The sequence below is a fragment of the Ixodes scapularis genome, unplaced genomic scaffold, assembly GCF_016920785.2.
Source record: "Ixodes scapularis isolate PalLabHiFi unplaced genomic scaffold, ASM1692078v2 PGA_scaffold12__126_contigs__length_90152505, whole genome shotgun sequence".
Lineage (NCBI taxonomy): Eukaryota > Metazoa > Arthropoda > Arachnida > Ixodida > Ixodidae > Ixodes > Ixodes scapularis.
The window spans coordinates 31,154,125-31,442,482 of record NW_024609838.1 but is presented as its reverse complement, the minus strand read 5'-3'; the positions used below and the strand labels follow the sequence as shown (position 1 = coordinate 31,442,482).

Sequence of the window (288,358 nt, the reverse complement as noted above, 5' to 3'; positions counted from 1 at the left end):
CCCGCGTTTGTTTTGCCCGCGTGGGTTCGAATCCCATTCTCGTCGCCACTGTTACGACGTGGCAGTGCCCGTCGTAACAGTGGCGACGAGTTTCAAGCACATGAACCAAGAGGCGGGTGATGAACAGACAACGGCAGGGACGGTATCCGGTGACGCAGGGTTTCCAAAGATAACCGGCAACGCTCCAAGCATGGCCCACCATCTGCCGCAATTTGACGATGAACAAGATAATTGGAACGCTTACCTCGTGAAGATAGAGTCATATTTTGAAGGCAACGATGTGGTGGATGATGCTAAGAAAAGGGCTCTGCTGGTGTCAGCGCTGGAAACAAGTACGATACAAGTGCTTTGCGGAAGGGTGGCGCCCAGGAAGCCAAATTCGCTAACGTATGACGAAGCGGTCCGTGCTCTGAGCGATTACTACGACCCGAAACCAAATGCGATTTCGGAGAGTTTCAAGTTCTTCCATCGATGCCGAGAGGAAGGAGAATCAGTGCACGCATTCATCGTGGAAATAAGAAGAATTGCTAATAACTGCAACTTCAGGACGACATTAGACAGGATGTTACGAGACCGAATCGTTTGCGGCGTCAGATCAAAGAATCTGCAGAAACAGTTGCTGGCCAAACGAGAGCTGAGCTTGCAGGACGCCGAAGCCCTAGCCGTGGCAGCAGAAACTGCAGAAGCCGACGCACAAAAAATATCGCGGGAAAGTGGGCCATCCGAAGTACACATACTGAAGGGTCAGCAGAGGATGCCTCCCGCTGCCAGGACATCGCTGCATTCACCAGCAGGCTGCGAACGTTGCGGTAATGCATCACAGCAGTAGCAACTGTAAATGGCAGAAAGCAAAATGTTTCCAGTGTGGAAAGCAAGGGCATTTGGCTCGCAAGTGTCGTAACCCTAAGAGTGCCAAGGGACAAAACAACCAACTACAAGCAATAGAGTCCCTGGACGAAGATGACGACAGCCTGACCACACAGATTTGGAATCTGATAACCCTAAAAGAAAGGAAGCTTGTGCCGCCAGTGAGACGCACGTTCACGTGGGGTGGAATTGATCTGGTCATGGAAATTGACACGGGGTCACCTGTCTGCGTCATAACGAGAGAAATCTACGAAAGGCATCGGAAAACTTGGCCAAGACTTCAAAAGCCTCAAGTGAAGTTGGGTTGCTACATGGGATCAATTCCAGTTATCGGAGAGTTAACCATGAAAAGTTGTATACCAGTCGACTACCGTACAGGGTATATTGACCGTCGTGGATTGCCGAGGTCCATGTTTGTGCGGACGAGACTTGATTCAGAAATTGAATCAACGTGACGTACCTGTTTTGAGCCTGACAGCAATCCCGAAATCTCCCTGTGATCAGCAGCAAGGTCTCCAGAGTCTACTGGACGAGTACGAAGACCCCTTCTCTCCAGAGCTTGGAGTCATTCAGGGACCACCTGAGCATCTGTACCTCAAGGATGGAGCAACTCCAAAGTTTTGCAAGGCAAGGTCTATTCCGTTTGCCTTACGAGAGAAAGTATCCCTGGAGTTGGATAGGCTCGAACAGGCCGGCATTATTTCACCAGTTGCCTACTCTGAATGGGCTACGCCCATTGTGCCGGTTCTAAAAAAAGATGGGTCCGTACGTATTTGTGGGGATTTTAAGGTGACACTGAATCCTGTTTGTGCGTTAGAACAGTACCCGCTCCCTGTTATCGAGAACATGTTTGCTTGTCTGAATGGCGGTGACCGTTTCAGCACACTGGACTTGCGGGACGCGTGTAACCAAGTGCCTCTCGATGAGGAATCGCGGAAGCTTGCGGTTATCAACACGCATCGTGGCCTCTTTTGCTATAACCGATTACCATTTGGAATAGCCTCAGCGCCCGCTATCTTTCAACGCAAGATAGAATGTGTCCTCCAAGGTCTTCCAGGTGTGCAGGCCTACTTAGATGACGTCATACTTTCGGAACAAAGCTATAACGATGGAACAAAACTGAAATGTCTTTTGCAGCGATTCCGAGAGCACGGGGTGAAGTTGCGCAAGGAAAAGTGCAGATTCAGGCAGGAATCGGTCACTTACCTTGGCCATCAGATTGACGGAGAGGGACTGCACCCAACAGAAAAGAACCTTGAGGCCATCGCTGGGGCTCCGTGTCCGAAAAACGTGAGTGAACTGCGCTCATTTATCGGCATGTTGACCTTCTACAGCAGATTTCTACCACAAATGTCTACACTGCTATCACCGCTGTATCAACTTTTAGAGAAGGGTTGTCGTTGGGTGTGGGGCCCGGCACAGGACGAGGCATTTATGAAAGCAAGGAAAGCTTTAACAACGGGAAACGTGTTGACATTTCGACCCAGCGAAAGAACTGCGCTTGGAGTGTGACGCGTCACCATACGGTGTTGGGGCCGTGTTGTTTCACCGTGTAGGAAAGGAGGACAGGCCGATCGGTTTCCGCTCACGTACCTTAACTGCTGCGGAAAAAAATTACTCCCAGTTGGAACGCGAGGCACTCGCTCTCATTTTTGGTGTGACCAAGTTCCGCGATTACCTTTTGGGCAGAGAGTTTACCTTGGTCACCGACCACCAGCCACTCCTGGGATTGCTAAAGCCGGGCCGGCCGACCCCTGCCATGGCTGCTGCAAGGATCCAGCGTTGGGCACTGCTGCTTGGGGGCTACCAGTACAAGCTGGACTACCAGCCCGGTAAACTGATGTTCAACGCAGACGCTTTAAGCCGGTTACCGCTACCGACGTCTAAGGAATCATGCAGCTCAATGGAGCTTCCGGAGTATGTTTTAGCACTACATAATTTTGACGAAGGGACCGTAACCACCAGAGAACTGAAAGACCTGACTGCCGGTGACGACGTGCTCCTAAAAGTTAAAAGACACATCCTAGATGAATGGCCAAGGAGCCGAAAGCACCTAGAAGTCGAATTACAACCATTCTATGACAAGAAGCTCGAGCTCTCAGTAGCACAGGACCTCGTGTACTGGGGTCACCAGGTCGTGATTCCAGCAAAGGCGAGGGAACGATTGTTAAGTCTGCTTCATGAAACCCACCAAAGAGCATCCTCAATGAAAGCGGTCGCCCGGTCAAAGTTCTGGTGGCCTGGTCTTGACAGGGCAATTGAAAGCCAGGCGGCAGTTTGCAGGGAATGTGTTCAAGCTATGCCTATGCCAAGTGCGAAAGAGCCAGTTAATTGGCCCGAGACCAAGGAAAATTGGTCAAGAATACATATTGATTATGCTGGGCCAATAAAGGGAAAAATGGTACTAATTGTTGTCGATTCACACAGCAAATGGATCGAAGCCGTACCATTGTCCCACGCGACCACTCAATCAACGATAGCAACGTTACGTATGTTGTTCAGTCGCTTTGGAATTCCGCGCACGTTGGTGTCAGATAACGGAACTCAGTTCACAAGTCAGGAGTTTAAGACGTTTGTCACGATGAACAACATTTCGCATCTTCGAACCGCTCCCTTCCACCCGCAATCCAACGGTCTGGCAGAGAGGGCCGTGCGCACCGTCAAAGACGGGATTAAGAAGATGCGAGGCGAGAACTTGGAAACTAACCTTGTTCGGATGCTGTTCAATTACAGAAGAACGCCACAAGCCTCCGGAAGATCCCCGTCGGAAGTCCTGCTGGGCTATCAAATTCGATCGAGGATCGACACCTGCTTTCCATCGGTTGCACGGGACGCTACGAATGATGACCCTGGATGGAATTTTGCTCCAGGGGATCCTGTGTATTTTCGTAACTACGGGGATGGAGACAACTAGACGCCTGGTGTCAAGTCAAGTCCACCTCCGGGTCGCGAATGCTGACTGTCTCAACGCCATCAAAGGTGGTACATCGCCACGCTGACCAAGTACGGAGGAGGATACCGGAAGAGGATCACCTGCTGGACCAGCAGGCCGGTACGCGGCCTCCGACAACATCATCATCTTCGGCGATCACAAACGATGAAAGCCACCATCCAGACGCGCCGACGGCAATCCCAGTGGAACTCCAGGAAGAAGCGACGTTACGGCGTTCCAGCAGGACCCGAAAGCCCGTCGACAGGTTTCACTTCTAAAGAAGAGAGATTTGTAGAAAACGCAGCCCCATGTTATTGTTTTCTACGAAAGTTTTCCTTGTGTATTTTGTAATCATGTTCATCACGTGCCAAAGCACGTGTGTATATTTTCTTTTTCTTTTGATCGTGTGGTTTTTCGCTTTGGCACGTGGCGTTCGATCCTCGTTTTTGTCTTCAGAGCACCGAAAAACCTCGGAGTCGTTCAGCCACCACCGGACGCCTGTCTTACACGCGACGGGCTCTGCCACGTCGTAACATTTGTCAACATGATCAAGTTCTTTTTCGCCGAGACTTGACTACTTTTGGGACCCTTGTCGGATGTCTAATTAAATGTGGTTGATTTTGATGTTTTTGTGCTCTATACTTTTGATATATTTTGCTTTGTAACCCCTCCCCCCCCCCCTACATAATTCCCCTTGAGGGCGTGTAAGGTATTTAAATAAAAATAAATAAAATTACGATCGGATTCCGTCTTGCAAACAAACGGCAGTGTTTCGTGAGTCTTCTCTTAAATAAATATGTTTTTATTATATTAACTGTTGTTGGTGAATAATATCCTCACTTCGTGTCCTGGTCCTTAATATTCAAAGTCGCATCATAATTAGGAGGCCATAAAAAGCAACGTATCATCGTAGAAATACCCGAAGGAATCATATTTCAATCGTTCTGGAAACTTCGCATATGCAGAATCCTGACTACGGGAGGGTGGCGATTGATCAGGCGCATACGGCACATACTTACCTGCGTAGTGGTAGCGTGTCCCCAAGAGAAACTAACAAACCCCTTTGCTAATTGTTACCGGCAACATAAAAGTACTTTTTTTTTATTACAACGCGCAAAGATCAAAGATGCTGTGTAATACGGAAGGCCTTCGAAATTTCCGTTGAACCAGGGTATCCTACCCCTATTTCACAGGCAGTTCACATGCCCTATGAACGAAGGCCTTTAACGAATCGGCGAAACCGCGTATGCGCTGGGAATAGATTGCGAGATCATTATCTAATTCTCCAAATGCCGTGGTTCTGGAGGTCTCCGAAATCCCGCGAAACAGGAATATCACTCTGTAGAGAGGTCTCGTTATTTTTGCTGCACCCCTGTTGATTAAATTGTTTTGCGGGTTTTGTGTGTTTATTTTTTACGTCAGTGTGTTTTGTTTGTCGTCCTGTGTACCACTAGGCGGACCTGCTGGCTGTCAGGGGGGACCCCTGACAACGTATACAATTGCATAAATGGCACTCGTCACTTTTTTTTTTTATTGTGTTAATCATCCCAGTATATTTTCGGTACCAAAATATTTCCACAGCTTCGCATTTGTGGCGGATGGTTATTGCAACCGTGTAATACTAGCGCCCAGTTTTAGCCCTACCTGCTAAGTTCTAACCACCTGCCGTACGTACTGTACCTGCGACACAAATTGGCCGAAATCAATTTGTAAAAAAAAGGAAGAGGCAGTCGGTAGTGATCCTTTGAACAATTTGTGTTTTAAATATGAAAAATCGTGTATTTTCTAATGCGCAATACATAATGATTGGTTTATTGATGTACGGAGCTTTATGGCTCTAGATTTCTCAGTGCAATTATTTTCAAGAAGTCGAGGTAGGTACGGTCTCCTGCCTCTAAGGTGCCCCTGCCGGAGGGCTTCCTGCCGGAGGGCTTCCTGCCGGAGGGCTATCCGCCGGAGGGCTACCTGCCGGAGGGACCGCTCGTGCAGAGAAAGATATTACTATAAATTTAATGTACAACTCTTATTGACCCTAGCCATTCTAGAACAAAAACAGCTTCATTTGTTCTTCTTTTTTTTTATTGCGCTGGAAAGTTTTGCTTTTTGCAACGTTTCGATTTGCTTGCATAAGACTTTACTTGTCTAGTTTTATTTCTGTATTTGGTTGTTTCTGTGGCATTCTGATTTGCTTGCAATAAGACTTTATTACTTGCAAACAAATTGGAAGGTAGTAAAAAGAATGCTTAATGATCCCGGGGGGGGGGGGGGGGGGGGGGGGGTTGCTTAGAAGAGCATTGCCTTTTGCTCGTGTTTAGCTTGATATAAATCTTTCTTTCTCGATGATTCTTTGATTTCAATGCAAAACAAAGTGCACACAAAAAACATCAATTGATAAAGACACGGCAAATGAAAACTTTCTTTATATAGTTTAGCGGGAAAGGCTGGTTTAAATTATCACAGCAAAACTGGTTTGATTTAAATTATGATATATATTCTGACTTAAATCAGGAATAAAATCATCTTGATTTTCGTTCTTCACCATGATGTGAACGATCCAGTTTCACCGAGCTGGGTCCCTCAGTGTTCTGGCTTTGACAACACTCCAGGAATCAACTCATGAGATAACGCCTACACAACTTAAAATGCAATGAGGCAAGTTGATGGGTACGAAATGCAGTGCCTCAAAACTAACAATAAAAGAAAGAAGAATGTGATGAAAAAATTAGTGTGGTAGATAAGAATAAGTGAACGCCAGCGCTGCTTTCTCGGATTAAGATTCCTGCACGCTACAGCCATACCGTGTTCTACCTTCCCTTTTAGTTACAGCTGCTATAGCTAGCGTACGCTGGTACAGCTAAACGCCGAAAAAAAAATCTTATCTCACTTCACGCAACATGAGAGATTCAGATTCGGAAGAATAAAAACCACTCAACGGAACGAAATCGAGAGGGCCCGGCCTAAAACAGCAAAAAAAAAACAAAAAAAAAAAATAAAACTTAGAACCTTATCACCCCGTTCCAAGTCGCGAGTCTCCAAGAAAACAAACATAAAACTAAAATAAAATATATACTTCAACGATAGGCACGGAAGGAAGAACGTAACGAGAAATCTTTTTTCGGTGTTTGTCGTGTTGATTTTTCTTTGTTTGCCTCCGGTGGACAGTTTGACCCCAACGAGCAAAACTGGGCGGTCTCTTCCCCGTACGTCTTCGTGCATGCACCAAGCCAAAACCGAAGATTCGCAACTATTTCCTCCTAGTCCCCGAGCCGTTTTGTTTGTTGTTCTTTGCCGTTATGTATACACCATTTTGGTTGTTAGTTGTTCTCCTTGCTTTTGGTGTAGTTTGGATTCGATCTCGTCCATTCCTTCATTCTTGTTTAGTTCCGAAAAACAAAAAAAGCAAACGAAGGAGCTACAGGGTACCTCAGGAAGAAGAGGACGACGTCTGCCGGGTGATGTTTAACAGATGATAAAAACCAGTTTTACTAGTTCGGGGCCAAGAGATGCGTTGGCCGGAACGAACGCCATTACCTTCCCAAAATGGCGCCCCCCCCCCCCCCCCCCCCCCTCGCATGCATGCCTCGGTCGCCGCTTCTGTTTTGATGACCTTTCCCTGGTTCTGCATGCTTCTTTTTTACTGCTAACCTTGTTTCTTTACGTTCTTTTTTGTTTTGTTTTGTTTGTTTCTTGTGTTTTGGGTGTATGAGTTGTTGCGTTGAGTTGCGTACATGTTGCTTTCCATGTATATGTGCTTGCCGCGGGGCTATTTATAGGAAGCGGGGATGCTTTCCCCTACCTAAGCATCAACCCCAAGCCTCTCGGTGAAGGGGAAAAAAAAAAAGGATGAACACAAAATAAAAAAATATAAGGGAGGGGAGTATATAAATCGGTATAAGCTGCATGCCGTATGAAATTCGTGAACGAACGCACAAAACAACACGTTTCGGCGTTTTACAACGTTAACTTATTATTAGTTTTTTTTTCTTTTTTTATATATATATATTATTATTCCTCGAAGAAAGGCACACGCAAAGAAAAGAAAAAAAGCCCATTTTTTTCTTTTAGATTGGGTTCTGTTAGCAAAATTGTACCGAACAGGAAAGATGATCAATGATCAGAAACTAGTTTTTCGGGTCGTGTACTGTAGACACAGTTTTTGTTCCCGACATGGAACCGGCAAAGAACACAAAAACAGGGTTTGACGAGGAGGGGCGCTCAGTGGTCACGGACTATTGGCGCACATTCTCGTTGAGAAAATAACGATAATAATGATAAAAAAAAAATAAATAGGCGAAAATCTCCACTACTACACTATTGACTGACAAAACAGCGATGTGACAGAAATTAATGCTTCGTTCGCTGCGTGTGCGCATAAAAAGCGAGGCAGCCATCCGTGCATAACCTTTCTTTTCTTCTTTTTTTTGTTCACTGCTGGGCAATTCATCTTGCGGTTTAGGCCCTCCGGCACAGTACCACTAAGACGTATACATTTTTTTTGTTTTGAAGGTGGCGTACCGAATCCTTGTTTACTTCGAGGACGACAGCAGAAAGTGAATTATTACTTCTGACCGGGAATGGCGGAATAAATAATGACATCAGGCCACCTTGTGCAGTTTGCTAGTCTCGCAGCGAAACGTCTGCTTAAAATAGATATTTAAAAACAGTGATGGAAAATCGAGGGTGGCCGGGAGAAAGCACTGTCCCGCAGGTTTTGTGCGCTTTGAGTTCATGAGAGATTTGGGTTTTTCTCTAGCCCTAACCTCGGGAAGCCAATTGGAACGTCAATTGCGTGGTTAGAGTGGTTACTACTGTGGTCATGTTATCGAAGTTTGACCTCGATAAGGTCATTTGTCTTGCTTCTGTTTCAGTGTAAATTAGGCCGTTCCGCTAGCACTGCCCATCAAGAAGGAACAAAATTTGCGCAGTGATCCGATTTCCTGGTCGGAGATGTGTCAGGGACTGATTTAAATTCATCAAAGGCTTGCTTCACAGTACGGGGGCAGTGTTCTACTACGTAGGAGTGTGTATGAGTGGATCGCGAAGTTTAAAAATGGTTGGGCTAGCGTGACGCACTAAAAGAGGAATAGGACGTCCGTCAGTGCCGAAGCGGTGCGTAAATGATGCCAAACAGAACTGATCACACGGTTGAAATGTTGTTGTCGAGATACGATTAGATTTTTCTTTCGACGGCCTGGCGACGACGAAATGTACTAAATGAATCCGGTCGAGCGAAGAAAGACCCGTTCTGACCGGTTCACGAAGTGATGCCCGGCCTTCGATTCACGCGAACGTGCCGGGGGTCCTTTCTCTTTGTGTTCTTGATGCGCACCAAAGAGCTGCTCTCTGACTGCCGCGAATTCGGCTTCCGCGCAGGAGCAATGCCCACACCTAGTGTGGGCAAATGTAGAGTAGTTCATAAGCAGAGTGTTGGTCTATTGCCTCCTGGTAAATTTAACGCAATACAGATGTCCGACTTCACTCGTCAGGCCTGTCATTTACTAAAGTTTCGTGTATTCTATAGATACCGACAAGCCGCGAAAATTGACCCACACCTTGATTCTATCAAAATCGGGGGAGAAAAACATCGCACAGGAATTAGAGACGCCATTGAATAAGGAAGAAACTCGAGCTGCATCGGAAGAAAATTTCTACCTACAATTTGATTGTGCGTTGATACGGATCACAGCGTGCTTTGAATCAACAGTTTGCCAGGCCGCTTCCTTCTAGAGAAGCACAACCGTAACTCGTATCATATCGGCATACGGTTCCGTGTATTCGGATAAATTCGAAAAACAGCCGCCTGTCGATTTCTTGTTCGGATTTATCCGAAAAACGCCGAATATCGAGGTCACAACGACAAAATAAAAGGCAAAAAGCAAGTGCTATACAAATAAATATTCGACTTAAAACCCTGAGACTGGGACGAGAAGGGACGAACAAACACTGCTTCTATGTTCTATTGTAAAGGTTGCCTCGTTGTATTGATTGTGACACGGGATTCCCCATTTCTCGCACTCTCTCTCTCTCTCGTCTCTAGCGTTGTGCGTAGGATTCGATGCCTATATAAGCCTTTCGATGTCGAATAAAGTTCAGCGGTGTTTGAGACTTTGTGTTTGTCCATGCCTTCTCGTTCCAGTCTCGGGGTTTTTAGTCAAATGTTTAACCACCACCACTTCGTCTGTGCCCAAACCTTTTGTTCACTTATACCGCTGTTTTCTGCAGGGCAGACAATCATCTTATGCCCCTCTCCCACTAGAGCGACAGACAGAAACAAAAGACAGCGGCAAGCCTCAAAACCCATGCAGCATGCTCGCGATGGTACCTTAGGCAGACGTGTAGTCGTTCAGTGATCGTGAAGTAAGCACGAGCGATTGCAAGCCTGCCACAGATACCCTCGCGTGCATGATGCTCTGGGTTGAGCACAGCCTCCTTTATTCTACAAAGCCTCTCAAATCGCGAAAGACTCTGGTTTGAGGCTTGTCGCTGTCGTGCGTTTCTGTCTGTCGCTCTAGTGGGACACGGGCCTTAGCGTTCCCCTCTTCTAAGCTGCGAGGGGGAGCCCAGTTGTGTCGAGGTAAAACGTGCAGAGGATATAGGAAAGGAGGTGGCGGGCAAAGATGCTACGAGCTAACGGTCCCGATCAAGCAGCGTCAAAAGTGCAAGTCACTGGACCGTTTCTATCTATGATTGGCTCAGCGATGATAAAACACCTACATCGTTTTGATATCTCCCCGCCGCTGGAGGGTGTTTACAGAAAATGTGTGATTGTCACACATTCTTGTTTTGCCTCATATATATTTTCTCGCATATTCCAGGCTGAAATGTCTTATTGTGTTTTCATCTTGCATACCAGATGGCGCGACCCACGTGAATGAGAACTAAAAGAAACGAAACACGCTTAAGGCCTGTTCACACATGCAGCGAAGCGCTGATGTAGCGCTACTCACGTGCCGTCAGCTACTTGCCGTCTGCCATGAGCAACAGTTTTGACGCTGGAGAGGAGGTCCCCTCCTCTCCAGCGTTCGCTCTGTTGAAGTGCAAGGAATTAGGAGGAGCTTCCACTTGACTTTTTAACCTGTCGCCGACTATAGCGCCCGTTTAGCGCAAACATTCAAATGAGGTCGCTCTTGTCGGAGAATATCACCAAACCTTTTTGCCTCATCCAGATGAACTAATGATCTCTGAGAGTGAGTGCCTTTGAACCTGTTTCAACTACACATCGTGGAGGATTCATTATCGAAATCGTGTATATTGCGTCATTTATCACAATATCAACAAAAGCAACAAAAAAAAGTAAATTTGACTTTTAAAAATATTACCCAGGTAAATGAAAGACACTTATTAATGGATAAATTAATCGATTAAAAAGTGACGATTAATCGGGTGAAAACTTTTAATCGACGCCCGGCCCCACGACGAATACCTAAATGCTCCTTCACACACTTGCGTTTGACTCCGACCGACTAAGACAAGACCAAGTTTTAAAGAACCACAAAAAAAATCACAATCTAATTGACAAAAACTAATTTTATGTGACAAAAAAAAATTAGAGCAATAATGACGGCGCGAGACGCGATTTAGTCGATAGTCACTTCCTTTCCACTTGTTTTCTCTCGGCATTTCGGGCACGTGGAGGAGCGGTGGATCGGGTTGGCTGAGTTGGCCACCACGTTGGGGTGGAGAGGGTGTATGACCATTCCATGACGTCACGGACTTCGCCCAGAATTTAAAAGGAATTTCGCGCCGTCAATATGGCTCTAAAAAGAAAAAAAAATACGCTTAAAATTTATGTCTTGGCATGCGTGACCCAACCAGATTGTTTAAAAAAAAACATTATTTTTCTTTTGACTGGCCTTTAAGCCTCTTACGACGGCTTACGACCGGGTAGCGCAGCAATGCAGCCGGTTGTAAGTCGTCACGAAATACTTAAAAACTCGGTCTTGTCTCAGTCGGGCGTTGTCAAGCGCAAGTATGTGAACGAGCCTTTATAGCCACTAACGGGATAAAAAAAAAAAAAAATACAGGAAGTGCATTTTTAATAATGCTTCATAACCAATAAGACTGCATCATTAAATATACGAAGCCTGGAACGTCATGCTCAGAACGAGCTCGCATTATTAACCCGCTAAGACCGGCAATCTTGATGGTGCGGAATACCCATTGCAAAAGAACTGCGGAAGCTCGGCCGTCAGCACGCGCTCAGCAGACGCGCACACCGACTATGGCCCTCAGTACGGTCGCCATCGAAAGCTGCCCCGAAGTGGTAACAAATCACAAAAGCCCGAGTGTCGCGATGTCGGACGTCGCGATCCTGGCGGTTGGTCGTAGAAATTCCGGCGAAAAGCACGAGCGAACGCGAGCGTCGCTGTCGTCGCCGCGTCCCTAGGCGTCCCAACTCCTGGCCGCCGAAGCTTCCGGGGTCTGTCAAGCTGGAGATCGACCTGCAGCCTGACAGTCGTCTGCCTCATCCACCACCGCTGCTGTGACACCGCCAGGATCGCGACCGGCGACAACATGGGACACTTTTATGATGTCACAAGGCGGAAATCGAGGGACCACTTTCTTTTTATCGGAAACGCGTCCCGGTCTCCCACAGCATTAACCATTAAGGCCATAAATGAAGGAATCGCGAAGCAAGAAGCATGAGCACAACAAGTCATGCCATATGCTTCTTAGGTTGTCACTGTCCATAGTGGTCTCAATATGCGGCATAGTACCTCCGTTTATTTTAGAGTTTGCTACAAAGGTACCCATTTGCAGTTCAGAATTAAGCGAAGACAGAATAAAACACCAACGCGGAATTTGAAACCAACCGAATCAGGCCAGCAGCGCCCTCTATGCGCCAGTTAGGTGACTGTACTCAGATGAAAAGGTGCGTCTTTCTTCATTCGCAGGGACAACAAAAAGTTCCCTGTTTTATGTAAATTACGAGGACGGGGCCGCGATCAAAAAGAACGCAACTTGTAACTAGGCCATAGATTTTGCGGTGGGTATTTACACGAGCAAAATTGGCGGATGTATAGCGGTGTTTATTTATTTTTCAGGAATCGGTGTATTTCGGCGATTTCTTTCCTACGGATGCTAAACATGATGATTATCGATGAAAAAAAAAGAGAGGATTGGCAGCTATCTTTACCTAAAAAGTCTTATATACTGCATGAAATGCACTTTAGAGAATGCGTGAGGTAATTGTTGTGTCACGTGAAGTATATTTTCCGCTAAATTTAGAGGGAAAACTGAATGGTTGTGTAGCTCACGTATGACAGGTCACGTGACGTCGATTTCTCCCGCTAAATTTGGCGGGGAAACTGAAGTGGTGTCTAGGTCACAAGACGTGAATTTTCCCGCTAAATTTAGGGGGGAAACTGGAATGATGTTTTGGCCAGAAGCATGAATATTTTCGGCTAAATTTGGCCGTGAAACTTAGTTGACGCATAGACGACGTGCCGTCAATTTCCCCAGGGTGTATAGATCACGTGACATCAGGTGACGTCACGTTGACGACATTTTCCCCGCTAAATTTAGCGGAAAATGCACGGACGGACAGACGGACAAAATTTGGGAATATAGCGGTAGCGTAAAAAAGCATTTAAAACCGTATAATTACCTAATTACCTAATAATAATCACTTAAGATATAAATTATTATCCCTCATAACTCATTACGCTTATCATAATGCGACGGTACTTAAAATCTAGGTACAATTTCGAGCGCGGGCCGAGGTGGGAGTACATTTTAACGTAATTATCCACCAATTTTCATTTTCCTTTCTGTTTTTTTTTTTCTCCTCCTATTCTTCTGCTTCGTGTGGTGAAACGTTTAACTGTTTTCTAGCAAAGTGTTTCCGCAAAGAGAAAGACAAGTTACTGTATATTCCTTTCTAGGGTCCAATTGATAACGACCATCAATGTTTTTTTCGAGCACTGCTGTCCAGCTCTGACCTGGATGAAACAAAGATAATAGACAATGGGTGATGGCCGACTAACTGACTTAACTCTGATGCCCCTCTCATCCTAGGTCATTGATTTCACCGATTCGGGATTGGCAGAATGCCTGATTCTAAAAACGACTACGTAACACACGAACGTTTAAGGTGGTAGAGGGTTTCGAGAAACACTGTCCCCGCTTATAACAAAAATATTTCGAGATCGAAGTCGTCATTGTTGGTGTTGTTGTTTTTAATTGACCTGATATTTTTGAGACCGGCAAATGTTTATCGGTGTTTTTTTTTTTTTTTCCTTGTTAAAACCGGAAAAACGGCGACCTACTCACAACCCAGGCGACACCAATGGAGACTCGGTAATTGATTGCAAATGAACAACTTCGCAATGATCATCTAACCACCTTGCAGCTCGTAACAAAAAGATGCCCGAACTGTGTAACACCGACTTCATGTATCAAACTCGTACTGGACAGGGCCGGCGGGTCTTGAGAAGTTTTCCGGTGACGAGTTGGATGGCCATTGTGTAGCTAAACCACAGCAATTTTCGGTAGCCTTTTTTCGCTTCTCGGAGCAAGGCATTTTACTAGTCAGCGACGTTTAAAAAATAGAAATAGAAGAAAAGAAAAACGTAATTACAATTTTTTTTTTTTTAAATTTTCGGCGCACTTTGTTATTAAACCTTTCTACCGGACACCCCGCGCCGACTTAAAGGCAATCGTACGGTAGCTAACGGAGATGAACGACGGCGTGCTCAAAGGGCTGTAATTTTGCTTTTGCTTTCGCTTCCTGGATCTCTTTGCTCTTTACCACTTCCGTGTATACGTTGGGTCACTGCCCCGTGGAAATTAATTAGTTTGGAAGCTGCGCTGGTGCAAACCTGTATTTAGCGCAGACGATTGCCTCTGCATTGCTTTTTTGTTTATTTTTTCGCAGTTTTTTTTTGGCAGACAAGCAGTTTTGTTAGTTTGTCTGCTGTGCTGATGCGTTACGCGTCAACATGTTTGGAAGCGAATTCTCGCTAATTAGTTATTACTAAATATGAATGACCAAACGTGATTGTTTTTCTGTGTGTTTTGTTCTTGAAGTTAGCACGCCGATGCATCTTTTTCCCGTCATATCGATACTTTCGTGCAAAAATGTTATTGATTTAATGGTTGAAACTTAAACGTGCCCAGACATGGCAAAGCCCTTCTGATTGCGAATAATTAGCGTATCAATTGCCAACAAACTAACAATCTCTGGAATCAAATACTACAAAACGCAATCAACAACCGCTAAAAAAAAAAGAATTGGCAGCGAATTTTACCTTCTAAGTCCTACAATGCATGAAATGCATTATAGAGAATTGGTGTTTTTATGTGACATATATCTTTCCGCTAAATTTAGCGAGGAAACTAAATGGCTGTACAGGTAGCGTGACGTATTGTCATTTGACGTCTATTTATCCTGCTAAACTTGGCGAAGAAACTGGATTGCTGTTTAGGTCACGAGACGTCAATTTTCTCGCTAAATTTGGCGGGTAATTGAATTGGTCTATAATTTATTATAATATAATATAATATATTTCTTTATTTTCTGTGCCCACAAACAACTTTGCAGTCTCCACTGTGGTGCACTAAAATACTAAAATCAAATACCGTACCACAAAAACTAAAATACTAACGACAAATACAATAAAAAAAATCTCAATCTAGGCCACGTGACGTCAATTTCCCCCTAAATTTTGCTGGGAAACTGAAGTTATGTTATGGCCACCAGGCGTGAATTTTCCCTCTAAATTTAGAGGGAAACTGAGTTTACGTATAGGATCTGAATCTGAGCATGGTTTCAAGGGGAGGGGGGCTTTGGTCGTTTACGATGTTCGGCGTACCCTGCCCGTGTCCTCCGTGACCGAAACGAAAGTCGGGGACGCGTAGCTGCTGTACTCCCGAGCGACTTCGCGCATCATTCACGGGGCTGCCCTCTTGTAACGCATCGGTTCTCCGCCAACCGGATCGCCCGAGAGACGCTCTCACAATTACGATACGCCGTCGTCTGCATCCTTTTTGTTTTCCTCTTTTGGAAAAAGCGCCTCACGGCCAAACCCGCTGCTCCGGGCCACGGCAATCCTCTTCGTCCGTTACTCCATCTTATATATGCTCCGTCTTCTCCTCAGCTGATAGCGCTGTGGAAGTTACGTGCTTGCTTGACCAATCGCGCGTTTATCTTCAGCCAAGTGATCGCGCAGAGAGCAGGATTGGGCGATGGAAGGGAGGAAGCTGATTGGTCCAGCGAGTACGTAGCTCCCACCGCGCACTGTCGGCTGGGTGAATGGAGCATATAGGGTGCTCGCCTGTCCTTGAACATGGGCCTGCCATCTGACCTACACTGAGGTGATCTGTTTCTGCATCCTTTCTCCATCTTCCTCCCTCCTCCTGCTCTTTGTGTCTCTCTCTTTCGTTTGCTTCACGTTCTTCATCTTCGCTCACTTTCCGATTCTTGGTTTTGTCCACGGCGGAAGGATCTTCGAGGGCCATGCATGCGGCGATGGTCTCTTCCGGGTGTCTTGTTTTATGCTTGATGGCGGGTCCCGGTCTTCTCAGGAGGTACGGGCTTCGAGACCTTTCCACTGGGGTGCCCTCGGATGAGCGTCTCCTGGTGCGTTACGCCTTGGATGAACGCTCCTTAGGCGCGCTCTCTAATTATGTGCACGTTTGGAGCTGAACGGTGTTGGACCGTTAGAACTTAAGTGGCCATGCACGCTTCGCGTTCGCCGGCTTAAGGATACGCGTAAGTGTTGGTAAAGGGTAACAGTTCCGAAGGTATTGTTCTTGTTCGAGAAAAGGCGTTTTCTTTTTTTATCGCGGTCGGGGAGGGCTGCTGCGTAACCGTTTAGGGTGGTTGCTCGAGCGTCACACACTATAATAATCACCGTCATCATAATTCCGTCCGCCCAGTTGACACCTCTTGGGAGGGCGAGCATATGCGAGCTTTATGGTGCATTACCATCCTTCTTATAGCCGTCTCTCCTCTTACTTTTTGCCCGATTGCCTCGCACATCGAGCGCATAAAATAAATTGTAGAAAGCATACCTTACGAGGATGCTACTTATTTCCGTATAAAAGAAAGAAGGAAAGAGAAATGCAGTTTATTTGAAGTGGGAGGTAGTCAACCGGGCAGGTTCAGGCATGGTTTGCTCTTTGCACGGCGGAAGTGGAAAAGAGAAGAGTAGAATCGAGAAAAAGACAGAAAGCACGTATCGCAAACACGCCGAGTAGTAAGAAATAATATGGTAAAAAAAAACTATATATATATACATATTGTGAGGAAGGTGAAGACGACACAGGGGCTGTGGCGTGCACAACCGCATCCCGCCAGGTCCAACGTGCTGACCCGGCCTCCATAAACCGATTGTGAGTTCTATCATCTCCACCTGTATTTTCCTCTCTGCTGCCGACAGCATCGTTCTAACAATAGATGCACATGCACCAGTACACATATGCACACCTATCTGTATACAGCTGTATAGAAAAACAATCAGACTTCTGCGGTACTCATTTACACTAATAAAATGACTTGCAATCGATTACTCTTTGGAGTAATTTTGTCATCATTTGATTACATTTATTAGAAAGTAATCGCAAGAGTAATCTCATTACTTTTGGAGAGACTAAGTTTACTTTTAACCGCTACTATTTTTCTTTCCCGTTTCTATGTCGCCACCTGATTGTACAAGTTTCCAGTCAAGGAATCCGACTTAAAGATGGTTTACCGAAATTGACGGGTCAATTAGATGAGTAGTTTATAGATCTGTGATTCTAATCCAATAGTCAACAGTACAAAAAAAACCTTTTTAAAGCCGGCAGAAAAATATTTCATTTGAAAATCTGGACTGATCGGAAAAGTAGCGGCTACTTTTTCCATTAAGGACCAATTGTTTTGCTTCTCAAGTAACCAAGTAATATCATTGAATGCTTCTTAAGCAAGAGTAATTGTAACTTATTTCTTTTTACCAGTAACGTCTAAAAACCTGCCCACAATCCATAAAGCAATTTTATTTCATGAACAGGGAGTCCTCTCAATTTTTTCGTAGCATTATGAAGGTTAGGGTCGAATACTGTACTTGATCCCCAGTTCCTTTCTATTTACAAACCGCAACCGGCATAGTACATTCAAGAGGGTTTAGCACTCTAATGTTCATCAAAATAATACAATATCCTGCGAAGGTCTCTTCTCATTTCAGTGGGCTCGAAGCGTCAAAGTAGAGTTTCTGTGCAACCCATTGTCATTCCCATTGTTAGGAAACCTTATGCATTAAGCAGGCACGTAGCCAGGGCCTTCCCCTTCCCCCGAAATCATCCATTTTGCTGAGACCTCCTCTCCCCCTCCCCCTCATACAGCATTTTATCATGGGCGGGCCCTCCCCGAAACAAAATCCTGGGTACGTGCCTGGCATTAAGGGGCGGCGGAGAAAAGCTCACCGGAGAAAAGCTCACCGCAAAACCGGCAGATGCGGAGAAAAGCTCACCGGTCTTTGAGCGGATGCGGAAAAAAGTTCACCGATTTTTTTCTAACTTAGCGGATCCTGCGTCAAACGGTGCAATTTAATATAATTCGCACTTGTCACTTCATTAAAAATAAGTCCACTTTTTGTAATATTCTTGAAGTTCATTGGACACATTTACTAATTCATCAGAAATTAGTAATCACCCGTTTTGTGTATTAATAATTCCGCAAGTACAGGGTGTCACAAAAGACCGACGGAGTTTTCGAACACATGGGGCTCTGTGGCAACAGAAACCGAAAACAGGCAAAAATGGGCTCCATTTTCCCATTGAACTTTTCAGAAAATCACTTATAACTTTTGATTAAGTTATCGGATCGGGCTGAAACTTTGGCATCCGGTTGTGGCCTCTAGCGCTACCTTTGGACGGAGAGTGAGCGTTCTGCAATGCCTAGTTTATTTTTGCGGTAAAAAAGACCGTGTAAAATTCCTTTCGTAACACCCTGTATAAAATCAGAACATCTTACACCGCTAAAAAAGACAACAATTTATTGACAACTGACAGTGTGCCGTCGGTAGCTCTATCAATAATGTGAACCGTTTCAGTTAAGTAGGTGTTTGTTGATGTGGTCAGTGTCGGCTACGCTGTTTTCTTTCTGTTAATTTCACTAATAAAAATTTAGTTGCGAGAACAGCTTCTTCCTGTCGTGTTTGTTGTCTTCACTCCGTCGTCGTCGTTTGAGCGGTTTTCATCATGTATAACGTTTACCAACTCGCCCAATTCGCTCCCTTACAGAAGACTAGTTCTTATATAGTCACGAGTAACAACGGTGCCAGTGTGCAGCTCTGAAGGTCATGGGTGGCTCGCCGTAGAAGGGCATTATCACACGAAGGCAACATGTGGAAACACCAGCACGAACGGCTATAAAACGTGCATTTCCGTGGAAGAAACAAGCCTCGATATCCTACGGACGGCTTTATCCTGTTTTCAAAGGTTAACAAAAACTTCAAAGAGAATTTCAGACACCGCGTTGTTGCGCATGCACTTTCGGATTTTCGGCATTTACAGTTTTGATTATTAGGTTTTAGGCAGACATCATTAAGTTTTCGAACTTTTTCCTGTTCTTCAAGTTCATAAAGTTTTGAGTTTGGCTTTTGTTGCCTACAGAGTAAGCCACAGAAAACACTCGCCCGCAATTATTAATTTGAGAGCAATATACCCAATAAGCTGAACAAATAATACAAAAAAGGATATATTCTTTTTAACAAAGATGACGAATTTTAATGATAATAAAATGATATATGTTACGCATGATCCAGCACCCCACATATAAAAAGAAGGAAAAACATTGGTGAGCTTTTCTCCGCATACGCTCAATGGCCGCTGAGCTTTTCTCCGCATCCGCCGGTTTTGCAGAGAGCTTTTCTCCGGTGAGCTTATCTCCGGTGAGCTTTTCTCTGGTGAGATTTTCTCCGGTGAGCTTTTCTCCAGAATTCGACATTAAGGTAGTATGAACTGAAAGATAGCATGAACTGAAAGATAGCAATGGTACATCGTATGCTACTTTTTGATCTCAAAGGATTAAGGCGTGGTGATGTCATCGTGACGTTCTAATGACGCGGTGAGTCCAAACGTGTCTGCTGAATGTTCTTTTTTTTTTTTTGCTTTGTGTTTTAGATGTTTTACTGAGACGCGCCTTTTAATTCAGTTCCAGCAGGCCTTTAGGAATTAATTATTTTTTTGCCGAATGGCAATACTGCATATGTGAACATTGCCCAAAGATCCTCTGAAACGCAGGATATTACTGATTATGAAGTCATCCAGAGTTATTTCTAAACCACTGCCAAGGTAAAATCTTATTTTAGCTTATTAATAATTGCCGCATGTTCTCTCTATAGTAGCGAAAGAAATACCTATTCGGGTCCCGCCAATCATTTTAATGCAAAACCACGCGGCATGCAGACAAAACCTGATAACCTCTTCCAAGCTACACAAACCGGGAGAGTTTCTTGCGAACACCATGCAGTTAGCGAAAGCATAAAGCAAAAAAGCTTTTCTCTCGGGACCTTTTAACAGAAGGTCTCTCTCTCCGTCTACAGCGTGCCCTGGCCTGCTACCAGGTTTAAATGATCGTAACAACGGTAGCAGCGCACGCAGGTCACATCTGGATCCCACCTAACGGTACAACGAGACGATGTCCGTTCACGGCCCAAGGATGTACTCCAATGTCTTCGCATTTCCTTGACCTTGTCCCCGACCCCCAGCGGCTCAGAGATGATTCGCGGCCACGGCGGCTTCCGCTTCCGTATGAATGCATGAGTATATATATAGAGAGAGATATACGACGCACGAGGTTTGCCGCAACACCCACTCGGAAAACGATCATGGTCTCTGGACGATCATCTCGGCGCGGTTCATAAGCCGAACGAGCAACCCGACCTCGCGGACAGCTTTACGAAGAACACGTATATATTCTTATGAGCCCTTCGAGGAGCTGTTCGCAATAAGCGGAGCTAACGGTTTATCGTTCACGCTATGCGGATGGATCGCTATTTATTGCGGATTCTTCTTCCAGGTGCCTGATATAAGTTGTGACCTGCAAGGCGACTTGGTAAAGCAATCGTTGGTATTAACACTAGGCGGGATGTGTCCTATAGTCGAGCATAACTAACGTAACCCGGGGGTAGCTGATTATGTTCACGTGCCTTGCTTGACGGTTTGCTCTTTTACATTCTTGTCGACTAATGCCCTAAATTTATTGGCTGGTGACCAATAATAAACTGCTCGGCATTCACCCAGCCCTGCCATTTTTTTAAAGCTGTCACTGCCCATGGTTGTTCACAACAGACGGACTAGACATCACGTGGACTGTCAAGAATAGTTGTGTTGAAAGTAATTGCTGATTGAACGCCTGACGTAAACCGGTAACCTTTGGTTTCAACAATGCTTATTGTGGAACGTTGTGCGTGCCATCGGAATTGTACGATCAAGAGAGAGGGGCGGAAAGCGGAGAACAGAACGCGGAGTGGAAGACATCACTTACACTCTCAAGTCTTGCAATCATGATGAGCTTACACCACGTCCCCTGCACTTTATAACTTTTTTTTTCGCTCCAAAGATGAATGCTTTTAGAGAACATTTCTCGGGTTGCTAAAAACTTTTGAATATCTATATATACTAACTTGTTATTTTAAAATGGGCGGAAGTAGCTACGGATTACATACGTTAGACGTTCTTCCTACTACGCCTAACGTATATTCTCTAGCTATTTGCTTGCACAAAGCGGTCTCTGCGGCTCTGACTGTCGAGGCTTAGCGCCACGCTTCAGCCGTCTACATAGTCTGGAGGATAACGGTCCAGAGTCGACGCCGCACCGCACGGAACATTAGGTGCAACGATACCGCTAAAAACCGGAACTAATGACACGAGGGTGAATACGTTACACGGATTGAACCGTCATGAGCACTGGCGTCGTCCGGGGCAGCGGAGTTTCTTGATCTTCGCTTACGACGCCGCATGGAAGATTAATTCGCCGTCTCGAATGCCGCGAAAGAAAACGCGCTGCGGCCCTGATGAAAGTCGGGAGCCGTCTTCGGGAAAAGGTCTTCAGACGGGCTTCCTGTTGAGAACGGCGCGGTTCGCCGAGTGTTCGCGCGTGCGTAAAAGAAAGCTGGTATCACTCTTAACGAGGCTCGCCGTCGTCAGGGGGCCGCGAAGCTGTCTATAAAAAGGCTTCTCCTGACTTTAATTTGTTTTCCCCGGCGCAACGGAATTCGGGCTGGAAACGAGAGAGGGAGAGTATGAGAAGCTGCCACCTTTTTTGGCTTACTGAATAGTTGAGAGCTTTGAAGTTTAGCGGGCTGCCATCTCGTTCCCACGTAAAAACTTCGACTTTGGTCAGAAGAGGCGAAATTATACACTAATTCAGTCTTGTAGTAGTAGCGAGAAAGGAAATAAGTAATCAATTACTGTATGCTTTAGTAGTTATAAATGATCTCTATTGTTACAGAAGGCGTTCAGGAGTGCTTCACAATGCGTATTTCGCGGTATTTCGTCGAATGTCGAAACTTCCGTTAAACTTCCGTTATATATATATATATATATATATATATATATATATATATATAAAGCTTAGTGTTTATCTCTAATCACTGATATAACGCATTGCAGAGAAGATACCGCGATTGACACTGCACGGAAGTTTCGACATATATATATATGTGTATATGCTAATAAATACGTTTTAAAGAATTTATCTGCTTTTTACGGTACAAAAGATCTGTCTCAGGCCGAAACGTCGAATGACTCTACGAATGTGTTATAAAACTCTAAACAATCGTCTCAAGTACTATATATATATATATATACTATTGTCGTAACGTTCGTGTTTTTCTTACATGGAAGAAATGTTAACCTAGTAAATGCATTCCCAGGTCCTTCATACATCCGTCCTATGCTGAAGCCATCGAGATTTTTTATTTCTTGTATTTTTTTTTTCTAAATTAGCATACTTATTTTTTCTATCGACAAAAATGAGATTATTTGTTGACTTCCTAGCCAAATTTAAGGTTCATCGATAGCTATAATGTAGCCTTTACCATTTTTTTCTTTCGTCGGTTATATTGTTTTGCGTTTAAAAAAAAATATTATATTAATAAAATAATGCTTATGTAGTAATGTATACTAAAGACTTCGCTCTGCAGCAAATTAACAGAAATATTATTCAAAGTTATTATAACCATATCTTACTTTCTTTTTTTTTTCGTTTGTATATACGTGATTATAATAACCGTAACCTCTATACCGCAGAGTATATGTTCTGAAGACTGAAAGATTTGCTTGATACATACGCGTCCAAAGCACAATATGCTTTCCGATCTAGTGCTTTAGTAAATGATGATCGAGGTAGCCACCGAACGTAAGTTATAAAAGAATTTTGTGTCTCAACAAGAAATAAAATTGCTTGTTCAAGCACTAATAGAAGAAACGTATTATAAATTCTGGACTAAAATCTCTCAAGCAACTAATTTATTACTAGTAACCTAATTGAGTACTAGTGGAAGTTCGCTAAATATCCAGAAACCCACTCTGATAAAAAACTTCTTTCAATTCGCGCCACGATTGCAACAAACATTCCGTAAGCCGTCGAGTCACGCATAAACAAATAGGTTTGTAGGTTGCCAGACATGCCCAGCGCCATTAAATTACAATATAAAACAATCACCAACATATTTTATTGTCTTCATTATTTTGGACAGAGATGAAACTCTCCTATGGCTGCAGGACACGGCTGTATTGTTACACTTGACGTGTGCTAAGCGTACGTCATCTGCTCAACGCACCCGAGGGTGTAGAGAAGGGTGCACATGCGCGCAGCCAAATGGGTGTAAGTGTGCATTCATTTCTAGGTGCATACGTGCACTCTTTGGTGGGGAAAAGTCCTTTAGATTCCAAGGTATACTATGCTTTTTTTTTAATTTAGAATGTTGGTTCACGACTCAAAATCCGGTATTATAGCAACACTTTATAGTTATAAACAAAGATGGTTTCTCAATTTCACTATTTATTTATTCGATCTTATTTTTCAGAGGGCTACAGCGTGACAATACAGTAAAAAAGAAACAATTATTATCCTCGGGGACCACTGTTTAAAGTGGCGAGGAAGATATTAAATAAAATATAGCAAGTTTCGGCCGTAACACCTAGATAAGAAGGCGACAAACATAAAGTTTATGGAAAAAAAAAAAGAGTGACGAAAGGAAAGAGCGATCCCGGCGCGAGAACGATATATTTTAACTCGAACAATTTCACACCGTTACGTTTTTTTTTTCGTTTTTTTTCCGGGTCCCGTTTTCTCACGATGCAATAAAGTTCGCGCTTCATGCGAGCGACTTTAAAATAATAATGTTGTAGAAAACCCAACAAAATACAAAATGGGTAAAAAAAACGAAAAAAAAAAAGCATGCCTACATTTTTCTTTTTTTTTTTTTATTCTGGAAGCGCCGGCTTTTTTCGAAAACGAGGAAAGAAAACTGCTGGTCACGCGAGCTTTCGTGAAAGCTTGGGTGGCCACGAATGCATTATGCGGTAAGGCCAGTGTTGCCAGGTTTATTTATTTATAGGCTTGTAGCTACAATCACTAGTTTCCTAGTTCTCCTACTGATTAATTGACCAATCTTTAGCTCTTCAGTGGAACTTTTTTTAAATTTTTTTATAAAGGAGTTATGCACCGAATTTATTATTATAGGGGGAAGTTAAATCACGCTTGTTATAGCGGTACATACACACATGCATTTCACGTACCGACTTAGTGAAGTTATGGATACAGCGAATACGAGACAAAGACTGACTGTACAGTCTTTGTCTTGCATATGAATAAATGATCCGTTTGATTTAAGGTCATACTTTTGCGCACAGGAAATCGAAAGCACTACAGGACCGTAAACTCGCGTTGCGGATAAAATTACAAGTTAGCTCAAAGTCCACGCTTACCCGATTTCATGCAATGATAACGCCTATTGCCATTTTGTTATTCAGGCTGGTTGATGATAAGACTCCTATATATAATATACAAAATCAATTTTACGTTTTGAGTTCCGTTAAGCGTAATAGTGCGTTATTAGAGATGTGAGATTTGTTGGACCTGTTTGATTAAATTCTGGATAATTAAGCTAATCTGGAACACCAAATTTCACCCGCACATCTGGAAAACTATCATTTACTGTAAATAAATTCACCCCTAATACGAACTGACAGTAACATCAGTGTCAGTTTAAGAAGTAAACAAACAAGACCTCGAGGGAAATTACTCACACGAAGTGGTTTTTATCTAAGGCATCATATCTCGCCGAATGTATATGAAAGGTGGCAGTCCTTGTACGATGGCTAGACCATAGAAAGTAATGAAAACTATATACACGACTACAAAATTTTCCCCTGGCAAACTTTCCCGGACATTCCGTGGGATAAAAAGTTCTCAAGGAAATATCAAAACTTGAATTGATTTCCGTTCTACAATACCAAGCCTGTTAGAGTCCTCTTGAACATGACGGTATTTTTTCAAGAAAAGCAAATATTGATAATTTTGTGATTGCGGTCCATAGAGGTCAACGACTATATATATATATATATATATATATATATATATATATATATATATATGTGTTTTTTTTAAGCTTAACAGATTTGTTTAAAAAAAGCCGTGAAAGTTACACTTATGCCGCTTGTGGAAGTAAGTTATGCGGCCAGGGGGACATAGTATAGGGGGCTAATCGTAACGATCAGTCGGCTAATTAATTAAAATTTGTTAAGTAACTTTTTAATTAATGAAAATAGACATATGGTTCCAATTAGAAACTTGCTCAGCGTCATCGAAAAACACTAAATCAGTCATTTTCAGAAAGACTTAGAGCGCGTGAGAAGCGTAGTACTGCACTAAAGTTACCACTCGTGGAGCAGGTACAAAGCTAGCGGTAGCGATAAGGCGCCCGCGCGATTTTTCCGTCTCTTATCTGGCCCCAGCCCTGTACCTGCTCCACGAGTGGTAACTTTAGTTCAATACTACGCTTCTCACGCGCCGAAAGTCTTTCTGAAAATGATCGATTTAATGATTTTCGAGGACGCTGAGCAAGTTTCTAATTAAAACCATATGTATATTTTCATTAATTAAGAAATTAATTAACAAATTTTAATTAGTTAGACGACTGATCGTTACGATTAGCCCCCTATAGTATGTCCCCCTGGCCATATAACTCACCTCCACAAGCGGCATAAGTGTAACTTTCACGGCTTTTTTTAAACAAATCTGTGAAACTTAAAAAAACACCCCGTATATATATTTATATAAATATATATATATATATATATATATTGCAGAGCCGGGGAGTAAAAGCTATACTCATCTAGAACTTTAACTACTGCTCATTCTTATTTTATTACTGTCATCTAAAATATTCCCGGGGAACATTGCAATGTTTGTTGTTCAGTTGCAAATCCCATTTTAGTGCGTGCGTCGAGTCGTTGATCTCCAAGAAAGTTGGAGATATGAAGACAAATAGGGTTATCCCGTGGCAAAGGAAGAGGCAATTTTTTCATGTCTGGGGTATGTACGAAAAAAATCATTTGGATAATGAAGCCTTGAAATTCTAATAAAAGTATGTTTTCGTAATATATATATATATTTGCTGATATGCACTTAATTTTTGGAAGATGCATAAAACCCACGTAGTTAAGAAAAAAATTCGGAAAAAAAACTGTTGCTTACCACATAGATCTTGTTGGGCGCCTAATTACTCAATAATTTGCCGTATCTTCCACAAAAATTCAAATCTTTAAAGACGCCATTTTGAGTCCAAATAGGAGCTAAAAAAAGACTTCATGATATTGTTTTTTTTTCCCCGAGTTTGGAAATGCATACTGTGCGTCGGCCTCGCCTGTCGTATGTCCAGATATAAAAGCTATTCAACCCGGATAGCTCTTAACCGATGTAAAATGATGACGGTGATGTCGTTTCTCCATTGAACTTAAATGTACACCCGCCGGCAATATGAAGGCGAACACTTTACCTGGTTTCTTGCCTGTTTTACGGCTCCGTAAAGCTATATTAACTCTCAACGTCTCAAATGGTACGTGGCTTGGGGTCTAAACTTAGCGTTCTAGCCCTCTTTTGGAACAGAGCTTGTTCCGAAACTTGCAGGAGCGTCAAAAACAAGAAGAGGGCTGTCCACCTTCATATAACTCACGGGTGTGCTTTGATAGAACATGTACTGCTACCAAAATCACTGTAATGATGGAACCCCTGAGATTCGTTACCTGTCAAGTATTTAAGACTCCGGAATGCACTGGAGCCTAGCAGAACCTGTACCGATTTCCCAACTCGCTAGTATTTTTAGAGGAAGTGCGTTTGAAAAGACGGGGGAGTCACACGGGTGCCGTTCTTCGCCATGTGAGTCTCAGGTTTGGCGGAAAGTATGTAACGGATTAACCGCCATGTTAAGCCGGTTTATTAAACAAATTGTTTATAAACTCTTTAATGAATGGTTTTTGTGGTTTATGTTGCCATTGCAGTATTGACGCCTACTGCTATCAGAGGCTTTACCAATTTACAAAATTTCCGAAAAAGTAATAGTTTCTTAGATATTAATTGATCAGTTCTCGCGTTTTTACTCCCAATTTCAATATTGCGCGCCAAGACATTGCCACAAGCCCTGCCCACAATGACGATTAGAATAGTGACGTAACCGTTTCCACGACGTCGTCACTACTTCGGCAGCGCGTTCTTGGTGCAATCACCAACGGACTTCAATACGTATTTGTTTTAGCAAAATACATCTAAGTTTAATGGACAAAGGACAACAACGTTATCATTTTGCATCGGTGGAGAGCTATCCGGTCTGAATTGTTTTTTTTTTAGATCTGGACAAAGAACAGACGAGAACGACGCGCAGTGTGCATTCCCAGACTATAGGGAAGTAGACGATGCAGGCCTGCGTTCGTCGGAAGTTGCCCGGGGAGAACTAGAGTAAAATTACGACGCCAGTATCATTACGTAATGTAAAGAGGATACGAAGTCAGGATAACGTCCACCTCAAGTGAATAGTGCTTTCAGGCGAAAGTTGAAGACCCTGAAGACAACGTAGTCTCACAGCGTTAACGCCTCGTTGGCGTACACCGGAGTGCATCGACTATGAGGCGAGCGCCTGGAAACATGGTCAAATCCTTAAAAAAAAAAAAAAAAAAAAAATTTCAACAAAAAGTTTTTTTTATTTTTTTTTATTTTTATATATATGTTGGACAGCTGAGGTTAGATCGCACTTTTGGCTATTTCGAAAGTTGCTGGCCCTGTGGCCCACATTGCTTTTTCTGTGTCTCAATAATGCCGTTTCTGCATACACTGATGATTTTGTCATTTGATCGTGACGCAGCGAAACGAGGATTTGAAAATTTAACACATAGAGTTCAATTATTAGTTTTATGAGAATAAACTAAATGAGTATTGAAGCTAACACCCAACTCCAAGTTAACTAAAACAATAAAAGATGTCTCATAAAGTCTCAATTTAGATTCAAAATGACGTCTTTAAATATGTGTATTTGATTGGGAGATTGCACATAATATTAAGTAATTAGGTGCCCACTTCAATTTGTGTAGTACGCAAACTTTTTTTTTTCACAATGTTTTTCTTAACTACCTTCGTGTTATGGAAATTCAAGAAAATTAGGGCATAAAATCAACAAAAAAAAAAGATTTTTTTTTTACAAAAAATAAAGTTTTTTTTTAGTTCAGAGGCTTCTTTACCGAAATTACTTTTTTCGTACTTACCCAAGATATTAAAAACTTGCAGCGTCTCCTTTGACATGGAATGACGACAGCAAATATACAGTACTCGCAGGTCATTTTCAAGTTTCTTTTCGCCATAGCACACAGGTCACAAGGTGCGTTCACTGTCGTGCCGTTTCCCAATCGTTGACTGAAACACGGCCAACTCGACCAACTTGAAGATCTTAAAGTACACCGCACGGATCCGTAGATACAATGCAACACAATAGAATACAATCTTAATTTGCTTCTTAAAATACTGTTCAAATATAAGTCCCACGTAGGCGAATATTCCATGGTTTCTTCGTAGGACGCGACAGATGCCTCTGCATTTTTAATGGGGAATTATAAGACTTGCACTATAGAGCGCGCCATTGCAAAAATATATGGTCTCGAATTACGCCCTCACTCTGTAGCGAGTGTTACCTCCCAGCCAGTAAGCAAGTACCCTTCAGTTCTTTTTTTTGTATGCACGTGAAACCGAGTGAAATGAGCAACCTCATGTCACCTGACGTCACGGCTCGTGAAGACCTGTCGCGGTCACCGAAGATGCCATTCCTTTCACAGCGCCCGCCTCACTTTAAGAAAGCAAATCTCCCCGCTTTCTCGTGGCTCCAGCCGACAACCAGGAATAACATTGACAAATAAAGATGAAAGTCCCCAAAAAACCCGTCGTATATATTTTCCCGCTTTTTTATCTCAACCTCGCGTAAAGTAAAAAGACGACCATCTCTCCTCTTTCTCTTTTCCTTCCTCGAGTGATTACGACGTCGAGAAAGACGGAAGGAAGTCAGGGTGCAAGTGGAGAGAAACTGGAAAAAAAATAAATAGGTGGATAAAATATAAACTGGCATTCTAGGAATGGAGATGTCATGGTTGAGGAGCCTCGGTATTCGCCCGGGCATGGCTCCCTCGCTTCCTCCCAGCGGCAGTGTTCTCAAGGCGCACGCTTGGCTCGCGATGTGCGCCCATAAGGCACTCACTCAGCCATCCTTGGCGCCGTTTTATATGGAGCCGGGAGAGTCTTCCGGTTGACTCTTCGCGCCGACAAACGGCCCTGCCTGGAATCGCCGCTGCGCAAAAACCGTCCTCACGGGAAGTGAGTTCACAAGCGGCGGCATCCTTTCAATTTTTCTTTTTTTTAAGATTACTTGAAATTTCTAAGACGGCCCGCGGAACGTGGAGGCACGTGAGCAGATCCGTCCGTGACTCCTTCCCATGGACGTTATTTTCTGGTATAGCAGTCGCGCACAATATAGGAAAATGCCACCAGTGCTATCTAACGAAAGAAAGTTGGGTTTTCATTGTGGGAGTGAGCGGAATTTCTGCTGGTGTTTAACTTTGGCCGTTATGCTCCCCACTTGAGCGTCAAATGACTGCTGTGCCAACACCGATTGTAGTAGTGTTCGGTGATGTAAAGGGAAAACCGCGCGTCGTCATTTATCCCGGGAACTGTCTACCGACCGGACTGCTCGAAAACTGATCGCTCAGCCTGCCGACCAGGTGGATTTCGCCACGCTTGATTTTGCCTTCTGTCGCGGAGCGCCTCGAATATTGGGCAAAATAGCAACAGCTGGTCAAACATGGGAGGGACGACCAAAACTGAACAGCCGCCGAAACCTCGATAATGGTTGAGCATTCTTTTCATATATAGCGAGGCAGGCTTTGGAAACAACGCGGTCGCATGCTTTTTTTCTTTTTATTTTATTTTCGTTCTTTCGCAACTGCATGTCGTACCTTATAAAACCGCTCATAGGATTACGCTATACAATTCTGTCAACTTAGGAGCTTCTTTCTGTTTTACCTTTTTGTACTACACTTGACCTTGAGAGAGAATAAAATAGGGTGCAGGGGGCCTGTTCATAAAGGAAATGGTAAACTTGATCGAGTAAAACGCCTAATAGATAAATGGCTCCATACTTGTTTTTACCTCAAAAACCAAAGTAAAAAGAAGTCCGGCTCCTCGTGGAGCATTACTAATTTCCCCTTTTATGTAGAGAAATGAGATATGCGCATGGTGCATTTTAGATTAGATAGATGTTGTCTTACTCCTCCAAACACCAAATTTTGTAAGAACTACTTCGCGCAACGTATATAAGCAATGCGCAAAACATGTTTCTCTTTTTGTGAGAGCGACTACAGAACTCGCGGTTTTTTTCTTTTTTCACTTCCCAACACCGATACACTTCTTTTTTTTTTAGAACGACAACAGAACTCGCGGGTTTTTTTTTTTTTTTCACTTGAAAACAACGATACACTTTTTTTTAGGACAAGTACAAAATTTGCGGCTTTTTTTTCTTTTTTCATTTGCCAACAACGATACACTGGTGTGCACCAAATGACAGGGAAAGACTGTCGTGTGTCGTGGGCATCAATAAATCATTGATGCAAAATTCGGGATTAAAAACTGCGCAGAAGACGAAGTGTCAGATGAAGAAGTAACACGGACGCAGCTCTGACTTAGAACTGAGTTTATTTTTTGCAAAATCGCAATATATATATAAACCGCGTGCTGGAAAGCCACCCGATTTGCTATACATGTGCTCTGCGGAGGTCTTGTTGTCACAAAATTCAACATAGCTTTTACAAGCAAACTGAATTAACGCCTCGTAGATGCTGGATTCCCCTCCCGCGTGTTAACAGCAACCGCCGAGTTTCTGCTCAAAGACTTTAAGTGCAGGCCTGTGACAAGTGAAAAAGAGGCCAACAACAAAAAGGGACGGGAAAGAAGAAAGTTTGTTGTCATTACCTATATACACGGCTTGGCCCACAACCTAAAACGCGTTGCGGGCAGGTGTGACGTACACGTGTCAGTATCTACATCAGACTAGTTGTCAAGGTTGTGCAGAGCCGTTAACCCTAAAGTCACTGGATCGGGGGCAGTAGCGCCATTGCCTTCCCATCTGCTAGCCGGACACAAACAGATATTAACATACAGACGACAAAACCTCTTAGGGTGATTGACTCGTAGCTGTCGGTTGCCATGATGTTCGCCATTTTAGACCCTTTCAAAGCTTCGAAGCTTCGAAAGTGTCGTTAAAACCAGTCACACCAAGACCGATATGGAGCACCATCGTACTGAAAGCGTTCCTCGGCCAATGTGTGCGTCTTTGGCACTGTGCACGCAATAAAGTTATCACTCATGCTTATTTCCCCAGATCTCTTACAATTACGTTGTCCTTCTTGCGTGTTTCAAAACAGTAAAATTATTTTTAATGACTCCAAGCACTGACTTTGCGTATGATGGCAGTACGAAGATGTACGGCATCACACGCGGCGTCGGTGCTTGGGGGCATTATATGGGGAAAAAGGGTGTAAGAATACTCTCCTTTTTGTTTTAGAGTGTAGATATTGAAACGACTCTCGTTCTCGCCTGTTGATAGCTTCATTGCATCGAAAAGATGGCAGAGCGACACGCCTTCCGCTAGAGACGTGTTTCACTGAGCTGGCTCGCAACCTCGCCCACCTTATAAAAAAAAAAGCAGAGTATACCAAAACCTTTACCTCTTATGATGAACGAAGAAGAACGCCCGCGCATACTTATACCATACGTTAACTGATTCAATACCGAAAGAGCATCCTCATATTCATTTCTGTAACTCATGCCTTAAAGGGATACTACAACGAAGTTTCGGCGCTCATTTTTCGGTCTATATGTGTTCAAAAGAGCAGTATCACATGGAACATACCAATGTCTTGTTAAAAAAGTCTCGAAAATGAATTTTAAAACGAATTAAACGATTAGCAAAGAGCACCTGGTGGATGTCGCTAACGCCTCGCTTGTAATGCCCGTCTAGGAACCTTGACAGCTAGTGACGCTGAGTGTCTCGCCTCCGGCCACGACGAGAGAAGAGGGGAACGAGGAACTCCCCTCTTTCCGAGAATGCCTTTTGTGCGTCGCAGAACTCGCTATTGTCCCCCTACAAGATTAAAGAAGATTCACCCGTCACTCAAAATTCGTACAAAAGCAGCCGCTTCGGTGGCTGGAACGACTAGGCCATCCTCTCGACGTCAGCCTCGCCGTAGCTTTGCTCGTCCTGAGACGACCTATGTCACGATTGCGTTGGATGTCACGTGGTCTCCGCTGGGCCTTCTCCGAGCGCTTGCCAGAGTGGGCCATTTATAACGAAAAATACAGCCACCAGGCTCAAAATAGAAACGTGCGATGGTCATTTACGAATATCGTGGATAATATTCAACCTATTTTTGAACATGACGGGGATATTTCAAATTTCGTTGAAGTATCCCTTTAAACTCAGCTTTCCTCCGCCAGATGCGCGTAAACGACGAAAGATAGGAATTACGTCTTACTGTGCTCGCACGGACAGAGCTGAGAAAACAATATCGCAAGAGGACCAGGCAGTCTTCGAATTGATGCAATTAAATGATGATGACATTTGGACGTCACCAGCGACAATTACCGTTCCGTGTCACTTAAAACGCTTCCACTCGTCCTTGCCGCTGGAGCTCGCCGTGATATGGCTATTATGGGCAAGTGAGCGATTGATAAGCCCGAAAACTGCACTGATTGCATATATGATTAAAGCTATACTCAGTGGTAGCTTAAAGGCCGACGACCAGACTCGAGATACTGCAAGGCAGAAGATCTACCACCTTACCATGGGGGAGGAGGAAACGGGCAACGGTGACAGGGTAGAAGGGGGAAGAGGAGGGAGGGAAGGAGACATGGAAAGCGTTGTTATCTTCACGGTTCTTGCATCTTGATCTCTACTCCTGCGTTCTTAATCGGCTAATATCATCGATTCCGGAGCGATAGGATAGTCGAGACTCGGCACTCCCCTTGGTACTTGGAGATCAGTTGCTCAGATCTGAGGAAGCAGCCGGGGTAACGTGCAGGACGAAAGCGCGCCGAGATCATAAAATTAAACCGGCGCGTATGCGGCTTAACGAATGACGACAGCGTGTGAAATGTACATGCCCTTGTGTAACAAGGCGAGCTTAATTTTTATTCCACACGTTTCTCAAGTGCTCTGTGGGAAAGTGGATTCGCAGGAACATTTTCTAGATCGTACTGTGTTTACTGTCCTTTTACAAGCACTACTTCAAGTGATGAAGAATATTTTCAGCCAAAGAATATTGCACCTATACCTGTTAATTCCACTACTATGTTACGTCCTTCACAGAACCCGTGTTGTCAACGACACTAGACGTCGAAAAAGGTGCTCCTGTCAGGGCTGGGCAGTTTCGCGATAGAAATGCGTCGGGATTGCATCATGGATATACTTTCGAGTATCGTAACCTCAGTATTGAGGTACATTTGGAAAATGTATTTGTATCTCTGTAGTGAAATGCATTTACGATGTATCGGATGCATCGCAATACTCTACCGGGCTTATGTATCTCCTTGCATTCGTTGTCGAGCATCAACAACAACAACAACAACAACAAAAAATAGCAGAATAAGCTTCTTTCGTAAAGCCCTCCACTCTTTCCTGTTTAGTAGAAGGAACACCAGAAAACATTCGAAGGGAGAAGAAGAAACTACATATCATGAAAAGTAGAAAACTTAAGAGGAGCTTGTTTGTCTTACACTGCAGCAGGTTCCATGCAGGCTAAGTTATCGGGTGGTTCCCGTTTCAACCCATTCCCATTTCAACCTTCCCGTTTGTACCTTCCCGTTTCGACCCGGATCAAAACGACCTTCCCGTTTCATCTTTTCTCATTTCGCCCTTTCCCGAAACAACCTTCCCGTTTCGACCCGTGTCACCTCGCACTGTCCACGGGAAGTTTGTTATCAGTTCAGTCAGTTCAAGTGTACCATGTCTGTCTTCCTTGGTGACCTAATTTCACCCTCTCCCAAAACGACCTTGAAGATTTAATCACCAGCAGTCATTTTTTGCACGCTGTTCTGGTGTTAGTGTGTCGGCAGTGCTGTAAACGCATAGCAGTTACCGTTGTCAAGGACCGGATCAGAATGGAACTAAAAGAAAAAGTGGCCTCTAATCCTCACGTTGCAGCTCCGACGCTCTACAACCAGGAAGTTCTTCGCGCATCTCAAGCCGTAAGTGTCCATTTTGTGAAAGTGCGATCATAATGGGCTTTTTTTTTTTTTTTAGCTGGGCTATATTAGAAAAAAGTAAACGTGAGATGTAATAATTTGAGTCCTGGGGCAGTGATAATGGCCTTGGTGGCCACTAGAAAAATGCGAAATTAGGTCATTAGCTAGCTAATTAACTAAAACGTTTTAATTATTTTTCACTCGAGGGCGCGTAATGTATTTGGATAATTAAAGCTCGTCCTCAATATGGTCTAGATGTGAAGTACCATTCTGAATTAAAATTCATAGTGGGCGCTATGGGGCAAGATATGTCAGCCTTGTTCAAGGGTAAACTTTCTTGCCCTGTAGTGCCCACTAATACTTTTTTAATCAAACTTTTACGGTACGGCTAAGCCAGATTGAGGTCGAGCTTCGATCTTTTATATACCCTATGCCCCTAGCCCTCAGATGCTAAATTTACCTACCCATTTTAGTTAAGTAACTACCTAATTCCGCCATTGCGCCTTAGTTCAAGCGGCCAGAATGGCCACCAACTTGGCCCAAGGGCTCAAACTACCCTATCTCACCTTCCGTTTCTTTGAAAATTTGGTGCAGCTAAAAGGAAAAGAAAAGGGGACTGTATGTTTTCATGTGTAATCAGGTTTGTTGGCTAAAGCGGGAACTGTATTTATTTTTAGAGCGCGGCCGATGTTGTAGCTGAAACCCCGACTTTCGCAAGCCTGAAGAACGCCATGTACAGAGAGCGACGCCGTCATCAGCCGGAACTTCCTGCAACTGCGGACGACATTCAGCTGAGCCCGTTGTACCAACAGACAGAAGACGGCCATCCCTTCCTTGTAATCGATGACACTAGTGTTGGTGGTTCTCGGATCTTAGCCTTTGCATCACGGGAGGGTTTGCTGCGCTTGTCATCCGCGAAGATGCTCTTTGTTGATGGTACATTTTTTGTTGTGCCTCAGATTTTTGATCAACTCCTGACCATTCATGTCATGTCGGATGGCAAACACTCACCCGCAGTGTACTTTCTGCTGTCTGGTAGATCTCGTGAGACGTATGTTCGAGCATTTCAAAACTTGAGGAATGTATTCGCTGGTGCGGGCATCGTGTTTCCGAATCCTGACATTTTTCTAACAGACTTCGAGCAGGCGCTCATCGCAGGCTTGTTGATTTTATTCCCAACCGCAATCCATCGTGGGTGCCATTTCCATTTCACAAAAAGAGTGTGGGCTGCAGTACAAAGAGCCGGCCTCCAAACTGCGTACGGGCAGGATGACACTATTAGGTCCCTTATTAGAAAGATGGTGGCGCTGTCGTTCGTTCCAGTTTCTGACGTCCAGCGTGCATGGCTGTTTTTGCGACAAGAAGGCGTATCCCTCGGTGTTTCAGGCGTCATCACTGTGCTTGACTATTTTGATGGCACCTGGATGAATGGTCATTTTTTGATTCAGCAATGGAATCACCACGGAAACCGAGGGCCACGGACAAACAACCACATGGAGTCCTGGCACCGTAAAATAAATGCGGTGTCAGGGAGGGCCCACCCGAACATTTACAGTTTTATCGATTTAATTAAACGGGATGAGGCTTTGACTAGGATATCCTTGCAGCAGCTTGCGAATGGTGGTGCTGTGCGGGCCAGGGGCCACAAGTGGGTCAGCAAGGACCGCAAGCTTTCTGAGCTCGAGTGTCGCCTTTCTAATGGCACGATTTCCATCTTTGAGTTTCTCAACAAAGCGAAGGCATTTTCCGATCTGTGATGTTTTTCTGTGTGCGCGAGTGTTCAATGTTTAAAAGTGTAAAAGCAAATAAAGTCGCGATCATATGTCTGTCCCCCTGTCTGATTTCTCGCTCTCCAAAATATCACAATCAAAAATATAAGGTTTTAGGAGAATGTACGCAAGGCTTTGGGTAAACTGAAAATAGCGTCGCGACGGCGACGCTAATTTTAGCTTACCCAAAGTGATTGTGTACGTAAGACTTCATTATTGTGCATAGCGTGAAAATGTTACCGCGAACAAGCGATCGGCGGCGTTGCTGTTTATCTCATAGAATTAAAAAGCTGCCATAAACACTATTGCTCTCTTTGGAAGTGCTTATCTGAGCCACTACCCTAGGCCCTAAAATTTGGTACCTGCTAATACCCTTCCGAAGTAAAATTCTAAAAGAATCGACAAGGTCGTTTTTGCAGCAACGGCGTCGCCGAATGTACTTAGGCCATTTCGCGGTTGCACGTTAAAGGCGCGTTCACACTCTTGCAACCGAGTACGACCGAGAAAGACTTCTTGGGACCGGATGCACTGAGCGGAGCTGGTCTTAAGAGATCGCAAGAGGCTTAAAAACCGGTTTGGTCTCTCTCGGTCGCACTCGGTTGCAAGAGTGTGAACGGGCCTTAAGGCCCGTTCACACTCTTGCGACCGAGTTCGACCGAGAGCAACCAAACCGGTTTTTAAGCCTCTTGCGATCTCTTAGGACCAGCTCAGCTGCAGCGCATCCGGTCCTAAGAAGTCGCAAAAGGCTTAAAAACCGGTCTGGTCTCTCTCGGTCAAACTCGGTTGCAAGAGTGTGAACGGGCCTTTATGGGGATCATCTTGAAATAAATAAAAAAAAAACTTTAAGTGGTTGAAGTAAGAATAATATATTACATCGAAGCCTACCTGAAAGGTGCATATTTTTAAAACACACCGGCTTCCAGAAATATTTCAGAACATGTATTCTTAAGCCGAAAAGGTGCGCTGACCAGGATTTGAACGATTAGCCTTTCGCGAAGAGGTTGGCATGCGCAGGGTTTTATACAAATGGGCTGAAAATGGACGGGTTCAAACGCAAAGGGTCTTTCGGGTATCAGTTGAAACAGGACGGATTCAAGTGAGAGGGGCGTTTCGGGAATGGGACGAAACGGGAAGGGTTCAAACGAGAAGGGCGTTTCGGGAATGGGACGAAACGGGACGGGTTCAAACGGGAAGGTCGTTACGGGAATGGGTCGAAACGGGAAGGGTTCAAACGGGAAGGTCGATTCGGGAATGGGTCGAAATGGGACGGGTTCAAACGGGAATGGGTTGTTTCGGGCTACACCCAAGTTATCATAGCGCAGACAGATTCGCCTCTGTCATTCAATTTCTTCACCCTTAACCACTCTGAAGCACTTCATACAACAGCTTTAGATATACTCTCACAGCAAACAAGGTTCACTTTAGGTAGACGCCTTTTGTGAAACACGGCAGGCAGTCGTTGGGCTCCAGTACGTGTGTCAAGTTCGAGGTAAAGGAATGTGCAGGAACTGGCACAAAGAGAGCAACACACTCATTAAGACGGCAAGTTGGGCTAGTTGGTCGTACATTCTTGACGTAAAACTCTTAAAGACAGGAAGAGAGGACCATATATGCAAACAGGACACGGCGTGTCCTATTAGGATCCTTTTTTTCCGTCCCTGTCTTTAGGCGTTTTTCTTGAAGAGCACAAGCAAAGTACTGCTTTCTGAACAAGCTCGCCAAGAACTGTACGCTTCGCTTCATACCACCACTATTCATGAATTTTTTTTATTTATTTATGTATCTGTATTTGTATTCCGGGATAAATACAGAGTGTTTCACGAAAAATGGACAAATTCGATATTGCGAAAACTACGCGTCGCTACAAAAAATGGCTTGTGTCGTTTTGGTCCTGGCCAGGGGCCTATTTAGGAAAATTATTAAAGTCCGGGATAATTAAGTTGTTAATTATTTTTTGCGTAATTAACTTTTTTTAATATTGAGTTTAAGGACATGGTTTCAATTAGAGAATTGCTCAACATCATCAAACAACACTAAATCAACAAATTGCGGAACGATAGAAGGCACGCGAAGCATTTTGCGGCTTTCTGAAAAAAACGCAGAAATTCGACGGGATTTTAAGTCTTGGTGTGCTATCGGAGCGCATCTCGGCCCCGACGGCACCGCGCACCGTGGAGAAATAGTGCGACCAGCCTCCGCTGCGTCGCGCGATGACAGCGCAGCAGAGGTTGGTTGCACCACATCTTGGCCCCCGTCGGGGCCAAGATGCGCTCCGATAGGAAACCAAAACTTAAAAATCCGTCGAATTTGTGCTGTTTTTCAGAAAGCCGTAAAATGCTTCGCGTGCCTTCTATCGTTCTGCAATTTGTTGATTTAGTGTTTTTCGATGATGCTGAGCACTTTTCTAATTTAAACCATGCCCTTAAACACAATATTAAAAAAGTTAATTACGCAAAAATAATTAACAACTTAATTGTCCCGGACTTTAATAATTTTCCTAAATGGGTCCCTGGCCCATTTAGGAAAATTAAGCCAAAACGCCACAAGCATTTTTTCGTTGCGATGGGTAGTTTCAGCAAGGAGCGATTTGGCCTGCGTTCTCTGAAACATCCTATATATACATATATGTATGTGTGCAGGTGAGGCAGAGTAGTTTGAGAACAATGGACCGGGAAAATATAATAAGTCAGAGATCCGTACTTCCGGAGTTGCTATGCTAGGAGCTTATTTTGTGTATTACGACAGGTTGAGACTCGGCCGAGTCTCGGCGAAACTGTCGTAATACATACAATAAACTCATAGCAACTCCGCAAGTACCGATCTTTGACTATATTGCCGTTTCCGCAGAAGTGTTTTCGGAATATTTCGTTACGTATATACGTAAAAAGAGAAATGTTATCTCAGTATCTGTATCTTGGCCTTAAAATGCACGTATCTCGGCATGTGTATTCCCCAGATATACCTTTTGCGAGTAACTCTGCCATGTCTACCCAACGCACCCTTGCCTCTCTGCTGCGCTGACGGAGTGTCAGTAAACCTTACCCCGTGGTGTTTTTTCTTGTTTTTTATAGCCTTTGACAATTAAAAAAAAATCAGGGCATTTCTTAAGTTGTCAGTGAATACTTTTTTTTTTTTTTTGCTTCGCACTGAATGGGATTGCAGCGTCAGCCGATAAGAACGCCCAAGAGCAAATCACGAAGCACCAGGAACCGTAAACACAATCAGTGGCGCCTCGGGTTTCTTAAACTTTCAGTGACCGACAACTTAAAAACCGAAAGGCGTGGCTCGATATGCCCACCCCCCTTGCTTGGTAACATATCGTTTATCGGCGAATGCTGCAATCTCCATCGTTGCGGAGCTATAACAGGATGCTCAGGAGCGATCGCCTCAGGACCTCGCCTCCGCACAAAACGACTGGAGTGAACCCAGACATATGCGCGCCACTCATTACAAGTTATCAAATTACTGGTAATAAATCGCTTTTTAGAGTAATTTGTATAAATTTTTAAGAAAATAGTTACAAAAGTAACCGTATTGCTTTTGTGTTAGCGGTGCTATTTTTGTCCTCCAATTTTAACGGCGTCCTTTGTAAATTGTATACCAAGCAATCCTCGAATCAAATATCCGACAGGAAAATGGTTTATTAAAATTTCTGAATTAAGTAATTTAAGTAGTTTATTATGCCGGGATTCTAATCCTGTGATTGATAGTATAAAAAAAATCCGTTTTTAAAAAGGCCAAAGCTATTTGTCGTTTTGAAAAACGAAAGTGATCGAAAAGGAACGGTTCTTTTTTCGAGTAACGGCTAATTACTTTTCTTCTTAATTAATCGAGTGATTTATTTAGTTGAATACTTTTTAACAGAGATTAATTGTAATTCTAGTCGAGTACTATTCTCGAGTAATGTGTACACGACTGGGCGAGTTAAGTTGATCGTATTAAGTTGGAATTTGAAAGGAAATGTAAGTCTCAAAATACGCGGCTTCGAATATATGTATACAGTGCAATCCACTTATAACGATACCACATATGACGCCCTGCTTATAACGATCAGTTTCTAGCGTTTCTATAGACTATAGAAACGCTCAGTCTCTAGTTCAGATACAACAATTGAATTTTTGGTTTTTCTCATTATCGTTGTAAGTATATATATATATATATATATATATATATACGTTTATACGAACATTGGTCTCTGTCCAGATATTTCTTTCTGAAATATCTGAAAATGTATATATATATATATTATACGTTTATACGAACATTGGTCTCTGTCCAGATATTTCTTTCTGCGCGTGCATCCGTGTCTGTCTATCCCTGTGTTAATTTAGCTCAAAGCGGATCGTTGACTCCAACGGTGTATATATACGTTCGAAAAAGTGTCGGGGGAACAGGGGTGGGTGTGGCAGCGGAAAGTGGCAGCGTGAAAAATGCGGCGCATGCATTTATGAGTCCCTGGCGTGGGCTTGTTTATTCAAAGCGAAGCGCGGCGCACGAGAAGGAGAGGCTGCCGCCCGGGGTAACGCATACGTACTGCGGGCCACCGCATAGATATGCGTTCGCACGCATGCGTGGACTCGGTGGGTCGGATAATGATGAGCGCAAGTGGCGTGAGTTGCGCCTGTTTGAAGAAGAGACCTCGGACTATGACGAAATGCGAATCCAGAAACTGAAGCGCGCGTTTTACTTACCCACGTTTGAAAACGCCTAACGCAGACACGTGTTGCTTTTCTTTCTTTCTTTCTTTCTCCTCGACTTTGCAGAATCTTTTGGCTACGGTCAGCTCATCGCGTTGAAGCAATGCTAGAGTTTATACACCATGTGTCGTTAATCAATGCGTACATGGCAACGCGTAGTTGGCAACGAACGCGGCCGCAAACTCCTCCACGCACGCGTTGACCCGCTTGGTTTTATTTTTTATATTTATCTTTTTTTTCTTCCAATGCAAGAAAGGGTGTGTGTCGGGAAGGGGGGGGGGGGGGGGGGGGGGGCGGATAGACCCTTTCTGAAATTCAGTGCCATCTGACTGAAATGGCGGTTTAACTTTTGCCGTACTAACGGCGGCAGGGAACCTGTAGCCTGTAGTATTTTATCGGGCACCGTTACTTTCGCAAATCAACGGCCAACGAGAATGTGCTCTTCACTGTACAGTTCTTTCTCGGCCATCTATTTCAGTGTCGATGTCCACAAAGGTGCAACCAGTCAGAACGAAGCGCCAACCCAGATACACGCCTTGATAAAGTTCTATACATCAAGGAGCTTTTAAGTGGATTCTGGGCTACTAACAGACTGGACCCGAGTTATAGAAATGAACGCTTACACAGCTCTTGCATTCAACTTCTCCCTCTCAACGTACTAACGTCTCGAATCTATAGGCCTCGAATCCTCAGCTTAGAAGTATCTTGAGCACGTTCCTTCATCAGCAAACAGAAGGCCGCCATTAGTACGGCACTTGTGCCATTTTTCAGATGATGATGATGATAATGGTCAAAGTGGCCAGACTGAATTTTGGAAAGGGTACTGGAATTATGTACTGAAATGTACTCGGCGTTTTAATTGATGCTGCCTTCAGTAAAGTTTTCCGTAAATGCCAAATTCACGTTTACAGCTCGGTAGGATACTTAACACACGTATAGTAAAGTGTTCGACAAAAACACCCGTTGGGAACTCCCTGAAAATGTTCATAACCGGTACCTATTTCCGGTACATCCAAAAAGAAACCCTTTTTTATATACGGTGTTTATGTTGTGAAATATTCCCACATAATATAAAACCGTGATATTGGCATTTGCAAAACAATTACTATATAGCAATATGTGTATATACAATTAGAGACCGTCGAGGTGAATCTTATATGATTTATAATAGAAAGCTGGATGCGGAAAAGCTTGGAGATATCTCCTGTAAGATGGTACCGTTTTATCGACGTAATGCAAGTCAGTAAAGTGTTTCGTTTTAGGTCTACGCAGCCTACGCAGTCGTTATTCCTACAGGCGGTAATCGTATATGACCGCAACTTTGAAATAGAAATGTTGGCAGTAACGATACAACAGAGTTAAACATTGGTCAAACAAAAAAGGGAGACACCAAAAGTAAATAGTAAGCTACAAAGAGGCCGGTTATGAAGTTTCTACGTTACCATGTATCATCATGCATCGGAAATAACGCCATGATAGAAACAAGAACTGGAACAGAAGGCCTCGCAAGGCAACTTCGATCGCCATTTTGTGCACGTAAGTTCCACTATACAGGTTATATATAGAACCCCGAACCAGACGAGATTACAGCAGGAACCGACATCGTGGCGTCGGCCGGTACCTATAATGTTGCCGGCCGAACTCGGCAACGCTAACCCTAAATTACGATCAAATTAGCCAATCTCGCTCATAATAAAATATAGAAAAGCGAAGGCTTAGGACCAAGACATACAGGGCCCCAAACGCAGCAGCAGCGGTGGTGGCGGCAGTCTGGAATCTGCATGATATAAGTTCCGCTTTGAATTTGTTGACGTTGCTTATATTTTCTATCGTGATTTAGAGAGGTCAAAGATCTCGGTGAGGCTCTGTCGGTTTCGAGAAAGTAAAAGGATTAGACGATTACCACCCGCTGGCTTCTCTTCGATGTGTTTACTACTCCTCACATCTTTCTGGAGTCCGCTCTTTATTTTTTCATTTGTTTTTTTTTAATTTTCTTAGCCGATGCACCGCCATTGTAAATAACAGTGGGCCTGTTGTGCGTTGCCCGAGGTCCTCCCCAAAAAACCGGACTTCCCGGTTGAACGGTTACACTGTTGGCTTCCGAGTGAAATATGTTCACTTTCTAAGCCCCGAAAGTTGCTCTGAATGGAGCATTTCTGCTTCACTTTCTCCAAGTCTTGTTTTGCTCTCCGAACTGTATCCTAAATCGTTCTCTCTTTTTCTTTCTTTATCTTTCTTTGTTATTTGCTTTTCATATGTCGCTTTCACGAGAACAGCCGTATTGTATAGCTCCTCACTCCATAAACAACTCTGACTCGTTAACTAAATGTCATCAGAACACTGCTGCTTCATAAACACATCATTGCCGAGCCTGGGCAGCTGTATGTTCAGAAAGGGCTGCTGAAAAGCGATACGAAAACACCAAATTATCCACAATATTAACCTAATAATGATTACAAATAATCTGAAAACCGGGATTGGTGTTCGAGTATTCCTACGCATCTCAGCTCGGAGCACATGAAGAGCTCGCGCTGCAGAACCCCGGGATCCTGGTTTCAATCCCCACCCCTGCCCGTTGCATTCTGGATGAGATTGGACCAGTGTGCTGCCGTGTATCACCACCGCCGCGTGATGCACGTTAAAGACCCCAGGTTATGGTAGTGGTATCTGCCCTGGCTAAATTTCTTTGTCTACAGCGTAGGCACTATAGGTGCCGATTGGGGCTTAAAGCATAGACACAGCGCAAGTACAATGTTAAAACCTCCATATATCGACACAACTTCGCGAATTTTACAGGTTGAATGAAACACTTAATGCCCACTAAAGGCACGATGTTTGACCGCAGATAACGTGGGTCACGCTATACGGATGTCATCCGCGGTCGCACGAAGTTTGCCATCACCACAGAGTCACAGACCCTATTTTCCTGTTCCCAAAGTGTCTGCTTTAGCTAAAGCTAACAAGGGCTTGCCTCCTTCCAGGTGTTTCTCCCTCGCGGCATCCCTGCTGGCAGCAGTATAAAATGCTGTCTCCCAATCACGCTTCGACGCTTTCATTCACACACGAGTGAGAAACGAAACGTCTCCTGGCGCCGCGGTTGCCTACACACGTCAAGACGGCGGTCAACAACGCGTCAGCGCAGAGGAACATTGTGCTCCAAACGAAGGACCATCAGCTAATTGAAGGTTTCGTCCGTGCCTCGCTAAGTGGTACAAGGGACAGCCTACGGTCATCCAGTCTCCAGGCGCTCTTCCTTCCTTCAGAGGGGTCCAGAACGTCGCCTCCACCCCCGTTTCAGATGGACCGCCGTGAACGCTGCGAGCCTTCGTAGCCAATAGAATCCCGTGTAAGTGTCACGTGCTCTCCAGACAATGCCCTAGACGCGTGGTCACGTGACGCGTTCAAAGCGCTAGGATTGGCTGGGACGACTGATAGCGTCCTCAGCGGTCATCCCAAGGTGTAACGGATTATAACTTGAGGTTCAGCGACCCAGCTCTGCACATTCCAGTGGCATTTTTTATGCGGGCTCCCAGCCGAAGAAACGTGATGAAGACATTGACTCGTATACACATCTAATGTGCGGCGTGTCTAGGGCCCAAAAGGGGTGGGGGCGCTCTCGTTCTTGTAGATGTTGTCGCTGCTATTGTTGGTTACTGTGGATGTTTGTGCTGGTGTGTGTGTGTGTTTTGTGCCGCGTATCTTTATATGCTTCGCACGCTTCACCAGAATGCGGGGTGGCTAAATGAGCTCGCTCGACCAGTCGCCCTATGCAATGCGACGTGCCGTGCGATGCGATCGAGTTTGTTATGAGGAGCTCCGGCTCGCCGGGAGAGACGGTGAACCATCGGAGAGTAGGAGCTAAACTAGGTGGGTCATCGTACGGAGTCGACGCGACTGGAAAATTGTTATGTCATGGCTCGTAAAGTTCGCAACAATTGTGGAAGCGACGGGTCGGTTAAGGTTCCCATAAAGCCAGACGTCAGCAGGTTTTCAAGAATGTAAATTGTGAAGATCGCGCCGAGACGAGAAGGGTTATAAATAAGACATTAAGTAGCCGTTTGGAATGAAAGGAGAAAACAAATAGCTCTTGACAGAATATAAAATAAAATAAGAAAACATCGCGAATGAAGAAGAGTTCGTTGCAAGTTGATGCATATAGTTTCGACTGTGTTAAATTATTGCGACGAATACTTCGCACTGCTTTCATGCTTCTTGCTTCGTGATTGGGTCTTTAGCGTTCTTATCAGCTAATACCACTATCTCATTGGTTACGAAGCGATAATAATATTATCGGAATTTCCCGTGTCTTACGTTTCTTAGGTTATCGGTGACAATATACAGTTTTCACAAACCGCATGTGAGAAGCAGTATTTGGAGGCGCCTTCATTCAGGTAAATACCCATACATTCTTTTTTCGGTTATGTACTCTCCAATTAAGTGAGGCGTACATCACTCGAGCGACGACACAAACGAGGTTGACAACTGATGGCGTACTTCGGAAATTAGCCCTTGGCTCACTTTCCGACCGGTCTAGGGCAGGGAGCAAGTAAAGTGCGCTGCTTCAATGTCCCAGTGGAGATCGCAATGTGCGATCGTCGATTTATTTCTACTTACGGCGGTGGACCATGCAAAATTTAGAAAAATACAGTAGATAGTTTTAGTAGACAGTACTCTTCAGAGTGGCGACAGAAGCTCACGGTAAAAACGCAAAGCTCCCGAACGTACGGTCTACTAATATTCTCTCCGACGTCCCCTGCCCCCCAAACCATGTTACATATGAGAAAGTGTATAGGCAAGGTTCTCTCTTAGAATTGTTTTTTCTTCTTGATGTATTTCGAACGTCCGCTGGACAATGCCATGGCTGCAAACTCTGTAGCCTCTACAGGTTTTGCTGACAAAGCTATGGCCAGATGCAAAAGCGCGTTGCGACCATGTGACGACCCATTGAACACAGCGCGAAGAGCTCATTTCCTGCCGCGCCAACATCGGCGCGAAAAGAAGGAGATCTTGCTTTTTTTGCCAGGGGAATGCCATGCACTGGTTGAAAGCAATGCACTGGAACGGTCGGCCCGCTCTAGCCTGACCAAACGCTCTTGTTTCTCGCACCTTCGAAGCTACTTGACTCTAAGGTATACATTCACCGTGCTCTCACGCGGCGTGTAGCCTTCCTGACCCTGTTTCCACGGGGAGTACAATTCGCAGAACACAGGAGAGAAAAAAAAAAAAGACGGATGGGGTTCATTTCTTTTAAAATGCATCATTGTTGTTTGTTTCTGTGAAAAGTTGGTTCTTGTTTATTTATTTGTTTAATAACCATAAAACGCATGCACGCTTTATTTGTGATAAAAAAAACTTAGTCAAAAAATTACTGCCCCCCTTCCTGACCCCAAGCATCTCGCGCCCGTGCCCATTATTTGAAGATGACGATAACCAGGGGCGTGCAAGGTTAACCATACCCTTTCTTTCATGATCGTCTTTCGTGTGTGCTGTACTCGCCGTTTAAAAAACATGTTTCACCAGCTATATCCACGCTACAATCTGAGCAGATCAATGAGCAATAAAGTTTTTTTTTTCTTTAGACTGCGTTTATGTACGTGACTTTTACCTTCCAAAGCAATAAAAATTTCGGTACATTCATTTGGACACCACATTTTTGGCGGACAGTTGTACATTGGCTGACAAAATTACAATGATGCATAAAAAAGACCGCCTATGCAAAGCTTTCCTACAAACGAGGAACCCAAACAAATTCTCATATTTTGAGAAATTTAGAAATAATCTAACTTCTGAACTTAGAAAAGCAAAATCTTCATACTATATAAACAAATGTTCCATAATGTCACTAGAGAGCGCCCCGATGTGGTTTGAAAAATAATAAATGAAGTCATAAATCGTGCAAAAGTGTCCCGCTCTATCGGTGAATTAAATATGGACGGTCAAGTGATATCCGATGAAAGTCTGGTGGAATGCTTTAACACTCACTTTTCTGTTAAACAACCCGCTGCTTATAATCCTCGTGCCTTTTCATTTGCAAGGCATAATAACGATATTTTTTTTTCTATATCCAACTGACAAAATTGAGATATGTAATATATTCTTAGGACTAAAAACAGCAAAAGTAGTAACGTTGATCACTTGCAAATAAAGCCGGTTAAATATGTGATACGTATAATCGCCCCACAAACATATATAATTTGGCATTATCCTCTGGCCGATTTCCAGCAAAGATGAAGTTGGCTAAAGTTTCCGCTATATATAAAGGAGGCCATAAGAACGTTCCGAATAACTATACAGGCCTATATCAGTATTACCTACCTTTTTTAAGGCACTTCAAAAAATTATACTCACACGCCTAAGTTCGTTTTTCACAAACCATTCTATACTAACTGATTCTCAATTTTGTTTTTGAGAAGGTATATCCACTGACGCAGCTTCATTACCTGAAAAAGAAATTATATTGCCAAATATTGAAAAAAGGCTTTTTACGTTAGGTGTATTTATAGACTTCAGCAAAGCGTTCGATGTTCCAAATCACCACATTCATCTTGCAAAACTAGGCAATTATGGTGTTTGCGGAGTAGCCCTAGAATGATTAAAATCATATCTACAATGTAGGAAACTGTGCAGAGTAATTGACGGTCATTACTCTTCCTTTCATAATGTTATTACTGGAGTACCACAAGGAAGCATACTTTGGCCTCTTCTATTTACTGTATACATAAATGATATTGTTAACATCGATCACCAAGTTCAGTTTGTCATTTATGCTGATGACGCGAGCCTCTTTATTTCTGCTACTGATGATGATGTACTGATATGTGAAGCGAACAATATCCTAAGTAAATTTGTATGTGGTCCAAACTTACTTAATGGTCTTAAAGTAAACAAACAAAAATCTAAAGCCATTTTATCTAGATCTATTAATACACAAATTCTAGTTAAAGATGAAATCAAACTTGGTGATTCACAAGTTGAGTTAGTTAGCCAACATAATATTTTTGGAATACTTTTTTCCGAGTATATGATGTGGGATTGCCATGTTAACTATCTAATTGCTAAACTTTCCAGAGTTGTTGGCATTATTGCCCGCTGTCGTAATGTTTTACCAATCAAAATTAAGTTAAAACTTTGCTACGCACTATTTAAGTCCAATTTAAATTACTGTCATCTTGTATGGGCTACGACAACTAAGACAAACCTTCAAAATCTACTATTATTGAAAAAAAAGTTTTACGTTATATTGCGGGTGTCTCATATACAGACCATACAAAACCATTATTTTGTAGATATAAAATACTTCCCGTAGAATGCGTATACAATTAACGTTTACTCTGTAATATGTTTCTCATCACCAACACTCATAAATGTTTTTATATTTTATTTCTAAACTTGAGAAACATGAATATAATATAAACACAGGCCGTGTATAGATAGTTGGCTCCTTCCTCGGTGTCGCAGAAATTGCAACCTACGGTTATTGCGTTACAAAGTACCGTACGTGTTAAATAAATGTTTCACGAACAACATTTACAGAGTTGGCAAGAAAGACCTACTGACCTACTGTTTTAACTATCGATAACTAATTCTTATTTTCTGCTACTTCAGTGTTATGTAACTTTGTTTTATTTTTCTTATCTTCCTGATAAAGTGTTTTATATGTTTGCTGTCCGAGCTGCTGCCATGTTGTGGTCAAGTCGGTTCAGAACCCGTTCTACCTCCGGGCTTTATATGATGCGTCTCCCTTAACAAGAATGCAGCTGGAATTTAACAGGCTTGACCAATCTGCTATAGACATTTTTAGTGCCGTGACAACTTTTCGACGTACACTGGAGTCAATCATTTGTGTATAATGTTGAATATATGTGGCTGTCTGCATTTAATTTCCAATGACGAACTGTGTACCACTATTTAGGCTATGTACTGTTTGTGTACATAACAAAATAAAGAGTATTATTATTATTATTATTATTATGTTTAAGGGGAACCCAGACCAAGTCAAACTGATTTTAGCAGCTTTTTGTCAGAGGACCCCTCCAGTACTTCTAGAAAAATAGAATTTATTGTATTGTCTTGTATTGCAAAATTCGCGCACTTCTTTCGACGTGTTTTTGGCGTCAAGGTCCTGTTGCAAGCAAGAAAGTGTAGGGTTCGAATCCTGACTGGCTCCTTCCAATTCAAAATATCTGAAACTTCACTCATGAGTCATTGCCCTCGATATCTTGAACCGTAATATAACAAACTCGATATCTTCCTTCCTCTCGCTGATGTCATTCGAATAGACCGGAAAACAAATGTCCTTGTTTTCGGCAAGTAGACGTGCCACTATTATCCTCAACAACCATCCGAAAAAACAAAAAATCTAATCGGTTCCCTCACATAATTCTTCCACTGTCACCGACCAGGATACCCGCGACCAGGAACGAACCGTCCTCACAGGAACGTTTTACTCCAACTCTCAAAGTTGGCACTCCCTGCACGATTGCCGATGGTGAACGATAGGCGGCGTTCCATCCTTACAGGAAGCTTCTACTTTCTCATCGGTCTGTTCTACCTTCGCGCTATACACCTCCAGGATCAAACGAACTGCGCGTACACGCACGCCGGAAGAGACCATTCCTTCTGAACGGTTGCACAATTTCTCGACACGCAGGGGTACCCGACCACGCATTGCCGGGCGAGATTAGCCGTTTAAAGCCTGCTAATCTTCGGCGCCTCTTCCTAAAGGGACGCCAGGCTCAGAGGGTCTTAAGACTTGCCACATTCGCAATGACCGACGCTTTCGACTAAAGACCTTCCCAGTGGTTCGGGTACATTGCGACCTCCGAAGCTCTCTTGCTTGGTGTTATAAGCCTTTAAAGAGTGCAATTACCGTTCGAGTGCGCCCGAGGGTCGCACTGGAAGGAAGCTTGCTAGAGGTCGCGCTCAAGTTGTTCCGCAGCTTCTAAAGTGAACGATCTGTTTGACCGTCGGCGCGCAGGATGCATGCACGGAGGGGTGCGTTGTCTCTCGTTCGGTGAACGCTTGTTGAGAATGGAGAGTACTTGAAGTTTGAAGAGGGTGCTTCTGGTTGAAACTTGAGTCATGAATTCGATGTTTGCAGCAGCTCTGTTTCGTTTTTGTATTAGCCTTTTTATTTGCATATTTGCACGTGGTGTATAATGGGCCTTTTCCGAAGTTGACCACGTACCGAGCCACTGGCTCAGCAACACTTCCTTTGATTTCTTCACTCTCAAAACTCTGACTGACTGACTGGTTGTCCACCCACATCCGTGGTGGTAGCAGACGCGGTCGTCCGCCATTCTTTTTGGTGGTGCTCAGCGCAGCGGATCGGCGGTCAGTGACAGTGAGGGACCGGGGGCAGCACAGTGTTTTAATTAAAACGTGCCGTAATTTTGTTCCGCATTTGTTTGCAACAATAGCTGCGTACTTGTTGGTTATAGAGTTCTCTTCTTTTTATATTTTAGAACACCAACACCAATCCTTTGGGAAAAAGGCGTCTTGAGTTTGTATAATTACGTACTCAGCACACTTGTGCCTAACCAGCTAAAAGTGACTGACTACTTATAGTCAGTTACATTATATTGCACAATTTTAACGCTTCAAATACTTTTTCCCTGCGATAACGTTCGCTGTTTTTCAATTGCTGTTTTTCTGTAATCAATTGCAAGTATTCAAATATATGTTTCCAAAGCCATGCACAAGTTACTAAAAAAGTAAGTTAAATTACTGAGTATTGACCTCAAAATTAATTTGAGTAGAAAAGAAATTACTAAAATAGAAAGTAATTGAGAAAATTACTAATTACCATTAAGAAGTAGCGAATTAGTTTTGAAGTTACTTTTATATATATATATATTTATGGTAACAAGAGGTACATAGGTTTTGATTCGTTAGCGAAATTCTGCTAGAAAAGAATGATTCCGCTTGTATTTTTACAGAAATGCTTTAGTAGCTGGATCTGCCTCTGTGTGCCGAATTGTTTTGTACTTCTTTCTTCTTTTTTTTGTCAATTATGTACTGCGAATGTATCATTTCTACTTCGAGGTTTATCACTGCCTGAGCTTGATTTTTTTAGACAGTGTTCGGTTGTTTACAGTGTTGCGTAAAGTACATCTTAAAAGTACATGAAGTAAAGTAGGAAGTAAATGAGAGGTTATGTACTTCAAGCAAGGTAGCAAGTACACCGTTTGCAATGTACTTGAAGTAACGCATTATAAATGCAATATGTTTCAAGGTAAAGTACAAGAACTTTTAACAAAACCTTTCATAATGCCCTTTCATTCCCTATATAATTCGTTTTTACCTGTTGAGTTGCTCCAGGGATAATCAAAAATGCATAATTTTTTTTTTTTCTTTTTTTTTTGGAAATGGCAGCAAATAATGTATAATGTCAAGTCGCCACAGAGTAGTTACTCTCGCTGATGAGCTATTTGACACAATCAACTTATAAAGCCCTTATTTGTGTGTCGCGATTACTTCACTCAGAGAAATCACCAGATGGCGTCTCGAAAGAGAGCGTTTTCACACGGCGATAAGCCATATTTTTTTTTTTTCGAATTCAGGAATTGTGTATTGAACTCGGGAGTTTTACTTTTCTCGGAAAGTGCCAGAAAAAATACTTTAGTAAAGTACAAGTTCATGTTCAGATAATGTAATTCAAGTAAAATACAAGTTTTCTAAAAACTAGTAGCTTAACCACCATGTATTTAGAGGGCTTCCCAACACTGCTTGTTTATTCTTTTTATATAAAAACGTCGGGGGAATCACTCAGGTTTGTCGAACGATCTTCGAATCTTTGAAGATTTGCATATTCTAAGTTTTGGGACGAAAGGCGACGCAAATAGGTCACCTTTGCGTTTCCCTTTAGCAGGTGATTCTTCGAGTACAGCACAAACTACGGGAGCATTAAGTAAGCTTCAGAGCGGGTGCTGCATTTTGTTGCCTTCTTTGAGTGAGGTTGCAGTGTGTACACCCCCTCTAGTGGGCGAGAGTTCCTAGGTTGGGGAGAAGCGGGGACCAGCCCTTTCTTTAAATGGGGCAAGTCTTCGTGAGCTTCTGATACACAAAGAAACGCCAGTCTTCGGCACTAATCCCACAGTTACTCGACCTCTTTTGTGTCATGTTTGTGAGCTCCCTGCGCCTCGTAGCAGTGTTGTTGCAGGGGTGGTCTCGTGAGAATGTTGGGGTGTTTCGGACTCTCCAACCCACTTTCTTCCCCCTCCGCCCTTCCTACGCCGCATTCTTCCCCCGCTTTGCAAATATCAGCTGATTTTCCAACCTCTTATCTCTTTTGCGCAGGAATTTTTGTTGATAGGCAAATCAACCACTAAAATTCGAAAGTAATTTGTAATTTGAGTAGAAGTTACTCGAAAAAAGTACTTAAAGGAAACTGAAAGTTATCAAAATAGAACTGTAATTGAAAGTTACTAAACAACTCAGAAATGTGGTTAAACTACAACAACTTGAGTAGAGCAGCTGAACTACGTACCAGTCTTGTTTTCTTTATGTAAACAATTTCTCTGTCTTCCCGTGCGTTACTCGTCGATGTGGCACCAGCGTTGGACACTTGTTTTGTTACCCAACAACTAAAAAAAAGATACAAGATTACCATACGGGTTAGAATGTCAACGCGCTCAGCGATGTTTTGACTGTCTAGCTCGACATATAAAACGTCGCTCGTTTTGCGCCGAAACGTGGGAAGATGACTTACGAGAACTTCGAACGCCAGCTGATTTTGAAGCTTAAAGCCGGGGTCACACTGTTCACACCATCGCATAAAAGACAGTCTGCAAACACAAGTCAACGCAATATCCGTGGTTCGAATGCCGCCTGCCCAAGTTTCCTCCTTGAACTCACTGCCATATGCAGCATTCGAAGCACGGATCTCGCGGTCACTCGCGTTCGAATATGTTTGCAGACTGTATTTTGTATGAAGTGTAAGTAGTGTGCCCCGGCTTACTGAACAGAAATTTCGAGATCACAAAACAAGGCTTCACTGATAGGCGGGACGCTGAAAAACCCAAAAACTTAACTCATACACCGATATCTCTAACATGCAAAAGCCTCCTCTATACTCACAAAGCCTGGCAGTTCGACAACGGAGCCATATACTGCCCGGTCGCAGATTTGGAGCGAGAGGATATGGTAGCACAGAGCATTTCGCGGAAAACCTGGACGTCAGCGCGCAGCTTTTGCAGCGGCGAGGACCCGAAACATAGTTTTCAAACCCGACGAGAAAAGAAGCGGCAGCGCGAGGAACGCGAGGATCACGAGCGAACATTCCATCGTTCGGGAGAAGTGTGTTTCGGCGACTCGCCGCAGCGGGGCGCCCGTCACGTGCCTTTCCTCATATCCGTTGTCTGCCGCTCTACCTTTTCAATTTCGGCGGCCGCTTCTCGTGGCGATCTGCCAGGCTTTGACAGTATATATAGAGGTGGGTATGCTCTAACGGTGCGCTATTGAAGTGCGCTATTGTAGTGCGCTATTGAACACGGCCGACGAGGCCGAAGAGATAAGTCACCGTCACGATTCTTCATTCCCTCTCCTCCTCGCTTCGTCCCGTCGAGCGTCGAGCCGTCGAGCAGGCGAACCGAAGCGAGGAGTTGAAGCGAGGCGCTTCCCCTCATTCTCAACTGCTCCAGGAAAATCGTGACGTCAGAGTCTTCTCTTGATCGCGACTTTCTTTCCCAAAAATACGACCATCCGTTTGAGATATCGATGCATAAGTGAGGTTTTGGAGTTCATAGCGTCCCGTCCAACACTTCTGCAGCCTTATTTTGCGAAATTCAAATTTCAATTCAGTATCCCTCTAACAAGGTGTGAATGACAAAAATAAATAATAATAATAATGTAACCACTATGAGCATATCTATGCATTTTTGATTTCGTAGCAAAAAGTTAGAACTGTAACGTGAAAGTAATCAATTACTTTTCTGGAAATTTTCCAGTTACTTTTCTGGTGCAGTATTTGACTACTGTAATCAGTTACACTTATCAAGAAAGTAATTGTAATTATTTTTGTGTCTTTTTCAGCAACGCGTACAAGACTGGAGCTGCCACGAAAATTTTACATTCTTTCAAGTGCCGCGTGGACGCGATTGCAGATGGCCACTGGTGCGTCAAAAAAGGAATACTGTAAAGAAGATTATTGGTTATCATTCACCTCAAAATATAGACAATCTAATAAACGGTTCAAGAATTTTTCTTTAAGCCAAGTGTGTTTACTGCATCTGCGTATATAGAGCCTAGAGGTATCTAACACTTTTCTCACCTACGGAGGCGTACAATAGCGAACAGCAAGACACAAGAGGTTCTACACCTGCAGGGACATCAATTTCACAGTTGCACGACAAACTTTAAATGCTTCTTCCTACTTTGAGCCCTTAAAAAGAGAATATAGTGACTGACAGTTTAATAAACTAAAGGCGTGGCGCGCCGCACGCACCTTAATGTCACTCCACAGACAATAAGACAGCTTTATTTTCAAATAAAATGCGAAGAACAAATAGGAAAAAAGTTATTAACATAATAAGCCAAGGCCTGTTTGACTTTAGCTGTCCGGGACTGACGTTCGCAAGCCGCCGCGCTTCAAGAGCTATAGTCTTGCCACCGTTGGTGGAAAACGCTTTATTTGGGCGCCAGTCTGGAAACTGTGGGTCCGCCTCGGCAATGCTTGACTATCACACGATCTACCCACACCATCAGCAAGATGGCGGAGCTACGAGTGCAAACCCCTATAGAAACTGAGCCTGCAGCCAACCTGCGTCACGGGGAATTTGGAGGAATCCCTGGCACATGTGCTAATTAGTGCTCGTAAGCTGACTGCTGACCCGGATTACCGAATTGAAGCGTTTCACGGCTAAGAAGCACAAGGTCAAACAACGAACGAAGCGGCTTGCAGACTTCCCTTAGGAAAAGCTAGAAATGCCTTGTCACTTTCCCCCCGCCCCATCATCTCCCGTTAAGGCACACCGAGTAGGCAGACACACGCATCAACCAACATAAAAAAAAAAAGAATAAATGAAAAGAGACAACATGTGTGGCTCCCTCCCTGCTTCGAACAAGGAACTCCGGAACACCCATCCTCCGTCGTTGATTTTTATTTTCTTGCGCGACTTGCCACCACCGTGTGACCCACAGTTGTCGGCCTCCGGTCCCCCCCCCCCCCCCCCCCCTTTTTTTGTTCCTTCTTTTTTCCGTCCGCTACTGTCTGCTACGCTTGTTATGTGTGTCTATTGAAGATTTCGAGTTGAACGACCGTTCACGATGTTACGCGGCTGCCCGCAGTGCCGTGGTGGTTCTTCCCTTTTTCTTTTTTTTTCCTGGGTCAGTACGACTAACAGAAAACAATGAAACGAAAATCTAGCTAGCTTCTTCACATCGTGCACTTTTGTTTCTGTCCACGCCCTCCTTGCCTTCTCGTTTGGTGCCCTGCTCTTCCGTCTATTAAACTGACGTGATTCGATTTTCTTTGTTTCATCGCTTCCATCTACCGTTATCCTCGAGACATCGCTTCCTTTGTTCGCCAAAGCGTAGCGAGATCTTTTGTTAGACGCTCACTCCCTTCTTTTTTTCTTTTTTTTTTCCCTTTGTCCGACAAATCTTTCAGACCCGTTATGTGGTGGTTTTATACATTTCCTGCTTTTGATGTATTCAGTACGATTCTGGAGCAGTATTCCGCGGAATAATAGGTGGAGGTGCTCGTTAGAAGGGGATGTCTTCGGCGGGTTTGTTCGCAAGCATTACTATTATCGTCGTTGTATGTTATTAACTCATTGGTAATCTTCTAAGTTCTACATCTAAGGAGCGCTTTTGCATTTTTCTGGGTAAGGACTGCTGCTCGCTGGTTCGGAAACGTCTGTGCACGGAAGAGCTGACATGTATGTGGAGGTGGCACACTTGTTACACATATAATTGCGGGTGACGCGTGCGATGCTAATATTTATTCAGAAACTGGGAGCACGAAGGCTACTATTATGGACGCAAGCAACCCTAAGGAGGAAATGCAAAACCATGGATGGATGGATGGATGCCAGAGCCGTATATGTAGAGAGTTTGGCCATTCGTTGGGAAGTATAGGAGACAAATGAAGCGGCGCCATTGGCCGAAAGCGGGCTGGGCGTGTTCCAGGGCGTCTTCAGAAAGTCGAATGTGACCAACCAGAAGCCGGAAATAATACCCTGGCGGTGGTCGCGAGAAACAAACCTGATAACTGCATTGGAGTAACTCTCGATGGCTGAAAATATGGTACACGTGATGTTTCAATCACACTCATCTGAAATGATGGTGGAAGAGTGCGACTAGCGGAAAGATCGACATAATCCTTACGCCAAACGCCGAGCGCCGGGAATCTGCCGTCAGAGCGGTCACACTCTGTCCGAGCAAAACAGAGTTGAGCGGCGCATTCGTTTCTTACATCTTTCTGCATGATCATAATGAAACAACACGTGCACCCTATTTTCAACCACAAAGAGTTACTACACTTCACTCTTACGCACTTATTTAAACCATATACGAACATAGACCTTCGATGATGGATCGGCTCAGAACTGTTTCTTGCTACCACCGCTAGGGGATTCTTTTCGGCTTCTGGTTGGTCAAGAGAGCATGCCAAGCCCTCTTTCCGAGTCTACCGCACACCCTGGCTCTGCCCGCACCTCCCATTGACCAAACTCTCCACATATACGGCTCTGATGGATGCTAACGGCCGTCCCCTTTATGATGGGCGATAGCTTACGCCACCTGGCCTAGAAATTAAGAACCAAAACTATGATCTCTTTATTTTGCCAATTTGCTTACCCTCTGCAACTTTTTAACTATCACCAAGCAGTGTGGGATATCATCAGGATCGGGCAAAAAAAACAGAAAACATCATTTCTGTTTTTTGCCCCCGGTGAGGGAGTCGCCAATTTTCCTCTGGTCAAACAAAGTCGGCGTTGCCCAGGCAACATGGCCCACTGGGAGACAAGGTGAACCGACACACAATGCTTTCAATGCTTTGGGGGTTTTCTTTTGTATTTTTAGAACCTAGAGTTATGTTAATGCTGGAAGGACCAATGTTTTCGTCTAGCGAGAAACAAAAGAAGTCTTTCTTTCTTTTTTTTTTTCTCGAAATACAACACATTTTTTTCAGCAGCTCACAAACAAATGATTCTGAGGCTACATTCTAAGAAATACAAAGCTTTTATAATATTTTTCCACAAATTAAGCACCCGAGAGGACCAATCGCTGCCATCTACAGAGGAAAAAAAAATGTTTACACATAAAAAGAAAGCAAAAACGTCTGTAGTATGACAGTTTGACACTGCACATAACATTTGACTGTATATGCTCAATGTTCGAGGGCAGACCTTTTTTTTTTTTTTTTTAGGTCTAGACTCTAGAGTTATTTTGGGCCTCGTCATTCGCCGAAATCCCTTCGTATACATTGCAGCGATTAACTCTCTCAAGTGATTCGCAAAAAAAAAAATGCTTCCGTTTTTTTTTTTTTTTTTTTTTTTTTTTTTAGAGTGAAAATCCCCGACAGCAGAAGAAGCGCGCGGACCGTGGCGAGTCTTGAGTTTGTGATATTGTCGCTTGGCAGCCGATCAGTTTGCGCCAATGGACGACCAGAAAGCCGGAAAACGAGTGACGGAGCACGAAGTGTGAACTTAAGAAGCCACCGTCCTGCATTTCTTTAGCTGCCAGTCAGTCACTACGCACCACCACGCTGCGCGTGCGTAGATGCCACATCCTCGTGAGAGGAAGCGTCTGCGCATGCTCTGTACCAACAGCAGCGCCACCACCATGGTGTGACGTCAGCGGGTTGAGAGAGGGGGTGGGGGTGGGGCCTAGTCTACATGGCGGAGCCAATGCGGAGTGCAAGTTCGTCTGCTTCGTTTGCAAGGGCTGTGGTGACGTCAGAACGCCCGGAGCTCTGATTGGCTCTGATTGAACACTAGTGGGTAGACCTCGATCAAGGCAGCAATTGCTTTGAGGTCTACCCACTATCCTTCAATCAGAGCTAATCAGGGCTTGGCGTCTTCCTGGCGTCACCAGAACCCCTGCAAAAGATGCAGACGAACGGATGCGCTACCAAGGAACCGGGACATCGCCGCCTGCTGCGATTGGTCAGCTCCGCAACGCTGCACCAATCGCAGCAGGCGGCAGCAGGCGATGCCCCGGTTACTTGGTCCCGCCTCTTCCCGCCGCGTAGATTAAGGCCCTCGGTGTATAGTTGATGGCGTTCGAGCGTAATGAAGGTTTTAAGTCGAGGCGTCTCTGACATGTCGGCTGCGGTGGTTGATTGTTTGTAGCCAGAATGTGTGCAGGTATCTACTGACTCCGGAACTCATTAACCTAAAAAAGACGCTGACACAACAAAAAATATTTTATTTATTTTTTTTTAGAGGGGGGGGGGGGTGATGCACTATAGGGTTACTGACAGTTTCAAAACACAAGATTTTCGCTTTCTGAATCTTCATACGGCTCTCTTACCGACTATAATTACCAATCCCGTTAGCTGAGAGACCAATAATGCTACGCTTTGGATACACCGAGGGTGCCTCAATGTCCTTCTGTTCGGCGTGATGACATTCTTTGTAGTACCCGACGCCGACAGCACGCGCTCAGTGGAAAGATACGAAGAAATCGCAGAAAACAAAATGCCACCGTAGCAAAGTTAGCGCCAAGAGCGCGTGCGGGGAGGCGCGTTTTCACACGCTTCGGAACAAAAAAGAGAAATAAGCGTTCGGAACAAAATGGTGATATATGTCATCACCCTCAGCGACGCGCACATGAAGGTACTCTATAGATTCAACGCGCCGCGCGATCCTTCGGCTCTCGGTGACTGTAGGGTATATTGTGAAGCCACTGCTCTAAATATATTTTCTACAAAGTAACGTATTTGTTGAGAAAAATATTTACCTGCCGTTTTTCGCGGTTACAGAAGCCGCCAGCTCCGCTCCTTGAAACAGCTATTGCTTCCGCATTAAAAACAAAATGAAGAAAAGCTCATTCAAGAGTAACACGACTTTAAAAGAAAAGGGGATGTATGGCTCCGGAGGCTCAACAAGTTGCCGTGGGAATCCTTTCACAAATGGTGATTAAACTTTTTTGACTGATTGATTGACTGACTTAATGACTAATTTACTCCCTCCGGCTGTAAACACTCGAAATATCTTGGAATGAACGCGTTTTCGATGTTGCGAGGCTCATTAAAAATTACGTTCGATAGATTTCATTATTCTTACTAATGAATATCTGCCCCCCGACTGCTCATTACTTGTAAACTATTCAAATAGCGGCGTCATCGGAGAGAGTGACTGAAGAAAATGGGATAAGGGTATTCTTAAAAAGAAAAAAAAACAATTCTGAGACGCAATTTTCGTTTTATTGTCACCGGTTGTGTTGTCTGGATCTAGGCGTGCATAACTGCCTCATCACGGGGCCATTTTAACCTAAACAACATTCAGGAATGTTATGTAGTCACTGATAAAAAAAAAATCAGGGAAAGCAAAACAGAACTAGGTTTTCGTCATAAAACTAAAAATCCTCCAAAAAAAAGCACTCCCTTTCCATTTCTTTTTTTTTTTTTTTTACAATTTTAATTTTACTTACGACGTGCCGGCCATTAAGCGGTTGACACTAATAACGCGAATATTTGAGTAAAAAAAAAAAACCGTGGCGTCCCAAAAGTGTTGTTTTTATTTCTCTTTCCTCGGCCTTAATTAAGTTCTCGTGTGACCACAAAACAAACGACGCGAGGAGCTGCTACGGGGTCGCGCCTAGAAACGAGTAGGGCGTCATTATCGTCCCGTCCGTACGCACACAGAATGCCGGAAGAGTACACCGTACACCATAGTTCTGCTGACTCATTCCCACGCCGATGGCACGAAAACGAAAAACAAATACCGGGACGACACCGGCCTGCAGATTCGCGTGTCCGCACTAATGTGCCTATATTTCAGAGTGTTTCCAACTTCTCGATTAGGGTTATGTGGTTGAATGGCAGCGTTTGTGACACGAGCTGCGAGAAGGATCCGAAAGCGTCGATCGCCTGCAAGCGTCTCCAACCTTCGCTCTGTATTTCCGCCCGCTCTCTTCCTCCCAACACAGCATCTCACGCATGCACACTTTTGACCGAATTGCGTTGGGTTGCATCCTCTCTCACATGTGGGCACCGCACCGCCGCGCCGCATTTCCTCGATGTCTTTGTTTGGGCTGTCGGTGTCTGCGCGCAAAACTGTGCCCACCGACTGTGTCTTCCCTGAGATACACAACGAACAAAGGAGCCCCCTTTTGTTTTATCGTTCGGGCATGTCGATTAGCTTTAACGTCGCGTGTGCGGCCCCTGCCCTTAGAATGCGGGATTTTAGCATAGTCAATGGGAGGTGTTAGTGCCTTCGAGTCGCTTGGTTTGCCCGACGTTCATGGTTGTGCGAGAACGTGTCGTTTCCCGACTTTTAGACATTCCATCAAAAGGTGCGATCACACTTGTCGTCTTCTTTGTCTTGCTTTTGACGAACGGCACTTTCTAAAGGGATATGTGCGAAGATACTTTTCTGGCAAACTTGGCTGTCAGATTGGGACATCACGTCACGTGGCGTGATTCACCTGGACGTCACGTGACCACATGAAGTCACGTGATAATTGGACGGTGCTTGACACCGAGACATCACGGGACACTTTGATGTCTCCCCCAGCACAATGATGTCGTGTGACGTCGTTACATCATGTGGTCAGACCACCACGTCCGTAAAGGGCCGACAAAGCCTTCTCCTTAAAAAAAAAAAAAAAAAGAATGGACCAATGTCACGAGCCAGCCGGTTTGACTACGCCACCGCTGCCACAATGCATCAAGGGAGCTTTAGTCTTTCTGCACGTGCGTCAACCTCGCTGGAGCTCTGCGCCTGTGGAGCATGAGGCGGCACGAACCGTCTTGTGCATTGCTGCCTGCCTCCTGCGAACTAGAGTTATGGCGGCGTCACGCATGCGCCGAACGCTTGGTGAGATCGGTCTATTGCGAGACTCGTACATTTGTGAAATTTACCCCTTTTGAAGTAACGATGACATCGAAGCAGCTGCAATCTCGAAGCTTTTATTAATGCGTTAGCATTAGTATCCACATGAGGGATGAGGACGATTTATCAAATCCGCACTTGTCGCAGGCCGACTGGTGACAGCATAATTCGTCACATATAAACATTCGTCACGAGCCGACTCGTCCATTGGACAGTTGGTCACCTTGGCAGCGCAGGGAAGGATATAATATTGTATAAAACGCAATTTTCAGTAACTTGATATGTGTTCCCTGACGAGTGTGCAGTTAGAACAATAGAACAGGATGCTTTATTAAAAACTATTATGCATGTAAATGTGTGCAATGCCGGAGGATGTGCATAATCGTTCGAACAGGTATAGGTACCACGGAATATTTTTTTTCAGGTTACTAAAAATACTGCAGATGTACAAATATACTTTGAATAGAAAATACTTGGGAAATAAACTTTACCATTCCGATATAACAAGTCCACGACTTCAAAACAGTGTTTCGAGCCACTGCAATAGGCTGTCAATCTGGCGGGTGCTGTCGCACAGTCGAGCAATGATTTAAGTGTCTGCCTGTTGAAGTCATCGTGTCTACTTTATTTTTAACGCGCCTGTAGAGTCCCGTTAACACACTGGCAACAGAGTAGGACCAGCCGAGACAAGACCGCTTTTTAAGTCTCTTGCGACGGCTTAGGAGCTCCGCAGCAGTGCGTCGGGTTCTACGACGACACAAGGTCTAAAATACCGGCCCTACTCGGTTGCAAGTGTGTGAACTGGACTTAAACGTTGCTGCCACCTTCAGCCTGCGACATCTTCATTTAATCGATGTCGAAGTGGCGATGAAGCAAGCATTTCAAACTCGGCGATATCCCTAACGGCCAAAGGAGTGCTCGACAAAATGTTATGAGTAGTTTTACGATTTGCTATTGTAACATAAACAAGTGATTAAAAAAGCAAAAAGTTCAATGCTAAACGAAGAACAGATTTCGGCACACACCTGCTGGTTAGACGACTTTATGCAGATCTCGGTTGGGTCCCCCCAAGATCTTTTGCGGCAACTCCAATACAACAGTGCGTTGTACCTCCTGCTATATGGACCTACTTACACAGAAACCCGTCGTGAGTCAGCATCGCTCCACCTATCTCTGTCGCTACCACCTCTATTTTCTGGGAATGACACAACACTTGTTCACTCTCGAACTCAACACTTCTTCACCCTCGATCAACCATGATGACCTTGGGTCAACCTTGCCTAATTGGGTCAACGTAAAATATGTTTTCGTTCTATTGGGGTCAACCTGTTCGAACAGCCTTGCTAGGTTGACCCGAATAGAACAAAAACATATTTTAGGGGACGAACAATTGTGCGTTTGGTTGCCCCCGTGACGAATCATCCTATGACCAATGTTCCACTGTGAGCAACGGGCCTGTTACCAGTCGTCCTGTGACGAATCGCCATGTGACGAATGGACCGTATCCATGGCAGGGAAAAGCTGACGGCGGGGAAAAGCTGACGGCGTCCGTCCGTGTGGACAAAGCAGTGGAAAGGGAAGCGTGCCGCGTAGAGAGGAGGGGAGTAGTGAAGGACGAAGGCGAGAAGGAGGCGACGTCACGAGGCGGAAGCCAATGCGCGCGCGGATGCTGGGAGGAGTCTGAACTTGCAGGTGTGCCGAGCGCGTAAGCCTTGGTTTGTGCTACAAAATGGGGCGTGAACCAAGTACTAGCGCTGCTCCAAGAAGGTGGCAAACGAAGGCGGATTGTGAAACAAGGAGACGGACTGCCGAAACCGACATTGGCTTAGCAGGGGACGCCGCTGCTAAGCGTGCAAGGTGGGTGAATGAGACCCCCAAGCCCGGAAAAGAAAATTCAAGGAAGATATATTGGTGGATCCTTGGGGAATGCGTTTGCATGACAATTGGGAAACGCCACGCGCGTCACCTTTGGAAAACGCTAACACTGAGCCCGTAACGAAGCCAAAAAGAGGAAGCCAAAACAGAAATGTGAAGGGGTCAGCGTTAGGGTTCTGCTAACGCTTGTCTCAAGAATTCGCCAGTGGATATTCCTTTCATTTTTAGGCTTAGAGGCTTAGCTCACGTCGCTTCCAGAGGGAAGAGCTTTGCGTGCAGAATATAGTCCCTCAATTTGACGGGAATGATGATCTTTTATGTGTACTGAACAACAGAGCGCTGCACGATTTTGGCCGAATATCATTCCTAAGCATTGAAAATTATTTCTCAAAGACTTAACTTCTTCTGGGCGCATGTCTTCGGTTTGCTGTTGTCACTAAAAATCTTTTTTTTTCTTTTTTTTTCATTGGCGGACGGATTATTATTTGCCTTTTGCGATTAGTGTAATGCACGCACTCAACCGTCTTAAATAGTACTTCCTAATTCAACATTTTGGGAACGTCAATGACTCTGAAAGCGGTTATTAAGTGATAAACTTTGAATATTAAGTGGAGTTACATTTCATCTTGCATCTAATCGTTTATATTTAAAGATGGGTAAGATTTGTCTTATATCCCGGAAAGCGATCCCTTGAAAAGAACATGACTCCCAGAACAGTCCGCCAAATTTAGCAAGCCATCTGTCGACTTCACGGCTCATAAACGTCTCACGAACAGGCAGTCACTCGATTACAGACACAAAAGAATACACACAAAACATACACACACCTGCAAAGTCGTAACATGGAAAACCAACTGGCCCAAGCTGCTGTGTTAGCAAGCCACAAGGGCGCCTCTTGTGCTATCATGCGAAAGTATATAGGCCTTATTTTTGTTGTTGTTTTTAGGCTGGCCATTTTGTGCATATTTTCAATATGAGGAACCAATAAACAAAGAACGCTTGACGGCACGGTAAACGTTTGCAGATTACATGACTCTTGTCTTCTTTGATCGCAGGCATCCGTCGGCGATCAATAAGGACGTGACAAGCATCCAAACGTTCCTCCCCTAAGACAAAACAAACATCGAATTCGAGGTCAGAGGTCACGACTCAGACACCGCACAGATAGCACGAAGCTCGCGGCACTCGCAGATCGCTCCAGATAACCTCAAAGCCGGTTACGTGAGCTCTAAAAACCGCTTCGCGCGCGCGCGCGCGCTAGACATTGATGAGGGTCAAGATCTGAGACCAGCCGCATTGTTCTAGGCCAACCACGTCAAGCTCTCGCCCCTCCTCGCCCGGAACCGAAACTGCAATGCGGTCTCGGGCTGCTCTTGACTGCTTTGTTTTTACCTTCATCGGGAACAAAGTACAAAATGCCTCGCCCCTTTCTGCCCGCTCTCTCACTTACAAGGTCAGGGGTGGCGTTCGCTGGGAGCGTCGCGGCTCCGCCATACGACCGTACCAGTCTCCAGTGCGACCGAGAAGGCGTCTTTTTAAAACGAGCCTCCTTGTAATGCCGCCCATGACTCCGAGGGTCCACGGGACGCGTTCTCTGTGTCACAGCGCGTGTATAGGTCCCTAGACGAACGCGGCCCGATAGTGTATTCTGGTGCCCTTGGGACTGACCGGAGCCGGATGTTCTCAAAGGGACCGTAACGTCAACGCTGAGCTTTAAAATTGATAACGTTGATAGCGTCTTCTAGCTCGTGATCGGTGACTGCGGGGTGGCTGGTCCATCGGTTTACTGCTTGTGGCTCGCGTGCTTCATCCGAAAATTCTGCGTGGACCGCTGGTGATCGTGAGATGGGTATAGACATTTCCGTGCGCTTATCTACGATTGTTTTTATTGGGAGCTTGTCAAGGGCCTCGTGCGTTTTACAGCGCATGCAAATACCGCTATCTCTGCTGGATGTACCAGGAGACCTTTCTCGAGAAGAAAGCGACGCAACTCTTCTACCTGTAGCGTTAGTTGTTTTCATCTGCGGGGTAGGGCTTTGTCTTCTAGTATGTTGCACATGTTTGAAAGGTAAGGTTTCGGAGTATTCTTCGCTCCTCTGATCTTGCATGATTTGCAGATGCCGTGCACGCACTTTCGTGGAGTCCGTGTATGCGAAAACGGCAACCTTTCTCGCGGGAAAGCGTCCCTTGCGCCGACATCTCTCAATTTATACTTTTCAAAGAATGTGCAATACTTTTTTTTTCTTTTTTTCACTGCCTTCACGTCTCGCGAATCTTTTATTTTGGTTTTCTTTTATATTGTCAAGTAGCTCAATCTCAGCTACAAGTGTCATCAAGTTCATCGATGCAACTAGACAACAAACCCGATGAAACCGGTTCCGTCGAAATCGCTATGGTCCCCGGCTCAGCTATCCTGGGATCCAAGAGCAACATACTGCATCGGTGCACCCAGGCAGACATCGACGACAAATTGCTCAAGGCACGCCAGCTGGCATCCCGAAGGTTATTACCATAGACCCCGCGGCCACGACAATTCCCTGATGGCTCTTCTCCGCCGCTTCGACCGTGCATCAGAGTCGGTCATGCCTCGTGGCAATACAAGAGAAAGCTCGCCTCTTTCAAACTGAATTGTCCGCGGTCAATGCTTCGAAGAAGAACCCCTCGGGGCGCACCTGAAAGATGTCAACAACACACGGCGATGGCTCTCGACAAAGGACTGCGGCCAGTTGCATGCATGGACGCGGGACCAGAAAAGGTTCGCGCGGCGTCTTCTTTCTCTGTCTTGGCTTTCGGTTACTTTCCCTCTCGAAGCCAGTTGCCTCTTGCACCGGAGAAGGAGCTAATGGAAGGCTGTATTGTCGTCACAGAACAAGGACTTGCTTTTCGGTTCACTCATGATGGGTGGTTCCTCGGCTCAGAAGAACGGGGTCCAGGAGAAGAAGAGGGGCCGATTTCATACGGGTGCTCCCTCGGCCCTCGAGCTAACGCCTAGCTAACGATGTTTTCTGCAGTGCACGCCGTGACCGGAGCTTCCACGGCTTCCTAAAACATTTCGTTTTTTTTTTTTTTTTTTTTTGTACTTGTGCCGTTGGTTCAGAAAAAGGTCCGACTCCCCGCGTATGCCGAAAAAGAGAGTTATGGCTTCACGGTAATTTGGGAACATCCGGGGATGATGAGAAGGAGGGGCATCTATTCGCGGACGAGTCTCAGAAAGGGTTAGCAGGCTCAGGTTTTTGTCTTAATCGCCGGTGTAATGTGCTCTAATAACGGGTTGTATGCGCCACGTGGGTGCGGCTGTGTTGATACTGAAGTAGGTTAGCAACCCGAGCCAAAGTGTGCGTTTTTTTTTTTTTGTTTTTCGGGGGGGGGGGGGGGGGCTTTTTATGTCCTTGTTTGTTTAGCTTTCAGGAATTTATGACTGTGAGTACAGCGTGGGACTTTAGAAGACGCCTCCACGCAGGCGCTGATTACATTTACGCTGCTTGAAAATACATTCGCTTGTTGAGGCCCTAAGTGTTCGACATTGCCTTATTATACAAGCTTGTCTTCATCGTGTGTATTTTACAGGCTCATTATTTTGTGTCTAAGGACGAATCTCCGGGCCGCCCGCGAAGTAAGGGATGACTTCACGCTCTACAGAGTTCGTTCCGACAGTGGCAAGCGACGCGTCGTTGCTTTGCATCTAACACGGGACAGTAATTCGTATCTCGAATTACCGATTCACAACAAAAACTCAAAAGTAGCATCATTAGGGGTCAGCCGGCGTATAACGAAAACAAAACAAGAAAGGGTACGCAGGACGCCACCTTAAATGCTGCCGCGAACAGTGCCACTTATCCAAGTAACAATTGTTCCGGCGCCAAAAGACGTTACAAAAGGGCGGCTTTATCAAGAAGAACTGCGGAACCAACCAACCGCGCTACCTGCTATCACGGCTCCTTTGAACCCTTATCTACTCGACGAAAGGGGCTCGCTAATTTTTAGTTTCTGCCGGTCAACCGAGCGGAGCTGCAGGACACAAGCAACTTGTACATCAAAAATAAAAGAATGAGCGAGACAGAGAGAGAGAGAGAAAGAAAAAGAAACACTTGAGGGAAGGTGAAAGAAACGATGGGGGGTAGAAGAGAAGAAGTCGAAACTATAGGAGAGCGACGGGCAATCGTTAACTCTCCCGCTATGTTTGCTCAAGGTGCAGAGCGGAGTTCACGGTCATGTCCACGCAACAAGTACCACAGCGTCCAGACGGTCGGGGGTCCCCGCCGTGTTCCTGGAAGGTGCTCATCGCTTCCTCCTCGACGCGCCGCTTCCCTTTGAAAGTCCGCGAGGAGCAGTCAGATGGATTGGTTCCACTACTCCGCTCCTCCGTTCCTGTCAGGGCAAGCAGGACCGTCCGTGCGTGCGTCGCTTCAGTAGCGCGAGAGGCCCAACGGCCGAGGACACCGTCGCCCTTCCAGCCGCGTTGCAACACCACCTACAAGACAAGGCTCGCGTCCTTCCCGCCTAAACGTCATCACGCCTATAGGTCGCGTCAGTGTCATCACCAGTGCGCCTTGTAGCGGCTAGCATGCGGAGGCTACAAGACGAACGCGTCTGTCGCCTTGCAGCTACAAACTCCGTTCCCTCCGTAGGCTCACAGCCTGCAGTGGAAGCTACGTGTCTGTCGGACCAATCGAACGCCTCCCTTTCGTCACCTGACCCGACTCACTTCGCGTGGGTACGGGCGGGAGCGTGATAACATGGCTTATATGACTGGTCAAACGAGAACGTATCGCTTCCTGCGTAGTATTCGGTATGTTTGCTACTCGGGAAGGGTCGGGGGTCCACTTATGATGACGTAATTCGCGCGCCTTGTCTTCTGACTGGTATTGCTTGTTGAGGTTTCTTAAGGGGGGGGGGGGGGGGGAGGGGGGAGGGGGGGGGGGGGGAGGAGGTGGAGTGCAGACGGCGCACTCCAGGCGCACTCGAATCGACAGACGCCTTCGAAACGGAATGCGGAAGAACGTTTTGTTTCCGTTTTGTGTGCGTGAGTGGAACACGTTTTCGGCTGATGCGATGACAGTTGAGCTTTGTTGCGGCCTTCTTCTGCTGCTGCTGGTGCGGGTGGCAAGAGGCCCTTTCTGAAACGCGCATGCGCGGACGGTTCGCGGGGAGCTTAATTTATCTGCGTCAGTGTGAGCCGGTGGTTTCGTATACGGGGAGCGAAACTGGATCCTCCAGCGTTGAACCATAGAGTTATTATAATGTACGCTAGAGGTTCAACTGGCGCTAGTGTGCTGCTGCAAATTGAAGCAGACAGCAACCAGTCCGAAATTGACTTCCGGTAATGCATTTCTACGGGAAAAAGCGAGTGCATTTTCTCGCTGCGCTCGATTATAAGAGCAAATATCACGAATATTTCGTACGTACTAGGCACATTGGAACATTTCTCAGTCACGCAGACGAAATAATTGGCCAGTTATGGCGTTTTTATTTGAAATTCGTGGCATGAACAACGGTGCTAAAACCGCTTCGTACATGTATTTAAAGTGCACTGCCGGACACTGTTAGCGCGAACACGGCGTCGGAGCTTTCCACCATGGGTGATATACGTGTCAAACAAACGAAGGACGTGGAAAACCAAGAAAGACGGCAAGAACTACGGAGTAACGCTGGATAAGTAACTTCTTGTGCATGAGGCGATCAAAATAAATTGAAAGCCACGTAATATAGTCCGATTTGTACTGCTTTATTCTTTCTGTTTATGAATAGGTGCGAAGATACATGTTTTGGGTTCAAATCATCAACCGCACGCTCTAAATCTTTGCAAATAGGGACAAGTTAGAGAACAGGTGCTCGATAAAAACTGCCTGACATAGGAAATAATAAAAAGACACACCTTTCGTAGCCCACGTACTTTATTTTTTGCATTTGAATGTTTTTTAACCGATCGTAAAGATGCACGGCAGAGTCATTTTCATAGAGTGACAGGACGGGCATATTAGCAATATATAAGCGCCACCGGAATGCTAGCGAACCTTGAACGCACTTTATATTCTTTTCGATCGTTAGTTTGCTTAGAATTGTCGCTCGTTTTTACATACCAGCCATGGAACAGAGGTTTGGGCCTGAAATATAGCGAAGATTAATATCGTTCAGTGGTAAAGAAAAATGCTGTAATTAAAGCAATTACACTTTTACAATATTAATAAATGTACATAATATCCGGTACAACCGAAATAATAAACATTATTCATGTTATTTTCCGGCGGAGAGACAAAATTCACGCGAGTTTTCCCATAGGAACGCACAGGAGCATGGCAAAAGTAGACTGGTTGCTGTCTGCTTCAATTTGCCTCCCGGAAGTCGCATAGACACTAGCGCCAGTTGAACCTCTAGCGTACATTATAATAACTCTATGCGTTGAACCGCCGGTGATTTCGATAACGTGTCGCCGAAATGCCCGTGAGGAGTGCAAGCTGGTTGGGTTTGATTGGCTGTTTTCTCTGAATTTGCAACTGTGATAGGGGGGAGGTTTATCCTCGGGGTCTGAAGGTACTTGACAGGTACTTAGTAGGGCTACGTGAATAGTAGTTCCAGCCAAATATAATTCGCTGTGTCATTCATAATATTCAGAGGGCCGAGCCAAGGCATGCAAGTTTTCTTTGCAGTGTTGAAGCTGTATAAACGGCTGTACGCGTTTTCCGATTCGATGCAGCATCCGGACACCTCTTGTAATTTACTCCTATTTTACGGTGCCTTCGTTAAGATTTGTTCGAGGTAATATAATTGTGTCATTCATTAGGAATCACGACGTCACAATAAAAATTATGAATAAAGTGAGAAAGCGGCAAAACAATGAAAATGATTTTGTTCGATGTTTCTGGTCCCTGTTCGAAGATTTTTTTAGGGTGTGCTAAAATAACTTGTTGGGGTGAAAAATATAGATAAGCCGAAGAACTCCTAACAATTTTTTTACGACCGTATTTTGTTTATCAGAGTGTAGCAAAAATTCAAACGGAAGATAGCATAAACTCTTAAACCAAGGAATGCAAACAAAACAAAGAGTAATACCGATTTCTAGTTAAAGCGAAACCGAACAGTTTCTTAGAGAAGAAACTTACATCGTCTTTATTTGGTTCCAGGATCGCGAATATCGGTGTTATCTTTCAGATTCCTGCGCCAAGTAGCCACAACAGCGCTTTGAAAATAGAAGCTGCAGCTTTCTCCTTCCCGGCGCGTTCGGAGACAATCATGACGTAATGTACAGAGATCTCAACATTTCCGCGCCTTCCGCCCTTACCCCAGCAGTGGAAAATGCTGTACGCGTTCCCTCACAAGTGCACCACGCGCAAGGCAGTTGAAACAACGTTGGTTGAAACTTCTGGGCATAACGTCACACCCAGAAGTCGATTTTTTTTCGGTTCTTCTCGCAACTATGTGGACAGCAAGTTCGTCTGCTTCTTTTGCAGGGGTTCGTGGTGACGTCAGAACGGAGCCGAGATCTGATTGGCTCTGATCGAAGGATAGTGGGTAGACCTCAAAGCAAGCTGCCTCGAGGTGTACCCACCACCCTTCAATTATAGCCAATCAGAATCTCGGCTCCGCTCTGACGTCACCACAACCCCTGCAAAAGAAACAGACGAAGGATTCCGTTCCGCATTGATGGGTTCGAATCAAATGCGTGTGATAATCAAACTCGCAGGACAAAGTTAGGTTAGAATTCACCCCCTAACTACCTAGTTTTTCTCAAAAACCTCTCCAGCTTCGGAACCCGATCCCCTTCTATAATTGCCAGGGTGTAAGGATTACATCATGTTAGCGTCCCAGGGATCGAACCGTTTCGAACTCTTTATTCAAGTTCCGTTTTATGCCCCACCTCTTGGTAGTTTAAATTGTACCTGGGGCGAAATTTGGCGTTTGCTCAAATATAAACTACTAAAACTTTTTTTTCTGGAGTTTCCTGATATTTGCCGGTTTTAGCCCAAACGTCTTGAACCCGCTGAGGTCAGTATACACCCGCGCGATATCCCAAAAACTTCGGCAGGGCATGAACGTGCAAGTTGCTCAGCCCGCAAGTGCACAAGGTTGTTTACAGCGCTGCCCTGACTCATTCGCCCTTTTCTTTTCATCATTTTTGTGAACGAATCAAATAACCCCGAGGCTTAACGTGCGCCAAGACGGAGGACAGCGGCGTAGACTTTCCATTTTTCCGGGGAGGGGGGGGGGGGGGGGGGGGGTTAAAAAATTTTTAGAGGGGGGGGGAGCTTTTTTGCGGCAATTTTTTTTTTTACACCAGCAATTATCACTAGTTTATTTTAGCGGGTACATTTGACAGAGTATGTATATCGCCATGAGTGCGTCGCTGTGCGCGTTATTTGTTTACAGGCCACTACTAGAAGCTGGTTACTTGGCATGTAAACAGCGTCTCGGTAAGGATCATGGCCCGGGGGGAAAACTCTGCCTCCCCCCCCCCCCCCCCGGGATTTCACCAGGGGGAGCACGAGCCCCGATGCCGCCCCCGTAGTCCTACGCCTATGACCGAGGATATAATAGTACAAGCTGGAACCCCTCAAACAGAGGCGCGCCGAAACTATTTGATGCCCAACAATAATAGTTGCGTTCGCACAACAGAAGCGCGCAGCAATCGACAAAACCGTCGCGAAAAAGAAAGCAAATGCTACAGCGAAAGGCCGACAAGAGGCACCCCATTTCAGCAGCGCCCACCATAACTCCAATAGTACGCGCCTGAAGTACAAAAGCGAGAGACGATCGTTCCAAGAACAAAATATCTCGTGTGCTTGAGGCAGCACCCGAAGCCGTCGCCGCCGCCGTCGCGGCTTCCAAAAGTGGGCTGAACGAAAATTTACAGGTCTGGTTTCGCAACCGTTCGCGGTTGGCTTCAGTGGCCACTTCAGTAGTTGCCGATGCATCTTCAGACAAGCCCAAAACTACGTTCACCGTAAAGCTGACAGTGCGGTGGAAGCTATGGCCTCGCCGAACCAATGAACCGCCTCCCTTTCATCACCGGACCCCGCTCACTGCGCTTGGGCATGCGGGGGCGGAAGCGTGATCACGTGACAAAAGATGGATGTATGATTGGTTCAACGTACTCGTGGGTTCCACCACACTATCAGCTTAGGAGTGAATGGAGTATTGGGACACGCAGAACGGAGGAGCCGTTCCTTTCTTCGAATCAGGAAGACGAGTGCGCGTAGCTAAAATGCAGCGAGCTTATAGGATGCCCCATTTGGAACGATGTCCCCTTATAGTATTTTGTGCGTTTCGCCCACTTTCTTTTTCTTGTTCCTTGATTTTGTTTTGTTTTGTGGCTAGGAGGCTTTCCCGTGACTATACATATTTCCTCTTACCGAACAGGAGCACGGCCGGCTAGAGGAAAGGTGTTAGAAAAAACGAGCCATTCTTTGGTTTTATTTTTTAGCCCTTAGTTCTTCGCTGTATGTTTAGTGGGCGCTGAATTGATTAAGTACTGCTCTCACGCAGATGCGATTTGGCACAATGCCCTCTATTTGGCTGTCGAGCTTCACACATTATTGGTTGCTTATATTTTGCCTTCTATATTTCAAACTTACATATACGAATAACTAAATTTTGTACTGAAAACTTTGGTCGTCAAAGTAACGAGAAAAGTAACTCGCAACTTTCCAGATAAAGTAACGCGTTCTTTCTGAGAATCGGTAACGAGCAACGTATCTAGTTATTTTTTGAGCGAGTAACAAGGAACGGGCGTGTACGTGTATGTACATATCTGGTTTCATGTTAATGTCTTTTCAGTTTATTTTTCATGAGGCAAGATATTGATTTACATGGTGTTTCTGCAGGTTTTACAGTTTTGTTTCATCATCATAATCAGTCAAATATTGGGGTAACCGGCATAATAATTCAAATAACAACTCAAATTCGCTATTTTTATTTGCGTACTTAATTTCTTTTCTTTTTGTCGATTCCTCCCCCACCCCCCCCCCCCCCCCTACCCCTTCTTTGGCCTTTTCGATGTAATCCTGAAAGCCCTTTGAGGTATTTTGAATAAATAACGAATTAAAATAAATTAGTGAATTAACATACAGATGGTTTCAATTATAAATTGCTTTTCCGTCATCAAAACCATTAAAGAGACGATGTAACAATTTTTCTACTTGCAATAAATACATCTTAGAATTATTCCTTGACATTTAGGACCTATGAAACAAACGTTGCTTTTTTTTTCTTTCTTTACGCAATGGCAGTCGCATAAAAAATGCGAGAAAAACAAACACCGTTTGCCGCCTTTTATATTGTTCATTTTTCTTATATAGTTAATCCAAGCACAAGTGACCTAAAACGCGTCACCTTGCCCCAAAGAACTGCTATTCCGCTAAGTAATCGCAAAGAAAAAAAACGAATTATTTGCCAATTTGCAAACTGTGTGTGGCGGTTACGGGAACTACGGTGACAGCGTCTCGGGCGGATGCGCAGAAGTAACAAAAACTTGCCCCCCTCCGCTGCTACATTTGACAGCATCCCCGTGGCGAACCGTCTTTGGTGTCGACCGCTCGCGCTACCTTAGGACGTTGAAAATCCTTTAAAACTCGACAATCGCGGAGCAAGCGGCTGGGGTCTCTGAAAAGAGAACCCAAGGAGAAACCACGTGATCCCCCAGAGTAGGTCACTCGAAAGGCGACGTGGAGAGTTGAGAGGCACTTTGACCTTCGATTTGTTTTATTTCTTGAAATAAAAACTAGTGCTCGCAAGAAAAGACTTTTTTTTTGTTCTTTGTTTCATAGGTGACACATATTAATTTTCGCAGTTAATTGGCCAAAGTCCGAAAATTGTTGCACTGCCCCTTTAACTTAGCTTTAAGGTGTTTTTGTTTTTTTAACAAATCAGTAAGTTCGTTTCAAATTGACATATAAATGGGCGTCTGATGTCATTCCGACAGAAGTAATTATTTTCGCTCGCGTATTACAATTATTTTTTTACGTGCTACGACAATGCGGCCTATGGTTGCTAGGGGGCGCCAAGCAAATTAGGGATTATTAATAAATGCAGAGTCACGCGCGTTACGTATTAGTCGTTGCAGACTTAAACCGTATATCTTATAAACCGAATTCTTTATTAATGCAAAATAGGTGTAATACCTCAGCGCAGAGTATTTGTAACTTCGCCAAAATTCTTGACAGGATCATATCATCATATTAGTTTTCTTAACTAATTTAAATTACAATAGGTAAACGATTGAGTGAAACTTTGACAACTTTCTTGCCTCCATCGTAGCATGATAATACTCGGGTCAGAAGTAAATTAATGACGTTTTAAAAGTGTACTTACGAAAGCATTTTTCTGTGCTGCTACAGACTTGCTGACGTTTTGGAGATTGTTTTGATATCCGTTAACAAGCCACCTCAACCCCTTTGAATGCACGACCTAGCTCTTATAAAAGGTCTTCTGATCATATAGAAGTGCAGCCTTTTGATTCCAAGATATAGTTTCCTCTTCGTAACATTCGACAAACGCGGAACATCGCAATTTCTACAACCTTAAAGTATGAATTGCCACATTCACAGCTGACGAGAATAAACGCGACACAATATATATTACAGACAAAAAAAAAAATGTAGCAGAGCGTGGTTTCGATCCACGGACCTCTGGGTTATGGGCCCAGCACGCTTCCACTGCGCCACTCTGCTGTGGAAGAAGCTCATTAAGTCACGTCTAGAGGTAAAAAACAGCCTAACTAAACTTGAACTTGACAGCTATTCTTAGTTACCCACACATTTAGTGGTTACAGGACGCTTTTGGTACCTAATTACAATAAGAAACCAAGGCGTTTCGGTGTTATCAGAAATAACGTTTTGAGAAATCGTGAAGCCCTTCATTGGTTTCCAAAGGAAGCGAAGAGTGTGGTCAACTAGTATGTGCTACGCTGTCAAGGCTTGCGTAGCTTCCGCAGTGCTTCGACTCTCTCAAAGCTAGTTGCGGTAAAGCGTGCGAATGAGACGAAAGACGAAGCCACGTGGTCTCGCAGCAGTGCGGGGCAGCACTGTGAAAGCAACGCCAGCCTTGACGTGTAGCACTAAATAGTTAAAGTAAAGTGCTGGTGGCATGAGAAGGAACTTTATAAAAAGCGTCTGCTTTCATCTGTTGCGAAATCGTAGGCCATACTGACACGGTGAAGTTCATAAGCGGAATGATTCAACGGTATTATTCGTGCGCATCGTGCCTCTAATTCAACGTTCACGCACATGATTCAGATGCGTAAGGATCAGTCAGTCTACAAACATAACATTCAGTGGTCGTCACGTCAAAGCCTCGTTGATTGGAGGCACGGTCTGAGGTTATGAAAGAATCATGTCACTTTGTAAATTTACTAGCTAACCCGTGCCATGGCCTAAAGACGTCCAGAGAAGTTGCACGACGTATTATGTCGTTAAGTGCAGTCGGAAAAAAATATACTGTAAACCCCTTTCTTTATGTTCGCGAGCCCTCTATTTTTGCGAATTGCGCGAATTGAAAAATTCGCGAAATTTAAGAGCACGGAAAATGTTGGTCCTTAAGAGTGTTAACTCCGTGGACGACTTAGGTAAAATAATTGGCATTATTGTTAATCTAACGGCATGTTGGGGGGGCGTCCGCTCTTCACTGCCGAAAAGAGAGTCCTCTCCCCCTGGGTTTGCGCCGCGCGCGCGCCGATTCTGGCAAGGTAGCGCCATCTCATGGCCCAGTGGCGAACGGTAGGTCACACTCGGCCGTCCTGCTTTACCGACCGTCCCGGTCGGAATCCTCGTCGGAATAGCGAGCTTTAGTAGACCGCGCTTCCCCCCTCCGCTAAGCCCCCTCTGCTACCCGGAACTCTACAGCCAAGGCTATCGGCGCGCAGGCGCGGTGGCGGTTTCTTCGTAGCGGAGGGCTAGCGGAGGGGGAAACACGGTCTACTAAAACTCCATAATCTTCGGAGTTGAAGTCGTCTGCACTTCAGGGCTTGAGCTTGTCCACAGGAGCGATGGTACTGTAGTGTCTCCGTGTTCGCTGACTATCGGGAAGGTCTTCGATACGGTAGCGGTCGTTGGGCGGTCGCTACTTGACAACCAACGGTCCCTTGAACTTTTCCCTCAATTTTCTAGATTCTTTGCTGGCCATAGGCTCTTATCCGACGAGCACCACATCTCCAGACTTGTAGATCGGCGCTTGAGATCTCGCCTTGTTGTAGCGCTCTTGCTGTTTTTTTTTTGTTTTTTTTGTCGACACGGAAATTTTTTCTCATCGCGGCTCGTCTCGCTTCCAGCTCGCGGTCAAATTCTTCCGAAAGGGAGTCTTCCACGCAGTCACCGATAATACTCCGTGGCCGGTAGTTACAACCCCAAGATTCTCGGACAGGCGAGCGCCGCCACTACTTACGCCATCTATCGGCCGCCGTTGCGCCGGCGCCCGTAACTCAATGGAGCAAAGTGATCTTTTTTTATACAAAGAAAACTAATCACTCAATCCCTTTGCACTTTATTGTCACGTTTTAATTCGCTGCCCTCAACCTCCACGAGAAATTTCGTGGTCCTGGGTTTATATTAAGTCTGGCCAAAATGCAACCAAACTTTTACTCATTGGTTCCTATGGCGACCGCAGAAAAATCATACGTCTTTTCAACATTCAATGGAAACCCTAAGAGAACCACACCATCAATTTAGTTGCATTTTGCTATATATATAGCCAATGTCTCTAGCTCCATGGAAACCTTTTTTATTTTCAAATTACTTAAATTTAAAGTGGTTCCCCAGGACTTTAAATACCAAAAGGAATCCGCAGTTGGTGAGGAGACTCGAGGATTCAGTGACGTTGTTGCGTTCCTAAATACATTTTTTAGCAACATATGCAATGTATAACAAAACGGCAACTACACTGAATATTTTCTTAATTGATAAACACAGAACCTGAATGCAGATTTTTTTCTTTTCTTTTTTTGTTCTCATCGCGTAATTAGTTCAAATACATTATACTTAAAGCGCTGAATAATTAAAGAGTCAAAACGTTTTTTGATCCGAACTATATTTTACAAAGTGTCCAAATTTCATTTCACCAGCTATTCCACTTCCTCCCCCCCCCCCCCCCCCCCCCCCCCCCCAAGAATGGTATTAAAAATAAAAATGCCAAAATGAGTGGGCGTGGTCCAGACATTTTGGCCAACGCGACATGAAGAGTACCATTTATGGCGACATTTAGCACGCTGTTACTGCTAATTAATCAATCTTATGTAGGTTTGCTGCGCGCGACCCAAGAGCTTTTGAAACGGCCCAGTATCTCTTAAGTCATCACAACCTCAGACGTCAAAATCAGGCAAAAAAGGGGCGTGTCCCAGAAATTTGGCATACGCGCCGCCAATTGTACCATCAATGGCGACACTCAGCACTCTATAAGCCATAATAATGCATCTCCTCTAGTTCTGCGACGCATATGCCCGAGTGCTATTGAAGCGACCCAGAATTTATTTAGTTATCGCTCTCCAAAGCTTGCCTCAACCGTCAAAAGGGGGCGTTTCCCACAATTTTGGACATACGCGCCGTCAATTGTACCATCAATGGCGACGCTCAGCAGTCTGCAATTCATTATATGGAATCTCCTCTAGGTGTATGACACGTATGCCCGAGTGCTTTTGAAGCGGCCCAGAATTTATTTAGTTATCGCTCTTCAAAGGTTGCCTCAGACGCCAAAATCAGCCAAAAAGGGGACGTTTCCCACAAATTCGGGCATACGCGCCGTCAATTGTACCATCAATGGCGATGCTCAGCAGTCTGTAATTCATTATGAGGAATCTCCTCTAGGTCTATGACACGTATGCCCGAGTGCTTTTGAAGCGACCCAGAATTTATTTAGTTATCGCTCTTCAAAGGTTGCCTCAGACGCCAAAATCAGCCAAAAAGGGGGCGTTTCCCACAAATTCGGGCATACGCGCCGTCAATTGTACCATCAATGGCGACGCTCAGCAGTCTGTAATTCATTATGAGGAATCTCCTCTTGGTCTATGACACGTATGCCCGAGTGCTTTTGAAGCAGCCCAGAATTTATTTAGTTATCGCTCTCCAAAGGTTGCCTCAGACGCCAAAATCAGCCAAAAAGGGGGCGTTTCCCACAAATTCGGGCATACGCGCCGTCAATTGTACCATCAATGGCGACGTTCAGCAGTCTGTAATTCATTATAAGGAATCTCCTCTAGGTCTATGACACGTATGCCCGAGTGCTTTTGAAGCGGCCCAGAATTTATTTAGTTATCGCTCTCCAAAGGGTGCCTCAGACGCCAAAATCAGCCAAAAAGGGGGCGTTTCCCACAAATTCGGGCATACGCGCCGTCAATAGTACCATCAATGGCGACGCTCAGCAGTCTGTAATTCATTATAAGGAATCTCCTCTAGGTCTATGACACGTATGCCCGAGTGCTTTTGAAGCGGCCCAGAATTTATTTAGTTATCGCTCTCCAAAGGTTGCCTCAGACGCCAAAATCAGCCAAAAAGGGGGCGTTTCCCACAAATTCGGGCATACGCGCCGTCAATTGTACCATCAATGGCGACGCTCAGCAGCCTGTAATTCATTATAAGGAATCTCCTCTAGGTCTATGACACGTATGCCCGAGTGCTTTTGAAGCGGCCCAGAATTTATTTAGTTATCGCTCTCCAAACGTACGCGACGCCATATCCCATGTTACAGTAGCCATGTCCTCCGGATTTCGACAACAGCGCCACTCGCGGCAGTCTGCACAGTCTGCACTTCTGGCTTCACACGGCCGATGGGACGCCGCCGACACTTTTTCCATTGCCCCTATATTCTAGTTCAGTGTAACTAGAGCGCCGACGTTAGAACGCGCGACTCGAGAGCGCTGCGATAGGAGCGCGCTTGCCATCAGAGTGCACGTCACAAGAGCGCATGACCAGTAGAGCGCATGTCACGAGATTGATTACCTTGTCCGAAAAAGAAGCTTTATTGTACGCAAACACTTTAAAGCACACAGAACCACTTGACGATCGGCTGGGTGCAGGAGCCGAGATTGAATGTTATTTCGAATGGTGAAGTTGTGTACATTAGGAAGTGACTTCATACTCAACCATAACCACATTTTCTGAGTTCCAAGTTTGCGAAGCGCTGCTCAACAACACAAGGTGCACCTCACTAGACTGTTTTTCTCTACCACACTAACTTATGGTGTAGTGGAAAGTCATCACTGGGGCCACTAACTTTAGCGCGTCGGTGTCGCATTGGCCCTGACAGCATTCACAAACACGTTATGAAAGTGCGTCACACACCACTAACAACTAAATGCGCCCCGCAAACTCAATAATGAGTGGCCGCATCATCGACGTCTGTCCTGAGCCGCCTCTGTATGCCATTCGTGCCTTCTTTTTCTGGACAGCATCTCCGTCGCAGTGCACACCGATGTTGCGATCGCCGGAGTACGGTAGAAGCTGGCCGTGTAGTTTCCGCTTCTTTTTTGTTGCGCGAGCGCTTGCGGCAGCCCAACGCACCACCGTCTTCCATAGCTCTGTTGCAAATCGCGGTCGTCTCAACCACCATCATGGTCGACACTGGCGTGCGACGTCCTTTTGTGGCGTAGGTGCAGCCCATGTATAGTACAATGGTTTGTTTTAGGCTTCATCTAGCAGTCTGAAGAGTCCAGGACATTTCGGTGCTCGAAATATTCGGTGTGCGGAGTTTTTGTTGCATGAACGTGGAACACAAAGCGACGCAAAGAGTCGCTTTTGTCCTTATTTTACGATTATTGTTTGCCCGAACTTCATAAAAATATGTCATCTTCTCTTTCTGCTCGACTTTTTAGCAGGCACCAGCGCCCCACGGGCGTTAGAGCATGTGTCTTCTCGCCTCCGACCACAATGAATAAACTTGCACCCCCGTGTAGCGTCTTTTGGGAAGCCGGGATCAGGGACTGCAATGATGCTCGACGATTCCTCAGAAGCGTTGCTAGCAACGCCGATTAGGTCACAGAGCAGTGAGCACAAGCGTTTTGTAAATAAAAGGGGTCCACATTACCCTTTGTGCATGATTATATTTCTTTTGAAGGCAGCTGGCCTCAGACTTACCTTATTACGTATACGACGACTCACCTGTAATACGAGGGCGTTATAGTATTTGGAAGGGCTAGAAACTGGCATTCTTTCCGGAATATATTATTATCAAGCCACACATGCGAATAACTTCATATGCCTATGCTTATGCACGTTACATACGTATCATCCAGACATATTTATGACAAATCTTAATAAAGATGTCCTAGACGTATATTCTAACCTTTAGAATATTAAAGCATGCTATTGCCAGAAATGACGGACCGTTTACACCGAAATATCCGTGTACCTGACGTCTTTTATGAACATGTCCTCATTGGATCACTCAGGCAAATAATTGCTTAATTACACGTATCGTATATTTTCATGGGGGGGGGGGGGGGGGGGGGGGAACATAGTCAAATAAGACATCTTGATAATTACATCCATTATATTTTATGCGCCACTGCCGCCACAATATTTGAACATTCAAATGTCCACACTGCCTGCTGGAAAGCTCAGCTATTTGAACTTCCAAACGTCTATTTACACAAAAATCTCCATGCAGCAAAAAGTCCTTGCACCGAAAAGTCCGTGCTCCGAAATGTCGGCACCGAAACGACCGACACCGAAACGTCCTACACTGAATTGTTCGGATCCCCAGTCTGAAGAATCCAACAACCTTGCGAATAAAGACAGAGCCATTTGACTCTCCTTGTATTTTTCTAAATTTGTAAAACGCCAAGTATCCGGATTCATCAGAGATTTAAGCCATAACTGCAGCGACTGGCGGCTTCATAATAATATATAAAAACAAAGCTTATGCAAACTTTCACAAGAACGGTCGTTGACGGACCGTTTACATGCCATGCCTCCCGCGCTTGGAAATATTAAATTAAAAAAAAAAAAGAAGCAATACTGGAACGGGGTGTGTGTGATTCATGCTGAAAGCGCGGACAGGGGGGGGGGGGGGGGGGGGGTGCACTTATCATTCTGCTTTGTTCAGTATACCAGGAACTCTGTGATAACGTTATTGCCCCGTTCAAGGTTTTCGAAACGCACAATGGAGGGGGGAGAAGGGGGGGGGGGGGGGGTCGCTTTAGAGCCTGCTTGGGGAATTTCTTCGGGTCGCTGAGGTGGGGCTTGATGGAAGTAGGACATCCGGACGCTACAAGCTGTTCCAGCCGATGCACTGCTGTGAGGGTTTCATTAGCAAAGCGCACATGAAGGCTCCCTGAGTTGCATATGACTTCTCGCTTTTTGGCGCGCATTGCTGCACCAAATCCGAATGCCACGTGTCACTTCTCCCAACACTGAGTCACCTCCGATGTCTCATGGTATCGAGGCGCACGAGGGGGAAGGAAGGGGGGGGGGGGGGGGGGAGAGGAGGCTCCACTACGTTCTTTCTTGCGTTTGGGTTCAATGTTTCAAGCCCAAGTCTGTAAATAACGGGGAGGCTTGGGAGAAAGCTTCGAAAACCAGACAGCCTCTTGTGCAAATCGTGATTGATTTGAGCCTGAGCTACGAACTACGTGCATAATGAAATGTCCGAAAATATTTGTACCCTTTTTTTATCCCTTTCATCGCCTCATCTAAAACTTTCTGGTTTCCTCGTGCGGAAATGACATCTTTAAAACAATTGTGAGCTTGGATGTTCCCTACTTTAGACAAGCTTAGCAGCACAAGTGTGACACAAATAGGCGGCGCACACCAAGTCACTGAGCCAGAAACTTTCTGGTTGTCGCGGGGTAGTCAGCACTGCATAGTGTACGCGTGCTTGTCCTCATGCGACTACCATTATATTGCCGGAGAAAAGCAGTTCTTTTCTTGGTCCTGACATTTAATTGAAAATATGGCATAGAATATAGTTATCCTTCGATGCAAAAGGAACTGTTTCCGAAAACGAGAAACGATCTCCAAATACTTTTTTAAAGCATTCAATTAAACGGCTTTGATGAAATGGCGTTTGATTCAATAACGTTCGATGAAATGGCTTCGATGAGATGGCCTTCGATGAAGTGTCCGGACGTAATCACCATCATTAATTTGAAATACGAGTTCATCTTTCCTACCTTGCTCAGTCCACGGATAAAACCACCTCATCTGATTGGTTGCTAATATCAATGACCTAACTTGATTAGAAATGCCATCAGTGACGTTTTTGCGGTGGCCCGTGACCTGCTTCTTTGTTTCTGTTTATTATTAGTAATTATTTGTTACAGATGTACAGACTATTTTGGCAATGTATTTACCTTCCGCTCTATAACGACTTCGGTCCACGAGAGCGCATTCGATAAACAAGTACACAAAAGTAGTAATTGTGGTCGCGTTGTCAACTCTATCCCTTGCTTAATCATGTATAGACCCTTTCAGGCAACATTTCATGGGCGCCGCCATCTTGACGTCACGTGACCCTGCCGCCATAGCCGCCCTTCAGTTTCTCGCCGTTCCTCCGCGTCGTGTGCTGCACCGGCCACTACGGGAGCTTTGTTTCGTGTTCTTTTACGTTCCCCGTTGAAATCGTGTGTTTTCTTTAAGTCTTTTCGATATTTCGGGCTTTTATTTAATCATTTGATTTCTATATTTGGACATAGCTCTTGTATTTTCTTATTTATGAAATGGAATCGGACAGCGAATGGATCGACGATACAACATTATGGCTTCAGAGACCATATAAGTTCATCCCATTTTAACGTTTTTCTCGCTAATGAAGGGTAGTCGACACCATTGCGACATATGCAAATTTTAACTGACGCATTAAGGCTATCCAGTCGTGATTCTCGCTGTATGTGCGCGCTTGTTTCCGTGAAGCCGACCCGTATGTAAGCGAATTAGCGCGCGACGAGACGAGCGACGGCGACAACGGCGAGAGTCAGCGACGAAGATTTCTCACTGTCGCCTGTTGCATCGCTCGGTTTTTTGGGTTTCTAAAAAACGTCGCTCACCGTCTTGGTCGCTTGCCCCCGTCGCTTCCATGCGGTTTGCCTCGTCGCGCGACTGCCCGAGCGACAGCGAAGCGGATCACCGGCGCTTGTCTCGTTGCTCGCCGAATCGCTTGCACGCGGTTTATACTTAATATCGAGGCGCCGATGGTTCAATCCTGTGCGCATGTAAATTAATTGAGTATAAACCGCACGTAAGCGATTTGGCGAGAGACCAGATAAGCTACGGCGACCCACTTCGCTGTCGCTCAGTCAGTCGCGCGACGAGGCAAACCACATGGAAGTGACGGAGCAAGCGACCAAGACAGTGAGCAACGTTTTCTAGAAACCCAGAAAACCGAACGATGCGACGGGCGACAATGAGAAATCTCCGTCGCTCGTCTCGTCGCACGCTAAATCGCTTAGATGCGGGTCGGCTTTACGGAAACGAGCGCGCACATGCAGCGAGAAGCACGACTGCGATAGCCTCACTGCGTCAGTTGAAATTTACAGTTTACGTCGCAATAGTGTTGACTGCCCTTTAGTAGCGACAAAAACGTAAGAATGGGATGAACTTACATGGTCATTGAAGCCTCATAATCTTGCATCGTCGACCCATTCGCTGTCCGATTCCATTCCATAAATAAGAAAATACAAGAGCTATGTCGAAATATAAATATCAAATGATTAAATGAAAGTTCTAAATATCGAAAAGACCTAAAGAAAATACAAGATTTCAAAGCGGAACGTAAATGAACAGGAAAACGAAGCTCCGGTAGTGGCCTCTGCAGCACACAACGCGGAGCAACGGCGAGAAACTGAAGGTCGGCTATGGCGGCCCGGAAGGCGCGCGAAGGGCGCGCCGACTGGTGGCAGCTCGAGTAACTGACTCGCTGAAAGCGTCTATACAATGCGTAGGAAGAAACGCGTTGACAGCAATATAAGGGGAGAAGCTTGGAGAATTGTTAAGCGGGCGTTGGTTTTTAAAAGCCGGGGATCTTGAAGATGTGTGACAGAACGCGGGGGTTTGCGGCAGGGGTATGGAAACGGGGCTTTCGGATTTGGATTATTTCTTAAACTGATTATGGAATGGGGCAGAATCGTAAATGTCGGCGAGGAGCATTTTATTCTGTCAGGAACACCCGGCTTGCTTTTGTAAGTAAACGACCGCTGAAACAAATAACAGACATGCACTGGATTCTCCAGTAGGTTCGAAAAGCCACGTTACGTTCTCCGCTCAAACCGTTACATTGGACTTTAAAAATACGTGGAACAGAAAAAATGATCAGATAGAAAAGCTACACGGACTGAGTGTATCTCCGTTTCAGCATAACTTGATAAACGGCGAAAGCTACGATCCCCGTTGGCCAATCAGAGCAAAGGAGCGACGCACGAGACAGCTCTCCGTGGGAGGATCGTGTTTCAATGGTACATCGTCAAGTGCTTTGCTCCGATGCCCCGATTGGCTCACGAGGGTCGTAGCTTTATATCCTGTCTTCAAAGGACTGGCTCTCACCACGCTTGAACGAGCACTTAACGCCTCGCCTTGTCCTGTGCGGAAGGTACTCCGTGATAATGGTTTTGTCCGGTTCAACATTCTGACAATATACAATGACACTTCTGTGAGCTGCTTGGAGATGTCTTCGGGGTGATCCGGGAAGTCAGACATACTGCTTTGGTACAACATTATGTTCTGTATACCCAGGGATGGACCACACCGGACGCTGCAAGTCGTTGCAGCCAATGCAGCGCTGCGAGCGCTTCATTTGGTCTCGTGCTTCGCGTGTTTCCACACTCAGCGCATGTCACGTGTCACACACTCAGAACTGATTTAGCTCCGATGACTCGTAGCGTCCACTGCGGTCCATTTTAAGGTAGAACGGATCGTAACAGACTACGCTGCTTTGTGTTTGCGAATAATGGATCGCTTAGAGTGGTTCATTGGTAAATCCTGTTTGAGTTCAGCCTGAGCTCGCAAACTCTGGACACAATAAAACTATGTGGCGTAGAAATAAAAGCCACTGAAAATGTCAGTACCGTTTTTCTTTTTGTACTTGCAACTTTTGTTATTGCTTGGGACCGAGTTCGGCCCTGGGAGCTGTTTGCCGCACTGTAAATTTGTCCAGTTATTAGTGAGTGTAATGATTTTCATGTAGGTGATAGGCCCTCTTGGGAAGAACATATTAGAAATAGTTCAATGCTATTTCTTGAAGATATTGCCAGATAACAACTCACAAATATTGGGTAAAAATTTCAAAGTGGCCTAGTTCGTGTATTTCGAAGCGCTGCATTTTGCATGGAGGCAAAATAATGCAACATATTAATGGAACACCACGCGATATAGTGTAAAATATTTTCCTCGAGAAAAAAAGAAAAACGAAGTTTTCTTTTAATTGCACGCTGAAGTTGGGGAACTTTTCACATTGAAGCACGTTTGAAGCGTTGTAAATATTTTCAGTTATAAACTCGAGTAAAAAAATATTTTTAGATGATTTACCGTTCCGGAAAGAATATACAAAAAAAAAATCAACGCTATATCTAGAAAATATTACCAAATATGCACTCGCAAACATCAGATACAAATATCAAAGTAACACGCACGCACACACGCACGAAGGTACACAATAACCTGAAAGCCGAACGCAGAGGCTGATGTACGAGTAGTGATCAAACTGTTTCTGCGGTTGACATCATGGGACGTCGCGTTCATGTGGGAGCTTTAAAGGTTAGGTGATCAAAAATGCACAATCATGACAATCAGAGCACATATCTCCAACATTTTTTACCCTCAACAACCTTCTCTCCCCCTCCCCCTTTTTTCTCGCTCAGAAAAAAAGAAAAGAAAAATAAGGGAGATCATTTAATGGTGCGACTTTTGCCGACGGTGCACACGCGCAAAAGTACTTGTCAATCGCAAAAGTGTTATTTACGAGATAAAGTACACATGAGAGTGATTGTCGCTTTAGATGTCATTATAATAAGTTTTAGTAGTGCACCCATACAGTAGCCTAACCACATAGTTTTAACCCAACTACGTGAAAACGATCAGTTCTTTCGTTGACCCATTCAAGACTGGCAGTTGTTGAAATATTTTAGCAAAGCGAAAACCGGGTATCGGCGCAAATGATAATCTCTACGCAAACCCGAGCCCCTGAAACTTCAACAGTGCCTCCGGTATATGTGTGCGTGTGTTCACCTTGATTAGAGAAGTCATTCCAGATATAGTCACGAGAGTCCGGAAAGTCGAAGTGCTTCCGTCGCATTCCAATTAATGCTCGGAGCCTTTATTCTTGGCTGTAAGTATAGGTTAGGTTAGCTTGCACCTCACGCGTGATCCTAAAAACAAACGATTCCGTCAAAGCATTTTATGCTGCACAGGTTACGCCACCTCAGCTTATCGGATATCAGTGATGCATTACAAGAGACTTGAGTAGCTCTTGCTGTGTTGCAACTTACAAGCACAAGTAGAGAATTAAAGAAAAAAATATTATCTTCATTTTTATTAAAAACGAGCTTGCGAAAGCAAGGTTATGGTCTCATCTCATATGTTGCGCTCTAGTACAGCATGGCGACACCACTGATTCAGATACTTTGGAGTTATTAGCTCATCGTAAAACCTCGTTGTCATCGGCGGCTTCCTGAACAAGCTCGCGGCATGACAGTAATATATTATATTGCGCCTACATTGCACTGTTTGCAACAGCAGACTGATATTTCATTATCGACAAGCAAACTCTACCTGCAAAAATTAAATGTAATACGAAGAGAATGCCCATAGTTTTAGTAATCAGTAATTTGTAATGTGATATAATTAAATTTTAGTGATTTTTAAGAAAGGAATCGGTAATGTAAAACAGTTAGTTTTGGAAAGTGCTTTTGCCATCTCTCGCCTAGAAATCTCAAGAGGGCGACTGTACTAAAGTGATTAACCATTTCGAGAAGAGATATTGAGTTGAGAAAAATTAACGCAATATTGTAATTACACTTCCAAAATTTGACGGGTGAACTTGTACTTTAAACTTTTGCTTACGGAAGGGTGAGTTCTAGTCACCGGTGTGGCCACGTGCAATATGACGTCTAAACGCGGCACTGGTCACTAGTAGGATCTCAAAAAGCAATATAAAAATGCAAGGAACCGGAAAAAAAAAAAAAAAAGCTGTTTCGTATTATGGATTTTTGCAGATCTCAATATTTGGAATTTCGGTCAAATTTCAGTACAAAAACAACGGTTTGACAGCCCCCAGCACTGTTTATTTCAACGTGTGTCATATATAGGCAACACCAGGTGGGTTGGGGTAAAAGCACCGGACATGTTAGAGTACGCACGCTGGCATGAGTTCCCGTCCCGTAAACACTTTTTGTAAGGCTCGCCGCTTTCTCTTCAAGTACCCAGGGTCACAATACACTCTGTAGTACCGTATTTTCCGGACTATACAAGTTTAAAAGTTGAAAATTCACCCGATGCAGAATATCTACAGGTGCGGACAATACAATGATTTAATTTTTCTAGATCCTTCACTATGACAATTGTGAAGGATTTTATGAGTAACGGACTATACTAATGTTGATTTACGTACGATAAAGCTTCATCGTGACCTAATACAGTAGGCGTTTGTCAAGTTCTGCTGAGTATGATACTTTTTACGTTCGGACTAGGTGCTACGTGCGGGCTTTGCACTGGGTGCCGATTGTGTACCGGGTGCGGACTATCTAAGAAAACACTTCTATTTTTGACGCAAAATATTTCCCTGCGGACTATGCACCGGGTGCGGGCTATAGTCCGGAAAATGCGGTAGTTCCTTCGAACTCTAGGGTTTTTGGACGATGGCTCTTGGCCTATGCCCATCCTCACATGGCCCTGGGTCACTTCACATGGACGGCAGAAGCAGTCAAATGCTCGGAGTAGCCAAGCATGCTTATCGCAAAACAAAACAAAAATTCAGAGACGAAACCGAGAGGCTAGGCTTTGAAATGCTGCAGAAAGGAGAGTTCGGTTTCGGGCGCTTCTCTGGTATCGCCGGAGGAAAGGGGTCGCTGTGCCTCCCGCCGCAAATCGCCCATTATGCGCTTAGCTTAGCTTATCTGGCCTCGAGATGCAGCAACAAAAGGAGTCTCCCCGCCGTCAAGTTAACTATGGGAGAGGAGGAAATGGGAAGTGTGGCGAGGGGAACTTTTTTTCTGGTTGAAAAATATTCTGCAGGTTGGTCTTTGAGCGCCGCGTGGTGGGAAGTTTTGAAACTAGCCCGAATGTCTCGGAATCTTGGCCTTGAAAAGGAGTCCAAACAGGGTAGTTTTAGTCGCCTGATGAACTGTGTTATTAATTCCCCACTGGACCTGACGCAATGTCGAGTCCCAATCCCGACCATCTTGGTCTTTGGCCAAGCTTGCCACCGCCGGAGTCGAGTCGAGCGCTCGACTTGTCCGTTCGCTCAAAGCGTGTTGGTTACGTTCTTGACGTGGGCAATGCTCAAGGTTTCGCAGATTGCCTTGAATTTGGCACTAGTGAATGCAGTCGCTAGGTCTTTGATTTCCATTGTCGGCGGCCCGAAGGTGCTGACCACATCCTGTAGGAACTGTGCTGCCGGTGCAGCTGACGGGTTGCGAACTGCAACGACTTCGCGAAGCCGTTGAACGGCAACAATTATGTAAGCATTTCTAGACTTACTCCTGACAAACGGTCCAAGATGGTCAATATGGACGGTGTGAAAGGGTTTCGCAACCTTTTCGATGCTGCGCAATTAACTTTCCCGGTTTCTTTCCTGATGTCTTGTGAAAGAGGCACTCAATGCAGGTGGCGATGTATCTTCCCAAGTAGCTTTTCATGCCTGAGAACCAGTACGTTTCCTGAGTATGGTCAGGGTCTTGTCCACGGCGAAGTGCCCAATGTCATCGTGGCACGACCTCACCACCCTACAACGTGCCTGGCTCGGAACGACCCGCAGGAGGTTTTCCACAGAGCCGCTGCCTTGGAACTTCTTGAATTGCCGTTGCGCAACTGGCATTCGCCTTGAACACGACGGTCTTTGAAAAGCTGTTGCTTTCGCTCAAGTTTCTCCTTCAGTGCCATGATCTTGGGATCATTCCGCTGGGCAATAGCAAGGGCACTCCTCGATCCCGACGTTCGTAGCGATCTGGCGACCACTGACAACTTCCATCTCTCCGGGGGGGGGGGGGGTCATAAGAACGACTTAACTCATCGACGTGCGCCATCGTTGTGCCCTTCCGATATTTGATATCAAAGGTAAACTCTTGAAGACAAAGCCACCACCAGCCAATTCGTGGCAGAAGAGTTCCTGCATTACAGTCGGTCACCACTTTGAAGTTGAGTACGATCAGGTAGGTTCAGAACCTTTCGAGTACCCGCACTACCGCCAACGTTTCCAGCTCGTGCGAGTGGTATCTCTCTTTGTGGTCGGTTGTCCGTCGACTGGCGCAGACGACTGGGTGGAGCTCTCAGTTAGTTTGCTCTTGTAAGAGGATCGCTCCCAGCCCATCTTTGCTGGCATCAGTGTAGACCTCTGTTCTTGCGTCGAACGAGAAGTGCGCCAAAATAGGTTTCTCGACCATGTTTCTTCTTCAGATCGTCAAACGCGGCATCATGTGTATCGGTCCATTTCCAGGGTTCGCCCTTGGGCGTCAGCTTTGTTAGAGGTTTGGCAACGGTAGTGACCCCCCCCCCCCCCCCCCCCCCCCACACACACACACACAAATATTCCGAAGTAGCTCGTGAGACCCAAACATTGACGTACCTGGTGTACGTTTATGGGCTACGGAAAGTCAGCGATGCACTGCAGTTTGTGACTTCCCGGTCGTACACCTCCCACGGAAATGTCGTAACCGAGGTAGTCCACTCGGCCGTAGAAGTAGCACTTGCTGAGCCGTAACGTTAGTCGGGCTCCTCGAAGGACGTCAAGAACCACCCGTAGATGATCGAGTCCCTCCTCTAGGGTTCTCGTTTGGAGCAAGACGTCCATGTAGGCGAGTGCCACGGTGTAGCGCAAGGGTCTCAACAGAGCGTTAATCATCCTTTGGAATACCGCCGGTGCGTTAGCCAATGCGAATGGCATACTGACGAATTCATAGTGGCCGTCCGGTGTGACAAACGCAGTCTTGTGTCGCGACTCTTCTGACAAGGGGATCTCGTAGTAACCATGCAGACGCCAGGTCGAGGCTCGTGAAGAAGCACTTCCCTCGAAGACGGTCTAGCTGGTCGTCCATCAGTGGCGGGGGTACCTGTCCTACTTCGTGAGAAGATTCAAGGCTCGATAGTCCACGCAGCCTTTGTTTTCCAGTCTACTTTCGTACCATCAGGATAGGACTCGCGTATTCTGAGGTTGAGTCGACGACGAACCCCGCTTCCTTGAGTCCTGTGATGACTTCCTTCGTGTGGACTCTTTCCGCAAAGGAAAGTCGATAGGGGCGGAACTAGACTGGCTCCTGGGCCGTCAGCTCAATCTTCATTTCGGCCATTTTCGTGTGTCCAATCTCGGAAATCTTGCGTGCGAAGCAGTCGCTGTACCCATCAATGAGGCGTTCAAGTACATCTCGCTGCTCCAGAGTGACAGAGGGCCTCGTTTTGATCTCCTCGCTTGGAACAGCTGTGTTGATGTTCATCTCGTTCCTCGGAGAGGGCTCGTCGCCTGGATAGCAGACCACAAATCGTGCTATGCGCTAGTTCTCTTAGATGTCGAGGTTGTGATCCGACACGTTCATGATTGGCAGGCGAGTTTCGTTGTCCTCGCTGACGTTTAGGACACAGAGAGGTACGCAGTGTGCACGTCCTTCTTGGCCCCTAAACTGTGCGTCGACGAACACATCCGTGTGGGGTGCTCTGCTTGTGACGTGAAGTTTGACGAATCCCATATACTTCGGGGAACTACAGTTGATTCCTTTGCCCAAAGGCAGACAAAACGCTGCGGCAGATCAGGGATCTTAATAGAGCGCAACGTGTCGTCGTTCTCGTGAACGTTCTCGCGCCCCTCGAAAATCCTTACCGTGTTTCGACGTCTCAAAACCGTCACGTGAGTTTGCTCCGTGAAAGGCTGTCCCACGAGAAGGGGTATAGACTGCGAGCTTCTGGGCACCACAAACAGCTGAACATCCGCCGTCGCTGGGTCGATCGCGATGGTAGCACTTGTCTCGCTACACGGTGTGACGCGTCCATGGTTTATACCGTCCGATGGTAAAACGGTACTGCCGCGGCTTCGACTCGTTATATTTAGGCGGTCCGCATCTTCCTGTCGCAGAGTAACGCACTGAATACCCAGGTCGACATACGCTAACACTTTCTGGCCATTTAGTTTCGCAGGCATAGAATACTTTTCATTGGCAGCTTCGGCGGCGTGAAAGTTTGCATCGACCATATTCTGGGCGACGCGTGACCCGCAGTCTCGCCTGTCGCGACAGTCCTTTGCGTCATGTCCCGCGCGCTTGCAAACGCCGCACCGCGCCTTCCGCTGCGGTGACGGGCGGTTCAGAGACACATGACCGTAGTCGTCGCAGTTGAAACAGAGCATTTCTCCCCTTTCGTTGAAGAGCGGCTTCCTCCTAGGAACGAGCGAAGGGTCCAGCCTTTCACACCGCGCCTCGGACCTCGACGCCGTCGCTCGGTCGGCTGCGTTGTCGACGCGGCGCCTCGAAGTCGCGGGCAAGCCCAATGCAACTTGAAAGCGGTCCCCTTTTGACGCCGGGGGAGCTGAGGACGCCATGTTGTCCAAGCGCTCTTCAAGGCGTTTTAAGCAGTGAAGTAGCTCATCTGGTGATTCGTACGTGCGTACGCTGACTGCCCTGATAGCGCCTTCGCCGTTTAGTCCGGTTATGATGTACTCGATGCACGGCTCGTCACTAAGGTTGCACCGACGAGCCTTGGAGAGTAGTATGATTCAATCGGCTCACCTCGCTTGCGACGCCGATCCTCCATGTCACGATGTAGGCGTTGCACCGATGTTGCCGACGGGAACGCGCGCCCGAGTTATTTCCATTCCGGCCAAGTTTTATCCACCGACGACAGGAAATCGTACCAGCACCTCGCCGGGCCCTCGAACTTTGTAAGTGCGTTGCAGGACATCAGCCTGTCAGTCCAATGACAGATGTTGGCGAGGTCGTCGATTCGTCGGATCCACCCGTCAACCGTCGGGGCAGCTTGATAAAAGCGGGTTGAACGATGGTAACAGCCGCGCCGTCTTCCCTACGCCGGAGATAGGCGAAGCAGAGTCTGGAGAAGCGCCATGCCGCTGACAACTTCTCTCGCCGCAGTCTGGGCTGAGGCTTGGATAATCGCCGTTACGTCCAGCGTTGAACCAGGTCCAGTACAGACGAAGTCGGAAGTTCGTTCCCGGTCTTCTCCCCTTTGTCCTTGTTCCCGCCATCTTCTTCGTCGTTCGTGACGGTCGAAGATGCTGCGTTACGAGCAATGGTTGAGAGTCACAGGACGCATCGTTGGGCTGAGCAGGCGATCGTTTTATGTTCGGGGCGTTCGCAGTTGATCCCACTTCTGAGTTGTTTAGACGACTTAGGTAAAATAAATGGCTTTATTGTCAATCTAACGGCATGTTGCACATTCGCTCTTCTCCACTGCCCCAGAGAGAGTCCTCCTCTCCCCCCGGGTTTGCGCCGCGCGCGCGCCGATTCTCGCGTGGTAGCGCCATCTCGTGGCCCAGTGGCGAACGGCGGGTCACAAGAGTTTCGATTCAGGTGTTCGGAATTCGGGAAATTAAATAGCCGCGATTATGTCCTGTGTGACCGATTCGCGAAAAATGGGGGCCGGGAAAAGAAAGGGTTTTGTAGTACAAAACGTCCGTAAGCGGAAATAAGCCACGGCATCTGCCGTTTCATATGTGTGACACCGTGAACAATCCGTTCGTACAGCAGAGTGGCGCAATGGTGGCGCGCTGGGCTCATAACCCAGAGGTCCGTGGATCGAAACCACGCTCTGCTGAGCTTTTTGGAATGTTATATAAAATTTTATCAATTCAAAGCAACCAGTCATATCTGCCCAAGTTAAATGAAACCCTGAGGGATATAAAAATGATATAAGATCTCATGCCACCAAATTAGTCACTCTGAAGCTCCTCCAAGCTATTTCAACGATGCTGAATGTTACTCTTTCGTTTCATGTTTTACGATGAAAGAGTGAAAAAGCAGATCAGCTGGTGTGTGCCTTCCATATTTTAGCCAAGTGTGAAAGGCATAGACCAGCTTATATGCGTTTTCTCGAAGGCTGGGCGTCGATTAAAATTTTAGCTCGATTAATCTCCCTCCTTTAGTCGAATAATTAATCGATTAATCGCCGCAATTTAATCGATTAATTAATCGATTAATACGTCTTATTAATTTACATGCACATAACTTTAAAAAATTATTTTTTTGTTTTGTTCAGTATATGATAAACCATTTCGATTATGAATCAACCTCGATGTGCGCAGCTGAGAACAGTTCAAAGACACTCACCACACTCACAGATTATTACTTAGGCTTCATGAGGCAAAGAGGTTCGTTGATATTCTTCGGTAACAGCAACCTCCTTTGATTGTTCACAATAGTTTCTGCTACTGAACTACGCAGAGGATTGTTTCGGCACTGAAACTGCCGAAACAATTGTCTGCATCTGTCTGGAGTCTGGAATATCACCCGTAAAGTTTACTTTATTCTAAACTTTGACCTAAAGTTTGCCCTACATACAGGTGTACATTGTACTCGCCTACGCCTGCGTGGTGAAAGCGTTTATTTTTTTTGCTTTCTTTTCGTTTGTCAAAAATGTTACCGATTACCCGGTTAAAGAAATTAATCGCTTTTAAAGTATTAATCGATTAAGGAGTAGGTTAATCGATGAATTGTCCAGCCCTAGTTTTCACTCTTTCTACATAAAAGCTAAAATTAAAATATGAACATTTGACATTAACCTCCTTAAAGGGATGCTGAACCGAAATTTTGATTTCAGAAAATAACGCAGAAGCGCTAGGCGGGACGCTACGAACACAAAAGCATCAATCATAAAGCGATATCTCCAACGGATGGTCGTGTTTTTGAGAAAGAGGAGCGCGCTTGGGGGGGAGGGGGAGGGGGAGGGGGGGGGGGAGAACAAGTCCAAAAAGGCTTGTGAAGTCGCGATTCTCATTTCCTCCTCTCCTCGCTTTGACTCCGCGAGGACGCGAAGAGAGAAAGAAGCAAGGCCGTTTCCCCTCCTCCTCAACTATTGTGCAGGAAACGCGACGTCGCAATTCTCACTCAATCGCATCCTTATTTTACAAAAATACGGCCATCTGTTCGAGATATCGGTTTATGAGTGGTGTCTTCGGGTTGGTGGCGCCCCGTTGAGCACTCTTGCTACTTTATTCTGTGAACTTCGAATTTCGTTTCACCATCCCTTTAAAGGGATGGTGAAAGAGTAGAGGGATGGCAAGGATTTTTTTACTAGTTTTTATTTTGCACCGAACCTGAGCGCACTGAACGTAGTAACTTAATTAAACTTTTTTTCTCGAATTTCGCTTGAATTTAAAAGGTATAGGCAAATTAAAATTACAAAAACAAGCAAAAAATAACCTCCTTCATGACGATTTTGGTAGCTTGGGTGGCCGTGAACTAGAGGAGGGGTAGTGAGCTCAGCGAGCGCTCAGTGCGGCAGCCGTGAAACCGATCGACACGCCGTGAGACCGGCGAAAGCTACCTTCGACGAGTTGTACCTTTTTCCTGCGGCACTGCGCTTTCGTAAAAATGTCCACGTGTTCTCAACGGCCAGCATCACGCTCACACAGGATCTTAAAGAACGTCTTCGGCGAATGACGACGAACGAGTAGAAAACGTGTGTTTAGCACGCTGCCGCCGGCCTCTGGAACGCTAGCAACACGAAAAAAAAACAGCATGCAAGATGGCCGTCCGGTGGCCGCACTCGCGCTGCAGCGAACAGACGGGGATGCCTGATCCAGCGATTGCCATTGAGATCAGTGCCCAGGACCTAAGACGTCGCATATCGCGCGCTTTCGGCACCGCGGGTCGCCCCCGTAGGCGGAGGAGGTTTCCGCGTCGTCCGGTTAAAATATGACGCTCTGATATTTTGTCACTCTTTCTGGCCGGCTAGCTTCCATGAACCCCAAGAGATGTCTAAACCTGTGGGGGCTCTTTATGAAGATCCCTCTACTAATAATCGCCGCCCGATGGGTATGCGCTTCGCCCGTCACCCAGGGAGTGACATAACACAACCAGAAGACAGCGAGTCAACTTTCCGAGGGGGAAGGGGCCCGGTCAGGATGGTGACGACCGATGATGGTGTTCGCCTGATGGTAGTCCCCCGGGAAGTCGAATAAGAAAAAAAAACTAAAAGTTGTTCGATCCCGCTGGACACATTACGACGTCGGTAGGTTTACGGTGGCCACTGTGGCCACGTTTATTTTCAAAACAAAACGACAAGTCAACGGTAATACCAAAACTTCCAAAATTAAAACACCATACTTTAGTCCCCAGTCTCAAGAGCCGAATTCCCCCTGAGAACCCTCTCGGCAGCCCTTTTCTAGCCTCGTAGATGCCTCCTTTCCCTCCAGAGATGGACCAATCACTTCAAATTTCACCACTCCCACGTGGTACACTGTCGTCCAATGGTCGGCGAGCTGTCATCCTGTCGCTGTAACCGTCAAACCTAAATTCCTTGTAGAGTTGTTCTCTGCAATTTTTCCAGTCTGACTGGCGCCAACCGCTAAGTTATTGCATCGGGCAAAAAGCGACAATTTTACACTAAGCGGCAAAACCCTCTATATACAGGCACATTCGGCTAAAAGCCACAACCAGCTGCAAGAAGGGATCTGTCCGAGCGGACTACCGAAACCCGAGACGTTTCTTAACGACCGCGGGGAAGCCGCTCCCCACTCCCGGCCGCTCTGCCCCCGCAAATGCTCCCTCGAAAACGCCGACACTCACAAAGAAAGCTAAAAAAATTTAAAACGAAGCCGATGCAACTGTAGAAAGATAGACTTTTCTAAAACAAACTTTACTTATTTCTAACAAAATCCTTCGTTACTTAACACCTCCCCACCAAGAATGTTGCAAGTACACTTGCTGTTCGCGCAACATAGCGAATGGGTTTACTGTACCTCCCGGTTGCCCGTCGTCGAGAGCCGGCAGTCCAGGCCCGCCGACCCTTGTTGTCGCCCGTCGATCAGAGCTCACAGTCGAAGTCCGTGTCCAGGCCTGCTGTTCGCCTTTCCCACTCCAGTGCTGCGTAGGCTGACTGTCCCGGGTTATCAATGCAGGAGTCTCGCTGCGGAACCACCCCGGGATCGTCATAGCCCAGGTCCTATGGCCAGCGCTCGCCGTTTCCACCGGTTTTGCTCCAGGCCTTCCTGGTGGACCGCTCCGGGGTTCGCCATGGGCCAGGCCAGGCAGCCCGGCTCCAACGTTCTTGTCCAGCTGCAGCCTCGCTCAAACCCCACTGTCTCGCGCCAGCTCGTGACTTCTCCGCCGACCGCCTGTCACGTGCCCTCTGCCTCGTCTTCCACCCTCGGCTGAGTCAGCTCCCACAAACCGCAAAAAAAAAAAAAAAAATAGACGCTTAAATATGGTTGCAGGGCCCCTTTAAAATTGGACGCAGGTTCAATGTTTGATGTTTGATGATAAGTAGGGTGTCGTATTTTGGGGGTTTATTGTTCTTCAATTTCGGGGGTGTTTTCTCGGAGTCTATTAGAGCGCAGCTCTTAGGGGCCCGTTTCCGGCTTGAGCGGCGTCGCCGTCGCCGTCGGCGTCGCCGTCGCCGTCGCCGTCGGCGTAACCGCGCGGTGCATTATGGGACATTTCCCATGATGCACCGGGGTCACGTGACCTCGGGGGGTCACGTGACCCCCCCTTGGTCACGTCGGCGTCGCCGTCGCCGTCGCCGTCGGCGTAACCGCGCGGTGCATTATGGGACATTTCCCATGATGCACCGGGGTCACGTGACCTCGGGGGGTCACGTGACCCCCCCAGGTCACGTGACCCCCCGATGTCACGTGACTCCCCTGAGGTCACGTGACCCCCTCCTCGAGGTCACGTGACCCCCGCCGATGTCGCGTGACCCCCTGATTGCGTCATCGTCACTGATGACGTCACCGGCATCTACATCGTCATCGTCCTCATCACTGATGACGTCATCATCAATGATGACGTCACCGGCATCCACATCGTCATCGTCATCACTGCTGACGTCACCGGCATCCACATCGTCATCGTCATCATCACTGATGACGTCACCGGCATCCGCATCGTCATCGTCATCATCACTGATGACGTTACCGACATCCGCATCGTCATCGTCATCATCACTGATGACGTCATCAGTGACGTCACTGATGTCGTCACCGGCATCCACATCGTCATCGTCATCATCACTGATGACGTCACCGGCATCCGCATCGTCATCGTTATCATCACTGATGACGTCACCGGTATCCGCATCGTCATCGTCATCATCACTGATGACGTTACTGACATCCGCATTGTCATCATCACTGATGACGTCACCGACATTCGCATCGTCATCGTCATCATCACCGGTGAAGTCATCAGTGACGTCACTAATGACGTCATCGGTACCCGCATCGTCATTGTCACTGATGACGTCATCAGTGACGTCAGTGATGACATCATTGGCATTGGGGGTCACGCGACCCCCAAGGTCACGTGACCTTCCAAGGTCACGTGACCCCCCTGGTTTGTTTAACCCCCCCCCCCCCCAGTGCCCTTCCCTCCTCCTCCTCAAGAGCTGCGCTCTAATTCGGCGTTACAGGGAGTTGTAAGCGGCTTTCACTTTTTTTTCCTTGCAGATTCGGTATTTTTCGGCGTCAATTTTCAGTGTCGGAGAACAAGATCGGCGTTTATCGGTGGCTTTGTTGAACAAAAAAGGACAATCGAATGGGATTCTTCTAATTCTAGGAAGTTTGTGTGTGACCCTAATACTTGGAGAATGTTCAGGCACCGGTAAGAGAATGGAAACAAGATTAGAAATGTAGTTCAAAACAAACAAGCGGCATCGCAGTGCAAGTCAGTGTTTAGAATTAGCACAAAATTAAACTGTTTATAAAGATTTTCTCTTCGCAAAAACTTGGATGTTGTTTATTCAAAACCCTCTCCATTGTGATTTTATTGTGTGTATGTGTGTCTATCTGTGTGTGTGCGTGCGTGGAGGGACCCCCCCCCCCCTTTCCCACACACAGATACACATAGAGCGATTAACCGATTTGAATAAAACGACATTGGGAGTTCATCTTCGGGGTTTATTTGTACAAACCGAATACGCAAAACCGCAGTAATAACAAATCCCATTTCTTCGGTCTTTTCTTGAAGGATTATACGCAAACAACGTATAGACCTTTTCTACCCGGGTGCTGCCCCCTTGGATAGCGGAACTTCCGGTATGCGGGAAAAACGTTTTGCTCTGGCCATAACTGGGAGAAGCTCACGTTTTAATCGCGACTGTCTATAATTCTTTTTCTGTCCTTTTTTTTATCTTAATTTACTCATTCCAGATTGTAATGCATTGTTTTTTTTTCTTCTTTTCATCCCGCATATTGGATTCGTTAACTACATGGCTGGATTCACGGCTAAACAAACATATATACCTTTTTCATTTACTCTCGTCCCGAGCCACCCAGTAGGTGTATCCAGTACGGACGACGAAAAAATAATAAAACATTTCAACCTGCAAATAGTAAAAAATATATATATACAGTCAAAGCGAAACGAGTATACGTGTGGCGGTTACGCTTATAGCCTAAATCTCTTATATCGGAGTTGCGACGGCAAAACAATGTTTTCGCCCATACTGGGAGTAACAAAATTCAAAACCATAAAAAAAAAAAAAAAAAAAAAAAAAGGTCTATACAAGCAACATGGAGCTGACATATATCACTCTGTCTATTTTATAATATATGAAGAAAAAATACCTTAGCAGAGCGTGGTTTCGATCCACGGACCTCTGGGTTATGGGCCCAGCACGCTTCCACTGCGCCACTCTGCTGGACGGAGAGGGAGGCTGAGAAGGTTGCTTAGGCACTTACTATATTCGCATTTCTTGTACGAACTTTTCTTCGAAACTTATATTCTATAGAGGGCTTCTGTACTTTTTGCGCACTGTAGAACGGTGTAGATGTCTGCTGTTCTTTTTTTTGTTGTTGTTGTTTTTTCCGCGTGTATATATCAGCTGTTCTTTTTTTTTTTGTTGTTGTTGTTTTTTCCGCGTGTATATATCAGCAGTTCTTGGGATGGGAGTAGTTAATTTAATATGTCTTAATTTAACTGCTCTGCTAAGGTTTTAACATTAAATGACACTCAGACGACTAGGCAAAAAAAAATACATATACAAATGAGCGCAGTCTTATTTTACGTCCTATTTCGCTTGATTGCCGCTGCATCGAGTCAGTTATCAGAATTCGTCTCTGCAGGCACGCAAGATTCAGCAACCTTATATGTGACTTACTACAAACTAAGAAACAAAAAAGAAAAAAAAACGCTCAGTCTTACCAGGTATAATTATGACGCCGCTAAAAATCCGGCAAACCAACAAGCCCGCATATCGTCCCTGACACTTAATCGAATTTCTTACAGTCTAATATCTCACTTATTCATAACTCTCATCGTCCACGTTCCCATCGTCGTCCAGTTCACTTTCCGCGAGTATTCGTCCAAACCCGCAACTCCTAAGCACGCGTACAACTGTGGCTCTCCCGCCCCGCAGCCTCCCCAATTACTCATCAACCATCAAGAAACGGAGCACCAACGACCTCCCAAGTTTCTCTTAAAGTCGCAGGCCCGCGTCTCTCTCTCCACTTAACACTTGCCAAGCCCCCCCCCCCCCCACACACACACACACAAAGACGAACAAACAAACAAAAAAGAGTCAGCTGCAGAGCTCTTGAAGCCGCTCCAATCATTTCCTGTTAACAAGCTAGAAGCTTAGCACGTGGAACGCGCTCACGGAAAACGAGTTGGTGTTCTCTGGCCGGTACCACGTCTTTGAAAAAGAACTGACAAGGGCTATGAAGAACACACACACACACATATACATATGCAAACAAACACACGCGCACGCATAAACACGAGCAAGCACACACGCACACGCACATGCACAAGCGCGCACGCAGACACACACGAACACACACACTCAGATAGACAAGCTTGAGTTTCCAAACATGAATTGCAGGTGGTTAAGTTTTTTTTTGTGTTTTTTTTCGTTAGTATATTTATTATTGCCAGAGTTCTGATGCCTCGGAGTAAGTTTTCTGCAATCAATTATGCCCAGCGTTTGCAACGTGAGCATTAAGAACAACGAAAAAAAAGATGAGAGGACGTGAAAGCAATCTACGGCGACGGCCACGGGTACTTTCGCGGCCGCCTCGTCTCCGCCCGAAGCGAGTACGTTCGATTGGACCAACAATTCTTAAACAAAACAAAAAACTCAGAAGTGTGTAAAGTGATCGGCCACTCAAAATATAAACGCCGACAAAAACGTCGGACGTTGCAATGGCGGCGCGTGTAATCAGAATAATAAAAAGACGATAACAAAAAAAAAAAAAAGGAAGAAAAAAGGTGGAAGGAATAAATGAGCATGACATTTCCGGCACCTCGCGAGTGTTACTAACGACAGAGGATCTCCGAGGTGCGAGTGCTCTTTCTTGTGTAGACGCGTGACTCGTCTGCGCGCAATATACGCACACTTGGCCCACGCTATACACAAAACCGTATGAGATAAAAAGAAAAAAAAAGTAAAGTATACTAACGTATTTGCCAATTGTGGACGCCGCTGATTGTGAAACTCAGTCGTCTGACTTTAAAGATTAGCATAACCTTCACCGATTGTCTTTTCCCGTTGGGAAGAACACTTCATGTAACATTGGGATGTTATAAAGCGCCGCGTAATACGGACACTTCTTTTTTACGCTGCACGTAGCTCGTAGGCGGAAAACGCAAAAAACAAAAAGGAACAAACACATATTTGCCAATTATGGACGATGCGGATTGTGTAAGTCAGTTGTATGACATTAAAGCCTATACACTGCAAGAACTTGTAGAGGAAGCCCTTCCAGTATGTTTTTATTTCTTTCATTAAAAAGAGCACTTGATGTAGCACTTGGTTGTATAAACTACCATATTATATGAACAAACATGTTCGGAAAGGTGCCCGACTCTACTCTTAATGTAACATTTGGTGTCGGCATAAAGCAAAGTAGTGCCTCGAAGCTACGCCACAGCTCGAACAAGATCCCGGAGGTGACGGTGCTTTGTAGTCTCCACATACCTTTCAGATGCACGTGTTTTGTTATTGTTGTTGTTGTTGTCTTATGCTCACGCGTTTCGAAAGCTGCGTTTATGTAAAGCGGCGTTTCACTTTACAAGACGCCGACGGCTGACCACTTAGCGCTGACCGAAAGCGACAGGATTCTTCGAGGCCGTTAATTGAAGGAGTGTCTACGACGCCACGGAATCGCTAGTGTATCTGACGGCTCGACGTGTGGGTGTATCTATCTGCTCAAACAATCTTGGCAGTGAATATGCTTGGGGCGTTAACCGAAGATCGTAGATAAAAAAACGATGCCTGGAATAAAAAGGGGAACGGCCTTGTCTCGAAGGTGTGGCGGCGTAGGTGATTCTGAGTTAAGAACTGAACGATACGTCTTCCTGGTTAGCCGATTAAAGGCGGAAGAGAGAGACTGTACAGCCAACTACCCCCCCCCCCCCCGCCCCCCCCCCCCCCCCCCCCCCTCTTTCCAGCTGAAGAATGAAAAACAACACCACAAGCTTGGGACGATTGGGTTCCCCCTCACTTATCCCCGAGTTCAAATAGGGGTAACTGACACTCCGACGACCGGGAGAAAGGGTTAATATATCGTTTCGGGATAACGAGCAGGTCGAATATAATGTATGGTAAGAACGTCCATAGCTAACCACAACGTATACATACAACGCCAACTCCCGACGCTGACGTTGTTACTGCGCGTGTGATCTGATACCTATAAAATTCCATCGTAAAATTTTTTAGGTGTGGAAAACACCGTGTCCTAAACATAAATAGTGTAGTTAGGAAGCAGGCACTTCATTAAAAAAAAATCAAAGTGTGTGTTTGTTTATACAACCTAGAACTTACTCTGCCTCAACGGGCGATTTCTAGCTCTCCCAGCTGTAGATGAGAAGTTCACCCAGTGCGGGAGAAACTCTAGGCTTGGGTCTTTAACGTGCATCATGCAGTAGTGATACAGGCTGCAGAGGCCTTGTCAAGTCAAAACTGTTTTAACTTTTTGCCTCTGCAGCCCACATCACTATCTGATGATGATGTAAATAAAATTGATTGATTGATTGAGTGTCCGCACGCCGGTATACTATACTCAAGATCGAAGCAGGCAGGAGTGGGTATTGAACCCAAGATTCTTGGGTTCTGCTAGACACCTAATAAATGTTATGAGCATTGCGTCAAACACGTATTTAAACGGACCAAAGCTTAAACACATACTTGTAAATCGTATGCTCAGTTCTACAATGGACCCCGTGCGCAGCTGTAACTGTCAGTATACGGTTGGGAACAAAGTAATATATCTTTTTCTTTTAATTTCACACCATTTATTAGCTGGTGCGCCAACTATGTGAGCCCGCCATTGCTCGGGCACGTACCCTTAGCATTCATTTCACACGAGTGCCACGTCAGAGTTCGGCGAGATCTCGGAACCAATCGCACCCTTTGTGCCTAATGAATGAATGGATGAATATTGGGTGTAGCCTTTATATCGGGTGGTAGCTAGCGCCACCTAGCCAAAGAAACGGCGACCACCAATGTTGCTCGGTTAGGTTCTCGAGAAGGGTCAATTACGAAACAATAAATGGCCATTGGCTATTTCAGATGACAGCACACACTCCTTTATTGAGAGATTGAGTAAAGATTAGTGTTCTTCATTTGCCTCTTGCTCAGTAAAGAAAATAAAATGTTTCTACGTCTGTTCGTTCTTTACGTATTACATAGAGTATGCAGTCTTTATTGAAATATCATGTTTTGGGGGGGAAACTCCAAAGTGATGTAACAGTTTTCGGTTCGCTTTGTACATATAGAGCCACAGAGAGTTTTGTGACACGCTGATACCATTCGGGTTAGCCGAGCCTTTTTGTTTTGTTTTTCTATCGATAAATATCAGGCATTCCCGAATTTCCCATTCGATTAGCACCAATACAATAACAAAACAATTACAAAAAAGATAGAGCGAAGAAAACAACGTTGTTCGTAGAATATTTGAACCCCCTGTCACACGCAGTGGCCTGACATATCAAAGTCTCAACAAATTTTATTTTTCATTCAATGTAGAAACAAAAATATCGATAACAACACAAAAACACATCGATCAAACTCTAGGGCCTCGGGCTTCTTTGAAGATCGTGCTTGAACGTTCTGACATAGATTGTCCTTTTTTTTTGTTTTCTTTTGAGTTGAAGAGAGTCGAAAGCGATGAAGACAGTCATCCAGGAGAACAATTTAACGCTTTCTTCTGTCCTTTCATTTTCGATCTCGGCTTTGTCATTACACCGCGAAATGCGTGTGTTTTTAGTTCCCCCGACTGGCGTGAGAGATTATTGGCCCAGCGAAAGCTCCCGCCTTCCCCCTTTTGTAGTTTCGATGTTTGAGAAGCTATAAGTGGTACCTTGCACGGCTCTTGCTGTGGCTCTGAAGCTGAATAGAGTCCCTCATGCCATCTGAGCCGCGGCAAGCACCCGAATGCGAACGCTTTGTTGTCTGAGCCAAAGCCAGAGAATGTATTTCTTCTCATTTATAGCGGTTGTAAATATATATATATATATATATATATATATATATATATATATATATATATATATATATATATATATATATATTTTTTTTTTTTTTTTAATGGAATGCAAACGGTACTGCGGTTTCGCTCTTCTGTCGTGATGTATACCTCTATTTGTTTATACCGAGCCTATCACATGAGATATGCATTTATTCGCTTTACGGAAAAATAAATCACGATTTAATAGTGTGTTTCGAAGCATTTGCCTAAGACATTTTACGGTCAATGCTGCATATCTTTGTTATGTGACGGTTCTGATAGATATCACGTTTCTGACATACGAGGGTCGGGTGTGCGCCGTATTTGGGGTCTGTTCTTTTTCTATCAGAAGTGTATTAATGTTTTTATTTATTAGAAAAATGATACAAAGTACACATTAAAATAAGTAATATGTCGCTTTACGGAACGTGAGCGTTGTGCCTACTTGTGCCGCACTTACTGAAATTGTTAGGGTATAAATTGTCTTGTTAATTTTTTTTTTCTTTCGAATTGAGATAACTTTAAATTTAACAAAAAATGCGATAGGGTTGAAACAATCATCACGTGATTCTGGTAAACCTTGATGTATGAGGTTTGACTCGTAATCTAACTCAATGGATCTTCCAGAAAATCGCAGACGGTCTCACGGTGGCGGTGTCAAGTTCCACTGCGCTGAATGGGGGACAGGGACCCCGACACCCTTACAAAAACTACCAATGAGTTTCAGTTCAGTTTATGATGTATCCTACAAGAATAAATTATAAACTCAACTGAAAGTCATTTGAAACTCATGGATAATTTTTTGTAAAGCCAATGTAGGCTCGGGCCAATTCGAACCCTTCCCGTAAGTTATGGGGTTCATTCTATCCTGTCGTCATGAGTTGCCAGTCAAGATCATGGATTGAGAACGCATAGAAACCAGAACGAAGCAGCAAAAAACAGTCGACGGGCCCTGTTTGGATATCGTCACGGATACACCTTGCGGTCTGAATTGGAGAAAACGCTATAAGCCACTCTTCTTGTATCGATTCGTCCTCTTTAGCGTACCGTACATCGGTTCTCCTAAGTTGTATGACGAAGACGTTAGGGGTGACACGTTTCTGCGAAATGTTCTGTAGCAGTTAGTATTTGTTGATTGTCGGAGCCGTGTATATGCATGACAACTTGCAGCATTAACCCGGTGATGCTGCATAGTTGATGATGCTGTAAGTTGGTGATGCTGCAAGCGCGTCTGAAAACAACCTCAAGTAAAGCGCATGAGAAGGTAGATCATTTGTACTATATGTTTACTTTCCGCCGACTTCCTTGAAGTTTTAGTTAGGATTAGATATATTCGCTGATATATGTCGTTAATCTTCTTTAAGTTCCTGCATGTGGGCTCGAGTTGTAGGCTTAATTTCAAAATACGTAACTTTTTTATTCTCTGGGATTCACAACAAAGCAACATCATTACCTCTATGAACAATTTGAGAGTTGGACCTCTGTGAAAATAGGTCGTGACCAATGAAACATGTATGTAAACCTTCCTAAAATCAAGGCCAATGCGAGCTGACGTCCTCGGGGTACGTGGAGACCGCGAAACAGGCGTAGCTCTCTCCTCTAACTTGTAACCATATACCGCGTGAAAACACGGAAACCCAGCAACGATCGATTCCTAAGTAAACTAAAAACCGTAGCCAAAACAGGATTCCACCAGACCTACAGAACCGCGAACATGGGCGCGCGCGCGCGAGCACACAGTTTTCGACAGTCCGTCCGTCACACCTGTCGGAGGAAAAGGTGGCTTCCTTTTTTTTCGTTTGTCGTCTAGGGACAAGGAGACTGCACGGGGCTTTCCTGTGTTCCGTTTCTTTCGACTTTGTGTTCTTATGGTCTTTCGCCCCAGCCGAGCGCCGCTGCTCCAGCCACCACCAGGGTGGGACGATGACCTGTTGGAAGCCAGCGGAGCGGCGGCGGGAGCAGCCAGAGGACGAGGAGGAAACTGGCCCACCTTCCCACTTTCCCTCTTACGTCCCAAAGTCACGTGATCCATTTTTGCCCTCCTCTCCCTTCTTTCTTTCTCCGTTGGCCGTCCTCCTCGCCACGCTGAATCAAGTTCAGGGTTAGAGAAGATCTCTACCAGCTACCGCTACCAGAAGCGTTCAGTGTCCGTCCGACCAGCTGGAAGAGAAGGTGCTGTGTCATCGTCGTACGCGCCGCCACACGAAACGTGTTCCTTTTCGGCGGTCTCGCACCTTCGGGTGCGGTGCGGCGTGTGTGGGATCCGACGACGTCGTCGTTGTTTTCGGTGGCATGCGTTGAGCGTTTGCTGAACAGCGTGGTCCTTGTTCTTGTGCAAGAAGACGCTCGAGGTCTTGTGGACAGGTGGTGGTGATCATTAATATTATTTTTTTTTCTTCTGAAGCGCGTCGTGTGCCAAAGGGATGTGCCGAAGGTGACGAAGATTCCCAAGGGCTCGTTTGGAGTTTGGGCGTCGGTCTAGTCAGGGGAACTTTTTGTATAAGCCAGGATGTCTGCTGATTCGATGGCCGGTACCGGATCCCTCATCAGCTTCTTGTGGACCTTGGGATTCGGAATCTTCCTGGCATCCAGCTCCGTTTCATCTGATCCCCGAAGTGAGTAGCGCCTGATGAAAATTGTCTTTCACGTTTTCCAAGCCTGACATGTGACTGCTTGGTTTAAGATGACCCCACCCTCGTGCCCGCCAACGTTTCAGTAACTTTCTGTTACTTGCAGGAGCAAAATACATTGTCGCATAAATCCTGTGCTATTAAAAATTACCGTTAATTTCTAAATGCTAGATGGATTTGTGTTTTGCAAAAGGGTGAGACCATAAACTGGTACGCTTTTCTTTGACAGCGTAGATAACTGGAAATATAAATGCGACGGTTTTTGCAATACCATTTACTTCCGCTATTGAACCCATTTCTACCACTGCCTACCCCCTACCAGTGCAGCTTTAAATGCGTCTTCATGCGTGCTCGGCGATCTCGCCCTAGATTAACCGAACGCGCGTGTTAGGCTGGTTTGAATCTCGTATTTGTGCATGCCGTGACCTAAAAATATGCAAGACGTGCGGAAAGTAGATAAACCTACACCCGACATCCTGGTTTGGACGAGTTCGCGGGAAAAAGACTGGTTGCATATCAATTACACTTCAAAGCCTGTTTTTTTTTTTATCTAGCTAATTTCGAGTTCTGGTGCGTTTGGGCTACGCCTTTTACTTTTCTCTTCTTTCACCTCGAAGACAGACTGTCTTGAAGATGGCCGCTTTGTGTGAGTTTTATCTTAGCCAAACATCTCCATCAGCGAACTGACCGAGAATTCGGCCAACGCACCCTTTCGAGACAACTAAATAATAGCCCCTTAAGATGAATCGCGATGTAGGGCAGGCCTTATCGTCCTCGATGGATTTTTGAGAAAACCTGCCTGGAGGGCGCCTTTCTTTTTTTTACTTGCGGAGAATTTTGAAGGCCCTCGTTAGACGGGTTTCTTGATAATACGAACTGGGAAGTGGGGTGGGCCTCTTTTTGTTCCGTCCCAAGATCAAGGGCAGATAATTCCTTCGTGCTACGCGCTTCTACCGCGTGTGACGCTAATTGCTGCTTGCCTTTTTCTCTCTCTCTCTCGTTATGGTGCTTGATGTAGTGCAGCGTCTCAGTTGAAGGGTTTGTGGTTTTTTCATGGTTTATACCAGCCATTTGTGCGAAGAATTGGATGTTAACGATTATTATAGTCTTACCAACACCGGAAGAAAGTCGATTTGCCAATGGGTAAACACGTCAGTTCTCCGGTTGTTCGCTATCATCACGCTGAAGTGACAGTGATTTTTCTAGCAGGGATCTTTGATTTGCAATTCTGTTTATCGATTTTTGGAAAGAGCGATGTATCGTGATGTCTTCCTGAGAGGTGATGCTTTTAATTCCTTCTTACACATTGACTAAGTGTGTAAGTTACATCTTGAGTACCACCTTACGTAAAAAAATATGCCTGCCTGTTTTGAACTTTGTCCGTCTTTTTGTACCCGGTGGTTTGTGCTTCGGTGAAAGTTTCTCGTGGATCGGGTTAAATCTAGAATGCTTGGGACAGGCGGGACTGAGGAAAATTGGGACTCGCTCCCGCGTGGCTATGGCCCAAAGTCTCAACCCTGTCTCTCAGTGGGTCCGGTGCTGAGGTAACGCCGACAAAGATGTGTGCAACCTTTGCCGTGGGACTAATTAGTATTGGCAATGGCACCAACACCAAATCCAGCTGAAGAAGTATTAATTGATATAAGCGCGTTTTATTTGACTTATTTTAGCATACGCTTACACCCGGATATTATTTATATAATTATCATAGGAACCACTGCGAAATTAAGCTCCGAATTTCGGAGATATTGGAGTCAACCAAAAATAAACTCCAAATTTTCGGAAAGAGTCAACTCCGAAAAACACCCTCTGAATTTTACAGAAACTAAACTCCGAAAACGCAGAATCCTGACTATACAGGGTGTTTAATTTTAATACGGACAAATTTATTTACAGAAAAATGTGCAAGGTGGATAAATGTGGTCTGCGCGGGTGAGTTATACAGTTAGGGGGCATAATATATGGGGTTGTTCGACACGATAAGTCGGATGATTGATTAAACTTTGTTCATTTATTTTGAATTTCTGACAATAAAAATATAGTTCAAATGAGAAATCTGCTGAACATGATCTGAAGGCAACATGCCAGTCACTTTTAGAAGGATTCGAAGCACGCACACCACATTGTCCTACCTTACACTTTGTTTTTAAAAAATATGTTTAAATTAAAATCACAATTCGTAAACATAAGTATTTCTCTCTATGCCACTAGTGATTTGTACATTGGAGCCCAATTACGGCAGTGTACATACAGACAGATAAGAAGAAATCAGAGTCAGCTCGACGTTAATTCGGATGGGTTGATGGTACAAAGGGTGATCAATAAATTTTGCTTCCTAAGCTGTAACTTTCTTATTTAGTGATGGAATTGAAAGCTATATTACATTCATTACGAAAGTCTGACATTTCCTATTTTCCAGGAGCGCATAACTTTTCAATATAGTTCAGCGGCGATGCATTTCCACTACTGCTGTATTGCTTCCCGCGTGCCATCGTATAGATCAGTGGTTCTCAACCATTGATAATTCGCAGACCCCTTGTAAATCGGCGCAGACGACTGAGGACCCCGTTCGTGACGGGAGAAGTAAAAGGTATCGGTTAATTATGCTAATGATTTAATATTTGGATATAACTACGGGCTATTGTGAAGTAAACTTCTCTTATTGGCATACACACGAGATACGTTGTCCAAAATCTGGAACGTCTCTTCCCAATCCTGAAACAGGGCTTCGCGGGCCGCCATTTCAGAACCACTGGTATAGATGATTGAGAGCAGCTGTTGCCAAGATTAACGCCGCGCTGGAGGAGCTACAGTTCCAAGATGTTCTGCCTCGTTCACATCAAGGTCGGTTCAGACGCCTTTGTGTGACTGCGTTGTGACTGCCTGCGTCGAGCTCTTGCAATGGCGACCCTTACGACCAGCTAACGGGGAGGCGCTGTGCTCCACGGCGCAACGCAGCGTGACGCGGTCGACGCAACTGTGTGAACGAGGCTTTACAGCCCGGACATTGCGCCTTCGGACTTTTGGCTGTATTTCGAAGATGAAAGAACATCTCAAGAGTACACGCTTTGCGTCGGACGGCGAGGTTACGGACGTAGTGCGCCGTTGGTGTCGTCAGCAACCGCCCTCAATCGTCTGCGACTGCATCCGGAGAGTAGTGCACCAGAAGCGGAAGTACATCGCCATAGGTTCGGAGGGGGGGGGGGGGGGGGGGGCGAACTGTATATGTACATATATATATGTCGAAAAGTCACGTGCTCCTGGAAAAGCGGTGATTCCAAACTTTCATTTTGCATGTGACAACTTTGAATTCCATAACTGAATAAAAAAATTTACAGCCACAGGGCAAAATTCTTTATCACCCCCCTTCCCCCCCCCCCCCCCCCCCCTCCCCTGGGCCCCCGTATTATATCGCGTTAGAGTTCCCACCATTCATTTTTGTTTCATTTACACTCTTTATGTTTTGCTTCAAATTATGTCATTTGTATCGTGTGGTAGTTTCCGCCACCCATTTTGGCTTCATTTCCACTCTTTACGCTTTGATCCCAATTCTGTGTCTCGTTAAACCGCCTTGCACACCAGTTTCGTGCATTACAGCTTGAGATTTCTCGTTAATATGGTTCGGGGACGTTCTTTCTAAATGCGTGTATTTTTGTCTCGTCATAGACAAGGATTTTTTTTTTTCTTTTTTTGGGAGGGGGGGGGGGGGGGGGGACTGTTTATATTAACGGCACATCTTCCTCTCCTTGCAGTCCTTTTTTTTTTTTTTCCTCCATTATTTCGTCCTCGCCAGCAGAACCGAGCCCTCGGAGACGTTAATTAAGGTTGCCAGGATTTTAGCCCAATCTTAATTCTACCGCGCACGCACAAACGCCCAACAATGTAGGATGTCAAGAATAAAAAATCCAGTGTCTTCTTTACAGGGAAAATAAGCTAGGCATTGCCGAACCCTCATTCTCCGCCCAAAGGTAGAGCGCTAGAGGTTCGAACCAAATGCCAAAATTTCAGCACGAGCCGATATTTCATTCAAGAGTTGTGTGATTTCCTGGAAACTTTCAATGGGACAAAGGTGACTGACGAAAGCTCTCGACTACTTGGAGCTCTACTGCGCCAGAAACCGAATCCGGGCGAAAATGGCCCCATTTTCCCATTCAAATTTTTAGGCAGAAAATCATTTATAGCTGGGTAAAATATCGGTTTATACTGGAACTTTGGAATCTGGTTCGAACCCCTAGCGCTACCTTTGGGTGGAGAATGAGCGTTGGCCGATACGTAGTTTATTTTTTGCGGCGAAAAAAATGAAACCCTGTAAATTATTTTTCGGGCACTTTGTATATTAGGTAGCTCATGCACTCAAAATTTATAGCCATAGCCACCTCCATGGCGCAGGCTTCCCCCTATAGAGGCGGCTATGGGACTGCAAAGCAGGAAGAGCGACGAAAAGAAGAGCAAGGCATGTCGCCGCTGTCTTTTGACCAGCTTACACAGTCGCGAAGAAGGTCATTATGTCAGCCGCGGTACTCCATCTTGGTTCCCGCCGCGGCGCCCAGTTCAGATTGCCACCGACGATTACGACGCACTTCCACTTTTTTCGAATACATCTTGTCTGCCTGTCTTTGACCCCGTGTTTCGCCAGATCCCGATCAAGAGAGAGTTCAAGGTTGTGCTGCGATTAATGAGGCTGAGATTATGCGTACGCGGACGGACGTTCGACTGCGTGTCTTTCTCGAAAAAGGATGCGGTGGAGCATTTTTTGGGTAATGCACCATGCGCTCACCGGATTACGTTGAGTGTCCTAAAAAGGATCTGCACGATGAATCGTTTTTGCTCCGGTATATATTTGAGGGACAAAGTGTGTAGTCAGGCCGTTGGGAGATTGTCTGATTAAACGCTTTGTAATCCTTCACTTCTTCCTATCTGTCAGTCGGTCAGCTATTCTCGCATTCATCTTCAAAAACCGTAGTAAAAAGAAAAAGAAAATCGGGCTTTTGCAGGGTAACACTGATTTCCTTCTTTATGTAGAGATGTGCAGTATTCAGATATACATGCAGGTGCACATTAGAGTAGATAAGACATATTATCTAAACATACACGTTTCAAATGTCAAAGAGCATCGCTCCTCCCTCCGACAACCAAATCTTGTAAGAACTATTTTGCGCACCGTAGGAACAATGCGCAAAACTTTCTTTTTTTCTTGAGCTGAAAACAAATATACTTGATTCTCCAGAAACAAGTAAAACCTTTTTCACCCGCCCCCTCAAAAAAAAAAGATGTCTTTTTACCTTTAAACTATAGGGTTCCGCGTTCTTTTTTTTCTTCTCGAATTTCATTATTTATTGCGAATTTGCTGTTTCTTTTTGTGTTGAATTCCCAGTTCTGCGAAATTTGAATTAAAAAAAAAAAAAAACCTCTGCCGTACTTTCAATTCTTTAAAATTATAAATAAGAAGGCACGCTATCAGGAGACAAAACCAAAACCTCTATATTCATGTCTACTGATGGTTAGAGCAGGTAATCCACTAGGTTTCAGTGTCCAGTGTAGTTATGGTAGAGCTTTTGTGTCGATTCAGAAACACGACGACCGCAGCGGACATTGCCGTGATAAAGCAGCCTTTTTGTCCATCTTTAGAGGTGCGAAGAGAAAACGGGAGCAGCCGCTCCTCGGAACCGCTGACACTGCGCCATGACCGAACGCTTTTTGGTCGCCATGATTTTCATTTTTTTTTATTCGAAACATTTTTTTTAAAGTGCCTCTTTACTGTTGCTTGAATGCCGTCTTCACTACATTTTTTTTAACTCGGCGGCCATACGAGGGGCGAACAACTATCACAGTCCGGTCAGTAATGAACTAAAATGTATTAATTAACTTTCATAGTTGGTTTAATGGGCCATGTCGAGATTGCATCTTTGAACACAGCCGCCCAGAAAGGCTAAACCAATTTGTTGGTTGGTCTGGCCTTCCAGGGCCGTTGTCTTCAAAACTACAATTGCAACATGGCCCATAATACCAATAATTAAAAGGTTAATTAATGAATTTTAGTGAAAGCCTACCAAAAAAAAAACGCATAGGGAAGACGGCATTCGCGTATATATAAATTCGAATAGACAAAAATTTACCGGGAGTCCTTCTTATGTATTATTTCGTGGTTTTATCCGAAGACACCAAGGCGCGTAAGTTAAGTTGAACGGCTTATGCAGCACTATGAATAAGTAGCGTTTACGACACCGTGTATCTGACGTGTGCACGGTCAGACCGTACTGTTGTTATCGTCGTTTTCTACAAAACGTCACCGACTCGTGGTAGCTGTGGCCTTGCAGTCACTCTAAGATCACTCGAGTTCATCTCCCAAGGACCGGAGTTCACTTTCCAGGGACTGCACTTACAAGCGGGCATGCGTGGTGTACGATGACCGTTCACTGCTTACTCGATATTGTCTCCTGAGAAACATTGAGTCTGAGTATAGGAGTCTGGTGGGAGAGACGCTCAACTCCCCCCTACTTCAAAGTTTTTCGAGGTCGTCGTTAAACAAATCAGATGGTGCGCGTGCTCTCCTTTTTTTTATTTTCTTGTTTGCATACAAAAAGGCGGACCAGTTTTACGCACGACCTTCTCCAAAGTTAACAATGAAAAATATAAATTTTCTCAACGCACAAAAAATTGCAGCAAACAAGAGAGCGTTGTGTATACATTAAATATAAAGTCCATTATCATTAACTAAAGCCAACAACTAAATTATTTTCATTCCTATCGAGCATGACAACAAAACACCTCTATTATCTATTATTCAGTAAAGGATTGAAGACTAACGCGTTGGTGAATATATACGAATACGTCAAACATGGGGGCGGGGGCCTGCCCTGCTTCCGTCCACGTCCTCGATGTTTTAGCCCTTCATGGACCCGTATTATTCAGCTTTCGCGGTTTTTTTCTAACTAGATTAGAAGCTTCCGCCATCATCAAGCAACTCCTGGCGCCGAATTCGAGGGTAATTTGCGTACTTCCTTCAGAGATGGTATAAGTACTAGCGACGGACACCCAGAAATCCGGCAACTTAAACATGCTCGGTCCTTTTCATCTTGTTCGTTCAGTCCCCCCTCCCACGCGCTCGTCGCAACGTTTTGGGAGCACTGTCCAAGCATAATCGGGTCGTTCCGGCTCCAAGAGGATCGCGTGTACAGATAAATATATGCACAGAAGCTCACGGCGCCTCTCGAGACCGGTACCGTCCCGCGCACATCCCCGCGAGTCATCTCACATATTCCCACCGTCGTCATTGCTTTATGTCGGTCACCGCTAATGACAGGCATTTCGCTCCCAAAACAGCTTTCTTGATTCACACAGAGATCCATGTTTTGGGTTACCGAGTGCCGGCAGCCGGTGCCAAGCTCGTCAAAAAAATACCCGCGGACGGGTCTGACCTGGATTATTGTTTTGTGTTGTTGTGCCATGATCCTTCGCACGGCTTGTCCTAGACAGGTTTTGCCGCGCGGATTTTCTCGATGTTTGGGAGTTACGTGTGTGTTTTTTTCTTCTTGTAGATTTATGTTCTTGGATATTGGAATGCGCCCATGTTTGACCGAAAGAGATTTTTTTTTTCTTCTTTTTTTCTTTTAGCTGAGGGAGACTGTTTCTGGATAACAGGTTCTTGTTGACGTTTTCGATTTGCAGAGTTGGTCACGTCTTGCGTGATGGTGTTCGCTTTTCTTGGTTATTACTGGTTCATGACGGAAGCCGAGTTTTGGTTTCGTTTTTGTAGATCTGAGGGGTAACATTCAACACAAAGAAAAATGTGTTGTTTTAGGTCGTGCGCAGTAAAGTTGCATGTGTGCTAAGTTCCTGTGAATAAGGCGCACTGGACCCAGACTTTTCTACTCTTTTCAGTCGAGTATTTGACGCGCAAAGCGGCTTGATGCGTGAAATACGTTCCTAGCTTACATTTTCGTCCAGGCCTATAGCTACCATAGTTTGCTGTTCATGGCGGTTCAGGCACTGAGCTTACGAAGTAGATTAGCCAAACTCACGACGAAAAATGTCACTAGATCGAAAACTAGCAAAAAGGAGGCCGCTTTTGACTTTATTACATTAGAGACATACTAAAGTTAAAAGAATTACCCCTAATGATAAATGGTTTCCTTCACATGACATGAACGTTAACAAAATTTGGCTTCAATAGTGATTGGATATAAACTATATATATATATATATTTTTTTTTTTGCGTCATGATATTTGGGAGTATGTTGACACGACCACCACAAAAAAAGCGTGCCGCAGCCCTACCTGTGTCTTGACTCTTGGAGCACGACTTAACAGATCTAGACGATGTCCGACCCTTTAAAGACCTGAAAACAAAACGTCCCTGGGACATTGTGCGTGTCTAGCTTCATAAACTAAATTTGACTTACCGTACAAATAGGGTATCCTTCATGTCACAGTCAGCAGCCCTTCCGCACCAAGATATAGATAACTCGCTACAGACGGAAGGTTGCAAGATGCAGAAAACTTAAACAAAGTTTTTCTTTCTTTGCTACCTTCATCTAAGAGATGCCACAACAAACAAAAAATTACGCGCAAATAAAAGGGCAAGATATGGCAGAAAAACGGAGAACAAACACTTAAACGGGTTGCTGGACCAAGAAAAGTGACTCCCATGAAGCAGCACATTTCTCGTCTTCCGGAGCTGTGCGGCACTTTGCGAGAAGACACAAAAGGCAGAACACGCTGTAGGGGACACCCTTCCGACAGCGAGCAAACATCCGCTTCGAAGAATGCCCCGCGGGACTCCCTCCCCTCCCCCCAAAAAAGTACAGACGCCGTAACGTCCCCTGTCCAACCTGCCGTGAAGTCAAGTACTTGCCGAGCAGCAGCAGCCCTTCCTCGCCAGCGAAAGGACCTTCCGCCGAAGCCTCACTTTGTCCCTCTCGGGTCTTCATCCATGACGTGGATAGCTGCGCGCAGACGCCTTGGCCCTTGGCGTCTCGGAAAAGAAATGAGAATTCCGTTGTTCTGACCTTGAACTCGGCCTGGCGGAGTAAAGATCCCTGGGCAGATCGTAAATTTTGGCCCGCGACCCCGCCTCCTCGGCTTCACCTGCGGTCGTTGTTCGCCTGCTAGCTCTTTCGGGTGTGTGATGATTGTACCATAGCACGTCTGAGTTGGATTGTTGCGTCGGTGTTCCATCTGGTGTGTAATCTTGTATGGTGGTCTACAACGCGCCCACCCTCTTTCTTTTGCTGGGAGGGTGTCTCCAACTCTCTGAGCAAGTGAGAGAATTCTTTCACTCCGGGAAAGTGTCTGGAACGATGTCAGTGGGAGGAGCCTAATGGACTGTCGGGATTGCTTGCTATAATAACACTGTCATGTTCTTTTCTTTTGCTTTTAGTATTTCCCCGTGATTTCGGAGAATTAAAAATTGTGTGTCTGTGGGGGAAAAAAAAGGGGGGGAGGGGGTGTTACACATTTCTGGAAGGGGTGTGGGCAGGGTGTGTACTATTATAGGCTTGTGTACTTTGTGTAGAAAATCTGAGGGAAAGGGGGGGGGGGAGTTCGCCATAATAGTCGGTGTCATTCCATACCTTCGATTAATCTCTTTTCAGGGTTGTCGGTGGCTGGCGTTTTGTCTCATGTTATTGGGATTAAGCCGGCATTGGAGCGAAATGTTCATTTATGAAATCGGGCACGTTTTCAAGCAGGCAGCGGCTAACATCTAATGTTTTGTTCTGTCCCGCTTTGTGTACAGAATGCCTTATTTGGAAAGTATTTATACCTTCCAGCCTCCCTTTCTTCTGTTTTCTCTTGGACCAATAATGTTTGTTTGGATGCGGTTCTATTTTGGGAAGAGGTAATTGCCAATAGGGGTGATAGTCGCTACCCGGAAGATTTATCACGTACCGCAACGAACTCTAATAAAAAAAAGAAAAGGAAGGACAGGCATATATTTCTAGGTCACACTACCACTCCCCCTTCTGAGAAACGGGTTTATAGTATACACAGGCGATACGCGCAGCATAGCTCGTAAATTTTCTCCCTATACGCATTTGTAGCTCCTGTAGGCCTACCGGGCGTCTTCTAGGAAATCTAATACATGGGATATAATTACAGGGTGCGCTCGAAATTCGGGCGATGAAAGGAATTAAGTCGTTCCAGGGGGCTTCTTCTCCTAGAAAAAGTAAATAGTGTCTATCCCTATAGCTTCACTGCGTTTCGCCTGACCATGAACCATGGCGGACGCTACAAGACGCCGGAGGCAATACAATGACATGCGACTGTCACGTGATCCTTGGGAAAAGCGACGCGCGGAGCGCGAGCTTACGTGGTACGTTCATAGCCGTGGATTGGTTGTGATGACTTGTTTTGTCCGCTACGGTCCAGCGCAAGGTGAGACGCAGTATAGTTGCTGGTGTCCTCGCCATTGTGAAGTTTTAGTAGAATGGTGCAACGCGAAAGCTACGAAAAAAATACGAGTAGGTGGTTAACTAGAAGGAACGAAAACGAGAAGTTTGTATACTGTACGTGGTAAAATAAAATGTTTCGTATACTTTTGCCTTCCGCCGACCCCGGTAATTTCCAAGATTGCGCGGTCGTTCCTAGGACGTGACTCGGCGGATAATCAGAGTGGGGATGCTAGACACGATGTAATGTCGGTATCTCCATTTATTAACCTCCCTCCTTGTTACTTAATTACTCTTATCTCCCGGTTATCCACCGCACGGCGGTTGGGTTCGTTTTACGGCGGCGCGCATTTTGTCTTTCGAGGAGCATCCTCGCAACAGTCGGTCCGGGCTCTCTTTTCTTTTCCGGTTACGCCTCCGAGGTCTTTAGCAAGCCGACCTCCAACAGCGGCGAGTTGCGCTTTTCTTTTCAGTGATACATGGAGGCAGCGGTGGTCCCTTCTCCGTGCGCTCACGTCTCGTAATGGTGGGTAGTGGGAGTACTGACCGTTGGCGATTTGTTTGTAAAGGTTGTTCCCTTCCGAATGAGCTCAGCTGCGTTTGAGATTTTGTGTCGACTTGTCCGTTATCCTGTTTCTCTTCTTCTCAGAGTCATTCTCAGTCATTAAAAAAAAAAAAAAAAAAAAAAAAAAAGCTTTCAGCGCGTGAGAAGCGTACTAGCGCACTAAAGTTATCACTCGTGGAGCAGGTACAAGGCTAGCGGTTGCTGTATGGCGCCCGCGCAATTTTTCCGTCTCTTATCTAGCCCCAGCCTTCTACCTGCTCCACGAGTCTTCAGCGCACTACTGTGCGTCTCATGTGTTCAAAGTCTTTCTAAAAATTTATGATTTAAGGGTTTAGGATGACGCTCACCAAAGTTTCTAAATGGAACCATATGTCTATTTCCACTAATTAAAGAGTTAATTAACGAATTTTAATTAGCCGACGTGTCCCACAGATTGGCCACCCACATAATGTCCGCCTGGCCGTATAACTAGGGTGTGCATTTTCCGGTTTTAACCAAAAACCACCGATAAACATCCGTCGGTGACGAAAATATAAAATCGGTTAAAACCGAAAAACACCGGTGGTTGGATATTTTCGCCCTGGTTAAAACCGAAAAACACCGGTCGTTGCTAGTTTCCGACCAAGCGAAACCTGTCCCCGTAGAGGTTCGTCAAACGTGTTATCTCGTGGATCCTGCATTCTTCTAGTGTTTATACATGACTTGCAGGTGGTGTCAGTCCGCCCTCCTTTCTGGGGGTCAAGAGCGTCTGGTGAACGCAGTGGAAGCTAAGCTCTCATACGCCTTTCCCCTACTGTGTCTCCCATGGCCCCCCTTTGTGGAAATATTAACACAGTGGAGGGTAGGCTCTCACGTGCCTTTTCCACATTGTGTCTGGCCAACTGATGTCGGTGCGAGCCATGTATTCAGAGGTTGCTGTGGTTCCTGGAAGACACTGCCAACGTCCGTGTCGTACAGGAGCGTGCGTTTTTATAATTGCGGGTTGCGAACCGCAAAGAACGTGCTGCCATGACAGCAGCACGTTCCTTGCGTGTAGATGCAAGCATGAAAGTATGCTTGCATCTACTGTAATAACCAAGTGTGAGAAATAGTTGCTTCCTAGAAAAGAAGTGTATGAACTATGTGAATAAAATTGGAACTCTCTCTCTGTGATCAATCGCTTTTTTTTCACCGATAATCACCGTTTTTAGCCTCGTCGTGAGACGTTCCACCGAAACACACCGGTGTTTTGAAAATAAATAAACACCGAAAAACATTCGCCGATTTTTCTCAAAAATAAACACCAGAAAGTACACACCCTACGTATAACCCACCTGCACAAACCGCATTAGTGTAGCTTTCACGTTTTTTTTTTAAACAAATGTGTAAAAATAAGAGAAACACCCTATATATATATATATATAAACGAATATGTGCAGATGAATGAACCGTACTTAATCCAACGAATCAAAAAACCAAAGTTTTCAGGAACCCGCCGAAAGCCAAAAAACGGCGGAGCCAGGATTTTGGCTTTCGGCGGGTTCCTGAAAACTTTGATTCTTTGATTCGTTGGATTAAGTACGGTTCATTCATCTGCACATATTCGTTTATATCCTCCTCGGAGACCACGTACGATGATGTGAAGTGCCCGTGTTGTATATATATATATATATATATATATATATCTATACGTACAGGCCGCCATGGGGCATTTGCCGTTTTGACAGTCCCTGCGCCGGCTGATTCAGCTACCTGAACAATGTTTGGGTTCCCGATTTCTATTCCATCCTTAGAAGGCATTCCGAACATTTTGGGTACAAATTTAACAGTAAGTATCCGACGCGAGCTCAATGTTTGGGAACCCAGTGGCGGCGTTAAGTTTGGGGAGTACTGTACATTTGCCACCGCATGCTCTACATGTTGCCAAACTGAGTATTTGAGAAGCCGTTGTTGTTTTTCATAACTCGCTCACAATAGCAGTATAAGCGCGGATTGTATCTGTTTGTTCGTCAGCTCACGCGCGGGAATTTCAACCGGCACGTGGAGTAAAAGGTTTAGATGCAGACGCAAACATTTTGTTCACTTTCCACTCACTCTAGTTTCGATCTGGACTTGTACTTTGCTAGCCTGTGTGCGTGTAATCGTTAGTAGTAGTACTCCACCAAACAAATGAACCTTCTTCAGCAAGAAAATTAGCTTATTTCCCTACCGAAATGTTTATACAGTATTTGTACTTCATGTCCTTCGTCCTGTGGTTATAAACGCAATCTTCCAAATGTTATTCCCCTTACCACTGATTTATTACTGAATCTCAAGGCTCACTAAAATGCATTCTCCAATGCCCTTCAAAGTCGTCGTCATAGCTCCTGGGAACAGGAGAATAGTAAGCTTTCTCTATAAAGGTAACTGAGAAGCGTAAGATAATTTCTATTGAATGTTACGCCGCTGCAGTTACGCGTCGGTGATTATCCATCTGCTGAACTACAGGCAACCAAAGTTCGGAAGAACGATGTTTGTGAGCAACGAAAAAAAAAAAACGAGTTTTGGGGTCAAATGGCGTGGTTTGGAACGACGTCCGGCCAGCCTTTTACGTTTTACGACCCACCCAGGCACGCACACAAATAAATGCACGATTGGTAGGCCATGCCATGGTCCACCTCCCCATTTTCAAGTGTTAGGCATGAAGTGTTATAATTAACAGCGCACACGAAATGAAATTGCTGACCTTGAAAGTCGGAATATATCACAATACCTCGACATTGTTGGTACCTCACAATATTAGGTGCAATGTCGCTGGGAGTGCGAGCCACTTGGTGCGGAGCACCTATAGGTCTCTCAAGCCCACCATCCAAGCAGTGTGCTTTGTCGTTAACCACAATGCACCAGTTAAAGATCGGCTAAATTTTGAGCTGTCGTTGCTCGAAGTGAATACAATACAATGAGGCAATACGAAACCAATCGTTCCACGTAGTTGCGTGTGCTAAGGATACAAGCTCACCGCATGAACGCACATCAACACACCGTTCACAAACAAGATCGTCTCTGCTCATGCGCGGTGCCTACACCAGCGCCACCGCGAGTGTCTTAGCATCAGAGCTGCGCGTTGGGGTGTTATACTCCACGTACACTACGTGATGTTGCGTAACCTAACGCGTTTCGTCCTGCTTTCTGCTTTCCCAATTTTTTTTTTTTGGGAGGGGGGAGGGGGGGGGGGTTGGTGCGGAACGAATACAAAAGACCGCTAAAGGCGCCTTTTCGCGGTTTTCCGTGTCATCACGCAGGATGTGGGTCTGGCATCTCTTCGCACATCGGATAATAAAAACGTTTCGGGCGTCTTCAAGAATGCGCGCCGCATCTCCCGAACGATCTCGTTTTTGGGCGGGAATTCCCGCGAACCAGGATGCTTGCCAGGTTGCTATTATTATTCTTCTTTACTTCTTCGTGATGTATGTCAAAACATTTTTTTTTAACCTCGGTTTTAGCCAATAAAAAAAAGACGAAGAAAAAAAAAAAAAAAACGGAATGTGAATAAAGAGGCGTTCACTGCGAAGCGGCAAAAATCGTGAGCAGCCCCTTGGCGTGTATGAGAGCTTCGAGCCGATACCCATCTTAGGAGATCCTCGAAATGACGAAGGGTCCTTTTTTATTATTATTACCTTTTGGTGCTTCCGCCGGTCACAACTCGTCTTGGGAATCCGGTTCACTGGGTCCGCAGGAACTCGCCGTAGATTTTACGACGCGACTGTCTCACTTCCGGTGTAATTAAAACAAAAAAATTTCAAAGGTGTTGTGGGTTTGTTTCGTGAACGTCTCTATATTGTCCGTACCACGTTAGAACTAGTAACAGGATGCCAAGGACTTATCCTTGCAGAACAAAAATCCTTTTGTTTAGTAAACAAACAAAACAAAAAATATGCGGGCACGCATTTGATGTGTTTTTATTTGTCTCGGGTTCTATGACACGTGATTTTGGCGAGACTATAGCCCGTCGATTTTTTTTCGGGACAAGTAAAAGCTTTGTTTGTTTGGCGAGGCGCAGTTGCAGCGTGAAAACCAAAAAGAAGTGATGACGAAAATAATCCCTGGAGAAGGGGAACAAGGGGGACAAAGGACAAACACAAATCTCCAAACACAGCTAGGTGACTGGTGCGCGACCGAAAAAATCCGCCTGGTCCGGTTATAATTGCATTGCATTGCATCGCATTAATTGCATTGCATTACATTAATTGCATTGCATTGCATTAATTACATTGCATTAATTGCATTATAATCATAAGAAGTGATGGTTCTTTTTGTCGACTATTGGCTGTCTTTTCGTGAACGAGCAGTTCCAGTTCGCTTCAAGTATTTAGTTTTTCAGACGTTTTGCGTGTCCTAGGTTTTTGCGATCGCGCGCAGTGGTGCCGCCTTTATGGCATTTTACTCACTGTGTAATCGTCTCCGGTGCGGAATATATGGCACACCGGCAATCCCGGAGCTTTGCGCTAGATCTCTAGTTGTATACGCAAGCACGTGCACTAGACTTCCGGAATCTTTGACGGCATGTTCGGTATTGGCGTGACTTTGTTTTGTTCAGCAAATACGGGTCTCTTAAGTCAAACATTAATTTATCCTTTGCGAGATATACTGCCATATAGTGAGTGGCTCATATATCAATCTAATTCATGTCGTACTAATTGAGGCAAATATTTTTATTATTTCGTCAGGCACCATCACTGTTTTGAGTCAATTCAGACGGAAATGCGCTCTGCAGTTATTTCACCGTTCGTTTTCGTTTCGAATATTTCGATGATGACGAAAAAACCACCGTTCTGTACCAAGAACTGATGAGAATGAACCACCTCAGGGAGTTGTGGGCCGAGTATACGCCAACCGATGGATTGCACGCGAGTTTGATATGATCGCCGCAACGCTTGAATCCAATTTGCGCGTCGCAACGGGCTCACACCTATGGTCAATGTTCCTCAGCTGGTTTTGAACCTACTTTCGCCTTTAGACCGCCGGGTGGTGGATATCTGATTCGCTCGAGAAGTCTGGCGAGCGAACCTGGCGTCACAGCTTCCTGTTTTAGCCGCTAGGTGCCATCGATTTGGCTGGAGTTGCCATAAAGTCCGAAACGAGTTAAGAATGCGCCAGTAGCTCCTCTCACACCCTCATTACAGCCAGCCACAGCGGAAAAGCACGTCACGCTGAAGCCCATAGAAAAGATCCGCAAAAAAGCCTCCCCCCCCCCCCCCCCCCCCCCCCCCCCCCCCCCCCCCACCCCCCAACACACACACTCCACTATCCCAACTGAACCCGGCAACCGAGTGTTCTCCCCTTCCGTGCCTACGGCATCACCAACATCTTAATTTCTTTCCACAAGCCCACACGTCACATAACTTGTCTACAACTGGTAGCAGCGCGCAAAAACACAAGGACACAGGGGGGGCATGCACAAGACGAGCCCTGAATTTTCTTCTGCATTCCTCCCTTTGTCGTTTTTTTTTTTTTTTTGTTTTTTTTTTGCGCACTGCTAGCAGTTGTAATCCTGAACGAACCCGCATGCATCGCCACGTTGATCCATAACTTATCGTGGCTATACTGTCTTTCCTGGCTGTACTCGGAGCGATTATATGCCGTCGCTGGTTCGTGGTGGCCTTTACTGGGGGGATCCTTAAGATGTATTCGACAATGAAATATAGAATGCCCAAACTCAGTGGATATGCCTTCAAACTTCTTCCTTTATCGGTCGAAGAAGACCACTGTTATACCCGGTGTCAACTATTTCGCGTTACACGATGAAAGTGAGTGCAGCTTTGATAGTGCTGTAGCCCTATACTGCTGTGAGAGCATGTGACTTCGTCTTGCGTCTCATTCGAATGTTCTCAAGCAATACCACCTCTACATGGTTCTCACCTCAAGAAGAAAAAAAAAAAAAAAGGAAGCTTTGCGCATTGTTTTAGTCGAAGTAGCTCTTACAATATTTAGTTGTTGGAGGAAGAAGCGATGCATTTTTTTAGCGTTTCAAACGTGTACGTCTTGATAAGATAACATATATCTCATCTAAAAGCCCCGACACATATCTTAATTATCGACATAAAGGGGAAATTTAGTAAGGCTCCGCGGTTCTGGCGTCAGCATCGTCGACAGCGCGTTTTCAGCGCCTCAAAACAAGCGCGACATTAGCACACGGCCACGCCAAAACAATGACATAATGAGGAGGTCTTGTGTTCTAGGCATTTCCGACGAGAGGAGGAGCGAGCGCGTTTAGTTTTAGTCGACGCTCAAGTACGTGCTTTTCGACCTTTGACTGTATTGGGGAGGAGATGTGTGAGGCCTCTAGCGATACGCTTCAGCTCTGGAGACAACCAACCGCATTTTCTGGTTTGTTTTTCGTCCGAGTAATTGAAGATGACAATTTGAAGTCCGCTCCTCGCGCGACTAAAGCACTGGCCAGAGCGAAGCGCTCGTGCCCAGACCGAGCTAGGCGAGGTTCAGTTTCTTTGTTATGCTGTATTAGTAAACACCGGGCTATGGGAAAAACAGGCTCGATGAAGCGCACCCTACACTTCGATCTCCTGCCCGATAGCCACAGAAACTTATCTCCAGGCATAGCTCTGGTAGAAGTGCAGCACTGCAGAAGCAATACTCTAGCCTCAACAGCGTAGCTCTAAATAGTTGCACTCAGATGATGATAGTAATCGAAATGAAGGAGCATAAAGTTCAAGGGGGGGGGGGGGGGGGGGGGAGGCGGGGGAGTTTGGTCAAATTACTTTTAGGCGTTCCCACTTTCTTTCGCCAGAACTGACCTCAGGGAAGAATAGTAGTCCGAGTGAGAGTCAGTCATTGACCCCTCGTCCACACGCCCTATACGCGTGAATAGAGGTCCCGCGCAGACGCCGGAGAGAAACCACCGCGACATCTCTCTACCGGGTTCAGTCAGTGCGCGTCACGACTCACGCCCCTTCACGCGCACGAACAGAGGCAACGGTATCCAAGCTTACGCCGTGGTCTGCCGTCACGGAAGCCATCAGACTCTTTGCTTCGCACGATCCGTCTCATCCGCGCCGCCACGAATGGAGAAATCTACCCGCCGGGAGACGACAATAAAGTAAAACGACACTTTACGATTTTCTTCCTTTTTTTTTTCTCTCCTCGGTTCCCGTGAGTATGCTGTCGTGTGGTTTCTCAGGAGAGAGTAGAAACACCGAAGTGCACGATGTTCTAGGGTTATCTGTTGACATCGGAATTGTGGTCTCTAGAGGTTGTCCTCTAACGTATGCAGAACATATGTGATTGAAACTATGCGATGCGATTGAAGTATTCAAATTTTATCTTTTCGGCAGTCTTTCGCCAGTGTTCGTGGTAGAGGCAATCCAGTGATGTCGATGTCTTCTTGATGGCCGGAAGGACAGAAGTGTCTTGGGATGATGGCCATCGTCTGTTGAGATGGAAAGTGTTCTCGGTCTTGGTGGGAAACTGCCGGTTATCGTAAAAACTATAAAGCATGTTGTATAATTATTCGACGTGTTTTTGCATAAACAAGCGGTTACAAAGCTATCTCTAGTCGGGTGAAGCAAATCGGACGTTTCAGTATTCAAATTATGTTCCTTCTGCTTTGGTTTCTCGGCGTGTGGTCTCATCTCACTCCCATTTTCTGCGTGAATGTCCCCACACGGAGTGAAAACACGTTCTGTTATTATCGTGTCTTATTATCTCGGAGTTATTCAGATAGGGATAACGGCGAGTCATGGGACTGACCGTCAGCAACGGAAGCAATCATTCTTTTGTGTAAGGTATCAAGGACCTCTTATTATAATTCTCTCTCTCTCTCTCTCCTTCTCTCTTACTTGTAGAACATTCATTCTGCAGCCGGTCGTCTTGACTATCTTTCTAACACCAAAACAAGAAGAAAGTACTTTGGTAACCAAATTGAATATGTTACCTATCCACGTTGGTGCTATAGGAGGTCATTAGGACGGAATCCGTTAGAGGTTTTCCCACGCTGAGCGGATGTTTTAACTAGTGTATATAATAGTAACAAGGAATGCCGGATATGTAAATTAACTTTTATCTGCATCCGCTCGCCTATGCAAGGGCCAAGTTCATCGTGTTTCTGTTATTTTTACAGTCGTTATGGAAGTGAATTTCACGTTGTAGCCAATAACAACCGTGACTCTACGGTCAGTTGCGTTTCTTTTTCGTCCAAGCCTCTTTTCTGACTGCGAACCAAGAGTTTACATTTATCCTGATCGAATACGCAACCAGGTGTTTCCTGAGACGTCCTCTCAGCCCTACACTGAAATTGCATATGCCTTTGTTTCGTTTTACTGATTTCAAACCTACAACTTCTGCGTGTCCATGAATAAATTTAGAAGCCATTTCTTATTTAATTGAGTCGAAGAAGTGGCGGAGCATATTGTACCTTCGTGGCAAGAGCAAGAACACTCATAAGATTTGTCATTTTAACTCTCCCCTCGGTGATTCTCTCTTTCTGCCACCATCGTATATCTCCTGCAGCGACCACCAGTACAAGGTTGGCGTGCCAAGCAGCCGCACTAATTTACATTTCCACTCCTTCATTCCCCAAACTTGCGCCGACTGGAAGCGTCTCCCCGCCTCCATCGCCTGGACCACCGACACCGTCCGATTCAAAGCTGCCATTTGCAACCCTTTTTTGTAACCCTGCTGTTGTGTTTATGTTGACGTCTATTTTGTTATTCTTTTTGCTTCAACCACTCCTCTCTGTAATGCATCGGCCTTGAGAGTAAACAAATAATGAATAAGTTGAATCTCGATACTTTGGGCCATAGTCTGTATTAACGACGAAGATTGTTTACGCAAGAGTATGAATGGCTGTGCAGGTATGGCAGCATCAACTTTGACAGAAGCGGCTGGTCTTTCTATCAAGTTTCTTTGGGCGCAAAATGGTCGCCGCGATGATAAACAGTCTTCACAATTATCGCAGAACAATTCGCGAACCCATCTTGCGGTCTTTGCGGGGATCTGTGTGTATAATTCTGCAAATTTCAGCAGAGTCCGCGATAATTCGCAGAGACAACTCCTTCAAGCACTGAACGCATGGAATTAATTATGATTATATACATTAGCCACGGAATATCAGAGTCGAAATTTCAGGTGTGGAGCATAACATTTCAGGGTTATGATTTGTATTTTTTTAGCTTAACGAACTTAGACACCAGAGTCCTACTCTCACTTTTTGCCTACCCACCGTTCTCAGAAAGGTTTTGTTTTTTGTATAAAGCTTTCTAAATGATTAGTTATTCGCTTTGATTACGAAGAAGAAAAACACACATCAATGTGCGCGTGCTTCAAGAGCGATCCACAGTTGATCGAATGCGCTGATGTTACGACAGATCTGTAATCTGAAAGTGTTTTCCTGCGGGCCTAAAAAATACCTGTACAACGTTTCTGAATAAATCTATATAAATAATAATAATACTAATAATTATATTAATAATATTTATTTACGCGTGTAGCTCACTTGATAGAGAAGAAAATAAGCAAAGAATAATACACCATGGTACCAGCGGAGCGAATTGTAAAGCGTTTCAATATGCGAATTCTGTAGATTACGAATAACTTTCTCGGTTTGTGGCGTCATTTCGTCCCTTTTATGTGGTCACTTAGCCAAAATACCGACCAAAGTGCTTGTATGTGTTATCCTTCTCATATGGACGTCTGAAGGAAATAAACTGCGGGCCGGTAGAATTGATAGTTCGCCAATGAGGGGCTCACTCCATGGTGCATGTCAGCTATCGGGAAAGGTATCTCTCTCTCTCTCTTTCTCTCTCGCTCTCTATCTCAATTCCTACCTCACCCGTCCTACCGACACCTCCTCAGATAACAAAGCCGTTGTACCGAAGGCCAGCGCGGACCGCTGATTCGACACGAATGCCATGTCAGTGTTTGCCTGGGACTAGGGTTCTCACTGATTGGACAGGATTCCCAGCCGAACGCTGACGCAGCATTCGTGTCCAATCAGGGGCCCGTGCTGACCTCCGGTAGGTGGCGTAGAATATTCGACACTGCGGCTTCGTCATCCAGGAGCTGTCGGTCGTTTAATCCACGCATTCGTTTAGCGAACTGACTTTTTTATTATCTTTTAATGATGGCAGAGGCTACATCCAGGCACGGCGACGTAGCCAAGTCGGGAGGAGATAAGGCTCCATCCACGCAAAAGGTCACGTGACTTATAATATAAGATCATAATTTGTTTTTATGCACATATTATGCGTTCTTATAAGTAAATATAGGATCTAAAAATAAAGATTTTAGATTTTATTGTGGTTTTAAAGTTAATATGTCACGTGCCCTTACAATGTTTTAGAGTATTTATCAATTTTTCATTATTTTCTAACACTAATAGCAAATATGCATCATAAAAATAGTATCAATACATATTTTTATAGTTATTTTGCTTAAGAGTCACACAGACGTGTGGGCGGGGTGCGTGCCATCCGTGGGCGTGGTTGGTGCGGGTGCGGGTGCGGTCTCCGGGGCTTTCACCCATGTGTGCATGTAACTGAAGCAAAAGTGCAGGCGAGCTGGTTTAATACTGACATGGTAACCCTGGCTCCAGGGTTACCATGTCATATGTGCATCGCTGCCGAGACGAGGCGGTTAGGCTTCGTCATGTGTGTGGTTGGCATGGTTCGAGGCGTACCTCACATGCAGCGAAGTAGCGCTGCTCACGTGTCGTCAGCTACTTATCGTCTGCCATGAGCAACAGTTTTGACGATGCGATACAAAGCTGGTGAACGCTCCCGTCAGCACGCGCGTAGCGCAGGGTCAGCGTTATGGTTGTAGCGCTCCGCTGCATGTGTGAACAGGCCTTTAGTGAGGTTCAGTGCATCGAAGAGGACAAGTGCGAGCTTTTTTCTTGACTTGCGCGCGCACTCGCGCAGTCTGGATTTCCGCAGACTACCCGCTCGTGCTTGCAGCTCTAGCGCACAAAGCCCAGAAGTCGATTCCTGCGTGGACGTAGTCAAGTCGGGGAGGGCGGGCGGTAACTCTACACCGGAAATGACGTAGTGCGTGGATAGAGCCTTTTCTCCTCCTGACTTGGCTACATCCCCGTGCGTGGATGTAGACACTCCCTTTAATGATTGGCGCAAGGGGGCGAAAATGGTGCTTAGGTCACGTGACGTCACACGTGACCTAAGCACCAATTCAGTTTCACCGCTAAATTTAGCGGGAAATGTACGGACGGACGGATGTACTCCATTTTGCGATTGAAAGGGGGGGGGGGGGGGTTCGTAAAAAATATTTTTTTGCTTTAATAAGAGATGTTCGATATGCATACTATATTTTGTCTGCATTCGTTTAAATTTTACCTCTTGTTTATATCAAAAGTCACCTGCCATTATTAGAAGTTCGGAACCACTGCACAATGGCGGAGAAACAGATATCATGGAACCTGCAAGTCACTCCATAAGGTAGCGAACGTCGGAGTGCGGCCAACACTAGGACCCGACGAGCCAATCAAGCAGCGTTGAAAGTGCAACGTCACTGCGCCTATCACTTTTTCTTTTTCTGTGGGTGGCGTTTCTGTCTTTTAACCAAACCAGACTCATCAAGTGTGCCGTGACGTTGCGGTTTTAGTCCGCCCGCCATTGTGCAGGGATTTCACAGCTGCCAACAGAGGGCGGTCTGTCTAAAGAGTCGCTGTGTACTTAATTTCGAGTTAGAGTCGAGAACAATCTCGAGCTGTTTCTGCCAGTTGCGTTTTCTTGCTATTGATAGTACTATTTGCTATCTGCATTCTCTGAGAGTTTATATATATCACGATGAAACAGGTTATACGGAGTCCTCTGAGGCATCCTTTTGGTCTTTCATTAAGTTGTGTATGCGTTTTTCTTTTCTTTTTTTTCTTAAGTTTGCTATTTGTTGGCGTGTCGAATTACAGACATTGTCAGATAGGAGATTGTATTCGTCCCAAACAATTTCTTCGGTTAAAGGGACAAATTTGTATTCATGTTTCCATTTTCTTGAATAGCACGTCTAACAAAAAGGTATATATCTTAATTCTCTAGTATCCTACCCAAAGGTCGGTAATAGCGCCGTTCTCTACCCGAGCCGACGAAAGATGCAAAAATTGAGGAGCTAAGTACAACTCTTGTTTTGAGTACTATTTTCAGTTCGGATATTTTTGTGCGCTGTATATATTCGTATTGTCATTACCGAACTCGTCTACATGACCACTTTCGCTCGACTATGACAAGCTATGATAAATATAAAAAAGTTTAAGCTTAAAAACAATTACAAAACAGGTGAAAATACTTTCAAGAATTCTTGCGGGATCCAAGCACTTCAAGCAAGTTCGACAGGCTTTGAAAAAGGCAAATCTCCGACACTGAGCATATCACATCCATTTTATTTTTTCGTGTCAGCGACGTAGGAGGAACACGGACCTGAAGTTGAGCCTAAACCACACATGGAGTCAGATTTACGATAGTGAAATATACTATTTACCTTCCATACGCCTGTACACATAATTATTTTTCAATACTCGATTATAATTTTTGTAGAAAAAAAAAAAACAATTTCATCGAATACATGTTTACACGTAATCTTAAGTATAATATGTTTTATTTTATTTACAAAAAAAAAAAAATTATTTTACGTGCGCGGTTCCACGCTGTATTATATACATAACTTCTTGTTACACACGGAGCAACGCACACAGTCGCATCTCTCTCTCTCATACTCACACATACACCACACACAAACAGATTTCGTTAGCTTTTCGTGTTTTCCCTGTGAGTCTGCAGCAGCATAATTGGTATATCTATACCTTGCTTTACACCTTGAAACTTGCATACGAAAAAAAGCACTCTTTAGATTTACGAGTGGAGAAGAGCGATTAGAGGACCGGTCTTTATAAAAATACTTCTCTCTTCTTTTCTTCTTTTTTTTTTTCGTGTAAATGGTTTAACGTTAGCATTTTTACAGATATGAATACGTGAAAAGATAAAACATCAGGGACGGGGACGAGGACGAAACCCGACTTCTTTCAGAAGTCCTGTTTCCGTCCCCGTCCTCAATACTTTATCCTTTAACTTATTCGTATCTATTCACCAAAACGCTCGTTTTCGATCATCATTCCTACAGCTTCGCAGATTGGTGGTTTTTACAAATGGCTTCAAAACATTGTTATTTATGTAACTGCGTTGTCTTTTGCAACTCTCGCTTTCCTGCATGGGGTTCTTTTTTTATGTGGCGAAAAAGGCCGTTCACTCTGGGTCTGCGTGCAGAGTTTCCTGAAATATTGTTTACTTGCTCATATAACGAATGACAAAAAAAAATATATTGACGTTCCTGTTTATGCAGCGTGTAAGTCTGCCTGCAGCTTTGAGGTGCAGCGACACTGGTTCACGCTGTAGATAAGAAATTTAGCCGGTGAGGTACGGCTGGTAGCCTGGGGTCTTTATAACGGTTCCCGGACATTTCATCGAACGCCGTTTCGTCGGACGCCGTTTCATCGAAAAAATGGACGTTTCATCGAACGCCGTTTCATCGAATCGCTGTCGGCCGTTTCATCGAATGTCGTTTATATATATAAAAAGTGTGAAAGATTGTCTTTTATGCACGGATCGCGTGTATTTTCGTGTCATTACCCATTTCATCGTCAGGTTTTTTTAATGTCCAAACTTGTAGCTGTTACAATTTATTTTTATGCAAGTAACCCATGAGGATATTTGTACCAATTTTTGTGTTTGTTTCGAATAACGTGCTTATCTGTTCGCCCCCTGTATTACCCGATGGGCCTTGAGGGTATCGTAACAAATATATAAAAAATCGCACTCCTGGTAAGAGCGCACTCCATCTCATGGAGGCCAGAAGGCGATTTAGGTTTTGCACAAGCGCAACAACTTTAGCCATGTGAGCCTCCTAGCCTCTCATGTCTTTCTTTTGATACTTTTTTCACTGCCCGAAGCTTGCAGTAGCTAAAGCAGAGGCGTATCTATGAAACTACAACGAAACATTGCTTTTTTAGTTCTAAGACTAAATGAAGGCAAAACTAAGTACGTCACTTCAAATTTTATTTGAAAACTTTCGGTGGTTCTTGTGTTCGTGCGACAGCCGTTCACCGTTTCCAATGATGAGCAATTGCTATCAAAAAGTCCCCCACAGCCATGCTCCGTCGGTTCTCATAAAAAAAGCGGACCTTCTCATTTCTTGCCGCTATGGCCTTCTTCTGGCAACGAGGCTCTTAGGAACTCAGCATCGCTCCAGCTTGTCTTCCGTCAGTTGATGTTCTGCGGCGATGCAAGTCAAAAACTTCCAGAACCTTGGATGGGCACCTCTGACCAGCTTCAGGAAGCGTTCGATAAGACGGCGTTCGATAAAACAGCGTTCGATGAAACGGCGTTCGATGAAACGGCTTCGATGAAACGGTGTTCGATGGAACGGTGTTCGATGAAACGGCGTTCGATGAAACGGCATTCGATGAAATGGCTTCGATGAAACGGCGTTCGACGAAACGGCGTTCGATGAAATGTCCGGTCCCACTTTATAACGTGCCTCACGCAGCAGCAGACTTGTACACGTTACTGAAAAATAGTAAGGAATTACATGTACAATTACACAAGGCTAAATTGTAATTACAATTACAATTACCCTCCTATAAAAGTAAGTGACCGTTACCCCCAGAAGTAATCCGTTACTTTCGTGGCGTTACTTTCAACAATGTTGTCCTCAAGTAAAAAAACAAGTTCTTATTGTTGCCACCTGTTCCATTTATTGACCTTGAGTATTTTGAGCAACAGTTGACCGTCGAAAGTTCCGTCAGACATTTTGCGCTATTTCTTACTCAATATGTCGACTGCTACGCTGAACACCATTAAAACTGAGGCACTGGATGGGAGTGCCATATTGTGCCTCACGAATGAATGAATAGAAGTACTATTTACCGCGAAGATAGAGCAAAGCTTCGTCGTTGCAACCTTTGACTGATGTTTGATAGTTTTAGTAGATCGTTCCGATACCTCCGATACCCCCGATAACGGGTCCCGATAACGATGCGATGCATGCGCAAAGGCGGCGGCGGAGTATCCGATATCTTTATCGGAGTCATAGGACCGATCTGCCAAAATTCTCTATTGTCGAAATCGCGAAGCTGTAGAAGTCGTCATACATCTAGCCAAAACTAGAATAATAATTAATTTATGTACACCTTACTCTATTTTCATATAATGCCAGACAATAGCAAAACATAGTTGTAACATTAAGGTGATAATCAAATAATAAATAAGGTTTGGCTTCATATTCTTCTTCCTTTGGTTCTGAACTAGTCGAGCCTCGGTTCAGACGTTGGTGAAGAAGGAAAAGTTTCCAGTATATAAATATAAGCAATCGAAAAAAAAAAACAAGAAAAAACGGGGCATCCATAGCAACAATTAGCTAGAGCGTCGGTTAAAACAAGGAAATGTTAACGCACGTTTGCCGTGAGTACCCTTTTAAGTGCCGCTCAAAAACGCACGGAGCAGCCGGACCAACTGCTGCTTATTACTCCGGTGTTCTCCAGATAGACGTCCGCTGATGCCACGGGTAGCGAAGGGCACGAGTTTCACACCCTCTCCTCAAGCCCAAAATATCAAATCTACGTCAGCCACCACCATGTTTGATTTGTAAAAATATCAGCTTGAGATAAGATGCGTCCTGCTGGGGTAAAAACAGAAAGAAGGAAAAACGAAGACTATTACCATTTTCGAAGTGCTCGCAAAAAGCTGACTCACAAAAAAGGGTGACTGAGACGCAGATAACCTGGCTGGAATTCACAAATAAAATGTTCCAACCCTAGAAGTTGGACTACAAAAAAGGAAGTAGCTTTTAAAACAGGGTCAAATAAGGTGAAAGAAGCTGAAAAAAAATACATCCTGTTTTCTAAAAGGTGATAAGTGTGCAGCAACGAACGAGGATGCTTGTGGCAATAATACCTTCGCATATTATCATATCTCTTTTAGTGGATTTTGGGGTAGACGGAGCGTTGTCTTGTGCTGTGACATTATGAAAATGGTCGTAGTCACTATAACCGAGAAGGACATTGTTTATTCTTCTCCGTGCACTTACCGCCTCGAGCTTCTCGAAGAGGCACACAATCACTTGGTGTCCTCCTCTTCCCGTCTTTGATCGCAAAGAAACAACAAAGGGACAATAAAAAGCAGATATAAGTTGCCCCCTCACTTTTTTTTTTTTTTTTTTTGTAGAAATGCTTATTTGAATTTTTTGACAATGTTGTCAGGATCAAATAAAATAAATAAATAAATAAATAAATAACCGGGGCTTGGCGTTGCACAATAAAGGCTTGCTTTGCGGAACTGAAAAGTGCCAAAATAAACGCAACCTTTTGGGTAGAGGTGATGAAAAATGAATGAGGTGATGAAAAATGAAAAATGAAACGGATTACAAGGGATCCGTTACGTAAAAAATGTAAGGGAATTACTTTAAAATTACTTTGAAAAATGTGTAATTATTTCGTTACTAATTTACTCATAAATGAAGGGATTACAAGTAACTAACTGATAACTTTCAGGGCGCCGAAAATACACAAGGACAAGATACAAGAAAGGAGACGTGAACAAGGCGCTACAAGAAAAGAGACGTGAACAAGGCGCTATCCTTGTAGCTTGTCCTTGTGTATTTTCGGCGCCCTGAAAGTTATCATGAACCAACTAGCCCAGATTGCCATTCTAATGGATTACAAGTAATTCCGTTACTTGTAACGGATTACGTACAAGTCTGCGCAGTAGTGATATATGATCGCACGCCCAAGGTAATAGAAACAGTTCACGTGCGCTACCGTTTGCTGAAAGGGTTATCCGCTGCTGATTGCTGACCCTTTGAAATAAGCTCCGCTTTGTGCGTAAAATACGCGTTGCTGTTGCGACTTTGCAAAAAAGAAGAGCTGCAATTTTACAAAAAAACAAAACAAAAAAACTATCATGGCGTGTTTTCGATTCACAGTCCTCTGGGTTATGGGCGCTACCAGATGTGGCCGTTGCAGATTATTTTTTTTTTAAATAAAAACAAAAGCAAACGTAGCAACACACTTAAAAAAAAATATGCATGGGACGCATATCAACCGATCTAAAAAGAAATGTCGCTCTATATTTGGCGAAGAGAAATTCGAATCAGCAATATACAAAACAAATGTATTTGCTTTGTTAAGTGGCTTCATTGGAATAATTATTTCTATGAACGAAATAACAGTGTGTGTGCAGTCGAACTGGTGATAATCAATCATAATGTTACACCCGAGACTTTGATACGTGAAAATTAAAACATTTACAATTTGAAGAGAAAGACAACAGTAAAAGAACATCTCAAATGAGACTTTCTTTTACTAGCGAAAAAATGGTCAAAATCTCGAAGAGAATTTTCTATTGTTGACTTTTTCTTGGACTTGAAAATTTCCTCATTTTCCCGCACCAAGGTCACGGTTGTTACAGTGTGATGAATTATTTGTACGCGAGTTATTCGTACCCTGTTCGTTACTTTAAAGATTTTCCTTTATACTTTTTCTTTTTTAATGGTTGGAGTGTTTGTTTTATGAGTCGCGGACTTCAGAGAATACCTTCTGCATGTATCAACTTGTATGTTTCACCAATGTGGAGGATTGTATTCCCTTTGATCCTAAACATACTATTCAAACTTAACGACCGCACCTGTTTAATCAAAAATGGCCGCAGTCTACGTACAGAAACGAGCCAACAAATAATATTTTGCTGAAAGAAATAACTTCCAACAAGAATTGTTCTATTGCATCACGCGTTTTTCATGTCCACGCGCACATAATCATTCCGATATTGTGCAATATTGTCTGAACTTAGTTCGACGTGAGCGCATTGGTGAAGTTAAATAAAAACAGAAGGAATAAACAGAGGGACGGACAGAACAGTTCTGTCCGTCCCTATGTTTATCCTGTCTGAACTATTTACAATTATTTAAGCAAAAATCGCAGCTAGTGAACATCACACAAATGAACCCCAAATAATATTCCGCTTAGCAGACTAAGGTATGAGGTGACTTAATATGTTCGACGAAAGAAGGGATGGGCGAAATACTTTAAGAAAATAAATCAAAATAAAAATATGAAATACCTCAAAAGATTATTTAATAACAAATTCTGACAAAAGTATTTAGTTACAAATTGAATTACACTTTACGAAGAAGTATATAAATACAAGATATATATACAGCAAGCGTATTTGATCGCCTTCAAATACTTTTACGAGTGCATTTCGTTCGCATTGTCTGAGACCTTAAACTTGCATTTATACCTGGGCAAAAATAAAAAAAAAAATATACCGTGTTCGAATGAAGAGAATAACATGTGTTTGTCTTGAGATTGGTGGGTACAACGTCGGGAAGCACAATGCATTCACTGCGAGATAGTAAAGCCCCTTTAAACAATATGTCGTTAAGGCAACGTCTAAAAAAATTTAATCAATCAACCAAAAATTCAACTATTGTACCCACGTTCGTTCCTTGTTCTCCCCTTCCTTTGTTATTTTCTTTCAAGTTTCTTGCAATCAAAGAGCAGCAATTTTTGTATTCTTTGCATATGAATCCCATGGCGAAGAGAGCCCAATATTGCATTTCATTGCAAAGCGCATTGCACAAAATTGTGTTTGGGCTGTATTTGAGATACTCAATTTTCACTATTTAAATACAAATGACAACTACATTCGACAATATTTTATGAAATATGAAATACAAACTGCTCAAAGTATTTTAAATACATATTTCGTATACTTGTATATCAAGTACCACCCATTTCTGCCCAAAGCGTAAAACACCCATCTTGAGGATTGGGTTTTTACTACTTGCTGACGGTTCGTTTCAGTTAAAACATATTATTGTAACTTGTGTTAAAAGGAGTGCGAAAAATTGGAGTACCAGGTGAAGGGGCACACGAACACAACGCTGTGTGTGCCTCCCTTTGTCTAGTCCTCCGTATTTTTAGTTTTTTTTTTTTTTTAGTCAAACGCTGTGCTAAATCATCGGCCCACTTTGTTGCACATTTTTGCAAATCGATAGTTTTTGTACCCTTAACAAACTTACGAAGAACACGAGCTAGGGTCGCATTTCTGTCAAGCAGCACTACAAGTCATTTAAATATACTGTGATTACTACAATGTGCCAAAATTCTGTAAATAACAAATTAATAAAGAATCTTAGCAGAGCGTGGTTTCGATCCACGGACCTGTTATGGGCCCAGCACGCTTCCACTGCGCCACTCTGCTACAGGATTTCTCGCGGACAGCAGTGTCATTCTTCTATATGTTAAATATCTTGAAACCCGTCTAATGTTTTGTGTGTGTGTGTTTTAACACACACACACTTATAAACCGGAAACTTTTTTTATTAACTGATTTTTCTTTGTTGCAATACTTGTTTTTTTTTAATTTGTTCGTACACTTGGTCGGTTTTCAAAAACATTTGCGGGTACCTAGCGTATTCCCTGTTGCTTTTGTATCAGTCTACCTCATTTTTGATAATAAATTTGTCGGTCTTCATGCTTTCAATTGATCTGTAATCTAAATACTCACGTGTCGCGATATCTTGTGACGAAAGATTGGGAATAACCTTAGGCCATTGAACACGTGGAAGGTTAACGCCGCTGTAGTCACTGACAGAGTGAGACCGGCGGTGCGTATCTTTCAAACGCCCGCACCCCCACGCCGTCCGCCGTGCCTTCGCTGCGCGCACGAGCTTGAAGTGCGCACGAAACGACGAAGCGCTGTCGAAGGTGGGATGCTCGGGCAGAACCAACCCACGCTCCCCCCGCCGTTCTCGTCATGTCACCAGTTGCATGCAGTACATGCGAAGGCAACGCCAGGCGAGGGGAGAAAGGGCACGCACTAGGAAGGCTGGGAAGGAGGATAGAAACCTCTCCTCGTCTCTAACGTTCCCAGTGCTCTGCCTTACTCCCCTCGCCCTCCATCGTCGTCCCCCGTCCCGCCTTCCTAGTACTCGCCCTTTCCCTCTTCGCCTGGCGTTGCTTTCGCCTGCACTGCACACAACTAGTGAGACGGAATATACGACCGCAAATGCTCGTAGCAGAGTGGCGCAGTGGAAGCGTGCTGGGCCCATAACCCAGAGGTCCGTGGATCGAAACCACGCTCTGCTAAGGTTTTTATTATTTTTTTTAAATAAATCTGTGGTTTGACTTTTATCGCGAAAGCTGTGAAACCTCCTGTTTTGTTGCTGTTTTTAATATCGTGATTTATTGAATGCCCATGTTATGAGACATGTTGTTTGAGGCTGCAAACCACTTGGCTGTATACATATAAGAACATTGCATGTGCCCGCTCAAAAAAACTTCTACAAATAAACGTAGAACAACAGATAACAAAACAAAACGCAAAAACACTTTGCCGCTTTACTTCTCAAAGCTCGCTGACTGCCATTTGACTACCTGTAAGGACTACCGGCGCTAGCAGCGCACGTCGGCTTTAGTATGTTTTTTCAGGTTCATGTTGCATAGGCTGCGTACGCGTTTCGTTATCGCATTTCTTGAGCTTACGCTACTCCGGATTATTGAACGTGCTCTGGATGGTGGATGGTACTGGCTTTTCGCTGTGCATTGGGCAGTAGCTTGCGCCACCTATCAAATAGACGTTTACGTTCCTCCCCTTTACATTTTTTTCTGGATTCAGTCGCGTTACATCGTCTACTCACCCGATTTTGTGCATGATCACGCTTCTCTCGACCTTTTCCGTCAATTTATTTTAACTTTCTCTTTGTGAATACAATCATTCCTTCTTTCTCTAATCTTTCATCCTCAAAGGAAAGGCCAGTACTACTTCCAAACCCCAAACGCCCTCAGGGAGGGCAGTACGAAGCCCCGTGCATTTAAACATCACATGCTCCAACATCTCGCTCTCGTTATGGCATACGGCACACACAGTGTACAGAGCGCGGCAGTGCTTGCGCAAACAATTTTTTTATCTTAAAATTGAAAGGCATTTCATCATATCTACTAGCATGGTGGAAGGCGCTAATTTAGGACAACAACGTACACCCTAAAAAAATTTGGTCGTAAAAAAACTTTTAGGGGTTCTTAGGTCTGTCCATATTTTGCACCCTAACAAGGTCTCTTAAGCATCCTCTAAAAAGGTTCTTTGTTAAAAAACCTATAAATAATTTTTTTAAGCTCTCTTTTTTTATTTTTTTTATGCGAAAGAGTTTTTCGTCGCCCAGTTGCCTTTTTAGTGCTCCAGGGGGCGATAGTGCTTGGGTCGAAGCTGTTCTTCATGAGCTGAAAGAGTTCTTTAAACGTAAAAAAAAACTCCTTTACATTTTTTTTTTTTTTGGTGTGTGTGTAAGCGCTTACGCTTGGCACCCGTCAGCATACCTTTTCGAATCCGAAAGACACAATCGTCATTGCCGTGTGCGCACTAACAGTGTCGCGCAGTGTATGCTTATATAGTATATATCTCTCAAAATTTAATCCCATACGATCTTTGCTCTCCCGCAGGCTGTCAGAACGGATACATCACATTCGAGGTCATCACGGGTTCAGTGTACAGTGCACCGTCGGACACGATCGAGCTGAAGCCCGGCACGCTGCAGCTCACCGAGTGTCTGAACCACTGCAAGAGAAACGCCACCTGCCAGTCCATCAACTTCGAGACGGGACTGTGCGTGCTCTTCACGTCGAGCGCCACCGAGAGGCCGGCCTCCCTGGCCGTCTCCCAGTTCCCGGTCTTTACGCTCTACGCCCAGAAGATCTGTTTATTCGGTGAGTTGGGCGACTTGAGCCGCAGGCCCGCGCACTCCTGCACGTATACACACCAAAGGCCTGTCTCTCTGGACCAGGTAACGCTGTAGAGTACACGAGACACGACCACAAAAGAGGTGCCTCCCAGTAGCATCCGCGAGACGCGACCATTTAATGCTCACTTGAAGCGGCGTCCTAACATCTCATCATGCATGGCCTACAGGCCTAAACCAGCGTCTGTCAGCGTCCCCCAGCGTCTGTTCATACGCACCAACAGAGCCTTCGAAAAGGACGCAAGGCGACAGTCAACGGAAACGCGACCTACGGGTATCTGATTATGTTCGCCAGGGGCGCTGCTCAAACTTGAGAGCTACAGGTCTATACAAAAGACACGGCGTGTTCGCTCCAGACTCGACGACAGAATTGTCTGCGGGTACCCCTCAGGCATGTTTCGAAACACGTTTGCTCTATACACAAACACAGTGTTTTCAAACGAGCCGGCTTTGCCCACAGCAGGTGTGAGTACTGCGCCTGCGCAAAAGTCAGACTCGGAAGGAGGGAAGAATTTGCGCATGCGCAGTACCGACAGCAGCGCCACCTCAGTGGTGTGACGTCAGTGAATTGAGTTGGCCTTATACACTTCTATACGCTTCGAAAATGTCTGCAGAGAGTTTTTGCGTGTAACCAATGTGACGTCATACGAGGAAAAAACAGACCTCGAGCAGCCTCCTCTGTAGGGGCCAACTCAGCGATTGGCCCCGAGACCGGTACGCCGAGCGTCCTTCGCCGCGTTGATTGGACGCGAGGCCTGGCCGAACTCTGACGCAGCGCTCGTGTTAAGTGTCAGGGGAGATCAAAGTCTGTCCAGTCACGAGAAACAAACCATGGTGCGCCAATAACAGTGCCCGAAAATTATGAGTTTGAATACAAAATATACCCTTCAAACAAAAAAAAAATATATATCGACTTGTGTCCAGTGTATAGTGTATACTACTTCTCCACGGTGTCGATGGACCTCGTCAATGTTGTGAATTGTGAGACATGCCACTTCAGACGCCATCTGTGTTTTGTTCCTGTTCACGTGACTTGGGAGGGGGGGGGGGGGGGGGGGTCACGTGAAATGTCTTGCACAGCTTCAACTCCAACCTTGACATACCGTTTTTTTTTCTGTTTTTTTCTTCTTAACTGAACGCCTGTCTAGAATTATTATAAGGCGCAGTGACCTACTTTCTGGGGCGCATTATCTAAGCGTTCTTACGCTATACGGTTTTACGGCCGCTTCTTTTTATAGTCGCACGCCAAACTCGTATGAAGATTCTCTTCACGCCTACTGGAAATTTGCGGAGCGTTAACTGCCGCACGCGATCGTAAACTCAGCAAACATCTTCGAGGGCAGTAATTTACTTAGCCCTTCATCTCTTTCAATAACAAAAATAAAAGTTAGAAATAATAAATAAAAAGGAGGACCGTAATTTACTGCGGACGTTTCCGAGGGATGTATACGCCCAGGACCGAAACTCGATAATGCTCTTTCGTCCCCGCCCCGTGTGTATATATACTTATGACCCAAGAAGGTATTCGCAAACCAATGACCGGCTAACCTTGAAACCGTTCCACAGTAAACATTCTGTTCATTTAGATAATAAGCCGTTATTTTCTTATACGCGAGATCTCACGCAATGCAAACAGGAACTTGGGTAGTTAGTCGTTTAGGTACAGCATAGAATACGCAGTAAAGAACGCTAGGCGGTCGGTGGCGTCTTCACTTGATGCGTTATGTATCGCACCTGTCACCTTTTTGCGAAGGAAGTGAAATGTTCGTTATAACTGGAATGTTCGTTATAACTGAAATATTCGTTATAACTGGAGTTATACCTTCCACGTGCTGCACAAGCTCCCCCTTTGTGTAGCAGCACGCTCGCTCAGTCGGTCGCTCTATCGTGTCAGACTCGGATGTATACAATCAGCGGGCTCAATGGTGTGTTAAGTGGCGCCGCCCATCCACCGCCCACATCTCGTCTGCAACAGCTTACGTCGAAACGCTTGGATGGACTACTTTATGAGAGCGCTGCTCTCTTCGGCCGCCACTCTACAGGCTAGCCGGTCAGTCGGCGGAGGGTCATGGCCATCGGTCTACTTCTCGCTGCGGTCCGGCGACCACCATTTTCTTTTTTTCTCTCGTCTGCCTCGCAAACCTGCCGCCCCATTCCTGGCTCTCTTTGCTACGGCACCGTGCTCCAGTCTAGCCTTTTGAGAGGGGGCACGCTAACCTCCAAGAAATAGATACCTGCCTCTGGATGGTCGTTTGTTGTTTCGCGGATGACTGACATTTGGGGACCGTGGTCTGGCGATCATGCAAGGAAAAGTGTCCAAGAAAAAAAAGTGGTACGTGTCCTTCGCGTCTAAAACGACACAAACGTAGAGAAAAAGTGTAACTCTACGTAGTATCAGTGTCAAGTCTATGGTGTCAGTCAGGCTCTATCGCCTGTAGCGAGTGATGTGACGCTTTGCTCGCGAGAAAGAACCTGGTAGCGCGCAGTGTTGGCAAGTCGGCATTGATGACTAGAATTACGCGAAGAGAAGCGCGTCAATGTTTCGGATGTGGTCCGGGTCTACTGCCACCTTTCTTCCGTGAGACGGGACGGGCACCACGATGAGCTCAGTGTCTTCGATAGTCAACTTTCCTTTCTTTTCTTAGAATCTGTTTTATGGGCCACTTTAACTTGTTTTATCGTTCCGGTCATTGACAAACTAGTATTTGTCGTTCTTCACCTCTCGAAGGTCTTTCCTCTGACAAAACGCTTCTTCTTTTTTTCTTTTTTTGGTCAGAGAATGTTTTTTTGGTTGTCGCGGGTCTATGTTACACGGCGGGACCAAGCGGAACCAAAGGACAGGGACAACGTCGTCTACTGCGATTGTTCGGTGCCGTGCCGCTGACCAATCGCAGACGACGGCGTTTTCCCGGTCTTTTGATCCCGCTTGGTCCCGCCGTGTAGCACAGGGCCTCAGATCGTCGTTGAATGCCGTAAATCTTATCAGGCGAGCTTCATGAAAAAAAGCTTAACAAACTCATGTGTTAAAGCTTTTTTCCTGACGAATCCACCCATATTGTCGCTTCCAGTTTATATTAGTGTAAGGATGATGAATTTCTTCGAATTAAATTTTACGTCTGAGATTAAAGTTGTAATTACGTGGAACAATAAAAATGACTGTTTTCTTAAACCTGGGTTTGACAATGAGAAAGATAACATTTAAAGATCCCTCTGGTGGGTGTGGATGCCAATACGATATTACTCGTGACACGCTCATGACGAGCTCAGGAAACGTATTGTTTTTCTTAAGAGGTGCACTTCCCTGTGATTCCGTGCTGCACCGACAATGCCTTCAACCGAAAACCGACACCGCCTCTTTGCCTCAAGTTATTTACGCAATCAACCTGATACAGTCCTCCTCACAGTTCGTTCTCGTCCACAAACCAACAAAGTCTGTACAGCCCGCATATAATAATGAATATGCTAATAACCATATTGTATTGTTTTTGTTGGTGCTCTCAAAAAGTTGAAAGAGTTGCACTTGTAGCACCTAGGCACATTGCAAAGAAAGACCGCGACACCTTGCCTTACTTCCCGATCTGTGAACTAGAAGTAACATAGCGCGATTCAGTTTGAACCAATACCCATGCACCACTAATTGAATAATGAATACTGCCACGAGATCGTATTAACCACTCGTGCTATGTGGCGGCTCTTTGTGTTAGCGCTGTTTAAATTTGTGCACGTTTTTATTTTGCAATATTTCAGTCGCCGCTAAACTGACAGGGCAGGGAAGCATACATGCTCGCCGGATCAATTCATCGCTTGCCTTTTATTGCCTTACTCCCCTCTCTGTGTCTGTATATGTGCAGGCAGCGTAATCGCGTGATGCTAGACTGGCATTTGACTAATTTAACCGATAGGCTTATAAGTTATAGACACTCTGAAGATAGGTCTGTGAATTCAATTTCTTGCAGTACATGGAGAGAGCCACTCACGGCGAGCGGTAGAGGTGTCCCAGAAAATTAAGATCAGAACACGATTAGGGAGGAAAAAATACGATGTGACCTTATTTAATCATTGTACCTGCGCATATCGCCTTTTTGTTTTGTTTTAGATGTAATAGTACTTTGTGTTTCGCCATTGGCCGGGATCCCTCTACCGTTCGCCGTGATAAACTGTTTTTGTGGTCTGCTTTAATTTAAACTCGCACACGTTGTTTTGAAGTCTGTGGTACCCTTTAGAAGTCTCGAAAAACCCTCTCCCTCTTGCAATAATGCGTTCATGTAATTTCTACGACATCAGAATTCGACTACCATTCCTATAGATCTCAGTGGTGATCCTCGACCACTCTTTTTTTCTTGCAGGCAAACGGCGATGCCGCCGCGACTGGATGTTCGAGCGCGTCACGGGTTACGAGCTCAGGGACCTGGCGAGGAAGACCCTCCGAGCATCGTCGAGGGAACAGTGCATGGACCTGTGTTTGGACGAGCCCGAGTTCGAGTGTCGGTCGGCCAACTACGAGCCTTCATCGGGAGACTGCGCCCTCAGCGACATGGACCGACATTCGGTGGTTGGCGACCGCTACTTTGTGCCTTCGTCCGAAACCAACGAGTACCTCGAAAGCAATTGCGTTGACGGTGAGTGCTGCTGATTCTCTCGAAGATTTTGCCTTCCTCGACTGAGAAAGTTTTTTTTCTAGTTTTGACCCGATAGCTTTTTAGACATTCGCTGTGGTCACAAAAAAACCACACGAGATCTGCGTATTGTAACACTGGAGGCATCTTTCCACAGTCCGCGAAAGCTTCAGGAGCTCAGCGTGTATCGAGTCCCAAGCATGTTATTATCACTCCACAAGAAATCAAGTTGTTGCATCATGAGATTGTCAAAAGACCGTATAAAGCGACACATCCTAATACGTAATGAACTGATTCGCCGGTCTCAGCGCGTGTAAAGCAGTCGAGTTCCGAATGCGTCCCGAATACAATACCACTTTTTTTATTATTGGTCTAGACGATAAACGAATAAACTGTCGATGTGCAACCACGTCACTCCAATCTCGACCAAGCGGAACAATTCATGATCTGCTAACTGTTGTCGCTGTTCACACTTCTTGCTTCGTGATTGGTTGTTTGGTAATCTTTATCAGCTATACTGCCACACTCTCATTGGCTAAAGAGCGATAACATGATAGCCAGAACTCGCCACGCTCGGCGTTCCTTAAGTTTTCACTGACAATAACAGTACTTGCTTCTCACTCTATTGCAGTTTGCTTATGCCGTCTTCGGGCTCTCCTCATAATGCTTCACAGAACAGCTTCAACCACGGCATACTATACTTATCAAAAACGTGTCTGATTTAAATAAAAAGAAACCCGACGTAATCTAAATAGTAGAAATCCCATTACAGCCGGTCTTTTAAATTTTCTATTTTCCGACCACCAGATTAAGTCTGTCCGGCTCCCGTCGTGCGATCTTAACTCTTTTCTAACGACTTCCCTTAATTCGGGTCCGGTATTTTCTGTACGACCGATAAGACGGCCGTAAAGCTCACCTCTGATTGTTATATATCAGCGTTACCCCTCGCGCGGTACCTTTCCGAATCGGTAAACTACTGAAGCCAACGACTGTCTGGAACGTTCTTAACTCCTTGTCTTAACGAAAGGTCCGGCAGCAGCAGCGGCGGCGTGCCGTACGGCGATTTATTACGTCCCTGCGAAACGTGTGCCATTAAGTCCTTTTCGCGAGTCTAGTTCCTTTTTTTAATGGTTTTGTTTTCCCTTTTTTTTAGGTGGCTTTGGTTTTATGGTGCCCCTTCACTTTCGCTTAACGGTCAATGTTCTAACTCTAGGATATCCTGAATCGAACTCGTAATTGTTGACTTATTTTTTGTTCGTTTCGTCTCTTTTCCTCTGCGCGAATCTCCCACGGAAAAAAAAAAAAAAGAAGAAGAAAAGAGACAAATACAGAAACAGAATTCCGTCTTTCCAGTTTGGAGAACTTATCGGACACACTCTGAGAGCGAGGAGAGGGTGAGTTTAAATGTCAAAATCCGTTGGCTGTATATCCGTGAGCGTCAGAGCTCTCCACAAATGCCGACATTACGGGGTCACTCAACTTTCGCGACACTCTTCCTCCAGAGAGAGAGAGAACTGTGTGTACGTGAACGCCACTTTCACTTTACGCCGATCGCATCCTACCTATTTTTATTTGTGTTTATTTTTTTTTCGCGATCGTTTCCTTTACTTTACGTGTAAGAGATTAAATTCCCGCTACGGCAAACACTAAGTTATGTTGTTGTTGTTGTTTTGTTTTTTTGCACCTTTATTTTTCTTTCTTAATTTTAGCATGCCAACTGCCGTTGCGATGTGTTGCGCTGTCAACATATCCGCTATTTGAAAGATACGGCGAGAAACCCGAGAGGTTCCGTTTCAGCCACAAATTTACAGAAACGTGGAGTGAATTTCCGACGAGACTTTTACCTTGTGATTCATCGCTTCGGGAATGCGGCATCTGCCGAACTGTGCCCTGAACGAAGCAGAAAACGCACTCTCTCCACTCTGTCCCTCCCGTGGAGGAGGTTCTCTGCTTTATTAAGCAATCGGTTAGCCAACCCTGCTAAAGGTACGAACAAACATTTATTAGGTTCAAAAGCGAAGGAAAAAAAATCAAATTGATTATGTTGACTTATTGCTTAAGAAGTGCAGAGCATGGCGATTAGTGAGCATCTTACTATAGCAGCTCAGCCAATAAGGTTGCGGTATTTGACAATAAGGGTGCCAAAAATCGAAACACGAAGCAAGACCGTTAACATAATAGGTCACACTCTGCGCTTCTTGTGATGTCAGTGACTTTGATACAAGCGCACTAAAGTCATGATATCTTAAGAAACGTGGGGAAGTGCCAAGCATCTCAGTTGTGCTCAGCAACCAGAGTGCGGCACTAGTCGATAAGAAGGGCGAAGGACGTTCAAATCACAAATTAAGAAGCGTCAATATTATAAGCCACATCCCGAGTACCTTTCATTCTTGGTGACTATAAACCTTTGCATCGCTTATCACCCGGGCGAAAAGTGCTGAGTCACTGAGCTGTGGACGCGTGCGCAGCGCCTGATAAACCGCACAGCAGAGCAACATTGCATGCTCAGATTGCGTTCCACAGACCAGCAGACGAAGATGGCAGCGCGCAGAAGACGATTTTGGCGAAGTTCTATATAGAATATAAGGATGATGAGCCGAATGCTTACGGTCCAGCGTGCAATTTAAAAAGGAAGAACGACGGAGCTTTTATTTCTTCCTCGTGGTGGAGCAGCTTGCTGACTTTATCGTAAAGTGTGCACAGTGCGAAAGACTGCGTGTGCAGTAACCAAGAAGGTTGCTATTGGTCAACTCCCCTTAACGTCGAAATAGAATTGGGGAAGCGCAACTCACAGATTGTGTACGAGCAGCGAGCTTCCTTTCGGATACAGATACGGGTAGCAGCAGCAGCAGCCATATAGTTACAGTCTATGGAGCAAAAATTATCTGACAAATCACTACAGCTCGTTTGACCTCAAGACCAGACCACAGTGTAATGTACATCTTACATCGTGGTCCAGACGCAGCCGACGCTACGAGCTGATGGGACCAATCACAGCGTCGAAAGCACAATCGTGGTGTCTGTCATGCTCTGTACGTGTGCTATCATCGCTGAACCAATCATAAACAGAAAATGCCTAGTGACTTGCGATTATCACGCTGTTTGATTGGTTCTATTAGCTCGTAGCGCCGACTGCCTCTATGCTGAAGTTGAAACAAAGGATAGTTCTTGCAGATTTCAATATAAACGTGCGTCGTAGGGCGAGCATCTGGCGCGGGATGAGCGATACAGACCCCCAAAGTTTATGGTCATACTGAACTGGTCAAACGACTCTTCTACTGCAGAAAGTGCTACACTCTAAAAGAAATGTCTTAATTCGCTTTCCCGCAGAACACAAAGGCGTTCTGCAACAAACAGTTCAAACGTACCAGCAGATTACAAACCTCAAAATACGATTAGACTTGTAAGATGCGATGTGCGCAAGAACATGAACAAGTGAAACGTCATGATCGTCGTGCATGCGAACATCGCATGTGTTTGTTCTAACCACACTCTGAGTTTTGTCATTGGCTGGGATTCTTCTATTATTCGCCGTGATTGGTTGTCTCTGTGTTTTGCAGGAAAGCGAACTTGCAGAACTTTTTAGAGCACATAAGCAATCATACTGACCTTCCGACACGTATCCATCCGTAAACAAGACGTATTTACGTTCGTGCTCCAGACGAGTGACCTTCACCGGTGACCCCTTGTTTATCTGTCAAAACTTTTCGAGAGACTCACTCCGTATAAAAAGCTCTATTCCATGCAAGAGCACTCTCAATAATAAGAGGTTATACGCGGAGGCAAGTCCCCCTCTTAAAGTTGTTGGAGGACGTCTACTATCTCCGCGTACATTAGCTATACAGATCTGTCTCATACCGCGCGAACGCCGATCTTTACGGGCGAAGGAAAATATCGGCCCTAAAGACCAAGACAGGCCGCTGATTGTGATTACCGGTTGCGTCGCTCGAGGTATTTTCAGGCGCGTACTTTCGTTGAGTGTTCTAGACTCCGTCTCACCTTATGATGGACAGCAGCGAAAGCTACGAACCATCCTAGCCAATTCATCGCCTTCAAAGTACCACGTGACCACATATATGCCCGCACGTCGCTTCTACCCTCCCAAAGGTCATATGACGCTCATACAGCATTAGTTTGGCTTTGGGGGAGCGTTCTTTGTGGTCCACCGTAAGGTGACAGTCTGGAACGGTGGGCGAAGCTGTGTGAGCAACCCTCTGCTGCTGCATCACTTTCTCCAAATAACCAACTCTCGTGACAGGTGTAGACAATCTTTAGAACGTTCGTAGGTCTATAATGAAGCAGCGAAGAAAATGTGGAAGAGACACGAAGTTAGTTGGTCCCCATCTCGAAACGCCAGGAACGTGTGTACTGGCTGTTCACGCTATGTAACTTTAGCGTCTTGGCTTGGCTCCACCCTGAAACTTGTGTACGAGAGCGGTTCCGTCTTCCTTTGATCTGGCATCCAACTGAATTCAGCGAAACTTGTTCCGAGTCTGGCGACAATTTTGGAAGTTTTGCGGTTGGGTTAGCACGTGTTAACTATGCCACCAATGATTTCTTGCTTCCTCTGTAGAGTACAGAAGCACACACTTTAGTAAAATATATATATATTTTTTTTTTAGGTCCAGAATTAGTTATATAGCTGGCCGTTGCACCTCGCAGTTTCCAGTTTGGCAGAAACTGCGCAGAGATACGCAAACCGCAGAGCTACGCAAGAGTTGGGCAGAAACTCGTGTTCTCATTCCAAACGCTTACGCAACACTGGTGTCTAATCGTGTCCTCACTCCGAACAGCCGAGCCCTGACGCAACGCTGGTGACTAATCTGCACACCGTTCTGTCCTCCATGAGGTGACCTAAAGAATCTCCAACACCTTGCTTCACAAGCTCCAGTTTACTCTAAGCCCTTTCCAAAGCTTCGAAATTTCACCGGCAGCAGCGTTTGCTCTACTAAAGCTAAGATAAAAATACGTTTTCCGGTCTATACCTCACCGTAATGACACCCAAATATGGTAGACGCTCGTGTCTATACATGTATATTTTTTTTACGTAAACATTTTTTACAGACGTTTGTTGCCCGATTGGTTGAAACTAGAAAAATGAACCGACTTTCAACCAAGCCCTACATTTGAGGGGGAATATGACTGTGATCGTCGGGGGGCAAGATGCATGACTGTTGAGGTGCAGTACAGACTTTTCCTCAAGAGTCATATGCTTGACCCTGAATAAGAGATCAGCTTAATCTCGAACAACTTTCAAATTTAGGTCTCGGTTGCAAATATTTTCTTTTTTTTTAAACGATGTGTCTGTTTTTTGCGCGAGTATTAGACAAGCTTATTTTGAGCACTTCAGAGACCCCAAAAGAGAATTGTGCAATCCAGGACAGAAAACAAACAATCAAACATTAAAAAAAAAAAAAAACTCAGTCACTCTGATACTTCCAGTGGATATTTCTTGAGTTAATCTACAAGCATCAGAAGAGACGTCGTCCTGACCTTTTCTATTCCTTCGACTTGTATGTTCATTTCTGCCCCAGTCTCAAGTTTATTCAACATGGTAAACATTCATCAGAAACACCTTCGTCTGATACATAAAAACCAGATAAAAAAGTAAGTTCCAACAAAAGGAAAGCGAGATAAACATGTATTGCTCCAGCATAAAACGTGCATAGGTTATAGAAATTCGTGCGCCAGTTATACGTTGAGCTTTGTTCCTTTTTTCGCTCCAGATCCAGTCCGCCTGTGCGAGTTCCGCAGTGTGAACGGCAAGATCCTGAAGACCGTGGACGCCGTCTTCCAGAACATCACGACGCTCGAGGATTGTCGTCGCGTGTGCCTGCACGTGCCGTACCGCTGCCACTCCTTCGACATGGGCGACCCGGCCAACAGCGTGTGCCGCATCAGCCACCACGCCAGGGCCTCGCTCTCGCACATCGACAGCCCGTACCTGGAGATACCGGGGGCCACCACCAACGAACTGGCCGCCTGCTACAACGGTGAGTGCCGGTCACCACCCAGCTAAGCCTCTCTGGAGCAAGGAAGAACCCTGTTCTCAATTACGTCACCCCACGTAAGCTGTGGAGATATACGGTGTGTAAGTTCGTCAGCTCTTAAAGCGCGCGCCCCCGTGGTTATGGTATCACCCGGGCGCGCGTTTAAAAGCGTGCTTCAAAGGTTCCGGTAGTGCGGTACGCGGAACATGACAACGGTTTGCTAAAAGTTCCTACTGTCCCCTATCGGCTCGTAGCGCCGAGCGCTCTCTCAGGGTAGGGGGTATTCACTGAGCGCCATGTTTGTGGCGTCGGTCGTTCACAGCGCACGCTCAGAACTAGCTCTCAGTTATTGTCCGCCGAGAACAACTCTCTTGATTGGGTGGAACGAGCGTTGAACGCGCATAAACATGCGTTAGACCGAATCAAGATGTCTATTCTTGGAAGACGAATAATAGGAGCTTTTTTCTGAGCATGCGCTGTGAACAGCGACCTCACATTTGCCCTTTTGTGAATACACTCACAGGAAAACGAGACATTGCCTGACTGAAGATGCAATATTGCCGCATTGGAAAAAAAGCAGCAGTGTAGTAGCTCAATCGATTAAACCACATATTAAGTTGTTTTTTTTTCTCAGGTCGTCAACGGCGGATTCAAGAGTTATACATTGCCATTTGGCTAATCTTGAGACCCGCTGACGACAGCTGATACGCGACTAGAAAGTGGCAAGACTACAGTCATAGCAAATCATGATTAGCACGAACCTTAGTGCTCAGTCTTACAGCCATCAAATGGGTTTGTTTGATATTCTTGCCAGTAAATGTTCATTGCCACAAACAAAACTGCGAGGTAAATCATCGAAAAGCTGGAGAATCAAAGGCAGGTAATTCCATCTGCGGGGAAGCGATGAACGGATATCAACTGTGAATACTCGTACCTGAGACTTCGCTGGTGGGAAAGACATGTTTTCCACACCAAATATCATACATGTGTGATGCATACATATCTTATACGTGTACCATGTATAAAACCCAACATTCGAAATTCATGGTATTCGGAATAGTGTTCCTGGTACTGAGTTCAGCGAGGGCGCACCTTACTGAACGTAGCTCAAATTGTTTGTTTTCTCTGCTACGTCTAGTGCACCACACTAGACGTATGTAAAACCTCTTGCGCTGTTAACCATCAGTGATAGCTGCTTTGCAAAAAAACAAAAGGGGTATTTTCTTCTGTCTGAATCTCCTTGAGAAAAGGTGGGGGAACCCTCAAGCCTTGCAGTGGAGGAGCTCCTTAAGCGAACAGTCGTTGTCACCTTATTTCCAAAGTTTTTTCCGGCAACATAACCTGGGGATAAAGAAGACGTCAATCTTCTAACACTCTTGAAACCAGCAAAGTTAGCAGTCATTCCGAGAGGTGACAGTTTCTTTAAAAACTTTGTTCACCAAAATTATCACTGAAGGCAGCTAGTTGTCTCGATGTTGTTGCGCCTCGCTCGTCAATAAATCTCAAGTTCTCGATCACCAGCCGCGACACAAAACTGTGTAATTGTAGCAACAAAAACAGGTTGTCTTTTGATTCGCGTTCTGACAACCGACACTTTGGTCCTTGGGAAACTGATGAATAACCACGTCAACCATTATCGAGCCCGGCGTCTCGAGATGTCGCGTGCCAAACTTCTATCCTCCCATCCCCTACCTTCACTGGGGACCACCTAAGTTGCCCACCGTTAACGCGAATCATTAGGGCCGCACGCAACGCGTTTGAATCGAAACAAAATTCTCAACGTATTGTGGAACCCTCGCATTCCTGAAGACACTAAAAGGTAGCAAAACCAAGAATGCGCCCTTTCTTTTTAATCCGGGCCTCTTTTTCTTTTTTACGATTCAATGGACGTCATCATTCGGTTATCCTAGACACGTCTTCAACCGCCTCGGGCTCGTGCAGAAAATCGAGAAACCGGTGCGCTAAGAAGGCCGGGGACATTGGCACCCCCGAAAAGACATCAAGCAATCGTTCACCCCAAACTCGCCCCCAAAACACGAGCGGTCCGATCGGCGTCGCATGTCTCGTATAATTCGTGGGCCCACGTATTAGCGCAGGGTTTCCCCCAAACGCCCTGCCCGAGCAGATTGTCTCATTCTAATACCTTTCGATACGGACGGTCGGACACGCTCGTCGACTGGAATTCTTAAGGCTCCGCTATCTTCGCGCGTCGCTCTTCTTGAGTTTATTCTGGACATGACTCAGAACGTACGTGGATGGGGTTCCGAAGTTGATCGGTGCTTTGGACGGAGCTGGCTCCCCGCGAAGAGGGCAATAAACCGTCCAGCTCCCGGTGATGCCGTCACTGACCAGTCGAAGAAAGGGTTGTTGTTGTTGTCGTTTTTTCTTCTGCTCGGCGTGATGTCAGTCCTCTGGCCTGATGACGCCTTGCGTCTAGGAAGCATCGGAGGGAAGCGGTTTCTGTGTCGTTTGTTTTGCTCAGCAGGCGGAACTAACTCGAACTTCTGAGGTACACTCCTTTGTGTGGAGGAAGGGGTCTGGGGTCAAAGGGTAATGGTACGAAGGCGGCTTTCAGCGAGCCAATCGCGGGGAAGGGCCGAACAATGACTGCGAGTCTTCGGGCAATGTTGTTCTTTCACTGTGTTGATATTTTTGAATGGAGTGGAATCCCGTGCTTGCGGTGAAGAGATTTTGTGAGGCAGTCCTTCAAATTATCCCTCCGGCAGTGGAGAAGCACTTGAACGGAAACGTTCTTGACGCATACTCCTTCGACTAACGTTTTTTGCTCTGACCCTTTGTTGTTGTTTTTTTCTTTACTGTAAATTGTTTCAATGGCCTTTAGAAGAGTATGTCGAGAACTTAGCAATTGAATCTCCTTAACTTTGGTAACAATGTAAATGATACCGTTACAGCCGAACTATACTGTTGACTGCCGGTTAGAATGTGTTGGGAAAGTAGTATTCTCCTTCGGAGCACCAGAGGAAAGTACTGTCTTCACTCAGAGCGCATCTGAGAATTAATGGACACGTGACGAAAGTATGAAACAGAAGATAACCGAGATATACCGTATTTTCCGGGCTATTGTCCGCACATGATGCATAGTCCGTACCTGGTGCTTAGTCGACACAAAAATCTTCTCGTGCACAGAACGCCTTGACAAATGTCTAGTGTCTTAGCTCACAAAAAAGCTTGTAAATTATACATAAATCCTCATTAACATTCTCTTTCATTCCGAAAATCCGTCATGTATCCTCATAATGAACGATCTCGAGCAGCGCAGTGAATCAATCGACGGAAACGTTCTTTGTGAAAGTCGGTTTTCGGCAAGGCGTCAACGACCTTGGACGTCACCTTTCAGTGACCATCCAGTGCAAGGCTCGGGAAATGGTGGCCAAGGTGAAGACCAGCAAGGTCTTCAACGGCAAGGTGTACGCCAAGGCTAGGCCCAACTCATGCGTCACGGACGTGGTCAACAGCCTCGACTTCCAGATTCGGATGGCCTACCACGAACTCGAGTGCGACATCAAACAGGAGGTGAGTCAGCATTTTTCAGCGTTGCTCCGTCCAAGTAGCTTCGTGCTCTCTAATTCTTTGTAGTGTGAGCGAATAACTCAAGGTCTGGATACAAGAGATAGGCACGAACGAATGCTGTCTTGAGACTGATGCGTTTGCGCATTCAGCGACAAACTGAGAGGTGTGTAAATATATATATATTCGGGGAGGAGGTGTAGCCATGTTTGGTTACAGTACATTCTTATGAAAAAAAATAGAACATGCTATAGTAAGTTACAGGTCAAGAAGGTAGTGGCAAATGCCCCTCCCCCAAAGGGATTCATATATTCCTCCGCCACCTCGGCATCCAATAGCGTCCCATCATTTCCGTGACGTCGTAGCCAACGCTGGAGAGGGTTTTGCCTTCCTGTGAATATTTGCTTTAGCTTTCGACTTTGCCTTAGCGTTGTGAAAGCCACGAGAGGGAGATTAGGATTTTCCCCCTCCGATGGAAAAAAAACGACTTTGGGGGTTAGGTTCCCCCTCCGATGGATACAAGACCACTTTCGGAGGCTTGGTTCCCTCTCCGATGAATACAAAGGTCACTTTCTTAAAAAGTGGGGGTCGGTGACAAGTTGGCATCTCTCTGTAAATAAAAAACCGGTTAAGGCGCAGGCGGGCTGGTGAAAGTTATAGATGATGATTGAAATCTGAGACTGTGGTTTGAAAAATGGAAACTCGGGAAGTAGAAAGAAAAAAGGGACATGTGTTTTTTATGTATTTTTTGCGGTTCGGTGTGTTGTGATTCTTGTGTATCGTTTGTAGTTTGGTGATCAACCGTTGTGGTGGTGGCGACGTTTGGGGGAGGTGTATATAAGACGTAGAGGCAATAATGTTTTTAGATGAGTTTGAGACGGTTCCTTTTCCTTCCTACTTCACAGGTTCCCGTTTTTCAAACCAGAGTTTCAGGTTTCAATCATCACGTATGAAAATCTCTCTGTGGCCATTATCTATTCATTGAAGCGGAACAAGGGGCGTTTCCAGGGAACTATTCTTTCGACTGCGGATGGATTTGAGACGGGTGCATCACGCTTATGGGAGGAGCTTCTCGTACATTCTTGACTTGTAACCGACTATAGAACGTAGCAATAAATAAAAAAGGAGCAAATTGGAATTAACTGGTTTTCGCATGTCGTCACTCAATTTTCGTGAAAACTTGCGTGGACTAAACGCAGCAAATTTGTCACAGGTCGTTCAAGCGTATCACGATAGGTTACACATAACTATCTGGAACACAACGCGCAACACCAGTAACAAAATTTGGGACATATGTCGTTAAAGACCGTACACGTCATTAGCGAGCGCTCATAATTAAAATCGATTGATCATTTTCAAATTTACATCAAGCAATGTAAACGCGTTCAACAGTCTCTCGAAGCCAGTCGTGATTGCACATACTATAGTGAAACAGAGCGGTACCTGCTCTTTGATTACAATTTATCGCCGAGGCATTTGCGAACTCGTAATGTTGCGAAATGGAATAAGATCTGTTACCCACTTTCGCCAGAGCGGGTGTCGTTGCACCAACGGTAATGCGTTGAAGAATGTACGTTGAACGCCTTTCAATGCGCGGACAATTGGCGAGCTGAAATGTATTGCCAAAATAAATCACGAGCTTCCCAAACGCCTGCGGGTTAGTCGTTGCGCTGCGGCCGACAATTACCGCGTCTACAAAGTGAGTTGTGGTAGAGAGAAGCCCAACATAAATTACTTCCCAATTTTCATTTCTTCCTTGACTACTTCATCCAACCGCGGAGTCACTCCTCTCGCTGCCGACTAGTGCCACTGGTTGTATTTGCCGCTGGACTGCGGATGGATGACGCATTCACTTTTTAAGTCAATCAAGGTTTGATTGAGAATGAGGATGGCAGACGAGTCCCGAGCTCTACTAATCACCACTTGCCATCGAATAAATATGGCGACCGGCTTAATTTGTTTACCGCGCTCCCCCCTGACTACTGTTCAGTTACTCGCAAGCGGCTCCGCGCTTTGAGCATGTCTTCTTCATAAGTGCGTTCATCTTTCCGTACAATAATGCTTAAGTTTTCAACTTCAGTTTCACTCGCGCCCAGATATAGTAAAGCGCACTCTAAATTAAAAAAAAAAAAAACAAAAAAAAAAAACGACTGAGTTTACTTATCTGCACATCACAAAGGTAGCCAATCACAGTGCATGGTAGAAGGATTCCAAAGCAAGGCGTTCAGAACAAGATTAAATCTGAAACCTGCGATGTGCGCAAGGACGATAAGAAAGTGAAGCGTCATGCCCCTTGTCTCTGCGGGCGCCGTATTTTGTTTTTCGGTCCAATCGTATTTTGAGCTTAGTCATTCGCCGAGATCTTTCTTGCTGTTCACCGTGTTTGTGAGTCTGGTTTCTACAGAAAAAGAAACACATTTTTTTTATTCTTTGTTGTTTATAATGCAGAGTACCGATGCTAAGATAATTCACCTGAATCCCTATGTCCGATTACAACGACGTGGGCCGTTACTAAAAATGTTTTAGATGCGGAGCATCTCTTGCTCGGGTCTATGTCCCGCGGCGTCGTAGTCCGCACTCACACTACGCATGCGCAACTCTCCTCCTTCCCTCTCTCCAACAGCTGCGCGTTACTCTCTCCGCTCTCTCTCTCTCTCTACCAGCTGCGTGCAGTTCGCGTGCGTTCGCTTCTACTCACACCGCGCGCGCATGCGCAACTTTCCTCCTCTAGTATCCTCTCCTTCAAGTGTGGATATAAGCAGCGGTAGCGCGCTGCGCGCGTTCAGTTCACCCGCTGTTGACTCCACTCCGTTCTTCCGATGAAGTGTGATGGAAGCAACAGTCCCGTCAGTTAGTGGGTTGGCGCAAGCAAGCGCCAGCACCACCCCACAAACTAACAGCAACGCTACGTCCACTGAAGACAAAGCTGCGCAGCGAAGGGCACGCGACGCTGAGCGCAAACGCTTGAAGCGAGCGGCAGACCCTGAACTACGGCAACGAGAAGCGGCGTCCATTCGTCAACGTCGAGCGGCGGATGCTGAACTACGACAACGTGAAGCAGCGGCGGTCCGAGAACGGCGAGCAGCAGAACCTGAGGTTCGGGACCGTGAAGTTCAACGACAATACTAACACCGTTAATAACGATCCGCGATGCTCCGCATCACCCCATGGTTCCCCTCGGGAAGATGGTGTAATTGTTTAAGCAACAACCTTTTTTTTTTCTTTTTTTTTTAGCTTTTTGTTTTTACGCGTTCTTTTAAGAAACCATTTAGAATGTTTCTTTCTAAAGGTGGAAAACAGGTTTCGGCGGTTGACAGGTGGCCCAGAGCACGCGGTGCGGGCGATACAACCCTGCGTAGGAAACCGATTACTTCAGCAAGGGGCGTTTCCTCCTTATTCGAAGTTATCCGAACTCCAGTTTATCAAATCGCTCGCTCGCTCGCTTCTCCTCACGCATTTCCATCGCCGCCGCCACCCTTCGTTCTTCCCGGCCGCGAAGGCGCTCTGTAATCTAAGAAGGCAGTCGTAAACGTCTCCGAAACCTCGACGATATTTGTTGTTGCTGTTGTCGTTTGTTGTGCAACGTACAGCGACCGATTCCAACATGACAAATTGAGTTGAGATATCACCTTTCCGCCCCTTCTCGTTCCGCCATCTTACGTTCCCAGAGTCATTTTTATTAAAAAGAACTCTAAAATAAGAAATCGAACATGTCATTCAGTTCAAAAAGTAAAGCTGTATTTCGTTTGTTTTTTTTTCGTCTTCTTTTCTTCAGTCGAGGCCTCATTGACGACTGCCCAATCTCAATTTGTTATTATTGGGGAGAGGTGGGTTCCGATTGCGCGGCTTCACAACGTGATTTATTCTGATCGCCGAGGTGTGCCACGGTGTTGCCGCGTCGACTGCAACCTGGGGTCTTGACGGAGATATATTGAACCTACTGCGGCTAACGACACTTTTTTTATCGATTTTTTATAGCGGTCTCGTTCTCCGAGTATTCGGCGAATTTTTTTAATACATGTTTCTTTAACTGCTGTGAACATTTACAGGAATGGTTCACGGCGATTGTTTCATTTAATGAAATAGCTGGAGTGTGGAAAAGCAGTACCAAATTAGTGAAAAGTGAGAAAATTGTGGTATGTAGAACACGTACGCCATTCACGTGAGTTTGGCAACTACGGGTCGCATGACCCATTCACGTGACGTCAGGTCACGAGACGCTACGGTGTCACGTGAACTAACTACGTCTTGTAGCTACACTTTCGCTGCAAATTCGGGGGGGGGGGGCGGGGGGGGGGGGGAGGAGAGTGGGGGGAGTGGGGCGATAGAGACCCAGGCGGCACACCAATGTCGGTCCGACATTGGCCTAACATTGGCAAAGACCGGCCTCAATATGGGACAATATTGGAAGCGCTACCCTTTCCAATGTTGGCCCAGTGATATATGCCAATGTTGGGCCAATGTTCAGCCATCGTTTCAGCCGATGTTGGCCCCATCATTGGTGCCAATGTTGGGCCATCGCTAAACCATGGTTCCAGCCAAGGTGCTCCCACATTGGCGAAGACCGGCGTAATATTGGACAACACTGGAATCGCGACCCCATCCAATGTTGGCCGTCATGCTGATTTTTGGCCATCGTTGCACTCGCCCAGCTCTTTGCAAGTGCCCTAGCCAAGTTCTTTGCAAAAAGGAAGGTAAACAGACACAAGGGATTGTTTTGAAATCTCCTAACAGTTTATTACACACAGCTTATTCTGTAGACAAGCACAATCTCAGCAATTCGTAATATGTGAAGAGGTACTACTCAGCTGTGGTACAATTAAAAAGACTGCAAAGCAAGCAACAACCGGGGTAATTCTTGGGTAGTGTCCAGTCTCCCGGCAGCTGACAGAATTGTTTCGCCAAAATTCTACCACTAGTCGCCCCTCATTGGCGGTGCAATCAGTTCATGGAACTACATTTCATAGACAGATCGGTTCATGAACAGGCGATGTTTCATAAAAAAACTCGAAATATGTTTTTTTTTTTTTTTGCAATGAACCGCTTCAGATTAGCATGAAGCGGCGTGAAAGGGTGGGCTGGTTCGGTGAGCACGCGCCTCAGGAATACACGCGCGACGAAATGCCCCTACAGCGCGCAATTCGCGTAACGAATGTCGATGAAACGTAAATGTCGACCAGAAAGGTGGCAACGAAACGTGTTTTTGCGAAACGCAGGTAGAATAAAAAAGTCAGTATTCTACCTGCGGTTGTGACATTATTTCAGACAGATAATGGCAGGTGACTGTCGGTAAGATTGCGGGAAAATTATTCTCCCAGCTGCCAGGAGATAGGCAATGCCCAATTCTAGAGGTTATCCGGAAGATTGCCCATACAAGAACGGACAATGATCATCAAGTAGGTTGCAGTACACTTACGTTGAAAATACTGGACTTGAAAGATGTAATCCGACTTATATGTCAACACGGGCACTGCAGAACAACCACTCAAACACAAAAACTACAAGGAAGTGATCCGTGAAGATTCAACACAATGTAGCACACGCTGCCATTTGCCGAACCGGACACTAAACTGTTCACAAGAATGTCTTGGGCCTCTTTGAAGAAATCGACACGGGTAGGACTTTTCGAACGAGATACCATTTACCACAGAAGCGAAATCCACAGCGGGCCTGCACCCCGCAGGCCGCATCACGCGCGAAACTAGGTCCAGTCCTTGCGACGCAGGCATTCCGAGTTTGTCAACGGGTAATGTGTCATCTGTCAAACCACATGATCACACTTCTGCCGTTACCCGCGCACAGAGAGCGGATTCAAGTCCGGCGAGTACGCACAGCAACCGCGCCTTCAGCTTAGGGAGAGAGAGAAAGAAGAGAGAAGGAGTACAAAGCAAGCAGGCCAGAACGGGGGTGGGGTGTGCTTACAAAGGCTTATCTTCAGGGGCATCTCAACAATGAACGGAGCGAGAGAATTTGTCACTTCTACCCAAGGTTGATAGTGCAGTAGAAGTTATGCGTGACCTTGTGCTTTAGGCAGGTTCCGTGCTCTGCCTTATCGCCAGCTTTGAGACAGTAGTCACGTGACCCTAACCGGAGACAGGATTGGCCTTAAACACGCATAGCGTCTACCTTGCTGTCATTACCGTTTTAACAGGACAGCTTTTTGAAGGTTAGCTTTCGAACTTCTAAAGAAACTGTCCAGTCCAAAAGTGGTTCTAAACGGGGCAAGTGTGACGACAGTATGTTTTGCGTCGTATAACTTACATTATAATTTAGAATGAAGAACTAAGCGCGACTATTTTTTGCGCACGATCTACACAAATATATCTATAAATATATAAATATATTTTTTATCAATAAATTTAAAACTGTTTGTACACTGTTAGGTTCGCGTTTTTAAACTTCAATTTTTTTTACGAAAGAGTTGCACATAAAAGACACCTCGAACAGCACATCGTCCGACTTTCAACACACGATGAATCACCGACGCTCGCAGTAAGAAGGTTGCAATGCTGCGCGAACGGTTTCTGAAATATGCTGCGTAGGGTACGCCGGGCGCAACGGCTTCGCGACCGTTCGAAGGGCAAATGATTCGCGACAACAAAGTAGCGTCTTGCAGCATCAGTAAGCTAACGGGGCTCGACAGTCCCACGCTCACATTTCCGCAGAGCGAGCGCGGCCGGCCAGATCGAGGCGCAGTATGCTCTCGCGTCGCGATTGCTACGTCGTTGCTCTGCCTACACTGATGACATGTGCACTGGCAGTCGAAGCAACCCTCTTGAGACTTCACTCGAGTTTAATATATGACTTTATAGCGCGATAGACTCTCGTAAAACTAAAAGTAGCTCATGAAAATAGTTTTTTTCTGCTCCCAAAATTTCTCCAAAGCTGCTTTGCCCAGTTTCATCCCTGTATTTCCAATACTGGAAATTGTGGCTTTAACACTCCAATATTGAACAGCATATGACAGCATACATTCAATATTAGAAAGCCCTTGGCCTTGGCAGTGCAATATGACCTGCACAAGTCAGCATACTTCCAAAATTGGAAATCCAAATTGGCTTTTACAGTCCACTATTGGACCAGCTTATGCCAGCATGAGTTGATCATGGAAAGCTGTTGGCTTTGACAGTTGAATATTGACCAGCTTACGCCAGCATGCATCCGATATTGGAAAGCCATTGGCTCTAACAGTCCAATATTGGACAGCTAATGCTGGCATGTATCCAATATTGGAAAGCCATTGGCTCTGACAGCCCAATATTGTACAGTTTATGCCAGCATATATCCAATATCGGAAACCTATCGGCTTTGACAGTCCAATATTGGATAACTTATGCCGGCATATATCCAATATTGGAAAACCATTGACTTTGACAGTCCAATATTGGACAGGTTATGCCAATATATATCCAATATTGGAAAGCCATTGGCTTTGGCAGTCCAATATTGGATAACTTATGCCAGCATATATCCAATATTGGAAAACCATTGGCTTTGACAGTCCAATATTGGACAGGTTATGCCAGCATTTATCCAATATTGGCAAGCCATTGGCTTTCACAGTCCAATATTGGACAGCTTATTCCAGTGCATCACCAATATTGGAAAAACATTGGCTATGATAGTCCATTATTGGCCCAGGTAATTCCAATATTGGTAAACACATGGCTCAGTTGGGCCATTGTTGGGCCATTCTTTGTCCCATCAATTCCAATGTTGGCCCAATATCGTGTGCTGCCTGGGGAGGCAGCCCAAAAACTTATTCAGAGATATAGACCAGTGTCTGCCCTGTTCCACGGGTGCCGCCATGCACAGTAGGGGGCTGAGCTTTTGGCAAGACTCCGTTTTTTTTTCTCCAAACCTTCGCACATATCGCTGTACGAGAACGTCAGAAATGCATAGTCACGAAGCTCCAACAACACCGATGCTAAGAGTGCAATAAATGCGTTATGCGCAGCCCCACTCTTAACAAGAGCCTTCGTTTGAGATTATTATTTCCCATTTTTATCGCTGGGGGCTAGGCTTTCGGACTGCGGTCTATAAGAGAGGACATGCAGGCAAGCGTGATGAACTTTCAACATTTCGAACACCCGAAACTTAGAAGCAAAACTGACTTTTTTTTTTTTTCTTTTTTTTTTCCATTGGTCTTTCTTGAGTGTTCAAGATGTTGAACGTATTTACGTTCGTACATTGTATATGGTATGACCATTGCTTTGCCCATACAGACAGGCAAGCCTAACGTTCGCACCTCAAAGTACTACTTGTTAGCCCCTCGAAATGTCGTAGTTTCAAGCGTCCAATAAATACTTATGGGCAGTTTGGCAAGCCATTTACAGCCCCGTTCGTTCTGCGTGTCAACAACAAAACCGTCCCACTATTGTACGCGTTGTTACTATACTCGGAACTCGCCGCGTTCTACAAAGTGGCCCAGCCCCTCTGAGAGGCGGGCGGCTGCACCTATGCGCGTGATTCAGGAAACCCATATATTACGAGGCGCCCCCAAAAGCACAGTCGGGGATTTTAATTGACGGTCCGCGCGATGGTTAGTCTTCCTCCCAAAGACTGGTCCTCCGGGTGCGGCTTTCGAAGGTCATCTTACTTTTCTCGCTAGGCTCAGAAATTCCGAACCTGTTTTTTTTCTTCTTTATTTTTGGCTAGACGAACGCCGTCAGTGTGATTTTATGTGGGTTTGCAGTCCTGGAAAATGATAAATGAACTGTCGTTCTGACTATACGGTAACATCAATTCAAAAATGTGTGCCGCGGCCTACGAAGATAACCCCGTCGGAAAGCTTTCCCATCGGAAAGCTTTCCCATCTAGAAAAAAAAGCTGGAATGCAGGGGATCTCTTCTCACTGACAGCTGAGGAAAGGCAGGGCGTGCTGACTTCCGAGCATCTTATTACCACCGCAGAACTAATAAGACTGTGGCATCTGCTGATAAGAATGCCGTAAAAGCAAATCGCAAAGTGAGAACCCCGAACACTGTAAGCCGCATCCTGCGCTCGTTCAGCTGTCAGTAAACTATACGGGGAGCGGGCGCTCGAAAATTCGTCTTGGACGCGTCGGAACGCAGCGAGGGAAGGGGCAGCGCATAGAACGCGGAGGGAATGCGTGATGGCAAAGCGGCCTAGCCCGCGTCGTCATTGGCTTGCATGTACGCTTTGTATACATGGCTTGCATGTGACGTCATTCAAAGATCGCTCCAATGTATACCAGAGAAGAGGGTAAGAAGGAGCTCCCCTCTTATCAGGATCCTCTTTTGTGCACCCCGGATTTGCACAGACGTCGCTATTCTCCTCCCAGAGGATTACAGAAGATGAACCCGTCACTCAAAGTTCTTACAAAAGCAGCTTCCCTCTCCTCCTCTTACATGGTGCTCAAAAGTATGCCATCTGCACGTGAGTGCAATCCGTGTATAGGCTCGTCGAACAGTTGCAGCCGAAAGTTCAAGGAGCGTTCCGACTGGACTTCGGTAACAAAAGTGCGGCGTCATCGTCGCGAGAGTCCAATTGACGCGCTTCGTAAACGTGGGACCTAACTTTGAGTTTGGCAAGTCGAGAGCTCCGTTCTTCAAGCGCGAGCTATAGCCCGCGCTCCTGGCTTTGAGACATGCATTTCTAGCGCGAGTGCTGTATACCTCAAGGAAAGCTGCCTCGAGGTCTACCCGCTATGCTTCAAACTGAGCCAATCAGAGGTCGGACTCCTGACGTCGACAGAACCCCCGCAAAAGCTAGGCGTCGTTCTGACGTCACTGCAACTCCTGCGCACGAAGCAGACGACTTGCTCTCCGCATATATGCCTGAGTGCACTGCGTATTTGATGGTGTCAAATGAATCTTTCGAACGCTCGCCTTCGGCATGCGCTATAGAGGTAACTCATAACAGCAAGACGGTAGCGATAATGACGTCAATGAAAACCCACTCTACGGTGTGCGAGTGTTCCAACATGGGCCTTCAGTGCACCGGAACGCGAGGAGAAGCACGCCAATCAAAGGACAACATAGCGAACCCGCCGCCCTCGCAATAACTGGTTGATGAAGGGAAACAAAAAGAAGGGGGGGGGGGGGGGGGGGGAGCCATTTGGGTGGTAAACAAGTAAACAAACACACGAGGTGCGCAAGAAGACGAACTTGTACGCTGTACAGCGCTGTGCTCAAGTAAGCTGACATTAACTGTAAAGCAAGGTTGACTGCTACATTGGATGCCAACGCCAGTACGGCCGTGGGCTGTTCGAAATGCTTCGTCTAGGAGCCGCACCGTGGCGCTACTCTCTTGTCGCACGCGGAGCCGTATATGCTGTGAGTTTGGTCATTAATCAGTAAGAGTATGGCGGAAATAACGGGACGTCATTGGAAAATATTGTTTCAGTTACCTTGGGCTCGATGACTGACAGCTCTTGTGACCAACCACCCCTGCAGCCGCAAATATTCCCCTCGCGGAGGCAGTGAGCTTAACAAATGCTCTCCAATCACAATTTCTAGCTAAGGAAGTAGTCAAGTATTTCATTTCAGCACGCTAGGGTGTAAATTTGCGTTTCTTCGTAGCTGAAAGCGCAGCGCACGTGATGTTGGCATCACGGCTCTTTTCAGAACGCACTCAATCTTCCATTTGACTGCCCTCGCAGTAAAAAAAGGTAGATTCAGCTCCGTGCGGATTTCGCCTCATGTTTCAGAAACGTTTTCTCGTCAATGTCACCTTTCCAGGCTCAGTAAACGCACTCATCATCATGAAACTCCCATTTTTCCACTAATCTCTCACAATTATACGTCCTGAATTTTCAGCCTCAGCTCTTCAAGGTCATCCCAGCTCATTCTTACTTCGCAACTTCATCACGGGGGGAATATGCTGCGCTAAGGGCGGCATACGCGACAGCGAGGCATCTCTGACGTGATGAGGCGTTAGTCGAGGGACCACTTCTTAGAACGCGCTAGACACACCGGTCATAGGCGCGTTCCAGGCACTATGGCCTTGGCGTTCCTACGGTTGCCATACGAGGGGGGACCCAAAAGAAACCGAACTAATTCTTTTTTAAGCAGAGCTTTTGCAGTACCGCGTTTTGCCGCCAGGAGTTGATAGAGCGAACATTGCTGAGTCAATAGGCCTAATTCCGTCCTCGAAGAAGGTTAGGACTAGTTGCGGCTGGGTTTATAGTGACAAGTGTCTCGTGTGGGCGTCGTTTTTGCAATGTCTGATATCTGTGAACAGCGTGCGGTGGTTAAATTCTGTTTTTTGCTCGTAGAAAGTGGAACAGAAACTATTGAACTGTTAAAAACGGCGTACAAGGACGATTCCATGGGGAAAACTCAAGTGTGTGAGTGGTTTTCCCGTTTCAAGAATGGCGACATGTCAATTGATGACAAACCTCGTTCCGGTCGTGCTTCCACGGCACGAACACATGAAAACGTTGAAAAAATTCGTGCAATCATCAACGAAGATCGACGACGGACCATTGACAAAATTGTGGAGCTGTCGGGAGTGAGTTGGAGTTCATTGCAGCGAATTCTGACAGAAGATTTGGGAATGAAAAGGGTGGCTGCCAAATTCGTGCCACGACTGCTGACTGCTGAACAAAAGCAAGGTCGCGTGGAAGCATGCTGTGCTTTGAAAGAAGAGTCCCGAAGTGACCCAAACTTTTTTTCAAAAGTTATTACAGGTGACGAAACTTGGTGCTATGGTTACGAAACTGAATCAAAGCAACAATCAAGCCAGCGGAAGACTTCAGGTTCGCCTCGCCCCGAGAAAGCTCGTCAGGTGAAATCAAACATCAAAACAATGCTGATTAGTTTTTTCAATGTGAAAGGAGTCGTCCATTCAGAGTTTGTTCCGCAGGGTCAGACAGTTAACCAGGCTTTCTACTTGGAGGTTTTGAAAAGATTGCGCAACAGTGTGCGGCGGAAGCGGCCCGATTTGTGGAAGTCGGGTGACTGGTTTTTCCATCATGACAATGCCCCGGCTCACACTGCCTTGTCTGTACGACAATTCTTGACCAAAAATGGTATGACCCCTGTTCCTCACCCCCCATACTCACCCGACCTTGCCCCGTGCGACTTTTTTTTTGTTTCCTAGAATGAAAAGAGAAATGAAAGGAAGGCGTTTTGCTGACGGTGCTGAGGTGAAGAAAAAAAAACGACGGAGGCGCTGTCAAGCATCACAAAAGATGAATTTAAACAATGTTTCAACACATGGATTAAGAGATTAGACAAGTGTATTAGTGCAAGTGGACAGTACTTTGAAGGAGATTGAACGTTTGTACTTGAAATGGGAATAAATAAGTGCAAAACAATTTAGTTCGGTTTCTTTTGGGTCCCCCCTCGTATACTGCAGGGCCCCCAACGTGGCGATTTCCACCAATGGTGGCCCGACTAGCTTTTGAAGCGTGGCTGCTTGTAGACGTGTATACGCCGCAAACCCTACTTTCTCGCACACAGACGGTCGCTTCTCCACTCTGACAGCGTGAGAAGTGATTCCGTGCACCGCGGCAGTGGAGGTTCCGTGTTCGTCTCTCGGAGGAAGCGGCAGTTCCGGCGTGAGGGGGAGTCCTTCCACGCTTTGCGGGATACGCTCTTTGATTTGAATGGCACGGTCGTGGGAGCAACCTTTCGAATGCGGTGGAGCCTGCACTGCCGCAGGCTGCAGAGATGCACGGCACCCTTGGCTGATTTCCGTCTCGGAGCAGCGCACATTCTTGCAGGTTCTTCCTTGCCTTGGATGGCCAGTAAAGAAAAATACTGCGGTGCATTGAGTTATTGAAAAAAAAAAATCTTCTTTACAGCATTGTTACGAGTGTACCTGGAAACTATTGTTGGACTTTAACTACATACTGATTATAATTATAACAACGCTTGGGGTCTGTTACCGCCATGCTCGTCTGTCATCATAATGCAAGTAACCATACTATGGCTGGATAACCTCTGCCCTTCAATTACAGTTATGACGTTTTTTTTTTTTTTTGTTGTTTTTTTTATAATTTACTTTTTCGTCTTTGTTAGACTATAAGGCAATACTGCTCTTCCCCCCAAACGCGCACACACACACGGATCGACGCAGATCCGTGAGCAGGCACGCAGATACAGCCTCACAGTTATCAATGCTCTAAGTTAAAGGAGCGGTGCAACGATATTCAATTGGAATGTCTTTCACTTTACACGAGCTTGCTGGCACTAGTGGGATTTAAGGATACTCGCACGCAACGCCACTGGCCAAGAAACTCCTTTGTTGCGGTGAAATTTCAGGCACAAAACCTATCATTTTCATTCAATCTCTCCTTTGCAAAATTTGATGACATAACGTGGGGATCGCAGTACACCCCAAGGACGTTATTCGAATGCGGTTCATAGATTGAACCCGCGCATTGCGTGGGCACTCGATTTAGGCTCGCGATGATTGCTAGCTCGAAAAGCATTCGGGTAGTGGCCCGTGTCCAGTCGCTGCAACGACGACAATAGCCGAGCCATAACAATGTCTGGAACTCAGCGCGTGTCCTGTGCTTTGCCAAATCAAGCGCGTGGCTATGATCAACATTGGCGGCATATAATCGGCTCCACATCACGTGGCCGCTTGTTCTGGCTGTGAGTTGAGGGGGTGAACGCTGCTCGTTTTTCTTTAATTTTTTCTGGGACTTCTATTGGGGCATGGGGTGAAAAACGAACGCGTGTTTCATAGGTCATTAACGGCAGGGATCCGTTCTAAGCGGCATTTGCGCAAAGTGCAAAAATTGTTGCATCGCCCCTTTAAGAGCTTTGATGTCTGGAACTTGACATCCAGCCAAATAAAAAAAGTAAAATTTTTTTTTAAATTGAAAAAGTAAAAGAAAACAAAAAACTCACATTCATGCATGTGAAAACATTAAACATGTAGGCGGTTCATAGTGGAAAAAAAAAGACCTTGAAACTAGGGGCAAAAAAATGGGGCAAGACAATGCCTTTTGAGACGGTGTCCCATTCTTTTTTTTTTTTTTTGTTCTAGTCTCAAGATTTTCTTCACTATGATCTTTCACCAAATTTCCTGGGGAGTAACTGTTATTTCATGTTGGTAGTTTCTACTCTCTACAAAATTGTTTTCTTGTATTAGGTTAACTTTGTCGTGGGCCTATTTAAACACGTGTTGGTGCAGTAACATTTTAGTTGCGTTTCAAGTTTTGTATTTGTCCGTCCTTCCCCTCGCTCCAAGGTTTAATACGTCAATAATTAAAGAAATGGCCGTTAAAAACACACACGCACACACAGACAAACATCGAGAAATACAAAAAAACAAAAAAGGCACGACATCTGTTTTTCTTAGTTTCTTCTTTCATACGCCTGTCACGACCCGAGCAGATTAAACTCTCGAAAATTAATGATCCTGTGACGGTTTTAACGCAACGAGCCTCCTCTTGTAGCTGAGTCCCTTTAGCTTCTGTCCTCGCAGAGCCTGGGCCAGTTCTCGACCGACATCGTGATCCAGCACCACGACATGATCGTGACCAATCAGGACCTGGGCCTCTCGGTCCACTGCCAGTACGACCTCACCAACCGCAGCGTTTCCAACGGGGTCCAACTGGAGGTCGACGGGTGAGTTCACGCTCCTCACGCGCGCGTCTCCTATAGGTTACAAGGCCGTAGTGCTCAATCGGTGACGTCATCCACTTGAGACCTGTCGCGTAGCGCAGACAGGCCTCGAGTGCTGCAGCAGCGCGTGTTGACGATCTGTGCCCCTCAATCGGCCTCCATTAAATGACGTGTAACATGCAGCCGATACGGCCTTGTTATGTAGAAGGGGGGGGGGGGGGGGGGGGTTGCTTCACCGTCCCAAAGACCTCCCTGGGAGGACTCCGCGGACAGAAGTTCCGCTATAGGGCATCACCAGGTGGCCTCTCGATTGGGGGAACGTTTAGCGGGAGGGTCATCATCCATCTCCGTTTGCCGGTGTATTTCTCAACACCGTGTCTACGTTTAAGCCACGTATCATTCGTCAGGGCGCACTGTACGTACAACTATGAACCGCTAGCCGTACCGTTTGATTTTCTTTTTTTTTATGTTTCCTTTTTTTTACCGCTGAAGAACGCCTCTTGAAGTACACTGAAGCAGCACAAACGGAGAGAATTAAACGCAGGGTTACATCTATAATCCCATGAATCGATGGCGCCAGGAATAAGGACACAGTACCAGCACCGGAAACAGACCGTTTTTGCACTACGACGACGACACCCGAAAAAGACATGGAAAAGTTATCGGTACAATTTAGAAAGTTCTTCTAGCAAACCTTGTCAAGACTGATTCTGCTAATAGACCTAAATGTTCCCTGATGGTGACCGCTTTGACTTTCAAAAATGATAAAATGAAAAGCTATACGTAATTCTCACCAGCCTAGTAACTAAATAAACTCAGTTAAAGAAAACGTCGTGTGTCATAAAACGTTGCCGAAGAAAGGAAACTGTACTTATGCAAGCTAGCCAAATCCAAAAAAAATTGGGTTCTGGGTATGTTTATACAGTCGGAACTTTTGGCAAATTCCACGGTAGTTTTGGAGCGCGCCGGGATCACTAGACCAGATCCGAGATGGGGCACGCGATCGGAACGGAGTCTCTTCGCCTACTGATCCCCAGTGGAACATGACCACTCTTCCGGGATCGGTGGATGCCTTCCGTCATTCACCTTCCCGGGAATCCCCCTTCCGCGGTCCCGCATCTTGGAGCACATATTTTCGCAATCGCGGTGCTAACAACACGTGTTCAACGCACGAGCGACCTTAATTATGATGTAAAAGATGCGTGTCGATAAGCCAGGTGCATTAGTGTAGCCCATTTGCCTCTTTATCGTAATACTCGTGAACGGTGCCCAGGTACGTCTCGATTTTCGGCCTCTTCCGCTGATGTCCGAAAAGGCATTTGAAATCATGATGAGCATATACAAGCAATCCCCGTCGTCGCTGTTACTTCGGCCGCTGCTGCTGGAAGAGTTGCTCGAGCAGCTTGACGACGAACTGTCATCAAGCAGCAGCTTGATGACAAGCGGGCGGGTGGCACTTTGCGAGTGGCTGTCATCAAGCTGCTGCTAGCGAGCGGGTGGCACTTCGCGAGCGGCCATTACGAATTCTTCAATAAGACAACATGCCCGGCGAGAAAGGAAGTCACGTGTGCGCGCCGAGGTCTGGCCAGGTTGGCTTCCGGTCGAATCCGCCAAAATCGGCGGAGCGACTTTTCTCCGATCCGGATCGAGATCTCGAGTGGGAGCTGATCCAAAACGACGAAAGGAACACGTCCGTCTCGATCCCGATCGCCTAGTCAAATATAAGCGCTCAAAAAAAGTCGATCCCGGCGCGCTCCAAAACAACCCATGGAATCCTCCATTAGACTGTCTCAACGGGCGACTAATGGCTAACGACTAACGTTATAACTAGGGTGTACATTTTCCGGTTTTAACCGAAAAACACCGATAAACATCCGTCGGTGACGAAAATATAAAATCGGTTAAAACCGAAAAACACCGGTGGTTGGATACTTTTGCCCTGGTTAAAACCGAAAAACACCGCTCGTTGCTAGTTTCCGACCTAGCGAAACCCCTTCCCCGTAGAGGTTCGTCAAACATGTTATCTCGTGGATCCTGCATTCTTCCAGTGTTTACACATGGCTTGCAGGTGGCGTCAGTCCGCCCTCCTTTCTGGGGGTCAAAAGCGTCTAGTGAACGCAGTGGAAGCTAAGCTTTCATACGCCTTTCCCCTATTGTGTCTCCCATGGCCCCCTTTTGTGCAAAAATTAACGCAGTGGAGGGTAGGCTCTCACGTGCCTTTTCCTCATTGTGTCTGGCCAAGTGATGTCGGTGCAAGCCATGTATTCAGAGGTTGCTGTGGTTCCTGGAAGACACTACCAACGTCCGTGTCGTACAGGAGCGTGCGTTTTCATAATTGCGGGTTGCGAACCGCAAGGAACGTGCTGCCATGACGGTAGCACGTTCCTTGCGTGTAGATGCAAGCATCTACACGCAAGGCATGTATGCTTGCATATACTATAATGCTTTCATCTACTAGACCAAGTGTGAGAAATAGTTGCTACCTAGAGAAGAAGTGTATGAACTATGTGAATAAAATTGGAACCCTCTGTCTGTGATCAATCGCTTGTTTTTCACTGATAATCACCGATTTCAGCCTCGCCGTGAGACGTTCTACCGAAATACACCGGTGTTTTGAAAATAAATAAACACCGAAAAACATCCGCCGATTTTTCTCACAAATAAACACCGGAAAGTACACACCCTAGTTATAACCAACCGAAGTTGGTTATAACGAAATAGCGGCTACAGCGAAGCGATCACGATTTCCCATTCCCTTTTGAGCTTCGTTATATCCGAAGTCGGTTATAACGAAATAGTGGCTACAGCGAAGCGATGACGATTTCCCATTACTTTTGTACTTCGTTATAACCGAAGTCGGTTATAACAAAATAGCGGATATAACGAACTGATTTCCGATTCCCGTTGACTTTGTTATAACCGATCTCGACAGTACTACAACTTCTTACGAAGGAGTTTCAACGAATCATTCCGGTACCTCCGATAACAATACCCGACACTCCGCCGACGCCTTTGCGCATATGATCGTATCGTATCTAACGGTACCCGCTCCGATACCCGACACTCAGAGGAATGTCGGGTTTTGTTATGGAAGCCATCAGAGCGATCTACTAAAGCATCTTAGTATCGCAAAACTACACTACCGTAAAGTCATTTGCCCGAAACACTCGATAATTTCGCGCATGCGCGATATTATCTGCGCAGTATTCGGTTGCGTTATCGGAACACAGAGAAAATGAAAACACCTAATAACACGAAAGAAAATTTCTAATGATAGCAGCTAATGACACCCGTACGCGCACCCCACGCAGCGTTGTCACGACAGCAGCACACCTGTCTTGCAACAGTGGTGCGTGCGTGCGTATTTTACGCTTCGCCTAAAAACGTGACATAAAAAAAAGAAGGAAAGAGTTCCAACGAGAGAGAGAAAGCGTCTGCGCCTTTTTATATCGTCAAATGTCTGCCGAAAAAAAAAAAATGACGGAAAACACCAAAACAAAACAAACAAACAAAAAAAATGAGTCGTCCTACGCCACTCCGGCCGCGCCAGTCGGTGGCTCGTTGACTCCTTCTGAAGCGAGGGTGAGGAGGCGGCAAACAATCGTTCCACGTCCACAGAATGCCAGGGGACACAAAAACGAGGAAGTCCGACAACAACAGGAACGGAACAACGGGAAGATATCCGAAAAATCTCGCATTGAAAATCAACAACGGTCTCCCCCACCGCGTTCTCCAGCAGATGGCAGGGGCAGAACCGAGCTATTTTCTTTCACGAATTTGTATATTTAGGTTTCATTAAGTGACCGTCGCGATCGCCGTCGGAAACGGATGCGTGGGTGTTCTCATCGATGGTGCTACTATCCGGACATAGGGGGCGTTGCGTGAGGAGGTGCCTCGTAAGGGAAGCATTTTTTTCCCCGTGACTGCCCGGCAGGTTGTTGTGGCGAGGGTCGAAGAAGGAATGTTACGACGTGCTGCAGTGGCGTGAGACCGGGTGTGAAGTGGTCGGCGCGTAACGCGATATCACGCACTGTTGCATGTGCAGAAAAGTTGATCTTCCCCGTCCTCCCCGCGCCTTGTTGCGATTCGACGAGCGTGGTGCCGCATCAACAAGTCGTTCTTTGCAGATGTCGTGTTCCTTTTCATGCTTTGAATAGGATCGTAAAATGGAAGCATCGATCAGATCTCGCCTTGTGCCTGGTGGTACGGTATGCGCTTGTAAGATGGATGGGTTCAGATCGGTGCAATATTGAGCAGCTGATATTATAAGAGTTTGATATTTATTTCTGCTCACTCTCAAACATGACAACATGGCACCGAAATTTCTGTGTATACACAGGGCACTATAGAAACATTTTAAAGGAAAGATTACCCTGCTTACAAACAGACGCCTTAAACTTATCTGCGCAATGAACACTGCTTGTACAAGGAGTGTCATAGTAGGATCAGCCCCAGAAACTATGGCATTGAATCTTATTACTGCACCATTACTGACGTTTCTTACTAGACGGCATGCAACACCTTCAGCGGTTCTGATGATGTTCCATGTTCTGCTTTGTGTGTCCGTATAAAATGGTCACACAGAAGTAAAGTTAAGGTGAACTCACTGTAGTGCATTACCCTGTATTCCTGCAGCTTGTTTAGCTGAGGCTACAAAAAAAAAAAGAAAAAAAAGTCCCGCTGTTTTTCATTAGTACTGCACATCGACTCTCAAGATGCCTGGGAACTTGCTAAAACAGACAAAGCCTCTGTACCTCCTAGTACACGTGCACTAACGATAAGAAGAGTGGACGGCTTGGCACGACTGGAATAGAGGACACCACAGAGCAAAATGGAGAGGTCATGAAAAAGGCAAATCGAAGTGACTTCGAATGAGCACGCTCGCGGTGCACAGAAAGCTCAATTGAAAGACACTATACACAAGGTCCTGTCCCGTCCCCCAATGTATAGGTGTTTGCAAGCGGCCACGCTTCACGACATAGTCGTACCACCGTGAACAGAAAATGCTCTGTTTGGACGCCAGTCTGGCAGCAAATGGTACGCCTTCTCAAGACTTGATCACAAGACGATCTACACATTCCAAGACCAAGATGGCGGCGTCCAGAGGCCGTACTTGCAAACGTCCAGAGTTTCCGTTCAGTTTACGCTCGTTCTCCAGCGAAACATACGAAGCGCGGCGAGGTTATAAAACGGGTCTGTCGCCTTCCGCCTCTTCGCAAAGTGTCTCCACTTCTGAGCACCTCCGAAGCGTCTCGTCACGGTCGACGGCGTTGCCGAGGTTGACCTCCGGCTTGCTTCCGCTTGCCGGTAAAAGTCTTTCACGGAGCGTTTTGCACGGGGGGCCTCGTGGGAGACGTCATCGACGTGGACGAGACGGCTTCGAGGACGTTGACAGACGATGACGGATGTGCCCGGCGGTTTGATCGCGAGAGGTCAATGTCTTCGCCGCGTTCGCTCTCTGGGAGGAGGTCGTTATGTCTGCGTGTGTGTGTCTCTCGGTAAATAAGGGGAGGGCTGTTTTCTTTGCTTCGCTGTTCTTGTGCATTCTTCGGGTCGCGGCCCGTCTGAGTTGTGTCGGCCCGGAAGAGGGCTTAACGAACTCAGCGGCGTGTTTGAATGAAGGTTGCATGAAAGGAATTTGGCTTGGTTCGTTGCTCGGCGCGTGTTTGGACCGGCGACAATGAAGCGTGCGGCTTTGTTTCTTGTCTTGTCGTTGGTATGTGTGTGAGGTTGTTCTAAGTGCGGCGGTCGGGTAAACATAGTGCAGGAGGTCTAGAGTTCAACAAGGTGTCGGGAGGTGGGCCGAGAAAGAGAAGCTGAGAAGCAATGCGCGGAACTTGAAATTGGCTTGCGATTGCCGGAAGTTCGTAGAAAAATGCTAATTTAATGTTTTAAGATTGCATTCTTTGTCGTTGACAAGATACATGCCACCTAGGCCGTCGGGAGGTATATGTTATGTTAACATGCGAAGTAGTAAGACGATGTCTCGTGGTTAATCGCTTAGTGTCTTTCTAGGACACATTTCAAACCGCTGAAGAACGAAAATGGACGTACTAATCCCTTATACATTTCGGAAGCCAGACACCGATGCCAAACGCCACAGGTTAACTGTAAAAGCCAGTGTCTTATTGCCTGTCTATCAAAGCTCCCTATCTGCCTATCCGAGAGCAGTGATTATTTGTTTCATATTTTTCTCGTATGTCTCTGTCTCTTTTCAGTCGCGAAGTGGAGACATCTCAGAGTCAGCTAGCAACAGTGAGCTCCCCCAACGTCACCATGAGGATCACAGACCGTTTCGGAGAAGACGTGTTCACAGCGGAGGTTGGAGATCCACTGGCGCTACGCTTCGAGATTGTCGACAGCAACAGTACGTATTTCGTGGGACCTCCCCCAGGCTGTTTTTTTTTCAGCTTCCTCGTTTATAGCCTCTGCGATACTTTCACAATGCCGCTGCATCATCCAAAATCTGCAACGATCAGGAGCTCAGCTCGCACATCTAGAAGCCATCCACTAGAGTTCGTGATGGACGGAGCTTCGATGAAGAGATAACACGGCTTCTTTCTCTTCGTGCACATCAGCCATCGAGCTGGTTAAAAATTCCGTGGTCACGCCCCTAGCGTAGGGCGCAGTATCTCCCGAGCAAATGTGATGGTTTCGGGTGAACGTCCTTCTCGCATCAATCGACCGCTTTCGTTCCTGGGAGGGGCCGTCGGAACAAGAGGCTCGAAAACGATGCACCGTTTGCCTAACGAGACTGGCTTTAATGATGATCCATGGGGTCAGTGTCAGTGTAGACGGCGTGAAGTTTGTCCCGACACCGCCCCATCAACTTACGACGGCAGTTATAGTCTGGCAGTGAGCGCACCACCGTCTGATGGACGAGCCACTTCCTGAAGCTGAGGGCGAACACTTTGAGCCTCGTGAGTTTGCGTTACGGAGGCTGGATGTTCGTACTGTTATCGGAACAGCTCCCGCATCCTTTCAACTGCAAAAGCGTGGCTTGTCTGTCTGCGGTGCAGTTTCCCAGTGCCTGAAGGGCTCTTTTCTCAGGTTCGATGCTAAGATGTTACAGAAGACGAGACGTTCTAAGAAAGGACGTGAAAAGCGTCTGGATTTTGAATATTCTCATTATAATGCCTACCATATGGTCTACTGGTGGTACACCTGGTTCGTAAATCGAATGTCCGTTTGTCCCCGATCAAGTCCAGTATTTCATATCACAGGCTTTGGCGATGTGCGAAACGATAGTGCTGTGTCCATTGCCCACGGATGTTTTCATATTGGAGAGGAGATCGAACAGGTCACGCCTCTAGCGGTACGCTTCAGCTGTGGGGACAGCAAACCATATTTTCTTGTTTGTTTTTGACGGGAGAAGTCGAAGATGATGATTCGAAGGCCGCTCCTCGCGCGACCAAAGCACTGGACAGAGCGAAGCGCTCGTGCCCAGACCGGTCTAGGCAACGTTACTGGATCGGAGAAGTTGACAAGCTCCGAAAAAAAAGTGACGCGCTGCCGTTCACTGCCGCGTAGCGGCGCTCTTGTCCAAGCCCGCCCGACCCGTTCGGTCTGACTGGCCTCGGTACTCGTGGATACGCCGTGAAACATCGTTTTTGTGTGGGTTCACAAAGTGTATTACTAAGGACTGTTGCTAGTGTGATAATGTCCGGATTGAGACGACATTTTCTGGGACTTTTTAGGGAAATTGACACCCGTTGGGCCTTCTTAGTTTTGGCAGTTTTCCGACATTCGGCACCAAGGCAAGAAACTCGGAGAAATGGCTGCGTTTATCGTTCGTGGTTCCCGGCACATGAACCGTTGTGTTTTGGTCGTTTGCGGACTAAAATACCGTGAGCTTCCCTTTTCTGGTGTTCTCTGTTTGTGTCTGAAGTTCAGGCGTAAGCTATTGGATACATACCAAAGCCGCATTAGGAAAGAATGTCAATTTAAAGAAGACGTCTTGGTCATTCGAAAAAATCGGGCTGTTTTTGTATTTGTATTCGGCTACGTCGAGGTCTTCTACTGGTAAAAACAACTGAGTTATTATTCGTGTGTGTTCTTTACGTGTGTGACAACCTCGCTCCCTTGCGTATACGTGCCATTTCGGAGACGTGTGACTCACGGGTAAGAATTTCGAGACATCAATTCCGATCAGCTGATCAGCGGGAGTTCGTGTGAGTATATTTGGAGATTTACGTATGAACGTGCGGTAGATATTAGAACAGTTATTTTACAGTACCTGCTACAGCTTCGCGGTAACAGTGCACGAATTGTGAGACACCCTCGTTGACTATGTGAAACGAGGTCATTTGTGTAATGTGTATGCATGCTCCATGTGCCTGACATCAACATGCTTGTTGGCATGTTTATAAGCGCGAATTTATTTACATTCACTTTAACTACTATTTTCTTAAAGTTGCAGTTGTCCATAAATGGTCATGTTGTTGATCTCATGGCGTTTCTGCGATCTATCTCAAGCCAAAATAAAGACAGTTTAGCTACCCTGAAAACGCGACATAGAAAGGCGGGACTGCAAATACCACTTTCGAAAACTATACAATCCCTCTTCGTTGTAACGCAAGTGCTCTTTTACGCGAGATACATCAATCGAGAGGTGACGGAGACGGTGGCAGTAGCAAACAAGAAAGCTCGGGTTCTGTGATCGCAAACTACAGGTATCTTCAGTCCTGATGTTTTGCATTGCGCTGCGATTGTTTTTCATGCAAAAAGAAATAAACGTTGCGCAGTATTCATCTGCAAATTTAGCCTTGCCGAAGATTTGTTGGGGTAACAATTGAAAGGCAGAAAGCGTATTTTGTTCGTTTTCTTGTGACAAGTGGGAGCGTTTATCGAGCAGCGCACGCAAGCCCCTGCTTGTGGATGCTGGTCATAGACGAATATGGAGGGACATCAACTATGACATAAATCCCGGTGTACTTTGATATTACACGAACATAGAATCGCACTCGGGAGCCAGGCCCGAAGCTAGGCGCCATGCTGCTATCCAATGAATTATAGAGTAAAAATCGAAGAAATCATTAGCGCACATAATTACGCTCGTGACTGCAGCAGAATCTACTTGCAGAGTCCATTTGTTAATAAGTTCACAAAGGCCACCGACGTTCCGCCGACCGCCTGATTTCGCAATGTAAAGCCAGCGTCCCGAGCTTGCCCAGAGCTTGGCCGGTCTTGCGGACCGGGCGGGCTGCGACGACAGCGCCACCACGCTCTCGCGACTGGAGGGGGCCGGCTTTCCGAAGCGCGGCTAATGCGGAGCTTGTCAACTGAGCTGATTTAGTAACGTTGGGTCTAGGCGAGGTTCAATTTCTTTGTTATGCTGTGTTGGTAAACACCGGGCAGTGGGGACAACAAGCTCGATAAAGCGCCCCCTATAGTTCGATATCCTTCCCAACAGGCGGTTATGTCTCCGAAGCCGCACTGTAGATTTACGTCGAGTGCGCGCCGTGTATTGTAATTTTGCAACGTAAGTTACATATGATCAAAATCATTGCAATTGCCCAGCATCATACTTTGCATAGTGCTAATAAAAAGTTTTATTGGGTTCACACTGTGATCTTCAAAGTTTGGGACGTAAGTTAGTCGAAAGGTTCTTGTCAGAATCAACATGGGTAACCGTATTACTGCATGTCCACGGACCTTCGTATCCGGATGCCGTACCTTTTCCAAGCTTGTTCCTGGCTGCATGCAACGTAGTATACGCGAGTTCCAGCCAACAAACAATATGAGGGGCATTTCGATTATCGCCTTATAATAGAAGCACATAGTTAACTTTAGAACGCTTCAGTGACGTGAATTTCGTAATCTATGAGTGATAGAACAAAAATATGAATCGCCGTCCGTATTTTTGAGTAAACCATCAACGATTTAGGGATTGTGATTGTCACACCGTGACACCATCGTTCCGAAGACTCGCGAATAGCACGTCAGCTTAGACACACATTCGGGTGAGGTAATCATTTTAACTCGACTCTTCAGGGCTAATAGACTGAACTTATCAACGGTAAACTCGAAATAACATACACTCATTTTGAAAAAGCTTCTGCACTTTAGAGTAGCACTCTTCTGACACCCGCAAGGTGGCAGCCAAGCAGTTTAGCTTCTAACGGCTATGGTGTCTGGAATGCATCTGCGACTGGCGTGTTCACTGCAATCAAAAGAGTAGTCTTTTAGTGTCCGCCAAGTGAATAGAAATGTAATGTCATATATATATATATATATATATATATATATATATATATATATATATATATATATATATATATATATATGCCCCAAGCGAACCTTCAGCTTTAAGTCGAGCCGAATATATGTGCATCGATCCCGCAACACGATGTGGCTCAACAAACAAATCATTTTATAACTCTCTGAAATAGTTATAGTAATATTCTCTATTTTACAATGTTGCCACTGGCATGTCCATTTAGTGACATATAGATAGAGATATATTACATACAGGTCATTAAAGAAATGCCTGCGCTTCATCATGGGGCTTGTTGTTTAGCCTGTTTTATCGCCCCCCCCCCCCCCTCCCCTCAAAGTAGTCTACTCTATTCATCTTTGTTTTCGTGTTGCGACATCACCTCGGGGACGAATGATGAATGCGAGCGGCAGTCTGGTTATCTGGGCTCTTCATCATATAGCCTCTCGATGTTCGGTCCGGAGCAAAGGTCACTTCCTCGTGAAAGAGAAGAGCGCTGAGATTACATCCGCCGTCTTCCAATCGATTGCCGATCCCATAATGGAGCACGGAACAAGTTCCCTAACAACTTAGGAGTGTCCCCTTGCATTCGTATCTGTCTGCCCTTGTTTCTTTTTTCTCTCTTCTCGTTCTCAAGAGAATCTTGCGGATTTCGACATCGCCCTAATTGCCCCCAATCGTGCCAAGATGACCATTACGAGTACGTGTACGTACGCTAAGATGAAATAGAGGTTGATTTAGATGCGCTGGGTACTAACTGTTTCGATTTGCCAAGAGAGCAAGTGGGTGGGCGTGCTTAAGGTGTATTTTGATTTACGATCTGTCTAACATCTCTTGAGATGTGTGCGTGTTTGTTGGCGGGAGGGAAAAGGGGGGGGGGGGGGGGGGGGGTTCAGTGGCCGATAGTTAACTGCCTGCACTGACAAAAGGTCTCCTCTAAGTTGGAGGTATGCAACTCCATCTGAAGGCAGATGAGCTGCCCGCTCTATAAACATCAGCATAGTAACCGACAACGTGAATCGGTGCACAATAAAAACAATTAAAGCGGCAAAAAAAGAAAGAAAAAGACACAAGGTCATGTGGAAAGAACGCAAGTGCTTTGTTTATGTTTGCATTCTACTTGTCTTTGTGTTCTTTTTGCCTCGTTTTATTTACTGTGGTTTCTGCAGATGTGGCTAGTGAATGAAGACTTACTTCAGAATTTGTTTCTCTCGAAGGTCCGTACGAGATCTTTGTGCGGGAGCTGGTGGCGATGGACGGCGTGGACAGCAATGAGATTCTCCTCGTGGACAGCTTAGGGTAAGCCTTTAATCCCTAATCGATCATAATTCTAGTCTCTCCTGCCGGTCACTAACCGGTCAAGAATGACCAAGGTTGTTCGTGGATGAAATTTGTCGCTATTCAAGTTCAGCTTACAAAAGCGAAAATGCATTGGTTGCTATCTTCGTTTTCCAGTGGTTATTAACGTTCATGAATTCTTCTCATTCTAGCAAATGAGGCATAGAAGTGTTAGAGTTGTTTCGTCTGTTTGGTTCGTCCATGTTGTCTTCTTTGGAATTATAACAATACAAGAATTTTGCTATGGCCTGTTCATTTTTCTTCTTTTTTTTTCTTTATTACCTTACTTTTTTATCTACAGAATGATATCTGCATCTTTCAGTTTGTGTCAGATTTTAAGATGGACTAGGCAGTGGCGTCCAACTACGCTAAAGAGCCGCCCACACCCTCTGTGTTTACGCTACTAAATTTTTACTATCTGAAAACACGAGCATTGCCCGACGATTCACCTTAGCCAGGTGATTGACGAAGAGCAAACACCACATACACACTGTTAGGAGTCTTTCTTATTTCGCAATAACTGAGGCTAGTCTCACGTTACTTGTCTAAAGTTTTCCGGCAGCGCGCGGAGACCTCTCCACTGACAGGTTCAACGCTCGAGCGGACGTCCTCGACAATCGCACGGCGATAGACGTGGGAGGACCGGCTATGGGATTTTGAAAGCTGTTGTCCGCTATGATTGACGTTTCTGCTGTGACACGAACCCACGTTTGCATATGCCCGGTTCTGGGTCATCGACCCTGGACAACGTCAACTTCCTGAAGGTGTTTTCGGAGTATAGAATCTTTGCGTTACTATTTGCCTGTGTGAGATATTCAACAGAAGCACGTTTCCTTACAACAAAGCCGCGTTAAGTTGTTCAGCGCCAGTGGGTGTCTGGGGGCGTTGCTATATATCATAAATTTAGCCAGTGCAGTACCACACCTCGCCTGAGGTCTTTAACGTGCTTCATGCAGTAGTGCCACACGATCGAGCGCCTGTATAATGTCCATCCAGGTAGGAACAGGCGGCACTCGGGATTGAATCCAGGATTCCTAGGGTGACCAGACGTCCCGCTTTGGCTGGGACAATCCCGTTTTTGAGGGCCGCCTCTGCCGTCCCGTCTTTTTGTCCCAATAGAGAATCATGTCCCGTTTTCGGGACGGGATTCTTTTTCTTTTTTTTTTCTATATAAGTGCGCAGACTTTTACTGCCGAGTCTCGCAGAATAAAGTCTCGCCTAGGAAACTTCAATCGTCGGCAAAATACGCCCGCACAAACGAAGCACCCGAAGCAGGACCTTCCAAATGAGTGCATGCAACTGAACCGTGAGCGGGACTGTTTCCCTGGGCCCTAGGGCTTAGTGAAATTTGCAAAGTTTTGAAATGAGAGCAGTTATTTCATTAAAGTTTTCCTTCATATCTCAATCTTTAAAATGCCCCCCCCCCCCCCCCCCTCCCTCCTTCGCTGGGATGTCACGTTTTCTACATTGAGGAATATGGTCACCCTAAGGATCCCTGTGTTCCGCTGCGCCAAGGTTTCCCCTCACCTCTCCCAACATTAATGCAAATACAACGTGAAAAAACAAACAGGATGGCAAGCCATACTAATTATATGGTGTTTAGTACGGGAATTATTGAAAGAATCTCGAGTACATGTAAAATCTTTTGCACGGCATCAAGCTTTCCTAGTTATCTCATTCGACAAAATCTGCCGCAAGACAGACCAAGTAAGGGTGACAACACGAAGCGCTTACTCTGTCTCTGTCTTGCGGCGCATTTTGTCAAAAGAGATCATGTACCAACTGGCCCGTCTGTCACTATTGATGCAGTTTTTTTCCTAGTTAAATTTAACAAATTTTTTCATGAAAAATTTGCGATGAAAGAAAAAAGAGTGGTGATGTCTTTCTAACATGGTGCTAGAAAGACATCACCACTCCTTTTTTGCATTTTGTACGTCATCGCTGCTGTTGCTATGAGTCTACATTGTGTCTCCTATATGACATTGAGCTTTGTAGTGTTTCCAGTTCTTGTAGAGCATGTTATATCTTGTGGGACACACATATGATTAGAATTGTGCCAAACAAATCTGTAAATTTGCAACGGTGTACAGATCCAGCCAAGACGTTTTTGATTACGCTCCCAATATCTCGTAATGTTTGATGTCAAATCAAATTTGGTTTTAACTGGATTGTATCGGGTCGGCGAGACCAAGAACGACGATAGTTGGTTTACGCAGTGTACTCCTACGCTGAACGTTTTCAACGCAACATTTTTAGGCCGCATAGAGCGACGTTGCGGGCAACTTTGCACGCAACCATGAAAGCGCGCAAGTTATTTTACGAATGTATGCGGACCGCAAGTTCGTCTGCTTCTTTCGCAGGGGTTGTGGTGACGTCAGAATGCGGAGTTCTGATTGGTTCTGAATGAAAGACAGTGGGTAGGCCTCGAGGCAGTTTGCTTTGAGGTCTACCCACTATCCTTGGATCAGAGCCAATCAGAGCTCGACTTCTTTCTGACGTCACCACAGCCCCTGCAAAAGAAGCAGACGACTTGATTTCCGCATAGTCACCGCGACGTCTTAAGAAAGACAGGGAGTGACTTACAGTGACCGTAAAACGAATTCCGGGCTGGGATAAATTATTTTCGATTGAAATTTTACTAATCACAGTTCGTTTGTTGGGTCAAAGAAGACTAGTACACTAGGGTGGAAAGACAAGAGCCTGTTTTTTGGTACGAAAATGGTAAAATATAGCGGACTTCTTTTCCTTACCTCCTTTCCTTCGAAAGCTCTCCGCCTCTTCACTGCGCTGCCTCCGAGGTGCGCTCAAGCACGTCAGTCGAACCCAGTTTGCGTACTGTTAGCGAGCACTGTGTCACTCGTTAACAATTCAAAGCGTCGACGAATGTTTGGCTTCCGGTTCGTGGCCAACGAGTAGCGTGACGTCACGGCACGCATTGGCCACGAACGGGAAATGACAAGTTCCACGGTGTGCTTCAAACGCACGGTGAAAGCTTGGAGTCATCGCATCCAATCAAACGCACGTCACCACCACGTGATTTCTCTTTCTTCTTTTTTCTTTTTTCGCTTTCAAGTTGAGGAGGAAAGCCAAGGAGGAAGAAGTTAAACAAAAATTATTTTATGGTTCCTCTAATATAATCATGCTGCTAGCTTCGTGACTCGTTCTTATCGGCTCAGGCAGAAATCTCATCGGCTCAGGGGCGATAATGAGACACTCGGAATGCACCACGCCTTGCGCATTTTAAGCTTCCCTTATTATAGACTCCTTAAGAAAAATTACTTCCTCTCACGGTCGACTTGAAAGCCCTGCAAAATGACGTGCGCAAAAAAGAAACATCAGCGAGATGGCAGGTCCCTATAACTGATATAATACTCACTTACAAGAGATTGTATACGATTGATAAACTTGCCATCTTTATAATTTTCTTTCTTTTTTTTTTTTTTGACCCCCATTTTGCAGCATTTTTATATCGACCGCGAGACGGCGCAATTTTTCATTTATGGGTAGGGTGCCTGCATGTCTGTCTGTCTCAGGGTGAAGACATCCATTGTTGCACTGAATGTGCCAGCCCGTGACGCTCTCGCGCACTCGGTGCATGACTTGGGCGGTAAAATGCCGTCTATGCATTAGCCAAAGCTACGCGCTCGAGCTGAGTGACACCGGATTGCGCGCACTTCAAAAGGCATGAAAAAAACAATTGAGCGGAAAAATGGCTGAGATGTCACCACTCAAGCAAAAGCGCGTGTGTATGAAGGCACTCTATTTATGGGTGCCGATATGTTGGCTTTTCCTGAGGCCACGACACAGTAGAGGGCTGCGCTTTTTGCTAGACTCCATTTTTTATAGACACCTACGCACATATCGTTGTTCAAGGACGTAAAAATGCATAGTCACGAAGCTCCAAGAATAACACCGATGCCAAGAGTGCTATAAAAAAAAAATGTTTTATGCGCAGCCCCTCTCTTCACAATTAAGCCTGCGTTTAAGATTATTATATCACATTTTTTTACCGCTGAGGGCTAGGATGTCGAACACTGGTCTATAGTGCGCTAGTTTCTCGGAATTCGGGCAAGTCAACTCGCGGATGATCCCTCGCTGCATTCAAAAAGCACTCAGGCTTCATAGTACCGCGGATATCGCTGTCCAATGCCCTTCTCCGCCCATGAAAAGAATCTTTTTTTCGGCAGAGAAGCTTCGATTTCCGAGAACCTGATCAAGGGCGCGCAACACACAGACGGCTGTTTATGCCGTGACCCGGCATTATCTCGGCGGGGGTAGCCTCGCGTACAAGAGAGGACGGCCGCCGGGAGCCGTTCTCCGACCAAGCGACTCGGGAGACCCCCGAGTGCCTCTGCTGGCCGGAAAGTACACTGGCCTTCTGAGACAGTTTCCTGGCTCTTAGAGCACAACACGCAGCGGGCATCTTTGACGCGACTTCGAGGAGGTCGTTTCTTTCGGGAGGTTCGATGCTCGAGTTCGGCGGCTAAAAACCTGTCTTTTGCGTGCGGACCCATTTCCTGCGCAGATTTAGGCCCCGAAATGGGTGGTCGTTATCCGCTTTGCTTGAGGGTGTCTATATTTTTAGCTGCTCATCAAAGCAAACGACATAAACACAACAATCCCCCCCCCCCCCCCCCCCTCTCTTCCCCGAGACATGCAAATGGCATCTACAGTCACTCTTTGCTCCTAATTGCGACGACTCTCTATACTTCGTGCATGCGTGCTACAACTCTCTTTTTTATACCTCTCCATCTTGATTCTTTTTTTTTCTAATATTCTTATTTATCGGTAGTGGACACTTTTTCTGCGACAAAATATATGCTATCATCACAACAAATTAAACAAAGTTTTTTGTACGCACTGTTGGTATTACCTTTCTTCCTCCAACGCATTTGTTTGTTTGTTTGTTTGTTTGTTTGTTTGTTTGTCCACACATTTGTGGCCAGTGCGCGTATACAGAAACCGATTCACGGAAGCTGAAGTCTCGGCGCTTGCGCTGCGGCGTGACGTCACAGCCTGACGTTGGTCTATATGCAAACGTTGAACACACTTAGACCCATACCTGTAGACCCTGTTGCAGGTTAAAAGTACGGCGCAACAAGATTCAGATAGAACGTCTTCTGTTTTCTTTTTTTTTTTTTACACGAGCTTACCGGCACTGATGGGCCCCGAGTATTAGCCCCGAGAAGTTCGCGTCGCGCCCCCTTACGGCGAACCGGGGTGACGTCACGGCGAGGAGAGAATTTTTCCCCGACTCGGCCCGCTCGCGCTGTGGAGGCTGTGACGGCGTTGGCTGACGGCGCGCTCCTTTCTATTGAATTTGTTTTTGGCGTGTTTTTCGTAGAAAGTGTAAATTTTTATATGAACCTTTATTGAGGCATGGCCTGTAGCTACAGGCGAAACTTCAACCAACATTTTAAGCATGGTTGACAGGGCAGGCAACCCATGAATTGCAGCTGGTATATGAAAGTAAAGAAACATGGCCATAATTGCAGGAGCATCACTATAGATTTACATCTCGCACAATAAATGCTGCTGATGGTCTGAATGAATTGGCAGGTTATGTATACTATTTTTTTGTATCTCTGTTTTTAAACAAGATCGCCGAAACAGAGAAGCTGCATGCTGCTCGAGCAACATGTAAAATACGGTTTGGGCCATCAAGAAAGAATCACAAGTAAGACAGCCCAAATGCAGTGGCAAAGTAAAAAAAAGAAGGAACATTTATTATATACATTGCTTGCATTTCACCTTTGCTGGATTCGGATAGTATTTCAATGGACTACACGAATAGTATTTGTGGACTTTTATATAAACCCTCAAGTAATGTATAACAAACGTAAGCGAAGGTGCCTAGCTCGTCATTAGTCCCTTAAGCCCTAAAATTGAGATTTTACTTAAATCGAATTGTCCTGAAGCTAAAATACCAGAAGCTTTTCTCACGCGGACTATCGCCCTTCGCAGGTTCCAAATTTTCTGCTGCTAGTGCTGCATCTACCACTGGACAGACGTTCGAATGCTTGCTTTTACTCCTGTTTTCCTCTGATGTCAGAGAGTCCAGCTGTAGGGAGTTTGGAGGCTGAGGAAGCTTTTGGGGACCTGCAGCAGTGTCTCTTTTAATTGGAAATGACAATTCAGACTAAACGGTGTATTTTCGGAATAGGCTGGAATAAAGAATACCAGGAAACATTATAAACATTCCATATTACGGCACTAATGCTGTGCATATTTTGGACAGTTCAATACATATCATACAGGCAACTGGGGGCAATGCGACCGTTTTTGCTGCTACCATACAAACTAATTTCCAGTAATTGTGCAGCTTCTAAGAAATATGCCTGCATACGTGTATAAACTATATAATTAATTCACGAAGAAGTTACATTTATGTGAAACAACCCTGTTCCACGAGCACTTTCAAGATCATCAGACGCACGGCCTTTAAAACGTCTGCGAACCAGCGCATGCAGAGTGGCAGCTCAGAGTCAGGATCGCGAGCTAATTTGCCGGCCACCCAAAGGCCCATGATATAAACGCCACTTCAAATGCCTTGAAAGCGGGATGTAATATCCTCTTAAATCATGAACGTGCAAGGAACAGAATTCCAGCGTCTGAAACGCTTGCGCCACCGCTTCACCGACCCCTCGCAAGATTGCCTTGTGTCGTGTGGACGGATGGGGAAGTTCATCGGCGGAATTGCCTCCGCCGAAAGCTTTCGGGATTTGTAACCCAATTTTAAAGGTAAAAGGGACAAGCAGGCTTATAAAATGTACAGAAGCACGTCAATATCGGCCTAACTCAACGTGTTGCACACCAGGTAAACGAAGTCCAGCTCCTCGAAGAGCTTGCGGCACACAACGCCAAACCAGGAAACCTGTGCTGGGAGGCGAGCCGATGCGAGATCGCGGAGCGGAGTACTCCCCCTGACGTCACGGTACGCCTCACCCAATCAGGGCGCGGCGACCGCAGCGACGCTTGTGCTCGCTCTCGGGGCTCGTTTAGACTGCCACTGACCAAGAAATGTCTTTGTCCCGGTGTAACAGAAAAAGAAAAAAAAAAACGAGCGTTTTTTTATACATATATTTTTTGCGAAAACCTGATGACGTAACTCGTATACTGTCGGCCTAGTCCCCCCACACCACTGTCTATATTTGAATGCGGGTCGTAGATTGAACCCGAGCCTCGCGTGAGGCCTTGATTTGAACTCGTGATAATGGACGGCTCGACAAGCATTCGGGAAGTGGCGATCGTGTTCAATCGCTGCAATGACGACGATAGCCGAACCATAAGAATGTCTGGAACTCGGCGCGTATCCAGCGCGTTGCTATGATCAACATTGGCGGCATGGAATCATCTCAGATAGCGTGGCCGCTTGTTCTGGCCTCAAAATCAGAGGGTCCTTATAGATTATAAGCATTAGGGACTTATTCGAAGCGGTCTTTGTGAAAAGTAGTACCCCCCCCCCCCCCCCTCTCCCTTTCCCAACTGTTTCAATTTTATCAGACCGAACTGTGGAAAGATTTCGAGAGAAGACGAAAAGGGTCTCGCCTCCTTTTCAGCGTTCACTCTGCTAAAGTTGAAAGAGTATAGTACTTGGCGGGAAGAAACATACTGTTTTTCTTAATATGCAACAGGGTATAATGTCCGTTCTAAACGACCTGTATTACTCAGTACTTAATTTCAGATAGTCGTGAAAGATTGTAAAACGTATCAAATACCAGGCTCTCGAATAGACCACTTTTTTTCGTTCTTTTTACATTAAATCCCGTTTATAAGAGTGGCGAATGTCTATTCACATTTAAAACGGGCCTCCATTTGCACATCGACGTGAAACATTAACGAGGACAACGGTATTTTTCTTCTAAAGAACTCTATGCTCCAAATTCAACATGTTCTCAAGGCTAAAACAGGGCGCAACTTAACCCAAAGGCTTTTCCGAGCGTGGAATGTTCGGAAACGCGCAATGTATTACGTACGTAACAACGGGCCATCAGCACTCACGATCTCAGCTCTGTTACGTCACGGCGCGGTGGTGGCGCGTCGGGTGCGCTTCCGGTCTGGGGCTGTAGGCGGAAGTCACCAGAAATCACCATGCGAAATGTACATTCCTGGGTTGTTTTGGAAGAAACCAGACAAAAACCCGCCTTCTGGTCAAAACGTCATGACGGGGACTGTACGAAAAGAGTCGGGAAAGGTTTGAAGGTTAGTTTTCATGTGTTTTCTGTCTGGAGCTCCGTTCGTCCGAAAACGTAGATAGGTGCCGTGAAAAAGGAAAACCAGACGCCGCCGAACCACGATTGCCTGTGTGGGAAGCACTTTGGGTTGAATTCGCGAGTTGTACGGACCACCTACGGACTACGTTTAGTGGGTCTTCGAGGTCAAACGGCCGCCTGATCGTTCGAACAGTCGTCTGCTCTTTCAAACATTTCTGCTGCTTGTCGTCTGCTCGTTCAAACGACAGCGAACCGTAGAACATAAGTTGGACCGACAATTACGATAAGAAGTAAGTGCGGAACTCAAAAGACCTTTAAGTTTGAAGGTTGGTTGGAGTATGATAGGCTCGATGTAAACAATAGATACAAGGAGATGTTGATCATTGTTGCCAGAGGCCATCACCGACTTGCCTGATTCACTTGGTGCGATTCTGCTTGTGATTTTCAGTATAGACGTCGGCCACCTCAGCTACGGTTCACGCTTTTACAGCCCGAGCGACGTCGCGACTGAAAATATCGAGCGGAATCTCATCGTGGGAATCAGGCTTTAGCGTACATACTGCGGCGTCCTCGCGGCATGAATCGATCGCCGCATGCTACATTATTCACACAAAGTTTTGGGTGTAACGAGCCTAGTTGATTTCGCTGAGGCCGCTGAAGTAGTCAGCCATTTCCGGGAAGACGTAGAATCAACAATTCCAACGCGAAAAAGAGCACGAGGACTCACACCGACGCCAACAACATCGCATTCCAACGGTTTGTTTATGGACGACGGCGAGCTTCTTGCCCACACTCCATCGCTCATGCGCGGCTCCGGTGGCTTCCACTAGGGGCGCTCCGGTTGTTTGTAAACACTTGGTCTACAAGCATCGGCTTCCCTTTCAGAAAGGGTCCAACCATGACGTCATCGATAGTGCAAATATATGCCGCCAGGGAAATGCTCATCCAGAAGAAGCCCTCGTCACCCACCGGAGTCAGGCGCGGGCGCTGATTGGACACGAGCACTGCGTCAAGGTTCGACTTGGACTCGTCTCCTCGCTGATTGGTCCCGAGTCCTAGCCGAACGTTGACGCGCCTCTCGTGTCCAATCAGCAGCGACGTGCACCCAACGGAGGACGCCGGCCTCCGATCGGTGAACGTCGAAAGATCCAGCACGACGGCCTTGTTATATAAGATGTGTTGGTTCATCGCGCGAAGTTCACAACTTCCATAGGTGACAAGACGGCGTCCACGAAGCACGCGCGCTGTTTTGTAAACATCGCAGCCGCCGCATTTAATTTCGCACCATCCCAGTTAACGCCCACTCCAATCCTTTTACACGCATCTTCGGACTCAACAACACGCACTACACCCAACGAGGTGCGTTCCGCATCTGAAGCTCGTTCCCGGAAGCAAACGGGTCCTAAAAAAAAGAAGAAAAAAAAAAAAGGAGACACAACAGGAAGCCAAGCTGGCCGCGTGGCCTGCCCTCGGTGCCGAAAGGAAAAACATAGAAGAATGTTAGCGACGCGCGCCCAACCCGCTCAGGGCTAACCCTTAAAAAGAGAAAGGGGGCCAAGGGGAGAGAGAGAGCGGCCACGGTCGTGTTAATTATACTATACACGCTCAAGGTAGAAAGCAAATTACATAGCGGCGGCGGTGGCGGCGACCGACGCAGTGAACGCGCAGAACTGCTCGTGGACTCGTGAAATCGGCGCCTCTTTCGTCGGTTTCTTTTTTTATTTATTTATTTAGTAAAGAGCCGACTCTGCGGGAAAATCGGTGTGTGTGTGCCCCCCTACGGGCGGCGTTCACTTCCTCTCACGTACGTACGCTCGCTTCGGGGGTTTGGAGGACTTCCGCCCTCAGGACTGTGAGCCTTTTATGAGAGTGCATACACCTTACAGTGGTGCTTTTAGTGTATACTCGTTCTCTTTTTTCCCCTTTTTTTTTTTCTTCTTTTCTTGTCTGGCGAAGGGCAGGTTGGAGGTTCCAGTTCTTAGAGTTTCATGCGTTTTAGTTTGTGCAATAACTGTTTTGTTTACACGGTGGCCCCAAAATTGACCTCATACGTCTATCGCGGTCGTAGCGACAAAAAGAAGAAAAATTCCCCGTTTTTAAATGTTTGCCGCTTCCGGCGGCCACCTTGCTACGTCGCCGAAATGTCACCTATGCGTGCCTCTTAGCGCGTTGCGATTTTTATATGCCACAAGAATTCATCAATTAGGTAGATAATATGAATCTTTATTATAAAATGCTGGGAGTCATATATACGTTGGCAGGTTTGTCGTAGCCTGAGATTATTCCCATGAAGGGACATTGATGGTGCGTAGAAAACGACTCAAGTTCTTATTTGAATCGTTCGCTATAAAGTTGCCCTTTCCATACATTCATGCTGCACCACACACGTGATCACAAGTCGGATATAAGCTGCGGTCTTCGAAAGACATACTGTCAGATGATCTGAAAATCTTCGCTAGGTGGAGTCAAGAGGAGTGTCCTCTATACCTCAGTCTATGGCCGGACCAAAATGAGTTGCTTGGTTGATGCCTTCCTAATGGCTGGTTCACACACTTGCCATCGCTTAGGACCAAGCGCATTACGAGTTCTTGTGATGGCACGCTGGCTCCATCTATGAGGTGAATCTGGATCTGCATATTTTGCTACAGCAAAGGATTTTCCATATTTGCGAGATTAAATATGAAAAATGGTTGTGTATAACACTCAAAAGCACTTCAAGCCCATAGTAAAATAATGATATGCGAAAAGAAAATCGGAAATATACGGAAATCGCAAGTGTACCGCGGTTACCCGATGTATGTTATCTCGTCGGAAGAGATCACAAGAGGTCGCAACGCGCTTGGTTGTAAACAGACCTAAGTGTGTGAACGAGCCAAGTCTGGTGACCGACTCGACTCTTACGTTCCTACACGTTCTATCGATATTAAATGCAATATTTTCTTCCGGTTCAAGCTCTTATGAATAGCGGGTGTCTTGCCGCCTGCTGGAAGCCCTGGTACCAAGAGGGACACGTCCACTCCAAAGCAGACGCACAAGCACAGGACCGTTGAGGCAGCCAACTATCGCTCCTTGCGTAGACGCTCTGCAAACACACAAGGAAGTGAAGACGGCGGCCACATGTGTAAACCGCTCATGGTGTGTGAACAGCCGGACTGGCCGAAGAACGCTTTGTCTTCCGACCGCGGTGCGCCGCGGAGGCCCTCGCCAGACGCGCGGCGTGATACGCGTCGTCGAATGGCTACGTCCGCCGCACTCGGTCTTGCGAAGCAGGAAGTCCGTCAGCGTCTCGGCGGGTTTCCGCGTGACTCAGCCGTTCAATATTTTCTCCCAACAACGAAGATGGAGCACCGGGTCCCGGGATTGGAAAAAGAAAACACGGGCGGATTGTGGGGTTCGCCTTTTCCGCAATCCTCGGCGGACAAACAACAACAACAACAACAACAAAAATGAGTTTTAAAGCGAGATGATAGAGGGGGCAATGCGACTCGAGGCTGCATAAAAAAAAGTACCATAAAAAAAAAAAAAAGAAAACTCGTTTGATCAGCCGGTCGAAGAGCCAGCGCGAGGTCCCGCCGGTTCAGGAGCGACCCAGTCACCCAGTCGAACGACCCGACGGGTAAAAAGATGCACGCATGGTGAGCGCGCTTCTGCGGTCCTCGCAACTAGAGGTCGCAAGTTTCAGAGGTGCTCGCTGCTTTTGGTGTTATGCCGTTGTTGTTGGTTGTTGAGTTGTGTGCAGAGGGTTATGTCTTGAGACGCGTGAGTTTCTCAAAGATTGGTGCGCAATCTTTAATGACGCGGAAATTTCCCAAAAAAAGGCAATGGAGCTTTTGAATTGTAGGGGTTCGGAGGGCGAAGAAGTTTTGGTTTGGTCTCAGCGAGTTCATTGGGGTTCTCGACTTCCGCACGGAGGAGATAAGTGGCTTCGAGCTTTGAGTTTACGGTTCTAAACTTCCAAGCTCGGTGCCAAAGTGGTACCTGTTTTGTCTGGCTGGTCCTTCGCGGTACATCTGCGTTTAAAAGGTTCTTCAAACCCCAGAGCTCTTCTATTTATAGAGTTTTTATTGCGGTTTGTGTGAATCTTTTTTTATCATTTCCTCATTGAGCTGGATGATGATGAAAGCTACTGTCCCAATATGCGGAGTGCAAAATAGGTGTGGCTGATTCAGTGATTTTATCTGTTTTTCAAGAACAGGAGTAGATTGCAGAAGACGGGGCGAGGGCGGTTTGTTTTCGAAACAAAACTTCCGAGGCTTTTGTAGATCTCAAGACGCCTTCCCGCGGTTCTTAAATTCGTGTATTTTTCAGACCTATTACTCTCTTGCTTTCTCGAAGTCTTGGGTCGTCTCAACTATAGCAAACACTGACATTAAAATCACTCCTTTTTCGATGCCGCTTTTCAACGGGACAGTTTTGTATGAAGCAGGTAGTCAAGTGGTAGCTGGAGCCAGTTAGTAGTGGCTTGGAACCAAAAGCTGCCACGTAAGTTCCAGCATGCTTGTATACACATTTCTTCCTCGAACACGTGAAGCCAAAGCAAACGCTTGAGAAAAGCTGGACCTATAAATTAAATCGCCATTCATTCCGGTTTTGATATGAGTGAATATTGTACCTGGGCGCCGTCGCCTGCAGGCGACGGCGCCCAGGTACTACGTAGTACTAACCATGGTTAGTACTACGTAATGCGCGTTAGTAACTACATAACAATAATAATAATAATAATAAATAATATAAATATTTATATTATTATTATTATTTGTGAAGCAAGGTGACTTGGGTGGCTCGCAAGGCTATGCAGAAAGGCTAGGGCCCCTATGCGTGAGCGTCTGCTAGCCAGCCACCCAGAGCAAATGAATGAAGTAAAACCCACTATGTAATGCAGAAATATGCAGGAGGAAGGCGAGGATGAGACGCGTGAGAAAGGAAGGAAGCGCCGGGACGATGTGCTAAGCCCCAATGCCGAACCCGCAGCTCAGCACAGGGCAGGAGAGCAGCGCCAGGCCGGTACTAGCGTCCTGATCAAACATGAATCCCAGCCGGAAATCGGCGACAATTAACCCCCCGCCCCTGATCCGTACCCCTCGCCCCCCCCCCCCCCCCCCCCTTCGCCACCCCGCCTCGCCACCTCACCCCAATCAACGCAAAAACCCTAGCACCAAAGCCCCGCACACGGGCGATGATGGTACAGGTTAGTGCTGTTGTTAGCGCGAAAACGCCCGCAGAAACCTTTCTAAGGCAGACTAAACTCCCCCAGTGTAAACCTACGTTCAACAAACCCGACCTTACAGAAACGCGACCGCAGTCTCTTCTTCGACTAATGCGGTGCAGACACACCCACAAAGTTTAGGAACCCCGGAAAAAGAAGTCACCTTCACCAACGACTGACTTAGTCCTCGTCCGACGGTGTACCGTTGCAGATGCCCCACGGACCGCACCATCATGGGACCCCTGCACAAGGTGAACGACGACGGCAAGGTGCTGCACGCGCCTTTCGACGCCTTCAAGTTTCCCACGTCCGAGATCGTGCAGTTCAAGGCCCTGGTGACGCCCTGCCTCCCGACCTGCGAACCGGTACGTGAAGAGCACCGCGGAACCGAAGTCACGGGTATAGCCGAAATCGCACTCCTCGTATGCGTCGTACCATAGCCTCATATATACTGACAAAGCCTGGCAGATCGCACGAGAAGCGGCCGCCGAAATGGAAAAGGTGGAGCGGCAGACAACGGATGAAAAAAGAGCCACGTGACTGGCGCCCCGCTACGGCGAGGTGCCGAAACACACTTCTCCCGAGAGAAGATGTGTGTTTCGGGTCCTCGCCGCTGCAAAATCTGTGCGCTGACATCCAGGTTCCCAATAAATGTCTCTTTGACGCTCTGTGCTACCAGATCCTCTCACTCCCAGTCTGCGACCGGATGCTCTAAGGCTCCGTCGTCGAACTGCCGGGCTTTCTGAGTATAGAGGACACGGAGTTCACTGCGGACACAATGACAGGATTATCAGCGCCTTAACCATGTTTAAGAGCGTTTGCTTCATAACAGGGATCGGCAAAATACATGCCAATATGTATCAAAATACAAATACAAAAAAATTCGTCAAAACTGTCTTTAATTACAAATCTAATTACATTTCGGAAAAAGCATTTAAGTACAAGATACAAATGCAACCAAATGTATTAGGTCTCCTCCAAATACTTTTCCCAATACATCCCTCAAAATTTGCGTCAGCGACTTCAGGGCACCTGCAACGGGTTTCTGGGTATCTCATTTTAATTTTGCATCGCACACTCGGGAGTTGGTGTGCGAGGCCCTAGTAACGTAATAGAAATATAATCACAAAAAAAAAAATGTAATCAGCTTGGACGTAATAGGTGAAAAAATTAGAGAGCTTTAGGCAGCTTTTTTTGTCGATTACATTTCGGTATAGACCAACAAAGAACCGAGACGACCAAGACGCGCAGCACTAGCTAGAGATTTTTTTATTGTTGCAACTCGCACCAGTCACGAAAATCTGGACGACCCGCGCACTTAGAATGTTCCAGGCAAAAATATGGATGGAAATCAGGCTGGAAAGTATCACAAGTTGTCCCAGGCACTTATTTAGCCAGTCTGCCTGTGAACGTCGATTTCGTCATTATTCTTGCCCTGGACTAGCACCGTAACCACAAAGTTACTGAACGCTTTTGCTTGATTGAGAGACACTGCATTTGGTGCAAAACGTAGTTTTGTTCCTGCTCTGGAGAAGGACGACGACGACGACGCACCTAAACGGATGCTTGATTCCTCACCTCTGCAAGTAAATCAGTTTTTTACTATTATTTTGGTAATTTAAACTACAACCCCCCTGGGAGCGTTCGCAAAACCTCTTGGGCAGTCACCCTGACCGAAGCCCGTACTCCGAGCGACGCAACCATGAGCGAATCCACCCCCGGCTCTGAGAGCTTCGATGACAACGATATAGATGACGCAGAAAAAGAAGGTTCCGGCTGGACCCTCAACTATAGGAAGCGACGCCACGTCTCCGGGGGCTCTGCTTCAAGTCAAGCCACCATCATTGATGCCCATCGCGAGAACCGGACGGTCATCGTCAAACCCCAAGACCCGACAAAGCTCATCGCGAAGCTTAACCCTCTAACCCTATCTCAAGAGCTAGATTCCATCACACCCCATGGAGTGATTCAAATTCGACCGAACTACAGACTGAACCTCCTTGCAATTGACATGCGGGACAACAGCTCCATGCAAACGATCCTTACTTTAACAATTCTATTAGGGATCAAAGTCCAGACCTACGAAGCTCACCCACGATCTTCGGCCGTAGGAATCATTCGTGACGTAGACAAGGACATCACAGAAAGCGACCTCAAAAAGGCTATAAGCGCAACTACGCCAGTCATCTTAGTCAAAAGGCTAGGCGCTTCAGAAACGGTGAAGCTTGTCTTTGCAACCGAGACCATGCCAGAACACGTCGTTGTGGGGCATATACGCTTCAGAGTACTGCAGTACACCGACAAACCACGACAGTGCCATAAATGTCGGCGGTTCGGGCACATTCAGACCGCATGCCCCCATGTGCAACGTTGCAGCCGCTGTGGCGGCACTCACGACCGCGTCGACTGCCAAGCCGACCAACCTAAGTGCGTCAACTGCAAAAGAAAGCATGAGGCGACCTCTCGAAGCTGTCCCTTTTATAAAACGGAAGCCGCTGTATCGAGCTATCGTCACACCCACAAGGTCAGCTACCCATTAGCGAAATCAGCTGTCCTCTCCGACAACAAGAACAAAACTGCTCGAACTCTGAATCCATCTTCCAGGAACAGCCAGATCGAGAAAGTGGAGGATGCTATGATGCCGCCACTAGACGACGATCACTTTCCTGCTCTTCCACGTCAGTCAGCTGCGTCCACATCAGCATCAACTAGCGTTGGACCCGAAACATCACCGCGGCAACGCCAGGACAACTTCGCAGGAGTGACAAAAACTTCTGCTCAAAGGGCTAGCGACACAACGTACCGATCTCGTACCCAAGGCTCCGACAATAATACTGAATCTCAAGGACTAGGATCCGCGGTGTACACCCTTGCGACGCTACTACGTACCTTTCTGGCCACACTGGAGCACCCGCTCGCACGAGCAGGTATTACCCTAATTGACTTCACATTACCTCTCGTCCACTCTTGGATCAAGTAGACTCAGGCAACTGCCAGAGCCTTAACAGATATTAATACCAACACCATGCTTGATACCCGAACGATCCCCAAAAAACGATCACAAATCCCAAAACGCCTTAAAAAACTTCCATCTATCATCCAATGGAATACCAATTCGTTCCACCGTCGCCTGCCAGAGCTTCGTCGCAGACTCATCGAACTTAAAACAGACGTACTTGCTCTGCAGGAGACATACACCCAGAAGGGTTCCCAGCGAATCTCCCCTTACGTGGAGTACCACAGCGTCACTGCTCACCCCGATGGAAAATCAAGGGCTTCCCTTTTAGTCAAGCGACACTTCCTGCATGGAGAAATAGACCTGTCTGACCTGAACACCACTGTTGCCGAACATGTTGCCGTCAAACTACAGATCGCTGATCAAACAATCGTAGTTATATCATCCTACATCCGACCAGCCCAATCGTGGGACCCAGACCTGCTGAGAGTAATACGAGACCGATGCCCAGGGCCTATAGTCTGGTGCGGAGATTTTAATGCCAATCATTACGCCTGGGGAAGTGACACAACGACGGAACGAGGAACCGCACTGCTTGAAGTCACCAGAGACCTTGGACTGCGTTGTCTCAACTCCGGAGCTCCAACATTCGTTCGCGCAAATCTACAAAAGGCGAGTGTACTTGACCTCACTTTTGTATCAAAAGAAATAAGCTTCCTATGGGACATCGAACCAGACACCTGGGGGAGCGACCACCTACCAATCCGACTAACCCCACGTTATGGCACCCAACCAAAAACCAGGGCTCACAACATTACCAACTGGGACAGGTACAGAGAAGTATTCTCAAATCTGATGAAAAGCGCAAAGGCCCCTTGCTTAGAAGAAGCTATACTAACGTCCTTAAATATAGCTACAACAAAAATCACCCTCCCAATAAGTAAGCCCGTACCCGATCTTACGTATCTTCAAATACGCGCCAATGCCAGACAAGCACAGCGAATCGCCCGACGCACACACCAAGATGAAGATTGGATAAAATCTCGACGCATCGATGCAGCACTTCGTCGATATACCATAAGGCTGGGGAGACTACAATGGGACCAACGCAGTGAAAGTCTATCGACAGATACTGGGTCAAGGCGGCCTTGGACCACTGTGCAATGCCTCTTAGAACCAGTGACTCCCCAATGCCCCTATGCAGCAATTGCAATGGGAAATCAAACATCGCTCCAAGAACTGGCTGAACATTTTGCAGACGAGTTCTCACGCCCCATAAGCCCTCCCCAAGGAAATCCGCCTCCCAAAAGGCCCCCCCCTTCCAACCTATTCAACAATCAACATAGACGATGACTTTACCTTGTCCGAGCTCCGATATGCCCTCTCCCGATGCCCTCGACGTGGAGCTCCGGGTCCTGACCGCATCACAAACCAGGCTCTAAAAAACTTAGACGAGTCATTCCTACCCGGACTGTTACAACTTATAAACAATATTTGGCAATCTGGGGATGTCCCTGACACCTGGCGACACTCAGTAATAGTACCAATCAAAAAAACTAACAAGCCTGCAGCTGACATATCTTCGTACCGTCCGATTTCTTTGACTTCGTGCTTATGCAAACTGACTGAACGCCTGATCCACCGCCGTTTAAATTGGCAATTGGAACGAGCGCAAGCCTTTCCTTCTCAGCTGTCAGGATTCCGAAGAAGCCGGTCAACAACAGATGCCATCGGCGACATCGTATCGTCGTTAGAGCAAGCAAAGACAGAAGGAAAGGTCATCCACACCGTTTTTCTCGACATCCATCGAGCATTTGATGCTCTGCCACACTCTGTAATCCTAGAACGACTACAGAACACAGGAATAGAAGGGCGCGCCCTTCGCTTCATTACTTCTTTTCTTTACAACAGAACATTCGCTGTCCGACTGGCTGGCCGCCTGAGCACGATACGAAGCAGCGCCCAGGGGGTACCACAGGGCAGTGTTTTGAGTCCTCTGCTTTTTAACATCGTAATGGCTGGGCTGCCGACTGCTCTTCCTGTGGGTGGACCTTACCCCATACACTGTGCCATATACGCGGATGACGTCGCGCTATGGTGCGCTGGGCCTACCCGACTGTCCACTACCGTCCGCGCAGTGCTACAACGAGCTCTAGATCGCACGGCCTCCTTCCTCCACCATGCCGGTCTGACACTCTCTACGTCTAAGACACAAGCTCTCACCTATCGCCCTAAAGGCAGAATGAAAGGAAAATACTCTGCACTTAAAATTGGAGGCAAGGTCATTCGACGTGAACCACAAGTTCGATACTTAGGCTTAATCATTGACGACCGCGTCACTTGGCGAACTGCGGTAAAAGGTATCCTCAATGAGTCCCATAAGCTCCTCGGCGCTCTCCATCGAATATCTGGAAAAAACTGGGGTGCCAGACAGATGACGATGACGACACTCTACCGAGGACTAATAATAAGTCGTATGCTCTACGCCTTGCCATTCTTAAATATAAACCATTCGCAATGGAAATATTTAGAAACCTTTCACAGGAAGGCCCTCCGTTTCTGCCTTGGGCTACCTAAATCCGCACAGAACATTCCAACTTTGACCGAGGCAGGAGATTCTCCACTGCAGCTCCAAGCACAGGAGAAAGCATTAAGATATGTCAGCCGTCTATCAGATGCTCCATCCTCGGACCCGCTTCTTGAACGCCTCATGACACGACACCACTCTCAGGTTGGAAAAGCTGTAAAAACATTCCGCGATACTATCGGCTACCCAACAGATGTATGCCCGATACCTCCCCCTTATCGGGACGACTGTCAACTCCACGTCTCAACAGAGATAGCCGACCTCCCCCGACGCAAGCACGTTTCTGAAGTGGTAGCGCGGAGCATCGCCGTTGAGACAATAGAAAATACCTACTCCGGCATGACGCACATTTATACCGATGGAAGCATAAAAGACAGCTCGTGCACTGCAGCCTATGTCTTGCCTGAAGATGGACACCACGGTAAAGGGCGAATTGATATCTGCGTTGATTCCACCACTGCAGAGCTTGCTGCCATTTGGTTAGCAATTACCCAAACTCTACGACACACCAACCTATCCAACATCGCCATCTTCTCGGACTCTCGAGGCGCCTTACAGCAACTAACACGCCTGGAAAAAGCGTGCCCACTAGCCAGATCCATCGCAAATTTGACCAGGCGCGCTGCAAAACAGGAAACAACCATCTGGTTTCAATGGATCCCATCACATGTAGGTATACCCGGAAATGAAAGAGCAGATTCGCTGGCAGCAGAGGCCCACTCAGACCAAAGTCCCACTATCTTTGTCCACCCGTACAACGCAGCAAAATCTCTTATAAAAACGGCAATAGAAAGCATGCACCCGTATAGTGAAACCAATTCAACACCCATTCCAGCATTGATTCCGCGAAAAAAGTTCTCCAGGCCTCAACAATCACTCCTACACAGGTTGCGAGCCGACTGCGCTTCAACCAACAAGAGACTTCACCTCATCAAGCGCATTAAGTCTCCCAACTGCACCACATGCAACATCATCGAAGACAGAAACCATATTATTTGGGAGTGTCAGTCGCTAGGGACAGAGCGAACCACACTAACGCAAACACTGAAGGCTCTCCATGTTTCGCCGGGGGATTCCAACGCTCTCCTCTTCCCATCAGGATCCCGGACGAGAAGAACAAATATACTGAAAGCCCTCATTGACTTTTTAGAAAAGACAAACCTGTCATCCAGACTGTGAACTAGCATACAACATGCCTTCATCCTATGGTCGCCGATGGGTCGAAGCGGCGGGTGCTTCGTTCCGTCGTCCTAGTCGTGGCGGGAGCGCTCGTGCCCCGGCGCTTCGGCTTCTCGAAGTCAGCGCCCAGCAGGGGTGCGCGTGCTCCGGCTGCGTTTGGGGCGGCGGTGGGAGGCGGCCTGTCCTTCCATCGCATCAGCGGCTATACCCTTCATTTCTGTAAATACGCCCATCCCCATTGTCACTTCCTACCCTATCCTCTTTTTCTCCCGATCCCCGCAAGACGACGAACCAGACCCCTCCATGGGTGACTAACAATGCGTCTTGCATCCCTCTTTCTCTCTTATTTATTCTTTAAATTTATAATAAAAGCAATATTTACACACACCTGCTCTGGACAGTGACAATAAATTTGAGGGTGTATTTTCGCCCACAAAATTTTATTTAATTACAATTGTATTTGAAATACCCACGTTCTAGTATTTAAATACACACGCCAAACACATTACCCAATTTGTACAAATGCAAAATACACAAAGTATTTGAAATACTATTTCAAATACTTGAAATACTGCCCATCCCTGCTTCACAACTATATTTGAACAGTCTGCGGATAGTTTTTGTACTGCCAATGTAGTACATTGGTGGAAAGAGGTACTACCTCGTACTACCTTGTGTTGGTAGTACGAGGTAGTGCATTGGTCGTCGTACGAGGAAGAACCACGCTCAGACAGTGTACGCAGACTGGCTTTTTGCATGACGTATTGGCAGTGCGAACGCGGCTCAAGAAACGATGTGCTTGGCGGTTCCCGAGAATCTTGGTATCACTCCGCGGCCAATCAGATTGCAGCGTCGGTCGATAGGGACGGCGAAGAAGGAATCGCGAAGCGTGAAGCATTAACATATAATAAACCACGCCCCGCGATTCTTCAGCTTAGGCCAACAGCTTAGAAAACAATGTTTCTTAAGCTGTCAGCTTGGGAGACATGTTTCCTGCTTCGTTCTTCGGCGTTAAAAAACGCACTCAGCCGGTGGTGCGAGTTGGGCCAAAAACCGGTATCAAAACTTCGCCTGTACGGAACGCAACTTCGTCTGCTTCTTTTGCACGGTTTGTAGTGACGCCAGAATGCCAAGCTCTGATTGGCTGGGACCCGAAGGTAGACCTCAAAGCACGTTGCCTTGAGGTTTACTCTAGTAGCACACATAGCTCTGTGAATGTCCTTAGGATGTCGTAACGTTCCGGGTACGTCTTGTGGACGTTTATAGGACATGCATCACCTCAACATTGGAACATCTTTAGAACACCCTATACTATAAAAAAAGTGTAGTCATGCACTCATTTGCAATGTGCAAGTTACTAAAAAAGAGTGTTTAAGTTAATTCGCTGAGTATTAGCCCCAAAGTAATTTCAGCAGAGTAGAAATTACTCAAATGGAAAGTAATTGAGTAAATTACTAATTACCGTGAAAATGTAGCAAATTACCTTTGAAGTTTTTTTTTTTTTTTTTTTATTCTAACAAGGAAGTTTATAGGTCTTTATACGCTAGTGGAATTCGGCTAGCCGAATATAACGCGGAAACACGGAAATACTTTAATAGCTGGTTCTGCTTCTGCATGCCTAATTGTTTTGTAATTCTTTTTGGACATTGACGTATTGCGGATGTATCATTTCTCCTTTGAGGTTTAGCATTGCCAGAGCCTGATTTTGCAGACAGTGTTTGCTTGTTAAGTGTTGCGTAAAGTACGTATGAAAACTACTTGAATGTACAAAGTAAATGGGAGGTTATGTACTTCAAGTAAAGTAGTAAGTACACCGAGTGCAATGTACTTGAAGTAAAATCCTATGAATACAATGTGCTTTCAAAGTAAAGTAGAAGTACTTTCTAACACAATCTTTCAGAATGCCCTTTGATCCCCTATAGAGCGTTTTTTTTTTGTTCTTGTTATTTTTTTTTAATTGGTTTGCATTGCACCAGGGGTAATCGGAGGTGCATCCATCTTTTTTTCGGAAATGGCGGCAAATGATATAAGTCGCCACGAAGTATTTTTTTTTATTATCGCTGACGAACTATTTAACACAATCAACTTATAAGGCACTTATTTAAATCGGTCTTATAGCCGCCAATACTTCACACGGAGAAATGACCAGATGATATCTCGAAAGACAGCACAAACTATACAGGAGCACCAGATGAGCTTCAGAGCAGGTGCTGCATTTTGTTACCTGCTTTGAGTGAGCATGCAGTGTGTACACCTACTGTAGTGGGCAAGAGTTCCTGCGTTGGGGAGAAGAGGGGGCAAGCCCTTTCTTCAAATTCCTCAAGTCTCCTTCAGCTTCGGGACACAAAAAAAACACGCTAGTCTTTGGCGCTAATCCCGTAGTTACTCGGCCTCTCTTGCGTCGTGTGTGTTCGCTCTACGGGACTTGTAGCAGTGCTCTTGCAGTATAGGGGCTCGTAAAAATGTTGGGGGGTTTCGGGCACTCCAAACTACTTTCTTCCCCCCCTCCCCTCCCTTGCCTACGCCACATGCTTCCCCCTATTTGCAAATATCAGCTGATCTCCCAACCTCTTACCTCCTTTTGTGCAGGAATGATTGTTTATAAGCAAATCTACTACAAAAATTCGAAGGTAATTTGTAATTTGAGTAAAAGTTACTCGGAAAAAGTACTTTAAAGAAACTGCTAATTACCGAAATAAAAATGTATTTGAAAGTTACTAAACTACTCAGAAAAGTAGTTGAACTACAGTAACTTGAGTAGAGTAGTTGAACTACGTACAAGTCTGCTCATTTGTCCCAAAACCTGAGTTCGACGTACAGCGTACTGCCGTCGAACAGACGGCCCCAGCTTTTACGAGGGGCTTCATAGCGATGCGATATAACTTATTAAACAGGTAAAGTACGTACCAAACGCTACAACAACAAAACAAAAAACAAAAACAAAAAACACTGAAATCTTGCAGTAAAGCCAAAAAAAAAAAAAACGATTATTGTTGTTGTTGTCCTATCGCCCGTGAAAGTTGGTACGTTCGGTTCGACGTACCAGTGCGCTGTACGTCAAACTGAAGTTTTGGGTGTATTACATGGGTCAAGGGGCGTAAGTACTACACCCCCATTTCTGAGAGTGTGAGGACATCACTGGAACTAAGTGTGCTACTAGGGTACCCGCCATCCTTCAGTCAGAGATTATCGGAGCTCGGCGTTCTGACGTCACCACAATCCCTGCAAAAGGAGCAGACGAACTTGCGCCACCGCTTTGGCACATCACTTCTTGTAAAGTAAACGAACCGTCAAACAACTCATAGCAGGGCTCCGGCGTTTCCTCCTCTAATCACCGCGTGTGGCCAGCGCAAGACCAGTCTACGATTACGCCGAACGCCTCCGGGGTTGTTCCGGGAATGACACGCGAGGAAAAAAAACCTCTTTGTCAAAGGATCCGCCGAAAATTGTAGCCACGCACCGCAACGCGACAGCTTCCTGTAACTCAGATCACGCAAACAGCGGCCTCTGCCACCCCGTGGGCGCCGTACGTGTGGCTGGCTTACTGGCAGGGGCCCATGCTTTAGGCACCGTGGTGGCCGCAGCAAGCACTTCGCGGCCGTTTTTGGACAGTTCCACTCCAGGCGGGGACCAGTTTGAAATAACGCCGCGTCTGCGCACAATGCATCCTGACTGGGCGGACCAGGAAGTGGCTTTGCGCTTGCTCCTCGGCCACTTAGACCTGTCTTTGACCCTGGTATAAAGGGAGAACCGAAAAATAAGGGGCCAAAATGGCCGGCAGACGCTGGGGACGCTGAAGTGCGCCCGACGATTCGTTTTTTCGCCGAGACAATAGAATGGCTCGGAGCGTAATTTTTAAAGGCAAAGGGAGAGAAAGAGGTGCGGCCTTTCAACGATCCGCGGGTGCCGAGTTGGCCCTGTGATGAGCTTGAGCCGGCAATTTTAGAGGTCGCTTTTTCGGGGCAGGACGTTTTGGGTTCTCGAGTCTAACCACACGGTATCCCGTTCGTTAATGCGGTAGTTTAGGGTGCCGAGTGTAAAGTGTGAGGTCACGCACGCCGTTTCGGAAAATTCTTTGTCTTTGTTGTCGAGCACCCTCTTTTTGTCTTCTACCCTCGAAAGGAAACAAGAAGACAACAAGGTGTAAATTTCCACTGCCTGGTATCCTTTGTAGTTTCGCTTTTAGGTTTGAGCTTATGGTTTGCAGGGAGATATTAGACATCACAACAGCGCTACAACGAGCTGCACAATGTAGTATTAAGTCACACGTTGTGAGATATATTAAAAATTCCTAGGACACCTAAGCACTTCTTATGATGCGCTGAACGCACGTGCTTGATGACTTGCATTTAGGCGCCGTTTCGCCCAGCCAATGGGTATTTAGGTACCATTACACTCAGCCAATAAGACTAGGTGCCGTTTTTCGTGGTTTCAACTTTCAGGCAACGCGGGCTGCGTTCCATGGGACAGTTAATGCTTTCGCACTAAGAATAGCTCCTCATAGCAATATCTTACGTATATCATCGTATTTCTACTAATGTTTTTTTTTTTCAGTAATGTCGCAGGTATAATCACACAAAATAAAGTAAGCAGTATAATCAAAACAAAGTTAAACTGTTGCACAAAAAAAAACAAAAAAACGTCTCACAGCACTTTCCGATTCAACAGTTCACAACACTTCAACGAGCCTTTGTGCAGTGTACCAATTTATTAACTTTAATACTGGAGTGAACTCTTAAAAATTGTATTCATTCTCTCTCTGTCTGTCTGTCAGTCTGTCTGTCTGCCTGTCTGTCAGATTTGAAAATGATGTTGATTATACTCAAGTACAACTTTCCACCGGCAGCGTAGTGCAACCGACAAGCAAGCGTGACTAGTTTTGACTAGCCCTCCGTCCCTACACCTTTCAATGACTCGTGCGGACACCCATACAGACCGAGCGATGAAGTTTTAATCGACAGGTAGCGCCATCTCATGCGCACATTTCCGCAGCTCTGAGACGGCCCGCGGTCGCAATCCTTGAACCACGATTTCGAGCTCTAACGCTAGAGTGCCTACTGTGACGCAGCCGAACTTTGGCATGGCTTGCCCAAAGTTTCCCTTTTTGGCCACCACCGGCGCTGCATGACTAGCAACCGACCGATATGCGCCTAATGATCACTGCCCCTGGGGCCAAAGCTTCAGTTCCTCTGCCACATTGAAAGTTGCCTTCGAGTTACGACGTTTCTATGGTCACCTGACAACGGTGAGAACGACAAGGAGGTGTTTCGGTTGTCCCGCTTCCAGCACGGCCTTCCCACCTTCGACAACACTTCGGTCTTTCGTGCACTTCGAGCGCGTGCGCGCAGCCAAGGCACGGCGGAAGGCATGGAGCGAGTGCTGGATAAAGACACGCTCTGCCGTTCTCATTCTGTCAGAGACTCCGGATTCTCTCGTCCCCTCTTCTCCCTCAATTTCGGCCCGTACGGGCTGATTTGTACACTTGTCCTCATATCCCGATCTTCCGCTAGGCCCACTGCGCAGACAAGGTACAGGGAGCCTACGGACGGGAGGTGGACTCTTTCGGCAAGCGGAGACGACGGTGGACGAAGGATGCTGCGTCGAGGGCTCGTGGAGGTCGCTCCGGAGGCGACAGTTCTTCGACCAAGGACCAGGGTGGCGAAGAAGACGACGACGAGCTGGTGGTCGTTCAGACCATCCACATCACCGACAAGTTTGGTTTCGCTCGGAGCCAGCGGAGGAACGACGACAACAGCATCGACGGAACCCTGAAACAAGACACGAGTGAGTGTTCTTGCTTCTTGATGACGATGGCGATGCGTAGTGCCCACACCAGGTGTGGGCACTGCGCGTGAGCAGAAATCAGATTCCCGTGACGGGAAGCGTGTACGCATGCGCAATGCTGACAGCAGCGCCACCACGGTGGCGTGAAGTTTATTTTTATCTTACTTCATTTTATTTCCCAACACCGCCATTCCGGTTGACGGCCAAAGCAGAAGTAGGCTTGCACAAGCATGCCCATATGTTCCTATACAGAATGAAGAAATAACACTGGAGGACAATTTACGTAACGAGATAAACAAAATATTAGCATATTGCGCCCACATTCACCATCAAACATTGTGTTCATATACGGTATATTGTGGTACCTACAAAGACTGCCAAAAACACCTTCCTCGGTTAAACTTCTTTGTGTGTGTGAGTGTATGTATGCATAATATAATCAACATGCTTGTTCCATTTAAGCTCACTCGACAGAGTTACTCCTAAGTAGCTGTAGCTGTCAACTTTAGTGATCCCTATACCTTTAAGTTTATAATAGGACAATAAAACATATTCTTTATTGTAACTTGAATGCAAGTTTTACGGGCGTTAATTACTAATTACATTTACCAGAGAGTTGAGTTGCTCTATAGTTCAGTGCTGAGCATTCACCGTCGCCATGAAGTAATGCGCAAAAAGCGCGCACCAAAAGTAAAAAAAACAAAACCAAAAAAAAACAATGGACGTGAGTTGAGGGAGTAACAAAGTGTGAAGGACAGAATTTTCTAGCAAAAGGTTACAGTTTGCATTTGCGGGACACAAAGTTATGGAGACAAAAATAAAAATAAAAAAAACTATCGAGCCTGGGAACAAAATATGGTGGGAAACCACACTTAGGAAAAGAAAGCGGATCATTTTTCTCTCAAGCGGGAGCAATCCGGTAGGTCATTCCTCATGGCAGCTTCTCCGTCCATGTAGTGTGTCACAACGCGCGAATATCTAAGCTCTCTAGCAGATAAGGAGCGACCCGTTTGAACATTTTGAGTATATGGTTGCATGGAACGCGTCTCCGACTGGTGTGTTTAGCGCGCCCAAAAAAGTGGTCCCTCGATTTCCGCCTGATGACGTCATACAAGTGTCATGCTGTCGCCGGTCGCGATCCTGGCGGCGTCCCAACAGCGGTGGTGTTTGTAACAGATGCCTGATCTGCTCCAAGTCGCTCTCAAGTGTGGCGGTCCACTGAAGTTTCGGCAGCCAGAAGTTGGGACGCCTTGACGACAGCGAAACCCGTCTTCGGTTGTGCTACTCGCAGCCTTCTCGTTAGCATTTCCACGACCAGTCGCCAGGATCGCGACATGCAACAGCGTGACACTCCGGCTTCGGTGACGTCATTTGTTGCAACTTTGGGACCACTTTTCATGTGTGGGCGGGATGGGACGCTAAACACACCAGTCGAAGACGCGCTCCAGGCACCATAATTTTGAGGCTCGCAAATTGACACTGTCGTTTCTTTTTTTCACGTTTTTGCGTTCGCGTGTTGCCAGACTCCCGCACCAGAGTGTGCCAGCGCTTTCGTTGCTTGAAAACCCTGCGGTGGTCCGCTTCTGGCCACAACGGCGTTCCAGCCGCTACACGAATATGTGTCCTTGTGCGTGTGTGTCTGTGCATACGCATATTCGGGTACCCGCGTGCTTTCTTTCCTGGTTGAATGTTCTTGCGTGGTTCTATTTGCGTGCACATGTTTTTGTGTGCGTGTACGAGTGTTGACGGGTCCATGCTAATTAATACGCAGCGTCACACAGTACAAACAATCAATGCGGTGAACAAGTATGCTTCTTGCGTACGGCTTGCAGTGACGTCAGAACGACCCCGAGCTCTGATTGGCTTTGATTGAAAGGATAGTGGGTAGACTTTAGTGCTAGATGCCTTGAGGTATACCCTCTCTTTTATCTCAATCAACCAATTAGAGTTTGTCGTTCCGACGTTATTGCAACCCCTATGCAACAAGCAGACAAACTTGCGTTCCACATTGCCTTTCCTATTATTTTCGTTTCCTTTTAGAATTTAAAGGTTGTTACCAAAAGTATAGTCTGGCGGCAGAGCTGGGCAGTGTCGCGATACAAATGTATCGCGATAGTATCTAAGAGATAGTTTTGACGATCTGTAACTCTGTATTGAGATACATTAAAAAAATGTATTTGTATTTCAGTAGTGAAATACATTTACAATGTATCGCTTGTATCGCGATACTTTGCCAGACTTGGGTATCTTGTTACATGTGTTATAATTATAATGCAATTAAATGCAAAGGTGCAAGCGAGCTGGGGTTGCGGCTGATAAAACCCGTTTGCTCTGCTGACGTCTAACCCCTGGTTAGCTCAGTTGGTAGAGCGCTCCACCTGTAATGGAGAGGTCCCGGGTTCGATACCCGGACCAGGCGGATTTTTTCGGTCGCTCTCCAGTCACCTAGCTGTGTTTGGAGTTTTGTGTTTGTTCTTTGTCCCTCTTGTTGCCCTTCTCCAGGGTTTATTTCCTACATTTGTTGTCCTTTTTAAGATACATTAATACCCCTGTTACACGGGCACACTTAACCGCGGTTAACTCAGCTTAACTGCTGTTGCGCGGCACCACAGATACTGCACTATACTCTCTGACAGCTATTTCAGAAGAAGTGAAGAGCGCGCGCGCACTGCTTCGATAAATGCTGAAGATGCTCAAGCGCACGTTCGCCCATAGCTTTGACTGCATTGACGCAGAATGTTGTCCGCAAGTATTGTGCACTATCTGTGGCTTAGCGTAACTGCAGTTAAGTGTACCCGTGTAACAAGGGTATTAGAAGATAAAAACGTCTGCTTTGTACAAGTTGCTTCGTAAGTTACCAATACGAACCAACATTAAAAAAAAAACTCGTTTAAAGAAGGTTATTTGCTAGAATAACAAAATGAGCTCCTCTCCCTAAGCCCTCCACTCTGTCCAATTTAGCAGAGAGAACGCTGTAAAGGAGTGTAGTGGAGAAAAAGCACGGCCCTGTTCTCCAATTTCTCCACACTATGGCTGACACAGAAGCATAGAGTACGACAGTTTGAGACGCGCCCTTACGGTAAAACAGGGATCATTTCGGGCAGACGCCTTTTGTCAAGCATGGCACACAGTTTTTACTAGGTTTTTACCGTTCTGCAGCTATGTGGTTCAACGGGGGTGACATTTTTTATTATTTTTTTTTAGCGGCATTAATGATAAGTAAGGAGTTCCAGGTAAAGCGAACAACATAAAATGGCAAGAAAAAAAAAAGGAACACAAGCATAAATTACCGTTCGCATTCGCCATAAACTACACCCTCCCCACGTAGCAACTTTGGGAACAAATGTATTTCTATGAGTATCCGTATCTGCATTCCGGAATACTGCTTCGCCGGTTTTGGAGAAGTATCTCAGGGATATGCTGTAGCATAAAGGTACGTTTATACTTCAACGTAACGTCAACGGGCGCGTTGTAGCGCAGCGCACACTGATACTGATTGGTCGCAGATATCAAGTTCCTTTTGGCCGGCCAATGAAAGGCGCGCGTTCTGCGCTACGCTGCGTTCACTGCGTTCAACGTCGGAGTATAAAAAGCCCTTAGAAGACAAATGTATCTCAGTATCTGTATTTTGTACCTTAAAACACATGTTTCTCAGTATTTGTATTCCCGAATACTTTTTCGAGTATCTCTGCCCAGCCCTGTCTGGCGGCAAGTATATAGATATAGATATATATATACTTTTTATGATCGTTCTGGGGACTAATCATTTTAAGCGGTAACTTTTGGTGCGCGCCAGTGCCGTGTAAGAGCAAAATGCGAGAGGGCGTCGATCTCGTATTCGCGCTAAAGTGTCTGGCACTGCACTTTCACGCAGATGGTTAACGCAGCACGTGTGCTCGTGTTCGTGCGTCTACGCGCGCGCTCTTCCCAAAACCACGTATAAATTTGGATGGGTGTGTGTGCGCGCTTTAAGGCCTGTTCACACATACAGCGGAGCGCTAAGTTAGCGCTACGTGAGCGCTTCCTAGCGCGTGACTTAGTTCTAACACAGCGCGCGATTAGCGCTTCTGTAGCGCCTCGTTAGCGCTCTAGTAGCGCCTCGTTGCGCTCTAGTAGCGCCTTGTTAGCGCTCCAGTAGTGCCTTGGTAGAGCTTCAGTAGCGCCGTGTTAGCGCTTCAGTAGCGCCGTGTTAGCGCTTCAGTAGCACTTCTTGTACCGCGGTGCTGCGGATTAGCGCGTGCAATGCGGTTCCGGTTCCTGTGGTTGGGTGTGCATAAGCAGCACCAGGGCGGACATGTGGGATGCTGAAATAGAAATGCGACAAATGCTCTTAGATACGTGATTAGTGCTTAACGTCCAGAAGAGCCTTCTGGGTGCGCGAAATCTTTCGCCACCCAGATACCGACGGGTACCCGGCGAACCTTGTTCCCAGGCTGAGGGACCGAGACACAGAGCTCTTTCGAAGGTGATTATTCTTTAACTTAGCGTCTTTGATACCTGCAGGGTCACGCATATCGAATAGAAATCGATGAGGTCGTACCCATATTAGTCGCTCAGAGTCCATGACTCTGGATCACCTGCCCGACCCTTAGCTTGGAAGCGGCTCTTTTACTTCCTCTTCTTTCAATGCCAAAGGAAAAACAACGACAAAGGAATCGCCGTGCACGCGCTGTTTTGCAGCAGCAAGCACGGCACAAAGGGCGTGAGAGCGCTTCTATAGCGCTAACAGAGCGCTAACAAAGCGCTTCTGAAGCGCTAGCAGAGCGCTACTGAAGCGCTATCCGAGCGCTACATCACGCGCTAGGAAGTGCCACATGAGCGCTCCTTGGAGCGCTCACGTAGCGCTAACTTAGCGCTTCGCTGTATGTGTGAACCGGCCTTTATTCTAACTCGACGCTGGTGCGTGATCGCACCTGGTCTCCTCTAGCGTCCCCACAAATGCAGCGTAATGCTAATATCATGCCCCAAACCTCGCAGACATCGAAGAAGGCAATTTTGTTCCAGCATTGTCCAACTTCAACTCCGCGTTGGGCTTCAGCTGCGGCGCCCTTTAAACGCTGCACTGTGATTAATAACACTATTAGTGTCCACTAATAAGCTTCAGTCACGCCGAAGCCATGAGACCCGTTTTCTTTTTTGTTTGTCTCCTTGGTTCTCCCGCGTTCTTCCGAAAGCGCTAGCTCTCGGACACAGGCAGAGAGCCTGTTGATTGATGAAGCTGACTTTCATTACTGCTATACCCATAGTAATTGCTTCCTCAAAGCTGGTTCCTGGGCGGCATACGCCGGCGAGGGGAACCATTAGAAGAAGAGTTCACTGCGCCACGCATTTTGTTTCTGTGTTCCTACCAGACGATGAAAGCAAAAGATCGTTGTTCCTGGGCGGGCGCGATACACGACGGAGGTGCATCTGGGGAGGTTCGTTATCGAACGCGTATCGGTGCACGTGTACATTTGCATCTTCTCTGGCGAGCGGCGGGCAGGGCTCGTTTTGGAAAACGGGTAAGATTTATAAGTGCGAATGGGCACTAAACCGCACCCTCTAAACATATAACGGCTAAGTCGGGCAAGGGGTTGTTCGCCACGTTAATCGGTGTCGTTTAGATTTTGGTTTAGATAAACTGGTGCATCCCTCACTGCTACGTTAGCGGCGCAACGCGCTTTGTTGTGCCGCCATGTGCTTTCTCAATTTTTTTTTTCTTAGATAGCTTTTAAATGAGGTTCTGCTCTCGAATGGTAAAAGGGCTATAACTAGTGATGGGCGTCTGTGAAAGCACGTTTTCGTGCTAGAGACTCACCAGTTGTACACTGATCAGAGAATAATTTTGTAGGTAAATCATTTTAATGCTATCGTAAACTTGTCACATTGAAGCTTAATGGATTTGTTTAAAAGAAGCCGTGAAAGCGACTCGAATGCTGTTTATGCAGGTGAGTTATACGACCAGAGGAAAGAGGGGGGGGGGGGGGGGGGGTAGTGTAAGGGGTCCAACCGTAGCGATTAGTCGGCTCATCATTTAGAATATCTTAATGAACTTTTAATTATTGAAAATAAACATATGGTTCTCATTTGAAAATTGTTGAGCGTCATTGAAAATTACGAAATGATATTAGAAATACTTGGAGCACGTGGAAAGCACGATGGAGGGCGATTGTTATCAGTCGTGTAGCATGGAGCAGGGCTACAGGTGCGATAACTCGCCAGTGCGGTTTTTCCCTTTCTCATCTAAGCCTTTTGCCTGTTGCACGAGAAATGACTTTAGCGCATTTCTTCGCTTTACACGCGCTCAGAATCTTTCTAAAAAAAAAGACCGATTTAGTGGTTATCGATAAATAGTTAATTAGCAAAAAAATTAGTTTATTATTTGACTTATCGCGACGATTACCCTCCTGTATTGTGTCACCCTGACCGTATAACTCACCTGCACAAACCGCATTGATGTAACTTTCAGTTTTCTTTTATAGCGGAGCTGTTAAAGTTTCCCCAGGATCGTGTTTGTCCTCAAATGACCTGATGACACAAAACTCTGGAGAACTAACGCCATTTATAAGCGACGGCGGACACCAGACAACCGGCTTGCCAGTTGTCTGGTTGCCGCCGTCGCTCGTAGATGGCGGCCACCTCTCCAGCCTTTCCGTTCTGGCTTGCCGACTTGCGGCCGGCCATTACTTCATTCCCACCATAGTACAGCTTCGCCGGTCTTCCTTCTTCACCAGAATGGGAAGGCCGAAAGGTTTTGTTTTTTTCTTGAAGGCGAATGTTTTATATATCCCATTGCGCGAAAAGGCGGCGTCGGCGTTGTGCCCGAAAGATGTCCATTAAAAATACGTCATCGAGCACGCGCCGCTCAAGGTCAAAGTGGACGCGCCTCAGAAATAGAACACAAAGAAAAGCACACCAACGCAGATGCTTCGACACGGAAGCCGTGAAGTCGGCAAGGACGCCGCGTTTCCGCAGTGGGGAGGGTGGTGTCGCCGCTGGAGCGCCGTGTGCAAAAGGAAGCCGTGGCGCGCTGCTTGCAGGAATGCGCTGCGTGTAGGAATGCGAAAGCATTTCTACACGTAAGCAGTCTTAAGTGTCTTCGGTGTTGTCTTTTTTTTTAAAAAAAGTCTGTTAAGTTTAGAAGGAAACACCCTGTATATATGCTAACGCGCTGTCTAGAAATAAGTAGGCGTCAAATAAACCAAGTTCGCTTGAGATGAAGCGTCGTCTGCCCATATGCGCCGTGGCGCGGACAACAGCATCATCGTAGCGGGATGACGTCGAAGCCGCATGTTGCTAGTCTGCGCGACTTGGCTTTAACGCGGATGAAAACGAGTCTTCCAGGAATGTATAAACACTCCAGAAATATTTTATTTTTGTTTTTGCATAACTACAGGTAAATTGTATATGACGGGAATAGACAGCTCAGAAAACGTAGACGAAGAAAGGCAACTTTTCTTCGTCTGCGTTTACCGAGTCGTTTGTCCCCATAATATATATATATACTGTTGGCCAACTGGCCCAAGTTGCTCTACCTTAGTGCAGATATATATAAGGAATAACGCAATTAGGACGACCAACTCCGCTGATTAGAGGCGTGTTACACGAACGCCGTTAAAAGTTTACGCGACATTCCCGCCGCCATCACCCAGCAGAGGGATGACCCTCGCACTGCCTCTTCCCGGCGAAAATTGGTCGGCGTTATTTAAGCACCACACGCGCCGCCGCTGGCGCGCCATCAACAAACGCGCCGCTCGATTCCTGTCCGGATGCGATTCACGTCTATGGACTCAATCGGCGGACCGTGATCCTCGATTCGGGAAATCGTTCTCACAGTGAAAAAAGCGCGGCGCGCGTGTAATCGGAGCTGCACGCTCACCCCCCGGCGAACCGCGGCGTAAAATTCCGCTCTGAAAAGACACGGACGACCAGAACGGTCCCTCTCGCCTGTCCTTCTATAAAAGAACGCCGAGCGGGGTCGGGCGTTTGTCCGTACACACATGCACTCGGCTACTCGGGACGACGGGATGTGGATCACGACCGCGCCGTTGTGGTCCTTTAAAAGGTCATCCGCTGCCGGAACTGAACGCCGCGAGTTCTGTCGGGGGGTGACTCAATCCTGGCGGCGCATAGGTGGAATGGCTGTCGGCGGTAGCATAACAACCACGGCTTCTTTTCTTTTTTGTACTTTGGTTGTTTTATTTTTATAATGTTGAAACTCGTGTCGCTTTTTTGATTTCCGGGAAGCTTCGGGATTGATTCTGCACGTTCCACATCCAAGCCTTCAATGCGCTGCTGTCATCGCAGGGCGTTGTTTGGAATGCTACGCTTCCAAACACGCCAGGAGGATAGCTTTGAGCGTGAAGGGATTAGAAGGTCCGAGAGAGAAGTTACTCCCGGGACCTTCTCACGGCCTGTGACTTGATCCTGATATCAGATGAGGAGTGCGCAACATCACGTCGCTGTTGCCATGAACACCTGGTGGGACATACAGTCACGGCATGTCTGCTTGAGAAACACGGGACGTGGCGAGTTTTGTACGCCTTGCTATCACTCCGCAAGCAATGAGATGGCAGCCTTATCCAATAGGAATGCGAAAGAGCCAATCACGAAGCAGTAAGAGTAATATAGACCAGGCTCCTTGTTTCTTAACCTGCCAGTTACTGCAGTAGATAAAGCATTTACTTTAGTCGAAACGGTCAGCATTTTGAGAAGCTATCTTACTTATTGTCTTCCTCTGACAGTGAAAACACCGTAGGTTAGTTATGGGTGTGTTCTACAGTATTCAGCAAGAACAAAGGAACGACATTTGCTAACAGAGATAGTGAGAAAGTTGCTAGAACCAACAGGCCAAATCCTTTTGCCCGGCTCTCGACAGATCGTGACCAAATTGGAGCTCAGATTTGGACTGGCATGAGGGTACACAACTGAAAATCTCCCCGCAAGTATTCTAATTGTTTTATGGCATTTTATTTTCGCAGTGCTCATGTCGACTGACGGTTCGGGCTGCGTCAACGTCATCGGCCTCATCGTCGCCTGCTCGCTGTTCCTGATGGCTCAAGTTGTCCTCCTCCTGGTCTGGGGATGCGTCTGGCAACGACGGCGAAAAACCAAACTCGAGGAGAGCGTGACTCCGAGCATCGACATCCTTTACTCGTCATCTAGTAAGATCTACTAGATACGAACAGCCACCTACCAAGGACGTGGGAGGCGTTCGATCTATGCTTCCTGTTCTTCGAACTCTCATTTGAAATGCTGGACTGTCGCGCCGGTGATAGGCCTCAAACACGATGAACTTTAATTTTTTTTAAGTGCTTTATATTTGGCTGCCTTTTAAACCGTGCTGCCATTTCTATGTGGAGGTCTTGCAAGAATCATTCCATTAGCAAAAGTTTATCATCGATCATTCGTCATTCATTAAGATCTACTTGCCACAGGCGGTCACCTATCGAGGACGAAGGAATCGTTCGACCCAGGCTTCCTGTACTTCAAACTCTCATTTTGAAACGTTGGACTGTCGCAACGGTGATAGAACTAGCAGCGCTGCTGTTTCAATGTGGAAGCCTCGCAAGGCCCATTTCGTTAGCAGAGGTATATTAGCGATCCTGGATAATCGATCGCCTGTTTTGTAAGAGGCAGCTGGAAGACTTGTTTAGTTTTTCCATTAGGATATCTACTGACGCTGAAAGGGAACAGCGGTAATTATTTCTCGGTGTACACCTCTTACAAATGAGGACCCTCACCTAAACTTATAACGTCGGCTCTTGGTGACGTCCGGCCCTGCACGTGGCGGACGGTGTCGTGGCGTCATCTTCGTTGGAAGCGAAGCTGATGCATTGTCTAAGACGAAGTGTTCTTCTACTGGTGCTTCCAGGGCAGCGCAACAGCCTTTACGAAGGTCACACATCTGAGAATCCGAACGACGTCGCAGCGTACAACGGTGTTTTCAACCAGGCTCAAGAGCCCATGCGACGCCATTTCTGACAGAGTCGAAAGAAAATGCCAGGACAGACGAACTCAAAGGTACGTGCGAACAGTGCATATATACCGATGGCTAGCAAGGGCCACGAGGTCGCACTTCATCGTGAACCACCTTGAAATGGTTATGTGGTCTGCTTCAATTTTCATCGAGGGTCTTCAAAACAAACAAAAAGAAGCTACATGTGTTCAAGCGCTGCTGCACTGCCAACGTCCGCATGGTGTGCCGGTTATGTGAACTGCTCGTTCGTTGTGACCCTGGAAACAAGTGTTGGACTGTCCAGTGTGCGTGATCATCCGTGTGAGAAAATGTTGCGCATTTCAAAGACATTGCAACGACGTTCCGGACACTCCTGAAACTGTCGAACAAAGGCTGTGCAAGATGGAAGACATTGTGGTGAAGTTCATATCATGAATGTCAACGTCATGTTGGTAGGAATTCAGTGGTACAACGGATTGTAGTTAGTAGTGAAGACAGAGATGTTAGCTGGTGTTACGACTTCTGTCTAACTTTCCACTGAGATATGGTCCGGGATGTGCTTCCAGTGCTTGTAGTGTCCAAATGCATTGACCTTACCTCTTTTTTTTTTTCTAGAATAAAATAGCGTATAAGAAGCTCTATTGCCAGCTCCATTTCAAGAGATACATTTTGAAGTATGCCTAGTATATACCTCAGTGGAACTGGACTCCAGAAAAATACAAACTAGAAGCAATCCAGCTTGCTGATTGGTGATTTTGTTATTTGTCCGCAGCAAAATAGATGTCAAAGCTTGTTCAGGGGCAACTTGAAAGCCACTTGTTTAATGGAAGCTGTCAGCGAGACGTAGTTTCTCCCAAAATAGAATGCAGACATTACACTAGTGGCTTTTGACTTGTTTTAATACTGAGTGAAAGCTCATGCTTGTGTCTTTGTGTGTCTCATTATTAGCGTCGCGTATATGTTCTGGGTACGTGTACCTGAGGTATTTTTGCAACTGTCCTGTGCTGTTCATCGCAACCGATAGGTTACGAGTTTCTCTAGGCGTTTACAATATGTAGGCATTCAAATAGTTAGTACAACTAGATGGTAAGTTCACGTTTCGGAGAAGAGGTCTTGATGGCTTACCGTCTGTTTCTAAGACAACGATAGTATATGAAACGGGGATTGTAGTCCACGTCCCGCGTCTCCTTCGCAATGTTTCCTTCCGACGTGAAGTGCCATCACGATACACAATCAATCATTGCGATAGTGTTATTGGCCGGGAGCTGTGCATCATAACCACTCATCCTTGTCTTCTATATGATGCAAGCGGTGCTGATACCGGGTCGCTGTAGAAACTACCTTCAAGGGCTGTCGCGTAACTAATCGCAGCAATGCGTAAAACAATTACGAAATCAGTATTGTTGAGTGCATGTGAGTGCAACACTTTTGTCTTAAATAAATATTTATTTTAAGCGATCTTGTCAGACTCGTATTTCTGTGGGTGTTAGGTCCGTGCTTTCAAAACTGGAATACTCCGTCTGGTCCGGTTTTCATCCCTAAAAAGTATGCAGAAAGCGAATTAGTTAAAAACAAGTCTTAAAAAAATTGACCAGCACTTGCGGGCAGAACACACCGTCACGTGTTCTGGCGCGCCGGTTCGAGCCAGTGATATTCATATTTTGAATTGATGATGCTCAAGGTGCACGCTGTGCCCGGCCTTTGGAGTGCGGCGATTTGCCCCACTGATTGGTAACCCAGTACAAATTAAGCAATGGCGTAGAGGTAGTTGTATTCAGCGATTGAGCTGCAGTAATCCAAAGTCACAGAGAAGTGCAGACGGGCAAATTATAATCGCACGATGTCGGCCTTCCGCAGTATCTTGAAGATAAAAGTAATAATAACTTTATTTTTCAAATGAATTGGAGGGACAGTGGAGGAAAAGCCTCCAGTGGAGGCTTGACGAGCCCGAAACCCCATACAGTGACAGGCGCAGCAGCACAAAACACACACACACACACACATACATAAGGAGACAAAAACTTCATCAGAATTTTTACAAACACTACACAGTAGACACTGCTGTAGCCCTAAAAATAACCCTATACAATTCAAACAAACAAATAGATGAAAGGGTAACGCGAACATACAAGGTAGGTAACTGAGTCCACAAATACAAAGATTGTTAGGGATACAAAACTGACACACATTCTCCTTCAGTATGGATCATTTTAAGCAAAATCGGCAAAAATGCCGATTTTTTTTTAAATATTAAGAACAAGAAACGTTTTTACCTGACTACATCCCACGTTTTCATACTCAAACGGCTGAAGAAAATTGGTATTTTTTCAAGCAAAAAGTTAGAGATCTAATTAACCAGTACATCCCCCTAAAGCGCATCCTGGTTTAAGCGTCAACAAAATAAAAAAAAGAATTACGGAGCTGCTGATGCTGGGTATAAACAAGCTGTCGCACAATCAAAGCAAGAATTTGATCAGTGTACAGTTTTTTCTCTTCTAAAAGATAGTCCCCAAAAATTTTGGAGCGTGGTTAGCGGTAATAGATCCAGTGTAGTTGAGGCTTGTAATACGAATAGTGTTTATGCAGGTCAAGATGAGTGTTGCAATGTCTTAAACGATGTGTTTGCTTCTTATTTTTCCCACACGACTCCTACTTGTTATCCTACTATTTTAGCGCTAATTTTAGTCCTGTGTTTTCTGTTTGTATTGATTCATTCGGTGCAAACTGCTGAATACAGAATCTTAAAATATCTGCCTGTGCTGAGATTGACGGCATTCATTCAAAGTTCCTGAGGAGACAAGGGACCTATTCATCTTTGATTCTTTTCAAATTTTCTTCAGTGTTTACAATGTTGCACTATGCCCAGGGATGGGCAGTATTTCAAATACAAGTATTTGAAATACGATTTTAAATACTTTGTGTATTTTGCATTTGTATTTAATTACAAATTGGGTAATGTATTTGACGTGTGTATCTAAATACTAAAACGTGGGTATTTCAAATACAATCGTAATTAAATATAATTTTGTGGGCGAAAATATATCCCTCAAATTTATTGTTACTGTCCAGAGCAGGAAGAAAACTACGTTCTGCACCGAATGCAGGTCTCTCAATCAAACACAAGCGTTTAGTGACTGTGATTAGGGTGCTAGTCCAGGGCAAGAATAATGACGAAATCGACGTTCACAGGCAGACTGGTTAAATAAGTGCCTGTGACAACTTGTGGTGCTTTCCAGCCTGATTTTCATCCATACTTTTGCCTGGAACATTCTAAATGCGCGGGTCGTCCAGATTTTCGTAACTGGTGCGAGTTGCAACAATAAAAAATTCTCTAGCTAGTGCTGCGCGTCTTGGTCGTCTCGGTTCTTTTGTTGGTCTATACCAAAATGTAATCGACAAAGAAAGCTGCTTGAAGCTCTGTACTTTTTTCACCTATTACGTCCAAGCTGATTACATTTTTTTGTGATTATATTTCTATTCCGTTACTAGAGCCTCGCACACTAACTCCCGAGTGTGCGATGCAAAATTAAAACGAGATACCCAGAAAACCGTTGCAGGTGCCCTGAAGTCGCTGACGCAAATTTTGAGGAATGTACTCGGAAAAGTGTTTGGAGGAGACCAAATACATTTGGTTGTATTTGTATCTTGTACTTAAATGCTCTTTTGGAAATGTAATTAGATTTGTAATTAAATACATTTTTGACGAACTATTTTGTATTTGTATTTCGATACATATTTGCATGTATTTTGCCCATCCCTTACTATGCCTAACGATTGGAAGGTAGGGAAGGTGGTTTCTCCTAGTTAAATCAGACAATGCTCGCTCCCCACTGAACTAGAACCATATCATTGACTAGTGTGTCATGTAAATTACTTGAACATATCATTTACTCTTCCCTTGTTGCCTTTCTTCAGACCAATTCTTTTAGGCTTTATGGGCGGCACTAAGCAGACATTTCGTCCTCGTCCCTTGTCGTAGCCGCGCGCGCGAAAAAAAAACAACAATACCTTTTATCACTTTAAGCACCGAGAAGCTGAGTTAGAAGTCGGGACTACACGTCCGCCGTGCCGCACGAAGAGAGCGAAAAGGGTAGCCCTGGCGTCCCGCCAATAATTGCGCGACGAAGGGAAAATCATTGTGTCGTCTGCTTGAAAGATTTGTTTTCAAACATTACTCGCGTTATGCGAAATCCCACTTTGGCACTATCCAGTTGACACACATAATTTTGGATGGTTTTAGAAACTTTCACCACCCACTTCACGGATCACTGGTGGCCGTCGTCAATGTCGTCCACGATGCCAACCACGACGGCTATGAGAATTGATCACGTCGCCCCTCAGTCCTCAGGAACGTCACGGTAACTTTGCACCCGCATTGCGCGACCGTGCTAGAGTTATCGCTTTCGTTTCTTTGCACAATTTGGGCAAAATATGCTTGTTTTTTTACTAACTGGGTTCAATTTTTTTTTTCTGAAACACATCTCGTATCATTTACTAATCACCCGTTTCGCGCTGTTGACGCTGAACTTATAGTTGACCACATTTTTTTTTAAATTTCGCTAAGGCTTTCGACTCTATCTCGCACGACGTACTTCTCTTTAAACTAAGTAGACTTACTATCGGTCCGAACATCTTTAATATGATTAAGTGTTTCTTGCCTAATCGCTCACAATATGTTTCTGTTAATGGGTACAGTAATTCTACTACTCCTGTAACGTGTGGGGTACCACAAGGATCTGTCCTGGGGCCTCTGTTGTTTCTAATATATATTAACGACCTTCCATCGCAAATAGTGTCTTCTAATAGATTGTTCGCGGATGACTGTTTACTTCATCGCGTCATAATTAAACTCTCTGATAGTGCTATACCAAAGCCCGAACTCGACGTAGTTTATTCTTGGTGCACTGATTCTCTCATAAAGCTTAACGTTGCTAAATGTAAAAGCATGTGTGTTTCCCGCCTTTCTGAAAATACTGACGCCTGTCATATATGTCCTTAATGATATACCGTTAGCTTCTGTTACTTTATAAGCTACCTTGATACCCACATAACTCATAACCTGCACGTCGACTATGTATTTAACAATGCTAACCGTGAGCCTGGGGTTTTACGCCGCCACTTTCGTTCCGCTAATCTTCCAGTCAAACTACAATTATATAAAACCTTAGCCAGTTCAAAACTTGAATATGCCTGTTCCGTTTTGTATCCGGGATATGCAACTTATCAAACATTATCGATTGACTCCAGAACAGAGCAGCCCGTTTTATTTTTTCTAATTATTCCCGTACTGCTAGTGTTTCATCATTGAACACATTCTTGAACATAGCTAACCTCGCTTTACGCCGTAAATAACCTCCTATTTGTCTTTTTCATAAAATCTATTTTGCGACCCCAATTCTAAAAGATCAACTGTTTTTTTTTATGCATCACATGTGTCACCTTGCAACGATCCCCGGTGTAACGTTGGCACGCCAACATATCACTCGAGCATCTATTTTGACTCTTTTATTCCAAGAACGTCCCAACGACTGCAATTACCTCCCTGCCATTATTGTGCCCATCGATGACGCCGCATATTTCAAGAAGCTTCCTAACGCTTTCATCTGTACCATACACTCCTCTCTATAGAACCTCAGGGCCTTGAGACCATAAAAATCAATCAGTAAATAAATAAAATAAGCCCCCCATGCTACAGCACATTTCTGCCAGCGGGTGTAGATATTTAAGGTGGTGATTTGGGCCAGTTGATTCATAGCTGAGGAAAACAACGCCGAATTACACAAGGGTAGGGAAGAGGGACAAGACAAGGTATAGAGCTTTTCGAAGCCCCTCTGAAATTTGTTCTTTGCAATGTCTTAATTCACCCAGCATCCAGTTCTTCACCTGTTCAAAGCAAGAAAACCGACGGCCCTGAAATTGACATGCCAACACAGGAAACAGGATACAGTCACTGGAAGTTAATGCAATGTATGTGGGAGGACAATAGCTCAATTATTTTGGCGAAGAAGTCAAAACCTAGGAGAAACCTGTAGGCGGTAATCCTAGGGGAAAGAAAGGTAGGGATACGTTGCCTGCCTTCCCTTCACTTCAGAAAAAAAAAAAAAAAGATAAGGTCACGAACGAATTGACAACATGCTTCAGTATCAAGGTAAGCAGGCGCTACCTGGCGTAAATTCTCGTCCTAACTCGTCAACGGGCGAAAGCTGTGCGCCGAGGAACTCAGGGAGAGGAGGAGGTAAGAACGCACGAAGGACGTCAGAACGGACCAATTTTCACTTCAAGAACCGTAGTAAAAAAAGTCCGGCTCAACGCGGAGCATTACTAACTTCCCCCTTTATGTTGATAATTAAGACATATGTAGGTGAATTTTAGACAAGATATATGTTATCATGTCAAGGCGTACACGTTCCAAACACCAAAAGCAACGCCTTTTCCTCCGACGACCAAATCTTGTAAGAACTACTTGCTTCTTTCTTGAGGTGAAAACGGTTATAGTTGGAATGGTAAGTGGGTGGACAAAACGCTGGCTGCCTTTTTCTCCACTGCATTCGTCGGACGCGTTGGAACGCGGAACGCCGGCGTCCGGCGTTTGGCTCTCGCATTCGACTTCTTTCGACGAGTGCAGTGGAGACAAATGTAGTTTTACAGCGTAGCTGCTAGTTGGACACTTCGCGGATTTCGCGCTGTCGATCGTGCTCCATATCGACGCGGGCCGTTTTCGGCACTCCGCCAAAAGATTCCACATTGACGTCACGCCGCGCATTGCGTACCTGTTACCTGGAGTCAGCTGACACCATGACGCGACATTGTCATGTCCAGTCACGTGGCACAGTGACGTCACGCGACTTAATGACGTCACGTGACACCGTGAGTCACGTGATGTCATGTGACACCGTGACGGCACGTAGAAACATAAACTTAAAACCGCTGAGAATGGAAACAATAAAAACAGCGTTTTCACTAATTATGCCAAAAAGGTTTTCGGGCGATAAAACCAATAAAGCAAGCTAGGTGTTAAGCCGGCGAAACCACGGGCGTGAAATTAGGTGAAGCTACACTTGAAAGTCTATTGGCCTCGAGATCGACCTAGAGGTGGCGCTACGGTCGCGCTATCATCATCATCAAAGCGGGGATAGGAGAACGGCCGCCCCACATATAAGATAAGATAAGATAAGATAAGTTTATTTGATTTCAGAAAAAACTCTCATACAATCCAGCCCGCTTAAGCGTAGGTACGCTTGTATGCGGGACATGGCAGTACAGACATTTTCATCATGTAGACACAAATGATGGTTAAATGTAAGTAAAACATGAAAGAAACATTCAAAATAGCACAGTAAACAAGGAATTTTACAAGTAGATAATTCTCCTGTGAACTAAAACCCAGTTCGACAATAACAATCAATCAATGGTTACAAAAGAAACATTGTGAATTTAAACACATAATGACAAGAATCAACACGTATGCAACGAGATACACTCGATAGAAAACACTAAGCTTTTACATAATACCTCATTGTTCAGAATTTCAATTTGACAAAAAACACCATTCTTTTATTCTTTTATACATCTGCCTCTTAGATGACAGGCTTAGGATGTCCTTAGGCAAGCTATTAAATATCGCAGGAACATAATAGTTTCTCTGTTTTTTCCGTAGTTTGTATATATTTTTGGGATTGCATAGGTTTCTGTGTGCCGGAGTGTTTTTATCCTGTTGGGTATTTCTTTGAAATCCTTCGAAAAATAGTGGCTGGTTAAAACGACAAATTTAAAAACATTTTCAAACGATAATAGTCCGACTGCATTCTTTCTGTCTTTGGTTTCCTTCAGTTCATGTTTTGACCCATATACTATATTACTAACACATCTATTAATCATACTATCAATTTTTTGTTGCTTGTATTTAGGACATGTTCCATATATAGCAATTCCGTAACGTATCACAGATTCCCCCAATGATAGGTACACCTCACGCCTCAGATTGACGTCGCATCCACTTTTAAGTCTATATAAATATGCAGAAACAACGCGAAGTTTTTGTATGACATGATCAATGTGATAGCTCCATAAAACGTTTTCGTCGAAATGCAAACCAAGATAGAGTGTTGTTTTAACAGTATCCATTTTTTTGCAGTCGCACTGATCACAATGTTGATCATGAAGGAATATGGGAACATCAAACGGAACTTGTTTATAAGGGCTTCGGAAACACATGAGTTTAGTTTTGTTGCGATTGACAAAAATACAATTGTTTGTGAACCAGCTCATTAACTGTACTATATCGTTTTGAAAGAAAGGAGCAGCGAGATTGTATTGTTCGTGTGGTAATATTAATGCAGTATCATCTGCGTATTGAAATAAATTTGATTTGAGCTTCAGGTGACCTATGTCATTGATATATATGTTGAAGAGTAAAGGACCCAGTGTAGATCCTTGTGGAACACCAAAATTCATTTTAATTTGATCACTTGTTTGACCGTTAAGCTTCACCATTTGAAATCTGTTTGTAAAGTAACTTTTGAGAACGGTATAAAAAGGCCCTTGAAAACCCATTCTGTGCAGCTTTGCTAACATGATTGAATGATCTATGGTATCAAAGGCTCGGGATAGGTCAAGAAACAGTGCGATAGCGATTTGATTATTGTCTAAAGCCTTATAAATGATATCCGAAAAATTTTCCATCAGCAAAGTCGTGTTTTTTTGTTTTCGAAACCCGTATTGTGTTGAGAGTATTAAAGAAAATTTGTCACAAAATGAAGTCATCACTTTCGCTAGATACTTTTCCATGATGTGTGTCATGGCTGGAAGTATGGATATTGGTCTGTAATTTGTTAGCTCTTTTTTAGATCCTTTTTTGTGTACTGGCCTTATGATAGACAATTTCATCCCGTCTGGAATATTTCCGCTTTCAAATATGCAAGTGAGAATTGAAAGCAAAACACCTTTTAGTTTATAAAAGTTACAGTAAAGATCCCGCACTCTTATCAGGTCATGTCCAGCTGGCTTGAATAAAGACATACTAGAAAGTATTTTTTCCAGATCGTACTCCGTCATCAAAGGTAAAAATGCTGAGTTTACACTGGTTCCGATATCGACAGGAATCTCACTGTTTTTATTTATCATGGCTCTTAAATTCTGTACAGAATCGATAAACGCACGGTTTAAAAGAGTTCGCAAGGACTCGAAAATTCGTTGTTTCTCCAAAGCTTTTTGCAATTACATCGTCAACGTTTTGTTTAGCCTTTATACCTGATAACTGCCGTGTTAGTTGCCATATTCTTCGAGGATTTCCTTTGCAGTCTTTGAATTCCTTCAGATAATATTTCTTTTTTGCTAGTCGTATCGTAGCCGTTACTTTATTTCTCATTGTTCTGAACTCCTCTTTAAGAAGTACATTATCCGGGTTTTTTCTACATCTTGCCCAAAGCTTGTCTTTTAAATAGCAGAGTTCCATTATGTCCTTATCGATCCACACGTTTTTATCTTTTCTTTTTTTTAGTTTTTTTTTCTTCTTTTTGAGTTAGAATAAATTTCTTGGAATTTTTCGACTAGTCGCGTATATGTAGCGATATGGTCACTTTCAATAAGCAGGTTCCAATCGTAATCTTGTATTAACCTGTCGATATTTTTGTTATCAAAAATAATTACATTATCATCTTCGGCCCGGGAGTTTTCAAAGATCTTCTCTTGCAGTAGTGTTGCAATTACAAAGTAATGATCTGCAACTTTTTGCTTGATCACCCCAGATAGTGTTCTCAATTCACTTACTCGAACTATAATGTGATCAATACAACTCCGCGTAATATTATCCCCTAGGCATTCTTCTCTTGTGTAGTCGTTAATAGCATTTTCCAGCCCAAACTCAGCTAAAATATCTAGGTACTGAGATGATCCACTTCTAAACAGATTTTTAACGTCAATGTTGAAATCACCCGCTAAAATTAAGTGAGGGTTATTGTTAATTTTTTTCAAAAAAGTACTTAATTCGTCGCAAAAAGGAACTATGCTATTAGTGGGCGGTCTGTACACAGCACACACTGTAAACGACTCGTTTTGCCGGTATAATGACACTGTTACCACTTCTGCAGTAATAAATGTGGTCTCCACGCGCTCTGACACCCAGTCGTCTCGGACAAACGTCAACACACCCCCACCTCTACGTTTTTCGCGGCACAAGTAATGTGGACTGAAATTATTTAATTGGAACCCTTGACAGGCAGCTTCATCGACATTTATTTCAGTTAATATTATAACATACAGCTTACTCAACCTGTCCAATAAATAAACGTTCACTTGATCCCAGCGTTTTTGCAGACTTCTAATATTAATGTGTAACAGTGTTAATGCATTACTTTCATTCTCTACTGTTGTACGTTGTGTAAACACATCCCAATCTGGGAATGACTGAAATGACCTTTCCATTTCAACGAATCTTGTTCAAATCTCTTGCATTGTCAATTCGAATAGAAGCAGCTCCTTCTCTTTGCCTCACAAATATCTTACCATTGCGCATCCAAACAAGTTTGTACGACTTTTCTTTGGCCACATTCTTTGTATCCCAAAACAGCCCCCGAAGAGCTCTAGTTAAGTTTTCGTTAATGAATACTCCTTCAGTTCTGAGCGTTGTCCTTTTATCTGTCCACAAGTCCCTGCTCACTCTCTCCGTGAACCTAACCAGGATCGGAGGGATTTTTCCTTCTCTGGCTTTTAGCCTGTGCACGGCCTCGATTTGTTCGGGAGCGGGAACCGGAAGTTCAAGCTTTGATGCAAGGTCCTGAACAATCTTCATTACATCTTCCTGTCGTTGCTGCTTTATGCCGTGAATTTCAATATTTTTCCGACGAGAGTACATTTCCGCCTCGCTTAGTGCACCTCTAAGCTCGATCATCTCATGGGTATTTTGCTCTACCCTCGCTTCCAGGTCTTCAGATTTCTTTCTCAATTCCCTCATTGTGTTTTCGTGCGTTTTTAGCGTCGAGAGAACCTCATCATATTTGGTGCTAAGCTCATTCAAGCTCTTTTCCATTCCTTCCACTGTCTTAGTCTGGTTCTCGATTTTCTCCATCATGACATCGCCTTTGCTCGACTGTGCACTAAGCGATTTTTCCACCCTTTCAATCTTTCCTAGCACGTGAGCCAACTTTCTGTCTATCTCTGACATCCTAGTCATGATAGATGCCAAGGTACAATCTTGGGAATCCTGAGTCATCAGGTCACCCTCAATCGCTTTGACCGAATCCGCTGCTGTCAGACTGTTTGATCGCCTAGCGCGTGTGTTGCATGTGGCACAATGCCAGGATTCTCCACGTTCGCGCGCGAGACGGCGCAGATTCTTGCGTTTAGTTTGTCACATACTATCGGTGAGAAAACTATTCTAGCGGTAGAGGATGTTCGGTGCTTCAGTGAAGATCGAATGGTGTTGCCAGCGTGTGGCCTAAATTTATATAATCGCTTCTGTGGGAGCGTCGTCTGCTCTATGCAGACGTTGGAAAGCATGGATCACCACGACTGATGCCTGTTTCCGGCTGAACTGTAATATTTATGTTAAATATTTGTTTCTTTTAAAATAGATGTATCGGTTCATCAACGTGGGAATTAAAAGAAAAAAAAAACATAAATTCCAACCCAGATAACATAATACTGGTACTGCGGGCTGTGAAATCGCAGCTTCTATGTTTTTTTTAAACTTCTAGCTTTTTCAGTAATATAAATATTTGAAATGAAGATAAGTTAGCGCTGTATTGGAAATCACTACGCTATTGAGTTCCTCTGCCTCTTACTGGGCCATAGTGTGGGTAAGTTTTTTGGAGTAGGAACAAATCTACTGCGTTGCGACGAGGAGAGAGTGTCTCTTCTAGTTAAGATCAGCAAATTGCACGGTTGGCAGGATAACGGAAACAAGTGAAACAAACTGTTCTAATATATCTGCCGTGACTGTAAAAAACGAGTGTAACCGAGCAAAGCAGCAAAGTTTCTGTTATTAAATGCTTTTCTCGGTAGTGTGAGTTCACCCGCTTCAATTTTCTTGGTGAGGGCCGCGGATGTCAAGAGGCTACTACTATAAATTTCTGGCTAAATAATCTTGTATTCAAACACAGTAGACTGTGCGACCCCAACAAGCGACGCGCACCACGACATAGACAGCATCGGCCGCATTGATACTATTTTACTGATGAGGGCTAGCGACCCTCACGAGACTTTTCGAAAAGCCTCCGCCCTCACCTAACGTATATTGTCACAGGTGGTGACCAAACAAAAAACAGGAAATAAACAGAAAGAAATAAACGTTTAATGTGGCGAACTTGTGCCAAAAAAATAAAGAAGGAAACAGAAGAAAGCAGAGCGTCGCGGGCGTCGAAGTCGGCGTGTCAGCAGAATCGAGCGCTAGGGCGAGACTGACTCGACAAGGTCGCGGGCGGCCTCTTATCTAGAGTGCGCCGCTATCTCGAAGATTCGGCGAAAGCGGTTCGAGCGTCGCGTGATCGGGGCGAGAATGAACACGCACTTTCTAGAAAACAAAAGCAGGGATAAATGATAGAAGTTACGTGCGGTGCATGAATAAACGGGAACTTTCTGGAGGACCGGGACCGAGCGTTGCTTTCTCAGCCTTGCGCGCGGCATTACTCCCCCCTTTAAAAGTGCATCGCCCCGATGCAGTGTAAAACAAATCAAAATAAAAAAGAACGATAAACTAAAGAGTCTTTTGGAGCACAAAAGGTCCACAGTCCTATCGAGCGTAGTACGGCTTCAGGCGCACGACGTGGACGACCTCAGGTCGTGGTGGGCGGCGTGTCGATGTTCGTGTTCCGTCGGGCATCACCTCGTAGTTCAGCTCGCCGAGGCGACGAAGTACCTTGTATGGTCCAAAGTACCGTTTCAGCAGTTTCTCACTGAGGCCGCGGCGACGGATGGGCGTCCATACCCACACCCTATCTCCGGGCTGGAAGTGGACGTCCCTGCGACGAAGGTTGTAGCGGCCGGCGTCGACGCGTTGCTGGTCTTGAATCAGGAGTCGGGCGAGCTGGCGAACTTCTTCGGCGCGTTGAGCAACCGCCTAGGCGTCGTCGCTCTCGTTGTCAGACGGCTCATGGGGCAGCATGGCGTCCAGCTTGGCGTTACCTTCCGACCATGTACCAGCTGGAAAGGGGTGAATCCAGTGGTCTCTTGAACCGCCGTATTGTAGGCGAACGTGACGTAGGGCAGCACCTCGTCCCACGTCTTGTGCTCTACGTCGACGTACATAGAGATCATATCGGCGATTGTCTTGTTGAGTCGCTCGGTCAGTCCGTTGGTCTGCGGGTGGTATGCAGTGGTTCGACGATGGCCGGTGCCACTGAGACGAAGGATCTCTTGCGTCAGCTGGGCCATGAACGAAGATCCGCGATCTGTAATCACAACCTCGGGAGCGCCGTGCCGGAGGACGATGGACTCGATGAAAAACTTGGCGACTTCCACAGCAGTCCCTGAAGGAAGAGCTTTCGTTTCGGCGTACCGCGTGAGATAATCTGTGGCGACGATGATCCAGCGGTTCCCCGACGTCGAAGGCGGAAAAGGACCAAGTAGATCCATTCCGATCTGCTGGAAGGGTGTAGTTGGCGGAGAAATGGGCTGCAGAAGTCCGGCCGGCCTCGTCGGCGGTTTCTTGCGTCGCTGGCACTCGTGGCATGATCGTGTGTATAGGTGGACGGTCTTGGGGAGCTTCGGCCAGTAATACTTTTCACGAATACGGGCCAGTGTCCGGCTGTAACCAAGGTGTCCGGATGTCGGGTCGTCGTGGCAGGCTTGGAAGATCTCCTCTCGAAGGTCACTCGGGATTACCAGCAACCAAGGTGTGTTGTTGTTGCCGAAGTTCTCTTTGTAGAGTACACCTTGTCGGATGGCGAAGGTCGGCAGTACTCGTGAGAAGACACGTGGCACGGTACTCCTGCCCCCTTCCAGGTGCTCGATTAATGCGCGCAGCTCAGGATCGTCCCGTTGACGTCGTGCCATATCGTCGGTGTTCACTGCTCCTAGAAAGCACTCGTCGTCATTGTCGTCGCTGCAGCCGGAAGGGGTTTCGACGGGGGCTCTGGACAGGCAGTCGGCGTCGCTGTGCTTGCGGCCTGACTTATAGACCACTGTCATGTTGAACTCTTGTAGTCGAAGACTCCATCGAGCGAGGCGTCCTGACGGGTCCTTCAGCTTCGCAAGCCAGCAGAGCGAGTGGTGGTCCGTGACTACACGGAACGGGCTGCCGTACAAGTACGGACGAAACTTCGTTATTGCCCAGACGACCGCAAGGCATTCTTTCTCAGTTGTGGAGTAATTTTTCTCCGCCTTGGACAATGTCCGACTTGCGTAGGCGATGACTCGCTCGATGCCTTCTTGCACTTGGACTAGTACTGCGCCCAGTCCCGCGTTACTTGCGTCCGTGTGAATTTCTGTTTCCGCATCCTGGTCGAAATGTCCAAGCACAGGAGGAGTCTGGAGTCGTCGTTTCAGTTCGTCGAATGCCTGCTGTTGCTCCTCGGCCCATTCGAACTTCTTGGCGTCCTTCGTGAGATTCGTAAGTGGTGCGGAAATCCTTGCGAAATCCCGAACGAAGCGTCGATAATAGGCACAAAGTCCAAGGAATCTTCGCACGGCCTTCTTATCTGTCGGCGCTGGAAATGCCGCGACGGCGCGAGTCTTCTCGGGGTCTGGGCGGACGCCTTCGTTACTAACCACGTGGCCAAGGAACTTCAGTTCGTCATAGGCGAACCGGCACTTTGACGGCTTGAGTGTGAGTCCGGCGGTCTGAATGGCTTGAAGAACAGCTCGGAGTCGTCTCAAGTGCTCGTCGAAGTCAGCTGAAAATACTACGACGTCGTCAAGGTAGACGAGACAACTCTGCCACTTCAGCCCTGCCAGTACGGTGTCCATGACACGCTGGAAAGTTGCTGGCGCTGTGCATAGTCCGAAGGGCATCACCTTGAACTCGTACAGTCCATCCGGCGTGACGAAGGCTGTCTTCTCTCGGTCCCGTTCGTCGACCTCGATTTGCCAGTAGCCGCTCTTCAGGTCCATCGATGAAAAGTATCGAGAGTGGCGCAGCCGGTCTAGAGTGTCGTCGATGCGGGGGAGTGGGTAGACGTCTTTCTTCGTAACCGTGTTGAGCTGCCGGTAGTCCACGCAGAACCGAAGAGTTCCGTCCTTCTTCTTAACCAGCACGACTGGAGAGGCCCATGGACTGCTTGAAGGTTGGATTATGTCGTCATTCAGCATCTCTTGAACTTGCTGATGGATCACCTCCCTTTCCTTAGCGGAGACTCTGTACGGCGGTCGATGCACAGGGCGCGCGTCGTCCTCAGTAACGATGCGGTGCTTGGCAACCGCGGTCTGGCGCACCTTCGACGACGTCGCAAAGCAGTCGCGGTATTCGGCGAGGAGGTTAACCAGCTGACGCCGTTCAGAGTCCGGAAGCTTAGGGTCAATGTCGAGCTGCGCTGGCGACGTACTGTCTTGCTGGGGCGGCAAGGATTCGTCAGTGATCGCAGTGATTTCGGCGGGGTTTCGGAGTTTCTCGACGTGGCCCACGGCTGCACCTTTCTTGAGGTGTTGCGTTTCGTTTCGGAAGTTCGTCACGAGGGCCACAGTCCGCCCATCCTGAAGTTCAGCTACTCCCCTTGCGACGCCTATGCCTCTTCCCAGGAGCAATTGGAGGCTTCCCTCGAGAAGAACTTCGCCACAGGAAGCTTCATCGATCCCGACAAGTACGAAAACACTCGACCGCGGTGGTAGGTTTACGTGGTTTGCGAGGACTCGGACCGTGGGTGACGTCGCTTCGGCTTCCTCCGCTGGTGGAGCAGGTTTTCGTAGCGTCAGCCGGTTTGTTCCGAGGTCGATGACGGCGCCATACTCGCAGAGAAAGTCCATTCCGAGGATAACGTCCCTCGAACAGTCTTGCAGAACGACGAACTTGACAGGGCACGTTTCACCGTGGATCTCGACGCGAGCAGTGCATCTCCCGACTGGTGTGATGAGATGTCCTCCGGCGGTTCGTATTTGGGGTCCTTCCCACGGCGTCATGACTTTTCGAAGGCGGCGGGAGAGCCTCCCACTCAAGACTGAGTAGTCTGCTCCGGTGTCCACGAGTGCTGATGCGTCGTGACCGTCGATGACGACGTTTAGGTTGCTGGACACCGTTGCAGGGGCGTCGTAGCGATGCGTGGCGTCGGGAGAGTGGGAGCGCTCCGGCGTTCTTGGAGGCTCTTTACGTCGGTCGTCTTCGGCAACTCCACCTCCAGGGGTTGCCGCGCCTAGTTTCCCCGGCGAGGAGCGAGGGGCGACAGGCTTTCACGTCGGGGTCGGTGCATCGGCGAAGCTGGACGTCGTGGCGATGGCGACCGGAACTCTCGGCGGGACGCAGGCTCGGGGGACTGGGGTCGTCGCAGGTACTCGTCGATCTCCCGAGAGCGTTCACCACACCGGGGGCGCGGGTCGTTTGGGTGGAATCCGCGCAGCCCGAGTCGTCGGTATGGGCATCGGCGGTACACATGGTCGGCTTCCCCGCAGTGGTAGCAGAGCGGGCGTCGGTCGGCCGTTCGCCACACGTCGGTCTTCCTCGACGAGGGTTGCTCCGGGCGAACGTCGTGGACTTGTCCTTCCTGGCGTCGAGGATACTGTGGCATCGGAGGGTCTCGTCGGGGTGGCGCCGTGGTCTGGCGGTTAGCTTGCGGCGATCTTCGGGCCATGGCGGCGTAGCTCAAAGTAGGCTCCTCTGGCGTCGTCGTTTTGATCGGAATCTCAGGTTGGAAGGCTCGGTGGACTTCCTCTCGGACGAGCTCGGCGAGCGACAGGGAGGACGAGCGATCCGTAGCGGGGAGCATCTTGCGGATTTCTTCCCGGACGACTTCTCGGATGATGTCACGGATGCCTGGGAGGTCGGTACCAAGGTCGTATCCGGATGTCGCCAGAGTAGTCACGCCAGGGTGCCGCTCGTAGTGTCTGGCGCGTGCTAGTAGCGCACGCTCCATATTCGTCGCCTCCGTGACGAACCCGTCGACAGTTGTCGGAGGATTGCGAATGAGACCTCCGAATATCTCGCTTTTGACACCCCTCATCAGGTGTCGCAGCTTCTTCTCCTCTGTAGCCTGAGGATCGGCGCGGGCGCTCAGGCGAAGAACATCCTCAACGAAGCTGGTGATGCTTTCATTCAGACCTTGGGTCCTTGTTCGAAGGATGTCTTCGGCCCTCTCGCGTCGGTGTTGGCTGGTAAACGTCTTCACTAGCTCTTGCTTGCACACCTCCCACGAGGTTAAAGAAGCCTCGTGGTTCTCCAGCCAGTACCTTGCAGTACCTTCCAGCGAGAAGTAAAGGTTCTGCAAGCAGTGCTCAGCTGACCACCCGTTATGTCGGGCCACACGTTCATAATGTTGCAGCCAGTCCTCGATGTCCTCGTGGGTGTCTCCGTGGAAAGGCGTCGGAGTTTTGGGTGCGACGGGCAGGTATACGACGCTGGCGGTGGACGGCTTCTGGGACGACTGGCTGTCCATCGTTGGCCTCGTTGGCTGCTTAGTCTTGGGCGGTAGAGGTCCGAATTCCGGGTGTAGACCTTGGGTGCGACGACTGAACCGGATCTCGGAAGTGCTTTCATCGGTTCTTCGTGGGCTAGGCGTCGGACTTGCACTGTGGGCCCTCGGAGGGGTACGCGGCAGGGGCATGTGGTACCCCGCACCTCCACCAAATGTCACGGGTGGTGACCAAACAAAAAACAGGAAATAAACAGAAAAAAATAAACGTTTGATGTGGCGAACTTGTGCCAAAAAAATAAAGAAGGAAACAGAAGAGAGCAGAGCGTCGCGGGCGTCGAAGTCGGCGTGTCAGCAGAATCGAGCGCTAGGGCGAGACTGACTCGACAAGGTCGCGGGCGGCCTCTTATCTAGAGTGCGCCGCTATCTCGAAGATTCGACGAAAGCGGTTCGAGCGTCGCGTGATCGGGGCGAGAATGAACACGCACTTTCTAGAAAACAAAAGCAGGGATAAATGATAGAAGTTACGTGCGGTACACGAATAAACGGGAACTTTCTGGAGGACCGTGACCGAGCGTTGCTTTCTCAGCCTTGCGCGCGGCAATATCGGGATTGGGCAGTTCATCAATTAACTTTCAGATTATTCAAGTAATGCTTCAATTGCAATTTTTTTTACGGTTAATTTTAGTCTTGCGCTGGAGAAAGTCAACAAGAAGTAAGAAATGGCTGCTTTAATATTCTTGACGTCTCTATATTTTTTTTTGTGACACAGGCTTGCACGGTAAACCACTTCAGCGTGCTTGTCATTTCACCGAGGGTGATTAAAAACTGTTGAAATAATAACTTAACAAATACTTCATTTTAAAAAGCTTCCCGTGTTCATATTTATGTAGGACATACAACGTGAAGTTTAGAATGGGAATGCAATATGCCATTTATGACACAGTAAAACCAGTAAAAAATGTGTAGTTTTAACGTCTTTCACGCAATATGACCGGCGAAAAATCACCATACGGATTTATTGATTGATTAGTTTATTAAAGAATAGAAATCAGTCGGGTTAATTTTCTAATCGAACCACAGCCCCACTCAACATTCAATGCTTTATGAAAGCCGCGGTTTGTGCGAGATAACAAAAATACGTGGGACCAGCGATTGTATACAAACCAACACACTAAGATTATGGAAGCTTCCGACTTCATAATAATCGCTTTGCTGAATTTCTACGCATGGGAAACGATACAACACAACCTTTAGTAAGAAGAAACGGCAACAAAAGCATAAAACATTTACTAAGGAATGTTAAGTTCAGCCTGAAACGGGCTTGCGTCGTCGAGATCCATGCTTCTGAGCGTGCGCCCGTAGCACACGACGCACGGCGGTATCCCCTCTTTCGCGCGTTTCCAATTTCGGCCGCACGGTGGCGACACGGTTCGATCTTGTGGCGATTTCGAAGTGTTCTTCAGTGACCACATAGTGGTGTGGGAACGTTTCACTCATACACATGCATTTTCGTCGTTTACTGGATTTCAAACTTTGGCGCGCAATATTCGAAGTGTCCTTCAATTACCACAAAGCAGTCCTAGTTTGTGTTCAATAAAATTTTAATGAGTTTATGAAATGCTCTCTACTTAATACACTTTCATTGGTTCAAAAACGCTATGGAATTTCCCATCCGGTGTGTTATTCGGTATCGTACGAAACGCCTATATGCGGAATATATGGCGCGCGGTCGCATTTTCACCCTAAGTGCACCGCCATCTTGAATTTACGTCACTTCCTGTATGGGCGAAAACATTGTTTTGCTTTTGCCACGCCAATGGAAGGCATTTAGGATATAAGCGTAAACGTCAGATTTTGTCGCTTTGCCTCCCCTTTATTTTTTTACAATTTGCAGGTTGAAACGTTGGATTATTTTTTCGTCGCCCATACCGGATACGGCTATTAGGTGGCTGGAGACGAGGGTACGCTCCGAAATGGCCCCTTAGCGGCTACGACGTCACACCTCAGCCGTCGCTGTGTTTCACATTACGGGTTGCGTAAGCGTTTACCAGTTTTTTTTTTCTTGTTTTTTTTCCACTTTACTTGCCGAACGTGTCTGACCGCGGAACACCGGCGTACGGCTTTCGCATTCGTACGCGTTCGACGAGTGCGGTGGGGGCAAAGGCAGCCTTTGTCTGCACTGCGATCGTCGAACGCGTCTGAACGCGGAACGCCGGCGTCCGGCGTACGGTTTTCGCATTCCAACGTGTTCGACGAGTGAATTGGAGGCAAAGGCAGACTTCATCTTCACCGCGGTCGTCGAACGCGTCTGAAAGCGGAACGCCGGCGTCGGGAGTTTCGCTTTCGCATTTGAACGGAACGCGTTTGACGAATGCAGTGGAAGCAAAGGCAGCCTTTGTCTCCATTGCGGTCGCCGAACGTGTGTGAACGCCGGCATTCGGCGTTTGGCTTCCGCATTCGAATGCGTTCGACGAGTGCAGTGGCATTCGAGCGCGTTCGACGATTGCAGTAGAGGCGAAGGCAGCCTTTAATTGTTCTCCACTGCGGTCGTCGAACACGTCTGAACGCTAAACACCGGCGTTTGGCTTTCGCATTCGAATACGTTCCACGAGTGCAGTTGCATTCGAACGCGTTCGACGATTGCAGTAGAGGCGAAGGCAGCCTTTAATTGTTCTCCACTGCGGTCGTCGAACACGTCTGAACGCTAAAGGCCGGCGTTTCGCTTTCGCATTTGAATGCGTTCGACGAGTGCAGTGGCATTCGAGCGCGTTCGACGGTTAGGTCGTCGAACACATCTGTACGCTAAACGCCGGCGTTTGGCTTTCGCATTCGAATGCGTCGACGAGTGCAGTGGCAGTCGAGCGCGTTCGACGAGTGCAGTAGAGGCAAAGGCAGCCTTTGATTGTCTCCACTGCGGTCGTCGAACACGTCTGAATGCGAAACGCCGGCGTTTGACTTTCGCATTCGAATGCGTTCGACGAGTGCAGTGGCATTCGAGCGCGTTCGACGAGTGCAGTAGAGGCGAAGGCAGCCTTTAATTGTTCTCCACTGCGGTCGTCGAACACGTCTGAACGCTAAACGCCGGCGTTTGGCTTTCGCATCCGAATGCGTTCGACGAGTGCAGTGGCATTCGAGCGCGTTCGACGAGTGCAGTAGAGGCGAAGGCAGCCTTTAATTGTTCTCCACTGCGGTCGTCGAACACATCTGAACGCTAAACGCCGGCGTTTGGCTTTCGCATTCGAATGCGTTCGACGAGTGCAGTGGCAGTCGAGCGCGTTCGACGAGTGCAGTAGAGGCAAAGGCAGCCTTTAATTGTCTCCACGGCGGTCGTCGAACGCGTCTGAATGCGAAACGCCGGCGTCCGGCGTTTGACTTTCGCATTCGAATGCGTTCGACGAGTGCAGTAGAGGCGAAGGCAGCCTTTAATTGTTCTCCACTGCGGTTGTCGAACGCGTCTGAACGCTAAACGCCGGCGTTTGGCTTTCGCATTCGAATGCGTTCGACGAGTGCAGTGGCATTCGAGCGCGTTCGACGAGTGCAGTAGAGGCGAAGGCAGCCTTTAATTGTTCTCCACTGCGGTCGTCGAACACATCTGAACGCTAAACGCCGGCGTCTGGCTTTCGCGTTGGAATGCGTTCGACGAGTGCAGTGGCATTCGAGCGCGTTCGACGAGTGCAGTAGAGGCGAAGGCAGCCTTTAATTGTTCTCCACTGCGGTCGTCGAATACATCTGAACGCTAAACGCCGGCGTTTGGCTTTCGCATCCGAATGCGTTCGACGAGTGCAGTGGCATTCGAGCGCGTTCGACGAGTGCAGTAGAGGCGAAGGCAGCCTTTAATTGTTCTCCACTGCGGTCGTCGAACACATCTGAACGCTAAACGCCGGCGTTTGGCTTTCGCATCCGAATGCGTTCGACGAGTGCAGTGGCATTCGAGCGCGTTCGACGAGTGCAGTAGAGGCGAAGGCAGCCTTTAATTGTTCTCCACTGCGGTCGTCGAACACATCTGAACGCTAAACGCCGGCGTTTGGCTTTCGCATCCGAATGCGTTCGACGAGTGCAGTGGCATTCGAGCGCGTTCGACGAGTGCAGTAGAGGCGAAGGCAGCCTTTAATTGTTCTCCACTGCGGTCGTCGAACACATCTGAACGCTAAACGCCGGCGTCTGGCTTTCGCGTTGGAATGCGTTCGACGAGTGCAGTGGCATTCGAGCGCGTTCGACGAGTGCAGTAGAGGCGAAGGCAGCCTTTAATTGTTCTCCACTGCGGTCGTCGAACACATCTGAACGCTAAACGCCGGCGTTTGGCTTTCGCATCCGAATGCGTTCGACGAGTGCAGTGGCATTCGAGCGCGTTCGACGAGTGCAGTAGAGGCGAAGGCAGCCTTTAATTGTTCTCCACTGCGGTCGTCGAACACATCTGAACGCTAAACGCCGGCGTTTGGCTTTCGCATCCGAATGCGTTCGACGAGTGCAGTGGCATTCGAGCGCGTTCGACGAGTGCAGTAGAGGCGAAGGCAGCCTTTAATTGTTCTCCACTGCGGTCGTCGAACACATCTGAACGCTAAACGCCGGCGTCTGGCTTTCGCGTTGGAATGCGTTCGACGAGTGCAGTGGCATTCGAGCGCGTTCGACGAGTGCAGTAGAGGCGAAGGCAGCCTTTAATTGTTCTCCACTGCGGTCGTCGAACACATCTGAACGCTAAACGCCGGCGTTTGGCTTTCGCATCCGAATGCGTTCGACGAGTGCAGTGGCATTCGAGCGCGTTCGACGAGTGCAGTAGAGGCGAAGGCAGCCTTTAATTGTTCTCCACTGCGGTCGTCGAACACATCTGAACGCTAAACGCCGGCGTTTGGCTTTCGCATCCGAATGCGTTCGACGAGTGCAGTGGCATTCGAGCGCGTTCGACGAGTGCAGTAGAGGCGAAGGCAGCCTTTAATTGTTCTCCACTGCGGTCGTCGAACACATCTGAACGCTAAACGCCGGCGTTTGGCTTTCGCATCCGAATGCGTTCGACGAGTGCAGTGGCATTCGAGCGCGTTCGACGAGTGCAGTAGAGGCGAAGGCAGCCTTTAATTGTTCTCCACTGCGGTCGTCGAACACATCTGAACGCTAAACGCCGGCGTCTGGCTTTCGCGTTGGAATGCGTTCGACGAGTGCAGTGGCATTCGAGCGCGTTCGACGAGTGCAGTAGAGGCGAAGGCAGCCTTTAATTGTTCTCCACTGCGGTCGTCGAACACATCTGAACGCTAAACGCCGGCGTTTGGCTTTCGCATCCGAATGCGTTCGACGAGTGCAGTGGCATTCGAGCGCGTTCGACGAGTGCAGTAGAGGCGAAGGCAGCCTTTAATTGTTCTCCACTGCGGTCGTCGAACACATCTGAACGCTAAACGCCGGCGTTTGGCTTTCGCATCCGAATGCGTTCGACGAGTGCAGTGGCATTCGAGCGCGTTCGACGAGTGCAGTAGAGGCGAAGGCAGCCTTTAATTGTTCTCCACTGCGGTCGTCGAACACATCTGAACGCTAAACGCCGGCGTTTGGCTTTCGCATCCGAATGCGTTCGACGAGTGCAGTGGCATTCGAGCGCGTTCGACGAGTGCAGTAGAGGCGAAGGCAGCCTTTAATTGTTCTCCACTGCGGTCGTCGAACACATCTGAACGCTAAACGCCGGCGTCTGGCTTTCGCGTTGGAATGCGTTCGACGAGTGCAGTGGCATTCGAGCGCGTTCGACGAGTGCAGTAGAGGCGAAGGCAGCCTTTAATTGTTCTCCACTGCGGTCGTCGAACACATCTGAACGCTAAACGCCGGCGTTTGGCTTTCGCATCCGAATGCGTTCGACGAGTGCAGTGGCATTCGAGCGCGTTCGACGAGTGCAGTAGAGGCGAAGGCAGCCTTTAATTGTTCTCCACTGCGGTCGTCGAACACATCTGAACGCTAAACGCCGGCGTTTGGCTTTCGCATCCGAATGCGTTCGACGAGTGCAGTGGCATTCGAGCGCGTTCGACGAGTGCAGTAGAGGCGAAGGCAGCCTTTAATTGTTCTCCACTGCGGTCGTCGAACACATCTGAACGCTAAACGCCGGCGTTTGGCTTTCGCATCCGAATGCGTTCGACGAGTGCAGTGGCATTCGAGCGCGTTCGACGAGTGCAGTAGAGGCGAAGGCAGCCTTTAATTGTTCTCCACTGCGGTCGTCGAACACATCGGAACGCTAAACGCCGGCGTTTGGCTTTCGCATCCGAATGCGTTCGACGAGTGCAGTGGCATTCGAGCGCGTTCGACGAGTGCAGTAGAGGCGAAGGCAGCCTTTAATTGTTCTCCACTGCGGTCGTCGAACACGTCTGAACGCTAAACACCGGCGTTTGGCTTTCGCATCCGAATGCGTTCGACGAGTGCAGTGGCATTCGAGCGCGTTCGACGAGTGCAGTAGAGGCGAAGGCAGCCTTTAATTGTTCTCCACTGCGGTCGTCGAACACATCTGAACGCTAAACGCCGGCGTCTGGCTTTCGCGTTGGAATGCGTTCGACGAGTGCAGTGGCATTCGAGCGCGTTCGACGAGTGCAGTAGAGGCGAAGGCAGCCTTTAATTGTTCTCCACTGCGGTCGTCGAACACATCTGAACGCTAAACGCCGGCGTTTGGCTTTCGCATCCGAATGCGTTCGACGAGTGCAGTGGCATTCGAGCGCGTTCGACGAGTGCAGTAGAGGCGAAGGCAGCCTTTAATTGTTCTCCACTGCGGTCGTCGAACACATCTGAACGCTAAACGCCGGCGTTTGGCTTTCGCATCCGAATGCGTTCGACGAGTGCAGTGGCATTCGAGCGCGTTCGACGAGTGCAGTAGAGGCGAAGGCAGCCTTTAATTGTTCTCCACTGCGGTCGTCGAACACATCGGAACGCTAAACGCCGGCGTTTGGCTTTCGCATCCGAATGCGTTCGACGAGTGCAGTGGCATTCGAGCGCGTTCGACGAGTGCAGTAGAGGCGAAGGCAGCCTTTAATTGTTCTCCACTGCGGTCGTCGAACACGTCTGAACGCTAAACACCGGCGTTTGGCTTTCGCATCCGAATGCGTTCGACGAGTGCAGTGGCATTCGAGCGCGTTCGACGAGTGCAGTAGAGGCGAAGGCAGCCTTTAATTGTTCTCCACTGCGGTCGTCGAACACATCTGAACGCTAAACGCCGGCGTCTGGCTTTCGCGTTGGAATGCGTTCGACGAGTGCAGTGGCATTCGAGCGCGTTCGACGAGTGCAGTAGAGGCGAAGGCAGCCTTTAATTGTTCTCCACTGCGCTCGTCGAACACATCTGAACGCTAAACGCCGGCGTTTGGCTTTCGCATTCGAATGCGTTCGACGAGTGCAGTGGCATTCGAGCGCGTTCGACGAGTGCAGTAGAGGCGAAGGCAGCCTTTAATTGTTCTCCACTGCGGTCGTCGAACACATCGGAACGCTAAACGCCGGCGTTTGGCTTTCGCATCCGAATGCGTTCGACGAGTGCAGTGGCATTCGAGCGCGTTCGACGAGTGCAGTAGAGGCGAAGGCAGCCTTTAATTGTTCTCCACTGCGGTCGTCGAACACATCTGAACGCTAAACGCCGGCGTCTGGCTTTCGCGTTGGAATGCGTTCGACGAGTGCAGTGGCATTCGAGCGCGTTCGACGAGTGCAGTAGAGGCGAAGGCAGCCTTTAATTGTTCTCCACTGCGGTCGTCGAACAAATCTGAACGCTAAACGCCGGCGTTTGGCTTTCGCGTTGGAATGCGTTCGACGAGTGCAGTTGCATTCGAACGCGTTCGACGATTGCAGTAGAGGCGAAGGCAGCCTTTAATTGTTCTCCACTGCGGTCGTCGAACACGTCTGAACGCTAAAGGCCGGCGTTTCGCTTTCGCATTCGAATGCGTTCGACGAGTGCAGTGGCATTCGAGCGCGTTCGACGAGTGCAGTAGAGGCGAAGGCAGCCTTTAATTGTTCTCCACTGCGGTCGTCGAACAAATCTGAACGCTAAACGCCGGCGTTTGGCTTTCGCATCCGAATGCGTTCGACGAGTGCAGTGGCATTCGAGCGCGTTCGACGAGTGCAGTAGAGGCGAAGGCAGCCTTTAATTGTTCTCCACTGCGGTCGTCGAACACATCTGAACGCTAAACGCCGGCGTCTGGCTTTCGCGTTGGAATGCGTTCGACGAGTGCAGTGGCATTCGAGCGCGTTCGACGAGTGCAGTAGAGGCGAAGGCAGCCTTTAATTGTTCTCCACTGCGGTCGTCGAACAAATCTGAACGCTAAACGCCGGCGTTTGGCTTTCGCATTCGAATACGTTCCACGAGTGCAGTTGCATTCGAACGCGTTCGACGATTGCAGTAGAGGCGAAGGCAGCCTTTAATTGTTCTCCACTGCGGTCGTCGAACACGTCTGAACGCTAAAGGCCGGCGTTTCGCTTTCGCATTCGAATGCGTTCGACGAGTGCAGTGGCAGTCGAGCGCTATCGACGAGTGCAGTAGAGGCAAAGGCAGCCTTTAATTGTCTCCACGGCGGTCGTCGAACGCGTCTGAATGCGAAACGCCGGCGTCCGGCGTTTGACTTTCGCATTCGAATGCGTTAGACGAGTGCAGTGGCAGTCGAGCGCGTTCGACGAGTGCAGTAGAGGCGAAGGCAGCCTTTAATTGTTCTCCACTGCGGTCGTCGAACACATCTGAACGCTAAACGCCGGCGTTTGGCTTTCGCATTCGAATGCGTTCGACGAGTGCAGTGGCAGTCGAGCGCTATCGACGAGTGCAGTAGAGGCAAAGGCAGCCTTTAATTGTCTCCACGGCGGTCGTCGAACGCGTCTGAATGCGAAACGCCGGCGTCCGGCGTTTGGCTTTCGCATTCGAATGCGTTCGACGAGTGCAGTGGCAGTCGAGCGCGTTCGACGAGTGCAGTAGAGGCGAAGGCAGCCTTTAATTGTTCTCCACTGCGGTCGTCGAACACATCTGAACGCTAAACGCCGGCGTTTGGCTTTCGCATTCGAATGCGTTCGACGAGTGCAGTGGCAGTCGAGCGCTATCGACGAGTGCAGTAGAGGCAAAGGCAGCCTTTAATTGTCTCCACGGCGGTCGTCGAACGCGTCTGAATGCGAAACGCCGGCGTCCGGCGTTTGACTTTCGCATTCGAATGCGTTAGACGAGTGCAGTGGAGGCAAGGGAATTATCTCCACTGCGGTTGTCGAACGCGTCTGAACGCAGAACGCCGGCGTTTGGCTTTCGCATTCGAACGCGAAAGTATATACATATGCGTATGATAAAGATGCCCGAAGTGCCCGAAGCGTATAGGGTGTTTTCACTGACGTAATTTCGTCCACCATTTTGTTGTTGTGAGCTGTCTGGTGTGTGCCAAACTCGAGCATTCCAAGGATTTACATGCCTCTTCAAATCCGTAGAGCACCGCTGACATCATCTCAACCGGTTACGATGTAATCCTTCAATGTAATAAATTTCTTTGAAAAAACAAACTAACAACAAAATGGCGAATTGACGTCATGTGCAAACCACCTATTGGTAGGGTGAGGAAACAAACATTTATTTTAGCACATGAATGGGGCGGTACCTAGCGCTCCCTAGCCTAGCTACTTTCGATTACTCTACTTGACCCTGTCATTTGGTGGCAAGTGATTTAACCTTTTTTCACGCTTAGCGACCATTTCTCGTTACAGCTAGTAATAAATCGAATCTTCATCCGAAGATTCAAAAAGATTCGGAAAAGTAGCTGAATCTAAAGCGATTCGGAAAAGTTCAGAAAGATTCGGAGTGTTGCCATTGTTGCCAGATCACGTTGATGGGTGTTTCAACTTTTTGTGATATTAAATTCACTACATCCTACAAAGTGCACAAAATAATGTTGTAATATAACGTCATAGTATAATAAATAAAATGTTCCGGTTTGTTTATATTATATTGGATGTTTGTCGAGAACGGTAGCCAGACATCACGGGAAAATTTGTTTCGGTTCCGGATTATGACCAAAATATGCATTAATATAGTAATTTGGGACATTTGGTACATGATCATAGACAGGCGTCGAAAAACACAATCTATCTGGACATCCGGCAACACACTGCAGCCGCTGCCATGGCTTCCCGTCATTTAAAGACACCACATTTCTGGTCAGATACCCGGATAAGATATCCAGGGAGCGCCACGAGGGTTTGAAATCAAAGCAAAAGGCAATATGTGCACAAGTGACACTTTGATAGCCTTATCGACAAAAGAATTTAATTCTCTAGAAACGGGTTTACGCCGTGCCTAATCGTGACGAAGGGTTTTTCACGGCTATATGAGGGATTCGTTTCTTCAATAAATGTTAGTTGTGAGTGCTCCATCCCGTACGAAAATGTCAGATGCAGGCCGGAATAAAAAATGCCGGTTCCGCCTGGACCCAAAATTAGGGCACCAGTTTGTATCCAGCCTGAAAATGCGCAGTTCCAGACGGGATACAAACGGGTGCCCCAATTTTAGATCCAAGCGGAACCGGCTGGTTCCGGTGGCGGTGCCCTAATTTCACACCCAGGCGGTGCGCCGCCGGAATTTCCGCTGTGCTCACCACTGGACTTTACAAAAGTATTTCGTGCGATGCCCTTAGCCGTTACAACCGAGAGATCGTCGCAATTTCAGACCCAGGCGGACTGGGTCTGAAATCGCGACGATCTCTCGCTTGTAACGGCTAAAAGCAGTGCGCGAAATACTTTTGTAGTCCAGCGGTGAGCGCAGCGGCAATTCCGGCGGCGCACACGGTCGTCCAGGCGTCGTCATCAAACACGGTGCACGGAACACGCACAATCACACTGTCCAGTGTTGAGTGCATCGGGAAGTTCCGGAGGGCAAGCGGTATCCGAGTTGTCCAAGTATTGTTACCAAGCACACCAGCGCCAAGCGCATTCAGATGCCTAGCCAAAGTGCAATGGGTCGGCAGCTCCACACTATATGAAGATTCAAAGCCGAGGTCAGTGGGTATCCATCCAGGGCAAACGTTAGGCGCGTCAGTATCTGTGCGCCCGCAGCGCGAACGTCGCCACCGGGCGAGCGCTGACCGACAGCCTGACGAGAGGGAAGAACCTAAAACTCTCGGAGCGCTGCCGCCGACTGCAACAAACAAAGCGAGGCGCGCACGCGGAGAACGCCCGCTCGCAGCGCCTGCGTAGAGGATGCGCCTGTCCCTAACACGTGATCTGCGAAAGACCGCAAAAGTTCCCCGCCGACCCCCCCCCCCCCCCCCCCCCGCCCCCGCCCCTCCCCCCTCCTCCAGTCACTCATGTGCACGCCCACTGGCTGGGAGGCCCTTCTGGAACCAAGGGGAACGGATCGGATCCATTCATCACCGTGCGGTTCCAGTGCGTTGAGTCTCACTGGATCCGACTGGTTACACCCAGAACCGTGCGGTACCAGATCGAATTCGCGCGGATCTGAACTGTTCACAAGTTTAGAACCGCGCGGTTCGAAACTGGAACCGCTCGGATCTGACATTTTCGTACAGGAGTGTTTACGTCTTTTCTTGTCCTTGTGTTTTTCGGGGCCTGTCTACAAAATAGGCATGTTTGGTGCACTTTGGAATTACAAGCTCACGTTTTCATCGCCGCAAGAGATCGATACCATAGGTGCTGTTCGGTACAGACACATTTCGTGCCCGTAATTGCGGTCATGTGGCACACACCACACAAGGGAGTTTGTTCGATTCGATTATCTCCAACGTGTGTCCGCTGTGGTATTGTTATCGGAAGACGTGAAACAATCTGAAACTCATTGCACCGTACTATTACAGTCTTCTGTACTCCATTTGTATAGCTTTCTGGTTAATTATACCTGATTTAGTTACAGTAACGTTTCACGGCCGACTTGCTTCCGAGAACGGAAGCAAGTCGGACAGTGCGAATTAGCGACGTTTTTCTTCGCCACCGGTGCCGGTACGCGGTCGAAGTTGTGACGAGTAACATTCATCTCGCTCTCGCGCCTTACAGGTACGGACATACGCAGCTCTAGAGAAGGAGACGAATCATTGCCTTGCCTGAATTTATTTATTGTGCATTGCGCCACATTATGTATAATATACGGCGTTTCACTATATTTTACCGATCACCGCGAAACCGCACAGAAGCCGAGATCGTGCATTGGTCAGGCCTACGTCAACCACACCTGTTTTTAAATAGGCCTGAGTTTAGAATGACATGAATATTTAAAAACGTACAACGAAACAGACGGGACGGAAGAAAGGAGACAAACAACCGCTGAACTTACAACTGAAGTTTTAATCGCCAAGGCGCAGCCTGTATACACGATCAAACAAAGGAAACACACAAAGCCAATAACACCCTACTGAAACCCGCACAATCATCGCGCCTGCTGTCGTCGTGAAAGGAAATCTAATTCTTTAGCCGACAAAAGGACTGACGCACACTTCACCCAAGCGCGCTATACCCTCTGCCTCTTTAATCCCCCTGGTCAAGGCGTTTGCGCTTCGTACAATGACAGTAGATTTTTTTTTTTTTTTTAATTCCGCTTTACAGCCACAGTCACGACAATGAATGCCCAAGTGGCCTCATACTACCCTGTTTACATTGTAACAATGCTCTCTTATGATTGAGGCATCTGCCCGTCTGACCTACGTACTTATTTTCTGTAACGGCGATAGCATGCGCGATGGTTGTGCGGGTTTTAGTGGGGTGTTATTGGCTTTGTGTGTTTCCTTTGTTTGATCGTGTATATAGGCTGAGCCTTCACTCTCAAGAAAAAAGGGTGTATCGTTACACCCTTTGTCCCATATAATACACCCCAAAATTTCAACTTGACGTACAGTCTCCGGCGATATGAAAGACCCACTGGGAGCGCGTGGCCGAGGCGGTGGCTGGCGGGGGCGCTGCGAGCGCTCCGGGCAGTCCGGGCGCTGCGGGCGCTCCGGGCGGGGCTCCGGGCGATAACGGGCAGTGCCCGTTATCGCCTTTGCTGTTTATGTTGTATCTGAGAGGATTGGAGGATAGACTAGAGAAGAGTGGGCTTGGGTTCAACCTTTCTTACAGTAAGCTAGGCCAAAAAATTCAGCAATCCTTACCGGGATTGATGTATGCGGATGATATTGTACTAATGGCTAACAACAGGACAGAGTTGCAGGAATTAATCAGCATCTGTGGTAGGGAAGGAGAGGAATTAGGGTTAGAATTCAGTAGCGAAAAATCGGCAGTCATGATTTTTAACGAGGATGAAGTTGAGAGGCTGAAGATACAGAATATTACAGTTGAGAGAGCTAGTAAATACAAGTATCTAGGAGTATGGATATGTGATGTTGCAGAATATCTCAGAGACCATGAAAAGTATATAATAGGTAAGGGCAACAGAAATGCAGCTGTAATGAAAAATAAAGCACTTTGGAATTACAACAGGTATGAGGTGGTGAGAGAGATTTGGAAAGGGGTCATGGTGCCTGGCTTGACTTTTGGAAACGCAGTGCTATGCATGAAATCCGAAGTGCATGCGAAACTAGAAATAAAACAGCGCGGAGTAGGTAGACTGGCTTTGGGGGCGCATTGCAAAACGCCAAACCAGGGAGTACAAGGAGACATGGGATGGGCATCATTTGAGAGCAGGGAAGCGGTGAGCAAGGTAGAATTTGAGGATAGGTTGAGGCTAATGGATGGGGAGCAATGGGCACGAAAGGTTTTCAGCTATTTATACATGAGGAGTGTAGACACAAAGTGGAGACAGCGCACTAGGAAATTAAGAGGAAAGTTTTTGGGCTATAGCGAAGATACGGAAGAGCAAGCCTCAGTTAAGAAGAAAGTTAAGGCCACAGAAAAAGATCGGTGGCTAGAGGGAATGCAGACAAAGACTGCTCTGGAAAGCTATAGATTAAACAAAAGAGTTATTGCCAAAGAAATCATTTATGACTATTCTAGGGGAAGCTCATTGCTGTTTGAGGCAAGAACGGGTGTTCTGCGAACTAGAACATAAAGAGTGAAGTACCAGGAAATTGATACAGTGTGCACTGCTTGTGGAGAGGAGGACGAGAGGGCTGAGCACTTGATACTCTACTGTAAAGGGCTTCACCCTATGCCTACCGAAGACAACATAGATTTAATAAAGTCATTGGGTTTTAGAGACAGCGAAGGGAGAGTGGATTTCAAGACTGTAGAGATTACCAAGCAAAGATTAAGTGAATGGTGGCAGAAATCGAGAGAAAACTAGGTATTTTCTTAGTCACTGATGGCAAGGGGGTTTCATAGCCTCACTTTCTTTGCACTGCGGAGTGAATATAGATTTCACATTTAAATATTCTAAGCTTAAATGGTAAAACAAAATGGCTAGGTGGCGTAAGCTACCGCCCGATCCAAAGGGCTCAGCCGTATTCATCCATCCATCCATCCAGTTCCGTTCTGCTTCGAGGGGAGGACGCTCACTCGGGGCTCAGCTAAAGCGCGCGCTTATCAGTTTGTGCTGAGCCCCGAGTGAGCGTCCTCCCCTCGAAGCAGACTGGAATTGTCCGGAGCGCTCGCAGTGCCCCCGCCAGCCACTGCCTCGGCCACGCGCTCCCAGTGGGTCTTTCATATCGCCGGAGATTGTACAGCGTTCTACAGTTGAACAGACGGCCCGAAATTTTACGAGGGGCATGATAGCCGTGTGGTTATCAGGGTTTTCTTGGCCCTACTGTAAAAACTCGTGTGTTTTCTTTATGTGGTCTTTGATACGTACTTCAGCTATATAAAAAGTTATTTTGCACCGTTATCAAGCCCCTCGTAAAATTTGGGGCCGTCTGTTCGACTATAGGGCTCAGTACGTCGAAATGAAGTTTTGGGGTGTACTATGTGGGACAAAGGGTGTAACGATACACCCCTTTACACCCCTTTTTTTTTTAGAGTGTTGACGATTTAAACTTCAGTTGCAAGTTCAGCGGTTGTTTGTCTCCTTTCCTCCGCCCCCGTTTGTTTCGCTGTACGTTTTAAATAATCACGCCTTACCAACACGCCCAAGCTTCCATTCTTAGAATGACAGTACAGTACATACCATGCGTTGAAATAAACAAGACGAAATCTGCTTATAGTCAGTAACAGTACAAAAAAAAAAAAAAAAAGAACCACAACCGACCGCATTCGCGAAGTTTACAAGTTTCACGCTGCCGTCTGCAACCAGCGAGGGATCTGACGAATCTTCGAATCTGCCGAATATTCGTCGCGGGAAGTTCGGAAATTTCCGAATCTGTCCGAATTCGAATCTCCTGTGATTCGTCCCATCAATGGTTACAGCCAAGTAGGCTGCTTCCAATTTGCTCTTTTGGGGAGCGGCTTTCGGTTTTGCGAATGGTTCACCACTCCTCCGTGATCTGCGGTTGACGAAGGAATTGTGACTCGAGGAAGAGCAAAGGTAAGGCGTAAAGTGCGCAAAGTAACTGGGTATCGATCGATTATCTCCGTTTAACATCGCAGTGCTGACAATGACAGGACTCAGTGACTGCTTTCGTAACGCAAGTTTCTTTACCTGCGGGAAAAGCTGGGTTCGGAAATACAGTTAGCGGTAAGCTTGTGTTACGCTTTTATTGCTCTCCGCTCGCCCCGTGCAATAGACGTGGGGTCCTTGTTATGCCTCATTGAGCTCGATTTGCTCGATTCGGGGCCGCAATATTGAGATGCAGACCACGTAGGAACTTTGCTCCCCAGCTTTGAGTGGCGAAAGTTTCTTCCTTCCTGAAGGAAATATATGCGTCAAGAGCGTTCCTCCTTTAAAAAGGACTATATAGACCCTTTTTTTTCTAAGAGTGTGGCAGGGTTCGACTAGGTTCAACAAAGCGTTGGTGTTGCAGACGACGGAGCCGGTACAAAGGAGAGGGATGGCAAGGGGGCAGCCTCGCAAGTAGGCAAGCTAGACAACGCAATACCCTCTCCCTAGGTTATAGACCTTTTCCGCAAGGGCGCCGCCATCTTGAATTGTCGTCACTTCCAGTATGGGCGAAAACATTACTTTCCGTCGCCACGCCAATAGAAGACATATGGGATATAAGCCTGACCGTCACACATTCTCGTTTTGGCTCCCCTCTATTTTTTTTACTGGTTACAGATTGAAACGTTTTACTATTTTGTCGTCGCCCATACTGGAAGCGACGAAAATTCAAGATGGCGGCGCCCCTGTGGAAAATGTCTATACGTGGCGCAAACTGTTAGCGTCCATCCACCCATCCCCCATTGCCGTGCGCTCGCCCGACTCGGCTGCTCGAGCGTTGTGGCGTTGTTGCATTGGTAACCTGCGCCTGCTCGCGTGTGTCCCGTGGTAGCGGAAGAAAGACGATGGGAGGGGCGTACCGAGGACTCCCATAATTCTTCGTGCGGCGCGCGCGGGAACTTGCTGAATACACGTTTTTTTGATCGTTCGCCGTCATTCGCCGTCATTCGCCGAAGAAGTTTTTTTATAACCTAGGGCAAACGACCGTAGTTGCCTTTGAAAACACGTGGACATTTTAACGAAAGCTCAGCCCCGCAGGAAAAAAGCACAACTCATCGAACGAGTCTCAACAATCTCTCGGCGTCACCAATGCTTTTTTGACACGCCGAAGTGGTGCATCTCTGTGCCTTGCACGCTTGAATACCTATCAAAGTTTTGAAGGTTTGTTGTGCGTAGACGTATTTGCATCATATGTTGGCCACAGATTTCTTTATCGTTCAACAGTTCCGGCGAGTTGCTATCAATAAAGGTCAACAAATCATTGGCTGCTATTATGCATTATTAATCACGACTGTGTTCCAAATCTGCTCGAATGAATCACATGGCAGTACATATAGAGAAACGCTGTGGAACAAGGTAGATTTTCGAGCGCTAAATTATGAAACGGCAAGATCGGACATTTTTTGCCCATATGATTGTGTCGCTGTCGCCGTCGCGGTACCCCCCCCCCCCCGCCCTCCTTCTTTGGTCGCCACTGCATCAAGCTAGCCCGCAAGTTACAAATACAGTTGTCAGAGTAAAGTAAAACGATGCTCCAGAGGTACATACATCTTCACTCACATTGCAGTCACGAAACACATCCACACGGCGTCGATTCTTGGTCGGCTAACAAGCGTGCGAAGGCACAGAGCACAGAGACGCAGCACTTCGGCGTGCCAAGAAAGCTTTGATCACACCGCTAAACCAGCAAGACCTGGGGTTTCCCCAGGAATCGAAATTAGGCGGGGGCAGGCATGTAGCCAGGGGGGGGGGGGGGGGGGGGGCATGGGGCCGACTTTTTCCCCCCGAAATCTTCCATCTTGTTGGGGCCTCCTCTCCCCCCTTCCCCTCGTACAGCATTTTGTCATTGGTCCCCCCCCCCCCCCCCCCCCAACCCCCGAGTCAAAATCCTGGCTAAGTTCCTGGGGGGGGGGGGGGGGGGGTCTAAATATTTAGGGGAGTTATGTGGGGGGCCATTGAGAATAGAGGAGTCGTTGCGAGCTAAGGGGGTGCATTCTGAAAAACAAGGGAGGCTGTAGTGATGCAAACTATCGATAAATTGACTATCGATCCTATCAATAGTGTCGCAAAACTATCGATAGTCAACTATCAATAATACTACCGATAGTTTTTTTTTTTTACTTTTGATAGTCAGATTTTTGGCGAGAATCGATACTATCGATAGTACTATCAATAGTTTTGCAAACACAGTTGCCGCAGCGCCGCTCGCCTCCCTTCCTCCTCTCTTCACCCAAACTCCCGTCTTCGTCATCACTGAAAGCTGAACCAAATTTGGGATGGTAAGTGCTCGGCTAGTTGGTGTCCCATTTATTTATTTATTTATTTATTTTTCATACTCTCAAGGCCCGGAGGCTCTACAGAGAGGAGTGGGTGATACAGATGAAATCGTTGGCAAGCTTCTTGAAGTATGAGGTGTCCTGGATGGACACGATGGAGGCAGGGAGGTGGTTTTATTCGTTAGATGGAACCACCTCCCTGCCTCCATCGTGTCCATCGTGAAACATAAAGCGAGAAAAAGAGAAGAGGGAGCGACGCAAACTACTAGTGTCGCAAAACTATCGATATTAAACCGTCGACAGTACTATCGATAGGTTTACTATAGTCGACTATCGATAGTTTTCCGATAGTCGTTTAACGATAGTTTTGCGATAGTCTATTAACGATAATTTTCCGATAGTCGACTATCACTAGTACTATCCATAGTTTTTCGATAGTCGACTATCGATAGTTTTTTTATAGTTTCTCGATAGTCGACTATCGATAGTTTTTTTTACTATCAATAGTCAGATTTCTGGCAACTATCGACACTATCGATAGCACATCGATAGTTTTGCACCACTAGTGTGCACCCCTCCTAGGGGGTGTGTAGGGAAATCACTGGGCGAGACTTGCGTTCGAGGTGTTGCACCCTTTCTTCTGCGGTGCTGCGCTTTCGGAAAACTTTCCACGTGTTCTCAAAGGCACCTATGACCATTTACAAAAGGTTTTAAAAAACCTCTTCGGCGAATGACTACGAAAGAGCAGGAAACCTGTCTTTCAGCGCGCTGCCTCCCAGCCTCTGCTACGCCCCAGCAGGTCGATTTTGGTACATGCAAGTTGGCCGTCCGGTGGCCACGCTTCCGCTAAAGGGGTGTCCAAACAGGACACTACAAAACGCACGACTCCGACGAATCGTGAAAATTGAAGCGTTCGCGTACGCTTCAATTTTTACGATTTGTCGGAGTCGTGCGTTTTGGAGTGTCCTGTTTGGACACCCCTTAAGGTGTTCTGCTGCAGCCAACGTTAGCTGCAGCGCTGCAGTCGCTGCAGTGACCAAACGGGGATGCGCGTTCCAGCAAATTGTCATAGAGATCAAGAAAATAACTAATAACTCTATGGTGGACTCCCCTCATAAATAAAAAGAAAAAAAAAAACATAATCACTATATATATATATATATATATATATATATACCGGGTGATTCAAGGAGACGGCAGGCTCTTTAAAACGACCGCAAAATTCGGTTTTTAAACCTATCGCGCTACGACTTTGTACAGCGTTGCCCACAGATGGTGCTTTTTTTTTTTTTTTTGTAAAATCTGCAAAGAGCGAACTTACCTGAGAAAAAAGTAAAGAAGGAAAAAGGCGTAGCTCCTATGGAAACACAGCGAAGCCACTGGTCTTCAAACAACACGGCGCCGTTTTGCACGGGAGACAAGAGATGGCGCAAGCGGTCGCGACGCCAACTGCCGCCAACGAACGAGCAGACGACGCTGAGAGCCGGCGTTTTTAGCAGACAAGGAACTGCTGTTGCTTGTTGTTACCGCGCCTGTTTTTGTTTCTTCGACTGTCGCCGTTCGCGGAACGCGCGCCGCTTTTGAGTCGAAAAGATCGTCTGCTAAAAACGCCGGCTCTCGGCGCCGTATGCTCGTTCGTTGGCGGCGTTCGTTGCGCCATCTCTTGTCACCCGTGCGAAACGGCGCCGTGTTGTTTGAAGACCGGTGGCGTCGCTGTGTTTCCATAGGAGCTAAGCCTTTTTCTTTCTTTACTTTTTTCTCAGGTAAGTTCGCTCTTTGCAAATTTTACGAAAACAATGCACCATCTGTGGGCAACGCTGCACAAAGTCGTAGCACGATAGGCTAAGAAACCGAATTTTGCGATCGATTTATACACGTTTGCAAGTCCGGCTTCAGGGCGCTGGCATCTTGCTTGGTTGGGGTGCGCTCGGACGAGTCATAATCCAATTACGAAGCCTTGCTAAGGCGTCGTAATCGGATTATGGCCGCGCTCAAGAGCGCACCCCACTGAAGAAGATGGCGGCGCCCTGAGACCGGACTTGCAAACGTGTATAGAGTCTGCCGTCTCCTTGAATCAACCGGTATATACAGGGTGAAACAAGAAGACGCCAGGCATATTAAATCGACCGGAAAATTCGGTTTCTTAACCTATCGCGCTACGACTTTGTGCAGCGTTGCCCACAGATGGTGCATTTTTTTTTTTTTTGTAAAATTTGTAAAGAGCGAACTTACCTGAGGAAAAAGTAAAGAAAAAAAGGCTTAGCTCCTATGGAAACGCAGCGACGCCACCGGTCTGCAAACAACACGGCGCCGTTTCGCACGGGAGACAAGAGATGGCGCAAGCGGTCGCAACGCCAACTGCCGCCAACGAACGAGCAGACGACGCCGAGAGTCGGCCCTTTTGCAGACAAGGAACTGCAGTGGCGTCGCGACCGCTTGCGCCATCTCTTATCTCCCGTGCGAAACGGCGCCGTGTTGTTTGCAGACCGGTGGCGTCGCTGCATGGAGAATAGAAGGGTAGGAGAGGGCATGACGTCGGCCGCGTAGCCTCCACAAGCCATGCTCCCTTGACGCCTCGCCTCTTTCGCATTTTCCTCCTTACTCTCCTCACTTACCATGCCAACGTGACCACATCACGTGACCGTAGCTAGCCTTCGTCTTGCTATCGGCTACTAGAATACACCACAGTCTAGCCTTCGATCTGATAAAACCTACCGGACGGAGCGCGCGCAAGCCTGCAAGGAGTCCTTCTACAATCAACCATCCATCTCACACGTGACATGTCACGCGCACCAATCGCCAGAGAGATCCGCGGTCACGCTGGGCCATAGAGTTATTATAATGTACGCTAGAGGTTCAACTGGCGCTAGTGTGCTGCTGCAAATTGAAGCAGACAGCAACCAGTCAGAAATTGACTTCCGGTAATGTATTTCTATGGGAAAAAGCGACTGCATTTTCTCTCTGCGCTCGATTATGAGAGCAAATATCACGAATAATTTGTATGTACAAGGCACATTGTAACATTTCTCAGTCACGCAGACGAAATAACTGGTCAGTTACAGCATTTTTATTTGAAATTCGTGGCATGAAAAACGGTGTTAAAACCGCTTCGTGCGTGTATTTATGTGCACTGTCGGACACTGTTAGCGCGAACACGGCGTCGGCGCTTTCCAGCATGGGGGATATACGTGCCAAAACGAACGAATTACATGTGAAAAACCAAGAGAGACGGCAAGAACTGCGCAGTAACACTGGATAAGTAACTCCTTATGCATGCAGACGATCAAAATAAATTGAAAGCCACGTAATATACTAGTAGTCAGATATGCAACAAATAAGTACTGCTTCACTCTTTCTGCTCGTGAATATGTGCGAAGATGCTTGTTCTGGGTTCAAATCATCAGCCGAACGCTCCAAATCTTTGCAAATAGGGAGAAGCAGAGAACAGGTGCCTGATTATTAAAACTGCCCGACATAGGAAATAATGAAAAGACACACCTTTCGTAGCCCACATGCTTTATTTTTTTTAACAGATCGTCAAGATGCACGACGGAGTCATTTTCATATGGTGAGTGACAGAACGGGCATATTAGCAATATATAAGTGCCACCGGAATGCTAGCGAACCTTGAACGCACTCTACATTCCTTTCGATTGTTATTTTGCTTAGAATCGTCGCTCATTTTTACATACCTGCCATGGAACAGAGGTTTGGGCCTGAAATATAGCGAAGTTTAACATCGTTCAATAGTAAGTAAAAATGCTGTAACTAAAGCAATTACACATTCACCATATCAATAAAGGTACATACTATCCGGTACAACTGAAATAAGAAAAGTTATTTGTGTTATTTTACGGCGAAGATACAAAATTCACGCGCGTTTTCCCATAGGAATGCACAGGAGCACCGCAAAAGTAGACTGGTTGCTGTCTGCTTCAATTTGCCTCCCGGAAGTCGCGTAGACACTAGCGCCAGTTGAACCTCTAGCGTACATTATAATAACTCTATGCGCTGGGCACAAAATCGTTTAAACTTTTTATGACTAGGCTTCACCAATATTGCAACGTGCCCCCTCCTAGTACTTCTAACCTCCTTGCGTCGCTGCGTTTCCATAGGAGCTAAGCCTTTTTCTTTCTTTACTTTTTCCTCGGGTAAGTTCGCTCTTCGCAAATTTTACAAAAAAAATGCACCATCTGTGGGCAACGCTGCACAAAGTTGTAGGGCGATAGGTTAAGAAACTGAATTTTCCGGTCGATTTAAAGAGCCTGGCGTCTCCTTGTTTCACCCTGTATATATATTTTTTTAAATTTCCGACTGTTTCCGACAAACAAAAAAAACAAAAAAAAAAAAAAAAAACCCAGCTCTTTAGCCATTGTTGTCTTCAGCTTTGCATTACATACGCGCTAGATGGCACGAGTCGCCGTCTAATTCAAGAAAATGGTTGTCTGCGTTTTCTGCTTTTACTATCATCATCATCAGTTCGAAACATTTAAAGATGGCTGAGGTCAGATTGCCTCAGAAACGTTATTACAGGCAGCGGGCTCATTCAAACCCCATCGCTGATCACTGTTTCACGTAGTAAGTCCTCCCGAAATCCTCATTTGAAGAGTTTAAACCCCGAGGTGCAACATACTTGAAAAGGGTGCACCCACATGCGCCGCGAAGTAAAGTTTAGTGAGTGGAAACACACGTGGGCACAGCTCGCGTGTCATCTACCCATTTTCTGAAGCAAGTGTGCAGAAGCGTGCGTTTAGTGTGCGCTTCGAAGGGTGTGCTAATGCATTTGCGTTCACTAACCAATCCAGGTGCTCATAATTTTTAAAATACGAAGGTTATGTGACATTAAGTTGATGTCAATAGGTTTTATCTGTTCAACACGACGCCAGACGTCACGATTTGTAACCGTCCTTCGCCGGTCAAATCGTCACCTTGCAGTGGGCATGTAATTATAATTTTAAAGGAGCTGTGCAACAATATTTGTACTGTGCACAAATACCGCTTAAAACGGATCCCTAACGTTAATGACCTATGAAACACGCGTTCGTTTTTCACCCCACGCAATAGAAGTCCCAGAAAAAAAATTGAATAAAAACGAGCAGCCTTCACCCCCTCAACTCGCAGCCAGAACAAGCGGCCACGTGATCTGGACCCGATTATATGCCGCCAGTGTTGATCATAGCCACGCGCTGGGGTTGGCAAAGCGCAGGACACGCGCTGAGTTCCAGACATTGTTATGGCTCGGCTGTTGTCGTCGTTGCAGCGATTGGACACGGGTCACAACCCGAATGCTTCTCGAGCTAGCAATTGTCACGAGCCCAAGTCGAGTGCCCACGCAATGCTCGGGTCCAATCTATGAACCGCATTCAAATATCGTCACTTGGGTGTACTGCGATCCCCGAGTTACGTCATCAAATTTTGCAAAGGAGAGATTGAATGAAAATGACCGCTTTTGTCCTTGAAATTACACCGCAACAAAGGAGTTTCTTGGCCAATGGCGTTGCGTGTGAGTATCCTTGAGTCCCAGGTGTGTCAGTAAGCTCGTGTAGAGAGAAAAACATTCCAATTGATTATCGTTGCACAGCTCCTTTAAGGCCAACTGTTTTCCCGCTGTATAAACCTCGACCCACTGCAACCCTGACCTTCCCACAATGGCTCCCTATGGGAGACGCTGTCGCGGATGAAACGCCTCGCTTTGCGGTTCGGGGCGTTCAGCAAAGAGTTTTCCTAAAGTCCCTTGATAAAAATCGCACTTGTGAGTACTGCCAACCATTGTTGTGGAAACGCGCAAGACACGTGCCACGAGCGGGTGCTTCGCCACCATTCGCTTCCCAATGGGCCCCAGGTTGGGACCGCAAGCCTCCGTGGTATGGCCATCACTGCCTTTTGCGACCCTGTGCGCCTGAATCAACCCTTCCAGAGTATGAATAAAGTATTATTATTAATATTAATATTAAGGGCCGCTCATTTCAGTGCTGTGCGGCGCAGCATTTGTTTTTAATGATCGCTCAAGACACGGGCCTCGTGCTGGCGCATTTGACGCTACTTGCAAGGCAAACGCAAACACATTGAGGGGCTTTAAGGGGTCATGAAATGATTTTTCAATTTCTTCCTCCTTAGCTTTAATTCGGAACTGAATGGAAAATTGAGAAATCATGTCGTTGTGACATGTTTGGGCATGGTACGATGACTCCAAGCCTCCACCTTGCTTTGTATAAGCATACAATAGAACTCGCCAATGTAAGTGATGATAAGTTCTGTCAGGGCACGCATTGGCCACGAACACGAATCCAAATATTCGTCGACAGATTTATTGTCGACGAGTGCATACGTCCAAGTGACACAGTTCTCGTGTCCAATGCGTCAGCTGGGGTCGGCTGGTGTGTTTTGGGTACCGTGGATGTACCAGTGGAAAGGCGGAGAGTTTTTGAAGGAAATGAGCTACGAAATAGTCGGCTATATTTTCAAATGTGTGTAGTGATAAGCTGACTTTTGACTTTCTACCCTTTTTCTTTTGACCCACTAGACGAGATGCGATTAGTAAAGTCCCAATCTAAAATCATTTATCCCAACCCAAAATTCATTTATGGCCCCTTTAAGCTTTTCTGTGACCCAAGCTCAGTTCACAACCAGCCTGTCTAGAGGGGAAGCAAATTGCACAGGGCTTGCTCCCGCCTTTCCGGGGCGGGCGACGGATTTAGCCTGAGTGCTGAGTTTTGCAGAGGAGAATGAAAGGATTGATGACAAGTACATTTTAATAACAAAGAGAAGATTGGAAGACTGGTAGAAATCATCTAGGGAAAATTGAATGACATGCAGCTAACCGACACAGCTGGGGACAGGCTTGACAGAAGAAAATTGGGACTCCCTCCCGCATGGCTCCTGCCCAATGTTTTGACCATGTCTCTCGGTGGGCCCTGTGCTGGCCGAGTAACATCTACTAGGTTTGACTGGAGAAAAATTGGCGACTCGTTCGCTGGGGGAAGAGGGAGAGGGGGTGACGTTTTTGCTGTTTTTTGCCCGATCCCCCAGAGGTCATCTTGGTGATATCCCACACCGCCTGGTGATAGTTATGAATTTGCAGAAGGGAAGCCAAGCGGGTTAGAAAGACGAAGGGAGGAATCGTGATTTTGACTCTTAATTCCTAGGCCGGGTGGCAGAAGCTGCCGTCCATTGTAAAGGGTACAGCAGTTAGCATTCATTCGTCCGTCTGTGCGGATGGACTGCAGCAGCGGGATGCATCGCTGGCATCGCACTCATGTTTGTTTAGATCAAAAGAGCGTGGTTCTTGGGCATGGAAGCGCAAAGGCTTTTTTAAGCCCCGACTGCTCTTGTGCCATCGTCGAAACGAGGCATGTTCTCAGATCATCCATATATATATTCTTTGATTGATGTGCAGATACCTTAGGAAGCTAAAAGGCCTTTGTGTACTGCCGCGAAGACATAGCGTGACGAAACGCTGCGGCCGTGGCCAGTACTACAAGGCGCGCGCTGGCACACTCTTCTGTGGGCAGGTCAGGATCACAGTAGGTCGTGGTCTAAACATTCATTGAATGAAAGTGAAAATATGCGGCTGAGCTGATGAATTAACTCCACAAAAGAAAACAACCAGAGACAGAAAAGTATAAAAGAATGGACATATGCCACACTCTTATGTGTTCCTGGTCTCGGGTTTTTGAATGAATTGAATGAATTTGGCTTCTTATAGGTCCCATTATAGCTTACAGGTTAGGTGGAGTGAAACAAAACAGCTACCTAGAAAATCTAATCAAGGCAGAATTTCGGCTTGGTCCTGACGTCGTGTAAATGAACCTCAACATACTGCATGATCCTTACACAAGAAGATAGTTCAAGTGCCACGTTTTGCGTGCTCGTCGAATTTTAGTCCATACACTTCAATGTGCAGCATTGTTTTAAAATGGATGGCAGAACAGCGAGAACTTTATTAGGACGATGAGCAGCTTTTTGACTAGCTCAGAATGGTTCTATCTCTATGAAACATTGCATGAGTGAGCCTACTCCACTGTGAACTGAATAGAGTAAAATTCATAACAGACTTCAGCAGGAAACACTCTATCTGAAATCTTTCATACAGATTGCAGCACTGGTCTTTGGAAATTTTTTGGATTAATAGATTCCTCTCAATCTCTGTCTTGTGCACGCTAAAAAATTGTGGCGCTAGAACAATCAGCCTTACGCAGAAGTGTGCTTTGTTTTCGTCTGACCGTGGTGATATCTGTTATTGCGACTGTTGAACTTGCAGCCCACCATGCCCGGACGATATGGACTGGGAGGAGTACTTCCCAAACTTTCCGGATGAAACCAAGCAAGTCGAGTTTGCTGACATTGGCTGTGGCTATGGCGGTCTTCTAGGTAATGCTAGTCCTGCACTTTCACTCGGCAGTAATAGAGACTACCACAAATAATTGACGGCTGGAGCCTACCACGCTGATTGAACCACGAGTGTCAGCCAAATGCTGACGCAGCGCTCGTCTCCTTTGCTGATAGGATGTTAGTGCCAGCCAATTCTTGCTCAAGTAGATCCAAGTTATTCCCGGGGGTCACATCATGTGATCAAGCATAAAGCGACCACAGCAATGCGCTTTATTCCTAGCGCACACTGAACGGTCAAGCTTCTTCGAACATTCAACGTTTCTGCCAAGTGCGCAGACTTTTTTTAGCTTTGGTGCGCTTTTTTGGTTGGGCCAATCACAAAGGAGCCATAGCACAGTATGACTCCTTAGTCTTCTCCGTTTTGGTACGTCTCGTTCCTGGAGTTGTGGTGCCAGGGTTACCATGACTCCAGGAATCGAGCTACATGCGATCGCGTGTAGATCGATGTTGAGTCGTGTCATGTGTTATGACGACTGCCTTTGTGGTGGCAGTTGGAGAAAAGACCAATTTTTTCTTTTCGTCGACACTGTCATCTGATTCTTTCCAGTTCATTGTCTTAAAAAGCTTCTAAAGGAAGAAGGAATTGCTCGAGGCAGAGCGACGGCATTTTTGATGCGTTCTTTGGGAACCCACCTTCCCATGCTACAAAGATGTATCTGCCAGGTAATCTTGTTGCTGCTGCGTTTGCTTGGAGCCGCGTGTAGGCTTTTCATAGGCAAGTTACGCCTCTGTGCTAGTTTCTTTTAGTGCTGAACGTACAGGGTGCGATATAATTGGCACGAAAAAGTGATCTGTGGTTTGTCTTAGACATTTTTCTAAATTATTGGAACGCTAAGGACCATGCTGAGTCTGCAGTTGCACGTGCTGGTGTCTGCGGCAGTAATTTGTGCAAACGAATCTAAAAGTGGCACATGCATTCCTCATCGCCTTAGTTTGGTCGTTTACTTTGAACCTTCTCTACAGTGCCTACCCAAGTCATATGAAACATGCTAACTGGGTCTTATCTCATGGGAGTGCCATTGTGGTAATAGATCAGGGGTGGCCAGGCTGACCCAGCCTAAGAGCCGCAAACAAAACCACGAAACTTCCAAGAGCCGCGGGGGGGGGGGGGGGGGGGGGGGGGAGGGCACACCTTTTGTTGAGAGCAATAAACGTAACTCGGAACTACTTTCAATCTATCCAAGTCAAAAGCAGATAAGACTACCAAACCGCAATCCGTCTTTCGATTTAAAACTCATTCTATTTCTGTCTTGGGGAAGTGTGCGTGTGTGTGTGTGTGTGTGTGTGTGTGTGTGTGTGTGTGTGTGTGGGGGGGGGGGGGGGGGGGGTGTAGGAGAGGGAGCCGCGAGCCGCACTTTAACATGCGAAGAGCCGCATGTGGCTCGCCTGTAATAGATGAACAATGTCTCGTCGACATGCTGTTCAATGGAACGGCTCGAGCAAGGTTGGCCACTCACTCGCGCAAGGTCGAAATTCTGGCTGGACCGTGGCCACCGCAGCATTTTAGCTGGCCAGCCAATTTACACTTGTCGCCACCGTTAGCACGAAGGTGGTGCATAGATATCTTCAAAAATCGTCGGGGATTGAATGGTTCTATCAATAACTCTATCTGTGAAAAAAAAAAAAAAAAAAAAAATTAATGAAATAAAATTCTAACTAGACAGAAAAAATTACTTGGAACGACAGAAGAGCTAGGTTAGACCGGTGACATGAGATAGTTTCATGCCTGGTGTAGAGTCGTGTAAAGATGCGACGACAAGTAAAGGCTTCCTAGGAAGCAAGGCAAAAATGTAATAAGGCAATAAACGACCATATGTGGCAACAGACAAAAGAACTCCTCATCTGGAAGACTATCAGGTGTGCAATCCTAAGAAAGAAAAGACCAAGGAAAAAGCACTTTAAAAATATTGCACATTAAAAAATTAAAAAATCTACTTGAGCAAACCAAAGCGTAGCACTGGATTTAAGACATTTACAGCACAGTCAGTGAGAATCAAAGTCAAATAATTGAAATAATCAACACCAGAAGCTCTACAGTTTGGTACAGTAAAACAAACTGCCAAAGCAACTTTGCGAAGTCAAACAGTCTCATTTTTTGTCAGATGAGGTCGAAGCACACTCATACGGCTTGATCTAATGTGTGACGAAGACGAGGTTTTGGCTGTAGTTTTCACGTCGTCGCTCGGAGAGGCGGAACGACCCACACCGCCGATGCCAATCGAGGCAATTTGCCGATACAGGCCGCACGCCAGAACGGCAAAGTAAGGCAACAGCCCAACAGAAACAAAGATTTCTATTCAAAGACTGAACAAGGGACAAAGACGACAACCGATGCCCTGGCCAGTCCAGGCACTCCCACCGTCTTCTTATTGTAAACGGCCACTTATGTAGGCTGTTTGTGTTCAGAGTTTGTGTTCCAACGAACTCTAAGCTCCTTGGCCACTGCACAAGTCGCAAAACAATCTTGGCTCGGCTTCAGCAACTTCCATGAGAAGTATGTTTTAGCGGCATGCTTGTACATGTTATGTGGAGCGCAAGTTCGTCTGCTTCTTCTACAGGGGTTGTGATGATGTCAGAATGCCAAACTTTTATTGGCTGATCTAAAAAAAGAAGTGGGTAGACATCTAGCATTGATGTCCACCCACTGTCCTTTCAATCGAAGCCAACTGAAGTCCGGCATCGTTCCGACATCACAGCAATTCCTGCGCAAGAAGCAGACGACTTTCTCTCCACGTAAATTCGAAAGACGACAGCACAGATTCACGGCGCAGAAGATTGTTTCGTCTGCGTCGCCCCTTTGTGTTGTCGTCCTTTGAATTCATAGTTTCACTGAAAGTTGGCGTTTGTCGTGATCTTCTGCATGCTCTGCTAAAAGTGCCTCTTCCTTTTCAGTGACCCTCTCTCCCATGTTCCCGGACACATACATGGTGGGCATGGAGATCCGGGTCAAGGTGTCAGACTACGTCCAGGACCGGATCAAGGCGCTGCGCGTCCAGCACCCGGGCCAGTACGGGAACGTCGCCTGCATCCGCACCAATGCCATGAAGCACCTGCCAAACTTCTTCCGGAAGGGCCAGGTATTCGAAGCGGTGTTTATGCCAGGGCTTTGCGGGAGGGAGCACACGGTACCGTCTGCTTACGTTGCGTTAAGCGGTGTTCGTACGGGGAAAAACATTCCACGGAGGGATGTGCAGGACGTCGGCAGCGGCTACGATTCCCTCCTCGGCTTCGCCGTTCACGCGGAAGAGGTGTGATGAGAGGGACGTCAACGTTAGCGGTCAGTGGTTTCTACTTTTGATGTGTCTGTAGACAAATTTGGTGCTTTCTACACTCTACACTAAAGCTTTCAGTGACAAAATATTGTTAAAAGCAAACTGATCCATCATTGAACAAGGATTGTTTGTATTGTCCGAGCATTCGTTCCACTCTTCGCCACATTGCCGACATCCCCGCGCCGCTTTGATTTGTGTGACGTTTTCGTCACACATATCTCTCTGCAAAGAGATTTCTCTGCAGAGAAATCTTTTCGATATCCCCTGTGTATTGACATTGTTTCGTGGGGGCTTACGTCTGCTTATGCTGCAAGTCACTGCGACATCTGTGCCTTGTACAAAGAGTGGCAAGCAGTTCGAGGGTTAGCTTGGCGTGCTAAATACGAAGCCGAATGTCCCGGACGTAAGCAGATGGTGCCGTGCGAACGAGTCTTTACATAGTGGAATGGTACCGCATAAATGAGCCTTTATCTAGGAGGTGTAGTGTGCAAGAGCAATGTGCAAGAGGCAGAAAAACAAGCATGTGCGCTGGACTAAACAGTGAGTCGTGAAATAGCGATGCCAAAAGTGGGGTGCGAGAGACACAAACTTGGGTTTCCTGCTGGAGCACTGACAGGGCTTTTGTTTCAGAGACGCTGCACAAGGCGATGTTTGCACTGTCGAGGCATAAGATTCGACCAAATTCCACAGTGCAACATCATTGCGAAGCAACACACAATGCATTCTGTGTTACCTCTGCCTTTGCTATAATAGTGCAGGAAAGGGGCAAATTTTTAATGCACTTGACAGTGCATAATTTCAGAAACCTTTTTTAGTGTGCGTACATGGAGGACTCGTCTCTAACTAGGGGAGCTGGTTATTTGCAGCTTCCACCTTGGCATTGGTTCATAGCTGAAACAGGCCCTGCGATCACTCTGCCACGTGAGCATCAGACTCTCAGGTTGGAGGGCGCTGCATTTGACGCTAGGGGCTTCACAGTGTCCATACGCTAGTTGGAGGTCAGTGTTGTGAACTACATGGGTCAAGAGTATGCGGAGCGCAAGTCTGACTGCTTCTTGAGCGGGGGTTGCGGCGACGTTGGATTGCCGAGCTCTGATTGGTTCCTATTGGAAGGATAGTGGGTAGACCTCAGGGCAGCTAGCATTGAGATCTATCTATTATCCCTTCATCAGAGCCAATCAGGGTTTGGCATTCTGATGTCAGTGCAATCTCCACGCAAGAAGCAGACAAACTTGTGCTCCGCATAGCCCCAGAGCAGTGAATAACAGACGCCCCTGTCGGCTGGTACCAGTGCGGCCAGTGCGGTGGCTGAAAAGGGCAACATTGGGAAGGTTGTGCCCCCCAACGATTGAGTGCGGGCACTGCATCACAGATTGGCGGGACATTGGTGCATTCGAGCTCAAGATCGGGTCCAAGGATTGTTGCCACGGGCCACCTCAGTGTTGCAAAAATTCTGCATGAGATGGAGTTACCCTTCGAAACAAACTTTTCTGTCCGGTCTGTATACATCAGCATTAGAATAGACGGTATATGCTGGAAGCAACTTGTTGGAGCTTCATAAATACGAAACGAAATGCAGAAAGGAAGAAACGCAAAGCTCAATTCAGACATAAGCATATTCAATGTCTTTCTTTTAGTGTCCCTTGTCTATGTTTTATTTGCCATCATACTATTTTATTGTCAGTCACAAAAAGAGCAGCTTGAAAGATAGAAATTTATGGAGGTGGGAACACAAACATAATTATTTTACCTATGACCCATGTGCAGCACACTCACTTCATAAACATTAATATTTCTTTCATTTAAAAGTATTGAATTTTGCTAACCATCATTGATGGCATACTAAAAAATGATAAGCACATCATTTGACAAGCACATCCCTTGTGGGAAGTTACACTCCTCTTTGTCTTCTATAATTATATACTATGCAATTCATTTTTCAGTTTTCAAAGGTCACACAGGTTTTAAAAGTCAAAACAGTGTTTCAGGATGATCCACCTGAAACAAGAAGGTGCCAGCTCCAGACTTTTATTGTTCACTCAATTATTCTTTATGTCAGAGAACAAGAATCGCTACTTGTTTTGGACTGCATACTTATGGATGTCGTAATAGTTCAACCAAAATTTTGATGCAATGGTCCTAGATTAGAACCGAATTGACTGAAAATGTGTCGTAAAGGATGTAGTACACTGCATGAAACAGTTGGCACAAAGACAACATTGGTGCTTTCTTGCTGTTTACTCGGACATATTTTGACCCCCTAGGTTGGTAGAGCACATTCTATGTTGGTGGAGCACATATGAAGAGCACATTCTAGCACAATATTAAATGTGCTGATAAATATTGTTCACCAACAAGTTCATAAATGTAGAGATAGGTTTGTACTAGTACAGCAGCAGATCCATTATTCAACAAACATATCTGGGAGAGGTTTCGGTTCTTCAAGCAGGAAATCTCTTCCCGAACCCTTTGTACGTTGAAGCCTCTGCCGCCATTGCAACCTTTCTCGATGCTAAAACCAATATTAGTTTAGATGACAGACTCTCATTATGAGAGTTGGACAGGAAAGCCAGCCAGTTCCTTGTTCCCGTTAACCGTGTCATGCCCTGTACTCTTGACGAAACTGTGCCCCGTGTGCTCATTGCAGCTTTCAAAGATGTTCTTCCTCTTCCCCGACCCACACTTCAAGAAGCAGAAGCACAAGTGGCGAATCATCAGTCGACAGCTGCTAGCCGAGTATGCCTATGTCCTTAGAATTCAGGTAAATACTAAAAGCCTTTCCATGAACATTTAGATTTTTAAACCTGTGCTACGACAAAAGGATTGTTTGCGATGGGGACTGTCCAAGTAGTCTCCCCTGTTGACTGCAGACTACCCTGAAATTCCATCGTAGCAGTTGGTGCAATATGTTGCTCTGCTGCTGACAACGCCGAGTCAATGCCGTTGTTTTCTCGGTGACGCTGCAGAAAGAAGGACCATTTGAGTGCGCGTTCAAAGCCAGGATGGCTTTTACTCGAGACAACTAGCAGAATAAAACATGCGATAGTGAACTGATGGTGGGGAACAATCAAGTGATGGTGATGAAGGGCATGTTGCTATCGCACAACCAAGAACACAACTAACGCCAGCTGACACAAACTTCTGTCATGTCTACAGGTTACCCCCACTCCTCGTTTAGTTTTTGCTTGTTATCCACGGCATGTTTCATTTTCGGGTTGCCAACTGTACTCGCGGACAACTTTCTGCGACTGTTCAGTCAAAGCTATGGGCTCAGTCGCGCTTGCGCATTTTGAGCGCACTCTTCACTTTGGAAATGCCACATAAAGTTGTGCGCAAATGATACCCTTGCTTGAGTCCCCAGCTTTTCATTTTGTTCACATCGTGCATAGCTTTCAGCCTGTAAGCTTTCATTACTTCTTCTCGTCTTTTTTTAGTAATTGTATATGTTAACTCCCTTTGTTTTTCTTGTGTCATTAGTTCTTAATGATCACCCCATTAACTCTTTCTGTACTGCGCCCGTCTAAATCGATCACCCGCAGTTGACAATTTGCGAGCCTCGTTGCAAAGCCTCCGGTTCGTTTCTGGACAGATTACAGCATCTGGTGGTTAGATTAGGCACTCTAGTTTCAGTTTCCATATAGTTATTTTTTTCCCATGAGATGGCGATTTATTGTAACTAAACACAAAGCCAAGAAAGGGTGCGCTGCGAACATGGAGTCTTCATTGCGTGACGCACCTCCTTGGAAGCGTTTGAGGGCGCCTGCAGTCGATTTTGTTGTTGATACTAGCACGTGCGAGTCACAAGATAATGTCGAATCATCAAACTTTAGCTCCAACATCAATGATTTGTCAGATAAGCTCGGAACATCAAATGTCAGATAAGCTCGGAACATCAAATGTCAAATAAGCCTGGAACTCTTATCTTTCTTAAGTGTAGCGAATCTGTAGCACGGTATCATTTTGTTATATTCAGTGAATCTTTGAAAGCAGGAATGGTTCCAATGGATTGGAAGATGGCAAGCATCACACCTGTATTTAAATCTGGATTTAAGGCCTATGTTGAAAATTATTTCCTTCTTTTATAACATCAATCTCGTGCAAACTGTTTTGCACATTGCTAATAGTAACCTTCACCCCTTCTTGGATTTGAGACAGTTCTTTTCTCTCACAGCACAGTTTTTGTAACGGGTATTCTTACAATAAACAGTTAGTATAAATTTATTATCAGATATCCAGATCATTAGATGACAGGTAATATGTTGACTGTGTGTTATATTTGATTTTTCCAAAGCATTTCATATGGCTCACCATCAGCTATTATTGCACAAATTGGCTATGCTAAACATAGATTGCAACATTCTGAACTTGATACAAATTTATTTAGAAGGTTGAGAACAGCGTGTTGTTCTTAATCGGGGTCTCCAAACGTTCTGGCTAAGGGGCCGGATTAGGAATCTGCTGCAGACTCGAGGGCCGGAAAAAGAAAAGAGTAATACTAAATAAACAAACCTAGATAAGCATTGCAACACATATTGTTAGAGTAGGTAAGTACTAAAAACACCTAAGTGGAATGAATGCATATACTTAACTTCAATTCTTCAATTTGAAATTTAATATTGATCTAATTATGACCTTACACAAAAATTGTGACTAAGAAAATTCAGCAAGCATAAATCAAAGCGCATGAGAAATTCGGCACATTCGCCCAGCACAAAAGACTAATGAGAATGATAAAAGTCATGCTGACAATATGCAATAGTTGTGACAAAGGACACTAAGCACAATATACATGAGAATGCAAAGAAATGTTTACATAGATACAGAGACACGAAGCACGGGGACTAAGAATGGTGTTGTGACGATGTTCAGTTAATAATATGGCCAGAAGACCCACGTTACAATGCAGTTTCTCTCGTTCTTGGTATCTTCGTTTGCACATTTGGAGCACGTCGCGGGGCTATTTCTTTACATGCACTTAATTTTGTGCCAGTGGCAGCTGGTCTGCTGGGAGCGAGTTGCGGGCAGGGCTTCATCGGCAAGACCGCGGCCAGCTGCGGGCCGGTTGAAAGACCTCCGTGGGCTGGATCTGTCCCGTAGGCTGGGGTTAGGAGACCTCTGTTCTAAACAACCTACACGAAACATGGCGGAAAAAACACCCTCATGCACTGCACTTACTATTTCCTTAGAATGCACACACAACCAGTCGCAGAACGCCGTTTGGTCTGGTTCATTGAATACGAAGTGATGTGGTGTTTCATTGCTTCGTTCTTTGCGGTCCTGTTCACTTCTGTTTTGACGTCAGAAATGTTGGGATATAAGTTGTAAATGCTACCAGATACGTGTTATGACCGAAATAAGTAGCCTGAACCATGGGCTCTCGGACTGGGTTTCTAGAGACTTAGGGACTCCCTAGAGTACCGTTGGGGGTTTCCCGAACTCATAAATATTTTTGGTCGTCTCTGCCTCTAAGTACCTTACAAAGGGTTCTCCCAGTTTCAAAAAAATTCTGCTTCATTTTTTTTTTAAAAAACAATGCAGTCCCCTTCAGTATATCACCAAGGAAGACCACACATCAAATATTACGACTTAGTTCTGTCTAAATGTTTCTTAAAACGTTTTTGCAAACTTGGGAACAGGCGAAGTTGCCGCAATCGGCCAACTCTAGCGGGCGAATCGAAGGGCGATCAACAGCCCAGTTAAGGTTACGACGTTGGCGCAGCCAACATTGAGCTAGACATTGTCAACATTGCTCCTTTTTTATTGTTTTACTTCTTCGGGCAAGCGCAACGGGCAACGTCAGCAGCATCTCCTCTCGGCGCTTGGTAGTGTCCACGTGTATGGCGTAACGCGCCTGTGCAGCATGCTTCTTGGCCTTGGGAGCCGTCCAGCTGTCCTGCCATTACAGCCGTCTCCCCCGTCACAACCACCGTCGCTGTCTCACTGCTTCTGATTATTGCCTTTGGAGTTTCATTCACGCTACGTGCGCAGACTGATGCTGTTGCCACCTGTCGTCGTGTAGAAAATCACATGACGAGTCGTTCCACGTGGTAGCCATGTTTCTGGCGGCCCAAGGCCACTGTCGCCTGAAATTTCGAAATTTTTGGAATTGAGTGGAGTTGCCTTTTAAGCGCCATTTTAGCAGAACTGAGCCATCCATTGATGCATGACTATGTGCCAGGCGTTCCCTGGCATGCACACTATTGCTTACAAGGTCTGTAGGCTTCTGCACTGCTTTATTGCACCAGCACTCAAAATAGGGGGGCATCCTTGGCTAACCATCAGAAAAGATGGGAATTTGTCAAGATTAAGAAATTTGAGTACCCCTGACTTAAACTTCCATATTGCAAATGATTCTCTTCTCGCTTAACTAGAGGTACCAGATTTTCCGGGCTACAGTTTACAGACCATACATGTTTAAAATGTTGACATGTTACCCTGTGCAAAATGTACAAGAATGTTTTTGTTTTTTTTCTAGATCGTTTGTTGTGATAAGATGTGGAGAATTTCATGAATAACAGTGGTATATAAATGTTGATTTATGTATGGTACAAGCTTCTTTGCAAGCTAATACAGCAAGCATTTGTCAAGGTGTGGTGCGTGTGATAATTTTTTTTGTTCGGATCAGGTGCTAAGTGCATGGCGTGCCGACTATCTAAGCGAAGACTTTTCTTGGCTCCAAATGTTGCCCCTGCGACTACAGACCAGGTGTGGACTTTAGCCGGGAAAATACGGTACTCGCTTGGGTACGCAGAAGCATGATAGTGGCTGGACGACAACACTACTCAAGAATCGCGATATGGGATATATTTGTTTCGGATAGACCTGCTCTTGTATTGTTCTTTTGTTCCTTTTGAGTCGCCCCGGCGGCCGGGTAATTTTGGCTGCTGACGAACCAGCCACTCGTCCGACGACTTGTCACGACTCTGAAGAATGTATGACACATGTAAAAGTAGAGTACCGGCCAAGTGTTCGTTATGTCACCGACTACTGGCGGTCACAATCCAAGCTAGCTTGAGCGAGCTGGGAAATACTGCCTCCGGGCAGAGATACAAATGCCGCAAACGTTCTCAGCATGGATTCCGGCGAAATTTTGAGACTGAAGTATGTCCCTTGAAACTGATTAAAAACCCATTTGCAGTTTCTTTTGCTTGCGACCGAGTTCTTGTTATCTCTTACGATGACAGAGCACATTGGCATGCCGGCGCCGTCTACGAGGCGGCCCTGTAACTGTATTTCACTAGAACGGGTGACCAAAGTGTGGCTCGCAAGCCGCATGCGGCTCTTCGCGGGTCCAAGTGCGGCTTGCGGCTTCCCAGTAAGCGTGCCCCTCTTCCACTCCTGGGTCCCCAAAACAAAAAGAATTTCGGAATTTACAAAGGAAAAAAAGCAGCTCAGTGTTTTGGTAGCCTTGTACTACACTACGTACATACAGCTGGACTGCCTTTTTGACACATAGACGTGTCCACTTACCCTGTTTCCTTTATTATTCCAGAAACCATTTCGAACTGTATATGCATAACGGGCATCGGGGGGCAGTGACTGGCTATCATTTTTGTTTAGCAGTTGAAGAAACGTTCTGGTGCCTGGTGTTATTCGTTGCAGTCGGCAACTTGTCCCCCTTGAAAGGGACTGTTCGCCCCATATTGTGTCTTGTTTAAAGTATTCCCCCTTCTTTTTTTCTTCTTCTGCGGCTTTTTGAACTTTTGCAGTTTTGTCTGCAGCTCCAATTCCATGTCACTCTGGCCAGCCATGCACTACAACAAAGGTTTCACAGTATTTGTAAATTCAAATGTGTATATACTATTTTTGAGAAATGGTCTTTTATACCATTGTCAAAAGTTTTTCGAGCCTCTCCCCCAAAAATATTATGCAGAAAAACAAATGGGAAATATGAGGTGTCCCCCCAAAGAATTTCCAGGGTTGTTTTCACCTAAAGAAAAAGTTCTACCTTTTGGCAAAGATGAGCATTCAGCGATGCTTATGCATCGCTGAATGCTCATCTTTGCCAAAAGGTAGAACTAGAGGTCCAAACCGGATGCCCAAGTTTTGGCACGAACTGACATCCTATTCAAAAGTTACGAGCGATTTTCTGAAAATTTCGATGGGAAAATGGTGGCAGAAAGTGCTCTCAAATACATGGAGCTCTGTGGCGCCGCAAACCGAAAACTGACAAATATGGACCCCCATTTTCCCATTGAAATTTTCAGAAAACCACTCGTAACTTTCGAATGAAATATCTGTTTCTGCTGAAACTTTGGCACCTGGTTCGGGCCTCTAGCGCTACCCTTGGGTGGGCAATGCACGTTCAGCGATGCATAGGTTATTTTTGCAGTGAAGAAAACCTTGTAAATTTTTTGGACACACCCTATATAGATGGAAACCCCAAGAGTTACATGGCTACCTAACAGATGGCGCCAGTGTGGTTTCTCGTCATAAGAAATCTAAAGAGGTTTTAAGGCACTCGGTCATAAGGAATCGCAGGCACGTGAACCAGCCTTTGTAGACATCATAAAAATCAAATAAGTAACTGACCAGAACTTTTTTGAAAAGAAAGTATGATGTATTGAAATTTTTAAGTTATTTTACGCTGTAGATAAGATTTCTTGGCGCAGCAAGCTGTACAACACTCATCAGTGTGGACTGCCAACCCTCCAAAAACTACCTCAAACATATTTCTAACACTTGAACTTCAGTTAAACTGTCAATTTGAATTTCCCGCAGCTTTTTTTCTTTTTTCTGATTCACAATGAGAGCTGTTGAGCGAAATTCGACACCCTTATAGACTGGCAGCTTACTTAGCCTGGGCTTGTATTGTGGTCTTGCAAAAAACCCTGAATAATCGAGCTGCTGAAATTCGGGCGAGCAGCAACTGTCGATGGGCGACCAGTCCAAAACTTGGGATTGCAATTGTTTTGTTTTTTATTCTTTTTTTTCAGGGCCTTCTCTACACCATCACGGATGTGAGAGAACTCCATGAATGGATGGTGTCGCATCTCGACGAGCACCCACTGTTTGAAAGAGTTTCAGACGAAGATTTAGTGAGTATTCTCCATCTTGCTAAGTCTTCCACAAAAGCTCTATATAAATAAGTGCACACCTAAAAAAAAAACTGAAATCATTGGTTTTTAGAAATGGTGTTCTTAAATGAAGGGATTCATATACCGGGATTCTGCACGATAACAAAACCTCGGCGTCCCCTTCACCCCTTTCAAGTAAAAAGAAGAAAAGTGTCTGCTCGAAGTTCTGTTTGGAGGGCAACGAGATATATTTGTCACTAATAACACAATGACACTAGGAATATACTACGCCCAAAAATCTATTGCATTACAGGAAAACAAAATACATTTCAAAATTCCATCGCAAATATGAAATGTATGTCTGAATTACGAGAGCGATACATTTGAATTGCGATACTGCCCATCCCTGAATGTATACGAAGGAAGTTAGACTGCTGTGTGAGCTGCTAAGTAAAATTCAATTTCAGAAAAGGGTAGATTGTAACCAGTTTCCTTACATCGTTGGCAAGTTTAGCTTGGCAGGATTTCCCGGAAGACCGCGTCAAAGGCATCCCGAAGGCTTTCAAAAGCAACAACACAATGTTGAGAGAACGCCGATCCCATTGTTAAACCCGACGGTTGGCTGTAGCACTGGGAAACGGAGAATTTCTGCAGCGAAATCTGCTTCGGCCCGACATGCAGGCAGCGCCTTTTCCCAGGCAGAAGACCCTTCACCAATGTCCTTCTGTCTGTTCCCTCTTTCTATCTTCCTTCCACTCTTCCTAAAAGGAATGGATCTGGAAGCCAGTGCCAAATGCTTTACTAGGGAATACATTTTTCTCCACGAAAATCCACCGGCCTCAGCATCGACAGCTTGCGTAGTTTGAATGGCTGGATGCGTGCAGCCTTGTGGTTTTCCCCTTTATGAGGCGTGGCTGCGACCATCATGAACACCTTTAGAGACAGCGGAGACGGCCATCTTTGCCGTCTTGGCGAATACGGTATCTCGATGCGTCGGCGGCAGCCTTCTCTCTCGGCGCAGTACAAAAGCGTGGACAGCTCGAAACCATGAACAGCGCGAAGCGCGTGCATTCTCTTGGAAGGGGGGTTCCCACCAATAGGGGAGCATTCGGCACTGTAGGCACATCGTCTAATGCAAATGAGCGAAATAGAACATATTATCCTAATAAAGTATTTATACTGATTTCTGCAGGAAGGAGGAGTGGTCTCCTCTTTTCTGCTCGTGCCTGCCTTGAAGGAAGGTCACATGGTGCTCCTTAATCACTGCACTCATTCGATAGTGTCGACCAAAAACGTGCTGGGTTTGAACTTCCGGCATTCCTCATAAATGAATGCACGCATCTCCATTCTGGTGAACCTGTTAGCCTCAGATTGAAACTAGAGCAAGTGGAGTGTGTCACATTTTCTTGACAGTGAATCGTGTTTTTCGGAGTGGCGAAATTTGTTGTCGTTTCTGTTCAGTCGCAAATCAAACTGCCATGGAGTAGATGCCCTCCCATAGTTTCTAGAAAATTTTAGAGTTAGCCAAAGTGGTTCGACTGCAGCTGAGCATGTTAAGCGAAAGCTCGTGCTGCTGAATTGAGGTACCCTAGCTTCAATTCCCAACCTTGCCCGTTTTGATCTGGATCAGCATCGTACCGGCGTGTGGTCGTGTATCACTGCTGTGTGATGCACGTTAAAGATTCCGAGCTAGCAGTCATACCTCACTAGATAAACGCAAACAGCCAAAAATATTGTTTTAAACTGGAAAGAGGCTCTGCTTAAAGATTGGCCAACCAAGTGCAATCTGGCTAACCAAGCAGCTCCAATAGAGTCTGTCAACAAATCTGCCACCTCTCTTTATGATTGGAGCATGTGCCTTTTCTTTAGGACAGTTCCATGGTACGGTCCACATTTTAGAGATTTTTTCCCCTCCTGCAAACATGTTAAAGCGGAATTTTATGTCGGCTGGAAAATATACAACGGATAGAAATTATTGCCCACGCAGACGTATGCACTGGATTTGAGCCATCGTGTTTCGTTAGTGGCATTTAAAGGGATATGACAGGGTATTTATGCTCGCCGAGGTCTTTATTTGAACACGACATATGAGAGCTGTAGGGATTCCTGTGATCTCCATTCCCCGATGGCTGTGATAACGGCCGCGGATCGGAACGCTTGGCCGCTGTCTTGGAGCGCGAACGAAATGGGGTCAGTTGCAGCCACGTGACTTCTGGCATCTCTCCATGCTCATGTTTGTTTCAAACAGTTGAGTTTTTTTTTTGCTTTTTGCTTTATTAAAAATATATGTGACTCTGTAGCAAAATATTGACTCTGTAGCAAAAATCGCCTGGCAAAAAAATAAAACAGTTTTGAGGGGGTGTCAGTTTTTGCACCTATTTCTTTGTGTAGACATGGTCCCTTCATGACAGCAGCTCACAAACACCAGTCTTTTGTACGTAAGTGCAAGAAAAGCAATTTTAAAATTAATGAAAACAATTTCCCAATACTACCTGGTAGTTGGGGGGCCCATAAGTAGCAGCTCCACGGCGCGGCTTCTCCGATGGAGGCAGTCGAGAACCAGCGGCACCTGGCACACCTCTCGGTTCTAGTACACCATACCTCGGATTCCACCTTGGAGGATTGTAACGCGTTAACAATGAAACTGGTGCCACTTAGCGACAAAGGTCGTAATTACGGCATCCCTGGCCGTTTATGGGCTTACGACGTTCCAAGCACGACGTCACGGGCAAATATCCCGAGACGCATCGTGCCGCCTCGATGGCCGGTTTTGAAGAGCTCGCCAGGATACTCGGTTGGAACAAAAAATACAGCCATCTGCTGAAAATACAAGCGTGTGATTATCATTTACGGATATCATATATCATATTTCACCCATTTCGAAGTGTTTTGGGGGTATTTCAAGTTTCCATTCTGTACCCCTTTAACCCTTAAGTTATTTTCGAAAAAAAATGTACAAAAAAATGTACAAACTTTCCCAAATTTTTTTTATTTGCACATATTTTTTCTTATGTTGTTCTGATTTTGCAAATACATTACTTGATTGGTTTCTGATTGGTATTAACACAAAACCTTTAAAAGAAAAAGTTGATTATTATGGAAGCTTTCCCTCAGTGCATGTAAGAGTAATGGATTAACACGTGCTGAAATGTGCAGTATATTTTTGAACATACGCACCGTAACAAAAGATAAGTGCCTAGACGTTTCTTTGTACTAGTGCTAACAAAGTTCGGTAAGTTTAGAAGTCAACTTTGGTGTGGTAGATTTCAAAGCAGGGCATCGCAGAAAGCCTTACTTTGCAGTCCTTGCACCATGTCCTCGTTTCTTTGCGTGGCTTCTTTCCCGATTTGTTTGAATAGGCATGTGTGCACACAACGCATCTCCGTGTCGGCTACTGCTTTTTTGGAGTTGGCGGGATTTTTCTAGGGAAGTAACGGCCCTTGAGTCCCGTCGGGGCGTAGTCAGATCTGCGGCCTGGTCCTGGTCATCCTTCACTGTCGAGGTAGCGTTGAAGCAGTAACTCTACAAGTCGGACGCGGAAATCCAGATGGCTCAATGTTCCACCTTGCTTCTTGTATAGACAAAAGGCATTGAAGATGGACATGTCAAGAAGGTGGCGAAACAGTTTCTTGTAGTAAACATTTTGCCCTTTGCGTCGTGATGGATAGTAAGACATGTTCTGGTCTGAGTGGTTGATGCCACCCATTGTGTTGTTGTAGTCGAGAGCGATTGTAGGCTTTGGCACTTCTTGTTCTTCGAGTTGACAACATCTTGCATTGTTGGCGAGTGAACCGTGCCTAGGAAGTTTACAAGCTTTTTGTCTCTCCATTGCATAGCGAGATATTTCCCGCATTGAAAGGCGGCAACCTCGCCTTTGTTCAACTTTATGTTTTTGGACTTGGGCATTTCTTTTCTTCCAGGACGAGCTGTTCCATAGACGTCATGTTGGCTAGCCCGGGCGAGTTGTAGTAGTTGTCAATCGTCAAGGTGTACCCCTTGTCAAGAAAGGGCTTCATGAGTTCCATCACCACCTTGGTGCCCATCGCCTCTTTGCCATCCACATCTACCATCCCCTTTCCAGTGTAGAGAATCAAATTGCAGACGTAATCGCTGCAGGATTTGCACAGTAGGAAGAATTTCAGACCAAACCCTGCACGTTTGAGTGGTACATATTGCTTCTACACCAGTCTTCCTTTGAATAGCAGGAGACTCATCGACGGCCACGTCCTTCTCCGGCACATAGGTTGCGAGGAGGGCCTCATTCAGCCCACAGCTTTCGCAGCTTCAGGTTCGGGTGGGTTGCTTCGTCCGGTCGTCAGGCTGGTAAAGTGAAGGCAGCACATCAGTGCCTGGAAGCGGTTCCTGCTCATTGCTTTGCTAAACACCGGCGTCGCCAAGACTTCTTTTGTTGACCAATACATCTCAACTTGCGGTTTGCCTAGCGATTCCTTGCAAAATTATTAGCGCAAAGAACACCATCATCTCTTTGCGGTCCACCGGTTTCCATGAAGGACCCCGCGCTGCGAAATGCGGGACTGCGTAGCGGTTCCTCTCTGTCACAACGAGGTCGACAAGGACCCAATAAAAAAAAAAAACAACCTCGAACCAGCCTCATATTTTCACAAAATGCGCCGCAAGACGAGGACAGAGTAAGTGAGAGTACATGAAGCGCGCTTGTCTTGCGGCGCATTTGGTGAAGCGCTTCGTGTTGTCTCTCACTTACTCTCTCCTTGTCTTGCAGCGCATTTTGTGAAAATAAGTCATGTATCAACTGGCCCATCTGTCACTACTGATGCAGCCTCATATCATCGACAAAATTGTACTATATTCAGTTTTACTGGCGCCGTCTGCCCCATGTGAAGAAAACCATTCTTCTCTTGAGCCTCACCCTGTTGCTAAAAATGTCAGTCCAACTTCCTTACGACAAGGCAAGCGCTTCTTTCCCTGTCCACATCGCTCAAACCCATCTTCAAAGTCGCCATGTGAACCAAAGCAGAGGCCATGCATTCTGGAGGCTGTAGATACTGCACACATGGATACACGTGTGCATAGACATGTTCCCGTGCACCCAGAAACACATCACTGCGCATGTGATTCGGAAGACAGTGCAAGAGTCGAGTGTGGTTGGAAGGCACACAAAACATCAGTTGTTCGACTATATTTTTTTTTAAAGAACTAACGCACAGGCAAACTTGGTCTTCAGGGGGGCTATGCTCGACAAATGTTTCATTTCTTTTAGAAAGAAACGGAAGTGACGATATCGTGTCCGATTGGCTAAAGGCTCAAATGAAGAAAGGGGGAACTTTGGTCATTTGAGCTTCTAACTAATCGGATGCTCTATTGTCACTTCCATCACTTCATTTCTTTTAGAGTGCAGCTCTTAGACGCCCGTTTCCGGCTTGAGTGATGTTGCCGTCGGCGTAACCGCGCGTTGCATTATGGAACAGTTATCATATAGACGTCACCGTGCATTTCATTATAGGTAAATTTCCCCACTAAATTTAGCGGAAAAATTTCCCTGCTAAATTGAGGGGAAAACCTTCCCTGCTAAATTTAGTGGAAAACCTTCCCTGCTAAATTTAGCGAAAAAAATTACACGCGTAATTTAGTGGGGACTTTTTTCAGCTAAATTTAGCGGGGAATTTAGCGAAAATTTCTGGAGGAGGAGGAGGAGGGGCATTCCCTCCTCTCCGTACCTTTCCCTCCTTCTTAAGAGCTGTGCTCTAATTCGCCATTACAGGGGATTGTAAATGTCGTTTTTTTTTTAAGAGAAACGAAACATTTGTCGAACATAGCCCCCCAGTTCTTTGCTCCGGACGTGACATGTAACAATCCCACAATTTATTTGACCAAAATCCAAACATTGTTTCACAGACCCTTTAACGAGATGTCTGATCACGAGCAACAACTCATTTGGTGGCAATGCCTAGTTTTCCTACACTTTATTTGGCTTCTATTGTGCACATGGTGTAGTAAAAACAGTCTGTTCACTTTTTTCTTTTTTTTTTATGTATTTTAACCACAGTGTAAAACACTCTTTAGGTGAGGACAAAACACGGCGAATGCTGCAACACGATTGACCAAATAAAGTAATATTGGAGCGTTTCCGAGCAACCACTGCCGGCAACGTCTCCGCCGATTAGACGGTGCAACTGTGGGAGAAAGAAAGCCTGTAATGCCCAATTGGAGTGCAGCTCTTGAGGAGGAGGGAAGGGTACTGAGGGGAACAATACTGAGGGGTCACGTGACCTGGGGGAGGGGGGGGGTCACATGCATTATGCGGTGCATTATGGGACATTTCCCATAATGCACCGCACGGTTACGGCGACGCCAACGCCGACGGCGGCGCCGCTGAAGCCGGAAACTGGCACCTAAGAGCTGCACTCTAAAACAAAACAGTATTGCGTTGCCATTGCACCCGGGAGCCCGCACTTTCCACTTGGCACGTCTGCTGTGTGCACAGCACGGACGCTGGCTTGAATGCTGTGACAGAGCACTCTCCGTTTTAACACAGTCATAGAATTGTTCTTGGCGGCATTGAGGCACGAAACTAGGGTCAATGACAAAGCTATGTCTGAGCAATATGCGTAGCACAAGTGCCAAGTTCTACATGATTTCGCTTGCACAGAAAACGACTTAAAAAGAAGCATGTCTCCCATAGAGGGACATGGGAAACCTGGCGAGCGGCAGGCTACCACTAGCCATCGATCAGAGTCGTCTGGTGGTGCCGCTCGCAACCAAATCGAGGAGGACTATCTGGCAGCTGCGATGCGCGCAGTGTCTGCACCTATGTATCTTAAAGTGTGATTTTTGCTGACCAGGTTTTTCCCGATTCAATTTGTTTTGATCGGTGACCAAGTTGTTTGAAACCACAAGATGTGAACTCGGGCAAATGTAGTTGTTATCTGTCTTTTGCTGCTTTCCTGCAAATATTCATAATCAATTTCTTTCCTCCTGGTGTAGAAAGAAGACATTGTCGTTGAAAAGCTGTACGAAAGCACGGAGGAAGGCAAGAAGGTCACGAGAAACTCTGGAGAAAAGTTCCTGGCTGTCTTCAGGAGGGTGGAAGATTCCTATGTTCCTGGACAGAGTGATCTCTAGCTGGACAGGTTCCAAGGCAAGAGAATAAAGCTGTACATTATGTATGAATCCATCCTGTAAAACACATGTCTAAGCGTTTTTTTCGTTATGACAGCTCTAGTTGTGAATCGGTACACATTTTCCACACAAACCTTTTTCGCTTACATTAATTAGTGGCAGTCAGTTCCGAGAGATTTCAAAGGGGGGGGGGGGAGGGGAGAGGGGGAGGGAGGGGGGGGACGGGACGGGGACGACTTCAGCCTTGCAAGCTCTTTCCCTGCCCCCAGGCTCGCTCGAGCATTTTAGAGCGGTTTCAGAAGCAAGAAAGGTGTTGATTTGCAGGTGGTTTCAAGTGACAAACATCCAACTTGAACACTTGTGAAAACATTCCCCATGGTGTTATCTCTCCCCTTGCATCGAGCCAAGTGTAAAGGCCTGCCCACATATTTACGTTTGCTTAAAGCCGAGTTCTGGCGATCTCTTAAGACAAGAGGACTCACTGGCATGCTGGCGGCATCTACGAGGTGACCCAGGAACTGCATTTCACTAGAGCGCAAGTTTTACGGTATTTGCAAGATGAAACATACACGCCTATGAGAAATGGTAATTTATGATATTGTCAAAAGGTTTTCAAGCCAAAAAAGAAAGGATGATGTGCAAAAAGAAAATGGTAAACTCTCCCCTTGCATTGAACTAAGTGCACCCTTGGCTGACTGGGTAAGGGTAGAGATGATGAAAACACACCGCCTCTAATATTTTGGTTTGAATATTCCGCATCTGACATATTTTCCCCACTCTGGTCCGCAGACATTTAAAAGTTGGAATTTTATGCAGTGTGCACTATACGAAAATTTGTTTTTGTCTAGATCATTCACTATATGAGATGTGACAGGTATTGTCAATGAGAGAGTATGTCAATGATGATTTATGTATGATGCAAGCTTCTTTGTGAGCTAAGGAAGCAGGCACTTGTTAAGGTGTGCTGTTTATAAGAATGTTTTATCCCCAATCTAGGCGCTAGGTGCGGATTACGCACTGCGTTCGGACTATTCTCTGGGTGTGACTGTGGTCAGGAAAATATGATGCATTACCAGGTCACTAATGTCAAGGCTGTGCCCGTGCAACAGTAAAAGTAAAAAAAAAAGAAAAACAATAGTGAAAAATTAAAATTTCAGCTATTTTTTAAATCTTTGGTCAAACCATTATACAGTGAAGTCGAGATAATTAAAACTCGGGTGTTTCGTACTTCCAGTTCATTCGATAGAATTTTAAAATTTTGGTTGTCCCACTATGTTTTCAATGCATTTTTAAGCTGCTTAGTTCAAACAGCGTTTTCGCTTAATTCATACTATTTGTTCATCACCGAGCACCTGTGCACTGTGGGGAAGCAATATCTGCGAAGCTCGCGGGCATTGCTTTTCTGCAGTATGCGAGTGCTCGGTGAGAAGTGAACTCGATGGGACAAACCCACTGTGATTCTGCAAGCAGTACTGTCCTGACAATCTGCTTTCATCGTTCATGCTTGTTTTTTTTCTGAGAGGGTGAAATTCAAGAATAAAAGAAATACCGTAAACGACTTTATTTTCGCGGGCTCAATATTTCGCAAATTTGGCGAAGTGAGGTTTTTAGGAATATTTCGCGGGCCCGAAATTTCGCGGATAAGGGTGGTATGCTATGCATTTCTTACCATAGAAAAACATATTCGCGGGACCTATTTTTCGTGATATTGTAGAAGTTGAGAAATCCGCGAAAATTAAGTCGTTTACAGTATATAGAAAGCAGATTTATAAACTTCCTTCGATTAGGATAGCTGGGCATCTCTTTGAAATTAATTTTATGTCAAATCTGTCATCTACATGCCACCCCAAGGTAGGCACTGTACTTTCTAAAGCCACAGTTCACGGATATAGCTATATTCAAACTAACTGAACTTAGAAGTGGACAAGTGCAAGGTTGGGGACAACCTTCACGAGTTCAGCTGAATTTTTGTTTACAACGGTACCAAAGGGTTCGGAGAAACTTTTTGATATTTGATTAGAAAATATTTGGCCAAAACCACTACTCGCTTTGAACTTTACCAGTGTTTTACGTGTGTGCCTGCCTATAAAGTGTAAAAAGAATGTGCTTGCTATGTGTAGCTATTCCTATAGCAAATTGCTACTTTGCCTTTCATCATATTTAGATGAATTTCTGATAATTCAAACTAAAAACTGTGGCTTCTTGGAGTTTGAAATAATGAGAGTCGACTGTATGTAGAATTGCATTTTTCCCAAGTGAGGCCAAGTCATTCTCTTTTGCCTTTTTCTTTTCTTGCGACGCCTTGGAGATTACGCGTGCACAGGCCGAGGCCACAGAGCAGTCCTGCGAGGCGACTCGTAGCACGTTGACACGCAATGCCTGCAAGCATGCACAGTTCGTTGGCGGCACGGGCGTTTAGCAGGTGGCCATTTCTGGTGCCTTCCGTGCTTCAGAAACTTAGAGTTAGCTTCTGCAAGAATATTGAAACAAGGGGTGCTTTCATGTGCTCAACCAACAAGGGCATCTGGCCCACACCAACAAAGAACAGAGGTTTAGAATTAGACCGCTTTGGAATTCTCTATTAGTGGCCAAAATCTTTTGCCACATAGCACCAACGCCGCAAGCCTTTGCCAGATAGCAGGCACCTTGACCAGGATTTGAACCCACCATCTGGGGATCCGCTAAAAGGCACCTCAATGTGGCACTACAATGCTACCTGGAGCGTGTCTTTGACTACCTAATGTATTCACTGCATCCACCCTCAATTCACTTCCTCAATTTCTGCTCATTGACGTCATAGAAGTGTCATGCTGTTGCCTGTCACAATCGTGACCACAGCACAGCAGCGGAGGTGGATGCAGCGCGAGCCCGTTCTGATGCCGGTCCCTCCACAGTCAGACAATAACGGAAAACCAAGTCAGACACGAGTTGGCACGCCGCGACAACGGCAGCCTTTGCGTCTGCTCGCCTTTCTCACTAGCATACCTACAATCAACCCTGCCAGGATCTTGACATCCGACGGCGTGATGCACCGGCTCCCATGATGCACTTTGTTGCCACTTCGGGACCGCTTTCGATGCACGGGCAAGATAGGACGGTAAGCACGCCAGTCGTTAAGACATCCCATTCACCGTGGTGCCACCAAGATGGCCGTAGGCTTGTAAGTAATTCTGAAGATTGTGTGCCAGGCTTTGTTGCAGTTTCTACTTCTATGCTCCATTTCACGATAACCTAGCAAACTGTGGAGGCTACAGCCCCTGCGACTCAATAAGAGCATTGGAGCGAGGCACGTGACACCACTTCATGGGAGCTTGTGTCACTGTGCCAAGGAACCGGCTGTCGTCTGCTGCGAAACAAACCAACTTTGGATGAACGTCTACCACCGCAACATTGCCGTCTGCTTAAGTAGCGAGCTCTTTGGGAACAGTTCATGAGACAACCGTTCGCTCAACTTACCCGCAAATCTTTGGCAGGTACTAATGCCAGTGGGACGTTTTGAGCAGAAGCGGTCAATTATATTGTCACGGGTGGTGACCAGAATGACAATAAATAAACAGGAAGAAATAAACGTTTAATCTGGCGAACTTGTGCCGAAAACAAAAAGGAGAATAGAAAATAATAACAAAGCGTCGCGAGCGTCGAGGTCGGCGAGACAGCAGAGTCGAGCGCTGGGGCGAAACTGGCTGCAGATCAGGAGGCGGAGTCCCTTATGTACGCGCGTTGAATTCTGGAACAATCGGCCTAGATTGTTCGGCGACTGGAACATTCGGAACTCGATCATACGAGAATGTTCTCGAACACACGAGAACGCAATGTTGAAAGGACAAATAAAAGATCATTCCACTGACTGGAATCGAACCCAGACTTTCTGCGCGACAGTCAAGCACGCTAACCACTCGGTCACGCGCGCGGTCGCTCGCCGGCGAGCGTGGCAATATGGCTGCGATTGCCAACGGCCAAGGCGCAACAAGGGGAAAAATACTGGGAGAGGATACGAATGTAGCATCAGATTTTACACCGGGGCTGTTAAGGGCTAGTTTCCCCAGGATCATGTCCGCCGAATTAGAAATGTTGTCTAAATATAATCGGAACTCAATTTGTCAATATTTATTCCTTATTTTTTTTATATGTTCTCGATAGAGATGGAATCGCGTGAGTCCAATTGCCGTTAAAAGAAAAAGAAACCTAGAACTACTTTTCGTCTCGGAGAGCGCCGTTGCCGTGGCGGGAACGAGGCCTCCGTGGCCTCGACCATGAAATGGTAATCACGTGACTTACTCCGACACTCTTATTTGGTCCAGGGGGGCCGCAGCCTTCACAGTTCACCACGCTATCGTGAAACGGAGTATGGGAAACAAAGTCCTGCAGGAAAGAGTGGAAAATTTCTGTAAAGAGAACTAGTTTGGGAGTATGTTACACTATACTAAAGGGCCACACCTGTTAACAGTAGTTTTATTTGCAGTATAAAGTTCAGTACAAATGTTCCAAAAAGGCATCGAAAATAGTTAACTGCAAAAGCGTATTTGTAGTTGGCATCATAAAAATAGTAAATCTTATGTGTATATTGCACATTGAAGCGTCTCGACAGCGTACTTGGTTAAGTATGTATAAATAGTTTAAAGTAATTAATTCTCTGGGAATATTAGACACGTCCTTATGAAGCCAACTTATCAACGTCACCAGGTGGATCATAAAACATACAATAACTGAATAAATGTGCAACAAGTGTAGATACTTTGTTAAACAATGAAAAAGTTTGGAATGCCATATTCAAATAACCTCCTTCCACAGTTTCAAACCTGCAATAAATTTTTTTTTCTTTTATAGATTACCAACATTAGCAAAAAAGCAGTCCATATCTTTTTTTCTTTTTTTTTTCACACTGAATTTGCAAATTTCAATGTTTCACGCAAGCATTCCTTTCAGCAGTTACAAGGTAACTAACTATATTAGAGTTTCAAGGCATGCTAGTCAGTGCATATTTGTAACAGAAGAAAACAGCACAGAAAAGACGTGAGTACAAGTAGACGAAAGACACAAATTTAAAGCTGACTGACGGTGACCTACAAACAGTGCTGACTTACGAGGACAAAGAAGTCTCCTAAGCAACGATTCCACGCACTCCAATATTGTAAAGAGAGGTATTGCCAAACCCTGTCTGATAGCTTCTTTAACAATATGTTGGTTTCATAAAAGTTTTCAAGCTTTATGTTTCAGATCAACAGGCTGATTTCAACGGGTGTCTTTTAACTTTCTTCAGACAAAGGCCTGGTACTTGAGACAACGATATGCGGAAACCTACCTCCTGACCATTGGCAATACCGTATCTTCATAACCTTTCCCATAGGATTAAGAAGGTGGCAGATAAATATAAAGTTCCTATAGTCTTTTCAGCCCTTTCAAAGCTGTCTCACTTGTGTGCTACGATTGAGAGAGCAAGAAGGAAATGTGTAGTGTGTGAAATCAAACATCCTTTCAAATATGTTGCATGCAGTCGGAGTCGTGTATAGAATCCCATTCTCTTGCGTTAAGGTCTACATGGGACAGACAGGTAGGTGCATAAATGTTTGAGCTAGGTAACACCCCCCAGTCCTTGAGGTCTATGCTATCGGGTCATCTGGCAGTTCACAGCAATAGATTGTGTTGCACACCTATCGTTTGAACAAATTGAAATCCTGGCAAGACATACCCAAAATTTAACTAGGGAAATTCATAAGGCATATCACATTAATCTATATGGTCCTGATGTTTCTGTTGGTGCAGAGTCAGTGACAGTGTGCAAGGAAGAGTTTGAATTAATTTGAGAATGGAAAGATAAGTGTGGAAGTTGAGTTTTAGTTCCTTCAACTTTTTAAAACTTACATATTCTGCAACACTTGGTTTTTATATATTGAATGACTGACTGAAGAAGTATCCTGCCACGACTGTGTCTTTCTCTTTTTATCCTACTTAATTCCTTTTATGCATCGAAGAAGATGAGAAAGAAAACAAAGTCGTGAGTCCGTGCTGCATTTGTGTCTTCCGTCTACTTGTCCTTACATCATGTTTTGGACTGTTTCCTTCTGTACCAAGGAGGTAACTAGTAATGTCCGAACACGTTTGAGAAATTAAGTTTACGAGCAAAGTAGTGAAGCTGAGAATTCATTATACATGGCATATATAAAAAGAGAAAGTAAGCAGAAATATCACAGGCCAAGCAGTGACATGAAAGTTGCAAACAATTCATATAATTATTACATGGTGCAAGAAATCCAAATCTATCGGCACTCCCCACCACTTGACTTTCATGACTACCATAACAACTGTTATGTTGCATTGTTTCTTGCCATTTCAACTCGAATGTACTAAGGATGCAGCTTACTTTTCTTGTTATTATTGAATTACTAATGCAAGGTAATTCACCTTACTGTGCCTTCAACTGCATCAACCAGTTTTTGAAACTGTATTTTTCAATTTTTCACAACGAGGTCTGAGGGACACAAATGACCGAAGTTTAAATAAAGACCTAAAAAAATAATCATTTTTTTTATCGTGGAGTGGCTACTAAGTATGTTTCTCTAATAACATCCTTTTGAGGCTGTGTTAATATAAATATTACTCTCTTTTTTCCATCGCCATTGTTTTGTCAAAAAGAAGTCCACCCTTTCATTTTCATTACACAAATTATCACAACGTAATAGGAAAATTGGCCTTTTTATGCTTAATCTTTCACCCGAGTAAAGTTAAAACTAAAAATCATTACATCCAGGTGACATCAGCAACAACTAGACACGCAAAGTGAACTGCCCCGTATTACAAGACCAGTAACAAGTGTTCTTTTCACGCAACCTTGAACACTCGCAAGTGCAACTTGTACTGTCCCAACAGAGCGAATACTGCAGTTCAGCTTCAAAAAGAAGCTCCAAGTATTTGATCGGCGAAGCCGGCAGTCTCTTTGCTATAAATTGCTTGCGCTCGTCGTTTGTTTGTTCAAAGTTTGCTGTTTGCTCGGGTCTATGGGAGAATTTGTGTTGGGTTTTGATCGGGGCTATTCTGGAAGGTGTGCTCAGATGGAGGGATCGTCTGGAGAGCTTGGCTGATTGCTCGGCGTGGTGCTCCTCTCGGGAAGAGAGTTCCGGATTTCGTCCAGCTTACGCAGTTGCTCCTGAGGAACAGGGAGAAGAAGTTGAAAAGTACAACTGTTAGTTACTCAACAGGGTATTTATTTATTTGCACCCTTAGGGCCCAGAGACATTACAGAGGGGAGGATTATAAATAGGATTTTGTGTTTTCGGAGTTCACTTCCCGTCAAATTCGGAGTGTTTATCGACTTTTTTTTTTTTCTTCTTTTTTGGCAAAATTTTGGATCTTAATTTTGCAGTGTTTTCTATTTAAAAAAAAACTAATATCTTGGTGTAAACATGTGCTAGATTCAATAGAATATGGGCTTGTATCAAACAATGTTTCTTCACTTAAATTTGGCTTTGCCATCGTTGCCATTGGCAATACTAATCTGTCCCACGACAAAACTTGCGATATACTTTAAAATTCCCGACTTCCTGGAGGTTGTTGCTGAAGGCTCGTTTTCATTTCATCCTATACCATCGCCCTACCTCCTGCAGCGGTGCGGGGTGGAGTAATAAAGGATGAAATTTAAAAGCAAATATAGAAACTTAAACTGCCCTGCCCCCTCCCTTCTATAAAATCTTTACGGTTCAATGTTACAAAGATGCAACTTCCAAGAAGCACGAACATTTTGGTCCGAACTAGAAACGAGAACAGTTGCTTTTATCATGACCCAAGAGTAGAATAACCTGTTGTCCCGACTGCTCAATGAACCTTGACAAGATAAACGGTAAGACCCCTTTTGTCAGTAATCTGAGATTTTAAAGTGAAGTGGGGTGGCATTCACTCAGGACAAGCGACCATGCGCTCCGACCATGTTTCATTGTAGAACGCCGTGTTTGTTTTGCATTGGGACATGAAAATTCCGAGTTTATCGAATAAATCCCAATTGACAACAGTTTTGCCGGTTTGTGTTTTTTGGATTTATCAGAAAACGCGGAACCGTAATTACAACATACCAAAGAGTTTCTTTCGATAACTAATGGTCTACAGTCAAACCCGTTTATAACAAACAGCAGGAAACGCTACGATCAGTTAGATATAGCAAGTAGTTCAATATAGCAAAAAACATTTACAACGAACTTCCCCGATGCATTTGTTGTAAGGCGAGAGCTTCTCTTTCTTTCTCACCTCTTCACTTTTGCCTTGTAACAACGTGCTGGAAAGTTTTCGTGTTTTTTTTTTTTTTTTTTGCATGCGTGCAGAGATTGTTCTTTTAGCTTATCTCCCCTTCTGAATCGCTTCTCTTCGTGGGCAAATGCTTTTGTATGAAAGGTGTTTTCTTTTTTTCTTTTCTGTGCGTGCTGCAGAATGTATTTTTTAGCTTTCTCACCTTCTGAATCGCTTCTCTTCGCTCAATTTTGTTCGCAACTCGAGCTTTTGGAATTTTCTTTCTTTCCTACTTTTTCTTTAAAGGAAGGGACGATTGTCTGCGCGTTTTTGGAAGCCTTCCCGGGGGGAAAAAGTTTGATATAGCCAATATGTTGTTCATCGTAAAAAGTACCTTTCACATGCATTTTTATTTAAATTTCCCGTGAGTTCGATATCGACAATAATTCGCTGTACGTGGGTTCGTTCTAAACGGGTTTCACTGTACATTTTTATGCACCAAAGAGCATAGCTATAGGGTGGTTAAATTTTAAATCAAACACACATGTCTGGGTGCGCATTTTGATTTGCCTCCAAAAATTATATTACAGCCCTATTTCCATAATAAACAAAACCACTTTTTAAATGTCTTTTAGAAAAAGGATTTTTTTTTACAAATGTTTGGTGTGAAGCAAAGTGATATGCTCCATTTAGACTGCCTGATTTTCGTACCCAGTTCTGTTGGTTATAAATAGGTAAAAATGAAAACACACTAATTTTTCTTGTAAATGTCTGATGCACGGCCCATTTTATAGCAGAAATAAAAAAAAATGCCAAACATTGCAACTTTGACATGTTTTTTTTTCTTTTGTGACATATTTGAAGCCATGTATCTTGTGATTTGCACACATTTTAGGCTACTAACAACTATATGCAGGTAGGCCTGTACAAGTTCCATCGACTGGTACCATTTTAGTTTTAATTATTTTCACGAAATAGCCTATATAGCTTTTTAAATTTTGTCAATAGATAAATTTAGCCATAATTTGAACCCATTTTATTAAAAAAGGCGCCATTTTTTTATTTACTCCTCATTTGTTCTATTTCTATTGTTCCCAATATTGTTAACTCTCTTTCGGCATAATCAAAGTTCTTCCTTTTTTTGTTGTATTTTTTGTAGGAGTACTTAAAGAAATGGTGAACCGAAATTTGGATTAAAAAAAAAAACAATGCAGGAGATGTAGGTGGGACGCTACAATCCCTACAACACTACTAGTAAGGCGATATCTCAAATGTACGGCCATATTTTTGGAAAAAGAGGTTGAGATTGAACCAGGCCGACGAGGCATGTGACGTCAAGATACCTTGTTTCCTCCTCTCTTCGCTTCGGTCCCTCAAGGCGGTGAGGCAAAGAAGCCGCGAGGCCGTTCCCTCTCCTTCTCGGAAAAACATGACGTCAACATTCCTGCCAAATGCGCCTCCTTTTTTGAAAAATACTGTCATCCGTTTGAGATATCGTTGCATGACTGATGTTTAGGTGTTTGTAGCATCCCGTTGCACGCTTTTGCCGTGTGTTTTGGGGAATCCAGATTTCGGTTCAGCATCTCTTTAAACATACATACCTGCACCCGAATCGGAAAAAGGGTAGTTTTGAAAGTTGCCTTCACTGCAAGGTTTTTTCGCCTTAAAATGCTAGGGGCAGGGTGCTCGGACATGTTTGGGGGCTGAAGGGGCGACAGAGTGAGTGAGCTGAAGCATATAGTCATTTTTACAGAAGAATCGCCTGCCTTGACCCAGTGATCCTGAGGCACAAGAGGTACGGGTGGGTAAGGGATGGATGCCAGATCTTGTGTAATCCACCACGAAATCGTGGACGGCTTTCTTGAGTTGGGCCCACTCATGTAGCATCCTCGGTCTGTCATCTTTTTAAAAATGGTGGCAGAGATGGAGGAGGGGGGAGGGCTATGTGGACATACCCATAGGCGAAAATGTCTACCCCTATCCCTTTGCCCTGCTGACATTAGTTAATGCCTACCTTTAACACGTTAGGAAGCTCGTATCACAGAAAAACCAATAAAATCCTGATTGGTCGACATGGTCAAGAAGTCACAGCCACATGACC

The 288,358-nt window shown here is 46.0% G+C and overlaps 3 protein-coding genes and 4 non-coding genes across 9 annotated transcripts in view; 4 read left to right on the top strand and 3 right to left on the bottom strand.

The window, feature by feature from the left end:
• Window positions 1-74,494: 74,494 nt before the first annotated feature.
• Trnam-cau lies at window positions 74,495-74,566 on the bottom strand. Its single transcript has one exon. It is a non-coding gene; the product is annotated as a tRNA-Met (tRNA).
• Window positions 74,567-92,066: 17,500 nt separating this feature from the next.
• Window positions 92,067-215,096, top strand: LOC115327527. The gene is made up of 13 exons (XM_042289172.1): window positions 92,067-92,142; window positions 138,679-138,942; window positions 143,321-143,593; window positions 149,317-149,583; window positions 152,939-153,114; window positions 167,515-167,657; window positions 173,873-174,021; window positions 179,088-179,169; window positions 192,839-192,992; window positions 204,860-204,965; window positions 205,017-205,133; window positions 214,094-214,276; window positions 214,987-215,096. Exons 1-13 carry the CDS (start codon window positions 92,067-92,069, stop codon window positions 215,094-215,096), a joined length of 2,100 nt encoding a protein of 699 aa, XP_042145106.1.
• Window positions 92,705-92,776, top strand: Trnam-cau. Its single transcript has one exon. It is a non-coding gene; the product is annotated as a tRNA-Met (tRNA).
• Trnam-cau lies at window positions 98,747-98,818 on the bottom strand. The gene has a single exon. It is a non-coding gene; the product is annotated as a tRNA-Met (tRNA).
• Trnam-cau lies at window positions 137,257-137,328 on the top strand. The gene has a single exon. It is a non-coding gene; the product is annotated as a tRNA-Met (tRNA).
• Window positions 215,097-254,758: 39,662 nt separating the features above from the next.
• On the top strand, window positions 254,759-278,108 carry LOC115327542 (tRNA (guanine-N(7)-)-methyltransferase). 2 transcript variants are annotated; one of them, XM_042289272.1, is made up of 6 exons: window positions 254,759-254,843; window positions 258,526-258,635; window positions 261,549-261,733; window positions 264,576-264,689; window positions 270,865-270,966; window positions 277,909-278,108. In XM_042289272.1, exons 1-6 carry the CDS (start codon window positions 254,761-254,763, stop codon window positions 278,044-278,046), a joined length of 732 nt encoding a protein of 243 aa, XP_042145206.1. In that variant the 5' UTR covers window positions 254,759-254,760; the 3' UTR covers window positions 278,047-278,108. The 2 variants fall into 2 exon arrangements, with proteins under 2 accessions (XP_042145206.1, XP_042145207.1); XM_042289273.1 differs by having other exon boundaries at window positions 254,763-254,843; window positions 258,517-258,635.
• A 4,367-nt stretch (window positions 278,109-282,475) lies between these two features.
• The window catches only part of LOC8050504 (TBC1 domain family member 2B), a 163,681-nt gene continuing 157,798 nt past the window's right edge, over window positions 282,476-288,358 (bottom strand). For both annotated transcript variants that reach the window (XM_042289501.1, XM_042289502.1), the window contains one exon: window positions 282,476-285,187. In XM_042289501.1, the coding sequence (XP_042145435.1) occupies window positions 285,089-285,187 (99 nt within the window). In that variant the 3' untranslated portion in view covers window positions 282,476-285,088. The remainder of the gene's footprint in view (window positions 285,188-288,358) is intronic.

Bases quoted from the DNA above. Each gene is read 5' to 3' on its own strand.
- LOC115327527 (XM_042289172.1), top strand. From the start codon at position 92,067: ATGCCGCTGACAACTTCTCTCGCCGCAGTCTGGGCTGAGGCTTGGATA. The intron at 138,943-143,320 runs GTGAGTTGGGCG...TTTTTCTTGCAG, and splicing joins CCAGAAGATCTGTTTATTCG to GCAAACGGCGATGCCGCCGC. The intron at 143,594-149,316 runs GTGAGTGCTGCT...TTTTCGCTCCAG, and splicing joins CGAAAGCAATTGCGTTGACG to ATCCAGTCCGCCTGTGCGAG.
- LOC115327542 (XM_042289272.1), top strand. From the start codon at position 254,761: ATGGCTGAGGTCAGATTGCCTCAGAAACGTTATTACAGGCAGCGGGCT. The intron at 254,844-258,525 runs GTAAGTCCTCCC...TTGAACTTGCAG, and splicing joins GCTGATCACTGTTTCACGTA to CCCACCATGCCCGGACGATA. The intron at 264,690-270,864 runs GTAAATACTAAA...CTTTTTTTTCAG, and splicing joins CCTATGTCCTTAGAATTCAG to GGCCTTCTCTACACCATCAC.